Source organism: Cydia splendana, chromosome 22, assembly GCF_910591565.1.
Source record: "Cydia splendana chromosome 22, ilCydSple1.2, whole genome shotgun sequence".
In the NCBI taxonomy this organism is placed as follows: domain Eukaryota; kingdom Metazoa; phylum Arthropoda; class Insecta; order Lepidoptera; family Tortricidae; genus Cydia; species Cydia splendana.
Genome location: NC_085981.1, coordinates 7,205 through 295,562, shown reverse-complemented (window position 1 = coordinate 295,562; position 288,358 = coordinate 7,205). Strand labels below are relative to the sequence as shown.

At 42.5% G+C, this 288,358-nt stretch overlaps 4 protein-coding genes and 1 long non-coding RNA gene across 5 annotated transcripts; 4 read left to right on the top strand and 1 right to left on the bottom strand.

Annotated features, from left to right (window-relative positions):
* The first annotated feature begins 66,170 nt into the window (after positions 1-66,170).
* Positions 66,171-68,583, top strand: LOC134801626 (uncharacterized). The gene is made up of 2 exons (XM_063774245.1): positions 66,171-66,297; positions 67,349-68,583. Exons 1-2 carry the CDS (start codon positions 66,171-66,173, stop codon positions 68,581-68,583), a joined length of 1,362 nt encoding a protein of 453 aa, XP_063630315.1.
* A 64,740-nt stretch (positions 68,584-133,323) lies between these two features.
* On the top strand, positions 133,324-188,042 carry LOC134801565 (uncharacterized). The gene is made up of 9 exons (XM_063774179.1): positions 133,324-133,708; positions 134,003-134,197; positions 167,589-167,696; positions 168,264-168,359; positions 176,459-176,522; positions 177,643-177,748; positions 179,475-179,572; positions 185,500-186,397; positions 186,737-188,042. The coding sequence occupies exons 1-9, from the start codon at positions 133,591-133,593 to the stop codon at positions 187,094-187,096; spliced, it is 2,043 nt and encodes a 680-aa protein (XP_063630249.1). The 5' UTR covers positions 133,324-133,590; the 3' UTR covers positions 187,097-188,042.
* Positions 157,783-163,886, top strand: LOC134801625 (uncharacterized). The gene is made up of 4 exons (XM_063774244.1): positions 157,783-158,103; positions 159,144-159,344; positions 160,954-161,694; positions 163,801-163,886. The coding sequence occupies exons 1-4, from the start codon at positions 157,986-157,988 to the stop codon at positions 163,884-163,886; spliced, it is 1,146 nt and encodes a 381-aa protein (XP_063630314.1). The 5' UTR covers positions 157,783-157,985.
* A 231-nt stretch (positions 188,043-188,273) lies between the features above and the next one.
* On the bottom strand, positions 188,274-191,398 carry LOC134801567 (acyl-CoA Delta(11) desaturase-like). Its single transcript, XM_063774180.1, has 4 exons — positions 190,926-191,398; positions 190,204-190,366; positions 189,298-189,471; positions 188,274-188,995 (listed from the first exon to the last, which is right to left on the bottom strand). Exons 1-4 carry the CDS (start codon positions 191,110-191,112, stop codon positions 188,527-188,529), a joined length of 993 nt encoding a protein of 330 aa, XP_063630250.1. The 5' UTR covers positions 191,113-191,398; the 3' UTR covers positions 188,274-188,526.
* Positions 191,399-196,754: 5,356 nt separating this feature from the next.
* Positions 196,755-282,275, top strand: LOC134801572 (uncharacterized). Its single transcript, XR_010145695.1, has 3 exons — positions 196,755-196,875; positions 197,119-197,192; positions 282,086-282,275. It is a non-coding gene; the product is annotated as an uncharacterized LOC134801572 (long non-coding RNA).
* The last annotated feature ends 6,083 nt before the right edge of the window (positions 282,276-288,358 follow it).

Here is a 288,358-nt window from a genome sequence, read left to right as displayed (position 1 = left end):
GGACCATAGTTGGGAGCTTTAAGACTATTAGTTGGGTGGTTTTACAGCAGTGAGTTTTATAGAGTCACGACAAAAACCGTTGTAGGAATCTTATGTATTTACCTACATCAAAAGTACCTTAGTAGGTAAAGAATTTTGATAAATTATAACAAAAGGAAATCTTCGTTAGACGTTTAAATAAACAGACTGAACTAAACTTGTTTCCCTCTGAGAAGAAACTAAGACAAGTGGAAGTCATTACCACTCAGTCTGGCGCAAGGCGGCGGCTCTTATCGCCGTTATATGTGCCGGTACTTAGTGTTGCGGATCAATAAGTAAAGTACTTACCTAAAGGTACCTTTATACAGTCAGCATTAATAGCAGTGTAGCAAACAACGCGCCAAAGTATCTGCCAGCCTCTAAATAATACTTTCCCAAATAAAGGTCTACAATCTACAATCTTCGTCCAATTTAATTGCTACAGTACCTAATTGGTTTACATGAAAATACATAATTATCTCATTTTGTTAAGCTATTATAGAATGGTAGAGTAGACGGGTACTTTTTTCGCGTAGATCGATCCCTTACTTTTTTATGCTGACAGTAACGTATTAGACCAAACTCTTATGTTACAAAAGTGTTATTTTAAAGTGCATGGGAAAATCCGAAGCTAGGTATTTAAGATAGATGACAAGTGTCTTAGGAACCATTAGGTATTTATTAATGGAAACAATTTTGGACCAATCGAGTTAATCTTGGTAATTAAATAAAGGTAAATGTGTTTTTAATAAAGAAAATTTGCTATGCCATGCCACTACTAGATTAAAAGCGCTTTCAAAAAACGATCCATATTTAAATTTAGCCCAACATCTGTTAACGAAACCCAAACCCGAAAGAACTTTAAACGTAATTCCCGAAACTATCCCTCGGCAAAAAAGGACGGCCTATCCAAACAACCCTTCCCTCGAAAAAGCAAAAAGGCAATACTTCTTTCACAAACTGCGATCATAGTAAGCTTTTTGACAAGGAGATAAGGCTCAAATTGGCCAAACTAGGTGAGAGGTGGGTGTGAGAACTATAAAACTAAAGGAATTAGGCGGGCCCAACTACTTTTCAAAACACTTTCGAACCCTACACTAAAATATATGAAACCCAATTTATATTTTCTGGCGGGGTGCCGCAGGGCCGGACTTTGAGTACAGTAATGTTCTTATTCTCTTTAAACGCGTTTAGTTTAGCATACTTGCTTCACAATGTTCTCATAAAGATAAAAGATTCTTTTTAATTTTAAAGTTATTAGTCGGTGTATTCTATTCTATTATATTATTTCTATTTTATTCTATTAGAATGTTGACTGTGCCTCTTTCTGATGAACACTATCAGATTGAATTAAATAATATTTATCACTTAGCAGTTTCGAATGGTTACGATAAGTCTGTTGTGGATGGTATCATCAGGAAAAAGCGGAATAGTATGGTCAACACTATGTTGTATGCGGCACGATCCTCTGAACCGATTAAGAAATATAAAGCGAGCATAACTTATGTTGGCAAGTTGTCTGATGCAATTTACAAAATTTTGAAGTCTAACGACATTCCTGTGGCCTTTAAGACAAATAATACTTTGCACTCGAAGCTTTGCAATGGCAAAGATAAGATCGAGAATGGGAAAAAGTCTGGAGTTTATAAGCTTACCTGTGACGATTGCAATAAAGTGTATGTGGGGCAAACGGGCCGTAGTTTCACTACTAGGTATAAAGAGCATGTTGCGTCATATAGACATAACCATCCAGAGAAGTCCAATTTTGCAAAGCACTTATTAGATACAGGTCACACTTTATCTGAGAATCATTATTTTGATATTTTACATGTTTGCGAAAAGGGATTGCGTTTGGGTGTTCTGGAACAACTGGAAATAATTAGGTACAACAATAGGGGCATGATTCTTAACGAACAATTGAATGTTGCGTCATCGCCGTTATTACGAATTTTTCCATCTCACTCACACTTGCACGGTAGGGGGAGTGGTCAAGGTATAAATATGGCCGACCATTCTAGACAGGTCATTCCGTTGCCGGGCGTCAGACCGTCAACAACTCCTGAGGATGCCTCGTAGAGAGGCGAAACACGTGTCGAGGTTTATTCTTTTGGTGGTGGTTTGTTATATTTATTTGCGTATTTATTTTTGCGGTGGGAGGGTGGGAATATTAATTGCATGTAAAAATACGCAAGTAAGTATAACGGGTTAGCACTGATTGACTAGCACGTTATCTTTTCGCGGATTAGCAAAGTAATATTTTGGTTTTAATTAGTATGGATTTCCGCAAAGTAACGCCTGATTCTATTCACTAAAATGGAAGATTTAAAAAAATATATATTTCATCGGACTCTGGGTGCCAAATTTAAGATATTTTAATTCATAGGTACATATACACGCTGAGGGTGTTCCAGCTTCGATCGCGCCACTACGTGCACTTCAACTCTTTTGTGGTGCGCGTGCCGCGACCGCTGCAGGGAACCATCGAGTGCGTCGACTTCTGGCCGAAAGGTGTCGTGTTTCGGAGGTTCCGGGGCAAACTGCCGAATCCGACACAAGAGCAGCCGATGCAACGGCTAAATAGTGTTTAGTTTTAAGTTTATAAAATACATATGTATGTTAGTCTGTAAGGTATTTGTAATATGGGCCTTGTTGCCTGAATTAAATTTCTAAAAAAAAAAAATTTATTCAACGAAATAAAATAAGTACATATTCACAAAACATCAAAAGAATTGGTTATAAATGTACCAAATATACAACAATACCTACAATACCTTTACAACTTTTTCATATGCAAAATATCGTGGCAATCTGAGAGGCTTATAATGTACTTATTTATAGGCGTACAGGCGTATTTTTTTATATTCAAAATCTAATTTCGATACCAAATTGTACAATATTATTATTATCATCATGAATCGTATGACGATCCTGTCGTACCATAGAATAACAAGACACTGTCGTGACGTCACAACTTGAGAAATACTCAAAAGCAAACAAACTATTCACAATATAAACAAGGATATCCCCCCGGATTCGCCCCTGGCATCCCTCCCGGAAATCTCGCATCCCGGCATTCCTACATTGAATATTGGATCCGAATTTAAAATTTCCCTGTCCCGCTAGTTTTAGTTCTACTTTCTGTTTTAATTAAAGAACGCCATTTTGTTTCGCCAATTCGTTTGTTCTTTCCTGTATTCTGGATGTTACATTTACGAGAATGAAATGTGTACCTATTTTAAATATGTTTTGCATTACTATTATATTACAAATTATTTTAATGCGAATTTCACTTGCCCCTGCTTTAAAGATAAAAGTTGATTTAATTTTCAAGTTGCAAATTTTTTATAAAGAGGGCAGAAATGCATAGTATGATTCAGTTTGGATCCAGCAAATAAATATTTACATGTGTTTGTTTAATTTCATTTTCCATTAAAGTTACAATCTGATTATACCGGAGAGACCAAGCTGCTAAAAATATTTAACCGTGCAGTTAAAAACGTCTTAATAACAGAGGCTTTGTTTAGATGATTGTGAACACTGGCCGCTCCGATATATCTGATGGCAACTGTAGGGTCTGTAGGTACCTACTGCTAACTGACAAGCGACTCTCAAATACAACTACACATTCAGCATTTTAGGGCATTTATATTTAAAGTTGTACCAAAATTCTTTGTGTCATAATTGGGAATTTTTATATTATTTCTACTCAGAATCACGAGCTTTTTCCATTTTTACTGAGAAAAAACGTGTCCCCAAAATTATTGGTCCGTTTAGTTACCGTAAAACGGGGTGAGTAGGTTTCGCGGGGAGCTATGGGTTATGAATGGGTAGAGAAGGATTGAGAGGGGGGTGAGGTGAGTTTTTAAGGCTACTGCTACAAAAATAATACATTCTAATTTAAAATGGAGCTATAGTAATATTCATAATAAAAAAAATCGATCCAACAATCTTCCAAAATCACCTTTGTATGAAAAACCCTCTCACCCCAAATACGAGGCACTACGGGGTGAGGTGGGTTTTCCTTTTTATCGTCAAAGTTATGAAATGGAACTACCCAAAATAAAATACAAACATCCGAACCACTTATTATATACACCATTCAGTTTTCACGTGTAAAAATAAAATTTTATCGAGGTTTGAAAGTCAAATTTCACCCAACTCACCCCATTTTACGGTACGGTTTTCAATACAACCTTCTATGACCGTAACAAAACGGACAACAAAAATTTGTTTGAAAGTTTGGGGACACTTTTTTTCTTGTATTAGGATCGAAAGGGCTCGAGATTCTGAGTGGAAATAATAGTACCTAATATAAAAATTCTAAAATCTTTAAATAGAAATACCCTTTAACTACCTTTGCTGTTCAGTTGTTCCCTTTTCCTCAAAATATGAATTAAATATGTAAACATAGGCTCTATAGGTACTACATAATTGTTGTACACGCGATTACGCAAGACATTTTAAGAGAAAGTTCTCGAACAAAGCAATTAGGCAGTATCTGCTAATTTACGACTCTTATCTGGAGGGGAATTAATATGCGCCAATTAAAGCGCGCCTTCGAAGAAATTGCGAGGGGGGTCCCCCCCTCACCCGCGTACTTTTAGCGAGCGAGAAATATTAGCCTTGGAGAAACAAGGAGGTGGGTGGCCTATATACATTTTAAAGATCTTAAAAAGCGAATCAGAATCAAGCTACAAGAGTAACAAGAGTTAGGTAAATGTACAGTCAGTATCGAACGTGGCGGATGTAGATTCTCTAACAGTTTAACAAAAATAGGTGTCTCCATATGTAGAACAATTACTCTGTAGCAGATACTTTTGATCGTGGAGAAAAGGCGGCAAATTTGAAAAATGTAGCGTAGCGCGAAGTGCCAAACTCGCATGGAAAATTAAATTTGGCGCCTATATGTCATCCAACGAATTGATTTGCCAGACGTCTACGTAGCAATAATGTCTTGCACAACGAAGTTCGAAAAAATATCTAAATCGTATCATATAAGTATTATTTCTCGCTTAGTTGTGATAGATATTACAGTAGAATGTACTTTAAGTACAGTCACACAATTAGATAAATAAAGTGAAAATATTTATTTACAGGCAACTCATCATCTTCCTCGCGTTATCTCGGCATTTTTCCACGGCTCATGGGAGCCTGGGGTCCGCTTGGCAACTAATCCCAGGAATTAGCGTAGGCACTAGTTATTACGAAGCGACTGCCATTGACCTTCCAATCTAGAGGGTAAACTAGGCCTTATTGGGATTAGTCCGGTTTCCTCGCGATGTTTTTCCTTCACCGAAAAGCGACTGGTAAATATCAAATGATATTTCGCACGTAAGTTCCGAATAACTCATTGGTACGACCGGGGTTTGAACCCGCCACCTCCGGATTGCAAGTCGCACGCTCTCACCGCTAGACCACCAGCGCCTCCAACACTATTGGTCCATAGATAAATACCTTAAAACTAGCATACATATTATTATAAAAATAATAATAAGATAATATTAAGATATAGGTATATCCGAGCTACTGTGAACATCTTGGTTGTTCCGATATATCTGATAGCGACTGTACTGTACTACATGCAACGTCTTATAACACAGCTGCTTCGACATTCAAATTTCTTAAACTACACATTGTTTTCGAAATCCAAGATGGCGGCGGAAGTTAGAGCTCTACAACGAACGTTGAATTCGAATTTGGAACAAAAGTGGCGCAGCACCTCGGAACAAATTCAATAAAGTTTCCGAAACTGCGCTAAGGGGAATACATAATTTCTTAGTGTCTCTTTGTATGGGGGCTAGGGATGGGGGAAGAAGGTGTCGATAAAATATGAAGAGGCTAGAAGAAAAGCGATGGCAGCCCGTTATATACTAAAATACTTTTTATACTTAAAGAAATATAAAATTTAACACTTTTCAATTTGCCTTTGCCCCTGTCATGGGACACACGCAGAGAGAGCACCCGCCAGGGTGTAAGGGCTATTGATACAAGAATTATTATAAGTAAGAATAGCCATTCAGGTCTCTGAACTGGTATTGAAATAATATCGTTTTCAAACCGTTAAGTATATTATTTCGTTTCTTAAAAAGTAAGAAGTGGGATCCAAATTGTATGGTTCGTAGAGAACGATTAATACCCGTACCGGTTACTCTCGGCTCTCGGAGACGCTCAGTTAAACTCGTCTTTATAAGTGAAAGTACATAATAGCATTACTTATTCGTTCTATTTTGCTTCATAGTGTCAAAATTTAACCAGTTAATTTCGTTCCACGAAAACGTATTTGGCGTAAACCGGTATCTCAATAGAACAGTTATTTACCTGGTAATCGCAAACGGAATCGAAATTCTTATCATTCCCGGGTGAATGAGCGAAACCGGTTTGAAAAATAAAACGGTTTCCGAGCCCTATAGCCAATATAGGTATATAGCTATATATAAAGTGAGCACTGTAAGCTTATTTTTTTCTTTATGGAATTAATAAACCCCTATCCTAAGTATAAGCTATCTATCGATATGTACACGCCCCTCCCTACCCGTCGCGCTCGCAGCGTTACTATTTAAATCTAGTTACAAGTTCTGAATGTATTTTGTTAATTACTCTTACTTGGGACATGAAATTTTCCAACGCAGGTGCACGGCGCCTTAATTTGATTCTTCAAGAATTATTGCTTATTTTGTGAATACTTGAGCGGAATTACTTCATTACGTGCTCATTATTCTCGATTTATGGGTGGGTGCGAGACACTGAATTGTATTTAAACGAAATGTATGAATTATTCTAAAATTACGTAGTTTAAGAGGTATTTATTTTAAATCAAAGAGTGATTTGAATGTTATAGGCTTAGAAAAATACTTATGTAGAGGTAGTTTGTTGAACATAATCATAGTAATTAGGGGATTTTAGCATTCAGAAAAGGTAAAAAGCTTTGGCAAATTCTAGTAGCATTCAAAAATATATAGGTACACATACTGAAATATCGATTACACATAATTATTTGTAAATAGGCAATATACATTTATAGTTTGATAAGTATGTTTATTTATTTGTACTTTTTTATAGTTAGATCCATATTTGAGTCGACACACGATTGCATTCTGCTAGGATTGGGTATTTTAAATCTCTGACATAAGCAAATCAGAGCCCATTACTTATTTATTACATAATTCATTATCGAAGTAACGTACCGTTTAATAACTCTAACATATTCAAATCCAACGGTTTTTGCGTAATCCGGAACCGGCGCCATATTGTATTTAATTCGAGACTCGCTTAATTTTCAAATTTGGAAACTTAGAACGCGGCGCTGTTTAAATTCAAGTTTGGCGTAGAGATGGGGGATGCCGAATAACTTCAACGGGTAACTTTGGTGTACGAAAATATCGTTAGGAGACTGTAATGAAATTCAAAGATGAGTGTGAAATTAAGCATTTTTTTGTTATTACAATTTAGTGGAAGTTCGAGCAGACGCATCGCCGGATGGTAAACGATTACCGTCGCCCATCCATCACACCTGCAACACCAGAGTGGTCAGTGACGGATTTGCAGTGTTGGCCGCCCTAGGCCTCGGGCCCTGTGGTAACTACTAGCCGCCCCTTCTCAGCACCCATCTATAGACTGCCGCCTTGCTACAGCCCCTAAAAATCTTGCCGCTCTAGGCCCGGGTCTACTGGGTCTTAGGGCAAATCCGCCACTGAGAGTGGTTGCAAGTGTTCCACAATATAGCAGTGCGAGGCAGGAAGTTATTTGTTCACTATTTGAGATGGGAAATCCTTTAAGCAGAAAAAATTACCCTATAATACCTTACGCTTGATATGCTAATGCCCAATAGATGACACCATGCTGTCTTCTATATTGGTAAAAGATAACCTGTACCAACGACCAACGTGTGACAGTGACGTAGGGTAACCAATATCGGACGAACATCAATAACGGTATTGAAATCCGATATTGGCCCACAATACCGGAATGGATAAAGTAGGATTTACAAGTATAAAGGCCCATCACTATGCGATCTCGTCTGTACGCTTGGCACGAGTTTTCATATCGCCCTGTGATTGGTTGAGCCGGCGAGTTGCCGCTTTTTATACAGGTAAATTGAAGTGGGGGGTGTTTCGCAAGTATTGCGCAGGAAGGGGGTTAACTTTGGAACTACATTTTTGCAATTTAAATTACTCGTGCTCTTAATGTGGTGTATCCGTTTCAGCGTGCAACTTTACGTAATTTTTAGATAAGTAACTCAAATTAATGAATAGGTAGTGGTGCACATTGGGGCGATCATAGAACTTGATTCCCACCAGCTTGCCCAGTATTGAATTTTTCGTTACAAACCAGTAAATTATAATGATAATATTGCCTTTAAATCAGAAATACACCCGCTATACATAATATTCAAATAAGTAACTACGTTTTGTATCACGTATTACAAAATGGACCTAAATACCTATAGGTACTTACATCATAGTACATAGTTAGAAGTGTCAATGCAGTAATTACAATTAAAGAGCTTGATTCCATAAAGGGCATAAAGCATTCTCCAGCAGCTGACTTTGTCCAAGGGTCATCTGACATCCTATGTCGGATCGGACAAAGCGAAAACGCTCAGTTTCATATCAATACGTAGATAAAGGTTGTAGCGCATAATTATTTTCCATTATATTTTCACGGAAACGTACGAACGTGTCTTGATATTTCAATCAGTCTCGGTACAAAAATTATAGAGATTGACTGAAGTATTAACATGACAATTACGTTTCCGAGAAAGTACGATGGAAACAATTATGCAATACAACTGTTAAAACCATACGTTATTGTGCGTCGCATCTCTCCACAATACCTACATATACTCGAGATCCTAAAATCACAAACAAAACGCGCCAGCATGATTCTAACTAGGAACATTTCCTTGCACGGAGGCAAACAAATTTTCTGCAAGGATGTGAGGGGGGAGTTTTTTGTCTGTGTTAGTGGGTGGTGGGGGGGGGGGGATTTTATTCGTGTGCGTTAGTTGCCAGTTTTATTCCTAGTTGACTTTTTATTTTAATGAGGTTCGAGTTTTTAGTACGGAATGTTTTAATGAGTTTTATGATTGTAATTTTATTTCAGGCTGCAGTAGCTAATAGAAGATAAACCATTATTAGTAGGTTTCCTACCTACCTATAATGTCAACGAATGTGCCTAGATGGATACTTAATGAAAAATGTAAGTACCATACCATACCTATAAAAAAATTAGGTTTTAGGGTACAAAAAGTTATTTTGTAGCGATTATTTATAATAAAATATGTAACGTCACTTCACCTACGAAGCACAAATAACTGAAAAAACTACAAATCACCACTTATAATAAGTCGAAAAGTCTATAAAAAATCTTCTTGGTCTTCGCCTATAATTAATAATATTATACAAGGTCTATAGTTATACAAATGACTACAATACAAGATACATAAACAATCAAAACAATAAAATTAAGAATAAAAAAATATTCAATACAAAGCGATCCAAATGATCACCAACGTTTAAAAACAACACAACAGCGTTAACCGTCATTCGAAACGTTTACAATTTAAATTTCGAACGCCGAAGCAAGACGCTCCCTTCCCCTTCTTTCCGTTGCTAAGTATCCTCCCCTTTTTTACCGTAAGAATTACTTAAAGGCAGCCCCACCCCTAGGGTGGGTGGGGTTTTTTCACCCTTTGAAGAATTGCCTCAAGGGGGTGGGGTGATATTAAATAGAAGGGTTTTTGCGAAGGTTTCCGGATCGATAGGGGTTAGTTTTTTGAGCGCGGTGAGCGGCGCGATAGTTTCCACGTTTAGTGGTTATTGTAGGTTTTATTTAGTGTTGGTTAAGATTAAGTCGATGTTAGGGCATCTTATTAATTAAACTAGATGTTCTGAAGGCACGAATAAGTAAGTACTAAGTATATCGGTGATTAAAAGGAAGTTTTTAAAAAGGTTTAAGAATGACAGATATTAGGTACCTACTTACCTATTTAATTTAATAAAAAATAAATGTGGAAAAGATAATACTGAGGTTCGTATTAAATCACTGGTACCTATGCAATTAATATATTTTAGCATGAAATTATTGCATTAACATTTAATAGTAAACTTAACCCTTGCTTTAAAAGATCACGGTTAAGTAAACATAATTTCACACACGACTAGCATTTCTTTAATTAATAATCCGCACACACACATTTACATAAACTCTTCCTTCCCTCAAGCCACACACACAAACATAGATGTATAAGTAAACATAAAAACGCACACTCTTGCATCTCCTCGTGCATTATAAAAGTAGAGGGCAAAGATAACAGAGCACAGACTGCTGGCTTGTAAGAGTTCTAAGATACAGGTTGTTTAAAAATATGTACTTCTTTTTTCTTTAATCTAAAAAAGGAATAAGTTAGTCGTTATAAAATTATTGTCACTGCATGGCACAAGACAGAACAATAGATCTTTTTTTTAATGTCAGTAAACAATTCGTAGATACCTCTACACCTATATTATGCTGAACTGGGTTTGGGTCGAGGCGTCCGAAACTCCGTTTTCTATGACGGGAGATCTGAACCACTACCACCAGTTTTGACATTGACAAATACACTCGCGTCTAAGTACGTACGCGACTTACGTTAGGTCAAACTTTTGACTAGCAAGATTTGATTACAGGCAGACAACGGGACAGGTGAAACTAAATTAAATCTTGTAAAATGTAGTTAGGTTAGGTTAGCCTCTTCTGGAAGAACGCACTAACAAACAGATCGAGTGACGTTTCTGTAATGAGCTGCACTGGGTGACGTCACGCGCGCATTTAGGCGGCCTTGGGCCTCTGTTGCGTCCGCGCAGGTGCTCTAAGTCTAAAGCGGCATCCAAACTATCTCGTCTTGATTTTTTGATTTGATACTGACCCGGTATTACTTTGAATGTTGCCTGCACCATTAAAAAGGTGCGATGAAATCTTTTTTTGATCGAATCTTACTTACTTACTTTCTATGCATCTCGCTCGTACTCGCATATTAGTGCAAGCGAGATGTATAGAAAGTAATTTACGTAGACGCGAACGTATCTGTCAATGTCAAAACTGGTGGTAGCCGTACAGTGATCACGTACCTAATGCTTTCTGATGTAACCGAAGTGTCGGACAGTTCTCGAGATATTTAGCGATGTGACAGACAGATGGACGGACAGAGTTGTACCAGTACTGTACGGTAGGTACCGTTTTACGTTTTTGTAAAGGAATCCTAAAAACATCCATATTTAGTCCCAATTTCATAAATTTACAACAAATAACCTCGTTACACTCCAACATTACCTTCTAAAAACTCCCAAACAATTAGGGCCCATAAATTGTCACCCTGTACAAACATTGGCGCCCTCGCGAAATCTTCGCGAGTCATTACGTGGGGGTGTAACGGTGGGGGGTTCAAATCTGTGACGTTTTATCTAAACGGGCTGCGGAATGGGCCCCCTAATGGCCTAAGACGTGGAGATTGCTAAGACGAATGATTTTTCTTGGCTGCGGGGAACTTTGTAGGTATTTGAGATTAATTTGGTAGCTATATATAAATATTGAATTTAACTGTTTATTTATTCTATTTTTATTTAGGTTGATATAATTAAGGGTAATTAGAAGGAATCAAAAGACGCGACGCACCGCGCGAATCTTACAAAGAAAATTTACCTTTAATCTCAATTGCCTACTTTGAAAATATACTCAGATTCCTCGGCAATGTTACTAGTGATATATTATACTAAAATTATACTATGGGATGCCCTATATCTCAAAATCATAAAAAAACCCTAACATCACGAAAATTTCACTTGTATATAACGATATAACTGAAAATAAATGAACATTAGACATATTTTCTCTTTTTTTTTTATCCATCCTTTTCAACAATTGTACGTTCACAACAATCAGGAATACCAATGCTTGATTTAGGTAATTACATTTAATGTACCAACATCTAGCTTTAATAACTATTTCCATTTTTCAGCACATTTCAGTGGGTTAGCGTCATTTATGTCCTAAATTAGGACTCCCAACGTCTAGCATTCTATGCCTTCGTTATTCCAGTGTTAGTACATAATAACGTCTGTATAAATAAACAATACCTCCAGGTCGGGCCGTAAATCTCCGGGGGCCAAACGCGGTAATGAAACGACCTGCATTTTCTCAGACATCAGTCAGGGCGAGAAGGATAACGCTGCTACTGAGAAGAATGAACGACAAGATAATCATTCATTCGTTCACTTTATTAGGAGAACCAACCACAAAGACGCGCCCTGTCCTTTCCGTTATAAAATTAGCAATTGAAATAAGGCGCATCTCTAGAGTATGATGCGAAAGTAACTCTGTCTGTCTGTCTGTTAGGTACCTTAAACAGGTAAAGCAATCTAGATGAAATTTGGTATGAAGATAGTTTAAAGCCCGGGGAAGGACGCAAGGTAGTTTTTATCAATCATCATCATCATTTCACAAAGACGAAGTCGCGGGCAGAGATAAATTCCAAGACGAAGGCGTGCTCACGTCACGCGGCGTCAGTGGATCTAAAACAAATAGAATTGAATGACGTTATTTTTCTCTGTGAGATGAGATGACCGATGTGTTAAATTAATTCACATATTTTTTGTTTTACAGTTGGAGCATCTACTACATTTGTGAAGATTTGAATAAAGTTCCTGAAGAGTTTTTTACCTCACACAAAAGAATTTGTAGAAGAAACACTCGTTTTAACTTAATATTTTCTTTTTATCCCAACACTTTGTACCTATATTATCCTCTTCAACATTCACTCGCGTATTAAATATATTAAAATGAGTCACTCACGTATTTTAAAGTCGAAGATTGCTCGACATATTTCGCTTCATAACGAGGAGCTTCTTCAAAGGGAGTACGCGTTGAGCATCTTAGACTTAAAAATAGATGAGTGACCCGTTATAATGTATTTAATATCTGTCTGTGTCTCACAGAAGTTTCATTCACTCACGTCAGAAATTTTCCATTCACTCATCGCAGTAGCAACCTTCTCCGCCCGGGCCGACACAAGCCCGAGAAAACAAATTGCAAATCATCTGCCTTCGCCAAGACGCGAACTAAATGACTCAGTCGGGTCAGAGACCAGCTAATGGGCAATGCAGACTGTTAATCTATTCTTGTGCCTTATCAACGTTCTAAATATCTGCTGCCTTCGAGGAGATGTGAACTAAATGACTCAGTTGGGACACAGACTAGCTAATGGACAATATATAATTTAAATATATAATACGCCTACGCCATACAGACTGTTAATATATGTAATTGTATATTCCACCTGCAATGTAACCTGATTCTTACATACAATAAAAAACTTTGAACTCAATCTATTTCTGTGCCTTATTTAACGTTCTAAAAATCATCTGCCTTCGCCAAGACGCGAACTATATGACTCAATTGGGGCAAAGACCAGTTAATGGGTAATGCAGACTGTTAATCTATTATTGTGCCTTATCAACGTTCTTATAGGCACCTAATCATCTGCCTTTGCCAAGATGCGAACTAAATGACTCAGTCGAGGCAGAAACCAGCAATGGGCAATAGCAGCGCCGCTCACAAAATAATCATTAGCCGTGGTCCGTAAACCTTTTACCTAACGCGAACCCTTTATTTCTTGTATAGCGAAAAGTATGCAGATTGCCAGTTCTTATTCGCAACTACTCTCTGTCGGGACTAAATTGCTCCTCTGAACGGATTGCTGCAAAATTTCCGTTAGTTTGAAATTTTCGCAGGAATTTTGCGGCGACGCTGGAATTGTATCGATTACGCTTGATTGTTCGGTGTCTTGGCCAAATGGCAGTCCTTATTCGTGGTGGGATTATTTATCTCTTATTTAAGAGGTGTCTCTTACCGCCGACGATTAAAATAAAGAATTAAGACGAAAATGGAGGACCCGTGCGAAATCGCTTTTTCATACAAACGTAGTCTCATTTTCCTCTCTTAGATATTGACATTTATTGAAAATATTTTGACACAATTTGTTGTATATCAGCCCTGTGGCTATGCCCTACATTTGCTTTTTTTCGAATTTTTAATTATTATAAGAGTTATAAGCAGTTAGAAGCAGTAATAAAATAAGTAATTTATACTCACCATGTGATTTCTTAGTTGTGACTCCGTCTTGAAGTCTCAGAAGTGAACTGACAATTAACCCCTTATAAGATAAGGATCCTGACAGAATTTTTAGTCCCCATTTTGCTGCTGATCTATACAGCACAGCCGAGGTTTCAACCGATTTGTGGCCACCACACACATGAAAGTTTTATTCACAAACACCACCAAAGAAAAAGATTAAATTCCTGATTAGTTGAATTTAAACTTTCAAAGCACTGTTGCTCTTTTTTCACATACAATTCTCGTAACAAACTCAGAATCATGTAATTTAAAAAACACATGTATATAAACAGTCTCACTAAATGCGGCTCTCGGAAAATAAAATAGTTCAAAATTATACAATTCATTTTTTAGATTATTCGTATCACTTCAACCTGTTACGCGCGCTATGTCCCGTCGAGTTTCTTGCGCCGGTACGTATGTTCTTAGATCTGCGGTGTGGGGTTAAAACCGGTGGTGGGTTTTGACATTCATATGCTTGGAGAATTAAGACTTTCACTTTGAACGATACAAAATATTCGTAAATTTTAAGATATTTGTTTGTTATTATTATCGCTTGATATAACGCACTTGTCCAAAATTTAGTAGTAGTAGTAACTTGTATGCGCATCAACGTGTGAGAGAGAGTGTGCGAGAATTAAGATTTTCACTTTCACTTTGAACGGTACAAAATGTCCGTAAATTTTAAGATATTTGTTTGTTATTATTATCATCTCTTGATACTAGATGATATTATCACTTGTCCCAAAATTTAGTGGTAGTAGTAACTTGTATGCACACGTTGATTTGAAATCTGGTATAAACATCATAACTTATCTACATCTATAAACAAAACCTTAGAGGACCACAAGGTCCACTTCTTCTGTCACTCCTTTCTTCAGTCCCTCATTCCTGAGTATCATGACTTGGCTTTGCACCTGTGGTGTCTTTTCTTCGGCCCATAGCACTCATCTCTTAAGAAATTAGTTTTATGGTTTTTTTTTTATATTTGATCAGACCATTTCATTGTTTTAGCAATAAGTTAACTGCAATTTTTTCAGGTATGCAGCAAAGATTATATTTATCCATCTATATATTTGATTTTTCTCGCCACTTTTCCAACCACGACCAATTTTTTAAGCTACATTTTTGAATTTGGAACGCACGTCAACCCGTCCACCGCGCAACTGGAGATTTTGTCCCCGCGTACAACACCGGTGGGAAAAGGAACAGGTTTCCAAGACGCATCGTTGTCTTTGTGACGACACTGGACTGGACGTCGGACAACGGGCAGCGGTCAGCGTGGGAATCGTAAGGGTTGGAACCAGTTTTTTAAGAAATTTGTTACCTGAATATAATTACGTGTTTGTAAAATTGTCTCAAGGAATTTTGGTATTGAAAAAAATATAGCATAAATAATTGAAAATAAAATCAAAATAACAAGGGATTAGTTATTTATTATTTATGATTTTAATTTACAATCATCGTCGTCTTCTATAGTGTTTCGTGTGTCATTTTTGCTACGGCTCACTTAGGGAGCCTGGGTGCCCTGGGTTCCGCTTAGCAAATTACTGTCGAGAATTGGCACAGGTACTAGTTTGTACAAAAGCGACTGGCATGTGATCTAAAATCCCAGATCATTAACAAGGCCTTCTAGAATCATAAAATCTGATATATTCGGGTTTTAGATAATATCCATCTATGTTTTTATACCTTCATGCAGCATGCATTGCATATACCTGGTACAGCAGTCATTTATTTTTATAATTTTTGAAAAAAAATTGTTTTGATCAATCCAGACCAGACATTATAAGAATTCAATATCTATCGTCACAATAGGGGAGGAGACCGGACAGTGGCTAGCGTGGGAAATAAAGGGTTACCGGTAAAACCGGTTTTTTAAGAAATCAGTTACAATATTGTAGATCGAACTATTGTTAAGAAATGTATTATTGTAAAATTAAAATCGTTAAGTTTTTGTACCGCTCTGACAAACTATTATAAAGAAACATATAAATCAACAAATAACCTTGAATGTAGTAATATTCAACCGAAAAGACGAAGTGTCATTAAATTAATATTACTTTATATTGAGAATATGATCATCATGACTACTTATTTTAACAAACTTAAGATAAGATTATTGTTCTTTGTAACAATTCTAAGTATAAATAAGATAATTCACAATATATTATTATTATTTCTGCTAACTTATTCTTTAATTCCTTATTTAATAAGATTTTATAAGCGTTAAAGATTTTTTAATATTTTCAAGAATGCCGTGTTCTCCGAAATATTTTCTATACAATCAAATATTCAGCAAATTTCTCTACACGTACCTACTAACTACAACATATTCATTATTACAAGGTACAAAAGCAGTATTTAGCTTCAATAAGTAAGTTACTAATCTCCTTCGCACATGTTATAAACAGTAATTATTATTGTCGTAGGCCAGTGTCGACACGGTCAATTTGGGGCTTGGGGACAATGGGTGACGGAGCGCGGTCATCGCGGCAGAAACAGGGTTGAATCAAAGGCCGCAAACTGTAACTAAATCAATAATCATCGATAATTGTTGTGTGGTGTTAACCGTGGAATGGACTGTCGCCCGCGATTATTCCGGACCGTTACCGTAACCTTTAAGATAACATGATACCTACTCCCATATTAAAGGCCACGACACCGCACTTGTGACCACTCGGGTGTTGCAGGTGACCATCCATAGGCGACGGCTTATCATCAGGCAATTCGTCTGCTCTTTTAGACGATTTGGAAAATCTTAGGAAGGTAGGTACGCCTCAAGAAGGGTAAACCCAATCATAAAAAGAAATAAAAATCTATTTGCTAGAAATGTGGTAGATACAGAAATAAGGTTTCGCCAATAATCTAGGCATGCAAATTATGTTTTTGATCACAAAAACTATCTTTGTAGATAAGTAGGTATAGGTACAATGTAAAAATCTAGATATAAGAGTTTATTTTTTAATGTTTCAGTAAAAGAATATTGTTAAGCCGATTCTCATCCATTATTTATTCAACTGTTGACTAGCTTTTCAAATCGAATCACTATTAATTCATGAATTCTACAATACAATTACTTATTGTTTAAGAAAACCCTAAATACGTTTGATGATTATTCTACTTATTCCAATTAATCCAGTTGTCTTACGGCTCGATTCGGAAAATGAATTAGATTTCTACTAGACTTCAACAAGTTACGATACGGATAATTTAAAGATATTTGTAAGATAGATATGTCAAATTTGACGTTTCCGCGATTCTGGAGGTCCTCTTGAACGATTTCGACAAGTTATGACTTAGATATCCAAGTCACATCTAGTCGATATCTAATGTAGATCTAGTTGATCTCTAAATCGTCTCAAGATCTTGTGATTATCTCGAAATCCGAATAGGCCTGTTAGAACGATCGGAGAACATACAAAACGAGTTCGAACAAAAAATAATAATGACTACGTATCAAAATGTTATAAAACACAAAAACATAAATGTTAACGGATGAGCGACTTATAAGAACATGTATTGTTGTAGAAAAACAGTAAGCACACAGTTCTTAAATAATCTTATATGAATAACAAAATACTGAAGTGCTGCCATCTATGAGCGAGTAGCCAAAGCACAGTTGTGACGGCAGTTGTGACGCGTTTAGTTTAGTGCCATCTGATGGTGAATAGAACAACAAAGGGTATTAATGGGTTTTATTACGAGTCTTTTTAGGGTTCCGTACCCAAAGGGTAAAACGGGACCCTATTACTAAGACTCCGCTGTCCGTCCGTCCGTCCGTCCGTCTGTCACCAGGCTGTATCTCACGAACCGTGATAGCTAGACAGTTGTAATTTTCACAGATGATGTATTTCTGTTGCCGCTGTAACAACAAATACTAAAAGCAGAATAAAATAAAGATTTAAGTGGGGCTCCCATACAACAAACGTGATTTTAGACCGAAGTTAAGCAACGTCGGGCGGGGTCAGTACTTGGATGGGTGACCGTTTTTTGCATTATGGTACGGAACCCTTCGTGCGCGAGTCCGACTCGCACTTGCCCGGTTTTTTTACTAGTTATACACGGTGTGGCCTGCAACACGAGCAAAGAATTAAAACATAGATTGTACTCCTCAAACGGTGACACTTTTGTTCAACAACTTTTAAAAATTATGAAGTATTTAGACTCTCTATTTTTCATACAAAATAAATATTATCTTCAATGGACGCCATCGCCACGCCATATTATTGTGATTGACGTTGCTTGTCACGCCTTAAACATAACAAAATTCGCAATACATTGCGTCTTAGAATAAACTTTAAAGTGTAATAAAAATCAAACCACAAGTTATTTTGAAAAGTCGCTGAACAAATGTTGGTCAGTATGAGGAGTACAGCCTACAGTTTAATTTTTTGCTCATGTTACAGGCCACACCCGGTATACAAATTAAGTACCTATGTTAGGTATTTCATAAGTTGGTAGTAAGTATAGTTTCTTTTGATTTATAGTATAATTTAAATATCAAAATATTATTTTAAATATATTTTTTTGTTATTTAATATAGTAATTTTAAATATTATGTTATTTAAATAATATGACGAATATCTAGTAATAATGAACGACATTTTGTTGAATAGTTGTGTTAGTCATTAACATAAATTTAACTGAGAAGTACCTACCTATTAGGAAATTGAGAAATCCCAACCAGCGATAAACTAATAAGAGGGTTCGCTCCTCTATCTAGTGGCGAGTAGTGAAACTAGTTCTGCTTGCTTGTTTTAGGCGTTTTTCAGATTGTCTAAACGAAGTGAGCCAATATTTTGTAATCTGTAAGCACTTTATTTATATTTTTGTGGGCAGGGAGCAAAAGAAACAAAATTTGTATGGACATATATTTCGATCATTTTTAGATCTTTAGTGGGAGGAACAAAAAAGAGGAAATGAAAAACAAATTAACCGCCTGTTAATCACACGGTGGAAATGAGTCTGTGCGGAAAGAGAAGAGTCGTAGAATTAGAATGTATTGGATCCCATACATTTCACGACTCTTCTCTTTCCGCACAGACAGACTATAGATAATTACTCTTTAAGGATGACTCACGTTAGACCGGGCCGTGTCCGACCCGGAGCTTCCGGCGCATCGTTTTCTATGGAAAGCATCACGTAATCGCCTGTCATGTCATAGAAAAGTAAGCGCCGGAAGCTCCGGCCCGGTTTAACATGAGTCATCCTTTATTGGCACACCTGGGCACACCTGGGCACACCTGGGCACACCTGGGCACACCTCGGTAAAATAAAAACTACTAGGTACTTTATCACGTTTTTCTTATTTGAGTCTCAAGTAAGGAAAAAATGTATCCAGCGTGGGTAGGCACATACCAGGTATCAAACAACAAACATCCCAGTTGGTAAAAAAATGAATCAAAGAAAACCATACGTACTGACGCTTTGTTCATTTTTGTACTTTAATGAAGGAATGGTTTGAAACGCATGTCTTTGATGCCGTTTGGCGACTTGACCCCCTAATAAGCTAATTAGGAGCAAATCTGTGGCAACTGTTATTGGCGGCTGACCGTTCGACACAGTGAAATGTGTGGAGTCGACGTTATTTTAAAATATAATCGGATTTTTATTTTACTTAAGGAAGATGACAAAAATGTTTGCGCTTAATGCTAAAACTAAAATATATTGTACCTATGTCATTTTACAATTTGGCACCTAATACTTCTTGACAATATGTTTTTATAAGAGTATATTCATAAACGTGACATAAAATAACATAGGTACGAGAATAGCAACAACTCTTTTTAACCAACTTCAAGAAAAGGAGGTGATTATCAATTCGACCTTTTTGTATGTATGTTAGGTACCTCATAGCTCCGTCATTTTTAAGTCCGTAATTCATGTTTAAAGTATAAATATTATTTATGTTTTTCCCGTCTTGGGAAAATTAAATTTCTAATAAGATACAACATGCTTTAATACCTGAGTCTTATTTGAATAGGCAGTCAATCTGTCTTCCGCTGTTTTTCGCTCTTTCCAATTCAACTTGACTTTACTATTTTAATTATTCTCTTTCCTTATGTAAGTAATATTGAGACTACATTTTAGAGACATCAATAAGTACTGACACTAAATACCTACTTGTTAATCAAGATGCAATTTTAGAAACACGGCGATATTTTTTTATGATATAGGAGGCAAACGAGCAGCCGAATCGCCTGATGTTAAAGCGATTACCGTGGCCCATGGACACCTCCAACACCAGACGGGTTTTAAGGCTTAAGTACGTTGCCGGCTTTAAGATGGGAGTACGCTCTTTTCTTGAAGGTTTGAAGGTCGTAGGTACATTATTTTTTTTAAATGTGCTAATGCAGCCATATTGGTACATTTGTACAACACTTGTTTGCTGTTTTTCAGCCTAGAATCTTTTCTTTCACTCACTTGTACTATACATACTGCATGTACATATTGCACGAAAATTGTTAGTTACTATTACATAATATATAAAAAAAAATTATATAAGGTTTACTCGGGTAATTCCGAATGTCGAAAACTGTCGGATAATTCCGATAAGAGACTTTTATTATGATGGAATTAAGGGTGGTTTTCATCTGAATTTCGGAATTATCCGACATTCGGTATTACCCGAATACACCTTAGTCCTATAATGTTAACTAGTTTTTACTTAACATTTTGCTGTATGTTACGAATCCGGCTACCACTTGACAGGCACAGCCTAGTGTGGGGCCACAGGACATTGACAAATTTTAATAAGGTTTTTTCTTTTATATAAATATTCTAATGTCATTACGCAGTCTACGTAAGAACTTTGGGAACGACACATTTTGTAATAAAAATTATAAATCAGCGACTCCGCGTATTTTTCAGTCCGGGGCGGTCAGCGGGAGCTTCAGACACGACATATTGTTCACACTCACCTAATATGTAGAAATGTAAATATATCTATTTAGTATTTATTTAGTGTTTATTTAGAATATATAAAACAGCTACTCCACGTATTTCTCAGTCCGGAGCGGTCAGCGAGAGCTCCTGACGCGACATATTATTCACATACAAACACACTCACCTAATATGTAGGAATGTAAATACCTACATCTATTTAGTCCACGTGCTTAGAATACATATACATGGTGCCTACTGCCTACCCAAGGTGACAATCGTTTGCGTTACGATAACGAAACGCTTTGTGTCTCTCTATCACTCTTCCATATTAGCGCGACAGTGACATGCGTTTCGTTCGCTACGGAGCGTAAACGATTGGCATGTTGGCTACGCACCATGTATTCTAACAATGAGCCTTATAACTAAACAACGATTTAAAGAGAATAATGCTATAATTACATACAATATTACTTTCAATGTACCTTCAGTCGACAACAAGTTTGTACCAGGCTTCTAGTATTATCTTATAAGGAAACCCACTTCTTTTCTACTGTTTCCGGTAAGTTTTATAAATGTACTCGCTTTCATATTAACCTTATGAATGATAATCGAGAAGGTCGTCTTTCAACAGCGACTCTCTAAACTACACCGGAGCCTGATGTGTGCTCAATAATAAATAATGAGTTCGGACAACGTTAGGTATCCAAATAAGTCAAGTAAAAAAAAATTTACATGCACACGTATAGGTACTTACAGTCACCTGCAATAATATACTATACAACGAAGGCCTCAAAAATATCTGACACGATCTTATGTGTAGAGTAATAAGAGCGTTGTCACATATTTTTGCGGCCTTCGAAGAGTAACATATTATTGCAGGTGACTGTTCTGCAGAAAACATGAATCTAAACAAATAGATACTTACCCCACGAACGCCATAAGAAATCACTGATGGCACAAATTTTCATACAAAAAGTGCCGGAGGAAAAATAGGCAGTAATTTTCAGGAATATTCAGGATGAACCTACCGACCGTTACGAAGTAAGCATTGTCAGGATAAGGAAAAATGATAAAGTAGGTACCTAGGTATTATGTTACATATATACCTACTACAGTTTTTGAGATGATAGGAACTTTCAGTATGACTAAGTATACCTACAACGTTTTCTTCTCTTGTGTTGTATAATATACGTATTCAAAATTCAATAAAATATTCTGCAAGTAGGCCTCAAGGGCTCTTTTACAAGTCAATACAACATTTACAATTACATAATATACTGACATGAAAAATACATAGCAACATTCAAGTTACCTACTTATTGTGTTCTATCCCGTGATCATGAGTGCTGGTAAAGAGATCGAAACGTTGGGATGTATATTAAATTCATTATACTGGTGTAGGTATTATAAACTGAAATAAATGTCATATTCTAAGAAAAAGTGACCAAGGCCTCCAGTGCCCCAGGCTGGAATCGAACCAGCGTCCTCTGCTATCGCGGCAAGTGCAGGTGGGGGCAGATGTGTGTTGTGCTGGTTCGATTCCAGCCTGGGGCACTGGAGGCCTTGGTCACTTTTTCTTAGTATAAGACATTTATTTCAGTTTATAATTTATATAGTAGTGTTTCTACTTGAAATAAAAACAAATTTAAATAATTTCTGAAAATAATTTAATATGTTCTAATATTTCGAATAATATACTGGTGTATTGTTTTAGGTTACACAATATACCTATCTAATACCTACGCTCATTTCTTTAATCAACTTTTACTCTGAACTCATTAAAAAAATCCTCGGCTCCATACAGTGTTTGTGTCGAACTCGAACTTTAGTATGGAACACCTGTTTTTTTTGTCAAGATTGTGCCTTTACACTTACAGGTACCAAAAGGTTGCTCACAGTAACGAGTAAGTACAATCGCGTATATCATATATTATTACTGCTAGGAAATACAATATATTGTATGGACGAATTCATGAGACCTTAAACTATGTATTGTTTGTTAGAATATCCCGTATTTAATAATGTACTTTTGACGATCATAATATTAATTCTTATATATTAACATAATAATTTATAATGCAATGTAATATTATGAAATAAATAATTATCATATCATATCATATGTGTCAATTAAAAAAATAATACCCCGTAAATAAATAATAACAACAAAAAAAATATTTCACATTAAGTATGTCACATTTTACAAGTTTCAAAATGTTCGTTAACGGAGTAATAGTACATTGTAGGAGAGGACGGAAAACCGCTAAAAGATGGACGAGTCGTTTGAGGGCCGACACGTTAGTGGAGGCCCTCAAATAATACGAGTCCATCTTTAGCGTTTCCGGCCTAGGCATTACATAGTGCTTTTCACGACTACTGCGAGGAAATAAGAAAACATTTGCATAACTATAAGTACTAGCCCGCGATTTCTCTGGTAGCAAATTACTAGCCACTGCCTGTGCTGTCTCTTGAATTTCGGTAGGCGTCAGCGGAAGAATATCATTTTCTTCTCTAGAAGAACTCATTTTTATAGCGAGCGTAGCGTAGATACGTGTTTCTTGTATTTTTTAATCAAACACAATTTACACTATCCAATTCAGTAAGTATTTTCAGATCCCGCCTTTTTTACTTTTTTTATCACTTTTAAGACCGACTCTAAACTTAGAAGCGTTTTTGCTAAAAAAAAAAACACAAACAGCTACAAAAGTAAAAAACGCCTTAAGCGTGAACTGGATGGATAATTGTTAAAAAAAATGAACTGAAATTGGTCCTATAAATAACCTAATTTTATTTTTGAAGGAAAAAGTTGCGCCAAAAAGGACCTTTTATTGATTTTTATGTTTTAAATGATACTCATTTGCTGTAGCGAACCGTCACCAATGACAGATGATGATAACAATGAAACATTATAGTAGTGGTGGTTCAGGTGCTACAGCTATTGCCTACTTTCCAGCTTGGTTTTAGACCATATATTGCCACATTTCCGAACAGTGGCGTGAAAAAATTATTCTCCACTAACCAGCGATTAGGTATCAATGAAAGAAGTCGTGTCAAAGACACCATTAAAAAACACAATAAGACGTTTTTACACTCTCCCCTTCTAAAACCGAGATCACAATGATACCTGTTCCTTACAACAGGTTTACAAAAACTCCCACAGATATTTGAAATTGGAACGTTCCGTCGAACTGGTTTTATTCGATTTATGAATTGAAGATAATGTTGAACTGGTTTAAATGCTGTTTAGTTTTCTTGAAAGGTTAGAAATGTCATGGGAATGGGGGATTTGTAAGGAAACTGGACATTTCGTTTCAGGTTTTCGTGTGAAATTTTATAAGATTGTTTTGGGACTTTTGGGACACTTTGTATTTTAGGGTTAATAAAGGTAAAGATATTGTAGGGAAAACTTGTTTTTGTACCCTCACATCTATCGAAGGGCTATTTGTAAAAAAATAGGTAAGTACTTTTAACCAATATTTGGGACGGATTTTTATTATGTTGTCAGATTTTTAAAAAAAAATGGTATGTTTGAAGACCTCCTCATTCTGGGTAGAATAAACACTACAAAATCCCAATCCCAAATGTAATTTTCTGTTTTGTTATGAAAATACCAACGTTTTCGTTTGCTTCGTTTTTAATTTTGGATTTTTAGTGAAAAGGTGACCCGTTTTTGATAGTAAAAAAAAGATTAAATTAGGTTTGTACTTTTTTAAAGCGAAACATAAGTATCTAGCTACTCGCCCAGTACCTAAATGATTTTAAATCAAGCCAGCAATCTAGGTATATACCAATTTTATCATGGTTTACGAGACACAGCTCCTTTAGCTCGAACATGCTCCTTCGTAGATAAGAAATTCCTAAACATAATTTATAATAAATTAAATCAAATATATTAAATAAATATATACTTTTTTCACTTCATTTAAATTACAGAGTAACGACTCATGTAAAACACGAAAATGCAGACATCTTGAAATCCGGTTCCGTCCATTACCAACCTAACGAAACCAAACGAAAATTCAATAAAATGCTCCCTCTTCCAAACTTCTTCCAAACTTCACTATCCAACTATCAGGCCCCGCCCCTTAACATTATGTATACCGTCGGCTCTTTCTAACACGTGCACAACATTACCAGCGAAACGAGACGGTAATAGTTTAACCGCATGCATTGTTATTGTATTTGAATATCGCGTTGCTAAAACAGACTATATCGCAACTAGTCGCGTTCAAAATAGCACTTAAGGCAGTATATTATAGGGTTCAATTTAGTTTGACAAAGATGGTTTTTGGAGCGTTTTTGTTCTGTCCCAAGACGGAACGTAGCAACATTTTTACGCGAGCGATTCGCTAGCGTAAGATGACGGCGTAAGGGCTATAGTGGCGTAAAAATGATATACTTAAGACGTTCTTGAAAAAAATACGCGGGAAACTAGTTATTCTCTATCGACGTCTTCGCAAGATGGCGGGCTAGAGGCGTTCAGAATTTGAATTTCTCAAAGGAATTAGAACGTTGGTTATATGTTGGCTCTATGGTATAGATAGAGGGGTTGAGTTTGGAAGCGCTTGAAGCGCTGTAGACTATTTGTATGGGATTTTGGTTGGAGTCGTCTAGCGAGAGGATGGAGTGATGTTTCCGCTTTTGGGTTCGTTTTATGCGTTTTAAAGGGTGTTAGAATGTGGCCTGTAGGTAATTGTTTGGATGATATAAATTTAGTGTTATGTTTTACAGTTTGGGGTCATAGAGAAATAACGATAAGATATTAGATGTTTACGATATTAGGTAAGGACGTAAAATAAATTAAATAAGTAGTAAAATATTAGATGGAAAAAAAATACTTAATTAATTAATTAATTAGGTTGTCTGGAAGAGATCTCTCTTAAGCGATAAGACCGCCTGTTGTTACCTCTATTGTCTTTGTTTATGTTACTGTACATTTATTGTAAACTACGTGTAGGTATGTGAGGTGTGCAATAAAGAGTATTGTATTGTATTAATATTTAAGAAACCCACAATAAACTGATGATCCTAAATATTGTAAATCGGTAGGTACTAGATAAACAAGATTAAATACATAGATTAGGTACTTACAAAAATATAGCAAATAAAACCTATAACTTTATAAAAAAAAATGATATTTATTTTAACCCGTTAGATACTTTACTAACAGGTGCTACTAGTTTTTTAAAACGCTTTCATTAACCGCGTTAAAGCAATCACTTTTCCAAATACAACTAGTTTTATTCATTCCAAATTAAGTACAATATTATATTATGTCCCTTAGAAAATCATATAAAATTTCACACGAAAACCTGAAAGCTAATGTCCTGTTTTCTTACAAATATCCACTCCCACGACATTTCTAACCTTTTAAGAAAACTTTTTCATTCAAACCAGTTCCACATTATCTTCAATTCAAAAATCGAATAAAAAAACCCGTTCGTCGAACGTTCCACACGTTCCAATTTCAAATATCTTGGGAGTTTTTGTAAACCTGTTGTAAGGAACAGGTATCATTGTGATCTTGGCTTTAGAAAAGGGTAAGTGTGTGTATTAACGGTGTCTTTCACAATTGACTCTGTTTTTTTATTTGATTTGATCAAGAATTTATTCAGTGGCAATAAGGTGGCAGGCTCCAGCCAGTACTAAGGTAGGTATGTTTAATGATTTCGGTAAACTTTATAACGTTGATAAATAATTACATAATTACGAACCTTAGAGAAATATCTCTTTTTTGTATACAAATGTGTTGTGAATATGAATATAGAATGACAACTTATAATCAATAAATTAAATATACCTTAAGGTAAGTAGATAAACGTTTACCATTAAGTAAGTAAGTACCTACTTATTTTTTATAAATTTGAAAGAAGAAAGAAAGAAAGAAAGAAAATACATTTATTTATCGCTAAAGGGGCCCACTGATTTGTACTTACTACTTATATGGTACCTACCTATCTATGCCTACATTTCTACAACTACCGTAATACATATTTAATTGCACAAACGGGTCTACCGCGATATAATTTCATTGTTTTTACCTTTAATTCCGACGTTTCAGCTGAGTTGCACCATAGTCTAATAAAACATGGTCTTCCATTCCCAGAGTGACACGGGCCTACGTCACAACAACCATAGTCTAATAAAACATGGTCTTCCATTCCCAGAGTGACACGGGACTACGTCACAACAACATGGCCGCTATATATAGCGCTATCGCATATTATCATATAGCGCTGTCGCATGATGACGTAGGCCCGTGTCAGTTAGGCGACCTAGAAAAGACGGGAATGGAGTACCAGGCGGAGTATATTATTATACCATGGCCGCTATATATAGCGCTATCGCATATTATCATATAGCGCTGTCGCATGATGACGTAGGCCCGTGTCAGTTAGGTGACCTAGAAAAGACGGGAATGGAGTACCAGGCGGAGTATATTATTATACCATGAGTTGCACCAGCTTGTGGTCACGGAAAGACTGACGTCCCAACAAATGTCAACAGAGATATTAATAAAACACCACTAAACTACCCGAAATTAGTTTATAAAAATGTTTGGGGTAGACAAAGAAATTGCAGCTACCCGTTAAAGTTAAATATGTGCAATTAAATATGTGTACAAAACGCGAGAGTTTAAAGTGTTAAACTACCGTAATATCCTAATTTCCCTCATTTTAAACCTTACAATCCTTAAATTACTCTATGGTTAAGTGTATGTGACTTTAAATCAGTCCGTTAAAAAAGCTACTCTAGTTATAAAACAAACAGCCTATTTTATTTATATTGATTGGGTAGAAATGACAAACAAGTTAATAAGTAATTAATAAATACCTACCAAATCTTAGCTAACTACTGTTTGCATTTAACTCAATACTTAACTATCATAATAATAGTGTAGTGAATGTATTGTCCCACAGTACGTAAATAGCCTGATTCTCGGCCGCTGAAATATACTACTACCATTGGTTCTATACGCAAATATCATAGGTATTATTAGTACAATAGGTAACTATCATAATATTAGTGTAGTGAATATCAATATATATATTCATATTCACTACACTAATATTCCGGGAATCATTATTCACGTACCTACTGTGGGACAATTCCCACAGTACGTGAATAATGATTCCCGGCCGCTACTGAAAGATGCGCTACGATTGGTTCAATACGCAAAATATGTAGCTTGATTCTCGGCCGCTAATACTGAAAGATGCCACGAACTGTTAATGTGTAGCCTGTTGCGATTAACTGACAGGCTGATATAGTCCGGCCAACTGTCAATCTATAGGGCCCTGTCAAACATACATCAGACCGTTGCCGGCGGGCGGGGCGGCCGTGCGGCGGAAAACTGACGACTCTCAACTGCTAGTTTGTAGTCGCAGACGTGGCAGCAGGCCATTACCGGCAGGCAAGAATCGCTAATGAGTGTGGACGTTATTGGCCTAGGACGGCAGGCCGCCCCGTAAGGCCAAAGACTGCAGGCGGACTGGTACCTAATCAGTGGGCCCCTTAAAGTGTAATACGCATGGTAGGGGCAATGGGCAGTATTGCGGTATCGGGCAGCGGTCACTCGACCGCGCACTACAGACATACATACCTTGAACCTTTGTACTATGTAGCTATAACATATCATAACAAACTTGCTTTCATCACATCATAAGGGCAACTTTATCTAAGAATCGGTGACCACTATTGTCTCTTGAAGGTAAGTAGGTACCTACTAAGTACCTACCTACATTGTATAGGTAATTGAAAAATAATAAGATCTTAGTCTAGTCGAGAAACTGAAAACGGTGTAAAATAGACATACCTACTACTCCTAAAAATAAGTGTGATACCTCATTAGATTCGTATTGATGTCTAGAAAAATGTATTCGAAGCGTGTATTAGCACACAAAAAATATCAAAAGTTATAAACAAAAAAGGAGAAAAAAATTGATATTTTTTATTTCCCCGATATATCAACATTGTGCAAACTCCCGCTAAACCTGCGTGCAATTCCACATTTACTGAGCGAGTGTGATGCAAGAAGTATTAATTTTTAAGAAACCAAAATTAATAATATAAAAGAGGAAGATATTTCCAATAAAACATTTCATACTTGCAGAACTGTATCTCCATTATTTATACTTTTTATTCAACGTTGAACACAGCCCTCCGCGCCTCATTTTCGTGAAACGCGCGCGGCGTGAAAAAGCGAGTACGTAACATTAAATATTATTTTAAAGGTATTAAATATTCATAGGAAATTTTGAAACAAATATGTCGTAAAACATGTGAGTAAATGTACCTGTAGAAATTTATCTTAAAACATTTTCTTCAACAAGTAGGCAATTGTTAATTAACAAAATTTTCTCGAACTCCTTCTTTATTGCAAACTAAAAAAAATGTTTAAATAACTATCGTATTTTTTTTCGCTTTTAGAGCCCTTCTCATTGACATGCCTAATAAGGTCACGTTATAAAAGTTTAGAAAAATTTAATACTTTGGTTATGATATTGTTTTACATTTTACCTTGATTTTTCGTTTTTAGGGTTCCGTACCCAAAGGGTAAAACGGGACCCTATTACTAAGACTCCGCTGTCCGTCCGTCCGTCCGTATGTCCGTCTGTCTGTCACCAGGCTGTATCTCACGAACCGTGATAGCTAGACAGTTGAAATTTTCACAGATGATGTATTTCTGTTGCCGCTATAACAACAAATACTAAAAACAGAATAAAATAAAGATTTAAGTGGGGCTCCCATACAACAAACGTGATTTTTGACCGAAGTTAAGCAACGTCGGGCGGGGTCAGTACTTGGATTAGATATGAGCGCCGCGCCGGCGCGCCGCCGCCGCCGACAAAACTTTCGCGCCGCCGCCGCCGACGCTGCGCTATCGGCGTGGCATCGGCGTGACCTTGTTAGATACTACTACTTTCAGAATCAGATAATATATATTATATCTAGTTTAGATCTTTAACGGGGCCAGTCTGAATAGCTTATAGACATTCAAAAGGTATTTTAGGTCCATATAATTCAAAAATATTGATGGTAATTCAAACTTTTCTGTTTGTTAACCGCGCTTCTAGTGTTAGGGCAACGAAATGACTAATTTTGCCAGCTGGCTAGCTCATCCGCCGCCGCCGCTAATTTAACCATTGCAAGCATGGTTGAATGTCTTAAAAGGTGTAAAAGGGAGTTAATTTCAGATATTAAGTGCTTTCACGCCCAAAGGTGGCCGTTGGCTTCGCACGGAAGGCATCGGAAATGGAATCTAGTCTCATTTAAGCTTGGCCATTGTTCAAATTTCAAGCTTTGCTCTCTCGCAGCCCAATCTTTGGCCTCACATCGCTCGCATAGAAGTAAGCCGCTATCTGAACCTCCAAGTTTTCCTCGCTTTTAAAATGTTTGGTCATTGGTTCTTCTCCGATCTTAGCTCCACTGCAGCACGGCCTTTGGCCTCGCACAAATGCACCTGCAGGAAAGCTCCAGGTGTTTAATACTATGGCCTCGGTCTTTATCGGCCTTCGGACTTGCTTACACTGGACCAATAGTTCAATTCCAAGCTCTGCTCTCTTGCAGCTTGGCCTTCGGCCTCGCACAGAAGCGCGCCGTAGTCGGCGCTCCGCGCATTCGGCCGTCAGCCAAGCTCACACTTGGCGTTCGATTCTAAGCTGTAAGCTTACCTGCAGCTCAGCTTCTAGCCTCGCATGGGAAGGCGTCGGAATCAGGTCTTCGGTGTAAGGTGCTCGGCCTTGGGCCTCACTTTTTGACATAAATCGGTTTGACATAAATCGGTAGTATTGGGTCGATATTGGTTAATGACGGAGCTTGATTTTCCTCACTTCGAATCGGCTCTTTGGACTGTCGACCAGACGTTTCCCTGATACAGTCAATCCGCTACTTTTTACTTAGCACAAAAGATAAGGGCCACGCAAAGATCTTCCGACCAGGTCCTCGCCAAGATTAAGACCGCCTCTGATGCTGCGCGATATCGTTTATACTATATAAAAAAAATCGTACCTTTATTCAATCAATTTTGATTGAAATTTAAAAATGCACTTATTTTATAACTTTCTTACAGCAAAAACATGTTTTTTTTTTTGTTCTGTTTTGAACTGCCATCAGTCGGTAATGACTATAATCAGTTTTGCTGTATATAGGTATTAATTTTGGGTTTTGGAGACCATCGTCCCACCTACCCACTACTTTCATATTGCACGATGTGCTTCCTTTTAAGTCTTTGCACTGTTTCAGTCTTGTCCAGTAATTTTGAAACCAGTGGATTAGGATGCCTTGCCAGGCGCTCAATGTAATTATTAGTGAATTTTTTGATCTCTTGCTTTATGGTGGGCATACTGAGATAGTCGTGTACTTCATCGTTACGAGTGAACCAGGGTGCATTGGCAATCACACGAAGGATGGCGTTCTGTGCTCTTTGAAGACACATTATGTTACTGTCGCTAGCAATTCCCCATAGTTGGATCCCATAGGTCCAGATGGGTTTAATGATTGCGTTGTATAGGAGTAATTTATTGTCCACTGAGAGGGTTGAGTTGCGTCCCATTAGCCAGTAAAGATTTTTGTATTTTAGAATCATTTCGTTGCGTTTATGTTTTATGTGGGTTTTCCATGTAAGACGCCTATCCAGATGAAAACCTAGATACTTGATACACTCGCAGTGTGGCAGGATATCATTTCCAAGTTTTACGGGAGGGCAATCTCCTCTTCTTAGACTAAAGGTGATGTGGTTTGACTTATGAGCACTTGCTCTTACGCGCCATTTGGTTAACCAGCTATAAGTATTATGCAGCACAAGCTGTAGCTGCTTACTAGCTATTTCAGGTTGTTTGTGACAGGAGAGGTAAGCTATATCATCTGCGTAGGTAGCAACGGTCACCTGCTCAGAAGTAGGCTCATAGGTAAATATGTTATAGAGAGTAGGACCAAGCACTGAGCCCTGCGGCACACCTGCTGTTATGTTATAAAAACTGGATCTCGCGTCACCATGCCTTACTTGGAATATTCTGTCAGATAGGTACGAAGCTAGGATGTGAAAGAGCGAGTGAGGCAGTTTTTCTTTTATCTTGCACAATAGTCCCTTGTGCCAGACACGATCGAAGGCTTGTTGCACGTCCAGGAACGCCGCAGAGCAGTATTGTTTGTGTTCGAAACAGTGACGTATTGCGTCATGAACCCGATGTACTTGTTCAGTTGTGGAATGTGACTTTCGAAATCCAAATTGGTGCAGTGGGATAACTCCACATTCATCCAAGTGAGACTTCAGCCGAACCAGAAATATTCTTTCCCACAACTTGGATAGCACAGGAGTCAGGCTAATAGGGCGATATGACCCAGTTTCGTGCGCCGGCTTGCCAACTTTATGGATCATAATGATCTGTGAAACTTTCCATGACCCAGGAAAATGTCCTATTCTGAGGATCGCGTTGAATAGGCAGGCGAGGAAAGTGATGATTTTCCTAGGCAGTTCTTTAAGAATCTTAGGTGTGATTAGATCATAGCCTGGTGCCTTTTTGGTGTTTAAGTTACGGATCATCCTTGAAATCTCCCTCGGTGATGTTGGTCTTATGGGCAAGCATAGTTGTAAATCTTGGTTGAGTATTTTATCCACTTCACTTTCGTCGTTGAGACTTTCGTCACGGTTGGGCTGAAATACTTCTGACAAGTGTAATGCAAAGGCTTCTGCTTTTTCTTGGTCAGTTCTTGCCCAGCAGCTACCAGTTTTTATAGGAGGACAGTGCGATTTTGATTTATCTACGGTTCTGGAGGCTTTCCACAGTGAGTGTTGATTGCTGCCATTTGGGGACATCATTTCTAATGTGTCTTTCATAGTATTGTTAGAATATTCATGTAACAGGGTTTTAAGCTCCCTTGAAGCTCGATTGTAGCTAGTTTTATCGGCTGGATGATGTGACTGTTGCCATTTTCTCCTTAAGCGTCGCTTCTCTTCGAGTTTCTTTTTAATCTCTAGGGGAGGAGCACAGGTTTTATGTGAGACTGGTAGATCGGGTGTGTTTTTCCAGGCAGCCACTTGAATTAAGTTAGTAATATTCAGACACGCTTCCTCCACATCGTCACTAGATTTCAGTGGAACTTTCAAGTTAATATTTTCATCTAGATAGGAACGAAAGCCATCCCAGTCAGTTTTACAGTTGTGCAGGGACCCTGGTTTTTCGTAGGTGATCACGTTTGAACACAAATTGAGGATAACAGGGGTATGATCCGATGACCCATCCAGACAAGTTTCAATGCTTGTGTAAAGGTAATTCAGTCCTTTGGCGATGAAAAAGTCAGCAAAAACATGTATTTTCGGTAAAATTTTGGTTTGAATTCTTTTTGCATTAATCAAAGGTGTTTCAAGGCCACGCCGCCGATTCGCCGCCGCCGCCGACCGATTTTGACCGGCGCGCCGCCGCCGGCTAAATGCCTATCGGCGCTCATATCTAACTTGGATAGGTGACCATTTTTTGCATTATGGTACGGAGGAACCCTTCGTGCGCGAGTCCGACTCGCACTTGCCCGGTTTATTTGTAAATTTTCTCTGTTATTCGAAAACCTATTTTAAGCAAAGTGTTAACTTTATTAATACTTTTATAATAATGTTATAATAAAGCTGTCCTGTCTCTCCTCACCGCAAAACGCAGATCTTCAACAATTGCATCGTTCCCAGTTCGATGGCTTGAAATACCCGTGGACAGTTGAATGACCATTCGTACGCCTTATTGCCACAGGTTAAGGTCTACAATGGTTAGATGTATGTTGCTAAATGTAAATACCTAATCCGGTCAAGGACGTTTGACCTGTCGAGAACAGTTTCAGACCTATTTAGCTGTCCTTGTTTCTCGTCAAACTAACAGAAGAAACATATTTTTAAACTTACATTTTAATTTAATTTTAATTATATTCTCTTTATTTATTTTTCGTCTTAAGTTAGGTTTGTTATAATATGAATATAAAAGTAAAATATAAAAACACTTACAAAACAATAAAAAATACATATAAACACATTATAAAAAACCTAACCTAGGGTGCCGCCGGCAGCGGGGCTTGGCCCAAGCTGCCGGTGGTCAGGGCCGCAGAGTGAGGAACCGACGTACTATACGCGCCGTGTCCAATATTACCGCCTTCTGCATCTGACCCTTGATCCAACCACCCAGCGAGAGTCTCTCTAGGTGATGGTCGAGACTCTTCGCTATGAGACCGTTCGCTGACACAACTATCGGAACAATGATCGTCGAGTCAACATCCCACATGGCGGTAATCTCGTGAGCTAAGTCTAGGTACTTGCTGGACTTGTCCTTCTCGGCCTTCACGAGATTCTCATCATGGGGGATGGTGACGTCGGCGAGCACGGCCCGGCGCTGCGATCGGTCTATCAGCACGATGTCAGGCTTATTGGCGACAATAGTCCTGTCGGTGATGATAGATCGATCCCAATAGAGCGTGGCACGACCATTCTCGAGAACAGGCGCAGGTAAGTACTTGTAGTACGGTACTTCGCGGTCCACAAGGCCGTATAGAAGAGCAAGTTGCTGGTGAATAATCCTGGCTACGAGATTATGTCTGTGCAAGTACTCACCGTTAGCAAGATGAGAACAACCGGAAATGATATGCCTGAGTGACTCTCCGGGACGGCGGCATGCCCGACAAATGTCGACCGTACCGTCCTTCAGGATATATTTCCGATAGTTGTTCGTCATCATCACTTCGTCCGCAATTGCACAGGCAAAACCCTCGGTTTCTCCGAAGAGGTCCCCGAATCGTAACCAGTTCACCGACGCGAGCAGGTCCACATCGGGTCCCGTGAGGGCCTTGTAGAACCGCCCGTGTAGCGCCTTACTCTCCCATGCCGCCTTGCGATCCGCAGTACTTAGTACCACAGGTTTGCGCCAGTTCTCATTTGCCAAGGAGAGCGGCGTGAGGTTCCTGTCTACTGCCACCACATCACGATGCATCCCACACTCGTTGTTAAGGAAATAATTCCTGAGATTGTACACCTCGCGGTTATGGAGATCCTTGGCGTTTAGGAAGCCTCGGCCTCCACACTTCCGTGGGATGTACAATCTCATAACTGACGAGCGTGGGTGTAGCATGCGATGTGTGGTGAGCAGTGACCGGACCCTCCGATCCAGGGCGTCCAGCTCGGTCTGAGTCCACCTTAGTATGCCAAAGGAGTATGTGAGAAGAGGCATTACCCAGGCGTTGAAGGCGCGCACTTTGTTGCCTCCTGACAAAAGACTGTTAAGGACTTTTGTGAGCCGACTGAAAAAGCGCTCCTTCACCGACCGTCTAATACCCTCGTCCTCAATACCCAACGACTGTGACATACCAAGGTATTTATAGGTCTCTGATTCAGAGATAGACCTGAAAGACATTGTCTCAGAAAGTTGTAAATTTGTTGAATTTACAACCTTCCCCCGCTGTACATGCATAACCGCACATTTATCGACACCAAACTCCATGTTGATGGCACTACTGAAGACTTCGGTGGTTTTCAGTAGCTCCAACAAGCCTTGGGTATTTGGTGCAAATAATTTGAGGTCATCCATGTACAGAAGGTGAGAAATAACTTCACCCTCTCTCCGAAGCCGGCAACCTAGTCCCAAATCCTTCAGCAAGGTGCTGAGGGGATTCAGAGCTAGGCAGAACCATAGCGGACTCAGACTGTCGCCCTGAAATATTCCTCGCTCAATCCTTATAAAATCCTGTGGGCCAGGTCGGTCATCCCCGCCTCCTGGTTGACGAAGGACTGTGGTCCACTGCCCCATACACGCGCTTAGGAAGGCTCTCAAAGCTGCATCAACTTTGTACAGCTCTAAGACCCTCCCCAGCCATGAATGAGGCACCGAATCATAGGCCTTCTTGTAGTCAATCCAAGCGGCTGAGAGGGCCCCCTTGGTCCGCCGGATTTGTTGGCAGATGGTCATGTCTATGAGGAGGAGCTCTTTAGTACCACGGGACCCAACCCTACATCCATTTTGAGCAGAGGCCAAAATATTGTTTGCGACAATGTGCGCGTTGATTTTTGCTCTCAAAATGGATGTAAGGAGCTTGTAGAGTGTAGGCAAGCATGTGATGGGTCTGTAGTTCTTCGCTTCCGTGGTACTACCGGACTTATAGAGCAGGAAGGTGACACCAGTTGTTAAGGAAGGTGGGAGAGAACCAAGTTCGAGGGCTTGTTGAAATTGTGCTGCTAAGTAGGAGTGCGAGCATCGGAACCATTTTAGCCAGAAGTTGTGCAATCCATCCGGCCCAGGACTTTTCCAGTTCTGGGCCGTGCGGATGGCACAACTTACGTCATCGGGGCTGATGGTGACTGCCCCCATAGGTTCAATGGACTCGCACTCACGCTCGACAACACTCATCCAACTCCCCTCGGTGTGTCCGACAGGCACTGACCAGATGCTACGCCAGAAGTCATTCATGACAGTAGCATCCGGTGGCCGCGAGTCGGATGCACGAAGGTTGGTTTCCTCCCACCTTCGGTACATCTTCCTTTGGTCACTCTGGAAAAGACGATTCTGCTGGAATCGGTCCACACGCTCTCTGTAGCGGCGAATACGGTTTGCCCATGCATAGACTTTCTGCTTTAGAAAGTCGATGCGCTCCGTAACGTTGGCCATGTAGTCGCGGGGCCTGATATCCGTCCCCACGAATGCCTGGTTTACAAAGCGCATTACTCGGGGGCGATTGTTGCCCCCCCTGAAGCAGATCAGCTTTGCGATAAGAGTCCTAAAAGAGCTGATACGTCGCTCGATCCGTATTTGCCATGCGGGGGCACCTCCGGCGGTCCTAGGTGCACGTTCAGAGTCCGGAAACTTGACTCGTGCAACACGGCACGCCGCGATGGCTCCGCAATACATGATCGCGTGCGTATCATCTAAATCTTTACTAGTCCGCAAATATGGCTCTAGTAAAGCGTTTAGGGCTCCCATTAGCGCTAGATTGTGTCTATTCATAGGCAAACGTGGTAATCGTGGCCTAGTATCGGGTGTGGAGCGGTACCGCGTAATCGCCTCGTCCAGAGTCCTCCTCAGTTGCTCATTGGCTGTACTACCCACACTCTGCGCGAACTCCTCCTCGTCGGCACTGAGATCTACCCGCGGCGCCCCCGGTGCCTGGTCGGGTGCCGGCACCGGATCCGGCGACGTGGCGGGCGGATCCCGCGCCGAGGTAGAAGCTGCGCGAGCAGAGAGAGCCTCCAGGCGAAGCCGATCAAGTGTCGAGTCATCCAACCGCTTTTGCCGCTGGATGACTCGCACCTGATCCGATAGTCGTTGCGCAGTCACGTCGATGGTCGGTTCGAGGGCCTGAAACAGTGGAAGCATTCGGACACGGTACGCGCATAAGTTGGTTCCCCCCTCTGTAGCCCCATAGTAGGCGCGCATGACGTTCTCATTAATGGTTTGAGACCATCGCATGCGACGCACTACACCACCGGCAGCGGGAGCCGTGGGCGGGGCAGGATGTCCCGCAGGCCCCAAGCGTGCCGACAGCGGTGGCCGCCCGCGCCGCGCAGGTGGTCGTGACGGCGGTGGCGGCGGCCCGCACTCATCGCTCGACTCGCTGGTGTCGGGCGCGGTGGCGAATTCATCGCCCGACGACGATTGCGAGGAGACGGATGATGCGGACGGGGGTGGTGGGCGTGCGTTTCGTGGAGACGCTAGTTGAGCTCGTGTTTTGCTTCTCGTTTGCATTTTCGTTCACTTAGGGAGTTTTGTCGTACATGTTGAACATTATTTTCCATGGTCGATTATGATAACCCGTACATATATACGTAATAGTATGTAGTAGTCTTGGATTATATTTTTCGTAAAATTAATGTAGAAAGCAACATGTAAATACAAAATCTAGAAAATAATTTAAGAGATTTTACAAAAACACGACTGATGTTGACAGCGTCATTTTTTTTTTTTTTTTAATTATATATTATTATGTAAAATGTTTACAAATCTTATTTTGTAAATAATATTGTGACATGTAATACGAATTATTATGATGAAATATTTGAAATGTGAAATAATTAATATATTCCTTATACCAGCGTCGCAGACAGAGTAGTAGGTTACAGTGCTACTTTAGTGCGCTCGTATCAATTAAATATTTCAAACACCTATCAACAGTATCAACAGATTTTATATATTGATTCGATCCGCCCTGTGATCCTATAGGTAGTATGGTGATACTTATGATATTAAAATTAGCCGTGATGACAAAAATCGTTACCCTTTGGCGGACGTACAATATTTTTTCATTAAATGTTTAATATGTACTTAATTTGGCCAGCGAATTGTGTCATGAGCAATTTTGTAAATGTTTCATATGACATGAACTCTGCCTATGAAACAAACTGCTAGTTTCCAGCTGTCATTTCATTTCATCATCATCAAAATTTAAGAGCATGGCATGGCTCTTGTCGGTGGAGTTTGAGCCAGTTTTCGCGGTCACCGAGGCCAGGTTTTTTAGGTCCCTGTAAGACACGACATTTGCATTTCATTTCACAGGATTTTTATTTGCCAGTAAAGTTTTTTTTTTAATTTTGCTGGCTGACGTAAAAATGAAAAAACACCAACGACCAAACATAACGCGAGTAAGGCTATTTTAAATGTTGATATAAACGATATTTTACCTACTTAATTGTTGTACTTTTGCCTTCTCTGTTGGCCGATACAAGTACTTAAAATAAACGTTATAACATGTAGAAGGTATTTGGTTGTATCAAATGCAAGTAGAAGGTATTTTGTTATCCCGCGGTCGGCCTTGACCGGTCGTATGCGGCAGTAATGTTGTGTCAACAAACTGATTTGATACGATATGTCATTGTTGGTTGTATTACTTGTATTTAAAGCGTCAAACGTACTCGTAGGTTGTGAAATATTTGCGGACACAGATTGGCGACAGAATGCATCGTTCTGAATACCCGCCGCCGACGAATACCAACCCTCGGCCGGCCTTGACCGCTCGTTATATGGACATTGTGGACTGTTAATGTCGTATCAACAAACTTGTTTGATAATACATACATGTCATTTTGTAAGACTTATCAACATATTATAAAAATAATGATCAAATTCATTATTCATTTCTATTGTTAATTATGACTACTTACCCATTTTTGTTGTAGGTATATTTTGATTTATTTTGCCAAATTTGTACATGGTATTTGTTATTAATTACTGCCATTATTGCTTTTCTCTTATTTACAATAACAATATTATTTAGAGGAAAAACAATAGTTGTGTACTCTTTTATATTATAAGTAACCGAGACTCATCCGCCGCCGTCGGTCGCAGTTTGGTTTAAGTAAACAATAAAGGTTGTGATGTTCACTTAACATCATTAATCTAGTTTACTTTTAGAGGAATTATATTGATTATAGGTAAATAAAACAATTTATTATTCGGTCCTTACAGAGCGCCCGTAACACAGCGGCCGCCATCATGCGCACCAGTGTTGCCAGCCATCTGCTTATTTATTGATGAACACCACATCTCTTCCTTTTTAACAAATTTGAAATTGTAGGAGAATACATAAAATGAATCATTGTACAGTACTGTACAACCAAAATTAACTTGCAACACAACACATTTCTAATCAGCATTTAGCTTTAACCAATTGAGTGATAACAATTTGAACAATGCATTTACAGACACTGACATAACTATTAAACTCTTAAATCACGACACACTTTTATAACTCAGTGTTTATATAATGATAAATATGAAGAAGTCGATACTCCAATTACAAATAAGTAAACTTACAGCTTTCCACATAGTCTTAGAAACCTTATTCCTTGTAAATATACCCTTTAGTATACAAAGATAGATAAATAGAGATATTTATTTGCATACCAGGTATTTTACATACATATACATGGACCCTGAAAAGGGTGTAGTAAAATAGGAAGTTTACAATATCACAAGTCCATACATATGACTAAACTACTAATAGTTAATTAATTTTCTAATTGCTGTTATAAGTAATCAAGTAACATATAAATTTTTAAAGTAACAACTACAATACAGATAGCCTCTTTAATATGTTTACAGTCTGATTACAACTATATATTATCTAGCCAGCCATCATATGTTAAGAACAATGAGTGATGTTAGACCACAATATTAACCACTAGTTAGTAGTACAATATATATTTTTACTAGAGTCTAATATAGTCCTTAACATGGTTAAGGTAGACTGCTCACTGACACATCAATAACATGTAACATCTGTAACAATAACTGTTTCTTACTTATTAGTATTTACATACATGACATTTATTATTTTTATTATTATTATCTATTTCCTCTCTCTTTCTTTAAAATTAAATTGTATTACAATGTATACTAGCAATTATCCCAATAAGCCTAGTTTCCCCTCTGGTTTGGAAGGTCAGATGGCAGTCGCTTCCGTAAAAACTAGTGCCTACGTAAATTCTTGGGATTAGCTGTCAAGCGGACCCCAGGCTCCCATGAGCCGTGGCAAAATGCCGGGATAACGCGAGGAAGAGAGAGTAGGTATACTAGCAATTATCACATACATATAAAATCAGTTGTATATTAACCCTCTACAGTTAAATACATGTAGAATATATTATTTTCATAAAAATTCCATGCAATAATTTAGTAGTTTAAAATATTTATATAGGAGCCAGTTACCTTATCAAATTCCTAACATTCTATTCCATAATTTTAATCAGTCATTAGTTGCTTTCATAGGTACATACATAAGGTGGTACATTTGAATAAGAAACAGTTATGAACCCTGTATGGGCACTGCAAATAACAACTTTTAGTAACTAAAACTCTTAGCTTGCTACATTCTATAAAATAACATTTTATATTATTTAGTTTAGGTAAAAATATTAGTTTAAATTCCACTTTTATTACCACTATAAGTATTATTAACAACTTGTACCTAAAAGTGTTTAATGCGACCAGATTGTCAAAAGCATCAACAAATAGTGAAATTGTAACGTAGTATAGCTTTCTTGGACAAGCCGGAGCTTTAGAATTTTCCTTTGCACCATAAAAATAGCATATTTCAAAATAAATAATAAATAGTGAAAAACATCTCAACAAGTTTCACATAGTTTTAAATTCCTGTATCATACACAGTTCTACAAGTAAATATAAAGATAAATATGCAAACTTAACGCAAATGCGCTATAATCGTTAAACATATCTTTAGGCTACAGACTTCTGTCACTTATCTAGTGAGAACCACTATAATCTGTGCATAAATTTTACATCATTGTTCATAAATAATTATGTATAACAGTATAGTTACTTACTGAAAATTTAAATATACATAGTTAAATATATCTTACTATGACTTTGCTGTTATCATATTAACAATGACTGCACTTTACAGATGTGTAGCACTGAAAAGCTTATGTAGTAAGGAATTAATATGCTGAATATCTGGTCCAAATCCTGTGTTGGTATATCTATTACCAAAACTTGTTTATTTACTACTTGCCTTTGTTGCCTAATAGGTACTCGTGTATGAATATGATCTGAACTTGTAAATTTTAATCAGTTGTCTGGTCATATAAATATATACAATGTCGTGTCGTATCGTTATTTACTTAATAAAGAATCCAATACCAATCTTTGGAAACACCAAACAGGACTCCACAGACCTTTCGCCAGAAATCTGAACAAGCGATATACTGTAACGCACATGGTTTTGCATCACATCCCAAATGGACTGTTTAGCACGTAGCCAGTTGTCAGCCGCATATTCCAACATATCTTTGGCATTGTCACCTGTAAGAGAAATACAGAAAATTCATCTGTTACGCTATAGGTGTGTTTATACCTATTTGGGTAGGTATGAGAAATTCAAACAGTTGTCTGTTGTGAACCATTAATCACTAATCAGGTTGATGGACTAATAATTTGATCTTGCCATTCTTGACTAATACAGTAGACTTGTTGACTGGTAGTATAAGCAGTATACAACTATACAGTGGTAGGTAATTATTTTATTCTGATGATCTCATCCAAAAGAGTATTTACTTAGTCTAACTACTTAGACTAAGTAGATAACTTCTTAAAGAAAAAAAAAGTTTTTTTTTTGTTGTTTAAATCAGTTTTGCTTGATAACAGCTTTGGTAGGATGGTTTGTCTTGTAAGGGTGTGTTTTGCTAAAATAGCATAACAAGCATAAATGTATGACCATAAAAAATGTATTTTATTGGGGATTCTAATGATGTTTGTTTTGACATCCATTTAAATAAGTCGGATTAAGTAATGCTAATATAATGTAATTTTACCACATATATTCATTGCTACTTTGTAATGTACACATTTTCATGAATTATTGAGTTTAATAAGGGTACAACATATAATCCCTTACAAAAGATGATTTTATACCACCGGACCTAATGTATTTATTATTTCATATACAGGCAGGCAGTAAAGCAGTACTTTTACAAATGCAAACGATACAAGTCCAAAATATGAATACCGATATGTCCAATTTGTTTTTGATTTCGACAATGTGACTTGAATCACTGACATTCATGATTTGACAGTTCTGTCATAGTCACTAGTTAGGTTAAATCAAAACTTCATTGAGATTTTCTTTTACTTACACTTACCCTATTTCCAGACATTTAGGGTTGTACAATATACTTTCCAAACATGGCTCGTAACATACCATATGTGATGAGATCCTTATACTTCACGCTGCTAAGCCAGTCTCCATTTCTGGTCACTGATATTTCTTCGAAAATGTCGTACAACACCTATATAGACGTCTTGCAAATATAATTATATAGTTAACAACATTGTACTTATTGAGTGATACACTGACGTTGGAAATATAATATATATTTAAATTAAACCATCATAACATTATAACACAATAACAGATATTCCTTTCTTTTAGCGCTGTGACATTTTGACATAGAACTCTAGTAAATTCATAATAACATTGATAACTAACCTGCCAGTATAAATCTATACATACTCAACACGCCTCCTTAGATTTATACATGGCAACACATAAACACTTGCAACACTAATCTACAATATTAAATTAAATTTAATTCACATTATTTGAACAATTACAATTTTTAAACTTTATCATGAGCACGATGTATAACACGGTGTATATTATGTTACATTTAACATTTGTCTAAATTTAAAGAATTTAACATGACCTTACGATTTAGTCAGGATATCTGCTACATTATCTTCAGAGATTCAGAATTCACTTTTATAATATCTATAACTGTTCCACTAACCTGACCTTATAGAGATCGTTGGTTTTCTTCATAATCTTCAGATACACCCATTTAAAATCAAGTACCTTTTTGTTCTCTGGGGCATTTACCAGCATCCAAGTATTATTCTTCACAAGACTGTTCATCTCTCTATCCATTGCCTCTTTCCATTGCTCTGCCTCGTCACATTTGGTCGCCTCCTGAAAAGTATCTGGAATCATCGCATCACAATAATTAACAGTTATACAATAGTAGCCGTATTCTTCGTCGAAACGGACTGGTGCTTTAATTTGTCTCTTAGACTTTCTCGTCTCATTAATTACGTTGTCGTCATTGTCATTATCATTCTCTTGTACTGTATCTTCAGGTTCAATCTCATTTAGGGTATCTTCCCACTTTTCTTCTTCTTTTTTATTTACTTCTTTACCTTCTTCCTCGCCGTCAAAAGCAATTAATTTCACATCTTTTTCAATTATATCTACGTGTCTTGCTATGATAATTCTGTCATTAATCAGTACTCTATAACCAACATCTGTATATCCAAGAAGAATTCCCATTTCTGATTTATGGTCCCATTTTGACCTTCGCCTTTCTTCTGGCGTTCTAACATAAACTTTACTGCCGTACATTTTTAAATATTTTGCAGATGCCTTCTTCTGGAAAAATAGTTCATAGGGAGTCTTTCTTTCTAGAGTATTTGTCAATATTCGGTTCTTTAAATAAGCTGCTGTTTTTACGGCTTCTGGCCAAAATCGTCGGTCAACTTTTGCTTCTGCTAAAAGGCATCGTGCCATATCCATAATCGATCTATTATATATTTCTGCTGTACCGTTCAACTCATGCACATATGCTGGGCAGGGCTTAATCATAATACCCTTTTCTCTCGCAAAATTAAATATTATTTTATTAATATATTCTCTACCGTTGTCGCATCTCAATTCCTTTATTACTTTTCCTGTTAAATTTTGTAGCTCATTTACATATTCCACAAAACAGTCATATACTTCTTCCTTTGATCCGATACAAAATACTTTTGCTAACTTGCTAAAATCATCTATAAATGTTAGAAAATATTTTTCTCCTTGATGTCCTGTCGTTCTATGTGGTCCATTAACATCCGTATGCACAATCTGTAGTATGTTTTCTGCTTTAGTCCGATTATTATTAAATGGTAAATTATGCATTTTGTTTTCAACGCAGATCGCACATTTCATATAGTCTGACTCTAATTGCTCAGGTATTCCTTCCAATAGTTGTTTTCTGCACATAACGTCAAGATGATTGAAATTTACATGACCAAGTGTTCTATGAAGTTTTTCTTTCAATGTCATATTACTGCTTGCTACATTTACACCAATTGTTTTTGTAATAAAGCTTGTCATTTTATATAATCTGTCCTCTTTCTTCGCAATTGCTATTAGTTCTCTATTCCGGTTATATATCTTTGACAAATGTCCTGACGAAATTATTGTGTGATTGTCTGTAATCTTCGCATAGCTCAACAAGTTTGCGCTCATCTCTTTTATGTAAAATACATTTCCTATTACCACTTTATTTTTATTCTCATAAACAGGAAAATATGTTGTAATGCTGCCAACTTTCGTTGCGTTCAAAAATCTTCCATCTCCAACTTTTACTTTTACGGGCATCTTTAAAGTTATATATTTTTCAAAATATTCATCTGTATTTACGATGTGGTCTGTGCAGCCGCTGTCTAAAAGCCAATTTATCTGACCCGACTTTACGGTATTCTCTTCACTTTTCGTCGAATTATGCACAATTGATGTGTGGAAGCTATTTTTGTTATAATATGTATTGCTCTGGTAAGATCCTCTACCTCTATTTGGTCTAAAATTATTGTCACCACGTCCACGACCATGATGTGGACCTGAATATCCGCTGCCGCGACCACGACTTCCGTGCCAGCAATCTCTGCGCACGTGACCGGGCTTTCCACACGTAAAACAAGTCGGTTTATTTTCAGTATTTACTTTAAATGCGTTCGATCGGTTAGGTAGCTCTTCATCTACTTTTTGTAAATTTTTCATTCGTATTTTACTTTTCAGGTATTCAACAGTTCTTTCAGTTTCCGGTAACACGTCTATTAAATCGCCTATATAACTGTAACTTTCCGGTAGCGCTTTTAGCATATAATTTAATTTTTCATTTTCAGAAATAGTGGCGCCGGCATTTTTCAAATCATTGACACATCTTTCAAAATCGTCGAAGAAAACATTTATATCCGTATATTTAGCTAACTTTATATTTTCTAGATTATTTCTGCACACAATTTGTAAAGCGGTAGATTCTTTCAAATACATTTCGTCGAATTTTAATATTATTTTATATGCCGACTCTACCTCGCTTATATATTCTAACTGCCGGTTGGTAATAGCGCTGTAAATATAATTCGTGGCTTGAATATCCATCTCTTCCCATTTACTAGCATCGTCCTTGTCTGTTTTATCTCTAGTTGCTACTTCCTTACATTTCTTAAATTGTAAATATTTCGTCAGCCGAATTTTCCAGTTCGCGTATTCAGTTCCGTCAAACACGGGTATATTTATTTTATCGCTATTACTCATTTTGCCACTTACTTGTCGATATCTTGCCGCTTATTCTTCATTCACACGATCCTGCTACCATATTGAGTGATACACTGACGTTGGAAATATAATATATATTTAAATTAAACCATCATAACATTATAACACAATAACAGATATTCCTTTCTTTTAGCGCTGTGACATTTTGACATAGAACTCTAGTAAATTCATAATAACATTGATAACTAACCTGCCAGTATAAATCTATACATACTCAACAGTACTTATTTTAGTTGCTAGTCTGAATGTGTTAAACTATACTTTTTTATATTATATTTAGGACATATTGTGACATATCCATGATTTTAACACTTGCAACACATCCAATATCTACATTTTGCTCCGTAAGTTTGGAAAATCTGGTGATGGTCAAGAAACCTGAAAACTTACACAACCTGTTAGTCCATGTTTGCCACAAAACTGTAACGAGCACAGTTACACATTCCTGGAGTACATATAGGAATCTAGTAGATTCTATATTGTCTTGAATCTAATCTGGAACATTACTTTTATTTATTAACATTTAACTAAACACACAACATTGTTCTGAAACAATCTCTCTCTGTCAAGTGTCACATCTGTGACATCTGACAGTAGCAATGGACTCTATAGTACTATAGATAGTTTAGCCAGGGACTGTCTCATTTCAACCATAGAGAGACAAAATCATACTGTCTTTGTCTTACGCTAGAACTAGCACCCAAAGAAAGGTTGAGTAGTTTTTCTATTCCATGTTACTAACAAATTTGTGTTTGCCAGCTTCACATTACAGGATTTGTTAAGAACTAATAAAGTACAATACAACTCACATTCACTTCTTTACGTTCCATTTACTCATGGTATTAAGTATATTATTTATTACATCATTAAATGTTGCTATTACTTTGCAAACTCAACCGTATGAGTTCCTTAACATCATAATATATGTAGGTATGGAAATTTCCCATTAACCATCTTGTTGATTCATGATCAACCATTAGTTCCCATCATTTTATGGGGTTGATGATGTTATCCTTTACGACTTGGCGTACAAATCGTTAACATCATCATTTCGGCAACAGCCAGTAGTCATTTTGACATTTTTCGTTTCAAACGATTTTTTCCCATCATTTTATGGGGTTTATGATGTTGTATTACAACTTGGCATACAAGTTGTTAACATCATACTTTCGGCATCAGCCTAAACCAATAACTTGTTGGCATTTTTATGTACATATATATGTACACACAATCACTGCAATCGCTCATAGATCTTGAATTGAATAGCCTAGATGACAAACATTGTAATTAATTATATCATTTGTGCCAGTATATTTTGAGAATCATTAATGTTTACATGAGATCCGTTAAAGGTCAACACAAATGTTCTTAGTTTGACCATCATACTCCAAGCACAAAACAGACTTTACTATGCAGTACCTACAGCAGGTACTTAGACCTTTTGGAAATATGGAAACAAGTAAATTTATATTTTGCTGGTGAATATGTACATCGTTTATAGTTTGCAAGGCAACTACATAGGTACATGTATTCTTGCATAAAATGTAAAGAAGTATTTGAAACAGAAACTGCTACAAAATACAAGTTATTATTTTATAGAACATCTTGTATTTTACCATATGAAATAGATAAGGAATCTAATATTTGATACAATTATCCATTCTTCCCTTTTAAAAAGAAAAATAACTTTTAGTTATAACTTAATCTTGTGTTGTATTTCCATATACTTAGGTATTTCTATATTATCAAATTAATTTTGACGAATTGCTCTATTATTTCAACAGACTGTATTATAAAATTCAACATTTGTCATCTACCAATGTACTTTATTTGGTTGAATGTCCAAAAGAACCATACACCATTTCCTAATCCTCAGACGCCTCCGAGTTACACCCATTACAGGCATCTGAAAGTCACTCATATCTTGTATTTCTCACGATTTCATTGTTTTGTACTTTATTTTGTTCTGATATACATGCGTTCATTTTGCAAATCGTCGGCCCTGTTTACAAACCAATATGGCGCCAATATTTCATCAATTTGCAATTTGCGAATTTCATAGGTACTCACGGTTTTACCTCGTCGCCACTTGTGATGTTCACTTAACATCATTAATCTAGTTTACTTTTAGAGGAATTATATTGATTATAGGTAAATAAAACAATTTATTATTCGGTCCTTACAGAGCGCCCGTAACACAGCGGCCGCCATCATGCGCACCAGTGTTGCCAGCCATCTGCTTATTTATTGATGAACACCACAAAGGTAATCACTGTTTTTTTTAAAATAACAATATAAGTAGGTACATGAATTTATTTTAATCGTATAAAAATCAAGTAACATTAGGTAAGCGTAGTGTCTAAGTTTTCTTGTTTACACTTATATCACTTATATGTATTATTCTTATTAATTAATTTAATAAAATAAAACCTTTAAAATTTTGAATTTTGAATGTGAATGGGCTCACACGAGACGACGCCCACGATCGCGCAAAGTGGAGGAAAGCAAGTAGGAAAGCGGACCCTGGCAAAGGCTGGGATAACGCAAAATAGAAGAAGAAAACCTTTAAAATTTTGAATTTTGAATGTGAATGGGCTCACACGAGACGACGCCCAGGATCGCGCAAAGTGGAGGAAAGCAAGTAGGAAAGCGGACCCTGGCAAAGGCCGGGATAACGCAAAATAGAAGAAGAAAACCTTTAAAATTTTGCGCCTCTCATGTTTCTTTTTGTGGCAGCATTGTATTGTATTGTAGTTCGGGCGATTTTCCGCAACTCGACGTCTTGCGCCTATTTTGCGTGATAGGGGGTGGACTAGTCTTGCCAGCCCAGCTCCTCGAGGAATCCTATCAGACCTTTGATGTTGAGTAGGACCTCGGGGAGGTCACTCGGGGATCCGAGATGTTTTGCCCTGTATGGGGCCAATCCGCTGCATTCCAACACCACGTGAGAGGCTGTTTCTTCTTCCTCCATGCATCCACGGCATAGGGGACTGTCTGTGACACCTGTTATAAAAAGATGTTTGTTAAAAAGTCCATGACCTGTTATGACACTGGTTACCATACTCAGTCGAACCTTTCCTAGTTGAAGGAGCGCCCTTGTGAGCTTACCGTTCATGCTCGGCATGGCTTGCTTGGCCTGTCTGCATCCAGTTTGGTTTAGCCAGTGTTCTGTGTGTAGTTTCCCTGTACGTGCCAGCAGCATTGAGCGTACCTTACTAAACGGTATCGGGAGGATCGGTTCCGGGCCAATCGCCCCCGCACCCGATCCTTGTCTGGCGAGCTCGTCCGCGGCGTCGTTACCTCGGGATCCACTGTGTCCTTTGATCCATTGTAAGGTGATCTTATTGTTCTGACATACCTCCATTAGTCGTTCGTGGCATTCGTGTATAAGTTTGGATGTGACTATATGGCTTTTTAGGGCCATTAAGACTGCTCTACTGTCGGAGAGTATGCGGATGGAGGATCCTACTACCTTCCTTGCAGTGATGGCAGCCGCCGCGTTAATGATGCCCATGCACTCAGCCTGGAATACCGAGTTATGGGCTCCTAGCGGAGTGGTGATTGACATGTTCAGGTCTTCTGAAAAGGTTCCAGAGCCTGATCCGCTGTCTGTTTTGGACCCATCAGTGAAGATTCTCAGCTCCCGGGGATTGAGTCCTTCGTAGTTGTCGTCCTCAAATAATTGTATTTTGTACCTTTTGTCAAAGATGGCTTGTTTGTGAATTCGATCCGTGCCCGCCATGAGCACTGGAAATTCGCTGTATACTTTTTCCAGGCATGCTGTGTGAAGAGCTCCTGTGGTGTTAGACCATATATTGAGGGTTCGTAACCTTACCGCTGAGAGACTGGCCTCTTGTTGTATGTGTAGGTGCAGCGGTGAAAGGTTTAGCATGACCTCCATGGCTGCAGTCGGAGTAGACCTCGTGCAGCCAGTGGTGGCCGAGCATGCGAGCCTCTGGAGTCTTTGTAGCTTAATGTCTCGTACGTTGCCTAGGTTTGTTCTTGGCCACCAAACCAGAGCACCGTAACAGAGTAGGGGGCGGATTATAGTCTTATAGAGCCAAAGGGTAATTTTCGGGTTGAGTCCCCACCTCCTACCAATCATCCTTCTGCACTGCCAGAAGACTACTCCCGCCTTGTCTATGCGTTTGTTGATGTGATTGTTCCAGTTGAGTTTACTTGTGGCAGCATTCAATTTCTTTGTTTTTTTATTGCACTTTGGTATTTGAATGAAGAAGAGTTTATTTTATAGTTGATTCCAGTCTACGTACAAAAGGTTAATGAATAATGATATATAAAATCATACAAAAATAACTTAAATATATATAAATTTAGTAATGATATACTTACTTAATAAGTGATGTATTTATTTATTATATACTATTTTTGTCATTACATTAAGTATTATTTTAAAGTTTAAGGAACCTTTTTATAACTAGGTATTATACCTACAGGGTGGAGAGATAAGTCGGGCCCTGGAGGGAAACTACCTTAAATCCTTAAGCTGGCTCATTTTACTTGAAGGAGACATTCCTTTATTTAAAAAAAACTGCATTCAAAGATTTTTCTTTTTTCCTTCAATTTGGCTTGTGTAAAAAAATCTTGGGTACTAAATATTAGATTTTATGGATATTTTGTATGACAGACGAGTGTAAGACTTAATGTTTCTTGGAGAAATGCTATCATTAACATTAACTGTATCGGCTAGTAGAATAAAATTGCGAGTGTTTATTTTTTGGTATTTTTAGTCGGTTCGAGTCCCGGGCGAGGCAAGCGAATTTTAGAAAATCTTTGATTGCAGTTTTGTTTCTTTTTAAAAATAAAGGAACGTCTCCTTGAAGTAAAATGAGCCAGCTTAAGGATTTAAGGTAGTTTCCCTCCAGGGCCCGACTTATCTTTCCACACTGTATACTTAAGTAAGTATTGCGTTTTTATATAACCAAAAAAATGTTTTCTGCAGAAGTCAATTTATTATCTAAAAACTTATCAAGCTTAGATGATTTGTAATGAAAATAATAAAAACCTAATTTAAAAAACGACGGATACATACTGTAATAATATTGACTGTTAATTTACAGCAACTATTGTTGCAATAAATATACCGACTTAACAAGTATTTAAACCAATTCCTATGAATTACCGTTTCGATTTTCTCATAAAATGACTTACTATCTATAATATCTATCCGACACTTTCAAAACTAGATTTAAAAAGAAACCCGTTCATACTACATTGTATCCCTCTTTTGTAGCAATCGGGTAAAAGTAAAAAGATATTTCTTTGTAAGGTGGGTGTCCAATAGTGAATGTCCACACCAACCCGGTTGTCGTGGGTACGGTACCCGGTTTGTTGTGACGTCATAACCCTCTCTTGTAGGAGTTGGATAAAAGTAGAAGATACTGGTTTCTATAAGGTCGTGGGTACGACTCCTGGTTTAGTTAGTGTAGGGGACGATCGTGAGATATTGTTATCTTGTTGAATTACTTAAAAATAAATTTTAAAAATATTGTAGGTATTATTAATTTTGATAACGTCTCATGAATTATATTTAATTGTTTGATGGCTTTAGGTTAGCTCATAACAATGTGTTGTGAATAATGTGAAAAATGTGTAAGGTTGTGAATTTTATTTTTGGCAATGGACGTCTGCGGGGACATGATCCAACTATGATCCAAAATAATCACAAATATCTTAGTTCAGGTGTAACTGTTAGGTATTTAAATTCCCTAGCTCTAAGGCAAAGAGAAAAGCACTCTGACAAAATCGAAAAGCACCTTATCTGTGTTGTGAAAAAATGTGTCATGCATTATAACTCTTCTTACATTCGACGTGTTTGTGTGAAGTGCGTATGTGTGGGCCACTTGCGCGTGTCAGGGTTAGCCAACTAACTCGGAGTTAACCGTATAGCCCGGAGTTATACAGTACAGGTTAACTCTGTGTTATCCGTTAACTCCCAGTTAGTCGGCTAACCGTAGAACGCGCATGTGACCCTTAGATATCTTTAGATGTAAGTATACGTACATATGTACCTTCTTTTACATATAGGTACGTTACTGTTGTATAATTTAGGTACGTATCTATACATTAGAGATTTCAAATTCAAATTCAAAAAAAAATTATTCAAGTAGGCTTAATAATAAATTAATAAGCACTTTTGACAAGTCATACAAAGTATACGTAAATATTACAATGATTAATTAAAACAAAAATAATAATAAATGTGGCGTTCGCGGGGACGGATATCAGGCCCCGCGACTACATGGCCAGTGTCACAGAGCGCATCGACTTTCTAAAGCAGAAAGTCTATGCATGGGCAACCCGTATTCGCCGCTACAGAGAGCGTGTGGACCGATTCCAGCAGAATCGCCTTTTTCAAAGTGACCAAAGGAAGGTGTACCGAAAGTGGGAGGAAACCAACGTTTAAAGTTAATAGCTACATAAGTTTCTTTCTGCGAACTCTGAGCGTTCGCCTATTGCCTTTAAATAAACTAGGATAAGTATGTACAATACAGTACAAATACCTACTCTTTATTGCACACCTCAATAAAAGAAAACAGAAACCTACATATATCTACATATTAACCTTAAAATTCAAATGTATAGATTATCTACCAAAATTATTCAACAGTAATGTGCCGAGATATATCTAAATATATTTCTTATACCAACACCACGCGCGCTCCGAGCCCGAACCCTTCCTTATCTTCCAACTACATAAAACTTAACACTGCGAAACTAATTAATTTCCCCGTATATCCATATTATATAAACGAAATTTTGAGTGCCACCGTCTTGGCGTCTCAGGTGGCCCCCGCACCCCCCACCCCCCACCCGCCAACCCCCCACGGGGGTTCGCGGGATCCGCGGCTCTTGAGGCGAATAAATAACAGTTATGTGCCTTTATGCGAGCACATAAGGAGGTATATAAGGAGGATGGGAATTAAAAATGTATGTGGGAGTGCGTAGTTCCGGGATTTAAGCGTGACAGGTGGATTACTGTGTGAATACTTATGCTTCTATAGATATAATAATATTAAGAGGTACTTAAGTTATACAACATAAGTATTCACACAGTAATCCACCTATTGCAAAGTACCTAATTGGCGAATTATTCACTGATTATATTAATCGAAAAATAAAAAACCTTAACTTGTGTTTTTAATAAAGTGTAAAAAATGGAATATACGTGTGACAAGGTAAGAGTTGTATAAATAATGTAAAAAAAAATCTTCACGGTCATCCTTGTTGTAACATATAAAAATTATATAAAAAATACTCAGATTGTAACAAAGCGGAGCAGTACCTCCCTATACCCATATATACTATACCCTAATATAAAGGTTACATTGGTCAGAGTAGTTAAAACTTAGATACTACACTATTTAACACATTGGCTAACACCATCTATGAAACATAAAACACTCAATAATAAGCAGAAACCATATTTTTTAAATACAAACCATATCACATTTATTTCGCCTAAACTAAAACACCTTTCATACAAGGTACAAGCTATTATAATTGTCTTACTTCTCAAGATTACTCAAAAAAATATATATTTACTACGCGAAAATATTATACAACCCCTCATATACCAGGTACCCGCATCCAAGGAAATTGCCAAGACGATAAGAACTGTCTGCAAGACTAATGTCCCCCCCTCCCCCCACAAGGGCTTATCTGGAAAGGTATCGGCCCCTCTTTATACAATTTTCGGGGGGCGGCGCCCCCCTTTTTGTGCCGTACATTTTCATTTCCTTCATCTTTCTCTGCTCTCGAGGGTGCCAGGGACGGAGTTGGGCGAAGGATTTGAGTATTATTTTTGTGTTATACCTACTGGCAAATTTTCGTTGTTATCTTCAGTTATTAGTGGAGTAAAACACGCAATTTTCTTTCTACATAATATGTGTTTTAGATGTTATGATTCCATATTAATTGTAACAGGTTCAATGTTTTATACATATTTGTGTCATTCAATTATATAGTTATTATAGTTATTATAGTTGGGTGTCCTTTCGCAGCAGTTTGAGTTTAATACCTTGCTAAATGACTACTCGATGTTATTTAAATTAGATGGGTAGATATAGATAATCAAAAATTATATGAAAGCCTAAATCACAGAATAACTACCTAAACTAGACCCAAAGCTTATTTCGGTAATGTGTAGCAAGGAGTATGGGCTTTACTTACAACTTATTTCAGACTGCTATGGGTAAGTTTCTTTCCGGAGATAAATTTGTTACGGGATTAGATCTAGATTGAGTTTTTCTAAATAAATTACCCGCAGTCAACCTTCGTTAACATACCTTAAAGTACGTGGAAATAACTAAGTAAATACTATTTATTTATAATATATGTAGCTATTACTGCTAATACACTTGTCTAATCTATTTTATTTAAAAATGTTTTATATATTTCGTTTACTGTCACTATTTGTATCCCATGGAACAGTTATAAATGGAATAATCAAATTTGTCACAGTGGTAAGTATAAGTTAGTCATATATTGTTGCAATGCCTTTGCAGGGCTCATATTAGCCATGTTTGAGTCTAATTACTAGTTATTTTTAACACCTGTATTTTAAGGTACCTAAGCAAATTAAAGAACTTTAACCGTATCAAAAAAATGGTTCACGCACCTACCTAAGAGCGTTTTCATATTGTCCGATCCGATATCGGATGTCGGAAGGTAGTAAAATGTAAGATGTGTATGTATGTGTTTCTCTGTATTTATTTTTACATTAAATAAATCATTATTACTAAAAAACGATATACAACACAAAAAAGTCGGACTTAATGCCAATGGCACTCTCCTGCACCTGTTTTTGTCATTAGCGCCTTCGGACATCCGATATCGGAAAGGCCCTTCCGATAAATTCCGCCATGTCGGAGCCGATAATTTTTTGTGCGCGTATGTGTAGGCATAATGTTTATTGTAGTGTGCGTGACCGCTAAAGACGGCGCCCGGGCGTACACATAATATATCCGATATCGGATCGAACAATGTGAAAACGCTCTAACACCAACCTACAAACCAAATGCCAACTCCGTCCCTGCACCCAATTCCCCGTCTTACAGCGCAACCTTAGACTCCCCCCCCCCCCCCCGCCCGCCGCCGCCCGACACCACCCCCCCCCCCCCGCGCTTCGTTAGCGAACTTCCATACTTTGTAATATGCAAATGCCGCGTCTAAAGGGAGACGTCTTAAAATGAATTAATGAGGGCTGACGCAGGTGATTCTGGGAATAGGCTTGGAAGATGGTGTTCTTGTATATAAAGATGATATATTATAACAAGTAGTAGTAGTAGTAGTAGTAGTAGTAGTAGTAGTAGTAATCACTTTATTGTACACAACACAGGTTTACAAAAATAAATTACAGTAATGGAAGTACAAAGGCGAACTTATCCCTATAAGGGATCTCTTCCAGCTAACCTTCGATTAGATGAGAAGAAAACTCCAGTCAGGTCAGATAGACAAACTTACGGGATGTACAGTAATATTTAGAAAAAGTAAACTAACGTATTGTCAACTCATAAAATACATAAATAATATTATAGAATAAAAATACATAAAATACATACTAGCATACATACATACAATACAATATATACATATATATATATATATATATACAACACACAACAACAAGTAAGTACTGTTTCTACCTATTAACATATCTTACAAAATAATTCTTTTTTTAAATGCACGCCCCTAAAACTTTACCTTAATACGAACACGCCTAAAGAAATCTAATACTTATTACTCGTACACAACACACAGTGAAAAATGCAACGCGTCAAAAGTACCTACTGATTATTGTTTCGTTTGAGACGCATGATGCAGATGCATTTCGGTTCCGATTTTTATAATGCACGCGTGTAGACAATATTTAGTTTTGCTAGTTTATTTAGGGTTGTTTGTATCGATAAATTAAGTATGATAATGAAATCATAGGTAATGCGTTTAAGCGCCACTTGCACCATTCCACTAACCCGGGGTTAACCGGTTAAATCTGGAGTTACCATGGTTACCATTACAATTTGACACTGGGTTAACGGTTTAACCGCTTAACCCCGGGTTAGTGGGATGGTGCAAGTGGGCCTAAGTACTAATTGGCGTTGAATTCATACTAGGAAAAAGTAATTTTCAGTATTTTTGTGACACCTAGTATGCAATCATTTATCTCACAGAATAATAATAATAATAAACGGTTTGTATTTATCTTTTTTTTATAATATGTTTATAAGTATTTTGTATTGTTTTTGTGCGTGTTTTTGTATTTTATTTTTATATCCATATTATAAAATAACCTAAGTACCTATAAAGAAAAATAAACCGTTTAAGCTTGGTCCGGCCCCGCTGCCGACGGGGCAGCCTATCTATAGCCTATCCTATAGGTAGCTTATATTATTTTATTTTGCTTAAATTATATGTTTTGGATATTTTACGATATATATATATTTTTTCTTTGCATATTTTTCACAACTCATTAAATCACACAGTGGTGATTCACACTAAACTAACCTATGTAAGTATCAGACACTTAGAGATATCAAACACTATCGAACTCAACAACACAATTTTTTGGGATTTATTGTATTTTTATTATGGGCAAGAGACAATATGTGGTACCTTTTGATTGCGAACGTCATATAAGGAATAACAATATCATGCAAAGAAAATAACTTATGAACGAAATATACCTACGTAGATAATAAAACTAAATTAAAAAAAATAAAATTAATAAATTAACTTCTGCAGAAAACTATTTGTTGGTTAAATAAAAAGGTACTTAATGCTTTTTAAGTATTACCTATAAAAGGTATAAGGTAAGTAATTAGGGTAACTTTATGTATATGTCGTAGTCAGATCGTATAATCCGCCGTATTACATTACGGCTAGCTGTTTTCAAAAACAGGGGCGTTTTGAAATGCGGCGGTTTGACGATTAGCCGGATTGTCATTGCGATACGTTCTTCAATAAGGCGGCCTACGTTTAGCCGCATCGTACTACTATTTAGATTGTAGAGTGACCAGTTCTTTCGGTCGCCTACGTAACCGGAGTTTGACAATGTTTGCAATTTAATTTATTTTTACCATGGTCCCACCGCACTACATGTGTTTCTTTTCCAAAACATTCCCTTCACAACTTAAATAGACGGAGCCCCGCTTTGCGGGGCTCCTATTTCTGGGCGGTTTGCCCTTCGGGCATCTGAAGCTACCTAACGAACCTAACCTACTTAACTACCTACGCTTTTTTCTCCAAAGTGTAATGTTTTCACGGACGTCTCACTAAATCAATAGGTAGGTAGGTTAGGTTCGTTAGGTAGCTTCAGATGCCCGAAGGGCAAACCGCTCAGAAATAGGAGCCCCGCGAAGCGGGCTCCGTCTAGTTTAGTTACGAAGGAAATGTTTTTTTGAAAAGAAACAGTCCGACGAACTCCAGATTTGATGGACACCCCAGCGTTTTTCATAGTTTGTTGTTGTTATGTCAGGCAGCGCCACGAGTGTTAAAAATGGGAACTAAAAACTGTCAAAGCGGCGGCTAATGACTCGCTGTATTACATTACGGCTAGCCGTGTTGAAGAACGTATGGCGCCGAATACATTCCGGCGGATTCTCATTCAGCCGCATTCAATCCGGCTAATCGTTGAACCGCCGCATTTCAAAACGCCCCTGTTTTTGAAAACGGCTAGCCGTAATGTAATACGGCGGATTATACGATCCGACTGCGACATATACATCGGTAACTCGTGGCATTTAGGTAGCACTTAAAAGATTAGTTTCATTAATTTCCGTTTTTTAGTGCTTTCTTTTTCTCGACTCGTATAGGAAGAACATTGTCACATCACTAGTCTGTGCCTGCTACCTAAATGCCACGAGTTACCGATGTGTGCTCATCACTAATCTTTTAAGTGCTACCTAAATGCCACGAGTTACCGATGTATAAATTTATGTCTAAAATATGTAACCACATAAATATGTAGTAGATACCTATATAATAAATAAACTAAACGGTAAATGGTTACCGTTTAAGTGATAAAGCGAAAAATAAGCAAAATAAAACTATGTGACAAAGATCATAAGTCGGGGAATCATTAGGACAACAGTAGCAATATACTGATTCATACAGTATAAATTAATTGGTTTATTAGAAAACACAATTCCTCGGAGGGCGCCACTGGACGGTCGATGCACTCTTAAGAGTACCATCAAGTTATATTTATACTTCAGTAATCGTCAAAGTCAATTTTCGGATTTTCCGGACTTCGGCAAATCGGCATTTATCCAAAGTACCAAAGGATTTTCAATTTCATTCCGCGCCTAGCTTATTTTCCATACATATTCCAGATATAAACTTAGCATCATAATTTTAATGGAATCTAGTTAATCCTCGGGGTGGGGGTGGAGGGAGGGGGGGTGCGTATAAAATTACATAAACATAAACTTAATTAAATCGGAACGTCTTGGAATTGTTCCGCGGTGATAAATTAGTTCGCCGCCATCTTGGAAAATAATGGAGGCATTTTGTTTAGGGGGCGCCGGTTGGGGGATTGAGGTAATTTATGGGGTTACGTTTTAAATTATTATTGTAATTCCATATTAAGTTTATAAGTGCAAACTACGCCCCCAGAGATGCCTAGTAAAGCAAAACATTGGCAAAGATAACGACATAAATACTTACACTCCGGCAAACCCACTTTGTGAGTAGAAAAAGGCGCAAATCATTTTAAAGAATCGAACCTACCTCTAATTCTACTATCTATCGAGTTATTAATATTTTATATTTTTATTGAAAGTAAATTATACAATCACATACATTCATTCGAAATTGTCGGACTTCAAAACATCTCTTTTCCTGTTTAGCATACATTTTATTTTCTGAATAATTATATTGCCACTATTTAGTAAAATTCTTGATGATAGAGAATTAACTATATAAGTTTAGGATATTTATGAAGGCAGTCACAGCCAATGTCTATATTATAAACATTATAAATATTAGTCTTTATCTTTATACCTATACTTACTATTGGGCGTCGTGTTTTTAAATATCTTCTTCTGGAGGCCAAAGAAGGAATGAATGGATCCAATAATCGCTTAATATGGCTCGAAAAATATGGCTGAATAATAAAAAAATACTATAGGTACTTATATTGTTTTTTTTTTTTATTTGAAAAGGCATGCATTTGTGATTCGATTCCTATATTGCACGTGTATAAACTGGTATGTGTATGCGTGTGTGAGTAGGTAGGTAAGTAGATCGGAATTTCATAAAACCACTCGAGCGACTATCCTCCTTGGTCAAAGAGATTCAATTTTCCTTGCGTAGAGAAGTGGTTCTCAAACTTACAACATAAGTACTATACTTAACAAAGATATTTAGCAAAAATAGTGAAATAGTGACTTAACGCCATCCATACTATAAAACTTTAAAAAGTTTTTATCATAAATTAGATTTTTGGTACAAGCTTTTATACTGACTATAAGTACTTTTCTTTCCACGGACAACTAAAACCCATCGAGGCAATTCTAACAAGCCCAAACACAATTAGGTTACGTTGTTTAATCACAGATTTCCTATGGCCACCTCACCTCCTGTCTCCATCATCAGATCAGCTCGATGGTACCATAATATTGCATTGCCATCCAACTTACATATGTATGCAAATATTCAGCTTCATCAGAAACCAGGAAGTGGGTCAAATTTAACTTGCAATTGATTGGATTACAAACCCACATACAGACAACTGGACAGGTAAAACTAAATAAAAGCTCGTAAAAACGACGTATTTACCAAGTATATACAGTCAAGTGTAAAAATATGGGTGCCTACATCATACTCAAAAATATGTCCAATAGCTTATATCAGCGAATTGAGAACTATGAGACATATTTTTGAGAAGTTATATGCACCCATATTTTTACACTTGGCTGTACATATATTTATATTTATTAAACAAAATATATTTGTGTAAAATATTACTTACGTTATTTATTTACTTAATAAAGAATTGATCATAGGTTTATACGAGTTATTTTATGCGATAGTTTTAGAAGCGTAGTAGAAGATGTCGCTCGGCTAAAACGATGAAGCTTATTACGAAGGGTGCTGCCGTGCCGCGCCATGCTACCTACAATTTCGTACATATTACGTACAAACGTATAAGCAACATGTACTAAATATACCTATAGGACTCTAATTGATTACTAGCTCATCTTCAAACACTTTGGCTCATATGAACGTTCTCTCTTGGCCAGATTTAGGGAAATCTAGTGTAGACTTATTAACTAGGTACCTATTTTAATTTTTTTTTAATTACCTGATGTCTTGATGTCTTAACTGTAATACTAGCACTAGCAGTCACTATTAAATACATAAACATCCATAATTCAGGAACAAAATATATCTGTGATGGACACACAAATTAAATGATCTTAACCTGCTTTGTATTGTATTAATATAGATTGGTATATAAGTAGGTGGGTAGATTTATAACTCGGAAATAAAAGCATATTAGGAAGGTAGGTATTCATTATAAATATGTATGAGTTTGATTACCTACAATTCCTACAAAGTTTTACTAAAACTTGAAATTCGACTCTAAAATATTACAATAACAAAATAGAAAATTACGACCAATTACGACTAAATTGTATCTATAACAACATTTCAAAATCAAATTAACTATGAAATCAATCAATAAATATTTTTCCAAGTTAAACAAAGTACCATAAACCCAAGACGTTTGGGCCAGTATTCGACAACACGCTAAGAAGCACTTACAACCCTTATTCCCGCGCATTAAAGTCCAATTTCGTTCAATCCAACCGTATTAAAATTTGCAGTTCTACATCGCGCTATCAAAGTTTTTATTTATTTTTGAATAGATACAATTTTAAATACAGTACAGATGGGTCATCCGCATTCGAGGGAAGCCAGTGCTGTCAAACTGGTTTAACTTGACAGACATTCAGACGTACTCTATGAGAGTAACCACTGATGAAACTCACCGTACAATGTCAAATTGGAAAAGGTCTTCGGACTATGTCACCTCGAAAGTGGTATCTCATACCCTTGCGGTTTAGCGCGACCCACTTTTTGCTTTTTTTTGGTGATCATAAAGTATATACCTAACTTATTTGAAAATTCATATTTTTACGTTTTTATGGTTCAATAGGTAGTCAATGTTGAAAGACCTATCCAACGACACCCCACACTATAGGGTTGAAGAAAATAAAGGCATCCCCGCTTTTCGTGTAGGGGAGCTAGAGGTACCTACGCTACGCTAAAAAAAATTAAAAGTACCTATCCATGCCACAGCTTTCTAGCACTAACAATCACGGACCAAAGCCGCCGTCGCACGGACGGACAGACAGGCAGACGGACATGGCAAAACTATAAGGGTTACTAATTACTATTATGTATTTGACTAGTAAGCCCTAAAAACTACCTACAATCCTACCTACATATATGTAAAAAGTAAAGTATATTTATTGCTATCTGTTATTTTCAGCAGATGACACAAATAAAACCCACCAAAAAAGGTCGGAAGAACCACAGATAATAAATAGAGTTACAGCATGTACCTAATATCACTAATTACAAAACAAACAAAATACATGATTGGTGACATCGTTGTAAAATCAACCTTATCACAACCATTTAGAGCTTACTTTTGAGATTGACGCTTATGGGAGATACGACTTGTGTTCGTTAATTAGTGTACTCACTGTAGAACTATACTCAAATTCTATCAAAAATTATTCATTTTATTCAACACTATAGTTGACGCGTTAAAGTTTAAAATGGAATGGCAACTTAATAAATTGAAAAGCAAACTTGAAAGCGGTCAGAATCCTTTTCGTAATATTTTCCCTTTTCCCCTTTGGTCATTAATAACCAGATTGCAGTTTCCTTTATTGTGATAAACTAGCCGTTCCCGCGACTGTGCCGTTTGGCAATCTTGACATTAATAATATGGAATTTAATGTAAAATCCGTTTTCATTTCGTTCGTAGGTAAGTAGGTACCTAATGAATGTTTTATTTATTTTCTTTTGCCTTCCTACACTTTGCTGTTCAGTCTGGTTGTAAAACTAGACTAGATTAATAAAGGAACAAATTAATCATTGTTTTTATAGCGGGTTGCAGGGTTCACTTGACCACTATTTCGCACAACGAATAAGTTACTTACCGCCACCGCCGCGCCATTCTGCGATGCAACTAGCCTCCTGAGGACCTACCCGCGAGGCGTTCGACGTGTTGCCTCTCTGTCGCACTTGTAAATTGTACGTAAGTGTGACAGGGAGGCAACACGCCGAATGTGGTTCGCCGTAGGCCCTCTGAACGTTGCCGTTGACGGCGGTCTGAGCCAAATTTGTATCTTTAGGTTTTTGTAAGTTTTATAGACTCCGCTGTGCGTCCGTCCGTCCGTCCGTCCGTCTGTCACCAGGCTGTATCTCATGGACCGTGATAGCTAGGCAGTTGAAATTTTCACAGATGATGTATTTCTGTTGCCGCTATAACAACAAATACTAAAAAGTACGATACCCTCGGTGGGCGAGTCCGACTCGCACTTGTCAGACTCGCCCACCGTTTTTTTAATTCAATACTTCTAAGTAATAACATTTGACAACATTCTGATTTAGGTCGCACATTTGATATTTGATAAGCAATCTTGTACTTTCCTACATTCTAAACCTGCTGGCCAGTCCGACATGTATTTACACACCCATATCTTGCTCCAGATTTTTTCCGTTTTGCTACCTAGGTACCTGTTATACTGTCGTTATACCACGGTTATACCGCAGTTGGCAAATCGCACCGATCACCGGCGGCGGCGGCGTGGCGGTGGCGCAGGCAGCAGACAGTACGCACAACTTGGAACGAGCCAAGTTCCGCATCGGAATTGGAAAACGAAGAACGCAATCTAACTTCGGTTCTTTGCCGGGCAGCTGGTATCGAACCTATCTTTATTTAAGTAGGTACAGTCAGCATTAATGGAAGAGCGCCACATGTTATTTCGGCTCGGGAGATGTAAAATAAGATGGATATGTGCAATAACTATTTCGCTAATATCTTATATTCTATCTTATCTTAAATTGAATCATCAAAATCAAAATAAAGCTTATTGTACAAGTACCTACACCATTAAATTTATAAAAAGTCATTGAACGACTCCTATAAATATGTATTTTAAAGATCCGACTCGATGATCGTCTTAACGAACGGCACCATGGCGGAATTAGATTAGATTAGATTAGATAATCATAGGAAGGAAGTCGCTTCCTGCTAGACGTGATCTTATCTTATCTTATATTTCCCGCATGTTACATGACTGAGCGTTCTTTTGTGCGCATGTGAAGCAAGTGCAGTAAACACGATGAGATGAGAAAATATGACTTGAATGACTTGAGGTGTGTGCTTTCGTAGATGTATCGTTCTATCCATTTCGCACACTGTCAAATACATTTTATTTTCATGCAATCAAATAATTATTGCTCAAAATAAAAATAAACAAATCATCCCGGTGGATTTGAACCCAAAACCATCGCCTTGATAGGCAAGGCTGGGTCACTACCCACTAGGCCGGATAGGTCGTCAATTAATACGCTTTGTAGATGGCTGATGCATGATGGCTAAAAGCATAAACGTTTCTTCGTCTTGTTCATGTCTTATTCCAAAGGAACCCAACTCTATGCAGCCGTTACTCGTTGCCGAAATTCAAAATTGGAACGTATTCCCCGCCCACAGCTACGTTGTATGTATGTATGTGTACACGTGTGCATGTGTGTGTATTATCTCGCGGTAAGTAATGAGCGCGGTGAGGCTGCGATGAGATTCAAGATGGCGCGCGAACACTTCTTAACAATCGTGCTGGCGCGACGCTAGCGTGGAAGCGGCTTTTATTATATGAGTATCACACTGATGAGGATACATAGGGCGATTGTGCACTACAATGAATTTTACTGTCCGGCAGTCTGAGTTTTCATGGTCCGATATGGCATGAAAAAAACGGATGATTGGCTTGTGCACTTGTCCGTCTTTTTACTCGCAGGTGCGGCGCAGTGGCATGAAAAAAACGGATGATTGGCTTGTGGACTTGTCCGTCTATTTACTCGCAGGTGCGGCGTAGTAGCATGAAACACGTCTAGTGCACAAGCTACTATATACATTTAATGGCGTGCCATATCGGACCGTAAAAACTCGGACTGCCGGACAGTAAAATTCATTGTAGTGCACAATCGCCCATACGCATTACGCACGCCGTTCAGGAGACACCGCTGTGGACATAATTATAAACATATATTATATAGCAATAATATAAATATAGGACTAAGGGTGGTATCCTGGCTTTTGCCCGCAACTTCCTCTGCGTGGAATGATGATGATGATTTTTTATAAATGCGAAAGTAACTATGTCTGTCTATCAGCCTGTTACCTCTTCACGTCAAACCGCTGAACGGACTACCATGAAATATATGGTATAGAGACAGTTTGTGGCCCGGGATAGGACATAGGGTAGTTTTTATTCATCAGCATCATCATCCGGGAAAATAGGCGCCAGGAAAACGAAAGCCTCCTCCATACGAGGTACCCCGCTCTCGAAGTTATAATATCGTTGGTACTTTCGCGGGGGTAGGGGGGAGGGAGCTTACTTATTTACATAATTATACATACTGCTACATTAGTTCGCTCGCGTCTTACGCTGTCTCCCGCCGAATTTGATACTTTATATACATTATACGTGCCGTAAATTTGTAACGTCTTGTGGTGATTATACAAGTGTGAGGGAGGGGTATAAAATCGATATGAAATTAGGTCAAAAGGATTATTAATTTAAAATTACCCTGAAAGCCTTACTGTAATAAGTTTGTACTGCTTAGATTATTCAAACTATAAAACTACTTAAATTAATTTTGAACATAATTATTTTTTTGCTGTAAAATTTCTAAGCATTTTTATAAGTTAGCTAGTTAAGTATTAAGTAGGTAAGCATTTACATAGGTACCTACGAGTAGGTATCACTACTGAGTAGGTATCAGTAGAGACAAGTATAGATAATATAATTAATATACTACACAAAACAGTAGAAAATTACAAACATACCACCGTTTTGTAGGTTCTTTCTATTCTTAGATTTTTTTTGCGTTTGTCATTTCGTGTGACATGTTTTAGAATGACTAAATGTCAGTCATGTCATGGAAAATTCTGTAAAATCTGAGCTGATATTTGTTAAATCTGTCTCTCTCAAAACCTAAATATATAAATAGCCCTTAATTTTACATTTGTGGACTTGCTATTTCGGTAAGTACACACTAGAATAGTAGGGAGCAGACATTTATTTGGCTCAACAGTTTGACACTATTCATACTATCATACCAAACTGATGCTTCCTAGAAATTAGAGAGAACACAAAATAATAGCCGACTTAACTATCTACTTCTGAGCATTTTCAGAAGTATTACGATAAAATAAACAAAACCATCTGAACAGTTGTAATTTCTATCATTTGAAGACCATAGATTTCCACACTTAAAGTTCCACTTTTCCAAACGTCGCTTTCCTGGAAAAAATGTACGATTCACATGAATAAATTACAATATGTATTTAAGAGTTCCCTCGATTATTCCGGTGCAGGACCCCATAACAGGACTTTGACTTCATGTCAGCCCTTCAAACAGGTGGGATTTCCCAAATTGGTGCAGCCGCCTATAAGAAATCGGGGGCATAAAAGAGCAATTCTCAAAAAGTTTGTACATTTCGATCACATCTTAGATTTCTATAAAAATTGGTAGGTATGCTGGTACAGTATACGAAGCTGAACAACTTCCACCACATTTCCCAAAATGGCCCAGAAAGTTTCTAAGAAACATTCCTTATTTGCTACCAAATGTGTAAGGAAATCTAGTTACAAAACAGGAGAGTTTTATAATAACTTTCTGGGGCATTTTGGGAAATATGGTGGAAGTTGTTCAGTTTTATGTACTTTACCAGCATACCAATTTTTATAGAAATCTAAGATGTGATCGAAATGTACAAACTTTTTGAGAATTGCTCAAAAAACAAAGGTGCCAATAAATTGCGAACGTCCTCCAGGTCCTCCTTCATAAATATTACTCGCGTTATTATGGCATTATTAATATGATACTCGTGACAAGCCCTGATACTCGTTGTCCTTATCTGTCATTTTTATATTTGTGATTGTTAGAAAGGGACACAATTTGCTAAGTTTAACATTTGGTGGAATGCTCCCGTTCCAGCCACAATGGACAAGTCCAGCAACACCGACAGGGTGGAGCGTCCCGACCCCGACGACCTTCAAGCCTTCCTACCCTGGGCCTGCACCCAGCTGCAGCTGCCCAAGGAAGTGGTCATCATCAAGACCCTTCAGAGTAAGTTGTACAAGTTAAAGGGATGATGCCGTACTGCGGGTCGTAGTTAGAACCCAGGCTCGTACTTACTAGGTTAACTAGGTTTTCGGAACATATTATATTATGTAAGAAATATCAGGGTATTTTACCAATTGCTCTTCAATGAAAAAAATCATCGCGAAGAACCCTGCATACTTTTGCGAAGAAAGTAAAAAATGAGTAACCTAAAATGAGAAGCCCGAGAAATTCATTAACTACACGATTTTACTGTGCTAAAACTACACAGTACCTGAATCATAAAATGATTTTACAGTACATATGGTCCTATTTTCTCGCACTAGTGCGTAAAATAGCACTTTTCGTGCGTATGTCAAAAGTTTAAAGAGCCATATGTACTGTAAAACGTTGTACGATACACGTGAGAACAGGTAAATCGCAACTCAAGTCGATTTAAAACACTCCCTTCGGTCGTGTTTTAATTTATCGCCACTCTTTTCGAATTTCCTCCTTTTCGCACTTGTATCGTAAATAACTATTATAAGTAGGCACATAATAAATGATCTTTGTATTTTTCATTTCTCATGCTCTGAAAGAGGGTCATTTTCACAGGCCACCGTAATTGTTGTTCTAAAAGGTGTGCAGAAAATGATACGTTTCTGCACTAGAGCATTTTAGGTTTCAAGTACGATTTTATTAATTTTTTTACGATAAGAAATTGAAATTTGGGTATAAATGGATTTGTTAGGTATACAATTTCCATTCTGATATTTGACTCCCCATGCCATAAATAACGATACTTTTGCCTAAACTGTTAATTGAAAGTATACCCTCAAAAAATACTATAAAAAAATATACTTAGTCATGTTTTGAAAAAAATACATGCATTTTACATTCCTCGTATTCGAAATTAAAGGTAGAGTGTTTAACTCGGGTGACAGGCATCATTTCAGCCTCGAACTATTAGCGCTCTCCCGCACTACCCCGGCAGAAATGAGTGCCTTTCATCCCTTGGTTAACAATCTGCTATTAAGATTCAGTCTGGCAACTCTTCTAAAATCCTTGTGTTTTACAGACGATTACGTAAGCGTGGGAACCACCGACCGCAAGTCGAAGGGCAAGTCGAGGCCGCGGCTGCCGTCCGCCGTGGACGACCAGGAGAAGGACGAGGCCAGCGTCAGCCATCACCAGGAGGAAGCCGACATCATCCGCGTCTACGCTGTCTACGACTACGCTGACAACCTCGTTGGCCTCCGCTTCGACAAGAACACCAACCTCCCCCGCATGCTCATGCAGATCCTCGGCCTCATCATCAAGTTCCAAATCTACCTCACCAGCCTCACCATCAACCGAGGCCTTAACAAGTACGTCCTTTATGAAATCGTCAACTTCCTCCCCAATTCTAGAATCACTGATATCACCTTGGACAACTGCTTTTTAAGTGAAGGTACTTATTATACGCTTCTCGAAAACACCTCTACTTTAAGAGATTTATCTTTGTCTAGATGCAGAATTAATGACCAGGTTGTAGCGTTGATAGCAGCTCAATTACATCATCCTAAACCTGCGTCTACTACTCTTGCTGTTCTCAATTTATCCAGCAATAGGATCACAGATGTCGGTGCGCAAAGTATTAGAGAAGCATTGAAGACGAATTCAAAACTAGCCTATTTGAATTTAGCTGACAATTTCATTACTGACGAAGGAGCCACGGCCATCTTCAACATTCTATTAGAATACCCGTTAACACCACAAGAACTTATGGACTTGAAAAGTAGACGTATAGATTATTTACGAAGAAAGCAAGCCACGATAATACAGATAGGGAAAGATTTACGAGTGACGGATATGGTTAAAGGTAAAGGTAAGGTGACGCCGCGAACGCCATTAAAAGCGAAAGGAAAAGACGATATAGCCAGTGAAAAGAGCGCCTGTTACTCTGACGCGTATTTCTATGAAAAGGCTAGAGCTATGGCGGATAGTCTGACGCCTTTTAAAGATCCTTACAGTTCTGAGAATGTTACTTACCGGGACGGTGTTACTTATTGTGTGGGGAACAACACATTATGTCTACTGAACTTATCGTACAACCGCTTGTCTTACCTGAGCGTGTTGAAGCTGCTGGAGGTGGTGGTGTACCAGAGAGGCACGTCCAGGAAGCCGCGAGGACTGCTCAACTGCCTGGTGGAGGGGAACCCGCTGCCCGTCGAGTGCAAGGAGCTGGCTCAGATCGAGGGGATATTGGAGTACGCGCTCTCGGGCCCGTCGGGCAAGCGGCATACGGGGACCATTAGGAGGAAAGCGAAATGAATGTACGTACTTACATATAAATATTGCAGTCGCGAACACAGCTGATTGCGATGTACGGAGCCATTCATTCTGTGCTCACATCACTTGGTACGGATTGTCAAAAGTTGCCGCTTGACCTAGCTAGCTAATTAGCACCTAGCTGGCTCAAAATGTGGCATATAGCGCCATTTCCTTCAGCTAGTAGCCGCTACTATAAAGTATAATGTGTGTGTGATTTATTGTTTTATTTTATTTTTCGTTAATAACGATAACTTTAATTCTAGAAGAAAGTACCTATGTTTCATTAATACCTACTTGTTTATATACTTAGACTCATTTAAATTTAGTTTAGTTTCATTAGTAACTTTAATTCTAGAGGAAAGTACCTATGATTGATTGATACTCGTTTATATAGAACCTTAAACATTAATTTTGATTAATTAAAGTTTGAGATAAACATTTTTTGCTTTTTATTGTATAAGTACTGTGATATCAATATTTTATTTCCCGTAAATTTAATTAAAATATAAAAGTACTAGACGGGCCCGCAGCTCCGCTCGCGTAAATGAAATAAAGAGTTTGTCTTAAGTTTAGTTAAATACCGATATTATTATGTATTCAACCCTGCCAGGGTTTATAACTGTGATAGGGATTTCTTATTTGTAGCCGTTATTTATTATTATTATTATTCTTTAAGCAGGCAGGCAGTTGTGACAACTGATATTGCCTGTATCCAGTAATCATTAATAGTTATCGTTGTCAAGTAGATGTATAGATGTGCTTGTCTAATTTATTTTTAAATTGGTTCACATTTTGTGCAGAAACCACATCTTCGGGGAGTTTGTTCCAAGCCCTCACTACTCGGTTGCTCAAAAAGTGTTTGTATGGGTTACTGTGGGACCTATGCCTTTCTAACTTTAAGTGATGACCTCTCAGACGGGTGTTGTTGTTGCGCTTGAACATCTCATGAAAATCCTTGAGGTCATAGTGCCCAGACAGTATTTTATATGTTTCTATTAGGTCTCCACGTTCTCTGCGGTGCTTAAGAGTAGTGAGCTTCAGTTCCTTCAGTCTCTCCTCATATGGCTTGTTCCTAAGTTGCCTTGGTAGTTTCGTGAAACTCCGTTGAACCTTCTCCAGCATATCTATGTCCTTGGCAAAGTAAGGACTCCAGGCTTGAAAAGCATACTCCAGTATGGGTCTGACGTACGTTTTGTAAATTTTTAACATCATTTCTGGTGTCAAGGTTTTAAAAGCTTTTCTAATAAGGTAAATCAAGCTTCTGGCTTTCTTTACCATTGTAGAGATATGCTCTTCCCACTTTAGATCCTCCGAGATTTTAACGCCTAGGTCAGTTTGTGTTCTTACAGCCGTTAGTGGAGTGCCATCCAAGTTGTAAGTTAGGCGGGGGTTCCGATTTCCTATGTGAAGTATAGTACATTTGGCAGAATTCAGATTGATTAGCCATTCTTTAGACCAGCTTGTTAATGCATTCAGATCATCTTGTAGATGGCTGTAATCTACGAGTGGGTTAGCAAATAACTTGGTGTCATCCGCAAATGCACTAATACTGCATTTTAGGCGACGCGGAAGGTCAACTGTATACAATATGTAAAGCACGGGGCCCAAAAATGAACCCTGTGGCACTCCACTGTGAATCTCTCGTTGCCGTGACTTGGTTTCACCAATTCGAACTTTAAAGGTTCTACGCTTTAGGAAGGCCCTTATCCATAATAATATTAATAATAGTTTCCCACGGATTCCTAAATGTTCCAATTTGTGAAGTAGCCTCTCTGTGGGAACTTTGTCGAAGGCTTTTTCATAGTCAAGGTAAATGACATCAGTAGTAGAGTCTTGTTAAAACTATTACTCCAGGCAGAGAGGCAAGACAGATAGTTAGACTCTGTGGAACGATGCGGGCAGAAACCATGCTGTTGGTCACCTATCACACAGTGCAGGGCAAGAAATTCTCTTATGCGTTTTACCAGAATTTTCTCCATAGCTTTGCATGCTACGCTAGTAAGGCTTATCGGCCTGTAGTTAGATGGTTCAAGCTTACTTCCTTTCTTGAATATTGGTGTCACGGTGGCTGTTTTCCATTGCTCAGGTAAAGTGCCTGTGCCTGTATCATACGATGCCTGCATTATCTTGGCTAATGGGCCGACCAAGGTATCGCACTTCTGCAGCAGTGTGACGGGAATATCATCTGGTCCTGGTGCAGAATCTGTTTTCATTTCTTTAATGACCTGTTTAACTTTATCTGTAGAGAAGGTTATGTCTGCAATACACTCCTCAACTCTGAGGGATGGGTCTATATGTGGCAGTTGACCGTGAGGTTCCAACTGAAAGACATCCTCAAAGTCATGAAAAAAATTCTTGCTTTCGGGCTTACGGCCAGCCGATTTTTTCGACATAGGTTACCGATTTTATAGCGAATTTTGCTCTCTTGCACGCCAGATTTGTCGGCCACGCCGAGTTGCTCCTTAGCCGCGATCCTGAGACCTAACTGTCAAAGTGTTATAAGGGGCCCCGTGAAAGCCGAAAACTAAAAGCATCCTAAATGTAAAAAAAAAAAAAAAAAAAAAAAAAAAAAAAAAAAAAAAAAAAAAAAAGCATCCTATCAAGTAGCGCTTTCGAGTGAAGCCAAAGAGCGAGCAGTAGAAGAGTCGTGATTACATGCATAGATTCGATTTCAAGCCACTCTTTTGCAGTTCCGCGTAAGGTCTTATATGCGAGGTCTTCTGCCTTATGGCAAAGTTGATCTTCTGCCTTAATTACACTTGGGCGTGGATCCAAATCCAAGCTTTCCTCTTTAGCAGCTGGGCCTTCTGCCTTGCTCACACTTCGCCAATTCAATTCACTTGGTCAATTCCAAGCTCTGCTTTCTTGCATCTTTTCTGTATGAAAACAACCTCGCTGAGACCCTTAAATGTCGAGCCCTATGCCAAGCTAGGCTGATAGAAAACTGTCCCATCCCTTCTCTGTAAGTATGAAATCCTGGATTCGCGCCTGGTTGAGACTAAAAGTAAAAATGTACAACTGTCTATCAAATTGCGTTTTTTATATCGAAAAATTTTCGCGCTTGCTTCGCTCGCTTTTTCAATAACTTTCTAAGATATGGCGACTGCTGCAGCATTACTCTGTTGCAACCTTACTGCTGCAGCACTGTCAATTTTCGTGATAAAATGATGTGACTGATTTCCATACTAAAAGTAAAAATGTACAACTGTCTATCAAATTGCGTTTTTATATCGAAAGATTTTAGCGCTCGCTTCGCTCGCGTTTTCAACAACTTTCCAAGATATGGCGACTGCAGCAGCATTACTCTGTTGCAACGTTACTGCTGCAGCACTGTCAATTTTCGTGATAAAATGATGTGACTGATTTCCATACTAAAAGTAGAAATGTACAACTGCCTATCAAATTGCGTTTTTATATCGAAAAAATTTCGCGCTTGCTTCGCTCGCTTTTTCAATAACTTTCTAAGATATGGCGACTGCTGCAGCATTACTCTGTTGCAACGTTACTGCTGCAGCACTGTCAATTTTCGTGATAAAATGATGTGACTGATTTCCATACTAAAAGTAAAAATGTACAACTGTCTATCAAATTGCGTTTTTATATCGAAAAAATTTCGCGCTCGCTTCGCTCGCGTTTACAATAACATTCTAAGATATGATAAAGGTGACATTCGGGTGGCGACTGCAGCAGCATTACTCTGTTGCAACCTTCGAGCAACACGGAAGGGAGGCGGCATTCGCACTATTTCCTCTCTGCCGAGGTACAAGATTAGCGCGTCAATCTAATCTAGCGCGGGTAATAAAACTAGTTGCACTTGGATTTTTCACTAGACCGAGTCCAGACGCGCGCGTGAACACTGCTGCACAAAAATGCCTGTTTGCTCGGTTTTTTGTTATAAAAAGATGTCGGGGACATCAAATTTACAAAAAGAAAGTATTACATTTCACATGTAATATTTTTTTTTTACATATCATACGTTTAATTACATTCAAACACAATTATTATATTTTAGTCTCATGATATTGTTGGATTTATCGATTTTGCTCGCTCAGTACAAATTGCGGATCGGTCGAGCGACAAATCCGACTTCTCATCTCTCAGAATACAATAACATACTTCAACGAAAATGTGTTAGTGTGCGTGTTGTGACACTTGTCACTCGTCCGTACACAAAAAGAGATCGAGGTTTGCAAGATTTGTCTTTGACGTCTGTCATTTTTTATGTATTTGTGTCGTCATTACAGATTGGATTTTGTATGTAAGTGTGTGAGATGTGCGACTGTGTGCACCTTTCCCCCCGCGAAAAATGGCAGAAAGATTTGTACGGTGAGATATCGCTTGGGCCCCTCCCTTCCGATGTGTCGGAAGCCGGTGTTGCTCGAAGGTTGCAACGTTACTGCTGCAGCACTGTCTATTTTCCTGATAACATTATGTGACTAATTTCCATTCTCAGCTGTAATGCGGCAATGAACGTCACTCAACTTACCAAAAAAATTCAATGTAATCTTGATGACCCTAGGGAGAGTGGGCACCATGGTCTAGAAATGGTTAGGGCATCAAAATATCTTAATCCGGCACTGGTCGTTTGCGGAGTCGAACGATTTGGGACTCGCATTTAATACTCATTACCATGCCTTCCAGAAAATAATCCAATCATTCGCGAAAGTCTCGCAACGCATTGAGGTTACAAGGGGCACGTGGCCTTCCTCAGGAGTCTGAAGAAGACCATGGTGAGTGGCGCTCTAGCCAGGCAGGCCACTTCGCTTTCGCTCGCGCGCGTATACCTTACTGTATCGTCCGATATACATCTACTAATCTGTCGTTTAAATCTCGTGTAAAATTTTAATAAGGGCGAAAAACACTATTGATTTTGGAATGTAGTTTTATTTAGTCGTACCTAATTGTAAAATATTTTATCTGGACTACAGTCCTCTAGCATATCCATCTGTCAACTTTACTTCAAGTTCCGCCTCCATGGGAGAGGGAGAGAAATTAGGATTAGAAATTAGCCGCTTACTGACACAGACCGAATTCCACGCGGGCGGAGCCGCGGGCACAGCTAGTATGATTTATAATGATTGTATTTACACCCTGCAAAGCAATTATAACATTTATAACATACTAGACTAGATGACCCGGCGAACTTCGTTTCACCTACCTACCCGCATTTATCATTATTTTTTTTGGAAATAGGGATTAATTTTTATATATACTCGTATATAGATAGATGATAATAAGAACCAAAACCATAGTCTACCGGCGTCACAGTCACGTGCATAGCAACAAGCACTTTAACACCGTACAAAGAACATAATTAATTACCATCCACCACCATCTTGTTGCAGTTCATGATATACCTGATGTAAAAACTGTGTACTGTGTATAAATAAATAACCATATCATCCTCCTCCTCCTCGCGTTGTCCCGGCTTTTCATCTTGCCACGGCTCACGAGCCTGAGCGGCTACCGCGAAAACCGAAATTCGCAAATTGCGGGGATCTTTCTCTTTTACTCCAATGAAGGCGTAATTAGAGTGACAGAGAAAATCCCCGCAATTTGCGAACTTCGATTTTCGCGGTTATAGCCCTGGGGTCCGCTTGACAATCAATTCCGAGAATTGGCGTAGGCACTAGTTTTTACGAAAGCGACTGCCTGACCTTCCAAGTCTTTTCTTATTTTATTTATTGGAGAAACAACAGAAGTATGCGACAGGATAATGGGTTACATTGTTGGGTACAGTACATATATTATTGAGATGAACACTTACTTCCTTAAACGCTCGCACTAAAACATACTTAGAAGTCAGAGGGTAAACTAGGCCCTATTGGGTTGGGATTAGTCCGGTTTCCTCACGATATTTTCCTTCACCGAAAAGCGACTGATAAAAATCAAATGATAGATATTTCGTACCTACATACGTTCCGAAAAACTCATCGGTACCAGGGTACGAACTACCAACCTGGGTTTGAACCCGCGATCTCCGGATTGAAAGTCGCGCGCTCTTACCGCTAGCCACCAGCGCTTTTGCTGACACATGCTGAGTGTTATCCTTTTTGGAACCTCTCGCAACACTGTAACTTCAAATTTACCTAGACTTAAGCATTTTTTAATGTTGTTGTGTATGTGTGTTTCCAATAAAAGCATCATTCATTCATTCTTTTTTAACCGACTTCAATTTCATAGAAGGAGGAGGTTCTGTATTCGGTTATGGCTATTTTTTTTTTCACATGTATAAATGAGCATGACCGTAACATGTACGGATTGTATGTACTAGTGTATGTACATACAATCCGAACATTGCCCGAATGGGCTTTGTATCTCAAAGTTAATGCAATTACCTACTTAAGGTCCCGTCCGACAGAGACCTCGATTAAGCCTATCTCGATTTTTCGACAAAAAATTGACTCTGAAAAAATACTGGTATCAAAACAAACCACTTTACTTTATAAGTCGTTATAAATTCCAAAGTGTTCCATTTTCAAAACCCCATTCGAAATAGAAGACGCTAAGCAGCCAGTAAAAGTGTCAGCGGTCGTAAACCTTTCCCGGCAGCGGCAGGGCGCGGCGGTGGCGGTGGCGCGTCGATACGTGCGGAAGCCATCTTAAAATATAAGTGCCCCCGCCTCCCTCGTCCTTAGACATCGCTTTTTCAATCTAACGCGCGCCATCCTTTGGTTCGCTTTTTAAGAAAAATAGATATTTTCAATGTATGAATTTGATTCGTTATTTTGTGTACCGTACAAGTATGGAAATATTTAAGTGGTAAAGAATGTAGTACGACTAGGTATACGACTTTATTTTTTATTGTATTGTATATAGTATTCTATTGTGTGTATTTTGTATTATGGGTTAATTAGCCTGAAATAAACAATTTTTTTTTTTATAACTAATTCGTACCTCTTCCAAGTAGCCAAAAACCTCACGAAATATCACCAAGAGGGAGGAGGGTCAAAAAGTAGCCGTAAACATCTCGCGTGATTTGTGCACAACCCCTAAGATAACCCGAGGTAAGTACCAACGCCAAAGAAGACCTGATGGTTTTTAATTTTGCGTCCACGTTCGCTAGTACCATAGACAAAATTGCAAGTTCATATTATACATAAGAAAAATAAAAGATAAAAATAACGAAAGGCCTTTTTTGGTGCAAGTGCCTTAACATTTACTAACGGTGACTAAACAAAATAATTGTTTAATTTCAATGTCCTTACTGGCCTCACCTTAAATATTCAATCTTAAATCTATTTACATACTTTTACCTAAAGGGAACACAATACAGAAAACACCCTTCATCTCATGTCTGTATAAAACGAATGGCCTTCGTCCCAACCCATTACACTTGCACTCAAAAATGTCTTGCCAACTTTTCGCGCGGCTAAATCAATACAGCATTAACGCACACAGGCGCACCCACACAACCGCGCAAAAACTATTCAAATGAAAATATACGCACACTAGCGCGCTGCAGGTGTGTACTCGCGCCCTCACAGCCTTAGACGTTGGCTTTTTACATGAGTATTAAGCAGCCGAGCAGGGGTTGGCAACATTTGGCGCGTTCTTGGGATTAAAGTTGAATTAGTTAGGTTAATCGATTATTGGCGTGTATTTTGTGGTTAGGTAAAATATGATGCTTGAATACTAAACGTAAAAATGTTAAGTTCTATTATTAAGTAGGTACTGATGAGGCTAAGGAGATGAATCTATTGCTATGATTAGTAAAAAAAAAATATATAACATCTTCACCACTGTGAATGTACCGTAATCTTGCAATTTTGATTTGATTTGAAAGTATAAGTAATACAATATCAGTAAATACACTTTCGGTATTCGTAAATTAAATTATTTCTTGTATTGAATGAATGTCGCAATTAGGTACAGTTTTGTAATTTCGGACATACCTACAAACTTTACAATCATTTTTTATTTTATTTACCATTGTAAAAAAAACAAGTTATTGCGAGTAGACTGTCTTAACAAAAACTGAGATACCCCAAATCGACCTCGTTTTTACCCCAATCTTTACTCGAACCGGTCTTTTTTATACAATCTTGATTCGTGTCTTGTCCGATTATTATCTGGCTTGAAGTGACAGGTTTCTAAGATTTGTTACTTTACAATTTGTGTGGGAATATTTCGGGAAAAGTCCCAACCTGTTCTAGAAAAGGGGTTCGATTATTGAAGGACTAGTTAAGAAATGACGCGATTGTGATAAAAAAGACTCGTTTTCTGGGATTTTTGGCCGTGTGAATTTTTGTAGCTTTGTTGTAAACTAGTTTTAAAATGGACACTGATTTTTCTAAAGCATTTGTTAAGTTTGATTGTTGGACTTCTTGGACATTACCTCTAGTCATCAGTATTGGAACTGAATAAACTTAAATTATTTTGTGATAAATAAAAAACTTTATTAATATATAAAGTAATTTATAAAAAGCATTATTGTTTAATGCATTTATGCATTTATTAGTTTGTACATACTATATATTTTCTTATTTTGGGAAAAATTAGGACTTTGATATCATCTATGTCTCTGATGTCATACAATACCTATTGTATGACATAAATAGAACATTGAGGTAAAATAAAAGGATATAGGTACTTAATTTTACGTAATAAACTAATAAAAAAACTTACCGAAGAATACTTACAAATCCACGACTTTTCATGTCATTATGATCATTTGTAGACAAATGGAATTAAAGTAAAATTAATTATTTACACAATTTATTATAATAAGGATTTTAATTTCAAATCCTTTAAAGTATTCCCTTTAATAGTTCATTTTATTTATAGATATGACTACTCTTTCTTATCGAAATAAATAAAAACTGGTTATGCCACTTGCAAGTTGTAACTGTAACCAAGTGAGGGATGCTCCCTTTTCTTAAAGTTTTTCGAAACCTGCTCGTAAGAACCAAAGCAGGTGAATTTGGTGCGCCCCATTCCATTGTACTTTTTTCTCACGAATAACATGTTTTTATATTGCTTTTTAACGTTGTCGGCTTTTTTAACTTGGCTGGATAATCATTTGTATCGTGTCCGCGGTGGTGTTACGATCGAAGGATATTTTAATTTATGTACTTTTGGTGATAATCGTTTAGTGTTATAATACTTAGGTATAATATCGGGTGGAACAGAACGAAGAACTTTTACGCAAACTGGGAATTGTTCAGGTTAATACGTACTTTATTTTTCACTTTCTAACCGTTTTTGAGATACAGTTTGTTAAAAATCTGTATGTTTCAACCCTAGCAAGAAGATCCTTTTGAAAGACATGTCATGTGTCAATTTAAAATGTAAATAACTTTGTAGGGTTGTCACTATATAACAATATTTAATTTTAATGATTTTGTTTTACTTTTAAATCCAGGTTTACGACTATAATAACTCAATTGTAGATCACTTAGATGAACTATCCTTTCAGCTCAGTCTCTAGAATGTTCCAGCCGGTATAATTATGGTGTTACGAAAGATAAGTTTTTTTTTTTCAAAGTAAGTTGTTAGTGTGAGTGTTACTAATCTACATCATTACATTGCAATAAGTAAAAGCGTGTCTTAACTAAGCAAGAGTCTTATGTTATTTTTTATCACGCTTTACAAACGCTTAACTTACAGTGTAAACTTGCCATATGGTAAATAAATAAAGTGCTAAGTATCTTTCTTTGTTAAGTGTAAAAATTTAAAAATAATATTAAGCAATTTAGACAGTATTTTGTACAGTATAAAACATCTTCAAATTTATTATTAGTACTAAGTAGAAGTGCTCAGACAATAAACTATTTTTATATTAAATACGCTATACATTTCGATTGTTATTTTATTATAATATATATACAGTGGTACTACTAAACGAAATTAATAACTAGCTTAAATCTAAAATAGGCCCTTGAGGCATTGTACCAAGGATGCTGGCGGCATTTCCTCTGTATTTTATTATTAATTTTATTCTTGTGTAGCAAACGTCGATACCATACGGTAGGTACGGTACACAATGCCATAAATACCTTTTCGCCACAACAACAATAACCTGACGCGACTTGAATAGCCAATAAGAAAACCCATAACAACACCGGCTTAGCTAAAAAGTTAAAATTCATACGCACGCACGAAAACATCGCTATACCCTAATTAGACATTTAATTATAAATCCGCTATGAATTCTTAACCGACTAGACATATTAAAATTTCACTTCCCCCAAACCGCGCCTATAGTATCACGCGGCCCCATCGCCGCTGTCTTTCTAAGGGGACCGCATAAAATAGTTATAGAGGGTAGGGGGGCTACTTAACCGTTTTTAGGAGACACCCCGCCCGACGCAGAAATTCCCCGCTACTTCAACCCCACTTCCTGCTCCCGCCCCCCTGCCCCCGGCGTCCTATAACTATTTCTATATTTTTAAACTTCTTACCGAGGGTCGGCGATACCTGCTTTTATAGTTCCGAATTTAAATACGGCACGTTCATTGGTTGTTTTTATAGTTGTGTGCGTTCGGATTCGGGTCGCGCATTTTAGTTTTAATTTTGGGGATTTCTGGGAAACGGGGTAATGTTTTCCCTTCGCGTGCGGCTTGCATGCGGAATGTAACGGTATTAATTTTTATTACGTAGTTGGAAATTTTTAGTCCGCAGTTTTAGTTGGACGCTGTAAAATGTATTCCCGGCCGGGAATGAGATTATGAATGTGTTTTACGAGGGCAGAAGTTGTCCAATGATAACGATGTTGCCAAAAATCGCTTGGCTTAATTTTGCGCGAACCTTACTCAGAATAGCGTAGAAATTAGACAACAGCGAACTTACGTAGGTATAATACTATCTTTTACAACACTGCACGCAAAAGTTTCTGACATTCTTATGGCTCTATAAATAAAATAATCTAAGTTGTACCTGTATAAGGTCTAACATCAAATATATGTAATGTAGAGGGCAACAATGAATCCTGTTCCCAGACTTGAATCGATCATCCACTGACAAGATTCCATCTGGCCTTGAGATAGTGTCGCCACGTAGCTTACCTACATAATGGCAATAATATATTATGCGTACTTACGCTTTGTATTGTCAAATAAAATGTTAGTACCGGTCATGTCAACAACTAATTTCAGAATATTGTTTAGGTATTGGAATGCTACGCAATCCTAAGTCCTTTTATTGATGTAAATGTTCAATTGTATTCAAAATATTTTTTTGCATCTTTTACAATCTTTTTTGGCATTTGTAAAGAGAAATCGTTTATATGTAATTGTACAATCTATTCTTCTTGTTTAAGTAAATAGGTGATATTCTCTTGTGAAACGTAAACGTCTATTGTGAAAGACTCTCCTTTCGTTATATCAAAAATGCCTGCTCGTAACATACTCCATACTCCGCCACGTACCTAGGTATACGCATAGAATATCACTATTTCAATCCCAATTCGCGGCGTGATCTGAATGTAAGTAAGTACAGTCATCCTCGAGGGAAGGGACGCATATTCTAATGTATCCGCGATATTTCGATTCGTGACTTCTCTTTCAAGGCAGGTAGGTTCTACCCTTCCACTTAACTAAAGCGGGCTTTGAGCTTATGAGCCACGATGGTAGCTCAGTTTACGATTTAAGTATTTAATTTTTACTTTTAAAGCTATATTCTACCTCTAAATATTAATAGTTATGGGTCCAGTAAATGAATAAGCGTGATTTGAAATGGCACCAATGGTTGACGGGGGCGGACGCAGATACCTAACCTAACTTGTACCTAGAATAGATAATTCAAATTATAAATCAGACCAAAAGTTTGACGCAACACAAGTCATTTGTTGTAACAAAATCTACTTATTTTTTAGTTAATAATAAAGTGGTTAGTAGGTACTAAAATAAAATATTATTTCTTTATTTTAGTATACGTATACTAATACTATCTTTGTTGTGATTTAAAAAATATACCAATTCACTAGCAAGGTGTACTCGGGTAATTCCGAATGTCGAAAACTGTCGGAAAATTCCGAAAAGAGACTTTTATTATGATGGAATTAAGGGTGATTTTCATCTGAATTTCGGAATTATCCGACATTCGGTATTACCCGAATACACCTCACACGTATATGTTTGGTAAAAAAAAAATAATCAAAATCAGAGCTAATGATGACTTGATGAACAACAGCATTTATTACCTAATTGTTGTAATATACTTCTTTATAAACTTACTTTAGTATAAAAAAACATAATTATACGCGATTAGGTAAGTCCCGTTTGATAATGATAAAAAATCGTAAAATTACCTAATTATAATTATATATCGTATAACCTAAATATATTAATCAGAGCTGATAGATGGAGTGAGTAGGGTTGCCAACCGTACTATATTATATAGTATTGTACTATATTTTGGCTCTCTGTACTATATACTTTTGGAAAAATACTATATAATTTATAGTACGCTAAAATACTATATTTCCGATTAAACGTATATTACACTCATGTTTAGTATTTTATCTAAAAGTACTATATTTTTTTGAAGTGTACTATATTTTTGATGCCGTTTCTGGAAAATACTATATTCCACCAAAAAAAGTTGGCAACCCTAGGAGTGAGAGAGTATTGCACTGGCACCCTCGCGAGGTAACAAGACCAAGACGCCGCCCAAAACGAAGATGGTTAGATGATATAGCGAAGACAGCTGGAAACAACATGGACTCGACCAGCAAAAGACAGAGATCAGTGGAAGGGCTCGGAGGAGGCATTTGCCCAAAAATGGGTACCTCACCTTTAATATGTATGATGTGTAAAACCAAACCAAATGTGTAATATTTAGTGAGAATAAAAGGCTTTATTATTATTAAATATATTAATATAAATCGGATCGAGCACAACCATTTTAACTACTTAAAGGGGCCCACTGATTAACAGTCCACCGGACGGTATCGTCCTGTCAGTTGTTCGGAACTGTCAAAATTTTATTCTAACTGACAGGCCGATATCGTCCGGCGGACTGTTAATTAGTGGGCCCCTTAAGGTAAGGTTAGTCTTACCCCAGTAAGACTATCACCGGGGTAAGACTATCACTTGTATGGAATCCTCATACTGTTTGTCTTGCCTCGAGCGAAATAAACTATCTTAGTATTATCCCACCTTACCTAATTAAGTCGTTTTCATTATGCCACCCAATGAAATAGTGTATGATTAGGGTTTGCAATCCGGATCCGAAATGTATGAAATTATCCGGATCTGGATCCGGATCCGCGGATCTTCCCATACATTTCGGATCCGTCGTGCAAACCCTATGTATGATCCATATCCATAGTAAACGGATTGTTGATAACTGTATTATCTGTCCTCAGGCTTACTTTTGCAGAAGAAAACGGGATATTCAAATTTATTATTGTTCGCAATATTTATTGAGTTTTTTATATTACTCTGGCAAATTAACTTCATTCTTTGCCGCGTTTTTCTATTGGTTTCCAGACTATAGACTGATCATGATACATATCTGTAGTCAGGGGTACGCAACCTTTTTTTTATCACCAAAAGAAAATAGTCCCACGGCTCCCATACAGTTTAGTTAATGGGTATAAAAAAAACACCGTTAATTCTTTGTCAGTTAGGTACGCACCTATACCACGCCCTTGCCAAGTTGCCATCTCGTTATATGCTTCAATGCCAAACTTTATACTTACATTATAATGTTACTTATTTAATAATATTATATTTCTAAAGCAAGTGCTCGGTAAATAGTTAATATGAAGTCGAAAACTGCCGCAGTAAGTATATAGGTGAGGAGACTACATAATAAGTGCGCACAGCCGCGAGAAACGAGCCACACGCCCCCGGTGCAGAAGGTCGCTACTGAAAATTATTAAGACGGTTAAATGTAATAATTCCTGGGTAAATTTGACAACGTTTTAACTTTAACCGCGCCTTTTTGTACCTATAACGTTTTAAATTATTTGAAATTACATATGAAGATACTACATTTTGTTGTGGCATGATATATTTACACCACACTGCGGTCCTTCGGCCTCTAACGCTACAATTACCATGAGTGAAAAAAAATAATGAGGAAACTAATTCATTATTAAGAGTGTACCATATCTCAAGCATTACCTCTTGTACGAGTTTTTAGAAACCGATGTTTTTGCAAATATAATATACTTATACTATTTAAATTTAATTAAGTACCTATTAAGTATAGTATAGTGAGACTCCACAGTCAAACAAAATGTAGTTTTGTGGAGCATTTTCCATTGTCCTTAACAAAAAAAGTTGTAACGTTTGTGTAATAAATACCTAAATAAATAAATAAAATAAAAAACGTACAACGTCCAGCCTAAATCGTTGGAGGAAAGATCTTGAAATTTGAAACATACAGGGTGATTGGAAATTTGCCGTATTCCTTGAAAGGGTTTATTCTATGGGTCATTTGCAATGATTTAAGTCCAGTCAACCAGGGGTCAAAACCCATTGGTTTTCAAGTTATTTCAGTTTTTAGTTTTTTGTTTAAAAAATCTGCCTTTCGACTAAAAAGTGGTAATTATGAAAAAACTACTCAAGAAAAAAGGATTTGGAGTCACAATTTTTTTGTAATTTTCCCAAGACTTTATAACATTTTAAGGCATTACTTAAAAAAAAGTATGACACTTTGCGTACAAAATACAGAAATGAGTTCCTCAGTTCCTCAGCTTTCCAAAAAAGTACGAATGTCGACATTTTCTTTTACACGTTTTGAAATAATAATAATAATAGCAGAGCAGGCGGAAGACTTGACCTAGCGTACGTGACTATTAATCGGTTTGTTTGTGTCACTTTATTATCTCCATGGGCTTTATTTGTCCCTTAATCGGTTTGTTTATGTCATTTTAGCATCTTCTTGGGCTTTATTTGTCTTCGTTACCTTATCTTATCTTATTTTCTTGGGGTAGGGGTCACATCCTTGCCTTCGGTGACACAAACTAACTAATTAAGGGTCATTACGGTATTAAGTTTCTACGTAAGCATTTTTTGTCTTCGGTACCTTATCTTATGTTATTTTCAAGGAGTGGGGGTTTCAAATCCTTTTTTTTGGAAAATTTTCGAAAGTTTTGGCATTTTTTTTTATTTCACGTAATCAGTAGTTTATTCGCTATTAGATGAATGTTTTTTTTAATTCCAAATTTGAGTAGTTTTTTCACAATTACCACTTTTTAGTCGAAAGGCAGGTTTTTTAAACAAAAAACTAAAAACTCGAATAACTTGAAAACCAATGAGTTTTGACCCCTGGTTGACTGGACTTAAATCATTGCAAATGATTCATAGAATAACCCCTTTCAAGGAATACGGCGAATTTCCAATCACCCTGTATACATTCTTTAAATGTTGCAGAGCCCTGCTGTGAAAGGTGAGGGTTAAAAATTTTACGACTTTTACGCAGATGATGATGAATAGTTAAGTATTTACAATACAATACAAATATTCTTTGTTGCTCACCAATGACATCTGAAAGAGTAAATACAAATTAAGCTTAAAAGTACAACTATGGTAGACAAAAGGCGGTCTTATCACTAAAGAGACTACGATTTCAACCACTTGCTACATGGCTTAAAACCGCGGTTTTTCTACCAAGGTCATCTTGCAGAAACTGTGGTTGTCTGCCGTCTGGCACATGCTTTAAGCTAAACGCTACTAAGTATGTAGTGAAGTAAAACAAAACGCCAAACCACTTCCGGCCTTATCCACCTGGCGCGTATCTGCGTCTTGATACAGCATATAAGTCGATCGCGGGGTGGTTTTTACATTCACCCCGAGGAACCCCCCCCCTCCCCTCCTCCACAACCCCACTCCCCAACCCTATTCAACCTAACTCCAACCTTACCCAAAACATAATAAGGTTCAAATTATAATGACAAAATAGATTAATGAAAATTTAAGCAAATTGAATCTTAAATGTAGTTAGTTAAAGTTGATTTTCGAATGTGTAAAAGTATTTTAGTATAGGAGGGTAGTCTTAATATTAATATCGTCTTGGGGAGCTTACATGATGAAGTTTTATGTTGTATGTTGCGTGTATGTTGGATTATGATCGGCTTTACGATTGCGGCTTTTATGTTTATGTTGTGGCGCTGCGTATGTGGGATTATGTTGGGAGGAAATGGTGGAATTTTGATGTGGTACTTAACTACCTATATTTCAATGTAAATCAATAAGTAAGTACCTAAATGTAACGCTACAAATGGCCGCAGCCAGCAGCAGCAGCCGACGTGTCGCTGACAACAGACAACACACTACTTTCTAGGTATAAACACATATTTCTATATTATCAAATATTATGAAATAACATTCGTAGGTAGCGATTAATACGGTAATTCATACCAAGTTATTAAGGTAATTCCCACGCCGCTGTCTTAATGGCCAATTCTGATTTATCCATTTGTTAAGGTTTTAACCTGGTTTGGATACGGTCTTGACGATCCCTCACGCTAATTTCTGTGCGCGAAATGCGAAATGCGGTCGTATAAATACCAATAACAAATTATTAAAGCACTTTGTAAATAATGTACATAATGTTTGTTCGTATTTCTCTGATGTAAGTGAATTATAATTCTTTTGGAGAAATAAATTGTTAAACCATAAACCATTAAATCAGTATCAGGCTCCCATATGAAACCGTAACTAAAATAAAACTTGCCGAGGCCCAATAAACCCTCGCTTATGTCGGTATCTTTTTGTAAATTCGCGTATAAGTTTACGCAGAGGGCGCTGCAATCGCCATCGCTTAAAAAACATATCTTACAAGTCCGATGAATCACAAACCACAGAGTATTCTACCTTTTTTGGGTTCCTCACTGTTATAACTATTATAATCAGTGGGTACGCCGAAACGCGGATTGAATAAAACTTGCCGAGAGCCGAAGTCTCGCGCGGTTATCTCGGTATCTTTGTGTAAGTTCTCGTAAGTTCGGTTCGAGTATGAGTTTAAATTAAACATGGCTGATTAGATCCGTTAGCTTTAGCTTTAACTTCGACTTAAACTTAAGTAAGAGATAAACTTGGGAGGGAAAATTAATTAACTCGCACTCCGTTTGTGGAATGACATATTTATTTTATAGTTGTATACTCGTAAATAGGTTGTAAGTAGATGTTCTTAATTTTTTATTAAGTTACATAATTATAAACAATATACCCGTGAATGGGTTCCAGCAGGCATTCTACATGACATCAAACTTGTTTTAAAGGGCCTCTGCGCTATTGGCTTTGGCCCCACGCACGCCTCCCAAAGGTCCGGGACCCCATGGTCCCGAGATATGGTAAGACAAACAATATAGATGAAATTAATAAACAACACGGATGACGGGCTACGACAGATATCTTTATTCTTTATAAACTTGAGAACATTCAATATAGATACATAGACACATAGAGGTCTAATATAATATCTAATATACCTTTTTGTTATCATTCCAACACTCCCACTTAACAAAAAACAAACTAACTTACATAAAACTTCTATTTCTCGAACTTGGGAATGTTAATTAATACATACTAATACTTAACACGTAGACAAACCCAACAGTTTTATAAATTTATAATGTTTATTGGCCACTAAGCCTTTTGTCAGAATATCTGCGGGCATATCTTGTGTTGGCAGATATTGTAACTTAATATTACTTTTGACAACGTTTTCTCTTAGGAAATGGTACCGCACATCAATGTGTTTGGACCTTTTGTGGAATATGGGATTGGCTGCAAGCTTCTGAGCAGACTGGTTATCATTGAAGACAACTATAGCATAATCATCATGAGTTATCTCATATTGCAAACGTTTAAGATAAAGAGCTTCTTTGCAGCAATCAGCTAACCCCATATATTCAGCTTCGGTGCTGGATAAGGCAACTGTACTTTGCTTTCGAGTTTCCCATGAAATGGTACATCCTGAAAGCTCATAATAATATCCAGTATATGACTTACGATCTAAGGTATTGCTGGCCCAATCAGCATCTACGTAGGCTTGCAGATGTACATTGCCATCCTTCGAATATCTTAAACGCAAGTCTTTGGTTAGTTTTAAATACCTAAGAACACGTTTTGCATAAGCCCAATGTTCTTCTGTGTAACATGTATTGAACTGGCTTAAATAATTTATTGAAAATACAATGTCCGGCCTTGTAAGAACAGCTAAATACATCATACTACCTATCAGTTGCTGATAAGGCAACGTCTTGTCGCAAACTTCACCTTTACTTGCATTTAGTTTGGGCTCAATAGGAGTCGCTGCTGTCTTACACTCGGCTACATTAAATTTATCGAGTATCTGCTCTATATAACTTTCTTGATCAACGGTAATAATTCCATTATCCTGATCATGGTTAACTCGCATGCCTAAACACTGCTTAATACATCCTAAATCCTTAATTTTGAAATTTGTTGCCAATTCTTTTTTCAAACTGTTCATTTCATTTTGACTATCTGAAAAAATGAAAAAATCGTCTACGTACAACAATATCACGGTTTTAGAATGTTCATTAATTTTGGTGAACATGCACGGTTCCAACAAAGACTTTTTGTAACCAATTGACTGTAGTGAATTATCAACCCTTTCATACCAAGCTCTGGATGATTGTTTTAATCCGTAAATAGCTTTGGTTAATTTTAAAACCTTACTGTCATCGTCACACTGTAAACCTACAGGTTTTTGCATATATATTTTCTCAGATAAATAGCCATTAAGAAATGCAGTTGTCACATCTAAGTGGCATGTACTTAGATCTAATTTGACAGCTAACGCAAACATTAGTCTTAAAGTCGAATGGCGCAAAACAGGAGAGAAGGTTTCCTCGAAGTCAATGCCTGGCCTTTGGGTGAAGCCCTTAGCCACTAGTCTGGCTCTATACCGAATGCTGTTATCTGGGTTCAGTTTCTTTTTAAACACACACTTACATTTTACTATAGCACCATCATCTGGAGCGTTTACTAACTCCCAAGCATTGTTATCGTCGAAAGCCTTCAGTTCCTCTGCCATAGCTCGCTTCCACTGCAAACTCTCAGGTCCATAAAGTGCATCATTCAAGCTTACCTCACTACTCGGATCATTGTCGCTTACACTTTCACCAGTAGCGCACCAGCCGTATCTGGCAGGCGCCCTGCGCACGCGCGTAGATGACGTAGCTTCACTGACCGTTGGCTGCGCTGCTTTAACAACCTTCTCGTCTTCGACTGCTGCCCCAGCCCTTTCTGGCGCTGTCGTAGACACAATCTGAATGTCAGCTTCTTTGTCATTTTCAGGTTCTGGCTCTGTGCTTTTCGTGGCTTCTGGCATCGCTCCCACTGCTTTTGGATTCTCTTCGAACTCTACATCTTTTCTGAATACGGAGTCTAGTGAGTTATCATCAATGTTAATCTGAACCTCGCCTCTCAGTCCTTCTTCAATCACAACAATGTCTCTACTCGTTGTTATCTGATTTGTCTGTGGATCGTAGACTCGATATCCTTTTACATTGTCTGGGTAGCCCACCAAGATGCACTGGGTAGCCTTTTTGTCAAACTTAAGCCTCTTCTCCTTTGGCACGTGTACCATGACTTTGCTCCCAAATATCCGCAGACGGCTAACATCAGGTTTCTTACCAGTCCATAGCTCATAAGGGGTCTTGTCATCTGTACCCGACACAACTGACCTGTTCCGCAGATAAACAGCTGTGTTCACAGCTTCTGCCCAATATGCTTTGGATAGATCCGCGTCGTACAGCATACACTTGGCTTTTTCGACAATTGTACGATTCATGCGCTCGCAAAGTCCATTCTGATTTGGACTGTATGGATTCGTTTTGTGGTGGATGATTCCTCCGTTTTTCAGATACTGTTCAAACTCCTTCCCACAAAATTCCATCCCCTTATCTGTCCTAAAAATACGAATCTTTCTGCCAGTCTGGTTCTCTACCATGGCTTTAAACTCTTTAAATGACTTAAATGCTTCATCCTTAGTCTTCAGGAAATAGACATGGACCATCCTGCTAAAGTCATCAACTAATAACATGAAGTACTTCGAACCTCCAATGGATTTTACTTCAACTGGGCCGCATAGGTCTCCGTGAATCATGTCAAGCAAGCCGCTACATCTGTTCCCAACATGGTTGAACGGCAGCCTCATCTGCTTTCCTTCACAGCAAACTATGCAATTCTCTTTACATATCTGGGACTTATCTGTGTATGACATACCTGTGACCGCTCCATCACGCATCTTGTTGAGGTCGCTTCTGTTCAGGTGTCCAAAACGCCTATGCCACACAGCCCCTGTTGTCGACAACAAACAGTGAGAATAATTCACATTCAATTTGTATACTCCGTCGACAAGGTCGGCAACTGCCACTATTTCATCCGCTTGATTGTGAATGTAGCATTTTTTTATTTTTAGCAAAACATACTGTATTTCCCTTGCTGACCAATTCGCTCACTGAAATCAAGTTCGTAACAAGACCTGGTACGCACAAAACACCCTTGACTGGAATGGTATATTCTGTATTTTCAACCAATGTTGTAATCTGGATGTCTCCACAACATTTCACGGGCATCTTTGTTTCATTTGCGACCACAATTTCTTTAACCTCATGCTGATCCGAACTGTCAATCAACCAATTTTCGTTTGGTGAAAGGTGAAAACTTGCGCCGCTGTCAACATACCAATCTGAACTACTGAATTTACCATTGAGGAATATTGCACTAAACGCATTCGATTGTTTCTTCTTCGTCATGTTACTTTCGCATTGGTTTTTGTAATGACCAGTCTGTTTACATCTGTAACAAGTTACATGCGACTTTGATGTTGACGGTTCTGATGTATGCGTTGTAGTTGATTTGGGCTTTCTGTTATGCCAGCCTTTTGATGCAAATGCGCTCTGCGAACGATTGACTTCCTGTCCACCTTCAATATCAATTAGCTTCGTTTTTATACTATCTGCGGTTATATCAATGCCGGAATGCTCGATTGCCATGATCATAGGAGCAAACTTTTCTGGCAAACCCGCTAGTAATAGGGAACCAACCCATTCGTCACTGATCGTGAAGCCTGTGCTATTCAATCTTTGACTAGCTACTACGATCTTAGTAACATACTGTGACATGGAATCGCAGTCCTCTAAACGAATTGAGATGAGCTGACGGAGAAGACCAATTTTCCGGGAGAAGCCGGTGTCATCGAACATTTTTTTGAGTTTTGACCATAATTTACTAGCACTTTTTTCTGCTTTTATATGAACGTATAAGCTTGGATCAATGGTCAAAATTATTTTCGCTTTCGCCTTCGCGTCATTGGCATCACCTTCTTTTGTCACACATTCTGACATGCCTTCCAATATAAGAAAATTTTCAACGGCAAACGTCCAATCATCATAATTTTCCCTACCTTTCAGCTTTGGTATAGTGGATATTACACTCGTTGACATTTTTGCTACACACAATCACAAATTTTGTAAATTAAATTAAATTGCCCATAACCAGATGAAATTAATAAACAACACGGATGACGGGCTACGACAGATATCTTTATTCTTTATAAACTTGAGAACATTCAATATAGATACATAGACACATAGAGGTCTAATATAATATCTAATATACCTTTTTGTTATCATTCCAACAAATATAAAAAAAGAATTGCGAACCGAACCATCTGACGAAACATTTGAACGCCAATTGAGACTCTTTTTATTGGATAATCCATTATATTCTGTAAATGAATATATGGAAATGACATGTAATACAACAAACCTTCGAGCAACACGGAAGGGAGGCGGCATTCGCACTATTTCCCCTCTGCCGAGGTACAAGATTAGCGCGTCAATCTAATCTAGCGCGGGTACTAAAACTAGTTGCACTTGGATTTTTCACTAGACCGAGTCCAGACGCGCGCGTGAACACTGCAGCACAAAAATGCCTGTTTGCTCGGTTTGTTGTTATAAAAAGAGGTCGGGGACATCAAATTTTCAAAAAGAAAGTGTTACATTTCACATGTAATATTTTTTTTACATATCATACGTTTAATTACATTCAAACACAATTATTATATTTTAGTCTCATGTAATTGTTGGATTTATCGATTTTGCTCGCTCAGTACAAATTGCGGATCGGTCGAGCGACAAATCCGACTTGTCATCTCTCAGAATACAATAACATACGTCAACGAAAATGTGTTAGTGTGCGTGTTGTGACACTTGTCACTCGTCAGTACACAAAAAGAGATCGAGGTTTGCAAGATTTGTCTTTGACGTGTGTCATTTTCTATGTATTTGTGTCGTCATTACAGATTGGATTTTGTATGTAAGTGTGTGAGAAGTGCGACTGTGTGCACCTTTCCCCCCGCGAAAAATGGCAGAAAGATTTGTACGGTGAGATATCGCTTGGGCCCCTCCCTTCCGATGTGTCGGAAGCCGGCGTTGCTCGAAGCAACAAACTGAATGTAATTATTTTTTCTATTGACCTGTATTTCATTTTTATTTTTATTTGACGATCATTATGAGATATCCATGCTTCTGTATTGACATTGTTTTTACATTTTGTATTATTTGACATTGTTAAAAAAATAGTTAATTAATTGATTGCTTATAATATAATGGTTTTTAAATTGTGTACTTATTGCTTGACATTTGTATAATTATAATCAATTGTTATTTTCCTACTTGAGGATCATAATATAAATTCGTATAGATTACTTAGTGTAAACTAATTTATATTGTAATTTCATATTATGAAATAAATAAATCTAAATCTAATCTATAGTAATTTATGTGATTGCTACATAATGCTTAATTATACTTACATATATAGTTACATACACTGCCTTATCTACACACATATTATAACCTCGCTTTGATGTGTTCAGGAACCGCATGTTACCACCGCGATTACAGCATTTGATCACACACTCAATAAAACTGCAATTCATCTCAACTAATACTAGAAATGAGGTCTTTCAAATTTCTTAGTTATTACGCAATACCTACATATTAACATTTTCACAGATAAGAAATTTGTAGTAGGTACCTATCATATTTGAAGGCTAACAAATACGAATAAGTCTGATCTTTGAATATATAAAATGTGTGTGTTATGTTATGATATATTTATGTCATTTACTTAAATATTTTAAAACTGGATATAAAACGTTATATAGGTACCTAATGTTATTTTACCTGTCTCAATATTTTTTTTCTCGAACCTTCAAATCCTTAGAACAATCCCGAAAACTCATTTACAAATAATCTCGACAGTTATTAAGCACCACCATCCATAATTAATATATATTGAAACCGAGATTAGTCACACAAGCGTACGTATATGTATTATTATGTATAAGCACGTATAAGTTGAATAAGTACCTACCGCTATTATGTAGGTATATGTAGGTATGTAGCTCGGAGTATAAGTATGTGCGCTATGTGTAGCAATCGGGGCCCGAGAAGGGATGTCGGCTCTGATCGTAATCAATTTAATTGGAAATTTCCTTTGATTAAACGCAAAGACGTTGTTAGAAGTTGACCTAATAAAATATGTAGCGTCGGCAGAGAAGGCGGAAATGGATTGGGCTAATTTGTTTAGTCTAGTGCCAAGCAAGTATGAAAAACCTTATGATAGTTACAATTTCACAGAACTAAACAATTTGAACTAGGAACTTTGTTAATTTGTCAGTCATCACTGGTTACTTTCATATACTACTTCAGCGAAAAACAGCCATATTCAATAGCTGTAGGGTGATATTAGTACCTAAAGAGTTCGACATGAATAGAAGAAGACGTGCAAAGTGTATAAAAAATCTTGCCTCGAATTTGACAGCTAAAGTAGACGTCGCTGTACGACCCCTACAATACAAAATACAAGTAAGTATGTACTTAGGTACTCTTTATTTCTTTATTGTACACCTCCATAGAAGAAAATAATACAGAAAGAAGAAAACAGCAACACAAATAGAGGTAAACAGCAGGCGGTTTTATCGCTAAAAAGCGTTAGTTTATACCTGTCATTACCACTTCTGCCTACCTTTTTATACGACTTTTCATAATTGATGAAAAACTCAATAATTTCCCAATTGCGCGAATCTGCGGACGCTCCCCAAGTCGTATATCTTAAAATTTCCACCCAGTGAATCTTGCGGCGCGGCGCGGGCCGATGTAGCAATAAAATTTATGTTCCGAACCGCTCCCGATCCCGAGCCGCTCCCGTCCCGCTCCCGTGCCGCGCCCGTGCCGCTACCGTCCAGTGCGTTTCGTGACTTCGCGTTCATATTGAATTACCTATCTTTGTAAAGTATTTAGTGATTCAAACAGGTATAACGCTATATATTTTCATTATGTTTTATTACATTTCAGCTAGACGTCGACGAATAAGAATAAGAAGACGTCTGTTAAGGTAAAATTAGTGAAATTATACCGCGTTCTAATCATGGGCACAAAACATGAGGGTTTAAAATGTTAGTTTAGGTATGTATGTATGTATATCTGTGCACGTCTTCATAAGTAGTTTGGCATAGTATGTACTGGAATTCCGGCAATTTATACCGCACTTGCCACTTTATGGACCGCTTTTTTTGTTATTATTCAGTGCGTTTTTTTAGAAATGCTTTTTAATAATCCGCTACACTTACTAATAATTACTAGTATCATAATTTCCAAAAAAAGAATTAGATTCATAAATAGTTGACCTACTTGTAAATAATTCATATTTTCCACATGCATAATAGAATAATAGGATGAGGCTAACGCCTCATTCTGCTTTTTTTAAAAACCTTACATAACAAATTCAGCGTTACAATTGTTTTCCTCTCCAACATATGAATGCTAATCCACAATAAAAACATGTAAATGTGTCCGGATGTATCACCGGCTGCGGGGGGTTGAATGTTAACACTCCCCGTAGGACCCAAAAAAAGGAAAAAATGAGCGGTCAAATGGGAGACGGGTTTTATGTTAGGAGTTCTTGTTATGGCCTTTATACCACCAAATCATTACCCATCAGGGATTCCGTGTTCCGGACATTTGGGAGGCGTGCGTGAAGCAGAAACCAACACGTGGAGGCCCCTTTGACACTTTAATAAGATGTAAGGGAGTACACCGAGTGGATGCTGCCGTTGCCCGTGTCATCGATACATTTTATTTATTTTTTCAGACATTGTGAACCTTTAAATCTTTATCTTTTTTACTTGTACAGACATACAGTATAGGTATAAAAGATAAATCATGTTACGTAAAGCCAGTTTAGAAGCAAACGTCAGACAGGTAGGTATATTGTTCATAGATTGTTTGCAACACTGTTATATTCATATCACAGTATTTCGGGGTAAAAGCGTTGACTATCGTTATTTAGGTAATGCCTATGACAACTGTGAGTTCAAGGTTTATTAATCATGATTATAATTATATGGACATTGTCTGTCTACTACATTTACTGGTCTCTGGTTGGACCTGGACAGCGTACAGAGGCAATTTCTTATCATCATAAAAAGTCTAATCAGAATATTTCTGATAAGTATACTTATTTTAAAGATGAAGGCTAGTTTGAATTATTTTGTGATGATATCTCATGAACTATGTGCCTAGGTGCTAAAAACGGGAAATAAGGGTAAATTAAATAACCTGTTTTATTATATTCTGTATTTAACTCTTTATACATTTACTACTAGGTTATCTTTCAGTAGGTACGTTCCTACATTCGAAACGCTGGAATGATGATAGAACGATACCTTCAGCGGTGACAACATTTTTTACGTCAAAACACTCCCTTACAACCATAAACACAAAAAACCTCCCCTAAAATGTACCAACATGAAGATAAAGTCCGAAAAAGCTCGCAGTCACTTAAGCAAATTGCAACAAACAATGAACAGGAGAACACCGGTAACTTCATTAGTATGCGCCCCTTTTACATTTTTCCGGAATATAAATGGCATTTTAAGTGGCATTTTTTCCGGAATGTTAACAGATTTTTCCCCGAGTGATTAATTTGCTGGACGGCGGCGGCGGCGGCGGCTGGTCACGGCTAGGACGGGGGACGTGGATTTTAACATCTTGTCTGTGTATGATGAGGATTCTGACCGAATTTTTAGTCGTAATTTAGCATTTTTTCTGCTCTTTACAGCATAACCGAGGTTAAAACTCACGATATTTAACCACCACACACATATGAAAGGTTAACATATGCTGTAAAGGTCTTCGTCCGATAACATTTGGAACTGATTTCAATATATGTATTAATTTTAACAGTTTTATTTATTACACTAATTGGGATTTTATTTAGAAGCAAGAGAAGTTATATAATTTTTACATATATGCTGTAAATGTTATCTTCGTCCCATTGTGTACTTAATATGTCATTGAAAGAATTTTAACTGGTTTTTAGATCGTTTGTCAACAAAACAATACTCATGTGTAAATTGTTTGATTAGGTATGAAATAAAAAATACCTATTAAGTTTTTGCAATAAATGTAAGTACATAAGTAAAATAAAATAAAAAAATAAGTTTCAAATTATTATTGCAGTTTGACAATTTGTTTTATAATAAAATTAAAGACGTTCTTAACTCTCAACTACTTATCAAAAATCTGAAGTGATAGATATTCTTCTGCCATTATATAGTTACATAATTTTATCTTCTACTGATTAATTAAAGTCTGTATTATAAGTACTAAGCTTTATATTATATACTTCTGTAAATGCGAGGAAATACATTTTTGGCTTTATAACCTTCCTAAAGTTTATTTCCGTCCTTAAATTTTGCTTTGACAATTTTAAAGTTTTTCAAAATTGTAATAAAATTAAAAAGTATCTTTCGGAAGTTGCACTGATGGAATGCTCCAAAAAAGGGTCTGCCAAAAGCAAAAGCACCGTATACAACGTGTTGATGTTGGTCAGCGGGCTTGTTCACACGTTTTTTCTTGTTTTTAAAGGTTTTTCCGGCGAGAGGGCAATCTGTCAGCAATTAGCCGGCCACTAGAGAACAGCTCCGGGCAGTGTGTACACGGGCTTAATGGTGCGAACTTAACCTGTTGACATCATGCATGTGGTGGTCATTAATGTATGTAGGGTAAACATGTTCATAAAAACAAAATGAAAATTCCATCTGTGATCAAGGGGCCTATCCAATACTACAATCGAACATGAGACAAACGCCAAACGAATGGAACAAAATGTATCGAGATGACAGATACTACGAGAACTCTCGTGACTATTTACATACAATATCTGGAAGACCGAGCTTTGCTCGGATAACATATAAAAACTCAAAAATGCGCGTTTTCCCAGAGATAAGACCTAGCTAGATCGATTTATCGCCCCCGAAAACACCCATAGAGCAAATTTCATCTAAATCATTAGAGCCGTTTCCGAGATCCACGAAATATATAAATATAGATATAAATAAATATACAAGAATTGCTCGTATAAAGGTATAAGATTATTTAAGTTTCGATTGGCGTTTCAGCCATGTTGGCTAGGCCCACAGGTGCCTAGCCATGTTGGCTAGGCCCACACGTGCCGATGTCAGAGCGCATTGAACAGCGTCAACGAGTGAGGAAGCGGCGTATTCCGATGCCATGATAGTCGACCTTCAATCGGTAGGTAAGTGATGCTACTAGGTATATAGTTAGTTACATAGAAGAAGAACCTCTTGAGAGTTGATAACAATACGTCACCAACCAATCATCATTACACCGGCCGCAACAAAACGCAACTTGTGAGTTACGGCCTTTACGCGCGCTCCTGCGGGATGCGGCCGTTATGCCGATTTATCGCCCATACAAGATTTGTCGACTTGGAAACTATTAATGGGGGTAGTTTTAAAATTAGGCGGTAAGGGAGGTTTAGATTTGAATATGGCGCCGAAGACAGGAAGTGAAAACAAATAAGTAATTATTATACTCACTATACTGATGTCTATATATACAACTACCGATGTCTACTATAGAACTAGAAAGAGTAAAAAGAAAAAAATATGATTTGGGCGTACTTATGTATAAAATAAATATGATATGTGAATGTAGGTATACCTTAAATCACTAAAAAATATAAGATTTATACGATATAATTTCAACGTGGTAATCTCATGAAATACAAGCATCTGTCAGTTCTTCTTCTTCTAGATTCTGTGTAGCCTTTCCACGAGTTTGACACTGACATACCTATTCGTTAACGTCTGTGTTACTTATACTTTCTATAGGTACGAGCGAGATGCATAGAAAGCAATACATACCTATATATTTGATAGAGAGTCGCTAGTGAATATGTCAGTGTCAGGTCAGTGTCAAACTCGTGGTAAGGCTACTGGATATCCTCCTGGCGACTGGCGATACGTAGCACATAGGCTCTTTTTAAAATAATAATCTGCACTGTGAATTTTATTTTTATCTCCAATTTTGTAAATTTATTACGTTGATGGCAAACACGCGAATAACAGAAGGAGACAACAGATGACTTAAAGACGGACACACAGGGGTGACACATACGTGTTACTGACATGATAAACTCAATGTTCCTTTCTAAGTAAAACACCACAGGCAACTAAAATAGGTCGATAATTATGTTGAATTTATTATACTCAAACGATTTTTGATTCGCTCACTACCAACGTATTATAATTGTATAGAATGCATAGATGGAAGGAAAGCGTTACATCAAAACTGTACACTTCGACCCTTCACAGTCCCCTCCGTCAGCTAAAATGCCACGTCTAAAAATAGCTCGAGGGTTGCATTTTACGGACTACTAGCGCCCTCTGTGGTCGAGTAGAAGAAGTCATCTTTATAAATGTTTGTTATTATACTAACTAAAGATTACGCTTTCTGTGTTCCATGACATAATTATTTAAATGTTGATTTTTGTTTTTTAAGAATTAAACTCGCATGACGTTATAAAAACACACAAAAACAATTTTTTTTTTTGTTATTGCAAGCTTTTTCTATTGCGCGCTAGATGGCGTCGTTATTTTAGTTCTCCTATTCCAACGTAGAGGGCAGTGATTGCAAAGTTGCTTTGTATAGTCACTAGATGTCGCGGTTTCCAGTTATCTTCTACTTGGCACTAGGAGGCTCTATTATTTTAGTTTTACTACTGGAAGACAGATGTCTTAATCACAAACGCTTTGTAATTTATGTCAAAAATCGTTTTATTTTGTTTTATTATTTTAAGATTGAACTTGGGTCATGAGTCATGATGTTACCTTGATATTAAGTATTTAGGTATTTGCCGTAGAGGGTTGTTATTGTCCGATAAAATAACAACTTAACTTACATCGTAAGTCTTTTATGACTTTATGCAGGTTCAATAAAACCACCTTTGGCGATAGCACCTTCCCAAAACATACCTACGAGTACCTACTACCTACACGTCAATTCATAAAGAGAATGAGTGAATGAGTATAATTTACCTGCCCTTCCTATAAAATAATACTAAGTACTTACCTAATATTGATTTACTTAATTGCATAGTCGCAATTTTCTATACAACGCAATACATACGCCAAATCTCGCAAAATTGTATTGAGATGGCATCTGTCAGCGTACCCATCGACTTTGAAAAATAGGAAATTGAAGTTCTCAAGCCGCTTTGGTCAAACGTGTGTCCAGGAGTGGGGGACAGATATGTTCACAGTACAAGCCGAAAGGTCATTCCACGACAAGAGTCTTCTTCTTCCTCGCGTTATCTCGGCATTTTGCCACGGCTCATGGGAGCCTGGGGTCCGCTTGACAACTAATCCCAAGAATTGACGTAGGCACTAGTTTTTACGAAAGCGACTGCCATCTGACCTTCCAACCCAGAGGGTAAACTAGGCCTTATAGGGATTAGTCCGGTTTCTTCACGATGTTTTCCTTCACCGAAAAGCAACTGGTAAATATCAAATGATATTTCGTACATAAATTCCGAAAAACTCATTGGTACGAGCCGGGGTTTGAACCCGCGATCTCCGGATTGAAAGTCGCAAGCTCTTACTGCTACGGCCACCAGCGCTTATTCCACGACAAGAGTATTGTTAGCGTATTTTTTAAAATTAAAACACGCATGGTATAAAAAGACATGATTTTGCAAAAAAATTATAAACATGGGATTTCCGGTTAAACTTTAAAATGGCGAAGTTGTCTCGAAAATATTTTTTTTACTCATTAATGTTCTCTAGTAGTGTAACATTAACAACTTATTATGCAGGGAACTAACTTGGAAGTGTGCAGCTAATAAAGAATTAGTCAGGATCGCGTTTAAGTTTTCTTAAGTAGGTAGATATACTATACACCTGGCAACCCATCGTCGCTATTTGTAAAGTCCAACTATCACTTAAAGCGAATACTGAACAACGTCATGATCTATTGGCGAAATCATCATTAATTTCATAAGAGTCATTTTTAAAAGAAGAAGAGTTCTAAAACCAGGAAAATGTCAGCCGGAAAATATTTAGATAGAAAAATAATAGTGAAATTTTTTTTTTTAATGTCTCCCATATTTTCAAATATCCTATTATCATCTCAAGACACCGCAGAAACAAAGACTTAACCCTTCCGCCGCGCGCGGAAAAAACGCCAGGGTCAGAAGGGTCAGATCGACCCATTGTTATTCAAATTAATTGCTCCTCATTTGCGGCCCCCTAACCCTAAGCTGTCTTAAAGAATTAAGGACAATGGGAAGACGGTTTGGTGTTAAAGAAATCTTGATGAGATTCTGAGGTCCATTTGGGTTCATGTGAATATTTTGTGATTCCGGCTTTTTTGTTGTTGTTACTCCTTTGTCGTGATTAGTTAATAATTCTAGATTTGCCTAGTAATAACGATTATGTTTAGACTATCCAGAAAATAAGGTATTAACCTGTGGTCAAAGTTTCCATCGTGTTTGATATTTTGTCTTTGTGTCATTTATGTAGTTCATTTTTTATTTCACACTTTCTAACAAGATGCGTGTGAAACCAATAGTCACAAGCGTTCACAGGTCAACGTTAATTTGGTATCGAGGTGATCATCATCATCTTCCTGTCCAATTTCCTCACAATGTTTTCATTCACCAAATAGCGATTGGTAAATATGAAATGAAATTTCGTATCGAGGTAGTATCGAAGTAATATTTACAAATATCGAAAAATTAAAAAGAAATATAACTTCATTTCTTTTGACGCAGCGAAGAAAAGAATTCAAGCACAAACAATATTTAGTGAAGTATGTAACTTCAAGCTCGCAACCGTTAGGACACAATCCATCTCGTTACGCCTTCAGGCGTCGTAGGGTCGCCGGGTCGATGTCGGGGTCCGAGGTGCGAAGACGAGTACAGGACAGCTGCCGCGCCGTGAGAACCGGTCCGGCGAGTATGCAAATCGGCTCCATTATGACTGTCCACAATCGTGCATTGTCCTGCCAGTAGGGGTGTCGTTTGAGTGAGAGGTTTTATCGATATTGTCGATATTGAATAACACTGTTTAGAAACAAATAAACGAATAATATTTTAGCTGCTGTAAACACCATACAACCGCGTTTAATTTGATTGTTTCATGTTATTTATAATTTTTAACCTTATTTATTACAATTTAATTACAACATTAGTATGAATTAAGTTTAATTTTTAAATTGTGGTTTATACAAAAATATTTTTAACGCTAGTCTTTTTTAAAGTCGGTGTTTTATTATTGCGCTGTGTAATTAAATACATAGGCATTATTACCTACTAATTGCCTAAGGTACCTAGTCAATCTAATAAAATAGTCATCATCATCATCATCATCATATCAGCCAGAGGACGTCCACTGCTGGACATAGGCCTCCCCCAAAGAGTGCCACAATGACCGGTCTTGCGCCACCCGCATCCAGCGGACTCCCGCGACCTTTACCAGGTCGTCAGTCCACCTTGTGGGGGGTCTACCCACGTTGCGCCTTCCGGTACGTGGTCGCCACTCGAGAACCTTTCCACCCCAACGGCCATCGGTTCTACGGGCAATGTGCCCCGCCCACTGCCACTTAAGTTTAGCGATTCGGAGGGCTATATCGGTTACTTTGGTTCTGCTGCGGATGCCTCATTTCTGATGCGATCACGCAGAGAGACTCCAAACATAGCCCTCTCCATTGCCCTTTGGGTGACTTTGAGCCTTCTTATGAGGCACACAGTAAGCGGCCACGTTTCAGTTCCATATGTCATCACTGGCAACACACACTGGTCGAAGACTTTCGTCTTGAGACACTGCGGAATATTGGACAAAAAGATGTGCCGTAGCTTCCCAAACGCTGCCCAACCGAGTCGGATTCGTCGATTAACCTCTTTCTCGAAGTTGGACCTACCTAACTGGACAGTCTGTCCTAGGTATATATAATCGTCTACAACTTCGAGTGTAAAGTCTCCGATTGTAACAGGAGTTGGTTCTACACGGTTCTAATAAAATAGTATAAAGATATAAATCGACAAAATACTACGAAAGTTTGCACCAACACTAGTGTCGGCAAACTGCGAAAAAACTGGTTAGGTCAGTTCCGCAAATCACAATAGCAACCCATTGGATACTCAAATAGGTCCAAATATTATAATGGCATTATTAGCAAGGGTTGAGCGGGCCTTTATGACCCGTGGCCCCTTCGGAAGACAACCGGTAAGACAACTTTTGACCCACCTGGCCGCGCGAAGGGTTACTCAGTTGTGTATTGACCATGTCCCAGTAACGTTGAAAGTGTTCCGTTATTTTTAATTATGATATATTTAATTTGTAAATTGTGCTATAAAGTGTATTTTACTTTAGTTATCCAGCCATAATGAAATTTCGTTTGATTTTTCAAATGCCCATGTCATTACATTTTTCTAAGACACCACGAACTAGTGACCCAAACAGATACGTACCAAACTATGAAGATATCACATAGTGCCGACCGAGTCTTCACTGTGACTAAGGTAAGAATATATTTATGTTCTAGGGTCTAGGGTATTATTGTCTTACAACATTATTAAATAAGAATTAAAAAGCCCCGTATTGATCTTCATTTTCTTACTCCGTCTAATTCCCTGCGGGTATTGTATTTTATGTTTGAGTTAATTATTGAAACAAGTAAGAATAAATATCAAATAGTTGTTTTTGGTGATTAAAATATCTGTTGCGTATCAAAAATACTACTCAAAATTAACAATAAAACAAACCCTTAATTGAAACACGGAAAATTGTATCGAACTTTAAAATTCTTTGAAACAAAATCGATTCATCCCAATATCGAAATGAAAAGAACCCCTCGTTTTTCTGAACGCCCCCGTTCCGATTGTATTTTTTGTCGGTTATCCGCTACGGGCGCCCATTGGCGGGTATTTTTGTTCCAAATTCAAAAGCTTTTTCCGCGGAGTGGGAGGGGTGGGCGGACAAAAATGGCGCGCCTTAAAAATTGAAGCTCCAAGATTTCAAGCTTAGATGTTTTATTAATGTGTGAATTCTTCTGAAGCTGGAATTAGAATTTGTAAATTATTTATGGAAAATATTTTAGTTTTAAGAATTAGAAGAAGAATTGTTGGTTTTGTTAAATGTTTTAATTTTTCCATGTTAAGCATTACTTACCTAAATTTTGTATAAGCTTAAATATACCTACATATATGAGACTTATTAATGATAAATATCTTTTTGTTGTATAATTACGTACAACAAAAAATATTACACATAGCATTGACCCATACCAGTAATTATGGTCTTATCAGTTATCAGTGTTATCACTATGTAAACTAAATGTAGCAATTGGAGTTCAGTCAGTAGCTATTCGTAGCGGATATTCTTGCTAAAAGTTATAATTCATTAAAGATCTATAATCAAAACTTATTATTTTGTAATAATAATTATGAAATACCTACCTACCTACTTAATTTTCTGTTGCATGTGCACGATTTTATACGCCAGAGCAGATAGATTTTTTTTTTAATTAACATGCTCATCTCACGAAGTTCGTTGTATCCATTTCCAACAAGTGTTAGATGCTACTTTCCTAAAACCAAAGTCTTATCAAATATATGCTCATGAATAGATTGTGAAGTAGAATCTTTTCTCCGCGCCTCGTCCTCGATTGATATTATTTGCGATTCGACACGATTTTTTAATTAACCGGGGCTCTAACGACGGCCGCCATCTTAGAAACCGGAGCCGAAGGCCTTTTGAAAAATTTGTTTTGACGGCGCCAATTTTTGCATGAATTAACTTTAAAATAGACAGAATTTATCTTTACCTTTGAATAATGTTATTAGTCGAAACTTCGCTTAACGTTATCTTTGATCGATGATGATAAAAGGTTTAAGCATTGTTTTAACAAAAAATCACTAATATTTGATATATCTGATTATTTGCCTATCATGCAAAAAATAATGAATCATGCAAATAGTCGACTCCAAACATATTTACCTCCCTACTTACACTTGTATCGTATTCATTTTGATTAGGAAAAAAGTACCTGTTATTTTTGACATCGTTTTTCTTCTGTCAAAACACGCAAAACGCAATTGCAAAAGAGCCATGCGCATTGAATGGGTTAACAAAATAGTGAAAATATCAATTTATGGCATTGTAACTACCTACAAATAAAAAGTATACCATTATTACTCGAAACATCAGGGTAGGTACGTCATTACTAATTAGTTCCGTTTATTTATTTTTTTTATTAATGAAGATCCTGTCTGTTTTTTATTCAACATAATATACAAAATCAATGTTTATGAGAATTGAAACTATTTTTATATTAAATAAACTAAAATGATTAAATGCCTTTAATATATAAATAATATATAAATACATGCTATAAAAACTAAAAAAAACCCTTTCCACGTAAACTGTGGGTATTGGTGAGCCGCACTGAAGCGAAATCAAATCAATTTGCAACCGGCAACAAATCGTCAAAGTTCGGCTCGGCTCGGGTTTTTCCGACAAATGGCGCCGATTACGGCAAATGGCGGGAACTTTGGAAAAACACCGATACAAAGCGATTTAAGAAGTTTACAAGTTGCCATTACAAGTAGATTGTAGCTATTAGAACACATTCTTCGATCTTATATAATACCTTAAACTTTAACGTTTTAAAAATGATCAATAGTTAAAGTCTTAAAAAAGAAAATATACTTAAATAAAAACCGGACGAGTGAAGTGGCATGTAGAAAAGCATGTCATTTGATTTTAACTTTTTAATGTTTTGAGTGAAAATACAAATGTTAGTCACATGAAGTGAAAATAAAAGTATATAAACAAGTAAATTACATGAACGTATCCTTTTAAGGGATCTCTTCCAGTTTACCTTATGAAATAACCTAAACCTTTAAGTAGGTATACCTAAAATGAGTAGCTTTTTATTACCACTAAAACTGAAAACACCATCTAAGTTATTATAAAACATTTCGCACGGATTACGAGATCCCGAAGATCTTCAGGATATTTAATTCCTCATCAGTATTAGTATGTAAATGTAGTAAAATCCAGTCGAACTCATTACGGGAGATAGCATTTAAATTGCAAACTGCCCCCACAAAAAAGGGGAGAAAAAAGGCGCCTCCCATTTTTGCCGTTTCTTTATGAACAGCTTTCAAGTTTTTCAAGGCGTTGACGCTCAAGGCGGTTCTTTTGATTCTGCAGACTCTTGTAAAATATTATATTTATGAAGATTGCAGTTAGTCAAAGCTACTTTCTAAGAAAATGTACAAATTGCCCTGATGTATTAAAAATTAGGGAATTGAAGACGTACCTATAATGGCATTTCTAGCGACACCTATTTTATTTAGTACAGGAAAACAATATGATCTTAATTATATTTTTTTACTATTACTAAGACACTTAAGATGGGCGGATGGATAGAGATAGACAAACAAACAGATAAATACGGACTGACAGCGAAACTAAGGTAATAATGATAATAGGTAATGAACCGGTTAGTGTACTTAATATACTTACTACTCGTATTACGCGCGGATTTTGGGCTATTCATAATGTTTATTGACTTTTTTGCTTTTGTTTTCCACTTTTTGCGATAAAAAATCGTTTCTCTGTTAAAAACATTTTAGCGTATTAAAACTTGAAATCAATCGGCTAGGTCAAACGCTATAACTATATATGTTCTTCAATGAAATTCATAAAGCTTTGGCAACAAAAAGTACAAATTAAGAACATCGTATACAGTCACGTCATTAGGAAGGGTACAAATGAGATTTTCTGGAGAATTAGTCAAAGATCCGCCGGCTCCCCTCCGCACCCGCTGCGAAAACTTGTCAATCTTACAAATCAGTACCTACCCGTTTATTCAAATACAAATTTTATTTCTTTAATGATCAACATTTTAAGACGGTTATTTCAAGTTACGTACTATAATCTGAATGTTATGGATGCAGATGCGTACAAATTTTTAGGGTAGGCTCGTACAAACGTGTGCCACGTGTAATTTTAGCTTGAGAAGGGTTTTTTCTACAATATTTTAAGTCTCCCTTTTACAATCGGTCGATGGGTCGGCTTAGGAGCAGTACCAACAGCATTCTGGATGTCATTGCAGAAAGGCCTGAGAATCCTATACTGGCGCATTGGATTCGCCAAGTTATAGGCTTTCTTAAATTTAGAAAATAGATTAGGTTATAGTTTAATGTATGTACTATATACTAGGTGTAAAAATTAACATTAGTTCCTAAGTTATACTAACAAATATGGATGCAAATCTGAAATAAATATTTTCAATTTCAATTTTACCCTTACTTGTAATAAACGTGCTATAAAAAAAAACAATGATTGTGCATGTGAACACTTGTGTAAAAAATAAAGCCCCCCGTGAATCATGCTATACAACTTTCATTAAGTATATAAATGATTTTGTCATCTCAAAAAACTTGTTTTTATAACTAAAAGGCAACACATTTGAATCATAACGACACCCCTTTAGCAAACAAATTCTCCGTCTGTCATTAACGCTGAAATCATTCGCAAAAACAAAATTATTATCACAACAAAACACGACAAGCGAGCGCCATTTGCAAGAAACAAAAACCAATCAGCACCTCCCTCGCGTCATTATCAGTTATCGGTCTAATTCCTGCCATAAGCCACTACCCTACGACACTACTTCCCTCCCAGTTCCGAATAGAGGTATCTACTGTTGTAACTGTACGAAGTTAGGTCATTATACGCAGCGGGTAGACTGACTGAAGCCACGAAATCGTGGTGCAGTTGATAGTCCGAACGGCATTTGCAAAAAGTCGTAAATCCCTTGCTACGATGTGAAAGCAGTTCTTAATAAGGGTGGCAAAAAAGATTAGGAGATGGTGTGATACCAGGATCTTTCCGTATCTTGTTAAATTTAGGTACGTTGTCAAGATTATGGTTGTCATTTATGCTCTTGTTGCATTTTTGTTTTTGAGATAAAAATGTTTTATATTTATAAAGCGCAATAACACTTTATTTACAATGTAAATACTGTTTACTTTGCTTCTCACAAATATCTCTTAGGATTTTATTAAAATCTCATATATATATAAATGAAGACATTCAATAATGGAGAACTAAAGGAGAAAATCAATTACACCTAAATTTACATAATCATATTTCATGCTACCTATATATCCACAGTATCAATATCCCTATCCTTAATGTGAATAAGTATTATACAATATATGAATATGTACCTACGAGTATTAAGATTGCAGCTGAATGTAAAGTTGACCCCATCAGCAACCAAAATCAGGATAACCAAACAAACTAGCAAGTTAAACGAAAAACTCAAAGATAAATTTAAACCAAAATGGCCCCGAATAGTTGAGAGTTGGAAAGCGAGAGTGTTGGAAAGTTTTTAATTTGCAGGCGCCGTTCGTTCGGAAGTCGAATTTTTCATCCAACTTCGTACTAGTTAGGTGCGAACGGTTTCCGTTCGACTTGGCAGTTTACAACAGTGCTTAAGACTTTTAAAGATTTTACACTTTGGTTTTTAAGTTTACAGGTAGTATATATTTCAGATTACAAATATCCGATAGTGAAACTAAGTAGTTATTAAATACGTACATAGTGGTAATAATAGTTATCACAACGTAAATCATTTACCACCTACCGACCGATCGATATCAATAATTCAATAAATAAAAGCAATTTTTCTTTTTTGTATGATTTAATTGTCTTCTTCTTTCCATTGACTTGTTAAGCTGGATGGGATGGACAGGTATAATAGATTAAACTTAATTATTGGTAATATAAATATGATGTAGAGTTAAGACCATGAAAAGTGTAGGTATAGAGATTTTGACAGCACACGCCGCAGTACATGTGTTGTTATTTTATACGTCAAACTTCTATGAGATTATGACATATAAATAACACTGGCACTACGTGTGCTGTCAAAATCTCTGCAGTCTTTTCTTGGCCTAACCCTAACTCTAAAAAATAGTCTCTATAAAAGTTTTCGAGACAAAATTACAGACAAAACTCTATAATATATGAAACATGAGCATGGGTTTACTTACTAACCTGATAGATGTACACAGTACCTAGTAGAGTTTTTGTTGAAAGGAAGATGGAACAAATTAAATTATATAGTAACGTGAACATTGGGAGCTGCATCCGTCAACTCCCGGCTGCACCGGAAGTGGGCCATTACGACTGGCGGCCAGGAACTACACTATTAATGGCATTTTTCAGACGCCACGCCAGGAAGGGGATTCTTTGTAAAGTTTTATTATTGGCAAATTATGGAACTAGTACAAACACCTTTCATTACTTCTAGCTTATCAGCTTTTGAGCACTGATCATGAATTTTGTACAATCAATACACATTAGTTACTCATATATCATGCACATATATACATATATGTTAACAAGCATAACGTGAAAAGAATAGTACATTGTAGGAGAGGACGGAAAACCGTTAAAAATGGACGAGTGCGTTTGAGGGCCGACACATTAGTGGAGGCCCTCAAATAATACGAGTCCATCTTTAGCGTTTCCGGTCGAGGCATTACATAGTATAGTGCTTTTCACGAAATAAGAAAACATTTGCATAACTATAAGTACTAACCCGCGATTTCTCTGGTAGCAAATTACTAGCCACTGCCTGTGCTGTCTCTTGAATTTCGGTAGGCGTCAGCGTAAGAATATCATTTTCTTCACTAGAATTACTCATTTTTATAGCGAGCGTAGATACGTGTTTCTTGTATTTTTAGTCAAACACAATTTACACTATCCAATTCAGTAAGTATTTTCAGATCCCGCCTTTTTTACTTTTTTTATCACTATTAAGAGGCGTTTTTCTGTTATTTGCTTCAAACCGACTCTAAACTTAGAAGCGTTTTTGCTAAAAAAAAACCACAAACAGCTACAAAAGTAAAAAACGCCTTAAGCGTGAACTGAATGGATAATTGTTAAAAAAAATTAACTGAATGGTTTTGACATTTCTTTTTTTTTAGTCAAGAGATTGGTCCTATAAATAACCTAATTTTATTTTTGAAGGAAAAAGTTGCGCCAAAAAATACCTTTTATTGATTTTTATGTTTTAAATGATAAGTACTCATTGCTGTAGCGAACCGTCACCAATGACAGATGATGATAACAATGAAACATTGTAGTAGTGGTGGTTCAGGTGCTACAGCTATTGCCTACTTTCCAGCTTGGTTTTAGACCATCTATTGCCACATTTCCGAACAGTGGCGTGAAAAACTTATTTAATAAATTATATTATATATATATATTTTTTAATGATAAGTAGTTCTTCAATGCCTCGGGGGCCTATTTTAGATTTAAGCTAGTTAATAATTTCGTTTAGTAGTACCTCTGTATATATATTATTGTATGTAAATAAATGATTTAAAAAAAAGTTGTTCTTAATTTAAATTTTCAAAATAAACGTGAAAATTATAAAAGAAATAAAATATAGAATTTCACCAGAAACATAAAGAGAGGGCGCTGCCCAACGAACTAAATCAGTCGATAAAATGAACTTACCGTAAAATATATCTCAGGAAATTAACATTTTTAACCTCTCCCAAACCTTTCTCAAAACCCGATCTTTAACCCTTAGTAATAAGGTTCAGGATCGCGTGTAGAGCGGATACCAATAGCGAGGAAGTTTCTTAAGTTGGCAGCAATTATTCTTGGAAATGGCGCCAGAAAAAGTAGGGGATTTGAAAGGATTGGGCCAATTTAGATTTATTTTTCTCCCTCGCGGGGACCAAGTTTGTTGCCACCTCGAGGGCTGGCGCACGGCAGCCCGCAAGTACGGGGAAGGGTTTTCTAGTTTAGATTATTTTAAAATAATTCAACCCTTTAATAATTTATATAATCTGGTAATAAGTAATTTTTATAATCTGGACCATTATGGTCCAGATTATAAAAATTACACGATTCAACCCTCATTACCTCTTTAAACTCCTAAAAAATTCTGCATTAGAAATAAAATACAAAAAGAGGTTGTTGTATGGTGGTCATATGTTTGTCGTATAATAACTAAGTGTGTCCTATAAAGGGTAATAACGGAAAATAACTCCCAACAATGAACAGTAATAAGCATTATTAGGTACCTATAGTTAGCAGCAAATGAATCTGATAGGAACATTGTGTTTGATAGGGAATTTATATTTAAATGGCGGTTTATTTGATATTTTTGACGCCAATATGTTAGTATTTCTTCGATTTTGTCCATTTAACAGGATATTTAAGGCGTAAAAAATATCAAGGAGAAAGCATTTAATGCTATTTATACCAGTACTAGTAGAATTCACTCTACCACTTCTATCTTCTATCACTTCTAATAAGATTGCAAGTTAGAGTTAAATTTCAAGTTTCCTTATTAGACACAATCTAATTAGTACGCTTAGAAATTGGTTGTACTTAAATCTCTATCTTTAGGATTTTATTTATTACATGCTTCCGAGAAAAATATAATTAGTACAAATTTGCCTGGTCCATCTATTATCAGCCTCTATTCAGCCTGTCCATGCTATATCCGTGGCTACTCTCAGTGATAATTACTGCTAGAAAACTGTTATGATGTTTATAAATATATTAATAATGCCAAAAAAAGGTGAACAAAATTTTAAAAGAAAATAAATTACTTAAATTGAGTGTAATCAATTAATTTTGAGCATTAGCACGTCGAGCACTAGGGCGTTTACCTTATAAGCAATATTAAAACAAGTTATTATTTTAAAAATATCACATTTTGATAATTGCAGTAAATATCCTCTTTTAAATTTGCATTATTTGAACATTTTTCACAAGTTCTTAAAATAATCTGTCCTCGTCCTGTACTTTCGGGAGCGGTGCGGGCAATAACTTCACGTCGATAAAAAATAAAAGTAGGGTGGTTCCCCTTGTAAAAACCTTACCTTCCCTCCCCCCCTCCCGCCCCACTCCCCCCACCCCTCACGGCGCTATAGCTGTACTATATGTAAGTACTTACATATAGATATTACAACTTGAATATAATTACGTTACTTAATTTTATTTTACTTTCGTTTATTTTAAAATAGTTACAAATTTATATTAAACAAAAACGGGTTTTTAATCAAATGTTCTACAAAGTTTGTGACATGTATATTATATTTCTTAACAAAAAAATAATAATCAGGTCGTTAGAGCGTGATTTTCCTTTATCTGTCGTATCGTAATTCGTCGTATTACGGTAATCTGATAGATTATTAGTTACAAGTTAAAAGCAAGTATATATAGCCATATGTATAAATGTACACCTACTTATATCTGCAGCTAAAGCATCCAGCTAATAGAGGTGTCGCAGCGACAAGGATCTAACGGTCGTCTTTGACTAGCTCCTCGTACCGTACTGGTCACTCCTCGCCTATCCTCGCTATTATGTCATGTCTGCAAGGGGTGCCACAGACGCATTTCCGACTAATATAAACATAAGTTTTTATTAGTAAGTTCGTTTCAAAATACCTACTTTCTGTTAATTGACCCTTTTTCTGTGTGTTCAAATAAAAGTGTCCCAAGAAAGCGGTAAATCAGGGCTTTAAGCCGGAAGCGGATGGAGACAGCCACATTCTTCTGGAAGCCCGCCAGCCTGCAGCGCAGCCTCCGCCCGCCGCGGTCGCCGTCGCCGTCGCCGGGCGGCGGCATTTAAAATGGCGATAGTTTTCATTTCCGGTTCCGCGCAGTCACGCCGGCTCACAAAACAATGCTGAAAAATACAACAGAATATTACCCTTTTTAAATATTAATATAATTAGGCCATTAGCAGGAGTAGGTCATATACAAGGTTAAGGCAAACTTGCACTAAAACTGGGTATGACCCTAAATACTAAAATGCGAATAAATTATTTTAGAAACCTACAGTAAAACTCGACCTTTAAAAAACATAAATATCAAGTTTTTAATTAAAACCTTTTACAAAGTGAGGAATTGTGTAACAAGTCTAGCGATTCTCGTTTCGCGTTAAATTAAAAACAATTATGAGGGGAGGCGCGGGCAGGGCGGGCCGCGGGGCGAGACGAGATGAAAAATTAAGACAATTTCAGACGCTGTCCAGAAGAGGATATTTCAACTTCACAAATCCGTTCTTGATTTGATATCTGACACTCACTCGACACATATCGCTTTCACCAATAACTAAATAAGCGTGTACGAGATGAACTGAGAATAATATCATAAATTGAGGTCAGATTATTGAATATCGAAAGCCGCTTAAAAGAGTGGTGGAAGAAGATAGAACCTCAAATTTGATGAATATAGCTCAACCGGTTGTTAAGATACAAACATCTAAAAATCGGGATTTTTCTGACTGACTCACGTACGTATACGTACTGACTTATCATCAAAAACCTAACCCACTTCCAGATGACCTAGGAAGTTGAAATTTGTCATCCAGCTTGTTAATTGTGTGGTTACGAAACTGAGATAAAGAAACAGAGTGTATTTTTTACGATTTGTAAAATTTTCCAAAAAAACAGTGTGATAGCAAAAATAAATTTTAGCTTTGAAATCAACTATGATGAATAGGTACTAATAATTTCCGTACGAAAAGTAATGATATCCCATCAAAAACATAAATGTGAAATGAGAGCCAAGTTCAATACTATATACGTCGTTGTTGACTTCGCCGGAAAAAGAATTGAGATGTATATGGGTGCCAATTAAGTTTTAATTTTCTTGGGGTCTAATTAAAGTTCAGGATTTGTCTTGGCTAGTTTTTATAGCAATATTTTTATGACATAGGAGAAATAATATAGCGTGTACGTAAAAACTAGACAAGTCAAATCCTGAACTTCAATTACACCCCAAGCAAACTAGAACTTGGCACCCACATACAACTCAATTCTTTTTCCGGCGAAGTCAACAACGACGAATATTATTGATATTGAACTTGGCTCTCATTTCACATTTATGTTTTTGATGGGATATAAATAACACATTGACATCGAAGTGTTGAAGGTATGATAACTACAGAGGGCCTACCGCCGCCGCCGGCGCGCGGCGCGGACACCGAAGTTCGTAAATTGCGGGCATCTTTCTCTGCCACTCTAATTACACTTTAATTGGAAAAAAAGATAAAGATGACAGCAATTTGAACTTCGGTGTTCGCGGTAGGCCCTCTGAAACCTGGAAATTTATTTCTGATTTGCAAAATTTGTTTACAGGCAGCCACTAAATAAAACCTTGTAATAAAACTCTAAAAATATTACAGTAAACATGTCAACGTTGCTTATATTTCCAAACACAGCGTTAGCATCTAATCCTATAAGACTTACTACCTGTCTCGACAACTCCCTGAACCCCCACACAATAAAAAACAAACAAAACAAATAAAAAACAGATGAATAAAAACGTCAAAAGAATACGAAGAGATAGCGAAGAAACAAATTAAATACCTACAATAACCACCCTTCCCCCTGAAGAAAAAACCGGAACGAGACGGCAATACCCTCTCCCCGCGAAAAAGGGGGACGGAAAACGCCCCGCGAAAAATTAAGATTCAAATTGTAAGAAAATTAAAATTCGAACGGTCAAGGCGCTCCCTTTCTTGCCTACAGGGGTTGTGTATAGCGGTCCTTGTCGCTCTCTTGAGTAAAAAAAGAAGGGTTCGTTTAAGGGGACTGATTTGAATAAAGTTATTGAGATGGAAGTGGCAGTAGTTGAGGGATGGCGGGAATTTAGATTTCTTTGTTTTGATAATTATTATACTAGATTTTTAGCGCCGTTGGCGTATTTCATAACTCCGACCTTTTGATAAATAACAAAAAACTAAGCAGAAGTTGTAAGTGAACTGTTAAACGTACTACATTAGGCCAATCAAATTGGATTTTTTCCAGGAATTAACTCCTAGCAAGTTGGATTGGAATCGAGTTTATTCCATTCCAGGAGTTGTGGAAAAAAAAATTGCTCTTTTTCAGTTTTTTGCTTGTACTTTAAAAACGGTACCTACGTCCGACGGAAAATTTGCTCTAATCATGATAAAAATTTACATCTGAATATCCGAAAGATAGGTGGACCTGTGGTTAATATGAGTTCGTAGTCAAAAATTTTTCTTTTCTTTTTGTATAATAGTGTTAAAATTAGATTTTTTTTTTCACCAGAGTCTGTTCCACAACAACCTTGCTGGTAGTGACATTGTAATTGATCGTAGGTCTCTTCTATATCGAGTGGTTTTATCAATCCAAAGTAAAATGTATCTCACAAGGCCCCCAAAATTTATCCACACCTTCCGGGATGGAGCAAACGCGGATTATACGAATTTAGGACCTAATAAAGGTATGAAAATGATTTCTAGCTTGCTGGGAATTAATTCCTCAAAACGCTTTTTTTGGATCTAATTTGATTGGCCTACATATTTTAAGTTAGCAAATCACTGGTTCAGTACATATTTTAAACGTATCGTATGGACATTACACACTTACGCAATTACGTAAAAATTAAATCTGGAGCAAATGCTGTATTTATTGGTGAAAAAAACAAAGTTTAAGATAATGATAATGGTCCAGCGAAGTTTTGTTTACATGTTTACAATGCAGCCAAGTTCCCTCCCCTCCCCTCCCCGCCCCGCCCCGCTCCGGGTACATACGTACTCTCGCTGGAGAATATAAAACTCGTTAAGTTTCAGAATTTACTTTGCACCATTTATTGACGTTTCTATTACACATGCATATACCATGACATTGACATATGTTAATTTTAGTATTTTTTGACTACCTATACATAAACATTATTAATTTTCAAATGACATGATTTGAAATAGGTACATAACATATTTATTGTAAGTACCTACGCCAAACACTGACTAATTGTGACATCCTTTATGTGACACACAGTTGACGGGGTCCCTTTGTTTCCCATAAAGTTTTAAGTCATAATGTATTGTTTGTCATATTATCGTTAGTCATAAAACTGAAACCGTTAACTTTTCAGGATTTTCGTAAGGTTATTCTATAGATAGGTTAGGTTAGGTTAGGTTTGTTTTATGACAATCCTGAAAAGTTACGCGTTTCTGAGAAAAACCAATTATGACTAATGAAAATTCGGACAAACAATACATTATGACTTAAAACTACTTGGGAAACAATAGAGACCCACAGTTGACATGTGGTGACTTGTATTCTATTCGTTCTGTCGTTGTTTTTACTATTTCTCTAATACTCTGCCGTTTTGTTTTTTCCAGTGATACCTACTCAAAAGCCGAAGGTCACTCGTAACAAACAGCATGTCATCACGTGGTGGCGACCGTCACGTGGTCACCGCATCAAACATCTTTCTGCAGTCACTATTCCACGTCCAGGAAAGTTACTGGTATGCATCACAGACCTAGAATGTTTTCGCTTACGTAGGTATACCTAATTATGATGAGTGGTCATTCATTATCATCAGTTATGCCTACTTATAAGTGGTATCATATTGCCCTGTACATTATGGAGACGACAAATATATCGTTGCATGATGAAATTGATGAATGACAACGTTTGTGCGACTTCCTAAAACGTTCTAGTAATAAATAAGATCACTATGGATAGGTGTGGCCGCGGCCGGGCATGTGACGTGTAAATATTCCAACCCGCAAATAAACACCAAACAATGTGTAGGGAAGCAGCTCCAATGTTAGGGCCAGCCACTCCTATCCGTTACCTCATATAGAAAATTAACATTATCGGTACATATTTCCCAGGTTAAGTTTGAATACTACTACTTATGTATAACAAATGCGTCGATAAATACTTGCGTCAATATAATTTAACGATCAATAAATTACAAATCGAGTAAATGGGGTAAGTGCCCGTTTCCGTCCACTTGACGAATTAGCAAATAATACATAACATTTTTAATTTACTACTTGCGAAATATACATTTTATGCAGACAAATTGTTTAGATATTAAGGATTGCAATAAGTCCAAATTGGTGCAGCGATGAAGGTTTATATTCAAATTTCTTCAAGTGGACGAAAACTTGAAGAAATTATCTGAATATTAAAAAATTGCAATGCCAATAGAAACAACACAAAATTCAAAGAGAAATACTAAATACGAAAACAAAAGAGTTTAAAATTTTATAACAACGCTTTTTTAGGATAACTAAATGGCGCCGTCAAAATCTCGTGATCAAAAGGGGAGAGCGGGGAAAAATGTCCCCCGCGGGGGGTTCGCTTTGTCCCGTTATCTATACAATTATTTGAAGAAAGTAAAGTCTCGCAAAAAGATAGGAAGGCTGGACGCCCGCTCCTCCTGTGAGACCGTCGCCCTTTTTAGTATAATTAAAATTATTTATTTTTAAGCAAAATCTTTACTATCTGTTGACACTAAGAAAAACTAATAATAGTAATAATCTAATTTCTTGCATTAAATATTTATTAGTTTTCAAATGTATCTGATAAAGTTATCATGTCTAAGTAAAGTATAGTCATATTAAACTTGGCTGCATGCCTTGATATGCAGCAACAAAACTGTAATAGCAAAGTAAATAAGTACCTACAATATTTGACACTTAATAACTGAATTTTAGACATTTTCATAATTAGAACAAAATGTCTTCTACCAATATTTTAATTTGTTTAATATTTGGTTACATAACTAAATATACTAACTGTTCAAATGGTTTCTCATCGCATATTATTATTTAAAATGCATGGCGAAATTTCCATTTAAATGTAAATAATCCGTTTAAATTGTTTAATATCATGAATATAAAAGGTCCATGGTAACTGAAGATAATATTAGTAACAGTGTTTTTTTAAATGTCTAACGACTCTAACGCATCAATTATAACGTTTCAGGCCACTACAGAGCACCGCCGCCTTCGCCGGACGCCCTACAAAAACGATCCGCGAAAGGGGAGCCGCGGCAAAAATGACGCTCCCAAATAAAATAAATACTCGACCATTCTACTCGCACCTCCCCTGCCCCCCGCAGCCCATACAAAACAGGGCCACGGAAGGGGGGAGGTGAGGTTGCTAGGGGTCTCGGTGCGTGGTCGAGTTATAACTGTCTTCTTCAGTGAGGATTCTGGGAAAGCTATATAGATTGCGCTACTTCAAGATTTGAGGGAAAAAATAATTAGTTTCGTTTGTTTTTAAAGTTCGCTTGTTAAAAGTTGGGATTTGAAAATGGAGCGATTATTATTTTTTTCAAGTTTTACGAGTTTGGAATCTGCGAAGTGAAAATTATGAAGAAAGAGTATCTGAAATGTAGTATAATCAGCAAAACTCTTAACTTAGCACCCCTGTAGATCAAAAAGGTGTGCAGGGGTGCTGAGCTTAGGTTTTACTGACGGTACTTACGTACACTAAGTTAGACTTAGATTTTGAGCCGTATTCGAACAATGAGATACGTCAAATACATTGTTCGAATACGGTTGTTTGAATGTATTCTAATTAATATTCACCTTGATGTGTATTATGTTTCCAATTTCAGAATTATTACATATTTAACTCATTAAATATATAAAGGAACAGATATCCAGGTATTTATGTTTTAGTTAAATGCGTGAAATTATTTTACATAATGTTTAAAATAAATAATAGCAGTGAATCCTGTTTTCTCCAGAGTAAGTTTCTATTAAATACTTAGCATGTTTACTTGTTTTGTAAATATTCAGTAACGGACTTTCGCCGTATTAACCTGTATGATATGGCGCTAGGAGCAGAAAATGAATTGAAAATGGGGTTGGTCGGTCGAAGTATTATATGTAAAGTTGGTTTATAATACTTCGACCAGCATAGGTTTAACTGACAATCCTACAAATAGAATAGGTACGAATTATTATTTCTTTTTCGAATTTTTAGGTCTTGCAAACAAAAAAGATGTAAAACATATGCTGGCGCCATCTATGAAAACCTTTGACAGTTGCCAACTCCATTCTTTTAACTTTTTTACCTATGTTAGGTATCGAAAATCCAAAGAAGTACTATTTAAGGCAAGGTGTGTCGCTAGTCGTAGTTCTGGTTTAGAACAGCGTCGCTCTAAATTGTATGAATACCTCGCGTAAACACAATTCTAAACACATCACATAAAAATTAAATGCTAAAAATCATAGTTCCGTTTAAATTGCAAATCATTAAAAAAATACACAAATTCAACCGCACATTAATATACTTCAAATACATTACCTCGTCATTCTTCTGAGAAAGGCGTATAGAACATTTTCTTGAAAGTTGTTTGAAAAGGCTACATTTATTTGTTCGTTCTCGCAGGTGTCACTCGAGTCGATATTACATTTTATAAGAAGCAAGACAAATACAAAACTTTATCGAACACACTTATTGGGATCTTAAAATATCTCCCCTCACGTTCCTATCTTACCCTCTCATCCTCTTATCACAGCCTACAAACATATAAAAGTAACCTTAAATCAAGTCTGTTAGAGTTCAATTTAAAATGCAGAGTTAAATAGATACGATGTTACTAAAGTAACGTCAGTGTGAAGTTTTCTGGATTTCGCGTCAAGTATTTGAAAGTATGGGAACATGTAAAAGTAAATGTTTAATTGTTATTACAGTAGGTATCATTGAATATTATATATGTAGGTACCACCACCAGGTACTTTGGATCAAGGGTAACTTTAACATATAAAATCAAAGTTACATTTTAACTATGTTAATAACTGTAATCAAAATTATAAATACGTTGGGATATCTTTAGTTTCAAGTTATTAACGATATTATACAAATAGTTGATACATATTTAGGGAATCAAAATAAAAGTGCGTAAAAACTTTTTGGTAATTACTAGACTGACTAGCCAGGATTTGAACCCGCGACTCCGGATTGAAAGTCGGACGTCAGATCCACTCGGTCACCGCACTGCCGCTTCTGAGACATAATATTTTGTACAGACCATATTATTTCTGTTCCCGTCCCGTCCTTCAGAAATGGTCGGAGCACCAACTTATTAGCGCGCTGTTTTCTCTTATTTTCTATTTTTCCTTTGTCTGGGACGAGACGTACTATTTCACAAGTTTTGCTGGATTTAATAAAAATTAACAAAGAAACAGACAGTTTCTTATAGGTATTCTGTTGTCATTTTTGGTCTTATGCTTTGTTAACAAAAATATTAGTTGTGTTCAGATGTTTGTGAGCACCTTGACCGCCCCAATATATCTGATAGCGACTGTACTTGCCGGAACCCTGATCATGGCCGAACTTCACGATGTGTCTTCTTTGACTGCCTCGACCCAAGTGAACGAGCCTGTCCAACTTGCCCCGTGTCCCCACTACCTACCGTGTTGCCAGTAGTATAATGTTATTTTCCCAACTACAACTACCCCTGTATTAATCGGGGTAACGCAATAATGTTGCCACATTAAAATTATTATTCAACTGCTATATTTAATGTAAACATAAATAAATCATAACAAACGTTACTTAGTGGTAAATATCATATAAAATTTCGTACACAAGTTCCGATGAAAAGTCATTGGTAAAAGTCGGTAAAAATGTTATAGTAATATTAGCAGGCTCTGCCTGGCAGCAGTCGCCGCGCCGGTCACGGAGGCGCGTCCAATTTCCGTCGCCTGACAATTTCCTTCCACGGACTTTAGCACAAAAATCAAGGAACTGGGCGTGCCGGGCTGGGTGGCCGTTTCATACACTTTTGATTGCTGGGGATTATGTATTTCATTTACATGGAAATTATGTATTTATTTAATGTTTATGTTTTAAGTAGGGTATGTAAAATAATTAGGCAACCGTTTGGAAGTTGGTATGAATTACTTTTACAGGCATATTTTAGTGAATGAAGTCAGGCATTATGCGGAATGAAGGCGCTAGGCCGGGAAAACGCAAGGTTGAAGAAGAAGTCAATGAAGTTACATATACATACTACTTATGCACTTGGCGATGCGTCGCCGCACAGCAACAGAACTAGTCGGTATGCACATTGTCAACAGTTATGAAGAAGCATCGAATGTGTTAAGCTTTTAAATATACTTAAGCCATCACTTTGGCGGCATCGAGTGGCTGGTGCTAATTCACTAGTGGTTTGTATTTTAAACTAAAGGAGTACCTAAGCTTGTAAGAAATTAACAACGCAATAGTCCGAAGGCGCCCGAAGAGCCCCTAATTTTATTTCAGCAAAATTGAAAGCGGCCGGGTACAAATTTTAATATCTAAGGGTGGTAGATAGAGCTATTTATATTTTTCCACCCTTCTTTTGGCGATTATTATTCTGTTCCGATGGGTGGGGCGGGGTGGCCGCCCCTTGGACTCTTTCCTTTTTGCTTCTTAAGTCCATCTTGAGACAGAATAGCGGAAACTGTGGAGAAGCTATGTTTATGATGTTTTTTTTTTGAATAAAATTAGCGTATTCTGATCATCTTAAGACGCAATAGCGAGAGTTGTTGAGCAACGATTATAACATTTTTTATATATTTTGTCATGGGTTGAAATTATCCAATTTAATTTGAAATCTGGAAAATAGCCTAATTTTGAGACTATTTCATTAAGTATTGTATATTTGAGTATCAGGAAGTAATATTGAGGCATTATACTTACTACTCATGTAAAAAGAAACCTGCCAAGTATAAACGTTTTCCAGTCAGACTTTTTGTTAATAAGAAAATACAGTCTTATAAGACACGATGCAAATATGTATATGGGGCAATGAATCAATTAGAATTAGACGAAGAAAAGTCTGCAGCGATTTTGATAGCACACGCATTGCAAGTGTTATTTTAAACGTCAAACTTCTATGAAATTATGACATATTATATAAATGACACTTGCACTGCGTATGGTATCCAAATCGCTTCAGACTTTTCTTGGGCTAACTCTAATAGATTAGGGACGCAAATTATGTAATCCATTCGCTCCTCCTAATTTTTTTAGTGGGTAACCGTAGCTAGGGCAGAAAAGTTGCTGAAAGCGGCAACTTCGTTTAACGCAGTGTGCCGACAGATGGCGCAATACAGCCGGAGGGCAACGTTATTACGTTTAAAAAACCGGCCAAGTGCGAGTCGGACTCGCGTTCCAAGGGTTCCGTACATAAGTCCGACTCACGCTTGACTACACATTTCTAATAGGTTTTCCTGTCATCTATAGGGAAAGTACTATTTAGTGTATTTTTTTTTTCAAAATTTTAGACCCAGTAGTTTCAGAGATAAGGGGGGGGGGGGGGGGTGGTCGGACAGACAGACAGACGTACGAGTGATCCTATAAGGGTTCCGTTTTTTCCTTTTGAGTTAAGGAACCCTAAAAATAAAAAAATTATATATTAATTAGTTAATTGCAATAATTAGTTACACTTTTAAGAAATCGGGCTCTTGAATTTATACTTTATTACCCTTTCGGCTCAAGGCTACCGCATTTTATGAATGTTATACGTCAGGGGAATATTAGAAACGAAAAAGGCAAAGTGAAATATTTCGAGTAATACTAATAAAATAAAATAATACATAAATCTTATCATAACTATACAAACCAAGGTATTTTCACATTGTCCAGCACAAAATTTACTTAACGATTTTTTTATTGTGATTTTTTGTTTCTAAATAACAAAATATCTAATCCGCGTCTCCAAGGCGCTCCTGTTCCCTGCTTCTGTCACTTACCCCTTTTACTGGAAAAACCGTGGCACCTACCAGGAAGGGGTCGATATTTAAATATAAGAAGAGCCCCCCCCTTTTTTCCCGGGGGTCCCCCCCCGGATTTATGGATCTGGCCTGGAGTGGCGTAATTACTTATCTCCGCGAATACAAATCAATCGGCGAACAAACCTAAAAACGGCTTGTTATGAGTTTCCCTAGCTGTTTTCCGGTTTCATTAATTTCTTTAGATGGTTGTGTTTGTTTGATGCTTGTGATGCTGTTTGACTTTGCTAATGCAATTCATGTTGTACGAGGATATAGGGGCCAATTTCACTTAAGAAAGTATACATTGACGCAACGACCATCAACATGTAGCCTTATCTTATTATCCTTCATTACCAAAGACGATACACATACGGTGGCATATCGAATAGAAAATTAGCCGATTTGACCCTGGTATTCCGCATCGCCACATACCCACATTTGGACACGTTACTTACCTCTCTCTCTCTATTACTTTCTCGAATCAAATTGGGTTAAAGAATGACATTAACTGTCTACAGATTGATTAGTGTTTAGTGCGAGTTCATTAATTTGCGACTAAACGCAAGTAGCATATCAATGTGTAAACATGGCCTCTGAAGTTTTGAAAACCCCCATGGAAAGTAAGTATGATTAGTTACGAGTTAGGTATTTAGGTAGGTACCTATACCTACTAATTGCCGCAGTGATGGTGTTAATTAAGTAGTTAAGTATCATAAGTATCAAATCAAAACCAATTATGTAGTAAAAAAAAATCTAAAAGACGAAAAAGAACCTTGGTGCACAAAACAACTAGCTGATGTGGTCGCGACCCTCAGTCATGAGTCATGAGTCACGGGAAGTGTGTGTCACGCACGGCACGCTAGAACGGTCGTGGACACTTCGCTTTCTAGCTATGACGGTTGATGCTTTCTATAGAAAATTACGCCATCCATCCTTTAAATAGCAAAAATTAAAGATTAACCTCAGGGATAGGAAAGTTATACAAGCGGCGGAATAATCTAGATTGCTTTCCAGAGGTTTTTATACTAGCAGCCCACGTCGCACATTACCATAAGTCGGCATTAACGAGCTCGGGCTTTTATTTAAATAAACTCCATGCATAAACATTCTTCATCGAATCAAATTATATATTTTTAAGTAATGTCATGGAAGATAATCTTTAACAGAAAAAAACCGACTTCAAAACAGTTTTTCATATCTCATGCTCTGAAAGTGGGTCGTTGTTGTTCTAAAAAGTGCGCAGAAAGTGATACGTTTCTGCTCTAGTGCAGAAAAGTAGTGTACTCCTCTGCGTCCCCGTCCTACGAGCAACTGGGTGGAAACTGGGTGGATAGTGTCTTTATTTCCCCGCTTGGAACCATTGGTAATTGTTCAATTTTACTAATCCCGTATTCCTTTTTTTTCATCGAGAATGATGACAGTAAATTATTAAATTAAATTATTCTTGATTTCTTTTGTTGAATTGTATTTACTTACTCGATCACAAAACATAAGGCGGGAACCAAAAGGAATACACACTATATACACCAAAAATATTTATTTAAACCTTATAGTGGTAACACACTATCGCACCGCACCAAGGTCATTGTGCGACGCACCCATAAGTAAGAGCGAGAAAGCGATATCTCTTTCTCGCTCTTACTTATCGGTGCGTCGCACAATGACCTTGGTGCGGTGCGATAGTGTGTTACAAACTTTACTCTTGCGTAAATAAGCATAGGCAGAATCTTATACAGCCACAGTTAAACGTTTGTACGTTATTAATTGGGTTTTATAGTTATTTAGCAGTATATGCATGAAAATAAAATAAATTACAAGATTAAAATTGCTTTTACCTAATCAATTGTTATTTATTAAATTCTTAAAATATTTTTATATGTTATTACGTGGTGCGGCGCACCAAAATCGCGGTGCGGTGCGGTAGTCTATTACGGCTTTTAGAACTAAAAAGTAAAAATTAAAAAGTACCTAACAGGCAATCCCGCTGATTTTCATACAACAAATGAACAAATTTGTTAAAATATGCGTTTTTTCGTAAATATTGCAATCTAAATGGTTTTCGCTAGGGGTTATTTACCTTCACACATGTAAAGTCTCCGATTGCAAGTAAGTCCTAAGGAAAAATCATGGCCGTAAGTCTATTTAGGTAAGTAGTTGAATTACTGATTTTACAAAATTGTCTTGTCTTATTTGGTTTCCTCGCATTCGGTATGAAAAGTAGAGTGTTTAACTCGGGTGAAAGGCACCATTTCCGACTACCTCGACAGAAATGGGTGCCTTTCAACCCTTGGTTAACAATCTACTATTTCATGCCATATTTTAATTAAGTAGTTGATTGTTAACCAAGGGATGAAAGGCACCACTTCTGTCGAGGTATTTTAAATAAGTAGTGCCTTTCACGTTAGTTCGACACTCACAAAATATTTAATCTCCATACAAACTTTCAACCCCCGTTCTCACCACCTTGGGGGATGAATTTTCAAAAATGTTTAAGTTTGTTTTCATGTTTTTTTTTTATTTAATACCTTTTTGCAGAGTTTCAAGTTCCTAGCTTAAAATAAAATTTACACCCCAAGACGAACTTTTATCCCCTTTTTAACCCCCTTAGGGGTTGAATTTCCAAAAACGTTGCAATTACTTTTTTTGTAATCGGCTTTGAACTTCTAAGAAAGGCATACCTTTCTAAGAAGTTTCAAAGCATTTGTAATGGATTCAAACTTTCAACCCCTTTTTGACCCTGTTAGGGGATGAATTTTACATAACGTTGAAATTGCTTTTCCTGTCTTTTAATAATATCCTCTAATACAAAGATTCAAGTCCCGCGTTCGAAAAAATGTTTGATATCCATACAAACTTTCAACTCCTTTTTCACCACCTTAGGGGATGAATTGTAAAAACGCTGAAATTAGTTTTTTTGTATTTTAATAATATATCTTTCTACGAAGTTTCAAATTCCTAGCTTAAAATAAAACTTGAACCCCATACAAACTTTCATCCCCTTTTTAACCCCCTTAGGGGTTGAATTTCTCAAAATTGTATACTTTATAAATGTAATCTGGTGTGCAAATTTCAACTTTCTATCTTTTGTAGTTTCGGCTCTGCGTTGATGAATCAGTTAGTCAGGACACTTGCATTTAGTTTAGAAGATTGCTCGTAAGGTACATACCTGTATCGTATCGTAGTATTCGTAGTGTATATATAATTATATATATTACGGAGCTATAATATACTCAGAAAAAATCCAAAAACCTAATTTATAAACTATCTAATTTATGACGAAAGTCTTACATGGATTGTTATAAAAGGTAGGTACATAACGTGCAAGCGGGGTAGACACGTACGAAAATTATAGAAAATAGCGAGGCAGTTAGCGCCTATCCAATATTGACGGCAATCACACGCGAGTATCTTCAGAAGTGGGAACACTACCCTACATAGGTAACATATTTCACATACACACATGGTCAATGGTCATTATGACTATCCTATGCTGATGCTGATACAGTCAGTGTATGTACCATGCAGGAAGACACACCACCGACCGCGCGGCATATCATGATGCCAACAGGTGGTTCTATGTAAGTAGTAGGTAGCGACAGCAGAATACACAATTGGTTCGTGCATATTCGAAATCTCCAAAATATAAGTAGGTATTTTTTTAAATACCACGTCGGTGGCAAACAAGCATACTGCCTGCCTAATGGTTAAGAGGTCACCGTAGTCTGCAGGAGTGTTACGTCCGCGTTGCCGACCCTCTATGTATACACTCCTCCGAAATTAGTTTCGATTTCCCTTGCCCTGAATCTCGACAATGCCCAAGAGATTTTGCGATGTCGAGACTATAATTTCTTACATACAGTAAAACAGACATTTAATGTCGATATGATTTTGCGGACGCTCCGCTGGAACGAAAGTTGTACCCAACCCAAGTTGCTGGAACTTCGCACATTTTCACTCACGGAATATTCACTTTCTTCGCTTAACTTTTTAAGTAAAGATATCGGCTTGTGGCACTCGATAATAAAAGTACCTAACTCTCAATTTAAACAAGGTTTTGACCCATATTTTTTTGTAGCAGGATTTAAAATGTTACATTAACTGTAATTTTCAATCTTATTCTTATGCCGCTTAGATAAACTGTTCATTATATTTATGTTGGCTTTGAAAAGTTTGAAGGTTATTTTGTATGTAAGTAGGTGTTCATATGTTTTGATCGATCTACCCTCATGCAGTTTTGTTTCGTGTACTTACATACAAACAATTAAATTTGAGATGCTAATGGAATCAATTCACAGAAATTAAATGTTAACCGGTAATTATAAGAATTTAGTATCGGAAATCTTAATATGTGTACCTATACTATACATACCAGTATTCGTAGTATAAAAATATCTAATACATATTTAAAATTTAAAGAAAGTGTCTTAAATACGTCTAGGAATAAGCAAATAACATTCCTTAAAATATACAAAAGGTAAATTGTCATCAAAAACCCTCGATACAGCAAAAGCCGCGTCACTTTTAATTTGGCTCTTTTAAAAAGGGACCAATGACATCGGCGGGTGCGAGCGAGAGGCGAGGGGGGGAGGGGGTCATTTTTGCCAATACTTAAACGAAGATAGATAGAGCCACCCCGCCCGAGAGGGGTTTTAAGAAAATTTTAACTTTTCTTTATTCAAACCTCCTCGGGGTGGCCACCCGGGGGGCCCCATTTTTCTTCAGCATTCTCTTTGGCCGTCTCAAAGGAAACAGTGCTCCACTCAAGCATTTATTAAATTCAGCATTTAAAATGAATTGCTATAAAAGTGTTTCTCTTTTGTTTTTAATCGCCGTCTGTAGGTGCGGGTTTTTGTTTTAATTATGGCTGCTTATTTGATGTTTTTGGGGTTGTCTTTTTAATTTACTTTGCAGGTACTTTTATTACGCTGGTAAAAATAATCACTCATTTTAGGAATATAAATATTATAGGACAATTTCATACCGATCGACCTAGTCCCACGGTAAGCTCAAAAGCTTAATAATAAGGCTTGTGTTGTGGGTACTAGATGACGATATATATAATATACATAAATACTTACATAGAAATACAAATACAAATATACAAATATATTTATTTTCCAAATTGACATGACATGAAACCTTAGTAATTAAATTAAATTAAAATTAACTATAGAATATGTACAACAGCTTCTTAGAACAAACAATAGCCCTCACACTAGGTCGAGCCTGTGTCGTGAGGACTGTGGGGCATTGAACCTAAGATTTACCAACAAGATGCGTAGGATACAGGTCTGATACTTAAAAGTAAAATAATACTACTTATATCAAAGATTACTAAACACAGAGAAGAAAGAAATTTGTACAGATATGCTCCGGGCTTGTGTGTGTGTGTGTGTGTGTGTGTGTGTGTGTGTGTGAGTGTGAATGTGTGAGAGAGAGTGATCCTGTGTATGCGGTGCATTATTGCAAGGGTTTTAGTATGTCTTCGGTGGCCTTGTTAGAGGGAGAGCTAGCCACGGAAATAGGTATGCAATTTATAGAGTAACGAAATCCCTCTTCTTAGTATGCCATACCATCATTATTAATTAATCTGGGCGCCTGGCAGCTGTCTAGCGGTGGGTGTGGGAGTGGATGGGCAACAAAGTGGTTGTAAAATCAATTGAAGGTGTGCAATTTATAGAGCTCTGTGTTTGGTGTGATATAATAGCTAATTATGTATTTAATTCAAATATAACAATGCCAGGCGTTTTATTTGGGGGAAAAGTAGTGCCAGGCGATGAAAATACACAATCACTTGTGCGCCTGCAGGAAGATCACGAGCAAATTGCACTTGACTCACAATCTATGCGTAAAGCAATTGTGAGTACTTCCTGCAGGCGCATCACACCAAACACAGAGCTCTATAAATTGCACACCTTGAATTGATTTTACAACCACTTTGTTGCCCATCCACTCCCACACCCACCGCTAGACAGCTGCCAGGCGCCCGGATTAATTAATAATGATAGTATGACATACTAACTAGAGGGATTTCGTTGCTCTATAAATTGCATACCTATTGCCGTGGCTAGCTCTTAGACCATGTAGGAAAGAGAGATTAACCATTTCTTAAGGGTGTATAGTTGTTCTTTGAGAGACAGTGTTTGGACGTTGAAAGCTTTTAATATTTGGTTATAAATATATGGATGTAGAAACTGTGGGTAGCGTCGCGAGTAAGATGTTTTTGTCAAACTTTGTGGGACACGAAAAACCCTTTTGCGTTGTAATGCTGCGTATGTGGGGGAGTTAAGAGTGAGTTTGTGCATCAGCATGGCGACTCTGCAGACAAATAATTGACGAACTGAAAGTAATTGGGTTTCGGAGGAAAGTTGGTCTGTAGGATATTGGTAGGGCTTTTTGTACGTTACCTTGAGAACAGCTCTTTGTGCCCTTTCCAACCCGAGCATCTTGGTGGTACCAGCTCCGCCCCATACTGATATACAATACGCCAGTATAGACTGACATAAGGCAATGTAGACTTGACGCAGGACTCGGTTATCAGCGGAATTCCGAAGTAGGCGCATAACATAAATCAATTTTATTACTCGCTGTGAAAGTGAACCTATGTGTTGCTTAAATGAGAAGTGCTGATCAACTTCAACACCCAAATACCGAATGCAATTCGTTCGGCTGATCGAATCGCAGGCGTCATTCGATGATAGACCAGCAGCACACTTGACATGAAGGGCCGTGACTAGCCTTGGCTCAGAAGCTTTGGTTTTGTGAAAACAAATATATTTGGTTTTCTTTAGGTTCAGAGAGAGAAGATTATTGTCTAACCAGCGTTTCATTCTGCTTCAGCTTTTTGCAGAGTATCGACCCAGGATTTCCCGTAGAAGATAGCCACTGTATCATCTGCATAGCATATGAGGTCGTACTAAGCAGGCGTGGCGGAGAAAATGTCATTTATATAAAGGATAAACAGTGTTGGGCCTAGAACACTCCCTTGTGGTACGCCGAAAACAGTTGACGTTTCTTCGCTCAAGTACTCATCCACCCTCAATCTCTGATATCTGCCAGTAAGGTAACTCTCAAACCACTGAAGCGGAAGTCCCCTTATTCCATATCCATAATGCTCTAGCTTTTGCAGTAGTATGGGCACTGAGACGGTGTCGAATGCTTTTGCTAGATCAAGAAACACTCCCACACACTTCAGGCCGCAGTCCAATGCAGAAGTGATTTTCCTGGTCAAGCTTCCGACTGCATCTTCCGTCAGAAAACATCCATAACTTAGGAACAAATTTTGTGATAAACACAAATAAATACCCTTGCCAGGATTCGAACCCGGGAACTCCTGCTTCGTAGGCAGGGTTACTACAGCGACCTACGGACTAATAGGCTAGGAGGCCGTCATATTATGTAGATATATCCAAGTGTGGATTCCGTATACCTATTTGAAATAAAATAATATCTATCTATGATGCGTAACTATTCGACCTACCTAGTCGACATGTTTATGTATTATTTCTGACATTGACAAGTGGTTTAGGAACATAATAGATAATAGCAATATGTAGGTACCTACTTAATCGTCGCACACATTTGAAAGGAGTTCGAAATAGTTACGTTACAATTTACAAATTAATTGTTCCATAATATGTATAATAAATCTTACCTATTATACATACATCCTAACACTAATTGGCTAAGCCCTACAGTAAACTTAAGAAGGCTTGTGTTGTGGGTACTATGCAGACCAATCGATAAATCGAAAATCATTAAATTGTCTAAGTACAGCAACCTCTGCTGCTGACTGTACATATTTATATCTAACCGCTCGAATTATCGATTTTTCGATGTTGGCAGTAGGCCCTTTGATGTTACACACAAATGTTTTTCATCACACTTGCGAATAAATACGGTGACATTTCAAACATTCGTCCGCCATATTGATATTTTTGGCAGTGTAGGCAAACATCGAAGGCACAGACCAATGGACATTCAGCCTCGATTGAAAATAGTGTAAACATATTATAATTTAAAACGGCTATTAAATTAATCAAATTATTTTTTTAAATCATAAACAATTTTTTTATTTATTGGCCTATGTGTGTATCCCACTGCTGGGCAAAGTCACATCCCCACTAATTGGATAAACAAAAATATTAAATAATAAACGTCGGTATTTTAAAAGTAAAACTCTCTTATACTTTGACTTTAAACAAAGTATTTTACTTATAACCTAACATGGTTCGTATGAATTAGTGACATAATTTAATAAAATCCATAACTCCCGCGGGAACAATATGGACATTTGTCCTTCAGTACACCTGCATAAAATAAGGTATTTTTCGAGCAAGTGTCATGAACTAGTAAATTACGATACGAGTGCGGAAAAGAGGAAATTCGAAACGTGTGGAGAAATTAAAACAAGACCAAAGGAACTGTTAATGGCTCCTCTACACGATGGGCCAGCGCCGGCCACTCCAAGGGAAGCAGCCATGCGGTAGGATGAGATAGCAATATCACTTGCTCCCTCTAACTCATAAATGCATCCCTTGGAGTGGCCAGCGCATCGTGTAGAGGAGCCATGAAATCGACACGAGTTGCGAATTGCCTATTCGCACGTGTATCGTACAACGTTTTACAGTACATATATGGCTCTTTAAACTTTTGAATATGCACGGAAAGTCCTGTTTCCCGCACTAGTGCGGGATATTTAAAACACTCCTTTCGGTCGTGTATTAATTTACCGCCACTCGTTTCGAATTTCCTCTTTTCCGCACGTGTATCGTAAATAACTATTAATTGTTTCTCGTAAATATCTCATGATTTGTGCTACCATACTTACACAACTTTTATTGTCAGCGCAGCGCCATCTCTTTGATTAAGCATACATTACTATTTATTTGTGCAGTAGGGGTTAGTTTAGTAGGGATAACGTTATGAAAACGCACTTTCAAAAGGAGCATTTGTTTTTATTAATTTTACACTAGATGGTGTTTTATGAATGAATGTTATATTGTGTGTATTATTAGGGCGAGCGAAGCGAGCCCTATCACTATTCGACAATCTATGCATTCTTGTGGTACACTTTACGGAAAAACTATCGCACTGTTAGGTTTGAGATTTAACATAGTAATTTATATTCATGTCTAGATGTGTTATCAAGCATAAAAATATCATTATATAAACATAAAAAATAAATAAAAGGGTAAATAATGTGTATTACTACTAACGCCATCTGTTGGACTAATGTTAGTAGTAGTAGTTAGTAGTGACAAGGTTAAAGGTAAAATGCGCTGGGTTTTTTTGTTGTGGCTCAATATAATTGGGTATTTGACTATACTAGTCAAATGAGTTTCTTTTTAGAGTTCCGTACCCAAAAGGTAAAACGGGACCCTATTACTAAGACACTCTTCCGTCCGTCCGTCCGTCTGTCTGTCACCAGGCCGTATCTCACGAACCGTGATAGCTAGACAGTTGAAATTTTCACAGATGATGTATTTCTGTTGCCGCTATAACAACAAATACTAAAAACAGAATAAAATAAAGATTTAAATGGGGCTCCCATACAACAAACGTGATTTTTGACCAAAGTTAAGCAACGTCGGGCGTGGTCAGTACTTGGATGGGTGACCGTTTTTTTTTGCATTTTTTTCCGTTTTTTTTTTTCATTATGGTACGGAACCCTACGTGCGCGAGTCCGACTCGCACTTGCCCGGTTTTTTCGAACTATCAAAACGATTTGCCACTATGGAATTTATATGAAACACTAGCATGTGACGTCAAAAGCAAATTACCTACTCTTTATAGTTGTTATCGGGTTTTAAAATAGAAATTGTGACTAAAAATAACTGCTATCTACGTTTCTCTATTAATCTTCTGGTGCTTTATTTCTTGCATGGTGTAAAATAATTTATAAGAACAGTCAAATACCCTATTAGTAGGTAATCATAATTAATTATGGGTGAAATTTAATACGTGACTATATATTTTTTTATTGAATCGATAATCGCTTTTACTACTATGGCGGTTAAAATCACACGTGATTGATTTCGAAATTGCGGCAGTAATATCGCAATCGGCAGCAGTATCGCAGCGCGATATTACTGTCTTACTGTTTCAAATGCCAAAATCGATTTTGCTGCCAGGGTTTTTGACATTCGAGGCAATAATGTAGTCGGGAGTAATATTGCAGTCAGCAGCAGTATTGTAGCACGCAAATGTCGAAATCGATATCGCTGCCAGGATTTTTGATATTTGCGGTAGTAATGCAGTCGGCAGTAATATCGCTGTTGGCAGCAGTATTGCAGCGCCATATTACTGTCTTACTGTTTCAAATGCCAAAATCGATTTCGCTGCCAGGGTTTTTGACATTCGAGGCACTAATGTACTCGGCAGTAATATTGCAGTCAGCATCAGCCGTATTGTAGCGCGCAAATGTCGAAATCAATATTGCTGCCAGGATTTTTGATATTTGCGGTAGTAATGCAGTCGGCAGTAATATCGCTGTTGGCAGCAGTATTGCAGGGCTAAGTACTGCCTTACTGTTTCAAATGCCAAAATCGATGTCGCTGCCAGGGTTTTTGACATTTGCGGTAGTAATGCAGTCGGCAGCAGTATTGCAGCGCAATATTACTGCCTTACTGTTTCAAATGACAAAATCGATGTCACTGCCAGGGTTTATGACATTTGCGACAGTAATGTAGTCTGCAGTAATATTGCAGTCGGTAGCAGTATTGCAGCGCGCAAATGACAGGCGCTGCCAGGATTTTTGATATTTGCGGTAGTAATGCAGTCGGCAGTAATATCGCTGTTGGCAGCAGTATTGTAGGGCGATAGTACTGCCTTACTGTTTCAAATGACAAAATCGATGTCACTGCCAGGGTTTATGACATTTGCGACAGTAATGTAGTCTGCAGTAATATTGCAATCGGCAGCAGTATTGCAGCGCGATATTACTGCCTTATCGTTTCAAATGTCAAAGTCGATGTCGCTTTCCACTCTGGACGACCGGCTAAAACAAGACAGAGGCAGAGGGCCCTTTTTATCCACCCTTCTATCGGGTGGCAGAACTTCCCACTTCCCAGGAGCCGTGGGAATGTTTCTTCCCAACAGCTCTCCACAAGCTGCCCTGCGTTGACTGATTGTACTGGTCCATCAGCAAGCGATGGGGTTGTCACATCGCTACGCCCATATTCATGTCTACCGGTCAAGAAGCTATAGGTGCTCTGGACATTTGTAAGGCGTGCTCGGAGTTTAAGCCAACACGTGAGGGCCTTTTGACATTTTAATGGGATGTAGTAGTAGTAGTACTAGTAGTAGTAAAACACTTTATTGTACAAAAAGAAACATAAGATAAGACATGAAAAAACACACAAAGTTTTATAGTACAAAGGCGAACGTATCCCTTTCAGGGATCTCTTCCAGTTAACCTTTGAGCAATTGAGGGAGAATTGGAGAACGGTAGACATAAAAGCTGTACTAAACGATATAAAAATATGAGAAGTTTTGGATACATCAAGATATAGATTTGACGACCGGTCTGGCCTAGTGGGTATATAGTGACCCTGCCTATGAAGCCGATGGTCCCAGGTTCGAATCCTGGTAAGGGCATTTATTTGTATGATAATACAGATATTTGTTCCTGAGTCATGGTTGTTTTCTGTGTATTTAAGTATTTATATACATATTATATATATCGTTGTCTGAGTACCCACAACACAAGCCTTCTTGAGCTTACCGTGGGGCTTAGTCAATTTGTGTAAAAAACATGTCCTTATAATATTTATTTATTTATAGATGGTTCCCTTGTAATAGATTAAACCTACGTAATGTTAAACACTCATGTATTGAAATGTAGGAAACAAGAATATATTCGCTTGAGGAATTTAATATAAGTATACCTATTGATATAATATAATACAAACACTCTTGATATAATATAATACAAAATGATATGGGGTATTAATTATTTATAGAAGCCCTTATATCATATCATATCATTTTTAGAGTTCCGTACCTCAAAAGGAAAAAAAGGTCCGTCCGTCTGTCTACTAAGACCTTTTATCTCGTCGGGAACGCGTGGATGTATCGAGTTGAAATTAAAAGCATAACTTACTTAGGTCCTAAAAGCTGTGAAAAATTTAAACTTCTAAGTGATCGGAAAAATAGATACGGCCGTTTATGCCGCAAAAAATGTATATTTCGAAACTCTCAAAGGAATCAAAATGTACCTATAAAGGGGCCCACTGATTAGCACTTCGCCGGACGATATCAGCCGGTTAGTTAAACGCAAAATTTGACAGTTCCGAACAACTGACAGGCTGATATCGTCCGGTGAACTGGTAATCTGTGGGCCCCTTAAATATGGTAATTCCCGTTGATCTAGAATTTCTAGAACTATGAAATTTGGCAAGTAATATCGTTACTACAAGTACTGGGAAAATATTTAAAACTATTTTTTTTTTGTAAATAAATTAATAAATACGTTAAATTTGTACGGGACCCTCGGCGGGCGAGTCCGACTCGCACTTGTCCGGTTTTTTAAGATGAATCTCTTATTAAAAACTACCTTAGTAATTATAACTATATATGTAGAAAAACTCCGCGAGCCCTTACAAAGCTCTGCTTTTTGCTAGTTGAAATTCACAATCACTAATAAATTATTAAAAAAAAACGACAAAACCAGGATAATATACAAAATTATGTTACAAAACGATTTGCCATTACACATAATCTTTTGTGTCTGTAAAGGAACGTATCCGTCATCAAGCTAGTGTCAGTGTCAAGTGTCAACGTCAACTTTCTACAGTTTCAGTTTCTACCAACTACCAGTGCATGAGTGCAGTTTCTACCTTTCTACACAATTTGCTGTCTGTTGGTTTGGTTTGTTTTGTGGCAAAATAATATCATTTTGTTTTCAAATATTATGCCAACTTGAACTGCAATCGGAAAATCAAAATATATCTTAAAATAATTGAACACTAAGTAACTTATTGTTAGCTTAGCACTTAGCAGCGACTTTAATTTGCCACCCAAACATTCTACACATCATCACTCACTGTTGACTGTTTTGAATTAGAACTTCATCAAGTGATCTGAACCAGGCTTCCTGCAGAATGCCGATTAGATGTATATATTCTCAGTGCGAGACTGAGGTGTATAAATCTAACAAGTCACTGTTTCGTTTCCCTGCCAAAGATCCAAAGCGTTTAGAAAAATGGATTCAAAACTGTGGTAAGCCTATTGGTTTCGTTTATGCTTACCAGAGAATTTAACTATTTACTACGTAAAATTTGTCACTTATTGTTTATATACAATATTGTACCTTGCCTTTGAACTAATAAACCACTATTTTTTTCAATTATTATGTAATAAAAATAGAAATCCGTGTAATTAATGTTCATGATATAATTAAACATCTTATTGACAGTACAAGTTTTACGTCACGATATCTGTAGAGTAGAGACTTTAGAAATTTACAAGTTTGACATAAATATTTTTAAATACATATTTACAAATTATTTTCAGGTAATCCCCGCACAGCAAAATATTCAAAAGATGCCTTCAAGAATAAATATATTTGCATTGATCATTTTGAAAAGAAGTTCATTAGAAACGAAGGAGGGCAACGTAAGAGACTGACGAGAGACGCTGTGCCTACACCTTATGAATGGGATGCGTCAAAGCTGTTTACTGATCTACCCGCCCAATCTACAACTGAAGGTGAATGTTGACCTTTAGTGTATTTTAGATTTCACTGTTTAGTGTATCTTACTTTTCTACAGGAAAGGGCCTAGGTACTGTACGTTACCATGAAGTAAGTATATATTAAGAGTCGCCGGCCCATACAAGTCTCACTTAGTTCCACAAAAATTCAAGAGATGTCACTCAGAGCACCATTGGGCCTAAATAGATATTTGTGTTATTTGAAATCTTGCCAATTTATAAATTAAGATGTATAATTCTAATTTACTTAGTATATTACAACAAAAACCTTTTAAAACATAGTAAATCGACGCAGAAAAAATAAATAAATAATGGCATGAACTATTCTAAGTGCCATCTATCGCATTACTATGAAGTATTTGAACAAATTAAATTATTTTTCAGAAAATATTTTAATTTGTTTTTATCAAGTAGAAACACTACTATATAAATTATAAACTGAAATAAATGTCATATACTAAGAAAAAGTGACCAAGGCCTCCAGTGCCCCAGGCTGGAATCGAACCAGCGTCCTCTGCTACCGCGGCAGGTGCCTGAACCACTCGGCCACCGGGCCACAGCGACATTAGTCAAATTTTCCAAGTATATGCACTTCCTACTGAAGGCTTGTGGCGCCCCCTGGCCATCTCTAAGGTAGAACAGTATGGTTCGAACCTTCTATCTGGATCATTCTCATGCTAGCTCGGTATCATCATGAGAATGATCCAGATAGAAGGTTCGAACCATACTGTTCTACCTTAGAGATGGCCAGGGGGCGCCACAAGCCTTCAGTAGGAAGTGCATATACTTGGAAAATTTGACTAATGTCGCTGTGGCCCGGTGGCCGAGTGGTTCAGGCACCTGCCGCGATAGCAGAGGACGCTGGTTCGATTCCAGCCTGGGGCACTGGAGGCCTTGGTCACTTTTTCGTAGTATATGACATTTATTTCAGTTTATAATTTATATAGTAGTGTTTCTACTTGATAAAAACAAATTAAAATATTTTCTGAAAAATAATTTAATTTGTTCAAATACTTCATAGTATTGATTGGCAGCGCCATCTCTCTCGCTAGCTCGGTATCATCATGAGAATGATCCAGATAGAAGGTTCGAACCATACTGTTCTACCTTAGAGATGGCCAGGGGGCGCCACAAGCCTTCAGTAGGAAGTGCATATACTTGGAAAATTTGACTAATGTCGCTGTGGCCCGGTGGCCGAGTGGTTCAGGCACCTGCCGCGATAGCAGAGGACGCTGGTTCGATTCCAGCCTGGGGCACTGGAGGCCTTGGTCACTTTTTCTTAGTATATGACATTTATTTCAGTTTATAATTTATATAGTAGTGTTTCTACTTGATAAAAACAAATTAAAATATTTTCTGAAAAATAATTTAATTTGTTCAAATACTTCATAGTATTGATTGGCAGCGCCATCTCTCTCGCTAGCTCGGTATCATCATGAGAATGATCCAGATAGAAGGTTCGAACCATACTGTTCTACCTTAGAGATGGCCAGGGGGCGCCACAAGCCTTCAGTAGGAAGTGCATATACTTGGAAAATTTGACTAATGTCGCTGTGGCCCGGTGGCCGAGTGGTTCAGGCACCTGCCGCGATAGCAGAGGACGCTGGTTCGATTCCAGCCTGGGGCACTGGAGGCCTTGGTCACTTTTTCTTAGTATATGACATTTATTTCAGTTTATAATCTATCGCATTATTAGACAGTTAGTTTCTTGCCGTTGTAACACACTAAATAGCTCGATTGTTTGAGAAGAACTATCAATAGATGTCACTGTAGTAAATCCTCATACTTTATGATCATATCAACATTATTAAGTAATGATAGAATTTAGTTCTTAGTAACATGATAATAATTAAAATAAATTAAACCTACATGGTACCATCACCCACACTATTTAAGCTAATAAGGTCCACCGATGTACAGTTAGGAGTGTTGCTGTTTGTACATTTATTTACTTAACCTTACGCATTGCAAGATTGTTCTCATATATACATATATTTTAGGACAGTCTTACATTAATCGACCTACTTAGTAACAAAACATTGTAAATTCTTGAGCAGTTTGAATAGCAGGGCAGATGACAAAAACATGCTCAAAAGAGAAGAGACACCCGACAAAAAATCCATATATGTATGAGAGCAATAATACAATGTGTAAATGTAAATACATACATATCTTATATTTTATGATCATATCTACGCTATACAAGAGGTGTGGACAAATGGGAATAGACCATTACTTAATATATACACACAGTTAAAAAACAAATAAATGTCCTATGAGGATTTGAACCCAGGACCTCCTACTTCATAGGCAGAGCAGAGTCACGTCACTACTGACTAGCTAGGAGGCCGTAGAAATAATATACAATTTATTTCATAATATATTTAAATTAAGTACAGTCAGCGTCGTATAGTAGGCAGCATCCAAAGTATTCAAATAGTTCAGTACGCCATACAAATAATATGGTGTACCGAACTATTTGAATTCTTTGGATGCTACCTACTTTGGGGCTATTCATAAATTACGTCATTTCAAATTAGGGGTGGGGGGGGGTCTGGACATCCGATGACGGTAGCATGAAGTAGGAGGAAATGGGGTCATTTGAAGCATGATTTTTGGATGATTATAGAGGGAGGGGGGGTCAAAAATCGTCAAAAATCGATGACGTAACTTATGGACAGCCCCCATATGACGCTGACTGTACTTATATAACAATTAACAAATCAGACTGGTAGCCACACTAATGGCTATAAACAGAAACAAAGCAAAGGCAACAAACGCGGTGCGGTTCGTGACGACTTGACAGACTGACAGTTTATTTTTAGTGTTGCCATTGAAAGTTCTTTCTTGTCCCTTTTATGATTTATTTGTTTGTATATTATTATACAATATTATTAGTTCAAATAAAATATGATATTCCAAAAGACTACAAATAATATTATATATACTTGGTCAAGCAGATCTTGTCAGTAGAAAAAGGCGGCAAATTTGAAAAATGTAGGCGCGAAGGGATATCGTCTCATATAAAATTTGAAATTCGCGTCTTTTTCTACTGACAAGATTTGCTTGACCATCTATAGTACTTAAATTCCAAAATAATGATATGCCTTAGTCTCCATTTCTGTTTTTTTAAGGAACAGGCGTATAACATTACCTTCAGGGTAGGGGACTTATTTTAAAATAACAATAATCAGTGACTAAGTCTTAATACAAACAAGTGCGTATACGTCAACTTATTGTGAACCATGTGAATAGTGCAAAGATTTTAAAGAAAAATATTGAAATCCGTGTTTTGTGTGCATGTATTTGAATTTAAGAATTCAAAAAATATGTAAAATTGCTCAATTACGTGTTGTACAAGTGACTGTCGGCTTTTAAACAGGAGAACGTAACTTTTCACAGGTAAGTACAGTATTTTACACTTTGGTCACATTATCATGCATAGTAACAGCATCCTACAATCTATATCAATCAAAACCTGATTAAAAAAAGCATATATATATATATATATATATATATATATATAGTAAAAATTTCTCAGGTAAAATAATTTAGTTAATAGTAAACAAAGACATATCTAACTTCGTATAAGACGAATAAAGTCTAAGGAAAAAACGTGCCTCGGAATTGAAGCAAAAGTCATTCTCGAATAGATGGTGCACACACCTTTAGCCTATCCTCGGCTAGATGGCGTGACGACACCGTTTCATATTTAACAATTTTAACACATAGATATTAGTTGAATGAACATGGATCAAAATGATATAAAAATAATAAAATCATTTATCCATATATATACATTTTTTGATAACTTTATACGTTTTCATTTTGAGTTTTAGTCGTGTGTAGATAGATGGCAGTAAATTTACTGTGACTACAAAATTTACAATGACAGGACCCCTCTATACTATCTATTCTTTTTGATAGTAAATAAGTAAGTTTTGATCTCCTAAAATTATAAAGCTAGTTTGTAGTTTTTATTTGTTCTTAATATGTACCTACTTATATTAAGGAAATGTTTGCCATACCCTATTAGGGTCCATGAGATACCATTATTTTGTAACAACTTGTTTTTACCATGGTGCAATAAACGATATTCTATTCTAAAAGATCATAACCTCAAGTATTTCCTGATAAATTAACCGACAAAATTGTGTAAGCCTTTTAATAACATGTATTCAATTTAGTCGCATTGCTATTATTCGAGGGATACCAGCCCGTGATGCATATGATTACCCCAAAATGGGGGTATTTTGTATTTTAATAACATTTTTATGTATTAACTAGACGGGCCCGCAGCTCCGCTCGCGTAAATGAAATAAAGAGTTCGTCTTATGTTTAGTTAAATACCGACATTATTATGTATTCAACCCTGCCATGGTTTAAAACTGTGATAGGGATTTCTTATTTGTAGCCGTTATTTGGATAACTCAATTCGCAAATTTGTCAAAAAATGATTTGATTTGATAAAAGGCAAGATTGTATTTTTTCATCTACACGTATTTATTTAAAACTTGTTTCAAGATAAAATTATTATTTGTTCTTATAAGCTTAGTTGCAAAAACGTTCATTAGATTAATTTTCGCCTTAAGACGAATATGGACGACCACCGCCCTTAAATCGCCTTTTCATACAAACATAGGTAGTCTAGTCCTCTCGGCCTTGCGATAGCTCTCGCCAGTCGCCATGGCCGAAGTTGAGCAGGTCTTGAGCAACTACGTCGTTTCAGCGGTACCTAGGACGTCCACTCGGGCGTCTCCCATTTTGTTGTCCCAAGTACCTGCGCTCTCTTCACGGCACGATCCTCTCACATTCTCTCTAAGTGTCCGAGCCACCACTGAATTTAACTTTTGTCTCTCAATATTTCGCCACTATATCGGACCACATCCTTATTTCTATGGCAACAAAATTATATTACGATATTTGGCTGACTGCTGACTGTACATTTGCTTATTTTTATCAGGTCGCTCAATAATATCTGAACATGCACTTTAATCTACCTACATAACTTACTATCAACTTTGTATTTTTGGCCCATCTCAGCATTCTTAGCCCGTTCCCCGGACGAATGGCAATGTTTGCCGAAGCCGTGAAAGTCAATCTGAATAATATAACTCAAAAATAAATTGAAAACAACATAATCATCATTTCATCATTTCAGCCTATATACGTCCCACTGCTGGGCACAGGCCTCTCATGCGCGAGAGGGCTTGGGCTATAGTCCCCACGCTAGCCCAATGCGGATTGGGGACCACATACACCTTTGAATTTCTTCGCAGATGTATGCAGGTTTCCTCACGATGTTTTCCTTCACCGAAAAGCTAGTGGTAAATATCAAATGATATTTCGTACATAAGTTTCGAAAAACTCATTGGTACTCAAACTCAAAACAACAAAATACAAATTGATAATAATAATATAGTAATTAATTTGATTGATAAGAATGATAAGTCATATGTCATATATGACTTAAATCACTCGTATGGGGCTATTCATAAATTACGTCATTTCTAATTAGGGGGGGGGGGGTCTGGACATCGGATGATGGTAGCATGCGTAGGAGGAAACGGGGTCATTCGAAGCATGATTTTTGGATGATTTTAGGGGGGGGGGGGTCAAAAATCGATGACGTAATTTATGGACAGCCCCTATGGGCTCTATAGACTAAGGTTGAGGTTGACAGCACTTTTTATTTTACTTACCAAATACCTGTATACCAACATGACAAACATAATTTAGTTTACTTTAACTTACGGATTATTTGGTCTAATCTGTAGCACCGCCAAACGAAAGCAACCGAGAGTTGCCGAGAAATGGCCGATGTCGTAAAATGATGATTGTTATGAACATTTCTCCTCCTTATTGTAAATTAAATACGCATCGGAAGCGATCGTTTTTATGCTTTAGTTCTATTCCCATATGTAGATAATTGATTTGAACAGGTTTTTCTTATCATACGTGCGTTTTGCCACGACTCAGAGAATCTTATTCAAAGATATGGCGCAGGCACTAATTCTTATTTTGCAATAAGAGTGACACATTACAAAAAAAGGTTTCGTTTATTATCTCCAGATTTCCACGACATGCAGCCACGCGTAATAAATGAATATCAGCTACCGGAAGCAAAAACTAGGTTTTTTGCACCGAAACCGGAACTGAAACTTCCGTCGGGTACTACTTTTTAGTATAGTAGAGTGTATTTTGTGTGTTTCAGTATCCTTTGTTGTTTATGATTTATTGAAATTAAAACTCAGATCACATTTTATTCTACGTTTTTTTATTACTAAAAATGGTTAGTTTTGTACATACCAGCTGCGCGAATTATAGGTATTTAATTGTTCATATGCCTATAAAGAACGGCCCATTGACATTTGATTCAACAATTTGAATACCGTCAAACGCGGACCGGTGGTGGCCGAGTGGATATGACGTCCGACTTTCGATCCGGAGGTCGCGGGTTCAAATCCTGGCTCGTACCAATGAGTTTTTCGGAACTTATGTACGAAATATCATTTGATATTTACCACTAGCTTTTCGGTGAAGGAAAATATCGTGAGGAAACCTGCATACATCTGCGAAGATTCATTAGATTCAAAGGTGTATATATGTGAAGTCCCCAATCCGCATTGGGCTAGCGTGGGGACTATAGCCCAAGCCCTCTCGCGCATGAGAGGAGGCCTGTGCCCAGCAGTGGGACGTATATAGGCTGAAATTATTATTTATTTATTTTATAATACCGTCAAACGAGCTAATTGCCTCCATTTTTACCAATATGGTATCCCCGCGGTTATGACGTCATCTATGTCTATCCCTTACGGGCGCACGCGGTAGGCCACGTCTAGAGAATCCTACCGTCTATGCTATACATGTTTGTATTATATCCCACCATTTTAAAAGGTGGGGAATAAACAAAAAGTGAGACTGTGACAAGGACAAACAGTAATAGCGCTTTCTCTGCTACTCCAACTGAAAGTTCTAAGTGTATCTCATTCAGTCATTTGGCCCCTCCCCCGTTTCATCTCTAGTATATTATTGTACCTCTATGTGGTATAGAAATTGTACTGGCAGTGTTGCCAACTTGGCATAAATGATGCCAGATCTGGCATAATTTCACTCACTCTGGCACCAAAATTATCCATTTAGCATCTGGCATATTTTTTAGCATAATTTAGCCTAAGCCAAGTTTGCACCAACTTGGCAGCAACAATATGCGCCATCGCCTTATTACCCGACTGCGCGACGCAAAGGAGGGTAATGTGTTTATCAGCCTATATATGTATGTATGTATGTATGTATGTTTGTTTGTTCCTATGTGGCACTCCAGAGACCAAACGCGTGAACCGATTTTGATAATTCTTACGTCAATCGAACCGTCTTACTTTTGCGTGTGTCACTAAAGACATGACAGTAATCAAAATTCAATATGGCGACAACCAGACGCCAAAATTGAAAAAAAAAAAAAGTTAACGAAATATGTCGAATGGGGTATCACTGAATAGGTATTTAAAAATTAGTTATAGGTTTCTTTGACAGTTTTTCATTTAGAGTGACCATTTAAAATCTATAACGTTATAAAGTTATAGTAATTCTGTTCAGTATTAATACTGCACTGCGCGACGCAAAGGAGGCCAATGTGACTATGTGACTAATGACTATCCTATAATATAAATAAAAATATGATAATGAAGCCTATATGTACGTACGTATTTATTTAAGTATGTATGTATGTATGCAAGTATAAAAAGTTGACATACTATATGTCAAGTGGTGTCATATCGTTATGTATTACCTATTTAAATTATATTTTTTACGTTTCCCTTATCATTAAATTTGATTAGAATAGGTACCTAAGAAAAATTAAATAATTTCGTGACCTAAACGCGGTACTCGGTTGAAAAAAAACCCGACTGCAAAAAAGCTATCTTTAGAAAAAAATAAAAAAAAACTGAAAAGAAAAAAACAAGTTCAGTAGTCGAGAACATTGAATCAGTTTCATGATTAACATTTCGTATGTCAATTTGGACCTTAGAGTTTAAAAATAATGTCCAAATCGCTTGTGACGGATCCGGAACGAGGCATACGAATCGTTATGACACAGATAAAACAAACTATACATTCTTATACGAAACAGCAACTTCAACAGTCGGGACCCATTATTGTCGTCAACATTAGTGCCGCAGCCTAGACTTTTAATGGGTCCCGACTGTTGAAGTTGCTGTTTCGTATAAGAATGTATAGTTTGTTTTATCTGTGTCATAACGATTCGTATGCCTCGTTCCGGATCCGTCACAAGCGATTTGGACATTATTTTTAAACTCTAAGGTCCAAATTGACATACGAAATGTTAATCATGAAACTGATTCAATGTTCTCGACTACTGAACTTGTTTTTTTCTTTTCAGTTTTTTTTTTATTTTTTTCTAAAGATAGCTTTTTTGCAGTCGGGTTTTTTTATTTTCTAAATTATATGGTTCTTATTTTCATATGAATTTTGACTTTTGTGGGCGTCGAAATTGGACGTCGACGGACTATGAATGTATATGAATATTTTTTTTGAAATGGCAAATAAACTCAGTTAATTTGACCTCTGATTTTTTTGTGGATTGACATATTTGAGTTCCGTTTTGCAGATTTGATCAGACAATTTAATCAGGTTGGGCGAAAATTGTCCCATCTGGACTGGCCTTCAATGATCTTGTAGGTATTTACCTACATAAATTTACAGAGGGCCTACCACGAATGTCGATAATTAAAATTTCGAGCAACTACCTCTTTTACTCCAATTAAGGCGTAATTAGATTGACAGAGATAGTTGCTGGAAATTTTCTATTTTCGATGTTCGCGGTTATATGCCTGAAACGGAGAAGCTTTGCTCGCATTTTGAGCTCACTTGGTCAATAATAAGGCTGGCTACAGACGCAGGAATCTTCCGTACGGAATGACAGGTGCAAACGAGACATATATAGTTGTGTATAGCGACGTCCCGTTCACACTAGACCGTCCGTAACCGAATGAAAATTCCGTGCGTCTGCGGCCAGCCTATATTGCCAAACAACAGCAGACTCGTAACCGTCGTAACTATAGTCTGTCATGCCATTTCAGTTAGTAAACAAAAACGACAAATTTTAAAAAAAAGTAGGCGCGTAGGATTATCAGCCCATAGAAAATTTGAACTTCGGGCCTTTTTCTACTGACAAAGTACGGTGTTTTTTAGTGAATATTTTTAGACACCATATTATTTTAAGTGTCTATTTTCAAGTGACATTTTAGCATTTTTTTTAGCATATTTCAAAATAACTTTGGCATAATTTTGGCATAATCTAGACATTAGTCTAGCATTTTTTCAAAATCCGAGTTGGCAACACTGTGTACTGGCAATAAATACCAGGCTGACGCAACCACTGAAATATGAAACCTATGGAAGTGAAACGTCAACGAATAATGCGTGCCACTGTGACGTCATCTTAGGACTAAACATGGCGGTTTTAGTGCTGCCCAGAAGATTTTTACTGTTACTAGGTTTTATCGATACATCGATACCTTTTTAACGTTCTCGGCTCATTTTATTTAAAATACTAAGTATGTATTATTTGTGCAGTTTATGTTTTAATAGGAAGTAAGTAAATAAATAAAAATTCTTTATTAGTATATTGTTATGTGAAAAGATACTTTGATTGAGTAAGATGTGTGGAGTCTAGGACAATTTCGTGCTTCAAATTTGACAGGTAAACGAGATGACGCTGTACTACTCAATACATATTGCGATTTTTGCGGTAACACTGATTTTCATAAGTTGACGTTTGACAACTTAGTGACCGCAAAACACATGGCGCAGTACAGCGCCATCTGTTTTGGATGTCAGAATAAGTGTACGTGTTTTTCTTGGACTTTACCTCTCTATTACAATCAATTTTGTTGTGTTGCTAACCCTGAAGTCTGTAACACACTACCGCACTGCACCTCGACCTTGGTGCGCCGTATCTATAAGTGAGAGCGATACAAAATTCAAGCTTATTAAGCGACGGGTGAAAAAAAACAAAACACCTTCAGAACATTTATTTATTACAAAAATAAGGAATGACTTCCGCTCTTCAACTTCTTCAACATTTATTCAGCAAATAGGCCACAAGGGCATTTTTATACGTCAACATTGAATTTACATACAAGCAAAAATAATAACAATACATTAACCATTTTATAAATTACAACTATATGTATATGGTCTCTTAATGTCGAATTATATAAAAAAACTTTAATAATGATATAAAAAAGGCCGCAGGGCAGCTTGTGGAGTAACGACCCCACGGACCCGAGTGCTCCCGAGAGTCGGTCAGGGTCTCCATCTCCAGCTCTTTCTTTTTATGTTCATTTCTTGGTAAGCTATAAAAATGATTTAATTATTAAATTAAGATAATTTAGTTGGTTTGAAGCGGGGTAGCATGATAAAATAAGAAAATATAAATAGGCAATCATAATATATCGATATCAAAGTCGATAAATAAAGTACAACCCTAGCTGAAATGTTTACATTATTTAAGCGTAAAAATATAGTTAAATAAATCCAATCACTTCATGTTCTATAACTGCACAGAAGAACCTTGCTATTTATAATGTGAACCATCCTTAAATTTCCCAGGAACATTAACAATAACCAATATTTTTCATGTAAATTATAGCGTACCTGTGTATGGTTAAAGATGGCTGATTTATTCAATATTATTCAATATTCAATCATTTATTTGCATAAAAACACATAGAAATGCATGCAAATACAATTTTTAAAAACACAGATCACAACAATACACAGATCGGAAATAATAATACACATATAGCAAGCTCAAACAAAAAAAAAAAAAAACATTAAGTCAAGTATCAGGTACAATGCTCAAATACAACGTTAACATAAACATAAAAAAAAAAATATATAAACTATGTCAAAGAAATAATAATAATAATGAGTCAAATGAATGTCAAAAAAACAGCATAAAAGAGATGTCAGGTACATTGGTCAAAAAACTTATCATAATATTCATTTATGGAGTAAAAAGGACGGCTCAGAAAATATTCCTTAACTGTTTTGTCAAAAGTTTTAAAATCTTCTATACTTTTAATTTCGTCGGTCAATAGATTATATACTCTTATGGCAGTATTATTTAAGCTTTTATCGAAATTGACATAATGTGCTTCATTTAAGAGTAACCTATTTCTATTTCGCAGTTCATAATGATTGATGGTCGCACCCTGTTCCGCGTACAAGTGTTTGTTGGTGAACACATAAACACATATCCTGTATAGGTACATAGAAATTACAGTCAAAATTTTATTCTTTATAAATATACTACGGTGCGACTCAGGTATAGTACGACATCCTTCGACTATTCTTAGGGCTTTTTTTTGCTTAAGCAGAAGTGAATTTATATTAGTTCCGTTTCCCCAAACCTCAATACAGTATCTAATTATGCTTTCGAAGTATGAAAAGTACATAGTTAATAAGACTTCCTTGCTTGCAATGTTCATTAGGGCTTTCATAGCATAGCAAGCCCCAGCTAATTTTATATTAATCTTATCGATTTGATCATGCCATCTCAAGTACGGATCAAGATCTACGCCTAGGAATTGCACACATTTTGCTTTACTGATTGGGATATCACAGTCAAAATCAGGACTTGTTGTGCTCCTACGAAATGTCATATAAAAGCTTTTACCGCAGTTCATTTTCAGTCCGTTGGCTGCAAACCATCTAGTAAGTTGCGCCCAGGAATTTTGCATACGTACATTTAAATCTTCAACAGACATTGCACTTAAGATAACACTTGTATCATCAGCGTAAAGATATGGAGTGCCATAGCTTAACATATCAGGCAGGTCATTTATAAATATTATAAATAGTAACGGTCCTAACACTGATCCTTGCGGAACTCCATACTTAACATATTTCTCATCGGATCTTATTACATCTTCATTTGAAATATTATTTAGTTCTACGTATTGGTACCGGTTGGATAGGTATGATCTCAACAAGGCCAGAGCAATGCCACGTACCCCATAGAAATCTAGTTTACTTAGGAGTATTTCGTGATCAACACAGTCAAAGGCCTTGGTGAGATCACAGAAAATGCCCCCACACGCAAGTCCTGTATTAAGGTACGTCATAACTTCTGTTACCAATTTACTTACTGCTGCCAACGTGTTTCTATTTCGCCTAAAGCCATATTGATGCGAGGTAAAAAGATAGTGGTTTTCAAAATGAGCTTGTATTCTTGTGGCTATACATTTTTCAAATACTTTGGCAAGAATTGGCAACAGAGATATGGGCCTGAAATTGTTCATATCAGTTTTGCTTCCCTTTTTATGAATTACAACAACTTTTGCTTTTTTGAATAGATCGGGGAAGGTTCCATTAAGTAAACAATCATTAAAGATGATGCACAAAGGTATACATAACACATCAATATTCATTTTAATTATGTTGGTGTCTAAATTATCTGGCCCTGTTGAATTTGTACTTTTAAGATTTTTGACAATACGAATAACTTCAGGCTCAATAATTGGCGTCAAGAATATCGATCGGTTGCAACTAGTGCCCCGTTGTTTAAGTAATTTCATAAAATTTGACTCATTAACTTTTGTTGTGCTTTCGCCGACACTAATGAAGAAATTATTAAAGTTATTTGCAATCGTTTTGTCATCATTAATCATGACATTATCTATTTTAAGGGCAATCTTGTCATTTGTCTTGCGTTTACCTGTGTTTTGTCTTACTAAATTCCAAATTGCCTTTGATTTATTTTTAGCTCTAGAAATAGTTTTCTTTGTATGATTTTTCCTAGCAGTTACCAGTACTTTCTTGAAAGTTCTTTTATATAATTTGAAATAGGAATAAAAAGCTTCATCTTTATATTTTCGTGACAATATAAGTAGCTTTCTTTTATAACGACTAGATTTTTTTATTCCCCTAGTGAGCCACTTTTTAGGCTTTTGTGTACACACAATTGTTTTATAAGGGAAATGTTTGGCAGCCAGGAGATTAAATGAACTGTAAAATATTTCAAGCTTTTCATTACAATCCGTATTTGCAAACTGCAAGTCCCAATCAATGTTTTTAAAATCGTCTTGAAATGCTTGAATTGATGCGGCATGGAAAATTCTCTTTTTTATAACTTTTGGTTTACTAGAATCATAGCCGCCTGGAAAACTAAGCGTTAGGTGCTGGACATCATGATCAGAAAACGAACATGGAATAACTTGTGCGTCAGAGTAGTGTTCACAGTTTGTAAGAATATTATCGACTGTAGTAGAAGAAGTCACTGTGGTCCTAGTCGAATCTGTTATAGTTGGCTTAATGTTATATTCTAATAATAACTGCAGCAATGCTTTAGTCTTATTGTCATTTAGATTTCCAAAATTTATATTAAAATCACCAGCGATAACCATATTACGTAAATTCATCTTATTTAGGTAATTTTCCAGGATGACCATGAAATCCTTTATATTAGAACTAGGGCATCTGTATAATACTGTAAGGCAGAATTTACAGGTAGGGGTTATTTCTACGATAATTGAAGAAAGTTCAAATACTTTTTCACGCAAGTAAGGTTTAACATCAACCACTTTGTAGCGGTCAGCAATATCTGATCGGATGAAAATTATTGTGCCACCTCCTTTTGTACAAATTCGTGATGACTGAGTGGCAACTATGTATCCAGGTAGATGAATCGAAACGTGTTCATCATGTTCTAGCCATGTTTCTGTCAAGAAGATAATATGAGGTTTCTCACTTATGTCTAGTTCGATAAAAGATTCTAAGCTAAGTAATTTGTTACGCAGCCTATTAACATTCAGGTGCATTAGGAAAAGTTTACGCAATTTATATTTATCTATACAGGTATTCGTACTAACACTACTCATAAAAAAGACAGTCCATTGTAAAAACGTTCATTAATTTGTTTAAGAGCTGTATTTATTGATGTAGCAAGTTTAAATTTGCCAGTCATTTTCAATTTATAGCCATCATTTTTATAATCAACAAGCGAAAGGTTGCGGTCAACATTCTGTACAAACGCAAAATCATATTTTAGCAAGCGATCATGCAAAAGTCTATTGACTTTACTAACGAAAGAGTTAAATTCAGAAGCATTTTCATCGATGCTGCTAGGAATGTGGCATACAATAACATTACAATGAGAAAGAGATTTAACAGTTTCTTCGATGATAGCAGTAGTTTGAAATGGTGAGTATATATTGTAGTCGCTTCCTCCGCACATGATTACTACACAATCTTTTCTAGTATACAATTTGACCTTCTCCCTTAAGTCTTGTAGAACTCTATCAGTTGTTCCCAAATTGATTACATCAGCTGTGAAATTGTAATCACGTTTCCGTATTCTGGATAATATAGAAATTAATTCAGTTCCATGAAAATCAGAGACTAATAAAAGATTCGGTTTCTCCTGGATATTAGTAGGGATATTATCATTTGTTTCCAAGGACGCCTGTGTAGTGTCAATAGTTTGGGTTGGGTGGTCTATGGTATATTTGTTTAGATTTTCATGAACTATCTTCTTTTTAATATCCAGAGTATTTCTTTGCAAGATTTGCATTGATCTTTGTATTCTGTGTAGTGAAGCCTTATTTGCCTTCGATATTTCCTGAGTACGTTTTAGGTTTTGATAATCTGTTATTATCTTGCTTAATCTACGAGTAAGTTTCTTTATCTTATTTTTGTAGCAAATAATATCTCCTTCGAGTTTACTAATTTTATTTTGACTAAATTCATTAGCAGATAAGTCAGGATTCCTCATTGTTTCAAATAACTGTTTATTTTCAGCTTCCAGGTCCTCAATTCGCATTGCCAGTGATAGATTCTCTTCCTCTTTTTTCTTAATTTTCTGTTTAAGTGGTGTTAATATTTCCATATCTTCATTATCGGTAGACCCTCTTGTACAATTACTATTTTTTTCTAGATAATCGCATTTTTCTTGAACTTCCGCTAAACGTTGTCTCAGGAAATTATTTTCTTTGACTATTTCTTCCAACTGTTTATCGTGTTGGCAATTAGATAATACTTTATTTTCTTCTTTCAGCGTTGAAATTTCCTGTTTTAGTCTGTGGATCAACTTGTCATCTTCATTCATTTTTTTTAGACACATTTGATGATCATGTAAGCCTTCTTCATCGCTGTGAGTTCTTAATTTCGATTCTAAGTTTTTGCGTGGTCGCAATACTGTTTTCCTCAAGCTTTCTGTTTTTTTGTCCATGTTAGTATCTTATTTGGGTTAATAACGACAAATAGTAAACTAAACGGTTATAACGTGCAATATTATTTAATCTATAGTTTCATTCATGAGTCTATAATCTGGGTGATTTCAGAACGCACCCTTGCACTAGCAACACATGTTTGCGATTGTTGATGTTGGTAGACGGTGATTTGTGTCAAACGTCAAGTAGCTGTCAGATTTCGCCCAATCACCTGATCACGGCGTGTATAATGATCCCGTTGTTTTGCCAAAATAAGTCGTTATTTTTCGTTTTGAATGTAAAAACAATAGTAGAAGTTGTGCTTACCGAGGTCGTGATGTGTTTAATTATAGTGCTAAGTGGTCCAATGTGGCGGGTATTCGCGCCCAAGTCTTGGTTCAGCACTTTGGTGTTCACAACAACATTTCACGTAAGGTTTATTTAATTTATAATGAATTAAAACAATAGGAGCTCTCTCTTTCAATGTTTTCCTGGCCAGGGTTGCCAGCTATTTTTATTTGATGGTTTTCTTATGCCGCACCCTAATACACTACACACTGGCATCTTCGCGACGTAATTATTCACATTTGGCTTCAATTATTTTCAATCACAAGCAAAATATTGAAAGATAATTAATAATTTTAATTTTCACCACGACTTTTTGACAGGACAAGTACCGGCTGAACTGACAGACAATGACATTTGGGTGACTAAACATGGCGGATTTTCGGCCGCATTAGGTATTTACGTATTTTCATGGAACACTTTATGTCCGTACTGAAATACTGTCACCTTTTTTTGCTAAGGGTTACAGTGCTGAGTAAAAACGAGATAGATATATATTTATGTGTGTGCCGTCAAAATGGGTGCTATTTCTATAAGCAATTGTACGTATAGAACAATATGTCTTGTCCCTATTATATAGGTCTATGGACGCAACTAGGAACAAAAAAAGGTTTTGTAAAGACTGTAGTGACCTAGCCATAGCCAAAAAAAACAAAATAAAACGTCAGTGCTATTCATCTGTCATGTCAACTGTCAGCCACATTGCTTTGTTGCTCGTCATGGCGGTTCGTAGGTTTTACTTACGTACTTCTTTCAATTTCTTTTTTAAAAGCCTTCGTTATTTTCCAAAACAGTCAAACGTGATCAGAACATACAGTGAGTCTATAGATTTTGTTTAAATGCCACCGAAAACTAAGTTATCAAACTGCACAACGGGACTTAATCGCGTATTTAAGTTTTAAGATTTACCTCCGACGTTTCATCCACATGGAATCCAGTCATTAGTAAATGTAAGCGGAAACGAATATCGACAGTCGATAAATCGAATATCGTTAGTGTTGTGTGTCGACAGAGTGACATCCCTAGTGCGCAAAACGTTCAAACTGATAAACAAGACCAAGTGCGGGTAGTTCGAAAAACTCGCGCGGCTAGAAGATGTTGATGTCAACTTGAGCCAGTCTTCTCCGAGACCACGGGGACAACGCCGTCCTCGAAACGTCGGAGGTAAATCTTAAAACTTAAATACGCGATTAAGTCCCGTTGTGCAGTTTGATAATGTTTAATAATCGTGAAAGTTTAAATCAGTGAAAACTAAGTTGTTTCAGTGCGAAATATGTGGAAATGGATACACTCGCGAAAATCGCAAAAAAGGAAGTTTATGGCGAAATTTCCATTAGACGAAGACAGGTAAGTATTGCTTTAGATACTTTTAGCCTTATTTTGGTGTAGCAGGCTATAAACACATCGAAAATTAGATATTTCATATCCACTTTCATTGTGAACTAGGGATGTACTACAAGTATCGATACGAAGTATCGATATCGACTGCAGCCTAATTTTTTATCAATGTAAATAGTAAATAAAATAAAATGAGTGAATTTCCTGGTAACTTGCATACAACATGACTATAATTATTTCTCCCAATATTTTTAGTGGAAAATTATCTATCATCTGTGTATTAATGGAATGGACATATTATTGTATATTTTTGGAATCTAGTAATAGGGGATATTACTGCAATGCTCCGCCGCCAGAGTGCAGCACTACCGACTCTAGAAAATTCATAGACTAACTTATACATACTCTGCCTTAAACTGTTTTTTGAAAAGTTTTCACAGACTATAAATTATGACATTGATGCATCAAGGCGGTTTGTTAACAAGGGCCTACCGGTAAACGCGAAAATCGAAACTCAGCCATCCGCCTCTCTATCGCTCGAATGTGCAAGAGTGATAGAGAGGTTAGATAACGAAATTTCGACTCTCCCGCTTCGCGGTAGACCCCCAGATTGTGACAGATAGTGGTAGTGGCGCTACCTACGCAGTTTTGCGTAATATTCCCTATTATTTAAGATTTTAACCTAAAATATAAGATAATGTATGTGAGTCTGTTTTAATTATTAAATGTTTTCAGATGCAGGCAGTGGGTCAAATAAGTTGTAATGGAAGACTTAGTTTTATTATTCAAGAATATAATATATAAAAAAATAAACATTAATCAGGTGAACACACATTTTCCTCTATTACCTGTGGACCGTCGACCCGTCGGGATGTATTATAAATTAATTATATTAAATTATAAAAAAAATCATTTTACATATTTTTATTTTAACAAATAAAAGTCGTGTTCACATTTAAGTCCAACCATGTATTAGTCCACTCAAAGAACACTATATATAACATACGACTTAAATGTGGACTCGATTCTAACCTGATTTCGAGTACGAAATTTGTTGACAGGGGCCCATGTTTCAACCCTCCCCAATTTATCGATATCGATAAAATTCGCAAGCGTGTAGCATACTACACTATTTAAGTATGTTATGTTGGTACTATTGTTCTTTGACAGTTCTTTGTCGTACATGTTGGTAATGATTGGATAACCAAACTGTGGGTGTTGAACCTACGTGGATCGTAAATGATAATGCACTCACTTGGTAAACAGTATGTAATGTTTCTGGAATTACAGTTTAAGGTTTATTATTTGTCGGGATTAGCATTTAAACAAGCGGTTAGTACAGGCACACACAATTCACCAAAACACTTGTTAAGTTCATGCACCACACCATACATAATCAGTCAAGTAGCCTTTTAGTTAGTGTCAGGGTTTTATAATAAGATATCACAGTCGGTAGGTCGGTACACGGATAGGATTTAAGTTATTGATGCGCGTGCGTCTGATCCCGTGACGTAGGTAACACTCTCGGAGGGGCGCGGCGCGCGCGGCATCGGCGCGAGCGACGATCGTTGCTTAGCAACGGTTGCCGGCTCGCGCGCGGCCATGTTGTCGACTTACGTTGTGGGTCCACACGAAGAAGGTTTTGTGGATTTATTTCTTTTGCGTAATTTTAATACTAATGTGGAGTAGGCCACAAATACTCCCCCGCCGAGACCGTTTCACGGGCGATAGTGATCTAGGTGAGCTGGAAATCGAACTACTCGGCCGCTTCTGGTCTGTTTTTCGGGGACTTTATCTGATTGTAGTTGTGGCTGATTGCAGGAGTTGCGAAGCAGGTAAGCTGGTTTTAATCTGTCTATAGTGACTGTTGACTCTTTGCCCTGTATATCTATTTTGAAAGTTTTCTCGCATCTCTCCAGGACTTTATAGGGACCAGAGTATGGAGCTTCCAGGGATCTTCGGCCGGGGCCCTGACGCAGGTAAACATATTCTGAAGAGAGCAGATCCTTTGGTACATAAAACGTCTTTGTTGTATGCCACGACGCTGGAACTGGGCTCAGATTAGCCATATGTCTACGCAGGCGAGAAGCGAAGTCAGTAACGTCAATGTCCAGGTTGGTAGTAGGGTTGAAGAATTCACCTGGTAATCTGAGGGGTTCGCCGTAAACCAGTTCTGCTGCCGAAGTTTTGAGGTCATCCTTCCAGGCACTCCTTATTCCCAGGAGTACGAGTGGTAAGATCTCTGACCATTGTGGGTTATTATGGCACATGATCGCGGTTTTTAGCTGTCTATGCAGACGTTCGATCATGCCGTTACACTCAGGGTGGTATGATGTTGTGGGGCAATGGTTGGAGCCGAGGAAACCTGTGATGCTTTTAAATAGTTGCGACTCGAATTGTCTTCCACGATCGGTCGTTATTTTGTTTGGGCAGCCAAAACGTGCCACCCAGCCGAAGACAAACGCTTTTGCACACGTCTCTGCCGTCATGTCTGGTAGTGGGTACACCTCAGGCCATCTTGTGAACCGGTCGATGACGGTGAGGCAGTACCTGTTGCCTGAAGAGACGGGAAGGGGGCCAATGAGGTCCATATGCACGTGGGAAAAGCGATCGGAAGGAGTTTGTATGGGAGAAAGTGGAGCTGAAGTGTGGCGATGTATTTTGCTGCGCTGGCAGTCTGGGCAACTCTGTGCCCAGATCTTGCAATCGCGACGAACGCCGGGCCACACATATCTGTCAGCGATTAATTTGGCCGATGTTGTGGCGCCTGGGTGGCTTAAATTGTGAATGCTGTCAAACACCTGCTTGCGGAACAGTGGTGTCACATAAGGTCTTGGTGCGCTCTGAGAGAGATCGCAGTATATACTTGCGCCTTCGGTGTTCACTTTTTGCAGTCTTAGGGAGGAACCATTAGTTAGGAGGTGTTGCAGTTCAGAATCTGAATCCTGATCTTCTGCCAGTGCCTTGTAGTCTATGGTTACTGCGACGGATGCTATGCGTGACAGCGCGTCGGCGACTGAATTATCTATGCCAGAGATATGGCGAATATCTGTGGTGAACTGGGCGATGTAATCAAGGTAACGGTATTGCCTTGGTGAGCACTTGTCGCGTCTTGTGGTAAAAGCAAAAGTGATGGGCTTATGGTCGGTAAACACAATAAAGTCTCTTGCCTCCAGCATGTGTCTAAAGTGGCGTACGGATTCGTAGATGGCAAGAAGTTCCCGGTCATAAGGAGAATATTTTTGTTGTGCTGTAGTTAATTTGCGCGAAAAAAATGCCAGAGGCTGCCATGCTCCGTTTTTGTATTGATGTATGGCTGCGCCGATCGATGTGTCAGACGCATCTGTGACTAAAGAGAGCTCAACATTGCAGTCTGGGTGTGCTAGGAGTGCTGCATCGCATACGCTTTGCTTGCAGTCCTCAAATGCTATGAGTGCATCACCCGATATGTCCACGGGGTGTGAGCCTTTCACGGAGCCAGTCAAGAAAGCGTTAAGCGGCGCTTGGAGTTTGGCTGCATGTGGGATGAAACGGCGGTAAAAATTAAGCATGCCCAAAAATCTTCTAAGCTCCTTTACCGTCTTGGGTACAGGGTAATCCTTAATGGCCTGAACCTTTGTTTCTAGAGGTTTGATACCGTCTGCCGAAATACTGTAGCCGAGGAAAGTAACTTGCGACTTCCCGAAGACACATTTTGATGTATTTATAACCATACCGTATTGCTGGAGTCTGGAGAACAACTGGCGAAGGTGGTCTTCATGCTCTTCATGGCACGTAGAGTACACCAGGAAATCGTCCAGGTATGTGTAGCAGAAGTCTAGTCCTCGCGTCATCTCGTCGACGAACCTCTGGAAAGTCTGACCAGCGTTTCGAAGTCCGAAGGTCATGAAGGGGAACTCGTACATACCAAATGGCGTAGTAATGGCAGTTTTTGGGATGTCGTCTTCGTTGACTGGGATTTGGTTATAGGCTTTTACGAGATCGATGGTGGAGAATACTTTACAGCCTGTGATGTTCTGTGTAAAGTCATGTATGTGACGGATGGGGTAGCAATCGGGTATGGTGCGGGCATTGAGCATTCGATAGTCACCGCATGGACGCCATCCGTTATCTTTCTTCGGCGCGAGGTGTAAGGGTGAAGACCATGGGCTTTCAGAAGGTCGAGCTGTTCCACTTTCGAGCATCGACTGAAATTCCGCTTTCGCTATCTTCAGCTTGTCTGGCGCTAGACGACGAGGTGGGCTGACGACTGGCGGACCGGGTATTGTACGTATGTGATGAACGGTGCCGTGGTTCAACTGACGATGGGTGCCGGCCGGGCGAGTGACGTCAGGGAAGTCGCGTAAAATATCGTAGTATTTTGATTCTCCAATGATAGTCTTGATTGAGGCTATCGTATTTGATGATGGAACGGGTTTCGCTGGGGAATGCAGCGACGTTAGGCAGTCTATGAGGCGCTTGTTGGTGCAGTCGACGAGGAGGTTGTAGTGGGACAGAAAATCGACTCCGATTATGGCTTTAGTGACGTCCGCAACAATGAATCGCCAGCGGTAGCAACGTCGCAGGCCTAGGTCCAGCTCCAGGTGAGCATATCCGTATGTTGCGATGATAGAACCGTTTGCGGCGTATAACTGGAAGTCGGTTTTGGATCGACGACCTCTGACATCTGATCGAGGGTAAACGCAAAGATCGCTTCCCGTGTCGATTAGAAATTGTACTTTACTGTTTTTGTCTGTTACAAATAGGCGGCCGGGTCGCGTAGGGCAGTCATTTTCGGCCACTTCAGGCTGCCGCGCTAGTTTTCCGTCTTGTAATCGCAGGGATGGGTACACCTCGTTGCATCCGAACCGAATCTACGATGGTACCAACACACGCCGTCGCGCACTTGTGAGCGTGCCCCGGACTTGGAACGCGAACGACTATTGCTCCGACGGGATGACCTGGTCTGGGAGCGAGAGCGAACTTCATACACGTGACTGGTGAGTGCTGCCATCTGTCGGGTGAGTTCAGCGATCTGCAAGGACATCGTCTCTAGAGGCGACGTCGGGTGCGGCGTAGAGTAGGGGTTGTGCGCTGATAACGTTGAAGGCGTAGCGCCGGGTAAGTGCGGTTGCAATTGAGCAACTGTGGGTGACACTTCCGCAATGCGAGGGCTAGGCGAGGCAATCTCATGAATGTGATCTGCTAATTCTGACAACTTTGCCAGAGGAATATCTGGGTGTTGAGCTACTACAGTTTGTAAGTGGAGTGGGAGCCTGCTGGACCAAACAGTGCGTATGAAATTTTCTGGTAATTTAGTTGGGCCAGCGAGGTGAATCAGGTGGCGAAGAAACTGAGATGGTTTTCTACTACCCAACTCCTCATGCATCAGAAGCTGCTTCTCTTTCTGTTGTTGTGACACGGACAGTCTACGTATCAACTCTGTTTTCAGCGTAAGATATTTATTTTCCTTCGGTGGGTTGATAATAATGTCCTCTACTTCTGCAGCGATTTCACGTTCTAGTTGCGCCATAGCGTGGTAAAATTTTGTGGAGTCGGATGTGATACGTGCGAGATCGAACTGAGCCTCTAGTTGCGCAAACCACACCGCAGGGTTATCCGCCCAGAACGCTGGTACTTTAATTCCAATTCGGAATAAACTTGCCTGCGTAAGTTGAGAAAATTCAGCTTCGGCGTTGTTCACCTGGGTCGTTGAAGCGCCGGCCAGCTGCGCACTTGGCTGGGCGCTGAGCGGGAGCGAGGCGGGCGCAGTGTTCTGCTGCGCAGGTGGGAGCGAGACAGGTACGGTTATCTGCTGCGTTGGTGGAAGCAGGACGGGTGCTAGGCCGTCCGCTTGCGGTTGCGCGTTAGTTTCGGCGTCGTTTTCGGGAGGCATCTTGACGGAATTATCACCATTTAGGTTAGCCATGTTCTTGTTGTCGTGGTCACCAGTGTGGGTGTTGAACCTACGTGGATCGTAAATGATAATGCACTCACTTAGTAAACAGTATGTAATGTTTCTGGAATTACAGTTTAAGGTTTATTATTTGTCGGGATTAGCATTTAAACAAGCGGTTAGTACAGGCACACACAATTCACCAAAACACTTGTTAAGTTCATGCACCACACCATACATAATCAGTCAAGTAGCCTTTTAGTTAGTGTCAGGGTTTTATAATAAGATATCACAGTCGGTAGGTCGGTACACGGATAGGATTTAAGTTATTGATGCGCGTGCGTCTGATCCCGTGACGTAGGTAACACTCTCGGAGGGGCGCGGCGCGCGCGGCATCGGCGCGAGCGACGATCGTTGCTTAGCAACGGTTGCCGGCTCGCGCGCGGCCATGTTGTCGACTTACGTTGTGGGTCCACACGAAGAAGGTTTTGTGGATTTATTTCTTTTGCGTAATTTTAATACTAATGTGGAGTAGGCCACAAAACATATACACAGACCAATCAAGTCGCTAGTATGGAAGTCCCGTCTCTTAAAACGTAGTGATTATATTCTCTTTGATAAACACTTGCAGGGGCCGATTGCATAACAAACTACAACTAATATTACAAGCGGAACTCCTTTTCTAATTTCACTTATTAAATAAGGAGTTCCGCTTGTAATATTAGTTGTAGTTTGTTATGCAATCGGCCCCAGATTGCTCGCTCGTCTCGCAATTCGGAGTAGTTGCAGTCGGATTCTCGTATCTCGGTACCTACTTGACTCTTGCGTATGCGCTCGATGTTATTTTGTTTCTTGTTATTCATTGTTTTGTTATTTGACTTCGGCATTCTCTACGGACTTACGATTGCTCCACGAATCGGACTGCTATCCAGGGTTAACGACAACAAGGCATACTAAACGGGCACTGAAAATTGGAAATATATGTAGTAATATGGCGCCTACCCGGCGCTGTCAGTACATAAATTGCCGAAACACAAGCGGAACTCATTCATTATTCCGTTTTCCAATAAAGGATACAAATCGTCTACGAATATGGATAAACAATTCAGGTATGTTTTGTTTTATTTACTTAATTACAAAAAGTTTTCTATAACTGGAGGTAGCTCAGTCCACAATGGATGATGTTATGTTATGTTCCAAATTTATGTTCACTTGTTAAAAATATCTTGGTGTTGGTAGGTAGATATTTACCTAAGTACATTCTTCCAGGTAAATATTGTTTATAAGTTTTCTTCAGGATTATCGTAATAAATATATTGGGAATCAACATAACACAACAAAGTTGATGTGCCAGAGTATAATTTGTTATTATCATCCTTATTAGTTGATCCAGGTATTTCAGCTGTTCATCAGTGGAAGTCAAGAAATGCATTCCATTTGAAATTAAAATTAAATATTTATTTGCATTAAGTGTGGTTACAGTCATGGTCATCTTTACATAATTATTATGTAAAATTAGATCACACACTTCGCTTATGAGAAGCATGCAAAAAGTGTTCCTATATTTACAGACTTAATATACCTACCTAATTAACTAATTAAAATGAATACCTACAACATTAAATATAGTGCATAATGTTATTTATTGTAATTTTTATATATAGGATGCCTTCTATAAATGTACAAATACAAATACAAAATACAAAATCGTTTATTTGTCCAACATAGGTATGAATAGTACATAAGTACAGATCTTATAGTATTACTGCTGTATCACTATGTTGTGCCGTAAGGCATACAATTTTTTTGTCATTAATGGACTGTGACTACATGCTGTGCACAGTTACCATTAATTATAGTCTAACAAAATTCGCTTACACTATAATATGTTTTGTCAACTAAATATTTAAATACTTTACTTTCTTTACTTTATGTGGGTCATTTATTTGTTTATTTATATTTTCTGACACTCCTTATACAAACTCAACATTTTTGCTGGGTCATAATTTTGATTCCCACCTATTAACGCTGCCAGATACCTGGATCCAGAAATTAGCATAATATACAAAGTAACTGTAACATTCATTTCAACAATATTAATTGTAACTATTAAAAAATGTATAAATGTATAATATTTTATTGTTTTCAGGCAACATAAAACTCACAACGTTGACATCCGAAGAATTAAATAACCGATATCTCTGTGAAGTGCATTTTGATGCATGCTACAAAAATCAAAATGATCAACAGAGAAGATTGGTTGGAACAGCAATTCCTAGACGTCGCAACTCCCAAGATGAAGCCTTTGAGGTTGTGAGCTCTGTATCCATACGCGAGCACCCATTGGAAGGTACCTATGAACATCCATTCCATATACTAATGTAATAAATGTGAAAGTGTCTGTCTGTTACCTTCCTCACGCTTAAACCGCTGAACCGAATTTAGTTGAAATTTGGTATAGCGATAGTTTGAGTCCAGGGACTAACAGGACTAATATTTTTTTTTATTTAGCCTTTACTCGGACAATATCACAATACATTTCTTGTTCATATATTTCACTTTTTCCATTTTTTTTTGTGTGTCCGTTTGCCAGGTGGCAAATGCCTCCTCCAATCTTTATGCTGTTGTTGTTGTTTTTTTATGTTGTTGTTGTTTATTTATTTTTCTTAAATGGAGGGTGTTGGTCATTTTCCCATAAGAAAAGGACCATTTATTAGTTTGTATGGGCATATAGAGAAATAAGTACCTAATGATGTAAGCTTAAAGTGCTCACTCCATATGTGGCTTTCCATCACAGAAGGGTCCTTAAGCTTTAAGTGTCCTTATTGCACATGAAACATAAGGACCCTTCTCTGCCACATATGGAATGCCATATATGTTTCCTTTCTTAATAATGATAAAAATTGCATTTTTATTTATTTAGTAATGTGACATTTCAGTAATGAAAATACGGCAAAAATATATTTCTACTATAATTTTTTCAATAAATCCCAACCAAAAGAGAATTGAGAGAACTGTCGTAGGGATATCATTCGACAATGATTTTTGAAGAACTCGACTCATTTTTTTAACCGTAACTCGAAAGGACTCGAGCCTTTGAATAAAGAGTCTACCAGCAATCTTCCAGGTTTTTACCTAAATAACAGCAAAGAAAATAGATGTTATTGTTTGATTTGTGTGCCTAAGCACTGTTGCACCATCCCACTAACCTGGAGTTAGCCGGTTAAACCGTTAACCTAGTGTCAAATTGTACTGGTATCCATAGTAACTCCGGGTTTAACCGGTTAACCCCGGGTTAGTGGGATGGTGCAAGTGGGCCTAATTATTGTATTCCATCTGTCCAATATCTTGGTCCAATGTGTATTTGCGTCTCACATTTTGCTCAGTGAGAGAATGAAACGCAATGCACATTGGACCAAGATATTGGACAGATGGAATACCATCCTAACCCACGAATTTTATATGAAGAATTAGTTTTTTATTATTTTATTCTTTACATTTCTAAATAAGTAGAGCGGTCCGTGTACATTTTAGGCCCCTCCATTTACAACCTCCAGCGTAAGTGCAACTTCCATTGCGACGTTTAAAGTTAGACCAAAAAAGTGTCTGTCAGAACTAATATTTTATAACTACCAAGATTTTTTGATCTACCTATAATGTTTTAAATCAAAAACATACCACAATAATATGTGTGTTCTCAGATTTCTATTTTTGACGATTAGAATTTATGAAATAAATGGAATTCATTTATATAATATTGTATAAATGATATTAATATTGTGATATTTAAAACGTGTGGACCTGTAACTCTGTTATTAATAATAAATTCCATTTCATTTGCAAAAAAATACATTATAAATAAAAATAACTACAAATCTAAACAGAACTCAACTCTCTACTTGTATGTACATTATTTGTATTGGAATATAATTTCTCATTAATTCTAAACCTAATTTCAGGAGCTACAGTGGAAGTGACATCCGATACATCACCAACAAAATTAAAGGTGTTGACCCCAAAAAATGTGTATGGAAAACGAGCGTTTCATAAAGTAGACGATCGAGAAGCGGGAAGTTCATCAGCTTCGTCACAATTCGACCAGGAGATGAACATGCCAAGCCCGAAAAAAATTAAGCGTGACAAATCTTGCATGGCGGAGGAGTGCCTTAAGAGAAAAAGATTACTTCACACTGCACAAATCGCACTAAAAAATAACAAGGCTCAAATCAAGAGATTAAAAGCGAAACCGGCACCCAAGAACATATTTAAAAAGACAATGTTCCCAAGCACTTCTTCCCAGCTCATTGCCACGATGCAAATGCGAAGAAACAAACGGAAGTGGACTAAAGAGGAGAGACGGTTTTCTTTGGCGCTATTTTATAAATCACCCACCACCTATAATTTCTTAAGGGATCAAGGAGTTGTGCTGCCTGCAGTGTCGTGCATCAAGCGGTGGTTATCTGAATCTGACTGTTTACCGGGAGTGACAAAAAAAACATTTTCGCAAATTGAGACGAAATTTGAAAATGCCACTCACATGGAACGAACATGTGTGTTGATGTTGACCTTTGATGAAATGTCAATTATGACATGTTTAGAATATACCAAAAAAAATGATTTCATTGAAGGATTCGAAGATTTTGGACGAGGAGAGCGATCTCAAAACGTTGCGAAATACGCGTTAGTGTTTCTGGCAAGAGGTATTTTAGTACGTTGCTTCTGGAAAAAAATATATGGAAAACTTGGCATAATTAATAGAAGACTTTTTTCAATTGGGATATGTACGTTATGGACCGAAGTTATTTTTCATCAACCCTCCCCAACCCTCCCCCCTCTGCGTCACCCCCCCACACCCCCGCAAAGGGCCCGAACCGCGGTTTTTCTAAATTTTTAAGAAAACCGTTCAAGATATAGAAAAAGTGTGTAGGAACGAAGTGATCCTTAGTAAATTTTCTATTTATCTCTTATACACACTATAGTGCTATCACTTATAGTTTTTGTGAAATCTGTCACCATGTATGCATTTTTTCTTAGAATTTACGTTTTTTTTCTTTTGTAAGATAACTTTTCTCAAAATATACTTACGATATCGCTAAATTTTGTTTAATTTAAATAAATAGTTAATATGTTCTTTAAAATGGTGTATTATTTATTTCTAAATTCCTTCATTTGACGATGCTATGCCATTTTGAACATAGGTACATCGTCTTCAAACATTTTTAAGCTCACCGAAGATCGTTACTATTAAATTAACCACTTGACTGTGAAACAGATCGCACGGTCGCGTTTTTATAGCTCGCCTCACATAGAAGGTAGCCTATAGAAGTGGTGTGCGCGTGCCTCCGTTAGGGGCAAAATATACGCAATGCGACAATATTAAAAACACGTTTTAACATTCCTGACAATATACCAAAAACAATAATCTACGTATTTCGGTCGGGTTATTGAATTGAAATGAAAATTTTTATTTGTTGCCCACCATAACCCATACCACATTTATGGTGGGGAACAAACAAAAAGTGAGATTGTGACAAGGACAAGCAATAGTACCGCTTTCTTGCTACTCCTACTGAAAGTTCTATAAGTGTATCTCGTTCGGTAATTTGGCCCCTTCCCCGTTTCCTCTCTATTATTGTACCTCTACGATGCCTCACCATGCCTGTCACGCTCTAACAAGTATGTAAGTGCGAAAGGGACGCGCATAGTGATAGGCGATAAAAATGGAACCGTGCTGCGCTCGCTGACCGAATTTTATACAACACAAACGAGGGTGAACCCACGATTTTTGACCACCACACACATGAAAAGTTCATCATCTTCTTCGCGTTGTTCCCGGCATGTTGCCACAGCTCATGGGAGCCTGGGGTCCGCTGGCAACTAATCCCATGATTTGACGTAGACACTAGTTTTTACGAAAGCGACTGCCATCTGACCTTCCAACCCAGAGGGGAAACTAGGCCTTACTGGGATTAGTCCGGTTTCCTCACGATGTTTTCCTTCACCGAAAAGCGACAACTAACGCGAGGAAGAAGATGTGTGTGGTGATCAAAAATCGTGGGTTCACCCTCGGTTGTGCTGTAGGTACCTATAAATTTCGGTCAGGATCCGTTTCATATACAGACAAGTGGTTAATAACGATATTAGCTGACATTGAAAATATTTGAAGGCGATGTATTTTAAAAATGGCATAGGATCGTCAAATGAAGTAGTTTAATAATAAATAACACATACATACATATAATCACGCCTATTTCCCGGAGGAGTAGGCAGAGACCACGGTTTTCCACTTGCTACGATCCTGACATACCTCTTTCGCTTCCTTCATTTTCATTACATTCCTCATACACGCTCGCCGGTTTAGGGTGCTCTTGACCTGGCCTTTCTTCAGGATTTCCCCGATCTGATCAGTGAATAATCCGCCAAGGTCGACCCCTTCCAACTCCCACTTCCACTTCTCCCTTATACACTCTCTTTGAGGCTAACAATTTCACTCATTCTTTCCACATGTCCAAATCATCTCAAAATACCTTTCCCAATTTTAGTCACTACATCAACATTCAGTCCACACTTTTCCCTTATCACACTGTTCCTAATTCTGTCTTGCAATCTCACACCACACACACTTCTCAGCGCTTTCATTTCCACTGCATTCACTTGGCTCTGATGCCTCTTCTGCCATACCCAACTTTCGCTACCATACATAAGTGTAGGCACCAACACCCCTCTATGAACAGCCAACCGTGCTTTTTGCGACACCTTCTGGCTGCTCATAAAAGCGTTAAGTGTCCCATTCACACGTTTTCCAGCATTCACTCTCCTTTCAATGTCTTTATCATGCTTACCGTCCCTAGTGAACAAGGTTCCCAGATACACAAACTCTTTCAGTAAATAATACCCATTTTAAATAACATATTAACTATTTACTTAAATAAAAAAACCGGTCAAGTGCGATCCGTACATAAGTCCGACTCACGCTTGACTGCACATTTCTAATAGGTTTTCCTATTATCTATAGGTAAAGTACTATTTTGTGTATTTTTTCAATGGTCGGACAGACAGACAGACGCACGAGTGATCTTATAAGGGTTCCGGTTTTTCCTTTTGAGGTACGGAACCCTAAAAGCGTGAAAGATATCGTAAGTGTTATTTGAGAAAAGTCATTAGAAGAAAAAAAACACTGAAAATGCTAAAAATAGCATCTTCCGTGACGTATTGCGCAAAAACTATAAGTGATAGCAATATAGTGTGTATAAGAGATAAATAGAAAATTTAATAAGGATCACTTCGTTCCTACATCCTTTTTCTGTATCTTGAACGGTTTTCTTAAAAATTGAGAAAAACTAGGTTTCGGACCCTTTGCGGGGGTGTGGGGGGGTGACGCAGAGGGGGGAGGGGAGGGGAGGGTTGATGAAAAATAACCTCGGTCGACAATGTACATATCCCAATTAAAAAAAGTCTTCTATTAATTATGCCATAATTTTAGCTAATTTCACTGAACTATTTATTCAAACTGGAAAATACCACTGTGCTACTTCTTCTCTCACACTAATGTGAAGTCTCAGAAGTTGCAAACTTTGAATCAAAGTTGTAATCAACAAGCTTTTTGCAGCGGGATTATTACCTGAGTAATAGTCCTCACAATTGCTTTACGCATAGATTGTGAGTCAGGTGCAATTTGCTCGTGATCTTCCTGCAGGCGCACAAGTGATTGTGTATTTTCATCACCTGGCACTACTTTTCCCCCAAATAAAACGCCTGGCATTGTTATATTTGAATTAAATACATAATTAGCTATTATATCACACCAAACACAGCTCTATAAATTGCACACCTTCAATTGATTTTACAACCACTTTGTTGCCGATCCACTCCCACACCCACCGCTAGACAGCTGCCAGGCGCCCGGATTAATTAATAATGATAGTATGGCATACTAACTAGAGGGATTTCGTTACTCTATAAATTACATACCTATTTCCGTGGCTAGCTCTCCGGCTACTAGTACAGTCCGCCCGTCTGTCCATCTGTCTGTCACCAGGCTGTATCTCACGAACCGTGATAGCTAGACAGTTGAAATTTTCACAGATGATGTATTTCTGTTGCCGCTATAACAACAAATACTAAAAACAGAATAAAATAAAGATTTAAGTGGGGCTCCCATACAACAAACGTGATTTTTGACCGAAGTTAAGCAACGTCGGGCGGGGTCAGTACTTGGATGGGTGACCGTTTTTATAGATAATGGTACGGAACCCTTCGTTTGCGAGTCCGACTCGCACTTGGCCGGTTTTGTTACCGCCATGCCGCCATACAAAGTATATGGGGAAATGGTAACACAATAGAAAAAAAACTTTGGGACTTTTTAGGGTTCCGTACCCAAAGGGTAAAACGGGACCCTATTACTAAGACTTCGCTGTCCGTCCGTCCGTTCGTCCGTCTGTCTGTCACCAGGCTGTATCTCACGAACCGTGATAGCTAGACAGTTGAAATTTTCACAGATGATGTATTTCTGTTGCCGCTATAACAACAAATACTAAAAACAGAATAAAATAAAGATTTAAATGGGGCTCCCTTACAACAAACGTGATTTTTAGGGTTCCGTACCCAAAGGGTAAAACGGGACCCTATTACTAAGACTTCGCTGTCCGTCCGTCCGTCCGTCCGTCCGTCCGTCCGTCCGTCCGTCCGTCCGTCCGTCTGTCACCAGGCTGTATCTCACGAACCGTGATAGCTAGACAGTTGAAATTTTCACAGATGATGTATTTCTGTTGCCGCTATAACAACAAATACTAAAAACAGAATAAAATAAAGATTTAAATGGGGCTCCCATACAACAAACGTGATTTTTGACCAAAGTTAAGCAACGTCGGGAGTGGTCAGTACTTGGATGGGTGACCGTTTTTTTTTTGCTTTTTTTTGTTTTTTTTTATATGGTACGGAACCCTTCGTGCGCGAGTCCGACTCGCACTTGCCCGATTTTTTATTGAACAAAGTTAAGCAACGTCGGGAGTGGTCAGTACTTGGATGGGTGACCGTTTTTTTTTTTCGTTTTTTTTTTGCATTATGGTACGGAACCCTTCGTGCACGAGTCGGACTCGCACTTGCCCGGTTTTTTTTTATCCCATTAGGATCGAAAAAACGCGTGATTTTGAGTAGAAATACCACAAAAGCGCCAAAAAATGTCACAATATAAAAAAATGGCAAAAAAAATAAAAGAAACGCTCAAGTACCAGTGGCATATACACGGACTTACGCCAGTATAGTAATGTCTAATCCTTTTGCCATGCACCAATGGTAGCATGCGCAAAATTATTATGACAGGTATTTATTTTCAGCCGGTTTAAATAGTTTCGGCAAGACTTATGTAGCATTCTTATAATATATAAATATTATCATCACCACAGTATCGTTTTCCGAAAGAAATTACTTTATGGTTATACCGTTTGGCTACGCTATTTCTCTGTACCCTGCCTCTCCCTTCCCTCCCTGTACTCCTTAAATGCCCTAACTCTCTTTACTCCTACTGAAAGATACATAAGACTATCCTGTTCGGTCATTTCCTTCCACCCCTCATGCCTGACCCAGTTTTAAACTAGATTCAGGATTTATTCAATATACTATAAAGCGACAGCTGTTGATTATTCCTAATCGTTGGCAACGATATATATCTACTAACTTTCAATGAAGATGTATAGATGTCGTTAGGAATTCTATGATTTGGATGTGACACAGCGCCATCTCGTGTCCATGATAGGCAATAGCGCATTTTCAGTGACGCCATCTGGTAACGTTGCGCTTTTAGGCGGTCGCATTTTTAATGTATGGGTTGGCTTACTCTAATATATACTTACTTTATGATGTTACTATATACAAGTTGGAAAAATATGTCGGGCCCTGGAGGGAAACTACCTTAAATGCTTAAGTTGGCTCATTTTACTTAAATGAGACATTCCTTTATTTTTAAAAAGAAACAGAACTGCATTAAAAGATTTTACTTTTTTTCTTCAATTTCGCTTGTCTAAAAATATTCTTGAGTACTAAATATTCGATTTTATGGATATTTTGTACGACAGACGAGTGTAAGACCTAATGTTTCTTGGAGAAATGTTATCATTAACATTAACTGGATCGACTAGTAAAAAAAAATAGCGAGTGTATATTTTTTGGAAGTTTTACTCGGTTCAATTCCCGGTCGAGACAAGCGAATTTTTTTAAATCTTTGAATGCAGTTTTGTTTCTTTTTAAAAATAAAGGAATGTCTCCTTTAAGTAAAATGAGCCAACTTAAGGATTTAAGGTAGTTTCCCTCCAGGGCCCGACATATCTTTCCACACTGTATAATAATTTTATGCATGTTCATTATAATTGTAATATATTCCCATATAGTTGTCCCATATTGGGATACCCTCCTAGAAATAAGAAGGGAATTTAATCTTTTTGGGAGAGGTGTAGGGTTAAAACAGGCGTAGCTTTATTTTCATAAGCACATTGTAATATGCGTACTTGAAAAATAAACTAGTTAGTACCTGTAAGTATGTCAAGTTTGATCCAACTGATGATGAAACTCTTATTGTTTTTATTTCTTTATTCTGCAGAATATCAGACCAGTAGCAGCGGAGGTCGCTATAGAAAAGTTCCGGTCAACACTGAGGACTCCTGCTTGTTTGAAGACTGCAGGTTGACTGGAGAAGCCTCTGAACCGGGTAATGACTTTGTATACTACTAAGACAGTACAGTGCCTAGTGAACATTGAACAATGTGGCTTCTGTCCCTATTATTATTTTTAAATTATGGGCCTTTTTGATCTATTGTGGGGAGTGGGGACAGCCCAACAGTGAACAGAGGCTTGAGAATCTCTTAAAATAATATTTAATTGTTTACTGTATTTAGTGCCACAAACTCTAAATCAAAACACATTTAATTCAAAATAATAGAGATTTAGTTATACATTATAATTTGTAGTTAATAAATATTTTTTTGCTGGTTGCTTTGGGGCTATTCATAAATTACGTCATTTCAAATTAGGGGGGAGGGGTCTGGACATCGGATGACGGTAGCATGAAGTAGGAGGAAATGGGGTCATTTGAAGCATGATTTTTGGATGATTATAGGGGGAGTCAAAAATCGTCAAAAATCGATGACGTAATTTATGGACAGCCCCTTTATAGCAGTAAGACGACCGGTTGTTACCTAGTTGTACTTTTATTTTAGTTTCTTTGAGATTTTGCATGTAAAATGTATCTTTTATTGGTGCAATAAATACATTTTAGGGTTGTCAGCAGACCCAGGGTTGGATCATCAGGAGTTCCAGGTGCAGGTGCCCTCGAGGTTCTACAGGAAACAAACGAAAACAGACAGGACTACAGGTAACTACCAGGCTTAACTACTAACCTCCTTATTCATTAACGGTTACTAAAGTTGACGAGCCAATAATAATCGTTTGTCCCTTTCCATCATACTAATACGTCGGAAAGGGACAAACGATTATTATTGGCTTGTCAACTTTAGTAAACGTTTATGAATAAGGGGTAAATAAATAAGTACCTCATAAATAAATTAAATATTGGTTCACAAATGAGATGAAAGTGAAACCATATTGTGCTACTTGTACAGTTCTTGTTTGTCTATATGTCGCATTCAAATTGTAAGAATCCGCCGTTTACAAACGGCGTCGTCAATTTACAAACGTTTTCTCGTTTGTAAATTGCGCGATTAGTGCGCTCAGTAGTGTCAACGTAAACGTGATGGTTGTCTGAGGGTGACATGCTGTTTTGCTGTTTTATATATTTACTAGATGAAAACCCGGCTTCGCTCGGGTAAAATAAATAATAGTAATAGGTAATACTCATTTTGAATTAAGTAATTATTTACTTTTAGACTTCATACCTTCATCAAGGCGGTTACAAACCTATCTCATCTCAGAAAACTTTAAATCCGTAACATACAATCATAACTCGAAAAATTTACTATTCCGATATATCTAAAAACAAATATGTAATTAAAAAAACCTAATCCGCTTTTCTGGTAGCAGTTCGGTTCTGTAAGGGTCGCAGTTCTAACCTAACTTACTTCTGGTTGCAGTTTGGTTCTATAAGGATCACAGTTCTAACCTGACCCACTTTTCTGGTCGCAGATCGGTTCTGTGAAGGCCGCATTTATAACCTAGCCCACTTTCCAATCTCAAAAGAGGGAACCCTTTTGTACCTACCCTTCATGGCACTAAAGTGAAAGTATGGAAATTATCACTACTATTTCATTCTTTAATATTAATGCCTATCCGTTAATATTAAATTCGTTTACAAAAAAAAACTGAATAAGTGCGAGTCGGACTCACCCATCAAGAACGGAACACTTTTTAATATTTGTTGTTATAGCGGCAACAGAAATACATCATGTGTGAAAATTTCAACTGTCTAGCTATCACGGTTCATGAGATACAGCCTGGTGACAGAGGGACAGTGGAGTAAACTGAAATAAAGGTTCCGTCACACCGGCGCGATTTCAGAGCCGGGCCTGAGCGTTTTATATGAAAAAGCGGCGCGCCCCGCTCACGCGCCGCACGCGAAACGCGCCTGTGTGACGGAGCCTGAAATGTCAAACCGGGCAAGTGCTCGCGCACGAAGGGTTCCATACTTTTTAGTATTTGTTGTTATAGCGGTAACAGAAATACATCATCTGTGAAAATTTCAACTGCCTAGGCCTATCACGGTTCATGAGATACAGCCTGGTGACAGACAGACAGACAGACAGACAGACGGACAATGAAGTAAAACTGAAATAAATGTCATATACCTACTAAGAAAAACCGGCCAAGTGCGAGTCGGAATCGCTAATAGGTTCCCATTTTTTAGTTACCCTTCAGGTACGGAACCCTAGTATGAGTGTAATAGATTTGTAACCGGTCAGCAATGTGAGTCCCTTGGAGAAGCAGAGGTCTAGTCTAAACCCCCACTTACCATCGGCATTAACAGCCTTGTATTCTTGTTTGCCACCAACATGTCATATTAAAACATATTAATAAAAATTTACTCGGTCAACAATGTGAGTCCCTTGGAGAAGCAGAGGTCTAATCTAAACTCCCACTTACCATCGGCATTAACAGCCTTGTATTCTTGTTTGCCACCAACATGTCATATTAAAACATATTAATAAAAATTTACTCGGTCAACAATGTGAGTCCCTTGGAGAATCAGAGGTCTAGTCTAAACTCCCACTTACCATCGGCATTAACAACCTTGTATGAGTTGTATGCTTGTTTGCCACCAACATGCCATGTTAAAACATATTAATAAAAATTTACTCGGTCAGCAATGTGAGTCCCTTGGAGAAGCAGAGGTCTAGTCTAAACTCCCACTTACCATCGGCATTAACAGCCTTGTATGCTTGTTTGCCACCAACATGTCATATTAAAACATATTAATAAAAATTTACTCGGTCAGCAATGTGAGTCCCTTGGAGAAGCAGAGGTCTAGTCTAAACTCCCACTTACCATTGGCATTAACAGCCTTGTATGCTTGTTTGCCACCAACATGTCATATTAAAACATATTAATAAAAATTTACTCGGTCAGCAATGTGAGTCCCTTGGAGAAGCAGAGGTCTAGTCTAAACTCCCACTTACCATCGGCATTAACAACCTTGTATGCTTGTTTGCCACCAACATGTCATATTAAAACATATTAATAAAAATTTACTCATTTCATCAGTCATATCCAGCCTAGCATTGCATTGGCCCCGCTTAAATATTTCTTTAATTTGTTTTTAGTATTTGTTGTTAGAGCAGCAACAGAAATACATCATTTGTGAAAATTGAAACTGTCTAGTTAATCTACTTATCACGGTTCATGAGATCTTGAGATACAGCCTGGTGACAGACAGACGGACAGCAGAGTCTTAATATTTAATAGGGTCCCGTTTTTACCCTATGGGTACGCAACCCTAAAAAGTGACCAAGGCCTCCAGTGCCCTAGGCTGGAATCAAAGCAGCGTCCTCTGCTATTGCAGCAGGTGCCTGTGCCATTCTGCCACCGGGCCACCCACGGCGGCATAGGTCGAATTTTTCCAAGTATACTTATGCACTACTTACTGAAGGCTTATGGAGCCTCGCCATCCCTAAGCCTAAATTAAATATTTTCTGAAAATAATTTGTTTTGATCTAATAACATATTGGAGTCCTCGTAATAGGGGTCCCGTTTTTACCCTCTGGCTACAGAACCCTAAAAATCAACCTTGTTTTGGTACTATGTACTACGCTTCACTATGACTCTGAAATTTTAGCAGGAATTAATATTTTTTTTGTTGTCACCTGTCAAATTAGAATAGAATAGAATAGCCTTTATTGACCAAAAAATTAAATTTCAGCACATATTACATTTAAATAAATTCACATTTCATTTATATCAATGAAAAGTGATAGTTTCAATTAGTTTCAATATTTTTTCCTTAGTAACTTTATTAAATAATTTTTATGTCATTGCTTTTTAATAATTATTTCAGTCTGCCTTCTTGGCATAGGCCTCCCCCAGCTCTCTCCACAGCTCTCTCCACAGCTCTCTATCCCTTGCCGTCCCTATCCAATTAGGTCCCGCATGCTTCTTTATGTCATCCGACCACCTCATTATTGGTCTCCCTTCTCTCCTTTTTCCATCTCTAGGATACCATTCCGCTTCCTCTCTATCCCACTTATCTTTACCTTCCCTTGCCATATGTCCAGCCCAACCTGTTGCAGTCAAAAGTGTGAACTGGCCAAAGAACTTTTAACCGACAAAAACAGGCAAAACTGCTTTTGACTGAGCATGTTGGTCAAAAGTAGTTTTACCTGAAAATCATACCTATTTCTGGCAGCAGTTTCGTTTTTAGGGCGTAGCAAAAAAAAAAATAACCCTAACCTACCTATCTCTGGGAACAGTTTCGTTTTTTGGGCGTAGCAAAAAAATAACCCTAACCTACCTATCTCTGCGAGTACTTTTGACTGATAGTAACAGTCACAACACAATTACTATTAACCAATGATTTTCAGGTAAAACTACTTTTGACCAACATGCTCAGTCAAAAGCAGTTTTGCCTGTTTTTGTCGGTTAAAAGTTCTTTTGACCAGTTCACACTTTTGACTGCGACATATATACTATCTATATATCTTATTATATTTAATCTTATATTCAACTTACATTGACTCCGGAGATAACTTATTAGCTTTATGCAGTTGACTTTCCAATTCACCGATACACCTCAAATTTGATTCATAGTCTAAAGCACAGTTATTAAATATGTCCACAATACACTGTAGCTTTTTGCACTGTTTCACACTGGCAATGTACTTAATTAGAGTGAGTTACAGTCAGCTGGCACTTAACTCAAAGTTTCTTTGAACAACGTCATTTTCATCTCGCTCACTTATTAGTTTATCACAGCTGCTTCAAGGTTGCTTTCACTTGCATTTCCAGGTAGCTAGTAGTGCCTTGACATGTAAGAATATTTGGAATCATTCTGAAATATTAAAATACAACTGAGAGACCGATGTTTATACTAAACACAATACACCCATGGAACGCTTTGAAGTTCAAATCTCGTTACGTTACGATGGCGTTTGCACTTTGCACTATGTTCGGTGACTATTTTTTATTGTTAACACACACAATACACTATTTAACAGGTTTTTATCACGTCTGGAGTACCGGATAAAGTATTTCCGAGTAACAGCCGTCGTTGACGTCTAGGCAGTGTTGCTATCGTCTTAAAAGCCGTAACAGACTATCGCACGTTCTGGCTTAAAAACAAATTTATGTAATAATTATACCGGTATACATATCCATATGAAACGAAACTTAATGCAAATAATAACCATTATACATACCGGAAAGTCATCAAATATTAAACAGTAATATTCGTCTTGCTTTTTATTAAAAAAAAAACGACCAACCTAACTTGTAAGCATGTTTGCAGTTTCTAAACGCAACGCATAGCTGTCAAATGTCAACCAACAAATTGAGCCTTTAGTATTGTTTGTCGAAATTTTTTCACTTTTAAATGCAAAATACGCGACAATACGAATTTTGCGGATATATGTTCTCGATTCAAAAGTGATATTTTTTCAAGCTCTTTCGACTGAGCATAATTTCTTTTGGTTTTTCCGTCAAAGCGGCTCGCGTTTGTTAATATAGATATTAACTTTTATACCACACTAATCCTCACGGCCACCAAAATCAAGGTCACCCAAAACCGAATCACCCCACTATCCGCGTGGTCTTGTCTGTCCTACCCCTAGAGAGCAATTGCGAAATCTAAGGCGCGGAGGGAGACTAGTAGTACGTTGCTTCTGGAAAAAAATATATGGAAAACTTGGCATAATTAATAGAAGACTTTTTTCAATTGGGATATGTACGTTATGGACCGAAGTTATTTTTCATCAACCCTCCCCAACCCTCCCCCCTCTGCGTCACCCCCCCACACCCCCGCAAAGGGCCCGAACCGCGGTTTTTCTAAATTTTTAAGAAAACCGTTCAAGATATAGAAAAAGTGTGTAGGAACGAAGTGATCCTTAGTAAATTTTCTATTTATCTCTTATACACACTATAGTGCTATCACTTATAGTTTTTGTGAAATCTGTCACCATGTATGCATTTTTTCTTAGAATTTACGTTTTTTTTCTTTTGTAAGATAACTTTTCTCAAAATATACTTACGATATCGCTAAATTTTGTTTAATTTAAATAAATAGTTAATATGTTCTTTAAAATGGTGTATTATTTATTTCTAAATTCCTTCATTTGACGATGCTATGCCATTTTGAACATAGGTACATCGTCTTCAAACATTTTTAAGCTCACCGAAGATCGTTACTATTAAATTAACCACTTGACTGTGAAACAGATCGCACGGTCGCGTTTTTATAGCTCGCCTCACATAGAAGGTAGCCTATAGAAGTGGTGTGCGCGTGCCTCCGTTAGGGGCAAAATATACGCAATGCGACAATATTAAAAACACGTTTTAACATTCCTGACAATATACCAAAAACAATAATCTACGTATTTCGGTCGGGTTATTGAATTGAAATGAAAATTTTTATTTGTTGCCCACCATAACCCATACCACATTTATGGTGGGGAACAAACAAAAAGTGAGATTGTGACAAGGACAAGCAATAGTACCGCTTTCTTGCTACTCCTACTGAAAGTTCTATAAGTGTATCTCGTTCGGTAATTTGGCCCCTTCCCCGTTTCCTCTCTATTATTGTACCTCTACGATGCCTCACCATGCCTGTCACGCTCTAACAAGTATGTAAGTGCGAAAGGGACGCGCATAGTGATAGGCGATAAAAATGGAACCGTGCTGCGCTCGCTGACCGAATTTTATACAACACAAACGAGGGTGAACCCACGATTTTTGACCACCACACACATGAAAAGTTCATCATCTTCTTCGCGTTGTTCCCGGCATGTTGCCACAGCTCATGGGAGCCTGGGGTCCGCTGGCAACTAATCCCATGATTTGACGTAGACACTAGTTTTTACGAAAGCGACTGCCATCTGACCTTCCAACCCAGAGGGGAAACTAGGCCTTACTGGGATTAGTCCGGTTTCCTCACGATGTTTTCCTTCACCGAAAAGCGACAACTAACGCGAGGAAGAAGATGTGTGTGGTGATCAAAAATCGTGGGTTCACCCTCGGTTGTGCTGTAGGTACCTATAAATTTCGGTCAGGATCCGTTTCATATACAGACAAGTGGTTAATAACGATATTAGCTGACATTGAAAATATTTGAAGGCGATGTATTTTAAAAATGGCATAGGATCGTCAAATGAAGTAGTTTAATAATAAATAACACATACATACATATAATCACGCCTATTTCCCGGAGGAGTAGGCAGAGACCACGGTTTTCCACTTGCTACGATCCTGACATACCTCTTTCGCTTCCTTCATTTTCATTACATTCCTCATACACGCTCGCCGGTTTAGGGTGCTCTTGACCTGGCCTTTCTTCAGGATTTCCCCGATCTGATCAGTGAATAATCCGCCAAGGTCGACCCCTTCCAACTCCCACTTCCACTTCTCCCTTATACACTCTCTTTGAGGCTAACAATTTCACTCATTCTTTCCACATGTCCAAATCATCTCAAAATACCTTTCCCAATTTTAGTCACTACATCAACATTCAGTCCACACTTTTCCCTTATCACACTGTTCCTAATTCTGTCTTGCAATCTCACACCACACACACTTCTCAGCGCTTTCATTTCCACTGCATTCACTTGGCTCTGATGCCTCTTCTGCCATACCCAACTTTCGCTACCATACATAAGTGTAGGCACCAACACCCCTCTATGAACAGCCAACCGTGCTTTTTGCGACACCTTCTGGCTGCTCATAAAAGCGTTAAGTGTCCCATTCACACGTTTTCCAGCATTCACTCTCCTTTCAATGTCTTTATCATGCTTACCGTCCCTAGTGAACAAGGTTCCCAGATACACAAACTCTTTCAGTAAATAATACCCATTTTAAATAACATATTAACTATTTACTTAAATAAAAAAACCGGTCAAGTGCGATCCGTACATAAGTCCGACTCACGCTTGACTGCACATTTCTAATAGGTTTTCCTATTATCTATAGGTAAAGTACTATTTTGTGTATTTTTTCAATGGTCGGACAGACAGACAGACGCACGAGTGATCTTATAAGGGTTCCGGTTTTTCCTTTTGAGGTACGGAACCCTAAAAGCGTGAAAGATATCGTAAGTGTTATTTGAGAAAAGTCATTAGAAGAAAAAAAACACTGAAAATGCTAAAAATAGCATCTTCCGTGACGTATTGCGCAAAAACTATAAGTGATAGCAATATAGTGTGTATAAGAGATAAATAGAAAATTTAATAAGGATCACTTCGTTCCTACATCCTTTTTCTGTATCTTGAACGGTTTTCTTAAAAATTGAGAAAAACTAGGTTTCGGACCCTTTGCGGGGGTGTGGGGGGGTGACGCAGAGGGGGGAGGGGAGGGGAGGGTTGATGAAAAATAACCTCGGTCGACAATGTACATATCCCAATTAAAAAAAGTCTTCTATTAATTATGCCATAATTTTAGCTAATTTCACTGAACTATAGCCCTCGCCCGCCGCGACGGAGCGCGGGGACGAGCGAGGCGAGCGGCTGAGGCTGGGCGCCGAGGACTACCAGCAAGCCGAAGCTGCGGAGCCGCGTGTAGTGACCGTGCTTCGTCATGCGAGGGCGGAAGGGCGGATCTTCCGCAGCGCCGGAACCACTCAGATCCAAAACCCTCCCGCCCCCTACGCCCCTAATACGTCCGACGAACTCCAGATTTGATGGTCACCCCAGCGTTTTTTATAGTTTAGATGTGCAGCGTCGCGCGTGGTAAATTAAATAACTAGTTCCACCAAAATGCCGCGGCAAATTACAAACGGCGCTGTTAATGTCATAGTAAACTTTAAAAAAAATGTGTTCTTGTTTCCAGATGTGAATGATGTGGAAATCGTCCAGAGTCACCAGTGCGCGGAGTGCCACAAACCGATGAAAGGGTGAGTAACGTATGTAGGTTTACCACTAACTGAAGTCTTTTACGAACACTGTGGAAAGTAAGTACCTACAAACTTGCCATCAACATCATTCCTACTAACAATGGAACAATAAGTCACACAATTCCTCAAAATCTCTAAAGGTATGCGTCGACAAGAGGCTGCCGCGACCCGGCAGCGGCTGCCCGGCAGTCGCCGCCCGGCGGTCGCCGCACCGCTTTATAGGGATTTGTATGACACACCGTCCGATGCAGGCTCCCGTAGCGGTATGGCAGCGCTGCCCAACTCGTGTCGGTCGCAAAAATGGCGGCTTGCGAAGAAAACGACGAGTATTTAGTGGAGCTTATCTGATAACTGCCTTCATCAGCTCTGGACGTATACAATAAATCGATTCTACTCCTCTTTGATGAAATTAAAATCATCAGTATTTCATCATTTTCTTTGTCCTGAAGCAGTTGCTCCACAAGTTTTCGTTTTCGTATATTTAAATTGTCAGACATCGTTATTTTAAATAATACGCAACTGAATCGCACATCTGCTAGCACTGACTCCTGTATGACTACTGTACGTGGCAGTCGGCAGTCGCCGCCCGGTCGCGCCTATCCGAATGCTTTCGGCGGCGCCGCCCAGCTGCCACGTTCGGCGGCGGTGGTCGGTCGCGGCAGCCGGGTCGCGGCAGCGTCTTGCCGAATGCTATCTTAACACTTCCTCTTGAGGCTGCCTGTCCATTGAGGCGGAGCGGAGCAGAAATGGGAATCAACCAATGCTATTGGATAGCATCACCCCACACTCCATCTCACTCACTCCGTTCCGCCTCAGTGGACAGGCAGCCTTATAGAGATAGCATATTTCTCGTCTTCCGCTTACCGATCTCGGTCTCTCGTCGGCAATATATTCAATTTTCTTTCACATATTCGATATAGAACGAGCGTTCGACTCAAATCTGTCTAAAACAATATATACATACAGATTTCGGTGCCGGTCCTATCCTATATTAAAAGTTTCTCAGTTCGATCGATGTACAATAATTGTAGGTCCATAGTCACGTCGCCAAATTTGATTAAGGGTCGAAAAACCATCCCATATCAGTTTAATGAATTGATTATTGACGATATTGTGGCAGGTTCCAGTGGTGGTGCCTGGTGTGCGGCGCGCGGTGCGGCTCGTGCGCGCGGCGCATGGCGCACCGCCCCCACTTCCTGCTGCGCGCGCCCCCCAGCGCCTCCTACGTGAGTACTGTACCTACTCCCTTCCCTGCCTGCACGGTGCGGCTCCTACGTGAGTACTGTACCTACTCCCTTCCCTGCCTGCACGGTGCGGCTCCTACGTGAGTACTGTACCTACTCCCTTCCCTGCCTGCACGGTGCGGCTCCTACGTGAGTACTGTACCTACTCCCTTCCCTGCCTGCACGGTGCGGCTCCTACGTGAGCACTGTACCTACTCCCTTCCCTGCCTGCACGGTGCGGCTCCTACGTGAGTACTGTACCTACTCCCTTCCCTGCCTGCACGGTGCGGCTCCTACGTGAGTACTGTACCTACTCCCTTCCCTGCCTGCACGGTGCGGCTCCTACGTGAGTACTGTACCTACTCCCTTCCCTGCCTGCACGGTGCGGCTCCTACGTGAGTACTGTACCTACTCCCTTCCCTGCCTGCGCGGTGCGGCTCCTACGTGAGTACTGTACCTACTCCCTTCCCTGCCTGCGCGGTGCGGCTCCTACGTGAGTACTGTACCTACTCCCTTCCCTGCCTGCGCGGTGCGGCTCCTACGTGAGTACTGTACCTACTCCCTTCCCTGCCTGCGCGGTGCGGCTCCTACGTGAGTACTGTACCTACTCCCTTCCCTGCCTGCACGGTGAGGCTCGTGCGCACCGCGCGCACTTCCTGCTGCTCGCGTCCCCCAGCGCCTCCTACGTGAGTACTGTACATACTCCCTTCCCTGCCGTAAGAGGGGCAAAAATGTTCAAATAGAATAGGAAGCCTCTATTATCATGGCCTGACACGACAGATATGTATTGTAAAGTAGTATCGCCGAGCGCGTGCCGTCTCTAGAAGGAGTAAGCGAAATGCCTTATTGAGGAGTCGCGTGACCGGAGGGTTGGACTATATGGGCGGATCGGCATTGCTATACAGCCGAGCGGAGCCGGAGCCGTCCACGCTGCCAGCCTTGTGGGCTCCCTGCCGAGCGATCGTGGCAAAATTTATTCATACGTTTTTAAGTGTTTTACATATTATGATTTAATTTTACCCTGTGGCGGGTAAAGTGACATTCTATACCTAATGCTAGTTAGTACTCGTACTCTAACGTCTCGATGGTGGAGGCTTTATTCAGATTTAGATATTTGTGAACACGTTACACCGCTCCAATATATATCTGGTGCCGACCTGTTCATATGATTCAAGGTTAGTGCCCCGGGTTATATGTAGTGATTAAAAAAAAACTTTTGTCCCACATAGCTTAAGGCCGCACTAGCGGGGTCGCCATGTGTTACGGGGATTAAGGGAAACAACTATGAATAAATAAATGGTATCCTGTTATCGTATACCTTAAACACCGTATGGAGTCTGTCGGGTCAGTAATATGGAGCGCACTAAAACGCGCGACATCTAAAAGTTCATGTAGATCCAAAATATGCACCGTTAGCGCACCATTCGCTCACTGGTCACGCAGTACAAGCGTGTTATAGGTTACCATTAGGTAGTATACTATAAAATGCATGCGGTAGGAGTATTTACGGGTCCTTGAAAAAAGCTCGCTGTGGGCGCTTTATCAGATCTAGGTGCAGCTTAGATTTGAATTACGTGTAGGTACAAACAGCAACACTCGGTGGACCTTATTACAAAAGGCATAAGATCCACCAATGGACAGTTAAGAGTGTGGGCGATGGTACTAAGAAGGCTATATTCAAATAGGGTGGATGTGGTTGTAGCTGAATGTGTTTATTAAAATTGTACAGGAACAGACGCGGGTGGTGATAGCGGCCATCCTGCAGCAGCTGCGCGCCGAGGATCTGTACACGCCGCGAGATGTCGTCAGACACCTCGACCACAACGGGTCAGTATACTCAGTATCAGCACTGTCTGCTACGGGCTATTATTGTTAAAGAACGCTCAATACACATAATATCTTGTAATAATCATGAAACTTACAAATATAAAAAATGTACCTCTAATGAACCCTACGCTCGCGTGCGCGCTCGACGCCCACATCGACCGCCATATTTTTTTAAATCAATGCGCAAGTAAGTCCACACTGCTCTCGTTCGATTACAGTCGAATATGTATTTAGTTAGGTATACTCGTAGATTGGATTTTTTAGTTAGGTAATATGAATTTTAGCAGTCTCGTAGTCTAGTCAGTCAGTATTATTTACCCAGTAGTGAAGAGGCGTGTGCGATGTGCAGGGCATACGAATCAAGCAGGAGGTCCCTTGTTCGAATTGTAGTGGATGCGCTACGCGTACACTCACACTGCATAAGCTTTTACATTACGTTACTCAAGACATTATAGATCGATACTCCAAGCAATTAGTTTCATTCAACGTCCCACCTTACATGGCGACCCTGCCAGGATCGCCATGTGAGGTGGGGCGTTAAAGGAGATCTCGTTCGTACTGAATATAGGTTTATTCTGTCTTAGCATAATATGCGTATAATATGTGTATGCCAAATTAATAAGAGATGGAAAGCCAATTACAGGATCACACATGTAGCTACAGATTATTACATTTAAGTTTACTTAAATGAAAAGTGTCAACGCTCGGACACAGCAACACACAACATAAAGTTTTTTACAGTACCTACATATTAAGTACAATCCAAAAATGACAATATTTTAAAAACACCTACAATCAGAGATACAATAGAAAAGTAGCAAACAAAGATTGATTACACATGCTCAATCAAAACATTTTAGCGTCAAATAATGTTTAACCAAAGGTATCTTACAATTAAATATATCTATATCTAATTGGTTTGCCAGGTTGTTTAAAGCTCTACTCGCACGCGACTAGAAACTATTCTGTCTGTATTTGGACGATGAAAATTTAATGGAAATAGGAGGATAATACCTTTTACAACGAGTGGGAGTATTAAAAGAGAGATTGGAAAGTAGTTCAGGACTATCCACCAAACCAGTAGTGATACTAGGTAAATAACTTATGTCAGCTATTTCCCGCCGATTTTGAAGTGGTACTAAGTGATGTCTTCTACAAATAGATAGATAGGTAGTTAGAGGAGCTATAAGGAGATTTAATTTTGAAACACAGAAATTTAATGAATTTACGTTGAATACGTTCTATTCTTTAAGTGCATGTAGAATAGCAGGGATTTCATATTTGAGATGCGTACTCCAGCTTGCTTCTGACTAATGAGCAATATTAGCACTTTCAATGTTTTAGCTTGCTTAAAGTGAGTGGAATTACGCATTATGAAGCCTAATGACCTATATGCACTGCTTACTATACAATCAATATGCTTATCAAAAAGCAATTTGGAGTCTTGGATGACTCCAAGATCCTTCATAAGGGGTCATCCATTAATTACGTCACACGTTTAGGGGGAGGGAGGGGGTCAAGAAAATGTGACATATTGTGACATGGGGGAGGGGGGAGACACAAACTTTGTGACGTCACTTTAACTTCATCAGTAACCGAAATTTTTTTTAAATTATTTTATTCGCTGTACATTTAAATAACAAGTTTTTAAAACGATAATCGTTTTTATTCTTTTAATTTTCTTTCCTAAGCAGTTTTGGGTTATAAAATTACTAATATTTATATCGTCAAAAATATTTTGATAAAATATTAATAATACTTAGGTACTTACTTAATTCGATTTGGCGATTTCGTAGAAAAAATGTGACGTCACACTAGGGGGGAGGGGTTTGCCAAATGTGACCAAATGTGACAAGGGGGGGGGGAGGGGTCAAAAAACCTAGTAATGCGTGTGACGTAATTAATGGATGACCCCTAAAGGGTATTTTGACAAGAAGTTGACCCTTAAGTCTGTAAGAAGTAACAATTGGGTTATATTTGCGCGAAATGACATTGAGAAACATTTGGAAGGATTCAGGTGAAGCCCATTAGCCAGGCAGTACTCATCTAGACGTAACAAATCAGACTGTAAGAGACTTGAATCATGGTGATACTTTACTTTTATAAAAATTTTCATATCATCAGCAAAGCAGAGTAGGTTAGAGTAAGTGAAACAGTCCCCAATGTCATTAATAAAGATATTAAAAAGTAACGGACCCAGTAAAGATCCCTGGGGGACTCCACTTGGAACCGTTACCCACCCTGACATGTAATTGTTGACAACTACGGCCTGAGATCTATTATCAATATCGGATGTGAACCATCTCAGTAGATCTCCATTGATTCCTATATTTTCAAGTTTAGAAATTAATAAGCGGTGGTTAATTTTATCGAAGGCCTTACTGTAGTCTATGTAGACAACGTCAACTTGAAAGCCGTCATCCATTGCCTTAGATACATATTCATTAAATAACACAAGATTTGAAACAGTAGACCTACGTTGTAAGAAACCGTGTTGATTTAAAATAAATGAGTGTTTAAGTGAATTATATACTTGTTCATAAACAATTTTTTTCAAAAACCTTGGCCAAAATACATAGGTCTATAATTAGTTATATCTGTTTTAGATCCTTTTTTAAAAACAGGGGTGATAAAGGCTGATTTCCAAATATCAGGAACTGTGCATTCTTTTAAAGAGCGTCTAAATAATAGAACAATAGGTATGACAAGTGCCTTGGCACAGTTCTTTAAAAATAGAGCTGGTAACTCATCCGGGCCAGCAGATTTAGCTGTATCCAAGTTGAGTAGTATTTTAGTGACCATATTCGGGTTCACTTCAACACCACCCAAGCCGGATACACAACCCGTACTATGATTTACCTGAGGTGGAACATTTAACGAGGAGAAAGTAGAAGCAAAATATTCAGAAAAAGCGTTACAAATGTCTGGCCCATTGTTAATAACCGACCTATTACTATATTTCAAGCAACTAGGAATTTTGTTTGAAGTCGAACGAGATTTAACAAATGCCCAAAACTGCTTAGGGGACTTCTCTATATTCGATTCCACACGCTCCATGTATATATCAAAGCAGTGCTGCTCCAATCTATGCGCCCTGTCTCTCAGAACATTAAATGAAAGTAAATCGGATATATTACCATATCTCTCCATTTTTTTTAAAGTATTTATGTTTTTCTTTTAGAACCTTCTTTAGTGCTAATGAATACCATGCCGGATACGAATCAGAATAAATTTTCTTTTTAGGTATGTAACTATCCCTTAACCTCTTGAAAGTTTCGTAAAAGAAATCAAGTGACTCATTAAGAGTACGTCCAGTAAACTCCTCTTCCCAATTTATTAATGTTAACTCCTTATGAATAGACTCATAATCACCCTTATTATAAAAGAATTTCATCTGAGGAGCTGAAAGTAAGGGGTCTGTTATTGAGAAGTTCATACGAATTACTATGGGCTTATGATAGGGATCAATGGGTACCAGGGCGGTAGGGCATTCACACACAGACACGAGATCATTGCAAAGGACGAGATCTAACAACCTATTAAATTGATTAAAAACTCCGTTATATTGTAGTCGACCATGCATGCTTAAATCGTCAATTAAACTGCACTCATCAGCGGTAACGTAATTAGACGGAATCATAGACGAGCCGCCGTCAGTCCATATAATGTTACTCATATTAAAATCTCCAACCACTAAGTATTTGTCATCGGGGTTGTTAGATGCTATTACACTTAGGCTAGTTAAAAAATTTGATAACTGTTGAGAAAAAGTATTACCGTTATTCTGTGTACACAAATACAACACACAAATATGGACCCTTATCAGTTTGCTATTGCTATCCTTCATCGATAGTGTAATCCAAAGATCTTCGGCAGAGGACTGATACTCTAACTGAGGGGTGACGGGTAGTTCCTTACGAGTAGCTATGATGACACCACCGCCACGGCTCTGACCGGTCGAGGTGTAATCACGGTCCCGCCTCCAAACGACGTACCTATCATCAAATAGTTCCGTATCTAGAACTCCGTCCACCAACCAAGTTTCTGTCAAAATAACTATATCAAAAGATGCTAAACAAAGGTTGCGGTAAAACGTTAAAGTCTTAGATCAAAGTCCCCTTACATTCTGATAGTAAATAGACGGGAAAACGCCCTTATCGTTATCCATCACGGCACTGAATAGTAGATAGTAATTAAAATAAAATAGATATTAATTAAATTTATATCGGTTTCATCGTCCAAATTGTAAACAAACTTATATTTTAGGAAAAATAGCATTGATATTATCACCAATAAATAACAAGTATGCGGGTGCGAAGCGGAATAACTCACAAGGCAAACAAATGTGCAACAAGTGCGAGAGAGCAAAAGAACATCCATAGCAATACATGCGTGCGAAAAAAAGAAACAATCATTCAATAAATTACACATCTCAGACGGGTCAGTAAGCGCTTTGTTAACATCGCAGGTAGCGATAAGCCCGAGCGCTAAACAAAGTAAACAGGCAACCTGGTTTAGTTGGTCACAGATGTTCAAACTTTGGTAAATAAACTTAGTTATAATATTGAAAAATACTATAAAAAGTATAATTAACAACCAGAATCTAACTGAAAGCAATGAATAGAGAATACACCACATTAAAGCAATTTGTTTAAATCGCGTTCATTGTTGATAATCAAAACTCTGGAACTATCGTCCTTGCGTACGTGGATTTTACTATATTTGACCCATATATACGCATAACCCTTTTGCTTCAATTGAGTCTTTGCAGATGTCAGAAGTTTCTTGTTGCTAGGCGTCAGGTGATCATTCACATATACTCTGTGGGTAACACCCTGAAAACCAATTTCCTCGGCCGAGATGCTCTTTTTTAGTCTCGCTGATGCTATGAAGTCTTCTTTAATGTAGCGATTGCTGAAGCTGAGAATTAGCTTGTCCTTAGAATTCTGAATTGGCACACGCGAAATATAGTTAATACTATTCTTGTCGACCCCATAGTCAATTGCCGAGCAAATTATGTCCAAGATATTGTACAAGTTCTCGTTTTTTTTCACAGGAACGCCTTTAATTTCCACGTTATTGAGTCGCATTAGTTGGTCGTTACGCGCAAGTTCTTCTTTCAACCACGATACTTCATTGCTCAGTGACTGTGGAATTCAGGGCTTCAACTTCCGGGAGCTTTCTTTCCATTTCGGCCAGGCGCGCAGAAAATTCCTCAACCTTGCTGCTAGTGAAATTGCAGGATTCCTTCAGTTCCGATAATTCCGTTTTCACGGTAGCCACATCCCTAACTAATCCAGGCAGGCATGCTAGTTCTTTTCTCAAGTCCCAAATTTCATTTAAGATGGTATCTGACGAGTCTGTGGGTTTCGCTACTGCTGCCACTGCCGGCAAAGCTTCCCTCTTACATTTGGGGCACTTCCAGACTGCCTTCCGGTCTGCTCTAAGTTTCCTAAAGCTTTATTGCTCCATTGTGTCCGCACAGCAAAAACCGATGTCCTTCTTACATACTGAACACTGGGCTCCGTCACTGATGGATACATTGCATACGGCACACTCCATGGTTAGAATAGAGAATTCGTAGATATATGAAAGTTTGAGAATCACTGGGTGGACCAGGTAGCAAATAAAGTTCACTGGATAGGTGCGTTTGGGTCGCGAGTGCGCACTCGACTGATTATTATCATAAGAATTACAAACTCACTTACAAGGGAACATTATATATTATAAACTATAACTTATAAACTAAAATACATTTCCAAGTTAAACGAACAGTAATTAAGTCTTATTAAGTATATATCTATATCTGTCTGTTCTCGTTATGCACTCCTCGTCTAGAACCCACAACCTGCGGGACGGGGTTGATTTGTGTAAGTTTGTCCCATAGGTAACGATTTTTTTAATTAAAAAAGGATGTAATTTTCCAGGGTAGAGCTGTGCGGTGGCGAGGAGCCGGTAGTGAAGGCGGAGCCTCCGGACACGGCCGCCGACCCGCTCCGCGACTCCGACGAACACGACTCCGACCGAGACGATCCCGACTACCAGGCCTGTCTGGACGCTCTACACACGGACACCTTGCCCAACTTGCCGGACTTAGACCAACGCGCGTCAGACCAAGAAGACCATCGCCTGTCGGATCAAGAGGACCGAGACCACTGCCAGTCTGACCAAGAATACCTTGACCAACGCTTGTCTGATCAAGAAAACCACGACCACGACTTATCTGACCAAGACAACTTGGAGCGGTGTTTGTCTGACCAGGAAAACCGCAAGCAACATTCTTCTTACCGAAAAGAACTCGAGCAACACTTGCCTGACGTAGGAAATCTAAGATATTCCTCGCCTGATTTAGACCCGCTTGGACAAACGCAGACGATCGACGCCAGGTCAAATAAAAAAATAGACAACCCAGAAAAACACTCGGCAAATCAAGATAGTACGGACAAACATAGACAATATAGACGTAAACGTAAACTCGGGTACGACCGACCGACTTTGATAGACCATCAACTCGATGTCCGTCAATCGGATCCACTCGACGAGTCAATCGATTACCAACCTTCCAACGAGTGCACATCCATCAACCTACCAGTTTGTAACACTGAGAAATGTTTAAGCCTCGAGGACTTCCCGCCCTCGGGTCTCGATACCTCCGACCAGAGTGAACTAGACGTGCGACACTCGGCCAGCATTCGGTCGAGCATCAGGTACTCGCCAGATCGGTCCCGCGACCAGCTCGACGAGTGGTTCTCCATGTCGCAGTCGCACGGACTCTACTTCCCGGAGCAAGTTAACAAGGGTGCTGGATCAAGAGTAGCCGATAAGGTAAGCTGTTTGTTTTATGGGTACTTTGACTTTGACTTTGACTCAATAAAATGGAAAACTTAATACCCAGCTTTTATTGTTACTCAATTTATCAAACGTGCACTTGTAGTGGTCATAAGCCGTTTCATCTACTAAGCATGTTATTATAACAGGTAGGGACAGAATACAACACGAACAAGTAGATCCACCCAAATAACTTATGATATTTTTGAAAACATATTTTTTTAACAATTTTTTTACGCATAACATAATTCTTCTAACCTCTGAACAAACAATTCGAACCCAAAATTAGACAGTGTCTTTGCACTGTCTCTGTTTAACTTTAGCTTTTATTTCCAGTCGCCAGTCCAGAGCAACGACCAGTGCCCCCTTCCGCGAGTCGTCAAGCGAACCCATGTCCGGCGACGCACCGGCGACAGGAACCACGCCGGAAACGCTTCCACACACATACAACATACATGGGATAAACCAAAGTCTACGGCCAGTGCGGAACAAAACAATGATCCTAACAGAACACAGAAACAAATTCAATCTAACACCGACAAGTCCACGGTACAACAGCTGAAGAAAATTAAAGTGATCAGCAGAAAATTCTTAGAAAAACAGAATATCAAACTTTACGTAAAACAAAAACCAATAGTGGAAAACGATAACCCAAAAACCGAGCACATCAGTACAAACAGAGAAGAGAGCGATTAAAAGAGGATTACGTTTCTTAGTGGGTATTTACATTTATATTCAAAAACTTAATTGAAGGCCAAAAAACTACGACAATGTTGCCACTGCAATACATTATTTGTAAAATAGTAAATTCCTTTTTTATAAATAAACACGCTAAAATAAATTATTTATTGGTAATTTTACTCCTATGATTTACTTATTTTTACATAAATACAAGACGAGCTAATAAAAACTTAAATATCCCTGATTTTTGGTTGCAAAGCTGGTATTGTGCTTGTATCACTTCAGGTATTCATAACATTTGGTGCATTAATTTACAAATAATTACGAACAAACTCTGATGTGTTTTTTCTTACATACATATTTTAGCAAAATCAACGAGATCGCAGAATAATAGTGTGTAGCTCGCATTATGTTTCTTATGGCCGCCATTTTTATCTGCCGTCGGCCTTGGCACACATAGGGTATTAAGAGCACACATAATTATACGTTTTTACGCACACATACACAACCTGGGTCTACCTAAAAAGGGGACACCTGGATTTGAAGTCCATCTTGTCAACAGTATGGTTGTCCTTTTTTGACAAACGGCATTTTTAAAAGAGCAAGGAGAGAGAAATGATACTAGTTGCTGCGCCGTGAAAGAGAACCGACAGCGTTGGGGCCTTGGACAGTGACATAAGTGACATTGACAGTTTTGACAGTGACGTATCTGCCGTAGTTTTTTGGTCTTCAATTAGGTTTTTGAATATAGTAGAAAATACCTGCCATGAACGAGAGACGTTAGTAATATAAAAGTATTTTTTTTTCTTTGCAGTGACGCGTGTTCCATGATTGTACCTAATATTTATAGTAGATGGTGCAATGTAGGCGAAAACGAGAAGTCTTTAATTTTTGTGGCAGTCTTTATTAAACTATTGTCTCTCTGGCGGAAAAAATACATACTTTGGTATATTTAAGTCATGTTATTTATTTTTAAGAAATCAATATGTTGTATTGAGGTTGTATTAAACATGTATTATTGTTTCTCCTTTTTTTTCTGTTGTTAGCCGGGTCCACACAGAGCGAGTATACGCGCGAGACAATTTCCTCGCGCACAAAGCCTCTCCTCGCGCGTATGCTCGCTCTGTGTGGACCTGGCTATTGTGAAACATTCGTAATTCCTATTATAAATTAAATACAGACGTCTAGAACAATGAAAAATATGAATTGTAGACCAGCATGGGTAGTTTCTTTTTATTTGCTATGTTTGAGTCAGGCTCCTCGTTGTTTTGCAAATGTGTACCGATGTGATTATGTGTAGGTAGGTATATGATAATATGTATCTACAACACAATAAACTGTTACTGTAAGGTGTAATAAACTGTAGGTATTAGGTAAGTATTAGGTAGTCTTCTTCCGTATCGAGTTCACAACTTACATCTTCATCACATGTCTGCTCTTAAAAATTATTTAGAAGAATCACTCACAACATCCTCCTTGGCTCGCCCCCACAGATCAGTTCCATCTCCAGTCTTGTTCGATCTCTTCGCTATGACATCAGGAGACGCATGCTTCAAATCGTACGCCCACCCGAGCCACGCAAAAAAATCTATAAACCTCGTTGTAAGATTCAAACAATTATTCCCAAGTTCAGCCGCTCGGTAATCGAAGGGGAACACATGATGGAAGTTATGGAATCCTTCACCAAGAGTGATGAGGGTTACAGGAAGGTTTTGTGTCGGCATGATGCGTTTATCATAGGGCCTGTAGCCGTGGTTGTGGGCGGCGCTGTTGGTGGTGAAGAACGCGTGCCAGACGGCGAGGACGCGGAGCACGGACACGTGGTGCGCGGTCGTCAGGGTCTCCTGCCAGAAGTAGGTTGGGGCGAGCGCAGGTAGCACGAATGCAAGTAAGCTGGTGAGGTGGAAACTGTACCTGGAACAAGAAGATTCATGTATTCTGACAAGCAGAAAGATTTCCGGCTTATCTATTCCAAAGACCAATTAGTTTAGTTTCTGGCAGAAGTTGCTATGAATTTATGAAGCATAGAGCCAAAAACGGCTGAAATAGCGAACACTGCTTATTGTATATTGCGGCGCTCTGAAATTGGATCAAGATGGCAAGATATCATAGTGATCGCCATACTTATTCTTTTTAAACCTGCAACACGGAGTTCTTCGGCGCACCTGTTTACCCTCTCCCCTTGTAGATGGCTTGCAGCTTCCTCGCCAACTTACTTGTTCTGGAAGACCAGCACGGGGTTCTGGTACAGGTCGTCCACGTGTATCCCCCTCCCTTTGGTAATGGCCTGCGGGTGTTTGCGCACCAGCAGCCAGCCGATGTGCGCGAAGAAAAACCCGCGCGCGGGGTTGTATGGGTCCGCGTCCGTGTCGCTGAACTTGTGGTGGGCCCTGAGATAACACAATGTAAACTGAAATCGATGTCGTATGCGAAAGAAAAAGTGAGTACCTCCAACGCCTAAGAGTTATTGGGATTGGTTTAGAGTCTTCAGACGCCATAACTAGGTAAACCGATGACACTGACGCCGCTGGTTCGATCCCAGGCCTGATGGCCACTATTGGAGGTCTTGGGCACTTTTTCTTCTGTAATATGGTCCATCTGCGTTAAGAAATTGTGACTCATCAGTGCCACTGTCTGAAGGGTTTACTGCAATTGGTCAATAAACACGGCTTTCTAATTTACTTAAAGGTGTTTGCGAACTCAACTGTACGTGTGGTCCCGAGCGAAGCGAAGCGCCTAGTGCTGGTAGGCGAGGCTCTGGAACAGCATGAGCAACACCTGCAGCGGCAGGGTCGCCTTGTAGGAGGGTGTACCTGTGGTCCCGAGCGAAGCGAAGCGCCGAGTGCTCATAGGTGAGGCTCTGGAACGGCATGAGCAACACCTGCAGCGGCAGGGTCGCCTTGTAGGAGGGTGTACCTGTGGTCCCGAGCGAAGCGAAGCGCCGAGTGCTGGTAGGCGAGGCTCTGGAACGGCATGAGCAACACCTGCAGCGGCAGGGTCGCCTTGTAGGAGGGTGTACCTGTGGTCCCGAGCGAAGCGAAGCGCCGAGTGCTGGTAGGCGAGGCTCTGGAACAGCATGAGCAACACCTGCAGCGGCAGGGTCGCCTTGTAGGAGGGTGTACCTGTGGTCCCGAGCGAAGCGAAGCGCCGAGTGCTGGTAGGCAAGGCTCTGGAACAGCATGAGCAACACCTGCAGCGGCAGGGTCGCCTTGTAGGAGCGATGCGCCCACAGCCGATGCGCGCCCGCTGTGACGCCCAGCATAGCGCATATGTAGAGTATGGTATCTGAGAACGTTCCAAATGTATACTTGTAACATGGGTCTCTTACTTTTTTATACAGCTACCTACAACTTACAATTCTATATGTACGAACTGTTCAAAGCGGCAACTCTCAACTGAAACGCTCTCGCCGTGTACAGGCCGGTTAAATATCACCTGTGAGCTTGAATTTTAGAATGAATCCACTCCACTGCTGCTCCCCGCCAGGCCTCTAACACGCCACGCCCCTGCTCTAGACCTTCATCATCCAATAGCTCCCAGGGATTCCACGCTGCGTGCTAGGTGGGTTTGTACAGTCACCTCTGTCACCTGCAATAAGATGTCGAAGGTCGCAAAAATATGTGACACTTTCATGGCTCTACAAATAAGATCGTGTCAGATATTGTTGCGGCCTTCGTTGTGTAACATATTATTGCAGGTGACTGTACGTTTGTTGCGGTTATTTTTGTCGACTGTGGATCCTTATAATTTAAGATTTTAATTTAAATTTTCTTAAGATTTTGATGGCGTGTTCGATCATCTGGTACAGGACTACTCTCTGAATCTTAAGCATACCTATACTTACTGAACAAAATCGTAGCCCACTTAGCATAAAATAAGCACAGACACAGCCCGTAGATTCCGCTTAGGTGCCAGAACAGCATGGTGGCTACGGCGGGATACACCACGGAGTACCGTCGAGGGGCGGCCTGCGGCGCCAGAACTGAAGCCTCTGTTAGGGGGGCATCCATGTCTTTCTCGTAAGGAGCCATTTCGCATGCTCATCAGCTATGTTTACACTTTCTTAGCATATTTTAATAATACTGAATACTTTTGCGTTGCGATATTTTTATATGCCAACTTATTGTTGCTAACTTAAGGTATCCCAAAGATGGAGATAGTCTAATAATGAACTAGTGGGTCTTCCTGTTGAGAACAACACTTGATCTCGCTGCAACTGGACCTAAATGAATAATGTCAGGCAACTGCCAACAGTCCGGTTAAACTATGAAAAGTGAGTGTATTGTGTTTGGTCGCTCACGGAAGAAGTGCTATTGTTGATGTTGGTTGATAACGCACAATTAAGACTTACTCCGTTATCAAAGCATTTACCGTGTACCTGTACCTACCTATACAGTTACTACTTACCTACCTAATAAACAAAGAGAAGCGGTACCTATTATGTTGTTCACATACTCTCTGACTGAGATAGTGTTTGAGGTACCTAATAATGTTTTCGCTATGGAAATTAAGTTAGTATAAATATTGGTTTTGTGATACACCATAATATACTAATACTGTTTCACAAAATTTGTCATCAGCATATTCGGCGGGCGGCGGGTTGCATCAACAAACTCGACAAACTGACCGACGTTTAACAATTAATGTAGTAAATAAAGGTAGTGGACCCCGCAGTAATTCCTCAGCCAGAAAAAACTTTACAGTATGATAAAGTATCAATAAATAAAAAGTATTGTATAAATATCCAAAGAATAATAGTAATAGTATTTAAGTAAATACCTAAAGTCTTAAATCGTTAATATCTTTTTACGGAAAAATGCTCCATTCAAACTTTCGTCTCCACCGGAAATATTCATGTAACGTATTGCAACAATATATGACATAACAATAAAAAAAATCCCAGCAGAAATACCAATAACTTATTTGGTAAAAAAATTTCGGACGGAGGAATTACTTGGTTAAATAAATAAACAGCTTTGTATGTTTACGTATAAATACCTAACTTAGGAGTGTTTTTAGGGTTCCGTACCTCAAAACGAAAAAAAAGAACCCTTATAGGATCACTCGTGGGTCTGTCTGTCTGTTTATCACAGCCTATTTTCTCGGAAACTACTGGACCAATTAAGTTGAAATTTGGTACACATATGTAAATTAGTAACCCAAAGATGGACATATTTTTTGTATAATTTAAAAATACATAGGTTCGAAGTTATTTAAGAAAATACATATAGCCAAAAAATGACCATTCCCCCTGTATCTCCGAAACTACTGGGTCTAAAATTTTGAAAAAAATACACAAAATAGTTCTTTACCTATAGATGACAGGAAAACTTATTAGAAATGTGCAGTCAAGCGTGAGTCGGAATTATGTACGGAACCCTAGAAACGCGAGTCAGACTCGCACTTGGCCGGTTTTTTTTTGGATATTTATAATGTTAGTTTTGGCTCATACTATACAATAACCAAGCAAAATTTCATCGACTGAGGAATTAATGCATGGGTCTCCATACAACAACTTGCTTCGTTTACTACACTAAATAGTCTATAATACGTATCGTTCGAGAAATGAGACCTGTTGGGCAAGTATTTGATAAAATCAAATTTTATGCAAATCTTTCAAACAACCAAAGGTAATCAGAGCTCTCGGTAGGTGTCGGGGTCTCGGTACATTGTGCTGAAGGTACAAAACTGTATTTATTTTTAAAAGCTGTCAAAAGTAATCGTCATGAAGCCCTTGGAGCTACATACAAAGGTTCCAGTAAGTACGTACGTTAGGGTAGCCGCATGGGGCCATCTGCTTGTTTGCCACCACCGTGGTAATCCGGCGAGTAAGCGCTATTAGGCTATTGTAGATTATGGGATAATAAAATAGCCAATCGTTTAAACTGTTTGCCAATCAACGCACGAGCCTTTTGTTCTTGTGTAAGGCGTGCCGGAGGTCGCCACGCGCGGCCGCCACCGTAAATAACCAAGTCCAAGTGCACCAAGGTTGCCAACATGGCTCAGGGTTGCCAGACTTGAGACAACAATTTCGTGCATTTTCTAAGAAACGGATTTTGATGTCGTAGTTAATATGAAGAAATAAACAGAACGATGAGATGAATGAGAAGATCATTGGCGTACCTAACTAGGTTAGGTAGTCAACATCGGGGGAAAACGTTGGATGAGATCATTCCTTAGAGGTGATCCTACGTCTTTTGTCTTGCAGTTAGATCTGACGCTGATGTTTTTGAGCTTACTTATCTCTGGTTTGAAACTACACTGTTTGCAGGCTTGTTAGATGTCACCTGATTCTTATTTTTCCCAACAGAAGCGCCTGGCAGTGTAGTACCTACTTATTATGTGAATTAAATACACAATTATCATTTATATATACCACACCAGCTTCAAAACTAGATCACATCTTTCAAGTGGCCTGCATTGCATTCTTAAGCGTCCACCGATGAACAGCTGCCAGACGTCTGGTTCCATTAATAAGGCTGTACTTATGTAGATATTGCAAAAACTGCAAGTTTCGTTGCTCTCATTATATTAGCTTTTTTTTAGCATTAGAAAGAAGGTAAGCGATCTTGACATGTCTATTAATTGTAAAACGCTTTAAAAAAAATCAGTAACTATTACTTATGAAAGCAGAAATTTATAAATGTTCGTATTAGGTTCATAATAGTTACATATATATTTGCCGTGACTTATTTTTAAAACGTGTTTTTCAATTAAAAGACACATCAAGATTGTTTACCTTATTTCTAATGCTAAAAAAAACGAACTATAGTGGGTGTGAGCTATTGTTTGTAAGATGAAAACAAATTAAATCAATTTGACATTAAAATCAATAAACATTGCAATTTCAATCGGGACGAGGGTTTTAAGATCTCATCCACATGGAATCCAGTCATTAGTAAATGTAAGCGGAAACGAATATCGACAGTCGATAAATCGAATATCGTTAGTGTTGTGTGTCGACAGAGTAACATCCCTAGTGCGCAAAACGTTCAAACTGATAAACAAGACCAAGTGCGGGTAGTTCGAAAAACTCGCGCGGCTAGAAGATGTTGATGTCAACTTGAGCCAGTCTTCTCCGAGACCACGGGGACAACGCCGTCCTCGAAACGTCGGAGGTAAATCTTAAAACTTAAATACGCGATTAAGTCCCGTCGTCCAATTTTAATAATTACATGTGGTCGCGAGCCTCAGCAATGAGAAAACGAGAAAAGAGATACGTCTCAGTGAGCCTGGTGGTTGTACGACAAGAAAACCATTAAAAAGAAGCCATAGCAGTCCACTATTACTAGTTCTGTTTTGTTAAAGTACGTCATTTTTAATAGGATAAGCCATAGAAAGCTTGAGAAAATGGAGAGTTACATATCGGATCGAAGGTCATTGGGACCAGGTAACCTCTGAATGCAAGCCAGTTACTATGGAAATCAAGTTATTATACCTATCCTATATTCATTTAAAACTCTATTTTACTCACAACATATTCAAACTATACGTAGTTCATTGCCCAGCAACCTGCATTGATCAAATTTTCAAGAAAAACCACAAATTAATGATTTTTCTTAAGAAACCTGAAAGTCAAGGTCACGCCGAAAACACGCCACCGCCGCCGATTTTTTGGCAAACGCCGCCGCCGATCTTTTTTTAATCGGCGCACACGTCTAATACAAAGGATATATTTTTTTGGTTAAATTTATGGCCAGCAAAAGAGATATATGGATCTTAACAAAAAATGGGATTTGTTCAATTGTGCCCCACCTGCAGGGTACTTTGATACATTACATGGGACACTTTGATACATCATTTTGGGGTACTTTGGCACGTGAATAAAAGTGCCCCGTAAGTGTTTCAAACTGCCCCCCAGAGCACACTTTACAGATCAACTCAGTTAGCTGACCAGTAGTAAACTTTTTAAACATTATAAAACGTACCTATATTAAGTGCGTGCAAAAACTACTCAACGGATTGTTAGGATTATTTTTTTATTTTGCAGATAATATTATCAGGTTTCATTTAAATGAAAGAATATGTGATCATATTATAGAATATTTAGTTGTTATTTTCATTAGAATGAAAAAAATTAAAGAAAAAAAACACAATTTTCTTAATATTCGGCCGCCATCTTTCATTTCTTAAATGCCATATTTTTTATTCGATTACAAGTGTCAATACGAATTGATAGATATATCAATCACTAAAATCGGTGCATTTTGAAAAAGGTCCGCCATCTTGAATTCTAGTGAATGAAATTTGTGTTTCCTCGGATGAAATCATTCAGATTGGTCCCTAGTATCACGGCTTGCTTTCTGCCAAAAATGCAGCTTTCGATGTAAATATCGCCGTAAGCCCTACTACTATTTAGTTATATGCCTCATTATGGCTCGAATCCGCAGGAGTGATGAGATTAGATTACGAAATTACGATTTTTTTGTTTCGCAGTAGGCCATGTGATTGACGTGACGTGTGATGTGTCAATGTGGTTTGTTTACTGTATGTGTCACAAAGGTGCCACCTACGCAGAGCTTTGCCTAATATTCCCTATTGTATAAGCACCGTTCCCTTTGTGCAAGTAGAGTTAAAACCACGTAGGTTAATACTACATAATTATATCGAATTATGAGCCTAAAATGGTTTCAATAAGTTGTGTTGAAAAAAAAAAAAAAATTGTACAAAACAACCATATGTAGCCAAGCCTTAAACCAGACCTTAATTGACCGCAATAAATTATTTATTACCTCAATTTGACAATTAACAAAACGTAATAAAGGGAACTAATACGTTAAATTACTCAGTGTTACCGGTAGATGGCAATAGTCAATAAATGCAGCTTAAGATAAATTTAGGTTTTGAGTTAGGTTAGGTTTTGAGTTAGGTTAGGTTTTGAGTTAGGTTGGGGTGCTACGGACAGGAAACCTCCTAGAGTGCCGAGTCTCTTGTCATTCCTCTTGATCAGTTGATCCGGGGGAAAGGTAAGGGTTCTTGGACGGTGCGCCCCGGGGGCAACGGTAAGTAATCTCTTGATTTTCAAGTAATTCCTTACCGGTGCTGCCAATGTCCTGTCGTGGGGGGGTTGAGGGGGTTCCGCACAGGGTGTTCTCTCATTGAGGGAGAGTTCACCCGAGTGTGTGCTGGAGGGGGGCCTTCGGGCCGGGCGGCTGCGGTCGCGGATGAGGCCTTCGGGCCGGGCGCCTTCGGGCGCGTGAGGGCACAGGAATGCCGCTGCCCTGTATAAAACTGCGGTCCCCGTAACTGTCTAGGCAGAGGGCCTATGATGACGGCCGGGGGGGTTGCCACTGCTGGCCGGCGCCGGCGTGGTGGCCACGAGGACGACCACCTCTATAAAAAATCGCTAAGACAACCTGAGGGGGTGGAACCCGGGGTTTTTCCATCTCCTCCCGGCGTGGAGGTTGTCATGAGGGATCAGTGTGTGGTGTCGCCCTGCATACTACCTTCGAGAGGGGGAGCTTCGGGTCCAAGGAGGGGACAGCCTCGGCTGTCGGCAGCAGGCGGTGTTCGCGGTAGAATGCTCTGCGATCCCGTGTTCACCGTCACCATTGCTGCGAGACGGGCATACCGTGGAGGGTTTAGTCGGTATTTGGCCCCTTGGCCACGAGTCCGACATATCCATCCTAGTTCCCCGGCTAGGCGGCCTAAATGCATTACTCCACGTAAAAAAAAAAAAAAAAAAAAAAAAAAAAAAAAAAAAAAAAAAAAAAAAAAAAAAAAAAAAAAAGGTTTTGAGTTAGGTTAGGTTTTGAGTTAGGTTAGGTTTTGAGTTAGGTTAGGTTTTGAGTTAGGTTGGGGGAGCATCGTGGTAGAATATTAGTGACCTCACTATGCTCACCTATAACGGCAGAGAGGGTAACGCCGCAGGGGTTTTAGTGGGTATTCTCCTCCCCTCCCTCTGATTAGCAGAGGGAGTTACGGGAGGAGCGAGTCCCACATACCACCCCACGATGGGCCCCTCCAGCCCGGGGGTGGATGCGTAAACGCATTTCCCCTGCGACAAAAAAAAAAAAAAAAAAAAGGTTTTGAGTTAGGTTAGGTTTTGAGTTAGGTTAGGTTTTGAGTTAGGTTAGGTTTTGAGTTAGGTTAGGTTTTGAGTTAGGTTAGAGTCCTCTCCCTGACATTGAAACACCTCGGAGTCCGACTTCGCGGGCTATTCGATGACTGCCTCAAAGAGGGAATTTTCCCTCGTTGCTGGAAGGAGGGTAGGCTGTGCCTGCTGCGAAAGGAGGGTCGTCCAGCTGACTCTCCTTCAGGATACCGCCCCATCGTCCTCCTAGATGAAACTGGAAAGATGCTGGAGCGCATCATAGCAAGGCGTATCACTAAGCATCTGGAGGACACGGGCCCAAACATTAGTGACCATCAATTTGGGTTCCGCGAGGGGCGGTCTACAATAAACGCAGTAGGCACGTTGAAGAAATTCAGCGATCTGGCAGCAGAGAAAAAGGAGGGAGCCATAGCAGTGTCTCTAGACATTGCCAATGCATTTGGCTCTCTCCCCTACAGAGTTATAAAAGAGGCGCTCCGGTACCACGGCGTCCCTCTCTATCTGAGGACGATCATAGAGCACTACCTTACTGATAGGGTTGTGCTCTATGAATCGGGAGGCGGACGCCTTGAAAGACGGATGGAATGTGGTGTTCCACAGGGGTCGGTTCTGGGGCCCCTGCTCTGGAACATCGGATTCGACTGGGCAATACGAGGAGAGCAGCTTCCCCGCATGGTCACCATTTGTTATGCCGATGACACAATGGTGGCCGTGAGGGGAAAACAGTTCCAGGAAACCTTGAGGAGAGCCGCTGTCGCAACCGAACTCACGGTGGGACGCATCAACCTCCTAGGGCTTGCCGTATCCCTCAATAAGACCGACGCCGTGGTCTTCAAAAGAAGAGGCTGGAGACTGGGACCCAATGATGTGATCCCAGTAGGGGGTGAGGCGGTCCCCCTGAGGGCCCACATCAAATACTTGGGCCTAGTCTTGGACAGCAAGTGGGAGTTCGAAGAACATTTTACCAACCTGGTTCCTCGGCTCGTTGGTGCCGCCTCGGCGCTGAGCCGTCTATTGCCCAATGTAGGAGGCCCCCAAGCTCCATGCCGACGCCTATATGCGAACGTCGTTCGCAGCATGGCACTATACGGGGCACCTATATGGGCCGGGAGGCTTAACAGCAAAACGAGGGCCCTCCTCCGAAGGCCGCAGAGAGTGATTGCGCAACGCATCATAAGAGGGTACAAGACCATAGGGCACGCAGCCGCTTGCGCCCTCGCCGGCACCATACCGTGGGAGCTTGACGCCCGACTCCTGGCCGAGAGGTACAACCAGCGAACGGAGTTACGCATCGCCGATGAGCGTCTGGCTCCCAGGGAGTTGGAGGCTCGGCTTGATGCTGAAAAGAAGAGAGCGAGGGATCGTTGGAAAAGCCAGCTGGAGGACGAGCCCTATCGTACGTATACCGTAGCGGCGCTCCTCACATCTTTTGACAGCTGGCTAGACCGAAAAAGTGGTACCCTTACGTACAGACAAGTGCAGGTAATGACTGGACACGGCTGCTTCGGTCATTACCTGTACACAATAAGGAGGGAACCTTCGCCGGTTTGTCACCACTGCGGGTACGAAGACGACACTGCCTACCACACGATGGTGGAATGCCCAACCTGGGCTCCTGAGAGATGGGAGCTGGAAATGGCCCTAAACGTGGATGATCTCTCGCTGCACAATATAGTAGCAAAAATCATAGTCAGCGAGAGATCCTGGGCGGCGTTCCACAACTTTTGCGAAAAAATTATGCAAAAAAAAGAAGAAGCGGAGCGGGCGCGCGAGGCCAGAGCCGATGCGCATCCGCTACGGCAAAGACGGAGGACGGACGGACGAACTACCCCTATAACGGCAGAGAGGGTAACGCCGCAGGGGTTTTAGTGGGTATTCTCCTCCCCCTCCCTCTGATTAGCAGAGGGAGTTACGGGAGGAGCGAGTCCCACATACCACCCCCACAATGGGCCTCTCCAGCCCGGGGTGGATGCATAAATGCATTTCCCCTGCGTCAAAAAAAAAAAAAAAAAAAAAAAGGTTTTGAGTTAGGTTAGGTTTTGAGTTAGGTTAGGTTTTGAGTTAGGTTAGGTTTTGAGTTAGGTTAGGTTTTGAGTTAGGTTAGGTTTTGAGTTAGGTTAGGTTTTGAGTTAGGTTAGGTTTTGAGTTAGGTTAGGTTTTGAGTTAGGTTAGGTTAGGTTAGGTTAGGTTAGGTTAGGTTAGGTTAGGTTAGGTTAGGTTAGGTTAGGTTTTTTTTTTTTTTTTTTGGGGGGGGAGTCGCCTGAAGGGCCAAAGACGAGAGTCCTTGCTTTTATTTATGAATTTAAAATTTTGCTTAAAGACTGCGATTTAAGGAAAATCCATCATGGACGACTGGGAAGGGAGGCCCAGACAGTGTCGGACTCTTACCGACTAAAAACCTTAACCCGCAGTTTTTAAGCAGCTCTCTTGGATTTAGAAATTTTTTCGTTGTTCAAAAGGAGGGGGAAGGTTTAGGGGGAAGTGTAAGTGTTGTGAAAATTAGGTATTTGTAAAATAAAGTAAGAAAGAGATGTTCATGACAAGAGTGTTTGTGCAAGCATTATTCATTCTCTCAAATTTTTAAATCCATTGCCTGTGTTGTGGCATGGCAACACCATGATGCACTGCGCAGTCGCGGAATAGACCAAGCATTCAAATGGACCAATGAGAGCAGTCTTGGTTCTCGGTTGAAAAGATGTCGGGTTATGAAAGTTTTTCTCGGTTCATAAAACTATAATTTACATAGAATTGTGTGATAAGTGAACTCGTTTGACGATAAAAGGATTTGTAAGATAACTTTAAGTGTGTGTGCATAAAGATCTACGCTGGGCCCGGTCGAAACATTGAAATTTGTGTGTAAATCAACCAGTGCATATAGCCGCCGTTGCCAGACTCATCAAAGAGGTATGTGGATTCATTTTTGGTGGTTTGTGTAATGCTAGTACAATAAAACGTTTAACCTATGGTTTACAGTTAGTAATTATAACATCGAAGGCAAAAATACGTAACATAATTTTGGTCCTTCGAACCGGATCATTGACCTTTTATTCGCGGCGCGGTTGATGTAAATAAATACGTACCTATTTAGTGTTTTTTCAAAATGGCGACGCATAAAACAAATGATATTCGGTTTAATATAGAATGCGACTGGTTGCAATCATCTTTTAATATGATGAAATCTGAGATTAGTTCTAGTATTTTAGCGGCGAGATTACGAAAGTTGGAATCTCATTTCGATAGATTGACTGTGGCGTATGAGAGTTTACTTGAAAGTCTCGAGGTGGAAACCGATGGTGAAAAAATCAAGGACTATAGGGCTCGCTATAATAATGCTGAGTTGCACTATAATAATTTAGATGCAATGTCCTTGGAAAAACCGAACTTGGAGGTCGCAGCGGCCGTGCCTTCAGCACAACGCCCACGTCTTCCACAAATCCATCTTCAGCAATTTGATGGCGATATATTTACTTGGTCCGGGTTTATGAGTCTTTACACCTCGTTGGTAAAGTCCAGGACGGATATTTCAAAAACTGAAAAATTGCATTATTTAGTTTCAAACTTATGCAATGAACCGAAGTCATTAATTCAACATTTGCCTATGACAGATGCTTCGCTAGATATAGCACTGGAAATTTTGAAGTCGCGGTATGACAATAAACGGTTGCTCGCGGATAGTCATATTTCGCGTATTTTGAATCTAATGCCTGTTAAAAAACAAAACGCATTACGGACACAAATATTGAATCCTTTGCTTGAGTCGACACGAGCCCTTAAGGCTTTGGGTTTCCCTACAGACCACTGGAGCTTCATATTACTCCATATAACTCTTACGAAGTTATCTATTGATATTAAATCTCGGTTTGAACAAATTTATGGAGGCGTGAAGAAGATTCCTACATTCGAAAACCTAGTTGAATTCCTACAAAATGAATGTCAACTTATTGACACTGCCAATACGTCAGATATAATCGCACATAAAACGGGGAAAAGCGTAAATGTTATTGAACAACGCGTAAACCATGATCATTCGATTCCTAGCTTGCGGTGCGCTTTTTGTTCTGTGTCGGGGCACGTTATAACAGATTGTTATAAGTTTAAAAATAGTACGCCCACTGATCGCAAAAATTGGGTACGAAATAATAACCGCTGTTTTCGTTGTTTTGGAAACCATTCAGCGGCAACTTGTAACCAATACATTCCTTGTGCACGATGCGGGAATATTGGACATAATTATTTAATTTGTGTGATGGAAATGAGCACACGTGACCCTGTTGAACAATATAATCGGCGTGTACGAAATGAGCGAACCACGAATGCGGCTGTACTAAGTTCTAATGCCACCGCCACGGCGGCCGACTGTACGCGTGCTTGTACTTGTATGTCCGCGCGCTCTGATGCGCCAGCGACATCTATTGACAACGCGGAATAGCAATTAGTTACGAGTAATGTTTCTTCGACGCCCGCTTTGGTTGAAAATGTGATTTTACCAACTGTTATCGTTAGTGTATTATCAAAAAATGCAGAATTTATTAAGACTCGGGCTCTTTTAGATTTAGGTTCTCAAACTACAGTAGTGCGGAGCGATTTTGTTGAAACTTTAGGGCTAAAGAAACATTACTCTTTTACCTCGCTATCGGGTGTCGGTGACAAAGCTAGTAATAGTAAGCATATAGTGACTCTTACTTTTCGGTCGGAACGTAAGGAAAACGTTATTTTATCGGTAAATGCGGTGGTTTTACGGTCGCCAACGGCGTACATTGCTACTCGGCTCGGTTTATCTAATGAATATTTTTCGGATTTCGGTTATGAACACATGTCTAGGGTGGACATTATATTCGGTTGTGACATACTCGGTGAAATAATTGAAGGAAATAAAATCATTATTCGGAAGGGTGGTCCATATGCTATTGATACAATATTTGATTTGGCGGTTTTCGGTCCATTGCGTGGTATTAATCGGGAGATACCACGTAGTGTGGAATATTTTTCGGGTGTTTCTTTGATCGACACGGTCGAGCGGTTTTGGAAAACGGAAGAGCCTCCTAAGGTCTCTATAAAAGATCCTATGGATCTGAATTGTGAGAATTTGTTTGCAACTACAGTCACTCGGGGGACTGATGGTAAATATGTTGTTCGTTTACCGTTAATACCTAATCATGCGGAGTTAGGTGACTCAAAACCAAATGCGATTCGTCGGTTTATAGCTGTAGAAAAGCGTATGAAATCGCAGCCGATTTTCAAAGAAAAGTATAAACAATTTATGGACGAATATCTAGAACTTGGTCATATGAAACTTTCACACTTTGATGTGGACTCTGGGCAGGAATATTTCATTTTGCCTCATCATGGAATTTTCAAGAAATCTGGGGACACTGAAAAGATTCGAGTTGTTTTTGATGGAAGTGCGAAAACAACAACTGGTGTTAGTTTAAATGATTGCTTACATTCAGGGGAAAAATTGCAAAATGACATAACTACAATAATTTTAAATTTTCGGCTGCCCTTGATTGTTTTTACTACTGACGTAAAAATGATGTTTCGAATGACATGGATTCATCCTGAAGATCGAAGATACCAGCTAATTCTTTGGAGACGGAACGAAACGGAGCCTGTTCAATTTTTTGAACTAACTACTAATACCTACGGGCTAAAGTCAAGTCCTTTCGTATCGATTAGATGTCTTCACCAGCTGGCTGCAGACGAAAAGGAGCGGTTTCCGAATGCTGCCAGGCTTCTATTAGCTAATACATATGTAGACGATATAAACGGAGGGGCGGACTCCATTCAGGAAGCTGAAATGCTTATGAATGAGCTAACCGCGATCATGCGAACTGCTGGCTATGAATTGCGAAAATGGGCATCTAACGAACCTCGCTTATTGGCTGGATTTCCCACGGATCATTGTGAAGTTCCTCGTTCTTTTGACAATGACGACAGTACTGGATTTATTAAGGTCTTAGGTATTCAATGGAATCCATCAACGGACACATTTACCTATAGAGTAAATCTACCTGACGAGCAAGCTACGCCTACTAGGCGCAGTATTCTTTCGTCGTTGGCAAAATTATTTGACCCACTCGGATGGATTAGTCCGGTAGTCTTCAGAGTGAAATTATTATTACAGGAGCTAGTGAGTGATGGAGCTAAACGAGTAGACTGGGATTCACCGGCACCTAGCCACATAGTCGACAAGTGGAATAACATTCTCTCAGACTTACTCAACTTAAAGAAACTGGTTATTCCTAGATGTTTGAAGTTAAAAAGCGAAGTGTCATACTCTTTGCACGGTTTTTGTGATGGATCGTCTGTCGGTTATGCAGCTGCGGTATACTTGCGAACAGAATGTTCTGACGGAGAAGTCACTGTTCGGCTGGTTATTGCAAAAACAAGAATTTCTCCACTTAAAACGAAATTGACGATACCACAGGCGGAATTAAGTGCCGCAACTTTGCTGGCTAAATTACTGTCTCACGTATATTTAGCACTATGTGAGCTGTCACTTACAATCACGGAAATTATCGGTTGGTGTGATAGCACGATAACTTTAGCTTGGCTGAGTATTTCACCCCATAAATTGGATGTATTTCAAGGTAATAGAGTTTCCCAGATAAATGAGCTCAATTTACCAGTTTCTTGGTTTTACATCAATAGTGATTTAAATTGTGCAGATGTTGCATCTCGTGGTTGTACAGCTGCCCAATTGCTTGAACATCCTTTGTGGTGGAGTCCAAAGTGGTTACATCGGTCTCGAGAATATTGGCCTAACCAAACCAAACCAGATTTACCTGAGAACTTGCCAGGATTACGTTCGAAATGTGTGTCTAATAGTCTAGCTTTAGATGACTTTGATTTAATCGATCAGTATAGCTCGTTTGAAAAATTAGTCAACGTGACAGCGCTTTTGTTTCGATTTATGAATAACTGTCGTGGTAATAAAAATGTTAACAGAAATGTGTCTGTATCGGAACGTCGTTTCGCACTGTCTCGTTTGTTCCTGATGATTCAAAAGAAACATTTCTGTAGTCACATTGAAGATTTATCTGCTGGGAAACCTATTCGAGACTCGTTACGGAAACTTAACTTATTTGTCGACGGACAAGGTTTAATTCGAGTTGGAGGACGTCTTTGTCATTCAGAACTTCCTTATTCGGCCAGACATCCCATTTTACTTCCCGGAAAAGACAAACTCACATTTCTTTTAGTGGAACATTATCATAAAGTATATTGTCACGTAGGTGCTGACACTTTAGCTTCAATTCTAAGTCGGAATTATTGGATATTATCAATGCGATTTGTAACTAAAAATGTGACATTTAAATGCATTCAATGCTTTAAAACGGCGCCTCGACACCAACAGCCATTTATGGCAGACTTACCTGCAGATCGGGTTCGATGTTGTCGAGTATTCGAAGGAGTAGGGACGGATTTTGCAGGCCCAATCCTCATGAAGAGCAGTAGTTTAAGAAATGCCCGCATTCAAAAGTGTTATTTGTGCATCTTCGTTTGTTTGTCAACAAAGGCGGTACATTTGGAAATAGTTTCTCAACTTTCAGTCGAAGCATTTGTCGCTGCTTTTACTAGATTTGTTTCTCGAAGGGGGTTACCTTCATTGATTCGCTCTGATTGTGGTACAAATTACGTCGGGACTAACAAACATTTAAAAGAGTTATTCATTTACTTAAAGAATCACCACGGCGAGTTAGAACGTGAATTAATCAAAACCCAAATTACATGGCTGTTCAACCCTCCCAGTAGCCCAAATATGGGTGGATTGTTTGAAGCTGCTGTTAAATCCGCTAAAACACACATGTATCGTGTACTCGGTGATCAACGGCTTACGTTCGAGCAATTAACGACATTTTTTACTAAGGTCGAAGCGGTGATGAATTCAAGGCCTTTGTGTCCTCTCAGTTCGGATCCGACAGACTTGGAAGTTTTAACTCCTGGTCATTTCATCATCGGTCAACCACTGGTAGCTCTACCGGAATATCCATTTGAATTAACGAATATAGGGCGTTTGTCGCAATTTCAACAAATTCAAAAACTGACACAACATTTTTGGACTCGGTTTCGCAATGAATATCTTCATACTCTACAACAGCGTCCTAAATGGACTTTACGTACGAAATCTCCGGAAATTAATGATTTAGTCTTAATAAAGGAAGATAACTATCCACCTTTACAGTGGAAACGTGGCCGCATTATTAGATTATTGCCAGGAAAAGACGGAATCAATCGTGTAGCTGAATTGAGGGTTCAAAACGGTTCTTTACTCCGGCCTGTTTCAAAACTCTGTGTATTGCCTTTGATGGATAGTTGCTAACCAAGACCTAGCTTGGTTCGGGGGGGAGAATATGTGCAAGCATTATTCATTCTCTCAAATTTTTAAATCCATTGCCTGTGTTGTGGCATGGCAACACCATGATGCACTGCGCAGTCGCGGAATAGACCAAGCATTCAAATGGACCAATGAGAGCAGTCTTGGTTCTCGGTTGAAAAGATGTCGGGTTATGAAAGTTTTTCTCGGTTCATAAAACTATAATTTACATAGAATTGTGTGATAAGTGAACTCGTTTGACGATAAAAGGATTTGTAAGATAACTTTAAGTGTGTGTGCATAAAGATCTACGCTGGGCCCGGTCGAAACATTGAAATTTGTGTGTAAATCAACCAGTGCATATAGCCGCCGTTGCCAGACTCATCAAAGAGGTATGTGGATTCATTTTTGGTGGTTTGTGTAATGCTAGTACAATAAAACGTTTAACCTATGGTTTACAGTTAGTAATTATAACATCGAAGGCAAAAATACGTAACAGTGTTTTATTCGAAGTAAGGTAACTAGGCAAATTTAAAATACATGTATATCAAAAATAGAAAATAGAAAACTTAACAGTTGTCTGCACAAAAGAGGTCAACTACAACATCCGCCCTTAATCGAAGTTGTGCCAGACAAACACAAAACAAAAACTTAAGTCTCTATTCCTAAGTTAAGTATACACCGTTTATGTACTATAGGTCCTAGTGGCTTCGTTAGTACATCGGCAGGCATATCACTACTTTTGATGTATTCTAATTTAACAACATTATTTGAGACCTTTTCCCTAATAAAGTGAAATCTGGTATCTATATGTTTCGTCCTGTTGTGGTGTACAGGATTTCGAACGAGGTTGATGGCACTCTGACTGTCAGAAGCTAAATGAACTATATGCAATTTACCTGTTATCTCATAGATAAACCGTCGTAAGTAGCATGCTTCCTTCGTGGCAGACGCTAGTGCCATATATTCCGATTCGGCTGAAGATAAAGCCACTGTAGGCTGCTTCTTGGACTCCCAGGATACTGGACCTCCACTTAACTTGAAGGTGTATCCAGTGTACGACCTTCTGTCAATCGGACAATTTGCCCAGTCCGCGTCACTAAAGCCTTTTAAAGGTTCTCCACTCTTCCTGTAAACCAAGGAGTAATTTAAAGTACCCTTCAGGTACTGCAGAACCCTTTTCGCAGCATTCCAGTGTTCTTTAGTAAAGCACGTATTAAACTGGCTTAAATAGCTCGTAGCGTAAGCGATATCGGGTCGTGAGTTTACCGTAAGATACATGAGGCATCCTATTAAGTTCTGATACGGATAAGACTCACCTTCTTGACCATCGGTTCTTCTTTCCATATTCTTTTTAACTAGAGGAGTATCCACAGTCTTACAATCCTTCATGTTAAACTTTTCCAATATAGAAAGAATATAACTCCGCTGATTTAATTTAATACTCTCGGAATCGCATTCAATTTGTAAACCTAAATAACATTTTAATATTCCGAGATCTTTCAAAGAAAAATATTTCGACAAATTCGTTTTGACAGTGTCAAACGTCGAATCAGATTTAAAGAAGACTATTATGTCATCGACAAAAATACCCAATATCACGAGTTCCTTACCAAAAAGTTTCGTATATACGCAAGGCTCGGAAGGAGTTCCTGTAAAACCTATTTTTAAAAGCGTTTCATTTAACTTTTTGTTCCATGCTCGCGGTGCCTGTTTAAGGCCGTAAAGGGATTTCTTCAACAAACAAACCTTGTTTTCTTTGCCCTTTTCGATGAAACCAAGAGGTTGCTCCATGAAAACTTCTTCTTCTAAATCTCCGTTTAGGAACGCGGTATCAACGTCCAAGTGCTTCATTCTTAACCCCATCTCTGCAGCTAATGCAAATAAAGTCCGGAGGGAGGAATGGCGAATCACAGGTGCAAACGTCTCATCGTAGTCTACTCCCTCGACTTGATGAAAGCCTTTCACGACGAGTCTCGCTTTATACTTGGTTATATTACCGTACGCGTCCTTTTTAATTTTGTATACCCATTTACATGGTATGACCTTTTTATTAGGCTTATCTACTAGGTCCCATGTGTGGAGTTTTTTCAGTGAACTATACTCATTAGCCATAGCATGCTTCCACTTATCTGCATCATCGGCATGAGTAGCTTCAAGATATGTCGTAGGTTCTCTAGAATCAACCATAGACACGTTGTATGTTAGGAAATCTGGTGGTTTCCTATCTCTTGAGGGGTATCTCGGCTCAGGATGAGCTTCCTCTTCCACACTTGCAGGCTCTTCATCCACACTAGGTAGCCGTGGTTCACTGAAGGGCTCTCGCTCTTCCATAGATACTAAATCTTCGGCACTTTCTAGATTTATCGGCGAAGGCGGTGGTGCAGGGTCATTGCTCTCGTCACAGTCATAAAATTGACAATCTTGGCAGTTTTCAGACTCGGTCTCTCTTTTATCTTCGAACAATAAAATAGAGTCTGACTGTACCTCAGGTTCTGGTGACCTCTGCTTCAGCTCTGTAAAACAATTCTCAAAAAAGGTTGCATCTCTGGAAATATACATTTTTCGTGGGTTAGCAGGATCCCTAAAAATATAAGTACCTGGATTTTCTGAATAACCGACGAAAATCGCTTCCTGTGCCTTGACATCTAATTTCCTTCTCTGACACGAGGGTATATGGACAAGTGCTCTACATCCGAACACTTTCAGGTGACTAAGTTCACCTCTACGACCATACCACCTGTCAAAAGGAATTTTTCCACCTAAGGCTCGATGAGGAGACCTATTCTTTAGGTACACGGCAACTTGAAATGCGTCTTCCCAGAATGCTTTTGACAGTGAGCTTTCAGCTAGCAACGTCCGCGCCTTCTCTGTAACCGAACGATGTGTGCGCTCCGCGACTCCAACCTGTTGAGGACTGTAAGGCGTCGTCGTTTGATGCTCGATACCTTTCGAAGCAAGATAATCAACAAACTCTTTATTTACGAACTCTTTACCTCCGTCAGTCCTAACCGCTTTTATTTTCTTGTCTAATTGATTTTCAACAAAAGTTTGAAACAGACAGAATTTATGTTTTACCTCTGTTTTGAAAGAAATGAAATAAGCAAACACCTTTCGCGTATAATCGTCTACTATCGTTAGCATATACCTATTTCCTTGAAAAGAGGTTGTTGACACCGGTCCCATGAGATCCATATGGATCAGCTCTAACGGGGAAGTAGCCCTATTAAACGCTACCTTCTTGAAAGGTTTCCTCGCTTGTTTACCTTCCACGCAAGCGATGCAACTATTTTTATCTACTACTGAATACTTTACGCCTACCTCGTGATTCTTCAGTTGGTTCATGCCTATGCGACACAAATGTCCTAGCCTCTTATGCCAAAGTTGATAACTATCCTGACAGTCAGAGTGCACATCCTGTGTCATATAATTATCTGCCACATTCTCGGGAACATTGACAGTACCGTCTAAAACGTACAGTCCACCACAGGGCGAGGCATGAGCAACAGATTCACCTGTAAAACGAAAATTATCAGATTTATAAAAGTTACATCCATTAATATCAAAAACACATATAAAACCCTTTTCAACAGTTTTGTATACAGACAACAAATTAGCTTTTAAATCTGGTACAAAATCAACATCACTGATCTTATTGACCACGTTCTCGGGTGTGTTTATTGATATGTTTCCAATTCCGCAGCACTTAATCTGTTCTCCGTTTGCGACAGTAACGGTACCTTGATTCTGTATCGTAAGACTCTGAAACCAATCTCGTCTAGAAGCCATGTGCCTAGTACAGCCCGAATCTACATAAATGATGTCCTTACTTGAGCTGCCAGAAGTATTAAGAGCTGTAAATGTCGTATCGTTGACAGTCACCTTATTGGCTTTTTCCTTCTTGCCTCTCATCGGACAGTCTGGACGCTTATGTCCAGGCATTTTGCACTCGTAACAAACCAGATCCTTCTTCTTTGACTTCGGCTTCCTTTTCGCATGAAAAACCGATTCTAGTGGTGTAGCCGCATCCTTGGACATTTCATTTAGCAGTTTTGTCTTAACTAAGTCTGTAGTCACATCGACATTACAGTTTTCTAAAGCCATAATAAGAGGTTCGTATTTTGGAGTGAGACCTCCCAAAAGTATCGCAGCAATAAACTTATCCTCTAAGACTACATCTATATCCGCCAGATCCTGTGCGGTTGACATAACTGCGTTAATGTACAGTTCCATATTCGAAAAGTCCGACAGACTCAACCTGTACAATTTTCGCTCTAAAGTAAGTCTTCGTCCCATTCCCTTGTCCTCAAAAGCTTCCTGCAAAGATTTCCATGCTTCGGCTGCGGTTTTCGCACATCTAACATGAATGATTGCCGCACCATCTATTGTCAAACATATCTTTGCCAGGGCTTTCGAATCTTTTCGTACCTTTGTAGAGGCAGGGGTCGTGTCTCCTTCAGCGTAGCCACCGATTGTCTCCCACAGATCCTCGTGCAATAGGTAATTGCGCATCTTAAATTTCCACGCAGGATATCCATCTTTGCTCCTCAGGCAAAACGATGGAAAAGATGAGCTTGAACGGGAATTAGAACCACTCGAAGCATCTCCCGATTCGTGTGACATTTTTACGATTTTTATTATTTTCATCAATCACACAATCACTACAACGCAATATTTTACGAAATACACATCACACTAAACTTTGCATTATAAATTATAGCATTCGTGCTGATAACGTGTTGTGAAAATTAGGTATTTGTAAAATAAAGTAAGAAAGAGATGTTCATGACAAGAGTGTTTTATTCGAAGTAAGGTAACTAGGCAAATTTAAAATACATGTATATCAAAAATAGAAAATAGAAAACTTAACAGTTGTCTGCACAAAAGAGGTCAACTACAACAGTAAGAAAGGAAGCTTACCTACCCGCTAGATCCATGCCTCAGCCAGTGCTGCAAGGCCGGGAGAGAACATGCTTTCTCCCGTTTGGTTTCTGCGGGGTGCTCAAGTCAGACATTTTGACGCCGTTTCCAGCTTCTCCATGTTTGACCATCGCCCAAACTAACTACATTTTTTATTCTATGAGTCGACTTGTGGATGGGGGATTTCTGATGCATGCATGGCTTATAACTATGGGCTTCCTATCTTTTGCCCACTGATGGGGAGGTGGATCGGAGATCTTTTGTAGACCGCTTGTGTGGCTGTGGGCGCCCTCTTTTTGGGTGGGGCTACCCTTTGGAAGCCTGCTCTTTTGCTTCGGAGATGTATTTTTGAGTGTCTCCTCGCAGTGCCCTACAGTAGTTGGGGTTAGGTTAGGTTAGGTTAGGTTAGGTTAGGTTAGGTTAGGTTAGGTTAGGTTAGGTTAGGTTAGGTTAGGTTGGGGTGCGGGATTGGTAGACCTCCTCGTGGTGCACCCTGGGAGGGGGAGGATAGCCGCTCAGTTGCGCGCTTGCTATTCTCCCCCTGCGAACTACCAGTCACAGAGTGGTTATGGCAGTCGAGTCTTCTCCTGCGTTGGCTTTAGTGCCGTGTTGTTGTAGATGGCTGCTCCCGAGATGCCTCAGCTAATCTGAGGTGTCAGGGGATGCAGCCGTCTTGGAGGTGGTGCGTTTGCATCGTTTGTTGTCGGGGCCCGGTTCAGGGCCAGCGGCCGCTTGGCGGCGTGGGATGGCGAGCCTTCAAGGCTTGCGGCGCGGCGGGTCTGGCGGTCACAGTCATGTGGCTGCTAGATGGGTTTCGGCCCCCCGTCGGGCAACCCGTAACCCGCACTGAGCGGGCCGGGGGCGCTGCTCATTGAGAGTAGCGCTGCGTGGAGAAAACCACTATAATAAATCCCCAATCCTAAGGTGAGCGGACCGTGCCGATGGGATGCATGGCTGGAGGGAGTCCAGTGCCAAGCGTGCGGGGGAGCTCACCCCCGAAAAAAGAGACGACGATGTGGAGCATTGGTAAAGTACAATGAAGGCTGATTGCGAAAAAAGTCCCCTGGCGGGTCTCCAAAAGGAGGAATCCCGTCCGCTCACTTCGGTGACCGGCTGCCCTCCGTATGCAGGGGTGGGCAACAATCGCCTCGTAGGCCGGCAGGTTGCCGGTCTCCGTGAACACAACCTTGGCGAAACGAATATGGACATTGATGCTACGTGGAATAAGGACTTTATTGAATGGGTGGTGAAGGACTGCGACCTGTTGTCGTACTCCAACACCAACGACCTTTGCGTGAACGCGGGAGAGTGCTCGAATAGTAATTTGGGTGCATTGAGGCTGAGGGGTGGCGGTTCGCCGTCGCGAGAAGAAAAGGGTCGTTCTGACAGCGAATTGACCCCAAAAGATTCTAGAGCAGCCACGGCGGAGTTGCCAACGACGGTAACTCCCCCACAGGGTGAACTTTCGGAGCCCTTAACGAGTACAGGGTTACGGAGTCGACTGAGGAGCCGGAGATCGCTCCCAGACATCCGCGTGTCTTTAACCCGCTGTGACTCTCCAGCTCCGAAGAGTAGCTCCACGCAGTTGCAGACTGCGTCAGTAAAAGAAAAAGAGACGGAAGCCTGTGGTGGTGAAAACGAGGTAAATGTAGAAGAGTCAGCTTTGATAGACTGGCATAGAGATGAGCGAATTGAGTCAGACTCGGCCATGAGCTGCGACTCACTGAGTGACAGTGACCGACGGTTTTTGCGGAAACGCAATCTGAGCGGTTCTGGGTCGGAATCAGACGGGACCGCTGAGAAGAAAAAGACGCAGCCCACATCAAAGCGGGGTCGTGGTCACGCCATAACCACTGGCAAGTACGCGGGTATGGCCAAGACCCGAGAAGATTACAAAGCAGCAAAGGAGCAATACCGGCGGCAAGAAGCGGAAAAGGCTGAGGCAGAGCTGGAATGCATGACCATCCGCATGCGGCCAACTGTGGAGCGAAGTGTGGCGTCTGGTACAGAGGTAGAGAGCCAGCTAATGTCGGACCTTAACAAGCAAGTTCTTGACAGCGTGGCCGTGGTTAAAAAAGTGGTAGCTACGTCCGGGAACTTAAAAGGCACCTACCAGCGGAAGCTGAAGGATGCGGCCACTGCGATTACTGATTTCGCCCAAGTGATGCTAGAACGCACCACCACGGATGAGACCAAATTGCTACAGCGGACTGTCTCCCGTCTGCAAACACAAATAGCGGACCTTCAAAAGGAACATGAAGAACTCAGAAATGAGCTGCGACTCGCTAGAGCAGCCCCATCCCCGTTGACACCGGCCTCACAGCAGTCGCTCGTGGCACCATCTAACGTGTCCCAAGAGGAGGCCGAGCGCACGATAATGATGAACGTGGGCACAATGGTGAACGCCCGCCTGGAAGCCTTAGAGGACAGGCTCCTTCCAGCTAAAACTGTGCGGCCACCGCTGGCCGCAGACAAAACAAAAAAGACGGCCCAACCTGCATATCAGAAGGACAACAGGCCGGCTGCAACACCTCGCCCAGTCCTGACGGAACAACCTACCGCTGGACCTAGTAAGCTAAATAAACCAAAGGCACCCAATGGTGTGCAACCATCTTCTGCTCCTGGGAATGAGGGGAAGAAAACGGCAGCAAAAAAGGGCAAGAAGAAGAAGGGAAAGACGGCTCAACCTGCGGATGCACCGCGTGAGCCTCGTCCATTACCACCTGTTCCGGCTAACGTGGACGAGACATGGACAAAGGTGGTTAAAAAGGGCACAAAGAAGAAGGCAACAAGTCCTCCAACGCAGCAAGCAGCCCCCAAGAAGGCACGTAAACTACGCCCTCCACGCTCAGCGGCGATTGTCCTCACGCTGAAGCCGGAAGCTGAGGGAGGTAAAACTACCTACGCGGACATCCTTAAGGAGGCTAGATCTAAAATCGACCTAAAGGAACTACAGATCGAGGGAGTCCGGTTCAAACGAGCAGTCACAGGGGCTACCATTATTGAGGTCCCCGGGGCGACCAGCAGCGAGAAAGCAGATGCTCTCGCGGATAAATTGAGGGAGAAATTAAATAACGAGGTTGTCCAAGTCTCCAGGCCTACAAAAACCGCTGAAGTCCGCATCTCAGGGCTGGATGACTCTGTCACGCCTGAGGATGTGAGAAAAGCCGTGGTCAAAGTGGGTGGGTGTCACATAGACCAAATAAAGTGTGGCGAAATCCGCCAGGACTTCTCAGGCCTAGGTTCCATTTGGGTCCGCTGCCCAATTACGGTGGTTAAAAAGTTGACTGACAGCGGCCGACTGATTGTTGGATGGGTATCGGCAAGGGTCCAACTGCTGGATCAAAAGCCTATGCGTTGTTTCCGCTGCCTTGAAGCAGGCCATGTCCGCGCGCAGTGTCAGGCTCAAGAGGACCGCAGCGACCTGTGCTACCGCTGCGGACAGTCCGGCCATAAGGCGGCCACGTGCTCTGCCACACCGCACTGCGCTGTTTGCGCGGCGGCCAATAAACCGGCAAGACACACAATTGGGAGCAAGACATGCTCTGCTTCCAAAACCAACAAGAAGGGGAAGAAGAATGGCGATGGCTCCCGAGCCCCCTCGCAATCCGTCCACCAACCCGCCACTGATGCGGTCGAGGGTGAGCAGGCAGCGCCAATGGAAACCACATAATAATGGCGTTAAAATTTGTGCAGGTGAATCTCAACCACTGCCTCGATGCTCAGGATCTCCTGTTTCAGAGCATGGCGCAGTGGTTGGCACATGTGGCTATCCTCTCCGAGCCATACCACATCCCCCAAAGGGACAATTGGGCTGGGGACTACGATGGCACGGCGGCGATTATAACTCAAACATCTACTGGCTCACCGCCCTTCGAAAAGGTGGAAAAAGGGAAGGGATTTGTGGCCGCGCTCCTTGGTGGCATCACAGTAGTCAGTGTTTATTTCTCGCCCAATAGGAGTGTGGCCGAATTTGAAGCCTTTCTAGTAGAAGTAGGAGCGGTTATTGGTCGCTGTAATCCGCGTCCCGTGATTGTTGCGGGTGATTTTAACGCCAAGTCCGTCGCATGGGGATCCCCAGCAACGGATGTACGTGGGCGGGAACTAGAGGAGTGGGCAGTTGCGGCTGGTCTGGTGGTTGTCAATCGGGGTTCTGTCGACACATGTGTTCGAATACAGGGTGGTTCCATTGTCGATGTAACCTTTGTTAATGCTGCCTTGGCCCGTCGTATTCAGGGTTGGGAGGTGCTTGAGAGTGTAGAGTCCTTATCCGACCATCGTTACATACAGTTCAGGGTCTCCGCACTCCCAGGTACTCTGAGCGGTCCAATTAGTCAGTCACTGCCAGGTGACGGTCCAAGATGGGCACTAAAACGCCTAGACAGAGAGGCATTGGTTCTTGCTGCTGAGGTCCAGGCATGGAACCCGACTCCGGCGTATCCAATAGATGTAGACGAGGAGGCGAAATGGCTCGGCGAAGCAATGTCGAACATTTGCGATGCAGCGATGCCCCGAGCCAAGCCTCTTCCTCCTAAACGTCAAGTCTACTGGTGGTCTCCGGAGCTCACGCAACTCCGAGAGTCATGTGTTGCGGCGAGGCGCCTTTATAGTCATCAGCGAAGGCGCAGGCTCCGGGATCCTGCCCGGGAGACAGAACTATATGCAACATATAGAGAGCGTGCAAAAAGCCTGAAGATCGCTATAAAGCAGGCAAAGGAGGGCTCATATCGGGAAATGCTCGATATGTTAAATAATGATCCTTGGGGGCGACCATATAAGATGGTCCGAAACAAACTTCGCCCTTGGGCTCCCCCCCTAACGCGAAGTCTCGAGCCGGATCTACTGCGAAATGTGGTGGAAGCGCTGTTCCCGGCCTGCGATAACTTCGCACCGCCAGCAATGGCACCCCCCGCTGAAATTGAAGGTGACGAGGAGGAGATACCCGACGTGTCTGATGATGAACTTGGCGCAGCTGTGCTAAGACTTAAGGCCAAAAACAAAGCCCCTGGGCCTGACGGCATACCGGGTCGCGCCTGGGTCTTGGCCAGTAAGGCTCTGGAATCACGAATGCTGCAAATGTTCTCAGCTTGCTTTCATCAAGCCAGGTTTCCACGGCAGTGGAAGACAGGCAAGCTGGTTCTCATAAAAAAGGAAGGACGCCCGGCAGATTCTCCATCTGCCTACCGCCCAATAGTGCTGCTTGATGAGATTGCGAAGCTCCTGGAGCGCATAATAGCCAGCCGTCTCATCAAGCACCTCGCTCGTGTCGGTCCTGATGTGGCAGATTGCCAGTTTGGTTTCCGCAGCGGCCGTTCAACAGTGGGCGCCATTCAGCGTGTTAAGGCTCTCGCTGACGAGGCGGTGTCCCGAGGCGAGGTGGTCTTGGCAGTGTCCCTGGACATTGCCAATGCCTTTAACTCGTTGCCTTGGGGCTGCGTTAAAGAGGCGCTGCGGTACCACCAGGTACCAGAATATCTAAGGCGGACAGTCGACGCGTACCTCTCGGACAGGTCCGTCACTTACCCGGGACGGGAAGAGTGGGCAAGATATCCAATGTCTTGCGGTGTTCCACAGGGGTCGGTCCTAGGGCCACTCTTGTGGAATATTGGATATGATTGGGTCCTGAGAGGCGCAAACCTGCGAGGCGTAAACCTCACCTGCTACGCCGATGACACTTTGGTGACAGCTCGCGGGAAAACCTTTAGGGAGGCCGCCATACTGTCAACGGCAGGAGTCGCTCACGTCGTCGGTCGGATCAGGCGATTGGGACTAAAGGTGGCCCTACAAAAATCAGAAGCTTTATGCTTCCACGGGCCCCGCAACGCGCCACCGCCGGATGCGCATATAGTGGTGGGTGGAACCCGGATCGGCGTCGAGTCCACAATGAAATACCTGGGCCTCACACTCGACAGCCGGTGGAATTTCCGCGCCCACTTTCAGCGACTGATGCCGAAGCTGCTGGGAGCAGCTGGCGCTCTAGGGCGTATACTCCCAAACACGGGGGGACCCAAAGCGTCATGTCGACGGCTGTACATGGGGGTCGTCAGATCCATGGCCCTGTACGGAGCCCCAGTCTGGGCAGACATTTTAAAGAGAGAGGAGGTAGCTCTACTAAGGGCGCCTCAAAGGGCAATTACAACTAGAGCCATAAGAGGGTACCGTTCGATCTCTTTCGAAGCGGTATGTGTGCTGGCAGGGACTTTACCATGGGATTTAGATGCGAGAGCCCTCGCAGCGGTTCACCGTTGGCGCGAGGAGGCGCATCACAATGGAGACTTGCCAGCACCGAGAGAAATTGTAGGACGACGAGACGCCATTAGACTGGAAATGGTGGACGTTTGGGAGCAGAGGCTGGCGCACCCTAGCGCAGGCCGTCTGACTATTGAAGCGGTTCGCCCGGTTCTTAAAAAGTGGCTAGACCGGACATATGGTGCCTTAACTTTCCGACTGACTCAGATCCTCTCGGGACATGGATGTTTCGGGAGGTATCTTAAGGACAGAGCCAGAAGAGAAATAACTGCAATATGCCACCACTGCGACTGCCCGGAGGACACTGCCCAACACACACTAGAAGTGTGCCCAGCCTGGGAAGAAGAGCGCCGCACTCTAAGCGCTGTAGTGGGACAAGACCTCTCGCTGCCCTCCGTGGTCCGAAACATGGTGGACAGCGACAGGTCGTGGAAGGCTGTGCTGGACTTCTGCGAGGCGGTCATGGCGCAGAAAGAGATGGCGGAGCGCGGTAGGGAAGACGATCCAGCTTCCCAGCCGATGCGTCGCAAGCGCGTGGGGCGACGGCGGCTCGCATATGACCGCCGACTTCCCCCTTAAGGGTTCCTGTGGGCGATAGGCTCGGGGACGTCTGTCGCCTACACAAGGGTCCCTGGGATGGCGAGCACGCCGTAATAATGGCGCGCAATTAGGGAGGTAGGGGGAATATGAAATTTCGTCCAGAGTTGTGTCCGGAGTCCGGACGGCCGCTGGCGAGGTTGCGGAAGAGTGCCGCAATGTCCCTGTGACCTCGCCATATAGCGTTGAGCCGGCCAAGAGGGGTTTTAGTGGGTATACCGTGGGCCTCATTAGCCTATACGGGAGTCCCACATAACCATCCAGGCCCGTCCCCGCGCCTGGGTGGTATGCGTAATGCATTTCCCCTCTATAAAAAAAAAGAAAAAAAAAAAAAAAAAAAAAAAAAAAAAAAAAAAAAAAAAAAAATAATAAAAAAAAAAAAAAAAAGGTTAGGTTAGGTTAGGTTAGGTTATTGCCATACGTGTTTGTAGGGCTTATGTGACAGTAGGTTGGGCGGCAGCGTGCGTATTGGCGGGCACCTCACCTTGGGAACTGGATGCTGAGGTGCTCGCCGATGCGCATAGGCGGAGAATCAGGAGCAGAGAGACAGGTGATTTCCCTGCTCCTGAAGAAGTAAGGAATGAGCGCAGAATGGCGTTGAGAAGGCTCCGTGAAAGATGGAAGACAGACCTGGAGGATTCCCCCTATGGAACCCGCACCATAGGGGCGATCTTCCCGTCGTTTGACAAATGGCTGGATAGGACGCACGGCAGGGTGGGGTATAGATTGGTGCAGGTATTGACCGGACACGGGTGCTTCGGTCACTACCTGCACATGATACGTCGCGAACCTACCCCGGCCTGCCATCAGTGTGGTGAGACGGACGATACGGCCCAGCACACCCTGGAGGTGTGCAATCGCTGGGTTGTGGAGCGTGGCGCGCTGGCGGTAGCCATTGGGACGGATGATCTCTCGCTGCACAGCGTTGTGGCGGCCATGTTGAACAGCGAGAGATCTTGGGAGGCGGTGGTCTCCTTTTGCGACACTGTTGTCTCGCAAAAGGAGACCGAGGAGAGGCAGCGGGAGGAAGACCCAAATGCACTTCCAATCCGGCGCAGACGATTGGGGAGGAGGCGCAGGCGGTTTGCCATTAGGAACCGTGCCATACCCCAGTAGGGCAGCGGGTAGGGGACCCGCATAACACTGCCTTGCACGGGAGGGGGGAGAGTTAGTTATGCGTTTGCTGACTCTTCCCAAATCTGGTGTGTAGTCCCGGTTCGTTAACCGGGCCAGGACTGCCGGGGGGGTGTCGTGGTGACGTGCTTGCGACCCCGTTGCACCCCCCTTACGGCATAGACGGAAACGCCGCAGGGGTTTTAGTGGGTATTCTTCTCCCCTCCCTCTGACTAGCAGAGGGAGTTACGGGAGGAGGGAGTCCCACATATCACCCCCCGATGGGCGTCCCCAGCCCGGGGGTGAATGCATAAACGCATTTCCCCTGCGACAAAAAAAAAAAAAAAAAAAGGTTAGGTTAGGTTAGGTTAGGTTAGGTTAGGTTAGGTTGAGGTAAAATTTCAGAGGTAGAAGTGAGGTAATTTTGCGAATTTTTGTGGTGAGATAAAGTTAATTGAGTTCTATTTTATACCGTTGTTCTTTCCCAGCTTTTCCCTAGATTTCTATACTATTTTCAATTTCTTTCACTTTACATATAAATTCACTTTTTCCCTTCAGGCACTTTTTCACTTTGAAAAATTCACATCCATTTAGTCTTTCTTTTTTCTTTACGTCTGTTAATTTTGTAATTGGGTCGGCTTTTTGCTCTACAAGGAGCTATTTTCCCCATATCGATCCGACCTTTGGTTCGGGAGATACTGGAGTTCAAAGTTCACACTTTCAGTAAAAAGTTTACCCCATTTGCGGTTGACGACGTTAGGAGATTTCAGTTTCAAAAAATCATATCTTTTGTTCTTGTGTAAATAAATTTTTTGTGTTAGGTTATTTAGATTAAGCTAATTGTAGGGAATTCAAATCCGTTTGAATTATATTTTTAAAGTGTATAGTTTAGTAGTTATTAATTTTTTAATAGATTGCTATTTCAAAATTTGCGGCGTCGCTAAACGCAAACATAAGTTGGTTTTCGTGTTGGAAATTTAATAAATTGTAAAATATTAAATATTTTTAGTTGAAAAAATTATTAGTAGATAGCACATACTTAGAGCTATTTTTAGACCTTGGTTCGAGATCTGTAGCTCAACCAGGAGTGACGCTACAGTCCGTCGCATAAAATAATTTTAAGTTTGTTTTTGCTGTTTTGGATCTGGTGCGACTCGCACTTGACCAAAATAGTTAGGTTAGGTTAGGTTTTTGGGTTTTTCACCTTTTTTGGGCGAATTCCACCCATAAGAGGTGGTTTTCGCGTGGCAAATATATGGAAAACCCCGCGAAGGGGTTGAATCCGGAGGGGGCTCTAATCACGGGGCCCCATAAAGGGGTTTTAGGAGCGGGTTCTCCGACCTCGCCCAACTGGGAGGGACCTATGGAGGGCCAGGACATGGCTGAGGCCGCCTCCAACAAGAGGCCCCATGAGGGGAACCAGGACCTGGAATATGAGGCTCACGTTGGGAGCGGGCCTAAAATTAGCACCGCGCTGAGGGGTAGGGCCAAGGCCATGGTGAAGAAAGCCTCCAAAGGCCACTTTACTGGCCTGGCAGCAGCCAAGGCCAGACTGAGGGCCCATAAGGAGGACTTCCTCTTGGAGGTGCTGGACAGCCAGGAGGGAAAGGGAGTGGTCCTCCCTTTTCCCCCCCTCCAGACAAGGTCCCAGGGGGACAACAAGAGGGACAATAAGAAGAAGGGGGATAAGGAGCCGCGGATGCTGACCCCGTCCCCGTCACCAAGTCAAGAATTGAGAGAACGCAGCCCGCCTCCATACACAGGGACGGACTACATCGATATAGTGCGGGAGGCGACCCAGATTGTACTACAGGCTGCCGGGAAATCCGGCAACCTAAATGGACAAGTCTGGGGCAAAATGAATCAAGCCTGCCGGGACATCTTGGCGGCCACTGATTGCCTGGCAGACAGAGAAGAGGGTGAGGAGTTGCGAGCCTTAAAGGCTGATAATAAGAGAATGCGGGAGCAACTTGCCCAATGCCAGGCGGAGATGAAGGCCCTTCGTAGAGCTTTCTCTGAGAGGGAGACCCAGCCCCTAGCACAGGCCCCGACGGCTCAATTTGACCAGTCCCCGACGGGTTTCGCTGAGGCCCTCAAGGAGGCCCTCAAGGAACTGAAGGAGGACCTGAAGCGGGATCTCACAATTACTATGGGAAACATGATCTCGGCCCGCACGGGCTATTCCCCTGAGCCGGTCCCCCGCCCCCCTCTCGCGGCGGACAGGAATAAGACGACTGCGAGCCAGCCCATACCCCAGCCGGAACTTTTCTCTGGGGTGCCCTCAAGGGCAGTGACACGTGAGCCACCCACTAGGCAGCCTAAGGCCCCTGCGGCTCAGCCTTCGGCACCAGCGGCACCAGCGACCAAGAAGAGGGCTAACTCTGCTCCCAGGCAGAAGACGGCGAAGGAGCCCAGTGCCTCCCCACCCTCACAGCCGGCAACAACAACACAGCAGCCTGCTGAGTCTTGGACGCAGGTTGTCAAAAAGGGCAAATCTGGCAAATCCGCCAAGCCTTCTTCCCCCCCTGCCGCTCCGGCCCGGAAACCGGCACCTGCGGGCCCACGAAAGCTGGTTGTGCCCTCTACGGCTGCGATAGTGGTGGCTTTGAAGCCGGAGTCTGAGGCGACATACGCCTCAATCATGTCTAAGGCCACCACATCGGTGAATCTTGCTGATGTGGGTCTTGAACACGTCAAGGTCCGTAAAACAGCTGCTGGAGCCAGAATAATTGAGGTGTCCGGGTCGGACAATGGCAGGGCGGCTGACGAACTCTGCCGAAAAATCACGGATGTGATTGGAGAGGAAGCCCGAGTATATAGGCCCACCAAAATGGCGGACCTACGCATTTCGGGCCTAGATGAGGCAGCCACTCAGGAAGCGATCGCTGGAGCAATCGCTAAATTGGGCGAATGCTCGCTGAATGAAGTTAAGGTGGGATCTATTAGGGCCCAATATAATGGGACAGGGTCGGCGTTGGCACAATGCCCTATAACGGCAGCCAAAAGGGTCACCGCAGCGGGTCGACTTCTAATAGGTTGGTCCTCGGCCCTGGTAGTGGCGCTGGACCCAACACCAATGAGGTGCTTCAAGTGCATGGGCACGGGGCACACCAGAGCACTGTGCCCATCGCCGGTAGATAGGAGCAGCCTCTGCTTCCGCTGTAGCAGACCGGACCACAGGATCGCGGACTGCAAGGCGGAGGCTGCCTTTTGTTCGGTATGCCATGCGGCCAAACGACCTGCGGGGCACATAATGGGGGGCTTTTCCTGTGCGCCCCCACCAGCAAAAGGCAAAGAGGCTCTTCTGAAGATCCAAAGAGCCCCCCCAAAGCGTAACACCGACCAACCGGCCTGTGAGGGACAAAATATGGATATGTAATGCCAGTACACCCACATCTGGATATCTTACAGTGTAATGTCAACCACTCCGCTCGTGCTCAAGATCTGCTCATGCAATTCACGGCGGAGTGGGGAATCTCCATAGCGGTGGTGGCAGAGCCATATTTTGTTCCTCCCCAGTCAAACTGGGTAGGGGCCACAGACGGCAGGGTGGCCATGATGGTACCGGCGGTGGGTGACTTTCCACTCCTTACGCCAATAGCCCGAGGCCGGGGATACGCAGCGGCAAAATGGGGTGAAACTGTAGTCGTAGCGAGCTACTTCTCCCCCAATAAACCGCTTCGCGATCTTGAGCGATTCCTAGAAGAGATCGGGAATATTGTGAGGAGAGCGAGCCCCAGCCAGGTGCTCGTTTTAGGCGATTTTAACGCCAAAAGTGAGGCTTGGGGCTCGCCCCTCACAAACCCAAAGGGAGCTGCTCTAAGGGATTGGGCAGTGGCGACGGGCTTGGCTGTCCTGAACCAGGGCAACGCCAATACATGCGTGCGACGGCAGGGGGGGTCTATTGTTGACATATCGTTTGCGACCCCTGCCATTGCCGCGCGTATAACGGATTGGCGGGTCCTTGAGGAGGTGGAGACCCTGTCCGACCACCTCTATATACAAATGAGGGTCCACAATGCGCCGGTAGTCCCACCGATGCCCGGCCGAAGAAGAAATGGTTTCCCTAAGTGGACCATAACAAAGCTGGACCGCGAGATGGCGGACGAAGCCGCAATGGTTGAGGCATGGAATAACCCTCCTCCAATAGCGCTAGGAGTGGATGAGCGTGCCTCACGCCTCCGCGAAAGTCTGCAATCAATATGTGATGCAGCAATGCCACGCGCCGGACGACCTACAGCAAGGAGGAGGGTGTACTGGTGGTCGGAGGAAATCGCGGCCCTCCGTATCACCAGTAACGCGTGCCGCCGCGCATTCAATCGATGTCGATGGAGGAGGCATACTGAGGAGGAGGAAGAGGCAACGTACCAGGCCCTCAAAACGGCAAAAGAGGCTCTCAACCTGGCAATCGCCAAAAGAAAGGATGAGGCGAGAGAGGAATTCCTGGCAACTCTAGACCGGGATCCATGGGGGCGACCGTACAAACTTGTACGCAACAAGATGAAACATGCCCCTCCCATGGACTCCCTAGAGCCGGAACTCCTCACGCGAATAGTGGAGGGCCTCTTTCCGCCGGCGCCCGACTTTACGCCGCCGGTAATGTCGGTCCCCTTGGCAGAACCGGTAGGTCCGATGGAGATCCCCGAGGTCTCCGATGAAGAGATGACGAGGGTAGACATCCGCCTAAGAGGATGTAAAAAGGCTCCTGGGCCTGACGGGGTACATGGGAAGGTCCTCCCTATCGTACTAAAGCATCTCGGAAATCGGATTAAGGAACTTTTCAATGATTGCCTAAAAGAGGGCCGTTTTCCGAGATGCTGGAAAGAGGGTAGGCTATGCCTCCTCAGGAAGGAGGGCCGCCCGCCGGACAGTCCCTCCGGATATCGGCCTATAGTACTCCTGGACGAGGTCGGAAAGATGCTGGAACGCATCCTCGCTGGCCGCATTCTCCAACACCTCAGGAACACCGGCCCGAACATCAGTGACAGGCAGTTCGGGTTTCAGGCGGGGCTGTCCACGATGGACGCACTTTCCTCTCTGAGGGAATTTAGTGAAGATGCGGCGGGAAGAGGAGAGGGTGTCGTGGCGGTGTCACTTGACATCGCCAATGCCTTCGGCACCCTCCCGTATACTGTGATTATGGAGGCACTTCGGTACCACGAAGTGCCTCCATACCTGAGGACAATCGTGGAGCACTACCTATCAGAGAGGGTAGTGCTCTACGAAATGAGAGGGGGCCATCGTGAGCGCGAAATGGCCTGCGGTGTTCCACAGGGGTCAGTCTTAGCCCAAGTAGCACAGATAGCTCTATAACTACTCACTTTTAGTTCTATCTAACGCTCTGTGCGTATTAAGACACTTATAAGAGCACACTCGTGGTCCTACAGCTGTATAATAGATCTCGGTGATATTTATATAGCTTAGGGTTGATTAAAAGCTGCATTACGGCTCTGAAAACTACCATTAATACGCAAAGAGTGATATAAAGGTATATTTGCTACGACCCTATACAGCTTTAAGGGTTATCAAATGCTTTAACCGTTATAAGGTCTGTTTAGTGGATAAAATTACGCCATGTGCTGTATAAGGAGGTAATTGTGGACTTTTATTACGTTGACTTATTAAGGGAGCACAAGTGAACTATTATGAAGCTAATAGACGTATAATGGAACACATGTGGCACATAATACAGCTTGTCGCTTAACATGTTTACCACTAAGCAGCTTTTATTACACTGACTTTTAAGGGAGCACGAGTGAACTAATATGAAGCCAATAGACGTATAATGGAACACATGTGGCGCATAATACAGCTTATCGCTGAACGTGTTTACCGCTAAGCAGCTTTTATTACGCTGACTTTTTAAGGAAGCACGAATGAACTATTATGAAGCCAATAGACGTATAATGGAACACACGTGGCGCATAATACAGCTTATCGCTGAACATGTTTACCGCTAAGCAGCTTTTATTACGCTGACTTTTAAGGGAGCACGAGTGAACTAATATGAAGCCAATAGACGTATAAATGGAACACATGGGACGCCTAATACAGCTTATAGCTGAACATGTTTACCGCTAAAGCAGCTTTTATTTCGCTGACTATTATAAGGGAGAACGAGTGAACTATTATGAAACCAATAGACGTATAATCGAACACATGTGGCGCATAATACGGCTTAGCGCTGAACATGTTTACCGCTAAGCAGCCTATTATACTACCATTGGGACTGTCTGCATAGCGGCTGTTAAAACGTTCATAAGATGCCTTATAACTGTTTAGAGGTTCACTAGTGTATCGAAATAACGACTTGGACTTTATAGTGGGATATATAACAGTTGTATGCTGCATATAAGAATTTTAACGGTTCACGTTGCTTTTTAACATTGACCGCCATTTTATTGTATATAACCTACAAAATTGAAATTGCTTTTCCAACTTTTAAGGGTAACAATATGGTTTTGTGCCTGAGTTCTTAACCTAAATCATTAGTTTAGTACTTCCTATAACGTATTATTAACTTTTTATCTCATAATTCTGTCCGAACCACTGAAATAGTTTTTACACATAGCTTATTTATATCATTAATTTAAATAAATACTGATTATTTTCGTGGCGCACTGAAATTTTCTTAGATAATGTATATATATAATGTCAATAAACTTGCATTCCCAAACATCTTTCTCGCATTAATATATAAAAGATCATGTACAAACATTTAACTAAACACTTTAACAAAATGACTTATGGTGTCGTTGCGCTTAACGTTTTTGCTTCAATATAAATATGTTCACCTCTGCGTTCGTCGTCACTATACTAAATATAATAGCTGATTTTTAAGGCAGAGGTGTAAAAGTATGTTATTAATTATCTTTTATTCAGCCCAACGTCAATCTTTCCCGGTATTAGGGCGCACATGTGACATATTAACTGAATAAAGGGTAACTGGTGGTCTCTTACCCAGCCAATATACACCTCTTATAACTCCTGTTACCCCTTATAATTCCGTTAAATTGCTGCTACAACGCTCTTAAGTAGCTATGTGAACTTAAGGCTGCCTAATTTGTGCCCATTTAAGAGTTATAAAAGCTGAAAAGACGCTTATACAGCTCTTATGCAGTTTTTATATTCCAGCTTCAAGCGTATTCGTACTTCATTATGCGGCTGCTATACAGCTAATCTGTGCTACTTGGGAGGACCTCTCCTGTGGAACATTGGCTATGATTGGGTCATAAGGGGGGCACAGCTTCCCCGCATGTCCACCATATGTTACGCGGACGACACAATGGTGGCTGTGCGGGGAAGAGAACTGGGGGAGACCCTGAGGAGGGCGGCGGTCGCCACAGAAATGACGATTGGCCGCATACGACTACTTGGGTTAAGGGTGGCCCTCCCGAAAACAGAGGCAATAGTTTTCGGAGGAAAAAGATGGTGTCTGCCCGCCAACTTGACGATCCAAGTGGATAGAGAACCTGTCCAGGTCAAGGCCAACATCAAATATCTTGGCCTGGTCCTGGACAGAAAGTGGGACTTCGGGGAGCATTTCATCCGACTTGCTCCCCGAATTGTGGGCGCGGCTTCCGCCCTAGGTAGGCTGCTGCCCAACGTGGGAGGACCGAGAGCCCCATGCCGCCGCCTCTTTGCGGGGGTTGTAAGAAGTATGGCACTATACGGCGCCCCGATTTGGGCGGACCGGCTGTCGAGTGAAAATAAATCCCTGCTCCGGCGGCCGCAGAGGGTGGTGGCTCTCAGAATAATTAGGGGCTACTCAACAGTATCCCATGCGGCGGCGTGTCTCCTTGCATCCACTCCTCCGTGGGAGCTCGATGCCCAGGTCCTAGCGGAGAGATACGTGTTGAAGGCGGAGGCCAGGGCTCGAGGAGAGTACTTGGACCCAGAAGCGGTAGAGCGGGCAGACCGAGAGGCTAAGGACAGGCTCCGGGAGCTATGGGAAGCCGGCCTGGAGGACTCCCGCTATGGAACACGCACCATAGGGGCAGTCCTCCCTCATATAGAGGAGTGGTTGAAGAGGAAACACGGGGCCCTATCATATAGGGCAACGCAGGTAATGACCGGACACGGCTGCTTCGGTCATTACCTGCACAACATAAAGAGGGAATTAGGGCCCCAGTGTCACGAATGCGGTGACCCTGATGACTCGGCCCAACACACCTTAGAGGTCTGCAGTCGTTGGGATGAGGAGCGCCGTACTCTAACGGCAGCAATAAAAACGATGGATCTCTCGCTGCACAGCGTCGTTGCGGCCATGCTGGGCAGCGAGAGAAAATGGAAGGCGGTAGTCTCCTTCTGCGAGGAGGTCATCTCGCAGAAGGAGGCAGCGGAGCGGGAGCGCGAAGACGCGGCCGACGTACACCCGCTTCGGCAGAGACGAAGAGGGAGAAGACGCGCGCAGTACGCTGCGGTGAACCGCGTCCTCCCTCGGTAGGGCCAGTGGGTTGAGGCCCACATTGCACGGCCCTACACGGCTAAAGGGGGAATCAGAAGCGTCCCTGATTCTCCCTTCCTTTGTTGCGGGTTCCCCGGCCTAATGCCGGGAAGAGACGGGGGGCATCATGGAAGAATGACTGCGCGAGCCCAAGATGCCCCCATACAACGTCTGAGAGGGTGTGACGCCGGAGTGGGGTTTAGTGGGTATTCTCTTTCCCTCCCTCTCGCTAGGAGAGGGAGCCGAAAGAGTGAGTCCCACATACCCTCCCCATTATGGCCTTCCTCAAGGCCTGGGAGGGATGCGTAAAAGCATTCCCCACTCCGTCAAAAAAAAAAAAAAAAAAAAAGGTTAGGTTAGGTTAGGTTAGGTTAGGTTAGGTTAGGTTAGGTTAGGTTAGGTTAGGTTAGGTTAGGTTAGGTTGGGGCGCTACGGACAGGAAACCTCCAAGTGGGCCAGGTCCCTTCTCATTCCTCTTGATCCGAGTGATCTGGGGGTAAGGGAAGGGTACCTGGACGGTGCGCCCCGGGGGCAACGGTAAGTAATTTCTTGGTTTTTCAAGTTATTGCTTACCGGTGCTGCCAATGTCCTGTCGTGGGGGGGGGGGGGGGTCTCTCCACAGGTTCTCTGTCCAGCAGAGGTCCTTGTGGATGAGTCCGGGGGGTGGGTAAACCTCTTTAGAGGGACCGTTTTCGGTCAAGTAGGTGGCGGTGGCCGGCAAGGCTGCTATGGGTTTGGCGGTCTTTTTGGGCTGTCCAGGCCAAATTTGGGTCTTACCTCGTTTGAGGACTTTTGTGGACTTATTGGTCTGGGGGGACTGGGTGGTCTTTGGGCCATCCAAAATGAGGGGGGTCGCTCCAGAAATGGTTGTGACGGGTGCGGCGCTGTGCCAAGCGCATTCGACATATAGTCGACGCCGGACCAACCGTTGCTCGTGTCGGGGTCGTAGTCATGTTTTGCGGCTTCGGACAAGCACCGGGGGCCTTGCCTTAATCGGCTGGGCTGCGAGGAAGAAAACCTCAATAAAAAATCACTCCTAATCCTAAGCGGCGGAGCACCGTGAGAGGATGCATGGCTGAAGTGGAGTCAGTCGCTAGTGCTTCCCCCGTTAGTGTAACGGCCGACACTCTAACGGGATACGCTAAGGCTTATCCAGGTGCAGGGGGCACCGCTTGGATGGACCACTTATATCCCCCATACTCGTGGGAACTGTATGGAAACTAAAAACTTAAAAATCAAATTTAAAAGCGTAGAAGGGAAGCCCAAAATAAAGGGCACAAAGGTAGAAAAGCGCAGCCGGAAATTGAAGGAGAGCGGCGCTGAAAAAATGGCGGAAAGCGTGGCAGATATGCTCGCAAGTGCTGACGAGAGTGACCAGTCAGACTGCACTCTAAGAACGGTCAGGTCGAGGTCGAACTCGAGCTCCTCTGCAGGGACCAATAAGCGGAGATTTTGGGCCGATGTTGGCGCAAAAAGAGCCAGTGGAGGGGCAAACGAGCCTCTGTTAGATGACTGGGAGGCATTGGGCTCCCCTGAGCCAGAAGGTCAAGAGGAAGAGAGCAAGCGCTCAAGGGGACGTCCACCTACGACGGGCCAATACGTTGGCCTTGCAGCGGCAAAGAGAGCGCTCAATGAGGCCAAACGAGAGGCTCTCGAGATAGAGGCGGAGTTGGACATTGCAAGCCAGGCAAAAGTGGCAAGACGACTGCGGGACACGCGATTTTCAAAATCACCCTCAGTCAGTGAAGACGTAAATGAGAAGTCTGCAGTAGACCTCTCCAAGTCGGTGGCGGACCACGTGAAGATTATCGAGAACGTGGCCTCATCATCAAAGAATCTGAAGGGAACCTATGTGCGGACCCTTAAACAGGCGGCAGAAACTATCGCGAAAGCGTTTGATAGTTTAAACGAGCGCACGATCTCAGACGAGACTCGCCAACTGCAGGCGGCGAATAGTCGCCTGCAAGCGGAGATGGCCAGCCTCCGCGGGGAACTGGCCCAACTTAAGGCAGAAGTAGAGCGAGGGAGGCGGAGGGAGAGTCCTGTGCGGGAGGTTCTGCCCTCCGGACCAGGCGAGGATGCAGACATGCCAGACACGATGACGTTGGATACGCTGCCGGCCCCAAAGGAAAAGTTGCCGTCGCGCATTAGCCAAAAGTCGATCGACCTGACGCCCGCTCTCTTGGACGAGGAAGTAAGACGTGCAGTGGCTCTCCAGGTGGGAGCGATTGTAAGCGCACGTCTGGACGGACTAGAAGCCGAGGGTCGTTTGCTGCCGGCTAAGCAATTGCGACCGGCATTGGCAGCAGACAACAAGAAGCAGGCTGCAGCATCCACAGCTTCTTCTGCGGCGAGAGCAACTGCTGGCCCCAGTGGGAAAAAAGTGATAGATGCCACCAAAAAGCCACAGTCTGCTCCAGCTCCTGGAGCTACAAAAAAGGCCAGCAAAATGGCTAAAAAGAAGGGAGGTGGGACTTCAAACCAGTCAGCAAAGGAGTCCCCCACACCCCGTTCGCTGCCTCCTGTCCCCGCCACCATGAAAGAGGGCTGGAATGTGGTTGCGAGCAAGGGAAACAAGCGGAAGACGGCACAGCGTGTGGCCCCGCCGCAGCAAACAGAAAAAGCAAAAGCCGCAAAGCTGAAAGCGCCACGATCTGCAGCCGTCGTGCTTACCCTACAACCGGAAGCTGCGAAAAAAGGCGTCACATACAAAGATGTGATTGCGGAGGCTAGGACCAAGGTCCAACTAACGGACATGGATATCCCTGGGGGACTGCGCTTCCGGCGAGCGGCTACCGGAGCGTGCATTCTTGAGGTCCCTGGAGCATCTAGCGGGGAAAAGGCTGACAAACTAGCTGAAGCGATCCAACAGCAGATTGGCGCGGAGAAGGTACGGGTGTCTAGGCCAACTAAAACCGTTGACATTCGCGTCACTGGCTTGGACGAGTCGGTGTCCGCAGAAGAGGTGGTCGCGGCGGTGACACGAACTGGAGAATGTACCGTTGACATGGTGAAGGCCGGAGAAATACGCCAGGGTTTCTCAGGGCTCGGAACAGTGTGGGTTCAATGTCCCATCGCGGCTGCAAAGAAGATAGTGGCTGGGGGTCGCCTACTGGTAGGATGGGTCTCTGCGCAAGTGAAGCTGCTAGAGAAGAGGCCTTTACGATGCTTCCGGTGCTTTAGAAATGGGCATGTAAGGGCGCAATGTCAGGCGGAAACGGACCGATCTGAAAGCTGTTTCCAGTGTGGCAAAGAGGGTCACAAAGCGGCACAATGCACTGCGGCGCCACACTGTGCCGAGTGTGCGGCAGCCGGCAAGCCGTCGGAGCACAGAATAAGCAGCAAGGCGTGCACTGCGCCCAAAACTGCCGGAAAAAGTAGACAATCGATTTTTTACAGGGGAACCTCAACCACGATGCCAAGGCCCAGGACCTCTTCCACCAGAGCATGGCACAGTGGTCGATCAACATTGGGATAGTAGCGGAGCCCTATAAAGTCCCCGACAGAATCGACTGGGCCGGGGATCTAGACGGAACCGTGGCCATAACTACGCGGAGCGCCGCCGGCTCCAATCCATTCAAGAGCGTTATAAAAGGTCACGGCTGCGTCGCAGCGGTCTGTGGGGATTTGGCGGTAGTCGGAGTATACTTCTCTCCAAACAAAACTCTGGCTGAATTTGAGAGCTTCCTTGTTGAGGTCGGTGCTCTTGTTGGTCGGCTACATCCCACCCCGGTCATCGTGGCTGGCGATTTTAACGCAAAACATGCAGCGTGGGGATCCCCAGTGACGGATCCACGGGGACGTACTCTTTTGGAGTGGGCAATTGCCGCTAACCTGGCAGTCGCAAATAAAGGAACGGCAAACACGTGCGTGCGCCAAGGGGGTGGCTCTATTGTAGACATCACGTTTACGAACGCTGCCCTGGCACGCCGTGTTCAGGGATGGGAGGTCCTGGTGGATGTCGAGACCCTGTCAGATCACCGTTACATCCGGTTCGGTGTCTCTGCACTCCCTAGGCTCTCTCTCCCAAGACGGAATGACCCGGTCCAAAACTGCCCACGCTGGGTACTCAAAAAACTCGACCGAGAAGCCCTAGAGTTGGCGGCCATGGTACAAACATGGACAACAGAACCGGAAGAGTTGGTTGATGTCGAGGCGGAAGCTGAATGGTTCCGCAACTGCATGATGGAGGTCTGCGACGCGGCCATGCCTCGAGCCAAGGCCTTCTCTCCCCGACGCTCCGTGTACTGGTGGTCTCCAGATCTTGCGCAGTTGCGCGAGGAGTGCGTGCTCACGAGACGTCAGTACACGCGACAACGGAGTCGACAGTACAGAGACGAAGAAACAGAAGCGGCCCTGTACACAAAATATAAGGAGGCAAAAGTGGCACTAAAAGCCGCCATCGCACAAGCCATAGACCGGTCACGAGAGGAGTTTCTGGAGACTCTGAACAGGGATCCATGGGGGAGGCCTTACAAGCTTGTTAGGCAGAAGCTTCGGCCTTGGGCACCCCCGCTGACACAGAGTCTCCAACCTCAGCTGCTGGACGACGTAGTTGCGGCTCTATTTCCGCACAGGCCTAGGCAAGGTCCACCGCCCATGGCTCCACCTAGGGCAGCTGAGAGGCAGCGAGAAGCAGAAATGCAGACGCCCCCTGTCACCGACGCTGAGCTGGGAGCAGCGGTTCTGAGACTATGGGCCAAAAATACAGCACCCGGATTGGACGGGATCCCAGGTCGAGCCTGGGTCCTGGCCATGGAGGCCCTTGAGCCAAGGCTACGTCGGTTTTTCTGTGCATGTCTCGAGCAGGGTCGCTTTCCTGACTCCTGGAAAATTGGTCGGTTGGTACTCTTGAGGAAAGAAGGTCGTCCTGCGGATTCACCGTCGGCCTACCGGCCCATCGTGTTGCTTGATGAGGTGGGCAAGCTCTTTGAGCGGATTATTGCGAACCGTCTTATCAAGCACTTAATGACGGAAGGGCCGGACCTGGCTGATTGCCAGTACGGATTCCGCAGGGGTCGCTCAACAGTCCACGCGATCTTCCGGGTAAAGAAACTGGCGGAGGATGCAGTGTCCCAGGGTGAGGTCGTCTTGGCAGTGTCATTAGACATTGCCAACGCCTTTAACACTCTCCCCTGGGATTGCATAAATGAGGCGCTGTTATACCACCAAGTGCCCCACCATCTCAGCCGAATAGTGAAGGCCTACCTGCTGCGGCGGTTCGTTGCCTTCCCCGGGCAGCATGAGTGGGGGCGTCGGGAAATGGTGTGCGGTGTTCCACAGGGGTCAGTGTTGGGGCCACTCCTGTGGAACATCGGATATGATTGGGTGTTACGGGGAGCACTTCTGCGCGGGGTCGACCTGGTGTGTTACGCCGACGACACACTTGTGACGGCGCGGGGGGCCTCATTCAGAGAAGCCGCTATTCTAGCCACGGCGGCCGTAGCCCATACAGTAGACAAAATAAGACGGCTAGGTCTAGAGGTCGCCTTGAACAAATCGGAGGCTATCTGCTTTCACGGGCCCAGGAGGATGCCTCCGCCCGGGGCTCATATAATCGTGGGAGGCGTGCAGATTGCCATCAAGCCTACCATGCGGTATTTGGGCATCACCCTAGACAGCCGTTGGTCTTTTCAGGCCCACTTCGAGCGGCTGACTCCGAAGCTGCTGGGTGCGGCTGGTGCGCTCGGACGCCTGCTCCCGAATATAGGAGGGCCGAAAAGTTCATGCCGGCGTCTGTACTCGGGAGTCGTACGCTCTATAGCCCTGTACGGAGCCCCAGTCTGGGCTGGCGGTCTTACTGGCAAGAACGTCACCCAAATGCGCCAAGCGCAACGGGTGATGGCAATAAGATCTATACGGGGCTACGGGACAATTTCCGGCGAAGCTGCATGCGTGCTGGCTGGATCCCTGCCATGGGACTTGGACGCGAGAGCCCTTGCGTCAGTTTTCTTCTGGCGCGAGGAGGCGCGGGCCCGGGATTTCTGGCCAGCACCGCGCGAGATTGAGGCCAAACGAGAAGAGCTCTCTCGCGAGGCAATTGAAGAGTGGGTGAACCGGCTCGAGCGACCAAGTGCGGGAGTCCGGACAATTGCGGCGATCCGACCGGTCATGTCCCAGTGGCTAGAACGACCGCACGGTGCTCTCACCTTCCGGCTTGTGCAGATTCTCTCGGGGCATGGCTGCTTCGGGAGATATCTGCACAAAATTGCCGGCAGAGAACCAACGGAGGAGTGCCACGAATGTGGCGCAGCAATCGACACCGCACAACACACACTGGAGGAGTGCCCAGTGTGGGGGCCGGAGCGAGACGACCTGATTGCAAAAGTGGGGCCGGACCTGTCACTGCCGGCCGTGGTCAAGGCCATGGTAGACAGCGAAGGTTCATGGCAAGCGATTAAGACCTTCTGCGAAGACGTTCTTCAGCAGAAGGAAATGGCGGAACGCGCCAGAGAGTCCGACCCAATGGCCGACCAACGGCGCCGCAAGCGTGCTCATGCGTGCTGATGACAGGCACGGGAACGCCTGTCATCCGCCACACACGTGGTCCCTGAGAGGGTGACCGTACTGGATACGGTCCACAGAAACGAGGCCACCAAGGGCCTCCGGAGGCGATGGTCCGCCAACACGGACCGGTGCTGGTGGTGCTGTAGAAGTAAAGCGCGAGCGTTCCTACAGCCCACCGTTACAGCACAATGGCGGCAGACGGGGGCGTTGTTTAGTGGGTAGACTTGGGTCTCATTAGCCCAAGGAGTCCCACATAACCACTCGGGTCCGTCCCCGCACCCGAGTGGTATGCGTAATTGCATTTTTCCCCTCCTGAACAAAAAAAAAAAAAAAAAAAAAAAAAAAAAAAAAAAAAAAAAAAAAAAAAAAAACAAATAAAGGTTAGGTTAGGTTAGGTTAGGTTAGGTTGGGGCGCTACGGACAGGAAACCTCCAAGTGGGCCAGGTCCCTTCTCATTCCTCTTGATCCGAGTGATCTGGGGGTAAAGGAAGGGTACCTGGACGGTGCGCCCCGTGGGTAAACCTCTTTAGAGGGACCGTTTTCGGTCAAGTAGGTGGCGGTGGCCGGCAAGGCTGCTATGGGTTTGGCGGTCTTTTTGGGCTGTCCAGGCCAAATTTGGGTCTTACCTCTTTTGAGGACTTTTGTCGACTTATTGGTCTGGGGGGACTGGGTGGTCTTTGGGCCGTCCAAAATGAGGGGGGTCGCTCCAGAAATGGTTGTGACGGGTGCGGCGCTGTGCCAAGCGCATTCGACATATAGTCGACGCCGGACCAACCGTTGCTCGTGTCGGGGTCGTAGTCATGTTTTGCGGCTTCGGACAAGCACCGGGGGCCTTGCCTTAATCGGCTGGGCTGCGAGGAAGAAAACCTCAATAAAAAATCACTCCTAATCCTAAGCGGCGGAGCACCGCGAGAGGATGCATGGCTGAAGTGGAGTCAGTCGCTAGTGCTTCCCCCGTTAGTGTACTGGCCGACACTCTAACGGGATACGCTAAGGCTTATCCAGGTGCAGGGGGCACCGCTTGGATGGACCACTTATATCCCCCATACTCGTGGGAACTGTATGGAAACTAAAAACTTAAAAATCAAATTTAAAAGCGTAGAAGGGAAGCCCAAAATAAAGGGCACAAAGGTAGAAAAGCGCAGCCGGAAATTGAAGGAGAGCGGCGCTGAAAAAATGGCGGAAAGCGTGGCAGATATGCTCGCAAGTGCTGACGAGAGTGACCAGTCAGACTGCACTCTAAGAACGGTCAGGTCGAGGTCGAACTCGAGCTCCTCTGCAGGGACCAATAAGCGGAGATTTTGGGCCGATGTTGGCGCAAAAAGAGCCAGTGGAGGGGCAAACGAAGCTCTGTTAGATGACTGGGAGGCATTGGGCTCCCCTGAGCCAGAAGGTCAAGAGGAAAAGATCAAGCGCTCAAGGGGACGCCCACCTACGACAGGCCAATACGTTGGCCTTGCAGCGGCAAAGAGAGCCCTCAACGAGGCCAAACGAGAGGCTCTCGAGATTGAGGCGGAGTTGGACATTGCAAGCCAGGCAAAAGTGGCAAGACGACTGCGGGAAAGTTTTTCCAAGTCACCCTCAGTCTGTGAAGACGTGAATGAGAAGTCTGCGGTAGACCTCTCCAAGTTGGTGGCGGACCACGTGAAGATTATCGAGAACGTGGCCTCATCATCAAAGAATCTGAAGGGAACCTATGTGCGGGCCCTTAAACAGGCGGCAGAAACTATCGCGAAAGCGTTTGATAGTTTAAGCGAGCGCTCGATCTCAGACGAGACTCGCCAACTGCTGGCGGCGAATAGTCGCCTGCAAGCAGAGATGGCCAGCCTCCGCGGGGAACTGGCCCAACTTAAGGCAGAAGTAGAGCGAGGGAGGCGGAGGGAGAGTCCTGTGCGGGAGGTTCTGCCCTCCGGACCAAGCGAGGACGCAGACATGCCGGACACGATGACGTTGGATACGCTGCCGGCCCCGAAGGAAAAGTTGCCGTCGCGCATTAGCCAACCGTCGATCGACCTGACGCCCGCTCTCTTGGACGAGGAATTAAGGCGTGCAGTGGCTCTCCAGGTGGGAGCGATTGTAAGCGCACGTCTGGACGGACTAGAAGCCGAGGGTCGTTTGCTGCCGGCTAAGCAATTGCGACCGGCATTGGCAGCAGACAACAAGAAGCAGGCTGCAGCATCCACAGCTTCTTCTGCGGCGAGAGCAACTGCTGGCCCCAGTGGGAAAAAAGTGATAGATGCCACCAAAAAGCCACAGTCTGCTCCAGCTCCTGGAGCTACAAAAAAGGCCAGCAAAATGGCTAAAAAGAAGGGAGGTGGGACTTCAAACCAGTCAGCAAAGGAGTCCCCCACACCCCGTTCGCTGCCTCCTGTCCCCGCCACCATGAAAGAGGGCTGGAATGTGGTTGCGAGCAAGGGAAACAAGCGGAAGACGGCACAGCGTGTGGCCCCGCCGCAGCAAACAGAAAAAGCAAAAGCCGCAAAGCTGAAAGCGCCACGATCTGCAGCCGTCGTGCTTACCCTACAACCGGAAGCTGCGAAAAAAGGCGTCACATACAAAGATGTGATTGCGGAGGCTAGGACCAAGGTCCAACTAACGGACATGGACATCCCTGGGGGACTGCGCTTCCGGCGAGCGGCTACCGGAGCGTGCATTCTTGAGGTTCCTGGAGCATCTAGCGGGGAAAAGGCTGACAAACTAGCTGAAGCGATCCAACAGCAGATTGGCGCGGAGAAGGTACGGGTGTCTAGGCCAACTAAAACCGTTGACATTCGCATCACTGGCTTGGACGAGTCGGTGTCCGCAGAAGAGGTGGTCGCGGCGGTGACACGAACTGGAGAATGTACCGTTGACATGGTGAAGGCCGGAGAAATACGCCAGGGTTTCTCAGGGCTCGGAACAGTGTGGGTTCAATGTCCCATCGCGGCTGCAAAGAAGATAGTGGCTGGGGGTCGCCTACTGGTAGGATGGGTCTCTGCGCAAGTGAAGCTGCTAGAGAAGAGGCCTTTACGATGCTTCCGGTGCTTTAGAAATGGGCATGTAAGGGCGCAATGTCAGGCGGAAACGGACCGATCTGAAAGCTGTTTCCAGTGTGGCAAAGAGGGTCACAAAGCGGCACAATGCACTGCGGCGCCACACTGTGCCGAGTGTGCGGCAGCCGGCAAGCCGTCGGAGCACAGAATAAGCAGCAAGGCGTGCACTGCGCCCAAAACTGCCGGAAAAAGTCGGAAGACCAAAGCTGCTGATGGCCTCCAGGCCCCCTCGCAGCCGGTCGTGTCGCACGCCATGGAACAGGTCGCAACCGAGGAGGTTCAAGATATGGCCGTCGAATAAATGGCAACTATCAAATTTTTACAGGGGAACCTCAACCACGATGCCAAGGCCCAAGACCTCTTCCACCAGAGCATGGCACAGTGGTCGATCAACATTGCAATAGTAGCGGAGCCCTATAAAGTCCCCGACAGAATCGACTGGGCCGGGGATCAGGGCGGAACCGTGGCCATAACTACGCGGAGCGCTGCCGGCTCCAATCCATTTAAAAGCGTTATAAAAGGTCACGGCTGCGTCGCAGCGGTCTGTGGGGATTTGGCGGTAGTCGGAGTATACTTCTCTCCAAACAAAACTCTGGCTGAATTTGAGAGCTTCCTTGTTGAGGTCGGTGCTCTTGTTGGTCGGCTGCATCCCACCCCGGTCATCGTGGCTGGCGATTTTAACGCAAAACATGCAGCGTGGGGATCCCCAGTGACGGATCCACGGGGACGTACTCTTTTGGAGTGGGCAATTGCCGCCAACCTGGCAGTAGCAAATAAAGGAACGGCAAACACGTGCGTGCGCCAAGGGGGTGGCTCTATTGTAGACATCACGTTTACGAACGCCGCACTGGCACGCCGTGTTCAGGGATGGGAGGTCCTGGTGGATGTCGAGACTCTGTCAGATCACCGTTACATCCGGTTCGGTGTCTCTGCACTCCCTAGGCTCTCTCTCCCAAGACGGAATGACCCGGTCGAAAACTACCCACGCTGGGTACTGAAAAAACTCGACCGAGAAGCCCTAGAGTTGGCGGCCATGGTACAAACATGGACAACAGAACCGGAAGAGTTGGTTGATGTCGAGGCGGAAGCTGAATGGTTCCGCAACTGCATGACGGAAGTCTGCGACGCGGCCATGCCCCGAGTCAAGGCCTTCTCTCCCCGACGCTCCGTGTACTGGTGGTCTCCAGATCTTGCGCAGTTGCGCGAGGAGTGCGTGCTCACGAGACGCCAGTACACGCGACAACGGAGTCGACAGTACAGAGACGTAGAAACAGAAGTGGCCCTGTACACGAAATATAAGGAGGCCAAAGCGGCACTAAAAGCCGCCATTGCACAAGCCATAGACCGGTCACGAGAGGAGTTTCTGGGGACTCTGAATAGGGATCCGTGGGGGAGGCCGTACAAGCTTGTTAGGCAGAAGCTTCGGCCTTGGGCCCCCCCGCTGACGCAGAGTCTTCAACCTCAGCTACTGGACGACGTAGTTACGGCTCTATTTCCGCACAGACCTCGGCAATGTCCACCGCCCATGGCTCCACCTAGGGCAACAGAGAGGCAGCGGGAAGGAGAAATGCAGGCGCCCCCTGTCACCGAGGGAGAGCTGGGAGCAGCGGTTTTGAGACTACGGGCCAAAAACACAGCACCCGGATTGGACGGGATCCCAGGTCGAGCCTGGGTCTTAGCCATGGAGGTCCTTGAGCCAAGGCTACGTCGATTTTTCAGCGCATGTCTTGAGCAGGGTCGCTTTCCTGACTCCTGGAAAATTGGTCGGTTGGTACTCTTGAGGAAAGAAGGTCGTCCTGCGGATTCACCGTCGGCCTACCGGCCCATCGTGTTGCTTGATGAGGTGGGCAAGCTCTTTGAGCGGATTGTTGCGAACCGTCTTATCAGGATCTTAATGATGGAAGGGCCGGACCTGGCTGATTGCCAGTACGGATTCCGCAGGGGTAGCTCAACAGTCCACGCGATCCTGCGGGTAAAGAAACTGGCGGAGGATGCAGTGTCCCAGGGTGAGGTCGTCTTGGCAGTGTCATTAGACATTGCCAACGCCTTTAACACTCTCCCCTGGGATTGCATAAATGAGGCGCTGTTATACCACCAAGTGCCCCACCATCTTAGCCGAATAGTGAAGGCCTACCTGCTTCGGCGGTTCGTGGCCTTCCCCGGGCAGCATGAGTGGGGCCGTCGGGAAATGGTGTGCGGTGTTCCACAGGGGTCAGTGTTGGGGCCACTCCTGTGGAACATCGGATATGATTGGGTGTTACGGGGAGCACTTCTGCGCGGGGTCGACCTGGCGTGTTACGCCGACGACACACTTGTGACGGCGCGGGGGGCCTCATTCAGAGAAGCCGCTATTCTAGCCACGGCGGCCGTAGCCCATACAGTAGGCAAAATAAGACGGCTAGGTCTAGAGGTCGCCTTGAACAAATCGGAGGCTATCTGCTTTCACGGGCCCAGGAGGGCGCCCCCGCCCGGGGCTCATATAATCGTGGGAGGCGTGCAGATTGCCATCAAGCCTACCATGCGGTATTTGGGCATCACCCTAGACAGCCGTTGGTCTTTTCGGGCCCACTTCGAGCGACTGACTCCGAAGCTGCTGGGTGCGGCTGGTGCGCTCGGACGCTTGCTCCCGAATATAGGGGGTCCGAAAAGTTCATGCCGGCGTCTGTACTCGGGAGTCGTACGCTCCATAGCCCTGTACGGAGCCCCAGTCTGGGCCGGCGGTCTTACTGGCAAGAACGTCACCCAAATGCGCCAAGCGCAACGGGTGATGGCAATAAGATCTATACGGGGCTACGGGACAATTTCCGGCGAAGCTGCATGCGTGCTGGCTGGATCCCTGCCATGGGACTTGGACGCGAGAGCCCTTGCGTCAGTTTTCTTCTGGCGCGAGGAGGCGCGGGCCCGGGATTTCTGGCCAGCACCGCGCGAGATTGAGGCCAAACGAGAAGAGCTCTCTCGCGAGGCAATTGAAGAGTGGGTGAACCGGCTCGAGCGATCAAGTGCGGGAGTCCGGACAATTGCGGCGATCCGACCGGTCATGTCCCAGTGGCTAGAACGACCGTACGGTGCTCTCACCTTCCGGCTTGTGCAGATTCTCTCGGGGCATGGCTGCTTCGGGAGATATCTGCACAAAATTGCCGGCAGAGAACCAACGGAGGAGTGCCACGAATGTGGCGCAGCAATCGACACCGCACAACACACACTGGAGGAGTGCCCAGTGTGGGGGCCGGAGCGAGACGACCTGATTGCAATAGTGGGGCCGGACCTGTCGCTGCCGGCCATGGTCAAGGCCATGGTAGACAGCGAAGGTTCATGGCAAGCGATTAAGACCTTCTGTGAAGACGTTCTTCAGCAGAAGGAAATGGCGGAACGCGCCAGAGAGTCCGACCCAACGGCCGACCAACGGCGCCGCAAGCGTGCTCGACGCAGACGGCTCGCACATGACCGCCGCCTGCCTCCATAGGTTGACCGCAGGATGACAGGCACGGGGACGCCTGTCATCCGTCACACACGTGGTCCCTGAGAGGGTGACCGTACTGGATACGGTCCACAGAAACAAGGCCATCAAGGGCCTCCGGAGGCGATGGTCCGCCAACACGGACCGGTGCTGGTGGTGCTGTAGAAGTAAAGCGCGAGCGTTCCTACAGCCCACCGTTACAGCACAATGGCGGCAGACGGGGGGGTTGTTTAGTGGGTAGACTTGGGTCTCATTAGCCCAAGGAGTCCCACATAACCACTCGGGTCCGTCCCCGCACCCGAGTGGTATGCGTAATTGCATTTTTCCCCTCCTCAACAAAAAAAAAAAAAAGGTTAGGTTAGGTTAGGTTAGGTTAGGTTAGGTTAGGTTAGGTTAGGTTAGGTTAGGTTGAGACGCTAAATAATGACCCGTGGGGGCGACCATATAAAATGGTCCGAAGCAAACTCCGCTCCTGGTCTCCTCCCCTAACGCGAAGTCTCGAGCCGGAGTTACTACGAGACGTGGTGGAAGCACTTTTTCCGACCTGCGATAACTTTGTACCCCCCGCAATGGCATCACCATCCGCAGCGAGAAATGAAGAGGAAGAAGTACCCGATGTTTCTGAAGGTGAGCTCGGAGCAGCTGTGCTAAGGCTGAAGGCAAAAAATACAGCCCCGGGCCCGGACGGCATACCCGGTCGAGCCTGGGTTTTGGCCCTGGGCCCACTCGAACCGCGTATGAGAGCGCTCTTCAGCGCATGCCTGGCACAGGGGCGGTTTCCTCGGCCGTGGAAGTCGGGGAAACTCGTCCTACTGCGAAAGGAGGGGCGACCAGCAGGCTCGCCCTCGGCCTATAGACCCATAGTGCTGATGGACGAGGCCAGCAAGCTGTTTGAGCGCGTGGTGGCTGCTCGACTCGTGCGGCACCTCGTCGGAGTGGGACCGGACCTCAGTGACCACCAGTTCGGATTCCGCCAGGGCAGGTCCACCATTGACGCTATTGCGCAGGTGAGGACCCTGGCGGACAGAGCAGTGTCCCGGGGTGAGGTGGTGTTGGCGGTGTCTTTGGACATCGCAAACGCGTTCAACTCCTTACCCTGGGCCACTATCAAGGAGGCACTACGGCGCCATGCTGTGCCTGAGTACCTGCGGAAGACGGTAGAGGATTACTTCTCCGATAGAGCCGTCAGGTACCCAGCACTCGGCGAGTGGAAGGAGAAGGAGCTGTCGTGCGGTGTTCCACAGGGGTCGGTCTTGGGACCCCTCCTGTGGAACATCGGATATGACTGGGTGCTACGGGGGGGCAACCTGCCGGGGGTCAGCGTGGTATGCTACGCTGACGACACCCTGGTGATGACCCGTGGCAGCACCTTCAAGGAGGCGTCGATCCGGGCCACGGCTGGAGTGGCGTCAGTCGTCGCTCGAATCAGGAGGTTGGGGCTAGAGGTGGCCCTGAACAAGTCCGAGGCCGTGTGCTTCCACGGGCCCCGGAAGGGCCCTCCGGTGGGTTCCAGCCTAGCTGTGGGGGGAGCGGCCATCGCTGTCAAACCGAAAATGCGGTACCTAGGCGTAGTCCTCGACAGCCGATGGACGTTCCGGGAGCATTTCAAAGCCCTTGCTCCCAAACTAATTGGGGCAGCGTCGGCGCTCGGTCGGCTCTTGCCCAACGTTGGTGGGCCAAACATGGGCTGTCGGAGGCTGTACGCGGGAGTGGTGCGGTCGATGGCTCTATATGGGGCGCCTATCTGGGCCGACTGCCTGAATGCCGAAAACCAAGCCCAATTGCGGAGGCCGCAGCGGGTCATGGCAGTCAGGATGGCGAGGGCATACCGCACTGTCTCCCACGGTGCAGCCTGCGTGCTGGCGGGGACTCCACCCTGGCACCTAGACGCTGAGGTTCTGGCCGATGTTTATTGGCGTGTCGCCGAGGCGCGGGCCAGGGGAATCCAACCACTTCTGGAGGAGGTAAGGCAGTGGAGGCTTGACTCCTGCCTACTGCTCCTTCAGAAGTGGAAGGAGAGTTTGGAGGCGCCGAGCGCGGGCCACTGGACCATCGGAGCCATCCGGCCCGTTTTGGAGAGGTGGGTCGGACGAAAGGAGGGGTTCCTCTCCTTCCACCTCACACAGATCCTCTCGGGGCATGGCTGCTTCGGGAGGTACCTGTCTAGGAGGGCAGGACGGGAACCGACGGCAGAATGCCACGAGTGTGGCGACGCCGAAGATACGGCGCTACACACGCTGACGGTGTGTCCCGCGTGGACTGAGCAGCGGGCCGCACTCGTGGCCGTAGTCGGAAATGACCTCTCCCTGCCAGCCGTAGTGGAAGCCATGGTGGGCGGCGGGAGATCGTGGAAGGCGGTAGCCTCCTTCTGCGAGGTTGTGATGACGCAGAAGGAGGCAGCCGAGCGCGGTAGGGAGGAAGATCCGGCCTCCCAGCCAATGCGCCGCAAGCGCGTGGGGCGGCGGCGGTTGGCTTACGACCGCCGACTGCCCCCATAGGGGTGCCAGTGGGCGGCAGGCTCGGGGACGCCTGTCGCCTACACAATGGTCCCTGCGTGGATGGGTGCATCATAGGACGCATCCACTGATGAGGACAGAGAGGACTACACAACTCTCTTGAGCCGGGTCCGGAGTCCGGACGGCCGCTGGCGAGGTCGCGGAAGCTTGCTTTGGCGTCCCTGGGGCCTCGCCCTATAGCGTGGAGGCGGCAAACAGAGGGGTTTTTAGTGGGTACACCATGGGTAGGGAGTCCCACATAACCACCGGGGCTCGTTCCCACGCTTCGGTGGTATGCGTAACGCATTTTCCCCTCTTAAAAAAAAAAAAAAAAAAAAAAAAGGTTCAATAGCTGTAAGGGTTATAAGAGGATACCGTACGATAAGCACGGAGGCCGCGTGCATTCTAGCCTGCTCTCTGCCTTGGGACTTGGACGCGAAGGTCCTCGCGACCCTATACCTGTGGCGCGGGGAGGTGCGGGACCGGGGTGAGGTGCTGGCTCCGGAGGAATTGAAGAAGCGGCGTGTTGAGCTGCAGCAGGAGGCGGTTGATGAGTGGCAGCTGCGGCTGGTTCGGCCTAGGGCGGGCATCCGCACCATTGAAGCTATCCAACCTAGTCTTCACGAATGGATTGGAAGGGATTTTGGGGTCCTAACATTCAGGCTCACGCAGTTGCTGTCAGGGCATGGCTGCTTTGGCAAGTACCTGCACCAACAAGCCAAAAGGGAGCCGACCCCGGGATGTCATGAGTGCGGAGCACATGAAGACTCCGCCCAGCACACGTTGGCGGAGTGCCCGGTCTGGGCTGTAGAAAGAGAGGAAGTAATTGCCCGTACTGGGCAAGATTTGTCGCTGCCGGCCGTAGTGCAAGCTATGCTCTCCGGCGAAGAGGTGTGGCAGACAATGCTAGAATTCTCAGAATACGTCATGGCCGGGAAAGAGGCGGCGGAGCGCGAGCGGGAGATTCAGGCCGAGGCTGACCCTATGCGCCGACGTAGAATGAGACGCAGGCGTGCTGCGCACGACAGACGCTTGCCACCTTAGCATAGACCTCCGGGTGTTAGATACGGGGGCGTCTGACATCCATAGGAAAGAGGTCCTCGGGTAGGAGGCGTGAGAAGTGTTCGGATACGCACTTAATGGAGGTTTTACTTGTGATGGGTCCTGATGGACTGTTGCTGGCGGAGTTGTGGATGAGTGACGCCGCGTGCCCGTAACTCCGCCCTAAGGCACCGAGGCGACAGACAGGGGTTTTAGTGGGTAGACCGGATTCTCGTGGGAGTCCCACATAACCACCCGGGTGTCCCCGCGCCCGGGTGGTATGCGTAATGCATTTCCCCTGTATAAAAAAAAAAAAAAAAAAAAAAAAAAGGTTAGGTTAGGTTGGGGTGCTACGGACAGGAAACCTCCCAGAGTGCCAGGTCCCTTCTCATTCCTCTTGATCCGGTTGATCTGGGGGTAAGGGAAGGGCTCCTGGACGGTGCACCCCGGGGGCAACGGTAAGTAATCTCTTGGTTTCCAAGTTGTTGCTTATCGGTGCTGCCAATGTCCTGTCACGGGGGGGAGGCCTTTTGGCCTGACGGCTTTGAATGGTAATGTTTGAAAGGTATGTTTTGAGAGAGACTAATGACTGAATGGAATGTTTAAATGTTCCGGGCCGTATAGTATTGATGGATGGTTGGTAGTCTCTAATGAGACTACGTAGGGGAGTCTACGCCAGCTCGCCTTGAATCCCGCATCCCGCAGCACTTTCCCAACGACCCCCATCTTTGGCGGTATGGGGTACGGGTAGTGTTTGTGGCGCGGAGGGCTTGCCTTCATTGGCCGGCCCGCGGGAAGGAAAACCCTTTAACACCCGACAGCGAAGTCGTTAAAACCTCTAGATACCAGGTGCCCTCTAGAGTACATAGCCCACTGCGTTTCGGGATGAGCGTTACCCGCCAGTGAATTATATATCGTCTCATACTCGTGGGAATTTTATGGAAAATTTAAATAAAAACAAAAATCGTAATGAAGAAGAATCAAGTTTAAGGCAGAAAGGTGGGAATCCGCCACATCGAGACCGAAAAGGTCGGTTCGTCCGCGACACGGCAAATGAATCGCAGGAGCCAACGGCAGCGGTGTCCCCAAGAACAGTGTCCTCTTTGGGGAATGGGGAACCAGAAGTTTTTGCAAGGGCAGAGACCCGAAGATCGCTCCCGGATCTAAGAGTGCCTCTTATCCGTTGTGATGGAGAGCTAGGGTCCACAATTTCAGCTCCTCCGCCAAAAAAAAAAGAGGTAGATGCCCTCCTGGGTGCCAAAGGGGTGGACATAGAGTCTGACGCAGGGAGTCTTGTATCTGCGTCAGCTTTTGAGGACTCCGTCCTCCAACTCGGAGGCGATCACATAGAGTCGGACACGGCGATGAGCTGTTACGAGTCTGTCAGTAATGTTAGGCGTTTCTGGCGGAAACGTGGCCTCAGTGAATCGGGTTCTGACTCTGAGGAGGCCACTGAGAATAACAAGCAGTCCACGAGCCAATCAAAGAGAGGTCGCGGTCGTCCTCCTTCCACTGGGCATTACGTTGGACTTGCCAAAGCCAAAGAGGAGTATAACCGCGCCATGAGAGAGGAAATGCGTTTGAGGGCAGAAGAAGAAGTGGCTGGCATAAAGCTGCCCTTTTCTACTCGTAGTCAGTCGGGCGGCCTAAGTTCTAGTTCGGTCCTGCCCTGTGCACAAGACAATCTTTCTGCGGCTGCGCTCTCTCAGCGAGTGCAGACAAGCCTGGATGCAATATCCTTGGTTGCCAAAAACTCCAGCAATTTGAAAGGCACCTTTGTAAAGGCCCTGAAGGAGGCGGCAGTGTCAATCAAAGAGACATTTGAGTGCCTTTTGGAGCGCTCTACTTCAGAGGAGACGAGGCGTCTGCAGGCGCAAAACGATAGCCTGCGCGCTCAATTGACTGAACTCAAGGCTGAAATGGCTCAGCTGAGAGCAGACTTTCGGGACCAATTCAAGGTTCCAGTTCCGGTCTCGGCTCCGTTAAAACCAACGGAGAATACACAGTCAACTAGCAGCTCTAGCAAGGAGGATACAGGTACAGGGTCTCTCAATTTGGAAAACATGATGTGTGTGATGACCAAAAAGATTGGGCTGATGTTGGACGCGAGGCTGGGAGCCTTAGAGTTAGAGGGCAGGCTACTGCCAGCCCAACCGATGCGGCCCCCGCTGGCTGCCGACTTGAGGCGTCAAAATGAGAGGGTCACTTACCATACCCAGGAGCTTGAACTCGCTCCCGAGCCGGCTCCAAAACGAGGTCCTCCAAATTTGACGGTAGAACCTAAGAAGGGGCAAAAGAAGAGAAAGAATAAGAATAAGGCCACCCTTGCAGCAGCTGAAGCCGCCGCGGCTTGCGCACGCTCATCATCTGTTCCTCGGTCTCTGCCTTCAGCCCCCTTGGCCATGGATAAAGCATGGAATAAGGCAGTTGGAGGGAAGAAAAATAACAAGACGGTTAATTCTCGCTCTGCTATTCAATCGCAGCAGGGGAATGATGTGCAAGTTCAACACCAGGGGCAGGCTCCACCACGGTCGCAAAGACAAGAGGCTCGCAAACTGCGACCGCCCCGATCCTCTGCTGTGGTTTTGTCCTTACAACCGGAGGCTGAAGAGCAGGGAATCAGTTATAAGGATGTGTTAGCTACAGCTAAAGCAAAAGTAGATTTGGCGGATCTAGATATACAGTCGATCCGTTTTAAAGTTGCAGCTACAGGCGCCAGACTCCTGGAGATACCGGGGGCCTCCAGTAGGCCTAAGGCGGACAAACTCGCTGAAAAACTTTGTCAGCTGTTCAAATCCGAGATGGTCAAGGTGTCACGGCCTACAAAATGCGTGGAATTGCGAGTATCTGGCCTGGATGACTCAGTGTCTGTGGAGGATATCGCTGCGGCGATTGCGCAGGCCGGCGGTTGTGCGGTCCAGGAGGTCAGAGTGGGAGAAATAAAATCAGACCCCTGGAGCCTAGGTTCTGCGTGGGTTCGTTGTCCTGTCGCTGCGGCCAAAAAAGTGGCTGGAAAGGAGAGACTGCTGGTGGGCTGGGTGTCGGCGCAAGTCAAGTTGTTGGAAGCGCGCGCCCAAAGATGTTACCGGTGCTTGGAGTCGGGCCATGTTAGGACGCAGTGTCCTTCTGAAATTGACAGGTCCGGTCTGTGCTACCGTTGTGGCCAGCCAGGTCACAAGGCGAGAGATTGCTCGGCGACGCCACACTGCACTGTCTGTGCAGTGCTGGGAAAAGACGCGAATCATAGGACAGGAAGCAAGAGCTGTACTGCCCCACCCAAGAGACCGAAGACAAAGGCTGGCGATGGCTCCCGGGCCTCCTCGCAGCCTGTCCGCTCGTCCACTTCGACTGTGGACGGGACTCAGGGGGTTGCTGGTATGGATACAAATTAATATGGCCATCAAATTTCTTCAGACGAATCTTAACCACTGCGTTAGGGCTCAGGACCTCTTATTCCAGAGTATGGCGCAGTGGTCAATAAATATAGCAGTGGTAGCGGAGCCATACTCTGTTTCTGCTCAAGCGGGATGGGTTGGGGACCTGGATAAAACTGTGGCCCTGGTGTCGCGGGGCACTGCTGGCTCCCCACCTTTTCAAGGCGTCATAAAGGGTCATGGTTTTGTGGCGGCAACCTGCGGAAACATTGCAGTTGTTGGCGTCTACTTCTCTCCCAATGATAGTTTGGCGGATTTTGAACAGTTTCTCGTAACAGTGGGTGCTATTGTTAGGCAGTTGCACCCTACGCCTGTTTTAGTAGCCGGAGATTTCAATGCAAAGTCTAGGGCTTGGGGGTGTCCAGCAACGAATCCGAAAGGCGCAACTCTGGAGGAGTGGGCGGTCGCCACTGGCTTGGTGGTCATTAACCGGGGTTCAGAAAATACGTGTGTGCGGCAACAGGGTGGATCTATCGTGGACATTAGATTTTCGAGTGCCTCCCTGGCGCGCCGTATTCAGGGCTGGGAGGTCATGGTGGGAGTGGAGACGCTGTCAGATCACCGGTACATTCGGTTTGATATTGACCCACTCATCTCAAACAACGCAAGGCTGAATGGCCCAGTCAGGACTGGCCCTAGGTGGGCGTTCACCAAACTTGACCGGGAACTTCTGAAAGAGGCAGCGATCGTAGAGACGTGGCTGCCTGTCCCAGATGAAGCTGTGGTGGTAGAGTCCGAAGCGTCCCAAATCCGGGAGGCCATGGTGCGAATTTGTGATGTGGCGATGCCTCGGGCCAAGTCTCTACCGCATAGACGATGCGTGTACTGGTGGACATCCGAGCTCGCGCAAATACGCAGCTCCTGTGTAGCTGCACGGCGTCAGTATATGCGTCAAAGAAGGCGCAGGCAGCGAGATGAAAACGAGGAACGCCGTTTATATGAGGCCTACAAGACGTCCAAACAGGAGTTTTCTGTGGCTATCGGGCATGCAATTGAGGCGAGTCGTGCTGAATTCCTGGAGACCTTAAATAATGATCCGTGGGGAAGACCCTACAAACTCATCCGGAACAAGTTGCGCCCCTGGGCGCCTCCGCTGACTCAAACACTTCAGCCGGAGCTTGTAACGCGCGTAGTTGCTGGGCTATTCCCTGAAAGGGGACCTCACCAGCCGCCTATCATGGCACCGCCAACGGTGGGGCTAAGAGAGGAGGATATCGTTCCACCTGTTCTTCCCGAAGAGCTGGCCGTGGCGGTTTACCGGCTGCGTGGCAAGAACACGGCCCCAGGGCCTGACGGCATTCCGGGCCGTGCATGGGTCTTGGCTATGGAAGCGTTAGAACCGAGGCTGCTGCGTCTTTTGACCGCTTGCCTGGAACAGGGTTGCTTCCCGAAGGAGTGGAAGTCTGGAAAGTTAGTACTGCTCAGAAAGGAGGGACGACCGATGGACTCTCCGTCTGGTTACCGGCCGATAGTTTTGCTGGATGAGGTGGGCAAGCTCTTTGAGCGAATAATCGCTGCACGCCTCATCAAGCACATGGAAAGAGAGGGGCCGGACTTGGCCGACTGCCAATTTGGGTTCCGCAGGAACCGGTCAACTGTCGATGCAATTCTACGGGTCAAATCAATGGCACACGAGGCTGTGACGCAGGGAAATGTCGTCTTGGCGGTGTCATTGGACATCGCTAATGCTTTCAACACCCTGCCCTGGAACACAATAAAGGAATCGTTGCGATACCATCAAGTACCCCTTCACTTGTTCCGCATCATTGAAGCTTATCTCAGTGAGAGGTTCGTCACCTGGCCTGGGCAGCAGGTATGGGGGGAGAGGGCAATGTCCTGTGGGGTCCCGCAGGGGTCGGTCTTGGGTCCACTCTTGTGGAATATAGGCTACAACTGGGTTCTAAGGGGGGAAAACTTGCGTGGAGTCAACGTCATCTGCTACGCCGATGATACGCTTGTGACGGCCAAGGGTCCCAATTACCGTGATGCAGCCATATTAGCTACAGCGGCAGTTGCCCATTGCGTGGGCAAGATCAGAAGTCTGGGCCTCGAGGTGGCTCTAGCGAAGTCCGAAGCCATATGTTTCTATGGTCCACGGAAAGCTCCCCCAGCTGGGGTGGCTATAGTGGTGGGAGGAGTCCCGATTGCCGTCATGCCATCTCTGCTCTACCTTGGTGTCGTGCTTGACAGCAAGTGGAATTTCTGTGCGCATTTTGAGCGCCTGGCACCCAAGTTGTTGCGCGCTGCATCTGCCCTTGGGCGTATACTGCCAAACCTGGGAGGGCCCAAGGCTTCATGCCACCGCCTCTACATGGGCGTGGTGCGATCGATGGCACTCTATGGTGCCCCAGTTTGGGCAAATGCTCTTAATAGACAAAATATCGCTCGGTTACGCCGACCGCAGAGAGCTATAGCTGTAAGGGTTATAAGAGGATACCGTACGATAAGCACGGAGGCTGCGTGCGTTCTAGCCTGCTCTCTGCCTTGGGACTTGGACGCGAAGGTCCTCGCGACCCTATACCTGTGGCGCGGGGAGGTGCGGGACCGGGGTGAGGTGCTGGCTCCGGAGGAATTGAAGAAGCGGCGTGTTGAGCTGCAGCAGGAGGCGGTTGATGAGTGGCAGCTGCGGCTGGTTCGGCCTAGGGCGGGCATCCGCACCATTGAAGCTATCCAACCTAGTCTTCACGAATGGATTGGAAGGGATTTTGGGGTCCTAACATTCAGGCTCACGCAGTTGCTGTCAGGGCATGGCTGCTTTGGCAAGTACCTGCACCAACAAGCCAAAAGGGAGCCGACCCCGGGATGTCATGAGTGCGGAGCACATGAAGACTCCGCCCAGCACACGTTGGCGGAGTGCCCGGTCTGGGCTGTAGAAAGAGAGGAAGTAATTGCCCGTACTGGGCAAGATTTGTCGCTGCCGGCCGTAGTGCAAGCTATGCTCTCCGGCGAAGAGGTGTGGCAGACAATGCTAGAATTCTCAGAATACGTCATGGCCGGGAAAGAGGCGGCGGAGCGCGAGCGGGAGATTCAGGCCGAGGCTGACCCTATGCGCCGACGTAGAATGAGACGCAGGCGTGCTGCGCACGTCAGACGCTTGCCACCTTAGCATAGACCTCCGGGTGTCAGATACGGGGGCGTCTGACATCCATAGGAAAGAGGTCCTCGGGTAGGAGGCGTGAGAAGTGTTCGGATACGCACTTAATGGAGGTTTTACTTGTGATGGGTCCTGATGGACTGTTGCTGGCGGAGTTGTGGATGAGTGACGCCGCGTGCCCGTAACTCCGCCCTAAGGCACCGAGGCGACAGACAGGGGTTTTAGTGGGTAGACCGGATTCTCGTGGGAGTCCCACATAACCACCCGGGTGTCCCCGCGCCCGGGTGGTATGCGTAATGCATTTCCCCTGTATAAAAAAAAAAAAAAAAAAAAAAGGTTAGGTTAGGTTAGGTTAGGTTAGGTTAGGTTAGGTTAGGTTAGGTTAGGTTAGGTTAGGTTAGGTTAGGTTAGGTTAGGTTCAGCAATCGACACCGCACAACACACACTGGAGGAGTGCCCAGTGTGGGGGCCGGAGCGAGACGACCTGATTGCAAAAGTGGGGCCGGACCTGTCGCTGCCGGCCGTGGTCAAGGCCATGGTAGACAGCGAAGGTTCATGGCAAGCGGTTAAGACCTTCTGCGAAGACGTTCTTCAGCAGAAGGAAATGGCGGAACGCGCCAGAGAGTCCGACCCAATGGCCGACCAACGGCGCCGCAAGCGTGCTCGACGCAGACGGCTCGCACATGACCGCCGCCTGCCTCCGTAGGTTGACCGCAGGATGACAGGCACGGGGACGCCTGTCATCCGTCACACACGTGGTCCCTGAGAGGGTGACCGTACTGGATACGGTCCACAGAAACGAGGCCATCAAGGGCCTCCGGAGGCGATGGTCTGCCAACACGGACCGGTGCTGGTGGTGCTGTAGAAGTAAAGCGCGAGCGTTCCTACAGCCCACCGTTACAGCACAATGGCGGCAGACGGGGGGGTTGTTTAGTGGGTAGACTTGGGTCTCATTAGCCCAAGGAGTCCCACATAACCACTCGGGTCCGTCCCCGCACCCGAGTGGTATGCGTAATTGCATTTTTCCCCCCCCCAAAAAAAAAAAAAAAAAAAAAAAAAAAGGTTAGGTTAGGTTAGGTTAGGTTAGGTTAGGTTAGGTTAGGTTAGGTTAGGTTAGGTTAGGTTAGGTTAGGTTAGGTTAGGTTAGGTTAGGTTGGGGCGCTACGGACAGGAAACCTCCAAGTGGGCCAGGTCCCTTCTCATTCCTCTTGATCCGAGTGATCTGGGGGTAAGGGAAGGGTACCTGGACGGTGCGCCCCGGGGGCAACGGTAAGTAATTTCTTGGTTTTTCAAGTTATTGCTTACCGGTGCTGCCAATGTCCTGTCGTGGGGGGGGGGGGGGTCTCTCCACAGGTTCTCAGTCCAGCAGAGGTCCTTGTGGATGAGTCCGGGGGGTGGGTAAACCTCTTTAGAGGGACCGTTTTCGGTCAAGTAGGTGGCGGTGGCCGGCAAGGCTGCTATGGGTTTGGCGGTCTTTTTGGGCTGTCCAGGCCAAATTTGGGTCTTACCTCTTTTGAGGACTTTTGTGGACTTATTGGTCTGGGGGGACTGGGCGGTCTTCGGGCCGTCCAAAATGAGGGGGGTCGCTCCAGAAATGGTTGTGACGGGTGCGGCGCTGTGCCAAGCGCATTCGACATATAGTCGATGCCGGACCAACCGTTGCTCGTGTCGGGGTCGTAGTCATGTTTTGCGGCTTCGGACAAGCACCGGGGGCCTTGCCTTAATCGGCTGGGCTGCGAGGAAGAAAACCTCAATAAATAATCACTCCTAATCCTAAGCGGCGGAGCACCGCGAGAGGATGCATGGCTGAAGTGGAGTCAGTCGCTAGTGCTTCCCCCGTTAGTGTAACGGCCGACACTCTAACGGGATACGCTAAGGCTTATCCAGGTGCAGGGGGCACCGCTTGGATGGACCACTTATATCCCCCATACTCGTGGGAACTGTATGGAAACTAAAAACTTAAAAATCAAATTTAAAAGCGTAGAAGGGAAGCCCAAAATAAAGGGCACAAAGGTAGAAAAGCGCAGCCGGAAATTGAAGGAGAGCGGCGCTGAAAAAATGGCGGAAAGCGTGGCAGATATGCTCGCAAGTGCTGACGAGAGTGACCAGTCAGACTGCACTCTAAGAACGGTCAGGTCGAGGTCGAACTCGAGCTCCTCTGCAGGGAACAATAAGCGGAGATTTTGGGCCGATGTTGGCGCAAAAAGAGCCAGTGGAGGGGCAAACGAGCCTCTGTTAGATGACTGGGAGGCATTGGGCTCCCCTGAGCCAGAAGGTCAAGAGGAAGAGATCAAGCGCTCAAGGGGACGTCCACCTACGACGGGCCAATACGTTGGCCTTGCAGCGGCAAAGAGAGCGCTCAATGAGGCCAAACGAGAGGCTCTCGAGATAGAGGCGGAGTTGGACATTGCAAGCCAGGCAAAAGTGGCAAGACGACTGCGGGACACGCGATTCTCAAAATCACCCTCAGTCAGTGAAGACGTGAATGACAAGTCTGCAGTAGACCTCTCCAAGTCGGTGGCGGACCACGTGAAGATTATCGAGAACGTGGCCTCATCATCAAAGAATCTGAAGGGAACCTATGTGCGGGCCCTTAAACAGGCGGCAGAAACTATCGCGAAAGCGTTTGATAGTTTAAGCGAGCGCACGATCTCAGACGAGACTCGCCAACTGCAGGCGGCGAATAGCCGCCTGCAAGCGGAGATGGCCAGCCTCCGCGGGGAACTGGCCCAACTTAAGGCAGAAGTAGAGCGAGGGAGGCGGAGGGAGAGTCCTGTGCGGGAGGTTCTGCCCTCCGGACCAGGCGAGGACGCAGACATGCCAGACACGATGACGTTGGATACGCTGCCGGCCCCGAAGGAAAAGTTGCCGTCGCGCATTAGCCAAACGTCGATCGACCTGACGCCCGCTCTCTTGGACGAGGAAGTAAGGCGTGCAGTGGCTCTCCAGGTGGGAGCGATTGTAAGCGCACGTCTGGACGGACTAGAAGCCGAGGGTCGTTTGCTGCCGGCTAAGCAATTGCGACCGGCATTGGCAGCAGACAACAAGAAGCAGGCTGCAGCATCCACAGCTTCTTCTGTGGCGAGAGCAACTGCTGGCCCCAGTGGGAAAAAAGTGATAGATGCCACCAAAAAGCCACAGTCTGCTCCAGCTCCTGGAGCTACAAAAAAGGCCAACAAAACGGCTAAAAAGAAGGGAGGTGGGACTTCAAACCAGTCAGCAAAGGAGTCCCCCACACCCCGTTCGCTGCCTCCTGTCCCCGCCACCATGAAAGAGGGCTGGAATGTGGTTGCGAGCAAGGGAAACAAGCGGAAGACGGCACAGCGTGTGGCCCCGCCGCAGCAAACAGAAAAAGCAAAAGCCGCAAAGCTGAAAGCGCCACGATCTGCAGCCGTCGTGCTTACCCTACAACCGGAAGCTGCGAAAAAAGGCGTCACATACAAAGATGTGATTGCGGAGGCTAGGACCAAGGTCCAACTAACGGACATGGACATCCCTGGGGGACTGCGCTTCCGGCGAGCGGCTACCGGAGCGTGCATTCTTGAGGTCCCTGGAGCATCTAGCGGGGAAAAGGCTGACAAACTAGCTGAAGCGATCCAACAGCAGATTGGCGCGGAGAAGGTACGGGTGTCTAGGCCAACTAAAACCGTTGACATTCGCGTCACTGGCTTGGACGAGTCGGTGTCCGCAGAAGAGGTGGTCGCGGCGGTGACACGAACTGGAGAATGTACCGTTGACATGGTGAAGGCCGGAGAAATACGCCAGGGTTTCTCAGGGCTCGGAACAGTGTGGGTTCAATGTCCCATCGCGGCTGCAAAGAAGATAGTGGCTGGGGGTCGCCTACTGGTAGGATGGGTCTCTGCGCAAGTGAAGCTGCTAGAGAAGAGGCCTTTACGATGCTTCCGGTGCTTTAGAAATGGGCATGTAAGGGCGCAATGTCAGGCGGAAACGGACCGATCTGAAAGCTGTTTCCAGTGTGGCAAAGAGGGTCACAAAGCGGCACAATGCACTGCGGCGCCACACTGTGCCGAGTGTGCGGCAGCCGGCAAGCCGTCGGAGCACAGAATAAGCAGCAAGGCGTGCACTGCGCCCAAAACTGCCGGAAAAAGTAGGAAGACCAAAGCTGCTGATGGCCTCCAGGCCCCCTCGCAGCCGGTCAAGTCGCCCGCCATGGAACAGGTTGCGACGGAGGAGGTTCAAAATATGGCCGTCGATTAAATGGCTACAATCGATATTTTACAGGGGAACCTCAACCACGATGCCAAGGCCCAGGACCTCTTCCACCAGAGCATGGCACAGTGGTCGATCAACATTGGGATAGTAGCGGAGCCCTATAAAGTCCCCGACAGAATCGACTGGGCCGGGGATCTGGACGGAACCGTGGCCATAACTACGCGGAGCGCCGCCGGCTCCAATCCATTCAAGAGCGTTATAAAAGGTCACGGCTGCGTCGCAGCGGTCTGTGGGGATTTGGCGGTAGTCGGAGTATACTTCTCTCCAAACAAAACTCTGGCTGAATTTGAGAGCTTCCTTGTTGAGGTCGGTGCTCTTGTTGGTCGGCTACATCCCACCCCGGTCATCGTGGCTGGCGATTTTAACGCAAAACATGCAGCGTGGGGATCCCCAGTGACGGATCCACGGGGACGTACTCTTTTGGAGTGGGCAATTGCCGCTAACCTGGCAGTCGCAAATAAAGGAACGGCAAACACGTGCGTGCGCCAAGGGGGTGGCTCTATTGTAGACATCACGTTTACGAACGCTGCCCTGGCACGCCGTGTTCAGGGATGGGAGGTCCTGGTGGATGTCGAGACCCTGTCAGATCATCGTTACATCCGGTTCGGTGTCTCTGCACTCCCTAGGCTCTCTCTCCCAAGACGGAATGACCCGGTCCAAAACTGCCCACGCTGGGTACTCAAAAAACTCGACCGAGAAGCCCTAGAGTTGGCGGCCATGGTACAAACATGGACAACAGAACCGGAAGAGTTGGTTGATGTCGAGGCGGAAGCTGAATGGTTCCGCAACTGCATGATGGAGGTCTGCGACGCGGCCATGCCTCGAGCCAAGGCCTTCTCTCCCCGACGCTCCGTGTACTGGTGGTCTCCAGATCTTGCGCAGTTGCGCGAGGAGTGCGTGCTCACGAGACGTCAGTACACGCGACAACGGAGTCGACAGTACAGAGACGAAGAAACAGAAGTGGCCCTGTACACAAAATATAAGGAGGCAAAAGTGGCACTAAAGGCCGCCATCGCACAAGCCATAGACCGGTCACGAGAGGAGTTTCTGGAGACTCTGAATAGGGATCCATGGGGGAGGCCTTACAAGCTTGTTAGGCAGAAGCTTCGGCCTTGGGCACCCCCGCTGACGCAGAGTCTCCAACCTCAGCTGCTGGACGACGTAGTTGCGGCTCTATTTCCGCACAGGCCTCGGCAAGGTCCACCGCCCATGGCTCCACCTAGGGCAGCTGAGAGGCAGCGAGAAGCAGAAATGCAGACGCCCCCTGTCACCGACGGTGAGCTGGGAGCAGCTGTTCTGAGACTACGGGCCAAAAATACAGCACCCGGATTGGACGGGATCCCAGGTCGAGCCTGGGTCCTGGCCATGGAGGCCCTTGAGCCAAGGCTACGTCGGTTTTTCAGTGCATGTCTCGAGCAGGGTCGCTTTCCTGACTCCTGGAAAATTGGTCGGTTGGTACTCTTGAGGAAAGAAGGTCGTCCTGCGGATTCACCGTCGGCCTACCGGCCCATCGTGTTGCTTGATGAGGTGGGCAAGCTCTTTGAGCGGATTATTGCGAACCGTCTTATCAAGCACTTAATGACGGAAGGGCCGGACCTGGCTGATTGCCAGTACGGATTCCGCAGGGGTCGCTCAACAGTCCACGCGATCTTGCGGGTAAAGAAACTGGCGGAGGATGCAGTGTCCCAGGGTGAGGTCGTCTTGGCAGTGTCATTAGACATTGCCAACGCCTTTAACACTCTCCCCTGGGATTGCATAAATGAGGCGCTGTTATACCACCAAGTGCCCCACCATCTCAGCCGAATAGTGAAGGCCTACCTGCTGCGGCGGTTCGTGGCCTTCCCCGGGCAGCATGAGTGGGGGCGTCGGGAAATGGTGTGCGGTGTTCCACAGGGGTCAGTGTTGGGGCCACTCCTGTGGAACATCGGATATGATTGGGTGTTACGGGGAGCACTTCTGCGCGGGGTCGACCTGGTGTGTTACGCCGACGACACACTTGTGACGGCGCGGGGGGCCTCATTCAGAGAAGCCGCTATTCTAGCCACGGCGGCCGTAGCCCATACAGTAGGCAAAATAAGACGGCTAGGTCTAGAGGTCGCCTTGAACAAATCGGAGGCTATCTGCTTTCACGGGCCCAGGAGGACGCCTCCGCCCGGGGCTCGTATAATCGTGGGAGGCGTGCAGATTGCCATCAAGCCTACCATGCGGTATTTGGGCATCACCCTAGACAGCCGTTGGTCTTTTCAGGCCCACTTCGAGCGGCTGACTCCGAAGCTGCTGGGTGCGGCTGGTGCGCTCGGACGCCTGCTCCCGAATATAGGGGGGCCGAAAAGTTCATGCCGGCGTCTGTACTCGGGAGTCGTACGCTCCATAGCCCTGTACGGAGCCCCAGTCTGGGCCGGCGGTCTTACTGGCAAGAACGTCACCCAAATGCGCCAAGCGCAACGGGTGATGGCAATAAGATCTATACGGGGCTACGGGACAATTTCCGGCGAAGCTGCATGCGTGCTGGCTGGATCCCTGCCATGGGACTTGGACGCGAGAGCCCTTGCGTCAGTTTTCTTCTGGCGCGAGGAGGCGCGGGCCCGGGATTTCTGGCCAGCACCGCGCGAGATTGAGGCCAAACGAGAAGAGCTCTCTCGCGAGGCAATTGAAGAGTGGGTGAACCGGCTCGAGCGACCAAGTGCGGGAGTCCGGACAATTGCGGCGATCCGACCGGTCATGTCCCAGTGGCTAGAACGACCGCACGGTGCTCTCACCTTCCGGCTTGTGCAGATTCTCTCGGGGCATGGCTGCTTCGGGAGATATCTGCACAAAATTGCCGGCAGAGAACCAACGGAGGAGTGCCACGAATGTGGCGCAGCAATCGACACCGCACAACACACACTGGAGGAGTGCCCAGTGTGGGGGCCGGAGCGAGACGACCTGATTGCAAAAGTGGGGCCGGACCTGTCGCTGCCGGCCGTGGTCAAGGCCATGGTAGACAGCGAAGGTTCATGGCAAGCGGTTAAGACCTTCTGCGAAGACGTTCTTCAGCAGAAGGAAATGGCGGAACGCGCCAGAGAGTCCGACCCAATGGCCGACCAACGGCGCCGCAAGCGTGCTCGACGCAGACGGCTCGCACATGACCGCCGCCTGCCTCCGTAGGTTGACCGCAGGATGACAGGCACGGGGACGCCTGTCATCCGTCACACACGTGGTCCCTGAGAGGGTGACCGTACTTGATACGGTCCACAGAAACGAGGCCATCAAGGGCCTCCGGAGGCGATGGTCCGCCAACACGGACCGGTGCTGGTGGTGCTGTAGAAGTAAAGCGCGAGCGTTCCTACAGCCCACCGTTACTGCACAATGGCGGCAGACGGGGGGGTTGTTTAGTGGGTAGACTTGGGTCTCATTAGCCCAAGGAGTCCCACATAACCACTCGGGTCCGTCCCCGCACCCGAGTGGTATGCGTAATTGCATTTTTCCCCTCCTCAACAAAAAAAAAAAAGGTTAGGTTAGGTTGGGGTGCTACGGGGTGCTACGGACAGGAAACCTCCCAGAGTGCCAGGTCCCTTCTCATTCCTCTTGATCCGGTTGATCTGGGGGTAAGGGAAGGGCTCCTGGACGGTGCACCCCGGGGGCAACGGTAAGTAATCTCTTGGTTTCCAAGTTATTGCTTATCGGTGCTGCCAATGTCCTGTCACGGGGGGGAGGCCTTTTGGCCTGACGGCTTTGAATGGTAATGTTTGAAAGGTATGTTTTGAGAGAGACTAATGACTGAATGGAATGTTTAAATGTTTTCGGGCCGTATAGTATTGATGGATGGTTGGTAGTCTCTAATGAGACTACGTAGGGGAGTCTACGCCAGCTCGCCTTGAATCCCGCATCCTGCAGCACTTTCCCAACGACCCCCATCTTTGGCGGTATGGGGTACGGGTAGTGTTTGTGGCGCGGAGGGCTTGCCTTCATTGGCCGGCCCGCGGGAAGGAAAATCCTTTAACACCCGACAGCGAAGTCGTTAAAACCTCTAGATACCAGGTGCCCTCTAGAGTATATAGCCCACTGCGTTTCGGGATGAGCGTTACCCGCCAGTGAAATTTATATCGTCTCATACTCGTGGGAATTTTATGGAAAATTTAAACAAAAACAAAAATCGCAATGAAGAAGAAATAGCTTTGAGACAGAAAGGTGGGAATCCGCCACAAAGAGACCGGAAAGGTCGGTTCATCCGTGACACGGCTAATGAGTCGCAGGAGCCCACGGCAGCGGTGTCCCCAAGAACAGTGTCCTCTTTGGGGAATGGGGAACCAGAAGTTTTTGCAAGGGCAGAGACCCGAAGATCGCTCCCGGATCTAAGAGTGCCTCTTATCCGTTGTGATGGAGAGCTAGGGTCCACAATTCGAGCTCCTCCGCCAAAAACAAAAGAGGTGGATGCCCTCCTGGGTGCCAAAGGGGTGGACATAGAGTCTGACGCAGGGAGTCTTGTATCTGCGTCAGCTTTTGACGACTCCGTCCTCCAACTCGGAGGCGATCACGTAGAGTCGGACACGGCGATGAGCTGTTATGAGTCTGTCAGTGATGATAGGCGTTTTAGGCGTTTCTGGCGGAAACGTGGCCTCTGTGACTCGGGTTCTGACTCTGAGGAGGCCACTGAGAATAAGAAGCAGTCCACGAGCCAATCAAAGAGAGGTCGCGGTCGTCCTCCTTCCACTGGGCATTACGTTGGACTTGCCAAAGCCAAAGAGGAGTATAACCGCGCCATGAGAGAGGAAATGCGTTTGAGGGCAGAAGAAGAAGTGGCTGGCATAAAGCTGCCCTTTTCTACTCGTAGTCAGTCGGGCGGCCTAAGTTCTAGTTCGGTCCTGCCCTGTGCACAAGACAATCTTTCTGCGGCTGAGCTCTCTCAGCGAGTGCAGACAAGCCTGGATGCAATATCCTTGGTTGCCAAAAACTCCGGCAATTTGAAAGGCACCTTTGTAAAGGCCCTGAAGGAGGCGGCAGTGTCAATCAAAGAGACATTTGAGTGCCTTTTGGAGCGCTCTACTTCAGAGGAGACGAGGCGTCTGCAGGCGCAAAACGATAGCCTGCGCGCTCAATTGACTGAACTCAAGGCTGAAATGGCCCAGCTGAGAGCAGACTTTCGGGACCAATTCAAGGTTCCAGTTCCGGTCTCGGCTCCGTTAAAACCAACGGAGAATACTCAGACAACTAGTAGCTCTAGCAAGGAGGATACAGGTACAGGGTCTCTCAATTTGGAAAACATGATGTGTGTGATGACCAAAAAGATTGGGCTGATGTTGGACGCGAGGCTGGGAGCCTTAGAGTTAGAGGGCAGGCTACTGCCAGCCCAACCGATGCGGCCCCCGCTGGCTGCCGACTTGAGGCGTCAAAATGAGAGGGTCACTTACCATACCCAGGAGCTTGAACCCGCTCCCGAGCCGGCTCCAAAACGAGGTCCTCCAAATTTGACGGAAGAACCTAAGAAGGGGCAAAAGAAGAGAAAGAATAAGAATAAGGCAACCCTTGCTGCAGCTGAAGCCGCCGCGGCTCGCGCACGCTCATCATCTGCTCCTCGGTCTCTGCCTTCAGCCCCCTTGGCCATGGATAAAGCATGGAATAAGGCAGTTGGAGGGAAGAAAATTAACAAAACTGTTAATCCTCGCTCTGCTATTCAATCTCAGCAGGGGAATGATGTGCAAGTTCAACACCAGGGGCAGGCTCCACCACGGTCGCAAAGACAAGAGGCTCGCAAACTGCGACCTCCCCGATCCTCTGCTGTGGTTTTGTCCTTACAACCGGAGGCTGAAGAGCAGGGAATCAGTTATAAGGATGTGTTAGCTACAGCTAAAGCAAAAGTAGATTTGGCGGATCTAGATATACAGTCGATCCGTTTTAAAGTTGCAGCTACAGGCGCCAGACTTTTGGAGATACCGGGGACCTCCAGTGGGCCTAAGGCGGACAAACTCGCTGAAAAACTTTGTCAGCTGTTCAAATCCGAGATGGTCAAGGTGTCACGGCCTACAAAATGCGTGGAATTGCGAGTATCTGGCCTGGATGACTCAGTGTCTGTGGAGGACATCGCTGCGGCGATTGCGCAGGCCGGCGGTTGTGCGGTCCAGGAGGTCAGAGTGGGAGAAATAAAATCAGACCCCTGGAGCCTAGGTTCTGCGTGGGTTCGTTGTCCTGTCGCTGCGGCCAAAAAAGTGGCTGGAAAGGAGAGACTGCTGGTGGGCTGGGTGTCGGCGCAAGTCAAGTTGCTGGAAGCGCGCGCCCAAAGATGTTACCGGTGCTTGGAGTCGGGCCATGTTAGGGCGCAGTGTCCTTCTGAAATTGACAGGTCCGCTCTGTGCTACCGTTGTGGCCAGCCAGGTCACAAGGCGAGAGATTGCTCGGCGACGCCACACTGCACTGTCTGTGCAGTGCTGGGAAAAGACGCGAATCATAGGACAGGAAGCAAGAGCTGTACTGCCCCACCCAAGAGACCGAAGACAAAGGCTGGCGATGGCTCCCGGGCCTCCTCGCAGCCTGTCCGCTCGTCCACTTCGACTGTGGACGGGACTCAGGGGGTTGCTGGTATGGATACAAATTAATATGGCCATCAAATTTCTTCAGACGAATCTTAACCACTGCGTTAGGGCTCAGGACCTCTTATTCCAGAGTATGGCGCAGTGGTCAATAAATATAGCAGTGGTAGCGGAGCCATACTCTGTTTCTGCTCAAGCGGGTTGGGTTGGGGACCTGGATAAAACTGTGGCCCTGGTGTCGCGGGGCACTGCTGGCTCCCCACCTTTTCAAGGCGTCATAAAGGGTCATGGTTTTGTGGCGGCAACCTGCGGAAACATTGCAGTTGTTGGCGTCTACTTCTCTCCCAACGATAGTTTGGCGGATTTTGAACAGTTTCTCGTAACAGTGGGTGCTATTGTTAGGCAGTTGCACCCTACGCCTGTTTTAGTAGCCGGAGATTTCAATGCAAAGTCTAGGGCTTGGGGGTGTCCAGCAACGAATCCGAAAGGCGCAACTCTGGAGGAGTGGGCGGTCGCCACTGGCTTGGTGGTCATTAACCGGGGTTCAGAAAATACGTGCGTGCGGCAACAGGGTGGATCTATCGTGGACATTACATTTTCGAGTGCCTCCCTGGCGCGCCGTATTCAGGGCTGGGAGGTCATGGTGGGAGTGGAGACGCTGTCAGATCACCGGTATATTCGGTTTGATATTGACCCACTCATCTCAAACAACGCAAGGCTGAATGGCCCAGTCAGGACTGGCCCTAGGTGGGCGTTCACCAAACTTGACCGGGAACTTCTGAAAGAGGCAGCGATCGTAGAGACGTGGCTGCCTGTCCCGGATGAAGCTGTGGTGGTAGAATCCGAAGCGTCCCAAATCCGGGAGGCCATGGTGCGAATTTGTGATGTGGCGATGCCTCGGGCCAAGTCTCTACCGCATAGACGATGCGTGTACTGGTGGACATCCGAGCTCGCGCAAATACGCAGCTCCTGTGTAGCTGCACGGCGTCGGTATATGCGTCAAAGAAGGCGCAGGCAGCGAGATGAAAACGAGGAACGCCGTTTATATGAGGCCTACAAGACGTCCAAACAGGAGTTTTCTGTGGCTATCGGACATGCAATTGAAGCGAGTCGTGCTGAATTCCTGGAGACCTTAAATAATGATCCGTGGGGAAGACCCTACAAACTCATCCGGAACAAGTTGCGCCCCTGGGCGCCTCCGCTGACTCAAACACTTCAGCCGGAGCTTGTTACGCGCGTAGTTGCTGGGCTATTTCCTGAAAGGGGACCTCACCAGCCGCCTATCATGGCACCGCCAACGGTGGGGCTAAGAGAGGAGGTTATCGTTCCACCAGTTCTTCCCGACGAGCTGGCCGTGGCGGTTTTCCGGCTGCGTGGCAAGAACACGGCCCCAGGGCCTGACGGCATTCCGGGCCGTGCATGGGTCTTGGCTATGGAAGCGTTGGAACCGAGGCTGCTGCGTCTTTTGACCGCTTGCCTGGAACAGGGTTGCTTCCCGAAGGAGTGGAAGTCTGGAAAGTTAGTGCTGCTCAGAAAGGAGGGACGACCGATGGACTCTCCGTCTGGTTACCGGCCGATAGTTTTGCTGGATGAGGTGGGCAAGCTCTTTGAGCGAATAATCGCTGCACGCCTCATCAAGCACATGGAAAGAGAGGGGCCGGACTTGGCCGACTGCCAATTTGGGTTCCGCAGGAACCGGTCAACTGTCGATGCAATTCTACGGGTCAAATCAATGGCACACGAGGCTGTGACGCAGGGAAATGTCGTCTTGGCGGTGTCATTGGACATCGCTAATGCTTTCAACACCCTGCCCTGGAACACAATAAAGGAATCGTTACGATACCATCAAGTACCCCTTCACTTGTTCCGCATCATTGAAGCTTATCTCAGTGAGAGGTTCGTCACCTGGCCTGGGCAGCAGGTATGGGGGGAGAGGGCAATGTCCTGTGGGGTCCCGCAGGGGTCGGTCTTGGGTCCACTCTTGTGGAATATAGGCTACAACTGGGTTCTAAGGGGGGAAAACTTGCGTGGAGTCAACGTCATCTGTTATGCCGATGATACGCTTGTGACGGCCAAGGGTCCCAATTACCGTGATGCAGCCATATTAGCTACAGCGGCAGTTGCCCATTGCGTGGGCAAGATCAGAAGTCTGGGCCTCGAGGTGGCTCTAGCGAAGTCCGAAGCCATATGTTTCTATGGTCCACGGAAAGCTCCCCCAGCTGGGGCGGCTATAGTGGTGGGAGGAGTCCCGATTGCCGTCATGCCATCACTGCTCTACCTTGGTGTCGTGCTTGACAGCAAGTGGAATTTCTGTGCGCATTTTGAGCGCCTGGCACCCAAGTTGTTGCGCGCTGCATCTGCCCTTGGGCGTATACTGCCAAACCTGGGAGGGCCCAAGGCTTCATGCCGCCGCCTCTACATGGGCGTGGTGCGATCGATGGCACTCTATGGTGCCCCAGTTTGGGCAAATGCTCTTAATAGACAAAATATTGCTCGGTTGCGCCGACCGCAGAGAGCAATAGCTGTAAGGGTTATAAGAGGATACCGTACGATAAGCACGGAGGCCGCGTGCGTTCTAGCCTGCTCTCTGCCTTGGGACTTGGACGCGAAGGTCCTCGCGACCCTATACCTGTGGCGCGGGGAGGTGCGGGACCGGGGTGAGGTGCTGGCTCCGGAGGAATTGAAGAAGCGGCGTGTTGAGCTGCAGCAGGAGGCGGTTGATGAGTGGCAGCTGCGGCTTGTTCGGCCTAGGGCGGGCATCCACACCATTGAAGCTATCCAACCTAGTCTTCACGAATGGATTGGAAGGGATTTTGGGGTCCTAACATTCAGGCTCACGCAGTTGCTGTCAGGGCATGGCTGCTTTGGCAAGTACCTGCACCAACAAGCCAAAAGGGAGCCGACCCCGGGATGTCATGAGTGCGGAGCACATGAAGACTCCGCCCAGCACACGTTGGCGGAGTGCCCGGTCTGGGCCGTAGAAAGAGAGGAAGTAATTGCCCGTACTGGGCAAGATTTGTCGCTGCCGGCCGTAGTGCAAGCTATGCTGTCCGGCGAAGGGGTGTGGCAGACAATGCTAGAATTTTCAGAATACGTCATGGCCGGGAAAGAGGCGGCGGAGCGCGAGCGGGAGATCCAGGCCGAGGCTGACCCTATGCGCCGACGTAGAATGAGACGCAGGCGTGCTGCGCACGACAGACGCTTGCCACCTTAGCATAGACCTCCGGGTGGCAGATACGGGGGCGTCTGTCACCCATAGGAAAGAGGTCCTCGGGATGGAGGCGTGAGAAGTGTTCGGATACGCCCTTAATGGAGGTTTTACCTGATGACGGGTCCTAATGGACAGTTGCTGGCGGAGTTGTGGATGAGTGACGCCGCGTGCCCGTAACTCCGCCCTAAGGCACCGAGGCGACAGACAGGGGTTTTAGTGGGTAGACCGGATTCTCGTGGGAGTCCCACATAACCATCCGGGTGTCCCCGCGCCCGGGTGGTATGCGTAATGCATTTCCCCTGTATAAAAAAAAAAAAAAATAAAAAAAAAAAAAAAAAAAGGTTGGGGTGCTACGGACAGGAAACCTCCCAGAGTGCCAGGTCCCTTCTCATTCCTCTTGATCCGGTTGATCTGGGGGTAAGGGAAGGGCTCCTGGACGGTGCACCCCGGGGGCAACGGTAAGTAATCTCTTGGTTTCCAAGTTGTTGCTTATCGGTGCTGCCAATGTCCTGTCACGGGGGGGAGGCCTTTTGGCCTGACGGCTTTGAATGGTAATGTTTGAAAGGTATGTTTTGAGAGAGACTAATGACTGAATGGAATGTTTAAATGTTTCGGGCCGTATAGTATTGATGGATGGTTGGTAGTCTCTAATGAGACTACGTAGGGGAGTCTACGCCAGCTCGCCTTGAATCCCGCATCCCGCAGCACTTTCCCAACGACCCCCATCTTTGGCGGTATGGGGTACGGGTAGTGTTTGTGGCGCGGAGGGCTTGCCTTCATTGGCCGGCCCGCGGGAAGGAAAACCCTTTAACACCCGACAGCGAAGTCGTTAAAACCTCTAGATACCAGGTGCCCTCTAGAGTACATAGCCCACTGCGTTTCGGGATGAGCGTTACCCGCCAGTGAATTATATATCGTCTCATACTCGTGGGAATTTTATGGAAAATTTAAATAAAAACAAAAATCGTAATGAAGAAGAATCAAGTTTAAGGCAGAAAGGTGGGAATCCGCCACAACGAGACCGAAAAGGTCGGTTCGTCCGCGACACGGCAAATGAATCGCAGGAGCCAACGGCAGCGGTGTCCCCAAGAACAGTGTCCTCTTTGGGGAATGGGGAACCAGAAGTTTTTGCAAGGGCAGAGACCCGAAGATCGCTCCCGGATCTAAGAGTGCCTCTTATCCGTTGTGATGGAGAGCTAGGGTCCACAATTTCAGCTCCTCCGCCAAAAAAAAAAGAGGTAGATGCCCTCCTGGGTGCCAAAGGGGTGGACATAGAGTCTGACGCAGGGAGTCTTGTATCTGCGTCAGCTTTTGAGGACTCCGTCCTCCAACTCGGAGGCGATCACGTAGAGTCGGACACGGCGATGAGCTGTTACGAGTCTGTCAGTAATGTTAGGCGTTTCTGGCGGAAACGTGGCCTCAGTGAATCGGGTTCTGACTCTGAGGAGGCCACTGAGAATAACAAGCAGTCCACGAGCCAATCAAAGAGAGGTCGCGGTCGTCCTCCTTCCACTGGGCATTACGTTGGACTTGCCAAAGCCAAAGAGGAGTATAACCGCGCCATGAGAGAGGAAATGCGTTTGAGGGCAGAAGAAGAAGTGGCTGGCATAAAGCTGCCCTTTTCTACTCGTAGTCAGTCGGGCGGCCTAAGTTCTAGTTCGGTCCTGCCCTGTGCACAAGACAATCTTTCTGCGGCTGCGCTCTCTCAGCGAGTGCAGACAAGCCTGGATGCAATATCCTTGGTTGCCAAAAACTCCAGCAATTTGAAAGGCACCTTTGTAAAGGCCCTGAAGGAGGCGGCAGTGTCAATCAAAGAGACATTTGAGTGCCTTTTGGAGCGCTCTACTTCAGAGGAGACGAGGCGTCTGCAGGCGCAAAACGATAGCCTGCGCGCTCAATTGACTGAACTCAAGGCTGAAATGGCTCAGCTGAGAGCAGACTTTCGGGACCAATTCAAGGTTCCAGTTCCGGTCTCGGCTCCGTTAAAACCAACGGAGAATACACAGTCAACTAGCAGCTCTAGCAAGGAGGATACAGGTACAGGGTCTCTCAATTTGGAAAACATGATGTGTGTGATGACCAAAAAGATTGGGCTGATGTTGGACGCGAGGCTGGGAGCCTTAGAGTTAGAGGGCAGGCTACTGCCAGCCCAACCGATGCGGCCCCCGCTGGCTGCCGACTTGAGGCGTCAAAATGAGAGGGTCACTTACCATACCCAGGAGCTTGAACTCGCTCCCGAGCCGGCTCCAAAACGAGGTCCTCCAAATTTGACGGTAGAACCTAAGAAGGGGCAAAAGAAGAGAAAGAATAAGAATAAGGCCACCCTTGCAGCAGCTGAAGCCGCCGCGGCTTGCGCACGCTCATCATCTGTTCCTCGGTCTCTGCCTTCAGCCCCCTTGGCCATGGATAAAGCATGGAATAAGGCAGTTGGAGGGAAGAAAAATAACAAGACGGTTAATTCTCGCTCTGCTATTCAATCGCAGCAGGGGAATGATGTGCAAGTTCAACACCAGGGGCAGGCTCCACCACGGTCGCAAAGACAAGAGGCTCGCAAACTGCGACCGCCCCGATCCTCTGCTGTGGTTTTGTCCTTACAACCGGAGGCTGAAGAGCAGGGAATCAGTTATAAGGATGTGTTAGCTACAGCTAAAGCAAAAGTAGATTTGGCGGATCTAGATATACAGTCGATCCGTTTTAAAGTTGCAGCTACAGGCGCCAGACTCCTGGAGATACCGGGGGCCTCCAGTGGGCCTAAGGCGGACAAACTCGCTGAAAAACTTTGTCAGCTGTTCAAATCCGAGATGGTCAAGGTGTCACGGCCTACAAAATGCGTGGAATTGCGAGTATCTGGCCTGGATGACTCAGTGTCTGTGGAGGACATCGCTGCGGCGATTGCGCAGGCCGGCGGTTGTGCGGTCCAGGAGGTCAGAGTGGGAGAAATTAAATCGGACCCCTGGAGCCTAGGTTCTGCGTGGGTTCGTTGTCCAGTCGCTGCGGCCAAAAAAGTGGCTGGAAAGGAGAGACTGCTGGTGGGCTGGGTGTCGGCGCAAGTCAAGTTGCTGGAAGCGCGCGCCCAAAGATGTTACCGGTGCTTGGAGTCGGGCCATGTTAGGGCGCAGTGTCCTTCTGAAATTGACAGGTCCGGTCTGTGCTACCGTTGTGGCCAGCCAGGTCACAAGGCGAGAGATTGCTCGGCGACGCCACACTGCACTGTCTGTGCAGTGCTGGGAAAAGACGCGAATCATAGGACAGGAAGCAAGAGCTGTACTGCCCCACCCAAGAGACCGAAGACAAAGGCTGGCGATGGCTCCCGGGCCTCCTCGCAGCCTGTCCGCTCGTCCACTTCGACTGTGGACGGGACTCAGGGGGTTGCTGGTATGGATACAAATTAATATGGCCATCAAATTTCTTCAGACGAATCTTAACCACTGCGTTAGGGCTCAGGACCTCTTTTTCCAGAGTATGGCGCAGTGGTCAATAAATATAGCAGTGGTAGCGGAGCCATACTCTGTTTCTGCTCAAGCGGGATGGGTTGGGGACCTGGATAAAACTGTGGCCCTGGTGTCGCGGGGCACTGCTGGCTCCCCACCTTTTCAAGGCGTCATAAAGGGTCATGGTTTTGTGGCGGCAACCTGCGGAAATATTGCAGTTGTTGGCGTCTACTTCTCTCCCAACGATAGTTTGGCGGATTTTGAACAGTTTCTCGTAACAGTGGGTGCTATTGTTAGGCAGTTGCACCCTACGCCTGTTTTAGTAGCCGGAGATTTCAATGCAAAGTCTAGGGCTTGGGGGTGTCCAGCAACGAATCCGAAAGGCGCAACTCTGGAGGAGTGGGCGGTCGCCACTGGCTTGGTGGTCATTAACCGGGGTTCAGAAAATACGTGCGTGCGGCAACAGGGTGGATCTATCGTGGACATTACATTTTCGAGTGCCTCCCTGGCGCGCCGTATTCAGGGCTGGGAGGTCATGGTGGGAGTGGAGACGCTGTCAGATCACCGGTACATTCGGTTTGATATTGACCCACTCATCTCAAACAACGCAAGGCTGAATGGCCCAGTCAGGACTGGCCCCAGGTGGGCGTTCACCAAACTTGACCGGGAACTTTTGAAAGAGGCAGCGATCGTAGAGACGTGGCTGCCTGTCCCAGATGAAGCTGTGGTGGTAGAGTCCGAAGCGTCCCAAATCCGGGAGGCCATGGTGCGAATTTGTGATGTGGCGATGCCTCGGGCCAAGTCTCTACCGCATAGACGATGCGTGTACTGGTGGACATCCGAGCTCGCGCAAATACGCAGCTCCTGTGTAGCTGCACGGCGTCGGTATATGCGTCAAAGAAGGCGCAGGCAGCGAGATGAAAACGAGGAACGCCGTTTATATGAGGCCTACAAGACGTCCAAACAGGAGTTTTCTGTGGCTATCGGACATGCAATTGAGGCGAGTCGTGCTGAATTCCTGGAGACCTTAAATAATGATCCGTGGGGAAGACCCTACAAACTCATCCGGAACAAGTTGCGCCCCTGGGCGCCTCCGCTGACTCAAACACTTCAGCCGGAGCTTGTAACGCGCGTAGTTGCTGGGCTATTCCCTGAAAGGGGACCTCACCAGCCGCCTATCATGGCACCGCCAACGGTGGGGCTAAGAGAGGAGGATATCGTTCCACCCGTTCTTCCCGAAGAGCTGGCCGTGGCGGTTTACCGGCTGCGTGGCAAGAACACGGCCCCAGGGCCTGACGGCATTCCGGGCCGTGCATGGGTCTTGGCTATGGAAGCGTTGGAACCGAGGCTGCTGCGTCTTTTGACCGCTTGCCTGGAACAGGGTTGCTTCCCGAAGGAGTGGAAGTCTGGGAAGTTAGTGCTGCTCAGAAAGGAGGGACGACCGATGGACTCTCCGTCTGGTTACCGGCCGATAGTTTTGCTGGATGAGGTGGGCAAGCTCTTTGAGCGAATAATCGCTGCACGCCTCATCAAGCACATGGAAAGAGAGGGGCCGGACTTGGCCGACTGCCAATTTGGGTTCCGCAGGAACCGGTCAACTGTCGATGCAATTCTACGGGTCAAATCAATGGCACACGAGGCTGTGACGCAGGGAAATGTCCTCTTGGCGGTGTCATTGGACATCGCTAATGCTTTCAACACCCTGCCCTGGAACACAATAAAGGAATCGTTGCGATACCATCAAGTACCCCTTCACTTGTTCCGCATCATTGAAGCTTATCTCAGTGAGAGGTTCGTCACCTGGCCTGGGCAGCAGGTATGGGGGGAGAGGGCAATGTCCTGTGGGGTCCCGCAGGGGTCGGTCTTGGGTCCACTCTTGTGGAATATAGGCTACAACTGGGTTCTAAGGGGGGAAAACTTGCGTGGAGTCAACGTCATCTGCTACGCCGATGATACGCTTGTGACGGCCAAGGGTCCCAATTACCGTGATGCAGCCATATTAGCTACAGCGGCAGTTGCCCATTGCGTGGGCAAGATGAGAAGTCTGGGCCTCGAGGTGGCTCTAGCGAAGTCCGAAGCCATATGTTTCTATGGTCCACGGAAAGCTCCCCCAGCTGGGGTGGCTATAGTGGTGGGAGGAGTCCCGATTGCCGTCATGCCATCACTGCTCTACCTTGGTGTCGTGCTTGACAGCAAGTGGAATTTCTGTGCGCATTTTGAGCGCCTGGCACCCAAGTTGTTGCGCGCTGCATCTGCCCTTGGGCGTATACTGCCAAACCTGGGAGGGCCCAAGGCTTCATGCCGCCGCCTCTACATGGGCGTGGTGCGATCGATGGCACTCTATGGTGCCCCAGTTTGGGCAAATGCTCTTAATAGACAGAATATCGCTCGGTTACGCCGACCGCAGAGAGCAATAGCTGTAAGGGTTATAAGAGGATACCGTACGATAAGCACGGAGGCCGCGTGCGTTCTAGCCTGCTCTCTGCCTTGGGATTTGGACGCGAAGGTCCTCGCGACCCTATACCTGTGGCGCGGGGAGGTGCGGGACCGGGGTGAGGTGCTGGCTCCGGAGGAATTGAAGAAGCGGCGTGTTGAGCTGCAGCAGGAGGCGGTTGATGAGTGGCAGCTGCGGCTGGTTCGGCCTAGGGCGGGCATCCGCACCATTGAAGCTATCCAACCTAGTCTTCACGAATGGATTGGAAGGGATTTTGGGGTCCTAACATTCAGGCTCACGCAGTTGCTGTCAGGGCATGGCTGCTTTGGCAAGTACCTGCACCAACAAGCCAAAAGGGAGCCGACCCCGGGATGTCATGAGTGCGGAGCACATGAAGACTCCGCCCAGCACACGTTGGCGGAGTGCCCGGTCTGGGCTGTAGAAAGAGAGGAAGTAATTGCCCGTACTGGGCAAGATTTGTCGCTGCCAGCCGTAGTGCAAGCTATGCTCTCCGGCGAAGAGGTGTGGCAGACAATGCTAGAATTCTCAGAATACGTCATGGCCGGGAAAGAGGCGGCGGAGCGCGAGCGGGAGATTCAGGCCGAGGCTGACCCTATGCGCCGACGTAGAATGAGACGCAGGCGTGCTGTGCACGACAGACGCTTGCCACCTTAGCATAGACCTCCGGGTGTCAGATACGGGGGCGTCTGACATCCATAGGAAAGAGGTCCTCGGGTAGGAGGCGTGAGAAGTGTTCGGATACGCACTTAATGGAGGTTTTACTTGTGATGGGTCCTGATGGACTGTTGCTGGCGGAGTTGTGGATGAGTGACGCCGCGTGCCCGTAACTCCGCCCTAAGGCACCGAGGCGACAGACAGGGGTTTTAGTGGGTAGACCGGATTCTCGTGGGAGTCCCACATAACCACCCGGGTGTCCCCGCGCCCGGGTGGTATGCGTAATGCATTTCCCCTGTATAAAAAAAAAAAAAAAAAAAAAAAAAAAAAAAGGTTAGGTTAGGTTAGGTTTTTTTTTTTTTTTTTTTTTTTTTTTTTTTTGCGTGGGTGAAGGAAATCCTCATTGGATACCACCAGGCCGGTCCTGGTGGCATGCCCGACTCGACTGAAGATGGCATTCCGCCCTAGGATGGAATGCCATCGACAGTCGCCTACGGACTAAAACCTTCACCCTGTGCGGTTTAGTTGTACCAGGAACGCGGTGCTATTGGTATACACGTTGTCCATGGGGTGTGATTTATGTGGGAATTTAAATGATTTAGTGTGGTGAATTTATGTTGTAGCATTATTGTTTTGTGTAGAATACCTAATGTCTGTATTAGTGTGTGAGTGGACAGGTAGTAGGAGAATGTGGAAGGGATTTTGGGTTTGTGGCGAAGTAACACGAGTGAGAATCAACAATAAAAATAATTACAATTTTCGCCGCCGCGCAAGAGCAACAATCGGTGAAGCCCCGGCGCAGCAGACAGTAATACTTATAGTGTAATTTTATAATCTAAAATTCTTAATCTAAAATACTTATACAAATGATTACACTTATAGTTTGTTTCAATCTTCTGTATTTTGTTTTTCTCTATTTTTAATTTGTTTTTATAATTATATATATATTTTTTTTTCTTTCTTTTTCATATATTTTTTCAAGAAATATTTACAAAAAGTACTTACAGCTAGTATTTACAAAGTCAATCTTAGTCAAATCCGGTATGTTATGGCATTTGTCACATTTATTCATTAAGTGTTATTAAAGTTCTTTAAGTTTCGTACTATGTGCTTTATAAAATCTTGAAAGGCTTCAGTTGTCGTTCGGTTGTCTAATACGTCAGTTAGTCTGCTGTGGTCAATGTTTAGAAGGAGGCATGTTAGTTCATAGTCTAGTCTTTTACGGTTAAATTTGGGGCAGCTTTGTATTAGATGTATGATTGTTTGTTTACTGAGATTGTCACACGGACAGTGATTGTTATCTGTAATTTTCCTTTCGTTTAGGTATTCTTTGTGGTATCCATGATTGGTGAATATTTGGGTAGTCTCGAAGGTAAGACTATTGTTTGTTAGGTATTTATTGATTGATTCGTAGTTCGGAAAAATCTTTTTTGTGTATTGGCAATTTGATGGTGTGTCGTACATTTCTACTGTCGCTTTATGTGCTTTTTGTTTTAGATGGTATTTAATGTATGAGATGGGTATTATGGAGAAGTCTGGAGTCTTTTTTAGATTTGCGGCCGCTTTGGCCGCCCGATCAGCCTGTTCATTGCCCTCGATGCCACAGTGTGCCTTCACCCAGTAAAAATGTGTGTCTATCTGTTGTTTATGTGTGTGTATGTGTTTATGGATTTGGTTGGCGATGGAGTTGTAGCTATATGGATTTGATAACTCTTGTAGTGCGGACTTACTGTCAGTTAAGATTATATGTGTGATGCGAGTGGTGGTGTCAAGTGGTAGTTTTAGAGTGTTGGTGTGGTGCTGGAGACACCGTAGCATCGCGAGCAATTCAGCCTGGTACACAGAGCAGGAATCATGTAATTTAAATTTTTTGATCGTGTGGGAGTGGTTTGGTCCGACAGTGACGAAAGCCGCCCCGACTTTATTGTCGTGGCGGCTTCCGTCAGTGTAGGACGTCCACGCACCATCCGGTCGGCCGTTAAGGGCCCGTTCCACTTCCATCTGGTCCTGTAATTCCTGATAAGTTATGCCCTCCCTATGAGCTGGATGTAACATATCGGAGGGTGGGACGGGTGAATCTATTTGTAGGTCCTCAGGTAAAAGGGTAGACACGCCTCTCAGTTTGGTATTTTCTAATTCCGCGACATAGTTAATTTTTGCGGGCAGAGGTGTGAGTCGAGCTAGAGTAATTGCGATTGGTGTGTTTATTGTTCTAAATGCGTGTGTTATTTTTATTGCTATAAGTCGCTGCAGCGAGAGTAGTTTTTTATTTATGTACTGGTATTGGAGAGCTTTATGCCATATGGACGCGGCGTATGTCATGATGGGTTCGATGACTTGTCTGTAGATTGTCCGTATGTTTTCAGGATGGACTCCCCACGTGGGACGTATGAACAATTGCATTTTCTGGTATAGGTTCCTGGCTTTACCTAATGTGTGTATGACGTGTTTTTTAAATTCCAGCTTGTTATCTATTATTACTCCCAAATATTTAATTTCTTTTACGAATGGTATTATTTGTCCGTATATGTTGATTTTCGTCTGCGAAGCCCTACCAGTAAATGCGATTGCCTGTGTTTTTTCTTTACCGAAGTCAAGCTTTACGCTTTCCCCCCATGCTGTGATTTTTTCGATAGCTAGGTTGGTGTTAGTCTCAAGTTCCTGGACGCTCCCCGCACGGCAGACCAGTAGGACGTCATCCGCATATGCTTGCGAGTGACATCCCGCCGGCAGCTCCATGTCGAGGAGATCATCCAGGACCAAATTCCATAGCACAGGGCCTACAACCGAGCCCTGGATGCAACCCCGGGTAAGTAATTTTTGGGCGTGATAGTCAGCAAAAGCGAGCTGTACCTCTCGGTGAGTTACGTAGTTTTGTAAGATCATGTATACGTTCCTTGGGCATTCGACGCGCCGGAGACGCTGGAAGATGGCAGGCCACCAGGCATTGTCGAAGGCGGCTCGAATGTCCAAGGAAACAGCTAATACCTGCTCTTTCTCTTCCTTTCCCAGATTTATTATTTCAAGTGCATGTTTGATGGCATGGGTGGTGGATGTTTGTAATCTAAAGCCGAATTGTCGGTTAACTATTTGTTGATGTTTGTGCATGTGGTATACTAGTCTGTTTATTATGAGTTTTTCAAGCAGTTTTCCAAAAACCTTGACTAGTCCTATGGGTCTGTAGGAGGAGAGCTTAGAGTAGTCCTCTTTATTGGGTTTTGGGATGATTTTGGTAGTAGTAGATTTCCAGTAGTCAGGGAAATAGCCGGTTTGCAGGCACCGATTCATTATAGCGGATATGGTTTCCGGGTACATCTTTGTAACTTGGAGGCATATGTCTGAGGTGAGGTGGTCAGAGCCGGGCGCCTTTTTATGATTGATAGTTTCCAAGGCTCCAATGACCTCACCGATGGTGAATGGCGGCTCATTAGGAGTGTCCGGTGGTACTAATACGTGGTTTCTTATGTTACTTTGCAGGCTGGTGTCTTCGGTGTCATCGGGATGGAAGCTATTGAGCAGCGCGTTCGCGGTCTCCTTGCTATCCCTCGTGTGCGTTCCATCAGGTAAGATCATGGTTGCCGGTGGTTGTGCCATGGGTCTGGTTCGTATGATCCTGTTTGTAACTGACCATACGTCCTCCTTTGTTTGTCGTTCACAAAAGTCTCTAAAGGTGTTGGTTGACGCAACGCTGCATGCATCTGAGTACTTTTTACGTAGTTCTTCTCTTTCCTTTAATATTTCAGCAAGCGGAAGTTTCCGGTGAGCAGCCTTGCTCAGCGTATGGTGGTTTCTGATGACTTCCTTTTTTATGTTGTTTAGGTCATCGCTCCACCATGGCGGTTTCTGCGGCGGCCTGATGGATCTTGGTAGCAGGTCATCGCACATTTTTTGTATGTCTCCGGTAAGTGAAGCTATTATGCCATCCAGTTCCTCCTCATTGCTTTCATTTACGTCCTCAATGCTAGGCATCTTACCCTCCAGCTCTTTTTTTTATGTCCTCTGTTAATTCTTCCCATTTGACTCCAGTAGTGTTGTATTTGAAGGTGCTTAATTTTATCTTTCTGTTCCATTTCGCTGTTTTGTTGAAAGCTGTGGTGATCTGATAGGTGATTGCATTGTGATCTGAAGATGGACATATGCCCTTGTCAACTTTCCAGTTTTTTATTTTAATCGGGTTGCGATGCTGATTATTAGTGACGAAGGTGACATCCACAATTGACGTTCTAGGTTGCCGATGTGTGACGGTCTCAAATGTGGCGGTGCGGCCGATATTGCATGTCTTGAGGTCATGTGCAGCTATAATATCCGCTATTGCACAGCCTCTGGGGTTGTTCTTTGGATTTCCCCATAGACTATGCCACCCGTTGAAATCACCTCCGATTATGTGCTTGGCGCCTCGGGTCTCTTGCAGAAACTCTTCTAATTTAACTAGAGTATTGTTTGGATCAGTCCTGGGTTCAATATATATAGAGACTAGGTATATCTGTGTGCCTGTATTTTCGCTAATTTGCACTATTGACATGTGTGAGTCGGAATATTTTGTATAACCCAGGGTGCTGATACTGGAGTCCTTTACTAATAGTGCAGCTTTAATAGGTGTGGCGTCAGTAGGGAATTGATACACGATGTATCCTGGAGGAGACTTGACGATCTTTTTATTGGCGGTGTAAGGTTCTGTGAGGAACACAAAGTCGCACACGGTATCTTTGTCATGTAAGTATACTACTACTTCCTGATGGGCGTTTCGCCCATGTCCTTCGTTTATTTGTAAGCAGTTGTAGGTTCCTGTTTTGAGTGTATTGCCGTTTCTTGTAACGTTTCTATGGTCCATAATTGATTTTTCCTCTTATTTTTGTAGACATCAAGCATATGTAAGGGCAAGAAGCCGAAGTGGCACTATGCTTAGTGTTGGTCTGTAGATTGTTTTTTGCGGCATGAGAGGCGCAATTATAGCACCTGATTCGGTTGTAGTCATCTTTTACTGGGCAACGCTTGTATTCGTGCCCAGTAACTGCGCAGTGAGAGCAAGTGGCAGTGTCATTTTGAGTGCATCGTTTGCGGGTGTGTCCAATCTGTAGACACTGGTAACATTGTAGTAGTGGTATGTATTCACCTGCATACACCCTCTGGTGGTCTACGTTTAATTTAGCAACTTTGATGACTGTCTTGAAGATCTCGGGTGTTGTCTTGAAGACTGCGTTATACAGCTTTGGGTTTCTGTTTGCTCTCAGAAAGTGTAAAGTGAAGTCTCGCTCATCTTTGATGACTGCGGCGAGTTCAGTATTCTGTCCGATGATGACGTTCGCTAGCTGATCTGCTTTAACGTTCTCCGATACGCCCTTTAGGATAATCATAGGCGACAGGGATTTGGACTTTTCAGCGATGACCTCGCAATTTAAGTCGTTCGTCATAGAGATTGCCCTGTCGCGCTGCTCCGGTGTATCAAATTCGACACGTACCTTGTTATTTGACACGTGTTTTGTGTTAGCAGGGGCGAAAGTAGAGTTCCTGAACGAGATGCTCTTCTTCCACATCTCCAGGGTCTCAACGGGGCTGTTGACTGCGGCTTTAGCGGTAAGTACAAGAGCCGGTTTATTTACAGGAATGTCCGGTGGTGATGTGGTAGTGCGAGTGATAACTTTGGGACGAAAATCTGTGCTTGCTGCCACAGTGGCGTATGATTGTCCGTTTCCACCTTGTCGCGCAGTACCACTCACTGTGCAATTTCTCCAGTCATCCTTGATCTTTTGGAATTCAATTTTAATAGTATTTTGTATGAGTGTGGTGATGGTCTCTTCTTGAACGCCGCTTATAGTTTTATCTCGTCTCGCTTGGCTGGTGGGAGTAGGCGGTGGTATTTCGTTGTTTTGGAGTGCATCCGACGAGGGTGCCCTCAGCGTGTTATTCATTCGGACCTGACAGGTGAGTGATTTGATGGAGTTTGCTATACTGAGTACCTTTTCTTTTGCTTCTCTGGTGACGCTCCGTTGGCTGCATTTTTTACCTGGTAATAGGGTGGAGGTTATTTCGTCACACCATTGAGTTACCTTCTCAAAGTATTTCATCATGTCGGTAAGCTCGTGTGGATCTTCAAGCGAGGAGTGTGTACCTGACTCTATACCACTATAGTGGAGTGTCATTTCTTGTGACAAATCCTTGTTTGGCTCGTGTTCCGTTTCCGAAGTGTCTCGTGCGGTGTGTGTCACAGTGGATGTCCTGTTGGCACCCGCATCTAATTCTAGATCCGTCTCGGGAGTGAGCTCATCATTTCGTTGTGCCGCTGCGACGTTGGTTGCCGAGCTGTATGAGCTTGTTCTTGATCGAGTAGGAGAATCAATGGCCTCTGGAGGCGATTTAGCCTGTGTATTTTCTTTGTACAATTCCGAGCAGCCGGGTTGAGGTGATTGACAATTCTGTGATGATCCGTCTTCTGCGCCTTCTATGGCCCGGGTGCGTGATCGCGTATGCGCGGGGGAGTGGGTTGACAAGTGTATGTCAGACATTTTGGCAGAATTTAGCGTATTGAATGATATTTATTGAATAGTATTAATAGATTTGCAAATTAAATATGAAGTTAGTACAAGTAGTCTCCCAAAGATTCAAAATTTAAATGTTGAAGTTACTACTTTCATGAAAATAAGTTTAGGTTAGAAAATCTTGAATATCAAGAGAAATATTGCACCAATTAGATTTTTGTTTACTGTCATATGTTTTTAATAAGTTTGGAATCAAATCCTATCGTCCAAATAAGCCACACTTATACAGAATTAAAAATAAGTCTGTTGAAATCATAAAATTTTAAAACTCTAATTACAGATAATCTATATGGACAACAAGCATCAAAAGTATTCTTAAACTATTTTTTAATGGAGTACAAGTAATCAAGATCAAAAAATGTGGAAAAAAGTGCAAGACAAAAAAGTGAATTTTCAAATGATATTTACGTAAGACCACGCTGTTTTAAGGAGTGGCGCGACTAGATATTACTTTACACAGGAACTAATCTATAGAAAATTCTGAAATTTTGTATGATTATTGTCCAATAACAGATACATTAAAGCAGTATGAAATAAGTGTGCGTCGTCTTTCAAAGTTTTGAGAAATTAAATGTCAAAGTAACAATTTTCTTGAAGTAAGTTTTTTAGGTTACAAAATCTTGAATATCTCAAGAACTATTACACTAATCAGAGTTCTGTTTGCTGTTATATATTAAAAATAAGTTTTAAAATCGAATCCTATTATCAAAATTAGCCACACTTATACGGGATTCAAAATTAGTCAGTTGAAATCGTAAAATCTTAAAACTCTAATTACAGATAATTTAAATGAACAAAAAGCATCAAAATTATTCTTAAACCTATTTTTTAAACGGGGTCAAGTAATCAAGATCAAAAAATGTGGCAAAAAGTGTAAGACAAAAAAGTGAATTTTCAAATGATATTTACGTAAGACCACGCTGTTTTAAGGAGTGGCGCGACTAGATATTACTTAACACTGAAACTACTTTATAGAAAATTATGAAATTTTGTATGATTATTGTCCAATAACAGATACTTTGAAGCAATATGATTTAAATATGCGTCGTCTCTCAAAGTTTTGAGAAATTAAATGTCAAAGTTACAAGTTTCATGAAAATAAGTTATTAGGTTACAAAATCTCGAATATCTCAAGAACTCTTACACCAATCAGAGTTTTGTTTTCTGTTATATGTTGCTAATAAGTTTAACAATCAAATCCTATTATCAAATTTAGCCACACTTATACGGGATTCAAAATTAGTCAGTTGAAATCATAAAATCTTAACACTCTAATTACAGATAATCTAACTGGACAACAAGCATCAAAACTATTCTTAAACCTATTTTTTAATGACGTAGAAGTAATCAAGATCAAAAAATGTGGAAAAAAGTGCAAGACAAAAAAGTGAATTTTCAAATGATATTTACGTCAAACCACGCTGTTTTAAGGAGTGGCGCTACTATATATTACTTTACACTAAAACTAGTAGATAGAAAATTCTGAAATTTTGTATGATTATTGTCCAATAACAGATACATTAAAATTATATAAAAAAAGTATGCGTCTTCACTCAAATTCTCGAAGAATTAAATGTCAAAGTTGAAAGTTTCTTGAAAATAAGTGTTTAGGTTAGTAAATCTTGAATATCTCGAGAACTATTACACCAATCTGAGTTCTGTTTTCTGCTATACAGTCCTAGTAAATTCAGAAATCTAATTCTAATATCAAAATTAGCCTCACTTATCGGGAACTAGTTTTTTCCAAAACACGTGGTTTTAGTTTTTCTTCGAAATCTTCGGGGTTTTCATCAGGAAAATTATGAAACTTGCACAGATTATAGAGTTTATATAGTCGCTTTGGTTAATATATAGAAAATAGTATGTAAAAGATCTACTTTGCGAGTAATAGGCGATTAAGTCACTTTCCTTCCGACACTTAGAGATTTGAGGGTTGATTGTACTTACGCCTACTTAGTCCGATCCAATCCAAAGTCATATCCGTATGACAGATTCACTAAGGATCACTCACATATAAAAACTGTGTCACTATCACTAATATTTCACTTTTCACAGGAGTTATGATCTATAGCAACGGAAAGTTTGTCACTATTTTGCTCACTGTGCTTCACTAAGTGGTCCGATTTCACAAATTTTTGCACAATCGTAAAGTCCGAGTCAGCGCGCGCGTTTTGATGTATAACACATAAGGGTTTGAGAGAAAAAACCGAGAGTTTTGAATTTTAGAGCGCGGAGCGACGCGGAAACGATGCGTATGCTCTGGCGCTTGGCGCGCGACTGGTTAGGTTAGGTTAGGTTAGGTTAGGTTAGGTTAGGTTAGGTTAGGTTAGGTTAGGTTAGGTTAGGTTAGGTTAGGTTAGGTTAGGTTAGGTTAGGTTAGGTTAGGTTAGGTTAGGTTAGGTTAGGTTAGGTTAGGTTAGGTTAGGTTAGGTTAGGTTAGGTTAGGTTAGGTTAGGTTAGGTTAGGTTAGGTTAGGTTAGGTTAGGTTAGGTTAGGTTAGGTTAGGTTAGGTTAGGTTAGGTTAGGTTAGGTTTTATGGCCACCGTAGAGGTCCTCCGGTAGGAGCCCAAATCATAGTGGGCGGGGTCCCGATTGCTGTCAGGTCGACCCTGCGCTACCTGGGCGTTATGCTTGACAGCAAATGGAACTTTCGGGCCCATTTCGAACACTTGGCTCCAAAACTGCTCAGCACAGCCGCGGCCCTGGGGCGTATACTCCCGAACTTGGGAGGGCCCAAGGCTTCATGCCGCCGTTTGTACACGGGAGTCGTGCGCTCCATGGCGTTATATGGCGCACCCGTCTGGGCTGACGCCATTGGAAGGCAAAACGCTACTCAGCTGAGAAAAGCCCAAAGAGCAATGGCGCTACGGGTAATCCGGGGATACCGTACCATATCTACGGATGCTGCGTGTGCTCTAGCGGGATCCTTGCCCTGGGACCTCGATGCAAGAGCCCTCGCAGCTGTTTACCGCTGGCGCGAGGAGATGCATGAGAGGGATGAGGCACCAGCACCAAGAGAAATAGATGGACGGCGCGAAGCAATTCGGCTGGAAATGGTGGACATTTGGGAGGAGAGACTGGCGCATCCGATTGCTGGTCACCTAACTATAGAGGCAATACGTCCGGTCCTAAAACAATGGCTTGACCGGGACCATGGCCCTATAACATTCCGAGTGACGCAGGTCCTTACAGGACACGGGTGTTTTGGACGATATCTGTGCAACAGATTGGGCCGAGAACCGACGCCGATATGCCACGGGTGCGGTGCTGCTGAAGACACGGCACAACATACGCTGGCTGTATGCTCAGCTTGGACAGAACAGCGGGCCACACTCGTGGCTGTAGTGGGGCGCGACCTCTCCCTGCCTGCCGTAGTGAAAACTATGGCAGACAGCGAGGGATCATGGAAAGCGGTGGTCTCTTTCTGCGAAGGCGTAATAACAAGGAAAGAGACCGCGGAAAGAGAAAGGGAAGAAGATCCCGCCTCCCAACCGATGCGCCGCAAACGCGTAGGACGGAGGCGTTTGGCGTACGACCGCCGACTTCCTCCTTAAGGGTACCCGTGGGCGGCAGGCTCGGGGACGCCTGTCGCCTACACGAGGGTCCCTGGGATGGCCAGTACGCCGACTTAACGGCGCACCTTTTTAAAGTGACAGAGGAATACTCCCTCCGAAGTCGAGTCCAAAGATCGGACAGCCGCTGGCGGGGTTTCGGAAGCATGCTCTCGGTCGTTTCCCGTGCCCCGCCTTATAGCCTTGAGGCGGCCAACAGAGGGGTTTTAGTGGGTAAACCTGGGGTCTCATTAGCCCACAACAGGGAGTCCCACATAACCATCCCGGCCCGTCCCCGCGCCGGGTGGTATGCGTAACGCATTTCCCCTCTTAAAAAAAAAAAAAAAAAAGGTTAGGTTAGGTTAGGTTAGGTTAGGTTAGGTTAGGTTAGGTTAGGTTAGGTTAGGTTAGGTTAGGTTAGGTTAGGTTAGGTTAGGTTAGGTTAGGTTAGGTTAGGTTAGGTTAGGTTAGGTTAGGTTAGGTTAGGTTAGGTTAGGTTAGGTTAGGTTAGGTTAGGTTAGGTTAGGTTAGGTCTACTCGACAGTATCCCATGCGGCGGCGTGTCTCCTTGCTTGCACTCCTCCGTGGGAGCTCGATGCCCAGGTCCTAGCGGAGAGATACGTGTTGAGGGCGGAGGCCAGGGCTCGAGGAGAGCACTTGGACCCAGAAGCAGCAGAGCGGGCAGACCGAGAGGCTAAGGTCAGGCTCCGAGAGCTATGGGAGGACGGCCTGGAGGACGCCCCTTATGGAACACGCACCATAGGGGCAGTCCTCCCTCATATAGAGGAATGGTTGAAGAGGAAACATGGGGCCCTATCATATAGGGCAACGCAGGTGATGACCGGACACGGCTGCTTCGGTCATTACCTGCACAACATAGAGAGGGAATTAGGGCCCCAGTGTCACGAATGCGGTGACCCTGATGACTCGGCCCAACACACTTTAGAGGTCTGCAGTCGTTGGGAGGAGGAGCGCCGTACTCTAACGGCAGCAATAAGAACGACGGATCTCTCGCTGCACAGCGTCGTTGCGGCCATGCTGGGCAGCGAGAAAAAATGGAAGGCGGTTGTCTCCTTCTGCGAAGAGGTCATCTCGCAGAAGGAGGCAGCGGAGCGGGAGCGCGAAGACGCGGCCGACGCGCCCCCGCTTCGGCAGAGACGAAGAGGGAGAAGACGTGCGCAGTACGCTGCGGTAAACCGCGTCCTCCCTCGGTAGGGCCAGTGGGTTGGGGCCCACATTGCACGGCCCTACACGTCTGGGGGAGAATCAGAAGCGTCCCTGATTCACCCCTCTTTTGGTGCGGGTTCCCTGGCCTAATGCCGGGAAGAGACGGGGGGCATTGTGGAAGAATGAATGCGCGAGCCCATGATGCCCCCATACAACGTCTGAGAGGGTGAGACGCCGGAGTGGGGTTTAGTGGGTATTCTCTTTCCCTCCCTCTCGCTAGGAGAGGGAGCCGAAAGAGTGAGTCCCACATACCCTCCCCATTATGGCCTTCCCCAAGGCCTGGGAGGGATGCGTAAAAGCATTCCCCACTCCGTCAAAAAAAAAAAAAAAAAAAAAAAAAAAAGGTTAGGTTAGGTTAGGTTAGGTTAGGTTAGGTTAGGTTAGGTTAGGTTAGGTTAGGTTAGGTTAGGTTAGGTTAGGTTAGGTTAGGTTAGGTTAGGTTAGGTTGGGGCGCTAGGTCGGGTAACCTCCACGAGGGTCTGGGCCATTCCAATCTCTGTTAATCCTTGCGGATTCGCAGTCAAGGGAATGGTTCATGGCTGGTGCGCCCTGGGGGCAACGGTAAGTGATCTCCTGCGTGGGATTGCTTACCGGTGTTGCCAATAACCCGACACCCGGGGTTAACCCGGGGGGGGGGGGGGGGTTCTTGGAGTGTCTCCGTGATCTCCTAGGCTATACCGGACAGGGCTACCCATACCGGGCAGGCGAAGAGTGAGGGACACTATCAAGAGCAGGACGGGTCTGCCCGCTTTCAGTAGAAACCGGGTGGACAGGCTCCGGCCACCGTCACAAACTCGTTATCCCAAATGATAAGGTGTTGTTGTCAAGTCTAGCAGCCTTTGATGGGACCGAGGGCCTTGCCTTGGTCGGCCGGGTCAAGAGGAGATAACCTCAATAAAAAACCACAATCCCTCGCATGGCGGTTCACCGTGCGGGGGTGCTCTTTTTAGAGCGGCTGGGGTGTGCATCAGTCACTAGTGGCCAATCCTGTGATACCGCCCGACCTCACAGTGTATATAGGGCCACAGTTTGGGTACGGGGATCTCTGCCCCTGTGGAGTTTTATGTTCTCCCCTTCTCGTGGGAATCTAATGGCATTTAATACAAAAAACAAATCAAACCTTGAAGTTAGTATGGTGGGCGCTACAGGCGCGGAAAAAGATAGGGACGGTGGCGTCTCCCGAGTGTGGATTCGACGCCTGGTTGGGACGGTTGGCGCAAGCGGCCCGGAACTCAGTTCTGAAGAGTGCTTAGAGCGGGGCACTTTAAGGCTAAGGGGTGGTGGTTCGCCAACGCGAGATTCTAAGGGACGGTTCACTCGTGGATCAGCCACTAAGAATGCTCAAGAGGAAGCAACGAGGTCGACGGCGCCTCCATCGGATGCTGAGATATCGGAGACCTCATCAAGTGCAGGGACCCGGAGTCGACCTAATAGCAGGCAAAACAGGAGGAAAAAAGATAAAAAGAAGGATAAGGGAGAGGGTACCAGAACAGGTGAAGAAAAGAATGACGGAAAGAGGGGGAAATCTTGTTTAAGCAAGGAAAATAACGGGGAAAATTCTGGTGACGAGTCAGAAAAGGAAGGAGATAGGGGATACATGGGGGGAAGAGGGGTTGATTCACGCTCACCCTCTCCGACAATTTCCCCAGATAACAGACCCAGATTCCGATTCTGGACGGCAGAGGACGACGAGAAGCGCTTATCAGGGGCCTCCTCAAACGACGAAGACAGCCCAGAGGAGGATGTCGCGCTTATGGATATACAGGAGGCTAACCTGAAAAGGCCGAAACGCAACAGTGACGAAGACGCTCCTGAACGAAAAAAGAGCACTGCTAAAAGAGGTCAGGCAAAGGGGGCCTATGTTGGCCTCCATGAGGCAAAAGCCCGCCTACAGGAGATGGAGTATGAAGAGTTGGAGAGGGAGCCCGGAAAGGACTCCAACTACACTCCACACAAGACACGTGGGGGTGCCTCGCAGTTGGTACCGCCGGATGCAACAGCCCAGAGACCCAGCGCTGACGAAGAGCAGAGTAACAGCGCTAGGGGAGACCCTGTGGCACTGGTGCGACGCTGCGCAAAAACGGTAATGGAGGAGGCGGCGAAAAGCAGCAACCTAAAAGGAAGCGTATGGGGCAGCATTAACAGAGCTTGTAGGGAATTGATGGACGTAGCGGACTCCTTAGAAGAGACGGAGATTGTCCGCTCCTTAAGAGCGGACAACAAGAGAATGAGAGAGCAGCTAGCACAACTCCAGATCGAGACCAAAGCGCTGCGAAGAGCGTTCTCGGAGCGACAATCACTGGCTCCGAGTCTTCCCGCGGAGCCCACTGGGGAGATTAATATGACAAAGTTGATGCAGGAGATGACCGCATTAATGGATGCAAGCCTGGGGAAACTCAAAAGGGAGATGCTCGTTACCTTAGGGGAAAAACTCAACGCTCGCATAGAAGGCATTGAACATCGCCTTTTGCCTGAAACCATCCTGCGGCCTCCACTGGCCTCCGATAAGAGGATGCACCAGGACCTGGAAGGGACGGAACACCAACCCGATGAGCCTAGCGCCCCCAGAAAGAATAAGAAAAACAAGGGGGCATTTCAGCCGGTCTCCCAAACGGCGTCTAAACAAACACCAGGGGTGGCCCCCCGAGTGGCGGAAAAGCCGCAGCTGCCGCCGACACCGGCTGGACAGGGCAAAACCAGACCTATACCTGCGCCTAGGGTCAAAAAATCCCAACCGGCGGTCCCTACTAATAGGGCACAAAGAGAACCGGCTCGTCCGAATGTTCCGCCGCCTGCGCCCCCACCGGAAAAGTGGACCACGGTGGTCAAGAAGAGCAAGGGCAAGGGCAAGGGCCCAGCTCCGAAACAAACGACGGCTCCAAAACTAGTAGTCCCAGCTATGGCGGCGGTCGTGGTAGTTCTTAAGCCTGATGCTCAAACAGACTACAGATCGGTCATGGAAAGGGCTACCACGCTAAAACTGGCGGAACTTGGGGTGGATTACCTCAAAGTGCGCAAGTCGGCCACAGGGGCGCGAATTATTGAGGTTCCTGGAGCGCAGAGCAGTCAGGCTGCCGACAACCTGGTGGATCGGCTCCGCGATCTAGTGGGCAACGTGGCTGAAGTATACCGGCCAGTCAAAAAGGCCGAAATAAGGATCTCCGGCTTTGACGAGTCCGTCACCCCGGAGATCCTAAAAAAAGAGGTTGCCGCCAGCGGCAAATGCCAGGAGGAACAGGTGACGGTTGGAACAATAAGAACGGCACGTAGTGGATCCGGCTCAGTCATTGTACGCTGCCCACTAACAGTGGCTAAAGCGGTCGTTACGGCGGGACGCATTATGCTCGGGTGGTCAGCGGCACGTGTGGAGGCTATGGAACAGCTACCCTTACGCTGTTACCGCTGCATGGGGACGGGACATACGAGGCCCTTGTGCCCGTCTCTGGTGGATAGAGGCAGCTGCTGCTATAGGTGCAGCAAACCAGGCCACAGGAGCAAAGACTGCACCGCGACGGTCCCCTGGTGTGCCGTATGCCACCATGCTGGACTAAAGGCGGGACATGTGATGGGCGGACAAGCTTGCACCCCCCCACCAGTTAGAGGGAAGGAGGCCTGCACTGCCGGTCCCACGGCTGACGCCGCGGCCGCCCTACCGAATGAACCTGAAAATCGGACGGAACGACAGCTTATGGAACATTAATGCCTCTAATACAAGATGCTGAGGTACTCCAATGTAACGTAAACCACTCCGCTCGTGCACAAGATCTCATGATCCAGCACATGGCGGAGTGGGGGGTTGCTGCGACCGTGGTGGCAGAGCCGTATTATGTACCTTCGCAGTCAAATTGGGTAGGCGATAGGGACGGCTCGGTAGCCATTGTGGCGCCGGCTATGGGTGGTCTGCCCCTCTCCAGACTGGCTTGCGGCTCTGGTTATGTAGTGGCCAAATTGGGGGATATTGTACTAATTGGTGTTTACTTCTCCCCTAATAGGCCACTGCGGGAGTTTGAGGCCTACCTGGAGAGGCTCGGACGGGCGGTAGCTGGAGCGACTCCCTCCCCCATAATGGTCCTGGGAGATCTAAACGCCAAATGCGCTGCCTGGGGCTCCCCTAGGACCGATCCCAGAGGAGCGGTACTCCTGGACTGGTTAACTGGACTCGGACTTGAGGTGGTCAACCGGGGCGCAACCGACACTTGCGTGCGCCGCCAGGGGGGATCAATTGTCGATGTCACACTGGCCTCCCCAGTGGCGGCAGCACGCATAGCAGACTGGCGAGTCCTAGCAGACACGGAGACCCTCTCTGACCATTTATATATCAGAATGAGGGTCTCCAGAGCCCGGCAATGCCAACAGCCCAGACCGGCGAGAAGAGCGGGGAACCTGCCGAAATGGAGCCTGGCCTCCCTGGACCGTGAAGCGGCCAGAGAAGCAGCTATGGTAGAAGTTAGATGGGGGCGGCAACTACCCGACGATGCCAACGTGGACATTATGGCCCTCGACTTCCGGGCCTCCCTCACGAGGACTTGCGACGCCTCAATGAGAAGAGCGGGGCCACCTCGAAGGAAAAGGGCCACATATTGGTGGTGTCCAGAGGTTGCCGCTCTACGGCTTACCAGCAATGCGGCACGTCGGCAATACACGCGCTGCCGAAGAAGACGGCACACACAGGAGGAGCTAGACGCGTACTACGTAGCGCTAAGTGAGGCCAAGGGGGCCCTGAGCCTCGCCATTGCCAAGGCGAAAGATGCGGCGCACACGGCCTTCTTGGCCTCTCTAGACGAGAACCCATGGGGGCGCCCCTACAAACTTGTAAGGAAAAAGCTCCGCCGGGCCGCTCCTATGGATGCAATGCAAATGGGGCCCCTCCAAAACATATTAGAGGGGCTGTTTCCTCCAGCCCCAGAATTCAACCCGCCTGCAATGGTGGTCCCCCGAGAGGAGGAACTGATGGAACCGGAGGTGGTACCCCTAGTGACGGAAGGTGAAATGGCCTATGTGGCCCATAGATTAAGAGCCTGCAGAAAAGCTCCTGGTCCGGACGGGGTACACGGAAAAATAATCCCTATAGTGATGGAGTACCTTGGAGACTGCCTCAAATCCATCTTTGACCAGTGCTTAAAGGATGGGCTTTTTCCAAGGTGCTGGAAGGAGGGTAGAGTGTGCCTCCTTCGGAAGGAGACTAGACCGGCGGATTCCCCTTCCGGATGGAGGCCCATTGTGCTGTTGGATGAGTCCGGGAAGATGCTCGAACGCATAGTAGCTTCCCGGATCACCCGGCACCTAAATGAGACGGGGCCAAATCTCTCGGACCGCCAGTATGGGTTCCGGAATGGCAGGTCTACAATGGACGCCTTGGGGGCACTTCGGGCCTTTTGTGAGGATGCCCAAAGAAGAGGGGAGGGAGCCATTGCGGTGTCTTTGGACATAGCTAATGCATTCGGTACCCTCCCGTACTCGGTGATTCGGGAGGCACTCAAGTATCACGAGGTGCCCCTATACCTAAGGCGAGTCGTTGACCACTACCTATCAGACAGGGTGGTGGTCTGCGATACACCTAACGGACGGCTAGAGAGACGAATGGCCTGCGGCGTTCCTCAGGGGTCGGTGCTTGGACCCCTGTTATGGAACGTTGGCTTCGATTGGGCCATCCGTGCAGTGCTGCTCCCCCGAATGGCCCTCATGTGTTATGCTGATGACACAATGGTGGCCGTTCGGGGCGGGGAACTGACAGAGGCATTGCGGAGGGCGGAAGTGGCGGCGGAGCTCATAGTCCTAAGAATCCGCCTCCTAGGACTGAAGGTCTCCCTCCCGAAGACCGATGTGATAGTCTTCGGGAGAAGAGGATGGAGGGTGCCCGCGGGTACCTCTCTTAGAATAGGTGGTGAGGACGTTCAGGTGAGGCCCCATATCAAATATCTCGGCCTCACACTGGACAGGAGGTGGAATTTCGAGGAGCATTTCCGCCAAATTGCTCCCCGCATAGTGACGGCGGCTTCGGAGCTGGGACGGCTGCTGCCCAACGTGGGAGGGCCCTCCCACGCATGCCGACGTCTTTATGCTGGAGTGGCCCGGTCGATGGCCCTCTATGGGGCCCCGATCTGGGCCGACAAACTGACTCCAGCCAATAAAGCCTTACTGCGGAGGCCCCAACGAATTGTAGCCATACGCGTTTGCAGGGCGTACGTGACGGTAGGATGGGCGGCAGCGTGTGTGTTGGCGGGCACCCCACCCTGGGAACTGGTCGCTGGGGTGCTCGCCGATGCGCATATGCGGAGAATCAGGAGCAGGGAGGCAGGAAATTTCCCTGCTCCTGAAGAAGTGCGAAATGCGCGCAAAATCGCGCTGAGAGGGCTGCGCGAAAAATGGAAGGAGGACCTGGAGAACTCTCCCTACGGAACCCGTACCATAGGGGCAGTTCTCCCGTCGTTGGACAGATGGCTGGATCGGACACATGGCAGTGTGGGGTACAGACTGGCGCAGGTGCTGACCGGGCATGGATGCTTCGGGCACTACCTGCACAGGATTGGTCGCGAGCCTACCCCAGCCTGCCATGAATGTGGTGAGACGGATGACACGGCCCAGCACACCCTCGAGGTGTGCAATCACTGGGTCGTGGAGCGTAGTGCGCTGGCGACAGCCATTAGGACGGATGATCTCTCGCTGCACAGCGTCGTGGCGGCCATGCTGAACGGCGAGAGATCCTGGGAGGCAGTG

Excerpts from the sequence above, each read along its gene's own strand:
- LOC134801565 (XM_063774179.1), top strand. The coding sequence starts at position 133,591 with ATGCCGATTAGATGTATATATTCTCAGTGCGAGACTGAGGTGTATAAA. Across the intron at positions 179,573-185,499 it reads AGACACCTCGACCACAACGG|GGTAGAGCTGTGCGGTGGCG; the intron begins GTCAGTATACTC and ends GTAATTTTCCAG. Across the intron at positions 186,398-186,736 it reads GATCAAGAGTAGCCGATAAG|TCGCCAGTCCAGAGCAACGA; the intron begins GTAAGCTGTTTG and ends TTTTATTTCCAG.
- LOC134801626 (XM_063774245.1), top strand. The coding sequence starts at position 66,171 with ATGGACAAGTCCAGCAACACCGACAGGGTGGAGCGTCCCGACCCCGAC. Across the intron at positions 66,298-67,348 it reads CATCATCAAGACCCTTCAGA|ACGATTACGTAAGCGTGGGA; the intron begins GTAAGTTGTACA and ends TGTGTTTTACAG.
- LOC134801625 (XM_063774244.1), top strand. The coding sequence starts at position 157,986 with ATGGCGCCTACCCGGCGCTGTCAGTACATAAATTGCCGAAACACAAGC. Across the intron at positions 158,104-159,143 it reads AATATGGATAAACAATTCAG|GCAACATAAAACTCACAACG; the intron begins GTATGTTTTGTT and ends TATTGTTTTCAG. Across the intron at positions 159,345-160,953 it reads ACGCGAGCACCCATTGGAAG|GAGCTACAGTGGAAGTGACA; the intron begins GTACCTATGAAC and ends ACCTAATTTCAG.
- LOC134801567 (XM_063774180.1), bottom strand. The coding sequence starts at position 191,112 with ATGGCTCCTTACGAGAAAGACATGGATGCCCCCCTAACAGAGGCTTCA. Across the intron at positions 190,367-190,925 it reads GTGGGCTACGATTTTGTTCA|ATACCATACTCTACATATGC; the intron begins GTAAGTATAGGT and ends GAACGTTCTCAG. Across the intron at positions 188,996-189,297 it reads GTGCTGGTCTTCCAGAACAA|GTACAGTTTCCACCTCACCA; the intron begins GTAAGTTGGCGA and ends TTCTTGTTCCAG.